At 38.6% G+C, this 288,358-nt stretch overlaps 3 protein-coding genes and 1 pseudogene across 7 annotated transcripts; 2 read left to right on the top strand and 2 right to left on the bottom strand.

The window, feature by feature from the left end:
- The first annotated feature begins 67,765 nt into the window (after positions 1–67,765).
- LOC133101708 (N-acetyl-D-glucosamine kinase-like) lies at positions 67,766–79,757 on the top strand (annotated as a pseudogene).
- A 25,077-nt stretch (positions 79,758–104,834) lies between these two features.
- GXYLT1 (glucoside xylosyltransferase 1) lies at positions 104,835–160,198 on the bottom strand. 3 transcript variants are annotated; one of them, XM_061205272.1, is made up of 8 exons: positions 159,877–160,198; positions 146,849–146,941; positions 138,214–138,385; positions 133,517–133,642; positions 129,980–130,231; positions 124,198–124,321; positions 123,812–123,984; positions 104,835–105,106 (listed from the first exon to the last, which is right to left on the bottom strand). In XM_061205272.1, exons 1-8 carry the CDS (start codon positions 160,095–160,097, stop codon positions 104,960–104,962), a joined length of 1,308 nt encoding a protein of 435 aa, XP_061061255.1. In that variant the 5' UTR covers positions 160,098–160,198; the 3' UTR covers positions 104,835–104,959. The 3 variants fall into 3 exon arrangements, with proteins under 3 accessions (XP_061061255.1, XP_061061254.1, XP_061061256.1); XM_061205271.1 differs by lacking the exon at positions 104,835–105,106 and adding an exon at positions 115,813–116,466; XM_061205273.1 differs by lacking the exons at positions 104,835–105,106; positions 146,849–146,941 and adding an exon at positions 115,813–116,466.
- Positions 160,199–170,493: 10,295 nt separating this feature from the next.
- Positions 170,494–235,289, bottom strand: YAF2 (YY1 associated factor 2). Of its 3 annotated transcripts, XR_009702519.1 has the most exons (6): positions 235,126–235,289; positions 234,558–234,683; positions 232,594–232,971; positions 211,892–211,963; positions 211,699–211,798; positions 172,118–172,205 (listed from the first exon to the last, which is right to left on the bottom strand). XR_009702519.1 is itself a non-coding variant. In XM_061204987.1 (5 exons), exons 1-5 carry the CDS (start codon positions 235,149–235,151, stop codon positions 171,020–171,022), a joined length of 615 nt encoding a protein of 204 aa, XP_061060970.1. In that variant the 5' UTR covers positions 235,152–235,285; the 3' UTR covers positions 170,494–171,019. The 3 variants fall into 3 exon arrangements, 2 of the variants coding, with proteins under 2 accessions (XP_061060970.1, XP_061060971.1); XM_061204987.1 differs by lacking the exons at positions 211,699–211,798; positions 232,594–232,971 and adding an exon at positions 170,494–171,257 and having other exon boundaries at positions 172,053–172,205; positions 235,126–235,285; XM_061204988.1 differs by lacking the exons at positions 211,699–211,798; positions 211,892–211,963; positions 232,594–232,971 and adding an exon at positions 170,494–171,257 and having other exon boundaries at positions 172,053–172,205; positions 235,126–235,282.
- Positions 235,150–283,517, top strand: LOC133101707 (cytochrome c oxidase assembly factor 8-like). The gene is given in 4 exon segments (XM_061206670.1): positions 235,150–235,197; positions 235,365–235,770; positions 282,099–282,181; positions 282,884–283,517. Coding segments are annotated over 4 exon segments (1,149 nt in total). The 3' UTR covers positions 283,496–283,517.
- Positions 283,518–288,358: the final 4,841 nt, after the last annotated feature.

The raw sequence follows: 288,358 nt of genomic DNA, 5'->3' as shown, positions 1-288,358 counted from the left end.
TCTGAAGGCCCAATGAAAATCAAATAATACATCTGCACAAGTCAAAAACAACAAAAAGTTTGTGATTGACTCAAATTGTATCAACTCTCACATTCATTAGACATTTGGACTGACAAACTTGTGTTGTGGCTGTTGTTTGATTTATATATATATATATACACACACACTTTATTAATAGAATTATTAATAGAATAGAATTATATTCTGTATATAATAACTTAATAGAGTTATTTTGGAGATATTTTTTAAACTGGGTACATGAGGAAGGTGTCAATCACTAAAAGGGTCCTCGATATTGAGAATTCTGGGGAAAACCTGGAATAGAGTATAAAACATCAAAAAAATTCTGTTCCTTTAGCAGCTCTTGCTTTAAATTTATTTATTTATTTATTTATTTTTGGTTGTGTTGGGTCTTCGTTTCTGTGCGAGGGCTTTCTCTAGTTGCGGCAAGCAGGGGCCACTCCTCATCGCGGTGCGCGGGCCTCTCACTATCGCGGCCTCTCTTGTTGCGGAGCACAGGCTCCAGACGCGCAGGCTCAGTAGTTGTGGCTCACGGGCCCAGTTGCTCCGCGGCATGTGGGATCTTCCCAGACCAGGGCTCGAACCCGTGTCCCCTGCATTGGCAGGCAGATTCTCAACCACTGCGCCACCAGGGAAGCCCAAGCAGCTCTTGCTTTAGAATGCAAAGTTATTTGGGAATTCATGTTTTGGCCTTTTCATCCTTGTTCACAGGTTCCTCCCACTCCCAGTCACTCCCACTTGGGACCTAAAACTGCCCACGCCTGAAAAGTAGGGCTTCCAAGCAGGTTCTTTGTGTAGGTTGAATAATCAAAATGACTTGCATTGTTAATATATATTCTTGGCAACACCAACTTAGATTTTACTTTTTAATATTAATAGAAACTGTTTTCTTTCTGCTTACTGGAGGGGCTCCTGTCCAGCATGAAAGCCCACTGAAACCCAAACAATCATCCCTGTTCCAGGGAAGGTTCAAGCAAGGATAGCTATGATTAACCTGGTGCTTCTCTACGGGGAAGTTCTAGAAAGGCCCAGGCTAGTGAAACTTCTGGAATTGGGTCTTTACTAAATGAGTTTCATCATTTGTTAGAAGTGAATCTTATAGAAAAGTACCCAGTCTTATCGAAAAGTAACTTTAAATATGTATATCAACAACAATGGGAGGCAAGAGTAAGGCAGCGATGAGCCATTCCCTCTAGATTGAAGATAAAGGAGCAACAGTTTTTTGTGCACTCTCATTGTCAAGAGTGGTTGTAATAAAAATAACAATAATAATAATAAAGCAAGTGTTTCATTAATACTTTCTTCCCCCCCCCCCCCCGCCCCCCAGAAAAAACCCTGAAAGCCTTCATAGCAATCTCCCTTCACTGGAGTTTACCACTCACAGGGAGATGTAAACTAACAAAAGCAAACTCTGGTAGACGGCCTCGACTATACTATCGTGACCGGTAAACAAAAGCTCTCCTTCATCTCAGGCAAGGAGCCTCTGATACTAGTACCTTCAGACACTGCAGGACAAAGAGAATAGAAAAGGTTGGATGCCGTTTTGCTTTGTTTCAGTTAGTAAATACAGCTACCATTAGCCATAAATACATGTTATTCATATCCTAAAAATTTTTTTAATTTTTCTTTATTCTACTGGCAGTAAAAAGCCATTAAAGTTTTCTGAACCAGCAAATGACATTCTCGAACTTGTGTGTAGGAAGATAACTCTGGTGGCTGTGTGAAGGATGAATGGGCTGATGGAGAGACTGAGGATGAGGCAGATAAGGAGCTTCTTGCAAAAGATGGTGCCAGGCCAAGCCAGGATAAAGTCAGATAGGGGGTGGAGGTGGCAGATAAAAGAAACATGGCAAAGAATAAAAATCACTAGCAGTTAGCTGCTGATTAGGGCTAAGCGAAGGGGAGACACAGAAATGATGCTGAGAAACTGACGATGAGAAAGGCATGTATTTAAAAGCTGTAAAGACTATCCAGTGTGGTTTTATAGATGCTCGTGAACCCTGCCCACGAGCCTCAATGAATGGTAAATGCCCAGTAGGACCAGCTCAAATGACTGGGCTGATACCTGCCTCAAACCAAAAGGGGAGAAGTGAGCCCACGAGTGCAGCACAGCAGACAAAGCACAGATTTGAAGTTAATTGCCTGGTTTTTGAATGTCTGCTTACCCTCCTTTCTCCCTACCACCCTCATGTGATCTAGGGCAGACTACTAACCCGAAACCACTATTGAAACCACTGCTTCCTGATCTGAAAATGAGGATGATATACCTTGTAAGATTGTTGTGAAAATAAACAGTCATGCAGGAAGGCACCTACTGCAGGCCTAGCATATATCAGGGGCGTAACAATTAGTAATGGTTATTATCAGCCACACAAATTTCCTGTACGGGGCTCAGAGAGAATGCATAACTTTCCAAGGTCAAGATCATGTAGTAAATTTGTAATAAAACCAGAACCTAAAGTCAGTTTGTCTAAAGTAATCTTTCCCCAAAGCGATATTTCCCAAACACAAGCACGTGAGATGCTTCCTTCCACACAGCTTCATGTTCTCTGTGTCCTGTGCATACTTCCTTTTCAGATCCTGAACAACCAAGGCAAATCACTAGAAGCTTCCATTCCCAATATCAAAACATTTTTCTGCTTACACAGTGCCTATTATCATTTTCCTTAGCCCATGTAACGATTTTTTTTTTTAATTCTGAATGATACAACCTACCGCATTGTTTTAGTCATCTATTGTAACAACACTGCCCCAGAACTCACTGGTTTGACAGGACAATTTGTTATTTCTCTCAATTCTGTACCTTGTCTGGGCGCAGGTGGAAGTTTCTTCTGCTCCGCGTGGTGTTGGCTGGGATCAGTCTGTGGCTGTGTTCAGCTTGGAGCTCAGCTAGAAAATCCAAAATGCCTTCACTCATATGCCTGGTGCATCTGAGGTTGTTACTGGAACAGGTGGGAGCTGTCTGGGTCCCCCTCTCTCTCTCTACATTCTTCAGCTGCCTGGCCCAAGCTTCTCTACAAAGCAGCTGGGTCCCAAGGGGCGAAGCAAAAGTTGCCAGGCAGCTTCAGGCCAGTGCTCAGAAGTGCAGGTCAACCTCCACAGCCTTCTGTTTCTCAAAGCAAATCCCAAGGCCTGGCCAGGTATTGCAGGGAGGGGAGTAAACCCCACCTCCTGATGTACACATCCTCCCACAAAGACAGGGAGAATTGTTGGGAGGAAGTGCTGATGGACGTCTTTGAAAGTATTTACCAAAAGCCTTACTTGTCAAATCTGAGCTTCAGAGTCAACAGTGAACTATTTCATTATGACTTTTTAGAAAATATCTCATCCATACATGAACAAAATTTTTTTGTGTCTTTTACCTTTGATTTCCCAGAAAGCATTTAACAATTGTAGTAGGTTGGATTGTGGGCTTCAAAAAGATGTCCAAATCCCTAGAACCTATAAATTTGACCTTATTTGGAAAAACAGTCCTTGCAGATATCATTAAATTAAGAATTTTAAGATAAGATCATAGTAGATGACCCAGGTGGGCCCTAAATCCAATGACAAGGGTCCTCATAAGAGACACAAGTAGAGAAAGCACATAAAGGAGAAGGTGATGTGAAGACAGAAGCAGAGATTAGAGTGATGTGGTCACAAGCCAAGGAAGCCAAGGAATGCCCACAGCCACCAGAAGCTAAAGAGGCAAGAAAGGATTCCCCCCTAGAGCCTCCAGAGGGAGTGTGACCCTACTGACAGCTTGATTGAAGACTGCTATCCTCCAGAACCCAAGAGAATTAATTTCTATTATTTTAAACCACCCAGTTTTCAGTAATTTTTTACAGCAGCCATAGAAAATTAATCAAGGATCTTCCCTCCCTATAATTAAGAATACAATAGGCCCTCTTATCAACAGGGGATACATTCCAAGACCCCCAGTGGATGTCTGAAACCACAGATAGTACAAAACCCTACACATACTATGTTTCTTCCTATACATACATACCTATAATAAAGTTGAATTTATAAATTAGGCGCAGTAAGAGATTAACAACAAGAATTAATAAAAAACAATTATAGCAAACAATTATACTGTAAAAAAATACAGTTATACTGTAAAACAAATTATGTGAATGTGCTCTCTCTCACAAAATGTCTGACAAACGTGATGCCGTTTCCATCTTAACTGAACACTTATCGCACACTGCAGCTATAACTTTTGCAGTTTGAGGTTTGACAGCAAAACTAGCAAGAATTTCCTTTTCCCTCTTCACAACTTCACAGGATCAAAGATTCCTTCTTACCATAGATATTAGCACTTCAGCATAGATCTTTTTTCTTTCCTTAAGTCAGGAACTTTCACCTTCCTACCCAAAGGAAGTACCTTAGGGCTTTGGTATATCACTCCTCTTGCCTCTGGGGCCACTATTAAGCAAAATAAGGACGGCTTGAACACAAGCACTGCATCCTGAGACAGTTGATCTGATAACCTAGCCGTCTACTCAGTGACTAACACGTGGGACACTCCGGACAAGGATCAGAGCACAATGGTGAGGCGTCATCGCCCTTCTCAGAATGGCGTGCAATTTTAAACTTATGAATAAACTTATGGGTTTTTTTCTGGAATGTTCCATTTAATACTTTCAGACGCCGTTGACCAAGGGTAACAAACTTCGGAAAGGAGAAGGCAGAGAAGCAGGAACTACTGTAAATATTCCACTCCCATTTTAGGATTGAGATTTACAGGTCAATGGCTCCCATTTTCCCCAGCCGGTCAGCAGAGATACTGCCTAAATCCCTTTCCCTGAAAACTCAACTTTGCCCAGGTCTAATCCAATCCTGGCTGGAACATCTAGGACTTAGACGCCTCTGTCACACCAGCTCCCTCTGGAAACAGCCTTGCTGCTCAAAGTTACCAGCCCCGCAGGCCCTCCCTTCACTTGTCTCGCTCACCGCCAAGGAAGGATGCGGCTTCCGGACTAAGGCGCTCGGGTGGCGCATCACCTACATCCTTGGGTGACTTCTGTAAACCCTCAGTCTCCAGTTTCTTCGGAAAACGTGATGGCGTCGTCTTCCTCCTAGAACTATTTCAAGAGTTAGCTAGTGGCCGGCTGTGACCCTGGAGGTTGTGGGGCCCGCAGCTCCAGGAACCCCGCCAGGGGCCCGGGCGCCCTCTGAGCGCACGTCCCGCCACCTCCGACCCGCGCTCCCTCGCTGCCGCCCCAGCCCCACGCGCATGCCCAGCGCTGCCAGCGGTGCCCGCGGCCTCGGCCTCCTCGGCCACGAGGGCCCGCGGAGACGCGGTAGCTGCCAGACAGTGCTTGCGCCCGGCCGGCAGACGCGCAGCCCTGGGGCTGGGGAGGCGCGCCGAGAGCCCCACGTTCCGATGCCGCCTCCCGGCATTGGATCCCCGCTGCGCCGGGCGGGTCCGGGGAGGCCTTCGCCAGTGTCTGGAGGCCGGGCCAAGACGATCTAACGCTGGGACGAGCCGCACACGCGGCTTTCGACATCCTTCCCCTCACAGTCTTCATCACCGTGGGCTTTCGTTTTTAATCCAAAAAAGGAGGGAAGGAGAGCAGCGGCTCCCGCTCCCAGCCCGCGCCAAGAAAATGGCCTTTCCTTCTTCTTGAACCCTTCGCCTTACATAGTCTACCTCCGCCAGGGTCCAAAGGAACTGCCCTCCCGTCCTCTTCCCCACTTAGCAGTAGACCTGCACATCCCTGCCCATCCTGCACAAAAGGAAGGTTTCCGATGCCCAAGAGAGAGGCCCCATGATGAAGACTCCCAAAAGCCCGAGAGCGAAAAGTTTTCTGGACTCCCTTGGGTGCCTGAGGTCTCTTTCCTGGTGTTATAAGTTTATAGAACACTTGCTCTGGCTTGACTGCAAACTGTGAGCAAGACTCATCTGCTGCTGTCCCACGTTTGTACCGCGGGGCTCCTCTGTAACCTTGAAACCTGCGGTATGGCCGATTGTTGGCTGCCAGAAGAAAAATTCTGCGGCTGTACGAACCTTGTCTTCCTGGGAGCTCCCCAAGCCCCACCTGAGACCCGCTGCAGGGTGAGGATGTGGGGCGTGGAAACCTCGCCTTTCTCCGTGGTCAGCCCCATACCCCACTCCCCGTTCTGTGGTCCTGTGGCAGTGGGAAAGCAAGTTGAGGAGTTCCAGTGCCCATGCTTATCTGATGAGGACCTTGGAGAAGTCACTCCATGGGCACGAGGGCAGAAGAGCACCCCATTTGCTCTTGTGAGGTATGTCACACTTTATCATCCACAATCCGGATGGGCTCAGTGATTAAAACACGATGCTAGCTGGGCCAAGTTCATCCTGGACCGTGTGCCTGTCACCTGGTCATCCCTTCACCAGCCAGCCTCATCCGTTACTGTGCAGCCCATTCCCTCCCAGAAATAGAGCAACAAACTGAGAGTTTGAGTCGCCTAAGTGTGGCCCATACTCCTGTTTAGGACCCCCAGACCAAGTCCTTGAAACAGGCTGCCACTCAAGGCTGTGGGGAATTTGGGGAGTTTGGAGTAGAGGGGACTACTGGGGAACAAGAGGCACATGGTAGAAACTCCATTCCTTCTTCACAGCTGGATGAGGCTTTTTCTTTTCTCTGATTTGTGCCAGGCAGTTGGTCTTTACTTGGCTAGAGCTGTAGTATCAGGCAGTCTTGACCCAGAGTCACTCCACGTGGGGCATGAGTTGGCTGTGAGACGGTAGGTGCCCCAGCGTTTGTGCACTGGGGCTGAGTGGGATAGGAAAACAGTTGCAAGAGATCTACCACAAGGGTGAGGGCCTAAGTGTAGGGTCTAAACAAAGCCAGAAGTGCTTTTGTATATTAATACTAATTCTTGCACTAAATCTTTTGTGTGAAATCCTTGTATAAGTTGGGATAAACCCACAGCTAGTTCAACTTGGTCTCTTGGAAACCGTTCAATTCTCTCCAGCCTTGAGATCAGTGCAAGGTCTTAGTCACGGCTTTGCAGTAATCATACAATTAGGTGGTCAAGATTTGAGCCCACCCTGGTTCAGACCTGCCGGGCTTGGTGAGCCTTGACTTGGGAGGAGGGGCATAAGTGCTATTAGTATTTTTTTTTTTTTTTTTTTTTTTTTTTGCCGCATATGCAGCTTGTGGGATCTTAGTTCCCCGACCAGGGATTGAACCCTGGCCCACTGTGGTGGAAGCCCGGAGTGCTAACCGCTGGACCGCCAGGGAATTCCTGGCATAGGTACTTTTTTTTTTTTTTTAACATCTTTATTGGAGTATAATTGCTTTACAATGGTGTGTCAGTTTCTGCTTTATAACAAAGTGTATCAGCTATACATATACATATATCCTGATATCTCTTCCCTCGTGCGTCTCCCTCCCTCCCACCCTCCCTATCCCACCCCTCTAGGTGGTCACAAAACACAGAGCTGATCTCCTTGTGCTATGCGGCTGCTTCCCACTAGCTATCTGTTTTACATTTGGTAGTGTATATATATACATGCCACTCTTTCACTTTGTCCCAGCTTACCCTTCCCCCTCCCTGTGTCCTCAAGTCCATTCTCTAGTAGGTCTGCGTCTTTATTCCCGCCCTGCCCCTAGGTTCTTCATGACCATTTTCTTTTTTTTTTTTTAGATTCCATATATATGTGCTAGCATATGGTATTTGTTTTTCTCTTTCTGACTTAATTCACTCTGTATGACAGACTCTAGGTCCATCCACCTCACTACAAATAACTCAATTTGGTTTCTTTTTATGGCTGAGTAATATTCCATTGTATACATGTGCCACGTCTTTATCCATTCATCTGTCGATGGACACTTAGGTTGCTTCCATGTCCTGGCTACTGTAAATAGAGCTGCAATGAACATTGTGGTACATGACTCTTTTTGAATTATGGTCTTCTCAGGGTATACTGGGATAGGTACTTTTTAAAAAGAACGTTTAACATTGTTATTTTTCATATTTGGAAAGAGGGAAAGTCTGACATTTTTGAAAACCAACTACAGGAAGTAAAGCTTAATAAAATGTACAGAAACTGGTGATCCTCAACCAAGGAGGTGGGCATAACAGAGTGTCTTTGGAGCAAGATTCTACCAAAGTTTCCATCACAAGGGGTTGGGATTCTTTTGGGTTTTGTTTGTAAAAACACTAGTAGTCTGTAGTAGCTGGGACCTTTCTCAAGGGCTCCTTGACATAAACCTCTCAAGTTTATTTTCTCTTGCTGAAGATCACAGCCAAGAACATTCCCTGGGGCCCCAGAACCTGGAGGTAGATAGAAAGTTCCAGAAGGTTTCAAGCAAGGGGGAGGGTTAAGACTGTGTGAAACTCGTGTAACATTCCAGACCATTCCAGGTAACTCCAAGCAGGATAGTCCATAAGGTTTATTAACCATCTAACTCTAAGCCTCTCCTTAGGCCTAGAGAACTAGGCCCACTCTAATCGTGCCATCCTGCTGCCTCGGGTCTTTTTAAGCCAGAGCTGAACTTGGAGAGACCCCACTCCCTAAAACTGAGTCTGGGTTCTTCATGGAAGGGGAGATGTATGGGAGGCCTTTTGAAGGATCCCCCAATTGGTTCCCCCATTTCTCCCTCCTGCCCCCCACCAATGATATTGTCCTAGGTTTTTCTTTCTTAGATTCTTACCTGCTCTGAGGAGGAGAGGCTGAACCAGGCTGTGGACATTAGCCCCTGCCTTCTGGGGACTATTCTCCAATGTCTGATAGTGGAGAAAGTCTCAGACATGCTCAAACTTTGTCTCTATTTTCCTCTTGGTCACAAGCTAAAACAAAACCACCTAGAAGTTTGGACCTGGCCTGGGACACTGGGACAAGAGGGACCCACCCTGCCTCAGGCTGTGCCCATCAAGCTGGGAATGGGGTGCAAGGACAGTAGGAGGCTGAGTGCACAGCAAGCACAGATCCTAAGTGGGGAGACACGGACAACAGGACAGGAATCAAAGGTGTACACGTCTAGGCAATTGTGATACTGTCTTCGGACTTGATCAGTAGTTTATTTTATTCCTTCTGAGCCAAATTAATTTTTCCCTCTGTTGCCCCTTATTTATTGCTGAGTGAAATGATCCTTCATAGATCCCAGTGCTGAAAGAGTAGGATTTCTTGCTTTCTTCTGAGGTTCTGGCATTTCATTCACTGGGTGCACCTTGCCTGGAGCCAAGATGAATAAGAATAGGCAAAAAAAAAAAAAAAAAAAAAAAATTAAATTAAATAAAGCAAGTAAAACAACTGGCACAAAGGACTTCAGGAGATGGTGCCTATTATTACCACTACTCTTATGCTCTGCCTTGTTTCTTTAGTTTACATTCTTGATGCCCAGTGGGGCTGGACCTGAACCCCAGTGTGATAAGTGAGGCCTCTGACCCCTTTCTAGTCCTTTCCAGCCACTCCCCCTCTCCCAAATGAGCTGTCCTCCACGACTTTGTCACCCAACTGCTGCACCACTTTTGCCAGGCCCCACCCAGTAGATTTGACCTACCAAGATATTGTAGTGATGCAAGTTCTTGGCCTCTTTGAATTACTCAGAATCTCAGGGGCCTGGGCATCAGTATTTTTCAAAGCTCCCCATGTGATTCTACCATGCAGGCAGGGTTAAAAACCCACAATAGGGGATCGGAGGCTATACCTTTTTTGCTCAGTCCTCCTCACCCTGGTCCTGTCATCTCCTAGCACCCTCCCTTCCCTACTGGCCACTGATGATGAATTCCCTGCAAGTCTCACGACCAAGGTCACCCCACTTTCTCCGTACACAGAGAACACGTGTATCCATGGTAGACACGAAGATGCATCACTCAGATATGCCTTCAAGAAAGGACTCGTTGCCCAGATTTGGAGAACGTGGTCACTTGACAGCCTCGTTATTTACTCCTTCAGGGTCGCCTCAGCTTTAGCCAACATTAGGCTCTTCTGGGGATGCTGCAGCCAGTGACTGAGCATGACTGTGGTACCAAGAGCTTGACATTTCTGCCCAACAGGGACTTCTCTGGGCAACCTTCATCCACGGGCCAAGATTTTGTGAGATGGGCGTCACGTCAGACTGCCCCCCCACCCACTTCCACTTCTATTCTTTCTTTTTAGAGGTCTTACTCCCCAATAAACTTTCCACACTCATAATTCCATCTCCTCGCCAGAGGACACAGCTGACTCATATGCCCTATTTCACTGGTTCTCAAAGTGTGTTCCCCAGACCAGCAACCTCAGCATCACCTGGGAACCTCAGCATTACCTGGTTAGAAATGCCAATTCTCGGGCCCCCTCCCAGACCTACTGACTCAGAAACTCTGGGGGCCAGCATCTGTGTTTTAACAAGCCCTCTACGTGATTCTGAGGCATACAATTTGAGAATTGTGGCCTTGCTGTATTTCAGTAAAAGTTCAAACCACCTGATATCCTGTAGAGTGAAATGAAATCACCTACCCAGGATACTGAGTGCTGCTACTAGAGGTGCTGCTAGCGCCCTCTGCAGGTCAGGGATATAAAGGGAAATATACCAGACATTTGCCAGTAGCGAGCTACACTTTGCCCTACGCAGGGCAGCACTCTTAGTATTTTACACACTGGGTGTGCCCAGTCTGTAGGTCTCCAAGCCCATATCCCCAGCAGCCTGGTCACTCCATTGCAAGCAACAGAATCAGTGCAGCAAAATTAACCACAAGGTCAAAATCTGACTTTGAACTGTAAAGGTACAGCATTCAACATTTATACTGCCAACTGCTTTCTATAGTAGCTCAAGTATTTAACTTATAGCACCTCCTGATATTTAATTTTTCAGAGCTAACAATGTATTTGATGTTCATAGGAAGTGGACTCAGATATCGGATTAACCTGCTCATAAATTCTACATTTATCTTACCAGGACCTTGTGAGCTAGGTTGTAAGAGCACAGCATGTTTACAAGATTCAGAGCTGACTGCCCGCACCTAATGGCTGGGGCATTTCTTGCTGTGACCCATCCTGAAGGAGAAAGGAAGCAGATCTTCAGACTCTTTGGCCCCTCCTTGTAATGGTTCAGACAGATTCTCTTATTAAAGTTTCCTCCTTAATTACTGACATACGTGCAATTCAAGTTACTTTCTTGCAATTATGTTATTCAGCAATAATTGGATTTCTAGTTTTAATTGGGCCCTAAATTAGCAATGGCTTTCATGAAAGCCATTACAGTGATTTCTAACTACAGTTCTTGCTGCTTTTTGGGTACATTATATTTCAAACAGAATGATTCACCAGTAGAAGAAGTCACAGCTGTGGCAAACTCTTACACGGGTTTCTATTAATGATTACAAGTTGGGCACTATTCTGTTGTACCTGAACATTTGCTGCAAATACTATCCGTTGAGCCTTGCTATGTCACAAGCAAGGCTGCCTTCTGCCCAGGGTTAGAGCACACAACTCTCTTCGTGATGAAGATCCAGCCATGTGACCAGCTATTTAGCTTGGTTAAATGGGGAAAAGAATCTATTTCTTACCACCTGCTACTGCAGATAAACATAATACAAAATAAAGAAGACCAAATTATTCTTGAAAGTTATTGAAATCAAAATTTTGTTGAACCTATAGAAAGCATAATCCCATTGGTTTCTTCCTTTCCTAATGGGACCATCTACTCAAATCAGCCCAACAAATGTGCTGAGTGTCATGTATGCACTACTCATTGCATAGGACACTAAGCTAGTAAGAGACAACATATGAGCTTTGGAGTCAGACCATGTGGATTAGAATCCAAGCTTTGCTACTTCTTGGCTGTGTAACCTCAGGCAAATTACTTAATTTCGCTGAGGTTCTATTTTCTCATTTGTAAAATATATCACAAGGTTGTTGCGTGGGTGAAGTGATTTACTACTTGTAAAGGACTTTTAAGAGTGCCTGCCATGTGGTAATCACTTATTAAATACTAGTTCCATTATTCTAGTTCAAGGTGGCAAGGCCTTATCTATATTGCTCATCACTGTATTCCCAGCATCAAGAATAGTGACTGACAGATGATAAGTGCTCTACGACTATAGAAAGTACCCTAAGAGAGAAGGGATTTAAAGGAGAGAGTAATTGCATCTAGTGTTGGGTATACCAGCCAGGACATTTGGTAGTAAACGGATGGAACATCCAAAAGGAATAATTGAGGAGCATTTCATGAAATAATTCCGTACAAAGGAATGGGACAAATTAATAGAAACAAACAAAAATGGTAAAGCACTGCAGGGTTAGCAACAGCAGAGCACAATTACCACCCCTAGACCTGAAAAGGCAGAAACTGTAGAGAGGGGCCTCTGACGGGAGCGGCAGTCTGCAGTATGGAGGGCAGTCTCTGCTACCTGCGGCCACACAGGAAGGGTGTCAGGGCAGTAAATACCCTGACCTCTCTCTCTTGCCCCCTGATATTGTCCCATTGGCCAAACCCAATTAGAAGCCAGAGGGTAAATGACACAATCCATGCAGATCAGCCTCCTAGGCACCCAGCACAGTGGACAAGGGTAGAGAGTGAATCTGGAGAAGTAGATGGAGAACATTTAATTTACAGGGAAATTAGGAAGACATTTTGTAGGGGTGGAATTTAACATGAGCCTTTAAGCAAGGTTGGGTTATGTATGCAAGGTGAAGTTGAAAGGGTGGGGAAGGTGTCCCAGGTGGAAAGAACAGCATGAGTAAATCAAGACAGGAAATAGATTTAGGAGTCAAAATTAATCCAACTTGGCTGTAGAATACAGCACAAGTTTGTAAGAAAAGATAACATTTAAAATGTAGATTGAAACATTTCACAGAATGTCTGAAATGACAGGGCAAGACAGGGGACTTGATTTTGGAGGCAGGAGAGGCCACTGAAGTTGGGGGTCCAGCTGATAAGGATCAGTTCTATGGTTTAAGAAGTCTGATTTTATAGGGGTGCATCAAAAAGACTGGCAAGTGAAAAGATTAGTGGTAATAAGATAATTTGAGAGGTTTTACTAATTGTTCAAGGGAGAGAAAAATAAGGATATGAACCCAGATGTGAGCAACAGGGGTGGAACTAAGGAAGCAGACAGGTTATGTGGGAGGTGGGGGACAGGGCTCAAGAGTTCACAAAGAATCAAAGATCATTCCAATATGTCTGACCTGGATGGCTGGATACTTAAAAGGAGGAAGGTAAGGATAAAGGAGATGAGAAAATGTTCAGCTCCTGGGGGCAGAAGAGTAGTGACAAACAAGTCATTGAGTGTCCTCTCATGTATTTCCCACAGACCTTGTACAGACACCCTTGGATTCCAGCCAGCTGGATTCTACTCCAGCTCATTTCTACTTGTACTCATCCTTGTTACGCTGACAGCCCACTGGTTAACCTGATTTGGTTTCCTTGGTATGTGACTCATTTCCAGGTTCCTGGCTCCTTATCATCCTGAAGCTCAATCCCGGTTCTGAGCCCTCCTCAGGCCTTCAAGCTACTTGTGTACTTCTTCATGGTGCCGAGATTTTTTATGTATGGTTTCTTGCCATATCCTAAGTCCCTAGAACATATTTGATACATAGTAAATACTCAATAATAAATGAATAAATGAATAACCGTAGTGTATTATCCAAATAATTTGGAGGTAGCTGAAGTTAATTTCTTTTTTAAGTAACAGATTTTACTGCTCTAAAATAGACATACGTTCAATCAGTTGGTGGTAGGAGGTGGATTGGCGGGGATATACCAGAACTGGTTGGTGATGGAGAGGGGATTCCACACCTTACAGGATGAGTTCATGGCAGAGGTTAGACAACAGAAAGCCCAGAGAAGTCTGGGGGAAGATCCAGAACAGGGGTACTTGTGCTTTGCTTCCTGGGTAAAGCCTGAGAAAACAAAAAGCCTCTTAGACCCAGAACTCCCTGTACCAACTGGGTCTCCAGTAGATTAAAAATGGCTCAAGTATACTTAAGCAGAGAAGAATTGACAGCCCACAACCATCAAGTTTACTCATCCCTGAAGTAATGTAGAAGAGTAAAGAAAGTAATCTGTGTCCTTAAGAGGGGTACATCCACTTCTGTACCTGAGAGGCCCTCACATCTAGACAAGAAGGATGCAGGTGACCAATATGGCCCTGGTGCCCAGAAAGCAGGGTGGAGCCTGCAAGGTTCAGCAGCAGTTGCCGTGTGGTTAGCGCCCCCAAAGTAAAAACATCTAGCCAGAGGTGTTAGTAGTGGACACAGTATATGACCATGGAAGGAGGAGATGGGGAAAAGATGCTGTCTACCAATGACACATGGTGACTACTTGAGCCCCCATGATTGGAATAATCTCTGGGCAAAAACAAGTTAAAAGGAGAAGGTGAGAACACTGAATGGATTGAGTTTCCCTGGAAGTGACCACACAAAGTTTTCTGCTCCAGGTGAAATGAAAGTTTGAGAGCTAAGGTGGGTTGAGTTATAGGGAAATAATTTTTTTAAAGTTCTATTTTTGTACATCTGACCTTGTAACTGCAAAATTTATACCCACATAGTAGCTATCTTATAACATTTTACCATTATTATGCACTTGACTCACATTTGTGTCAGGCTCAGTGGCTGTACATCAGGTACAGTCTTGACAGCCTCATCATCAGTAGAACACCCACATGACTGACATGCATGGAGACCTGATATGTGGCCCAGGTCAAAATTCCTGCCAATATCTGGCCGTGTGAGCTTCTTGGGTGTTAGGCAGAGCTTACTCTTATATGTAGTAGCTTCCAGATAGCAGCTTGTTTGGTCATCTCTGTGTTGTGTCCCAGTTGCTCAGTCAATTTATTGAATCTGATTGATTTCTGTAGCCAACCTTTCCTCAAACTCCGGGATGGCTTTGGTGGCTACAGACAGATTCAGGGAACTGCACTGGAGCCCAAAAATGATTCCAGAAGGATAGTGAGCTAGTCTCTCATGCAAATACAGATCTGATCTGAAAACCTTTTGTTTGTTTCAAGGTTCAACTCCGCAGGTTGGCATTTAAGAACCTACACACACCAATCTCCCAACAGTCCCTTAAGTACACATAAAATTCTTTTATTTTCTCTGAGCACTAGGCCTTTTCAGCTGTCTCAGCTGTCTTTTACATCTGTTCCATTTATTGCCTGAAAACTCCTTACTTCACCTTCTACTCTCATACACCCCTCAAGTGCCGGGTTTAGTGTCACCTCCTTTTTTGAAAACTTTCCTAACTTCCCTGGGCAATTAATCACTTACTCCTTTGGGCTCCCACAAATTTGGTACACACTTTCTCTAAAGCATTTTTCACAGTGTTCTCTAATTATTTATTTTTGTACCTTTTCTTCCATTAGTCTGTGAGTTATTCAAGGGGAAGGATTCATCATGTGTCTAACTTGTTTTGAATTATTCCCAGTGTGCCATGCATCTTCCTGCACAAGTGTGTGTGTGTGTGTGTGTGTGTGTGTGTGTGTGTAGAAAATCCCCTTGGAATCACATAACCCTAAGATCTTTCTATAGAATATGATATGATCAGGTCTAGTACATTTTGAATTGTTCTCAGCACAATCTCATTCCTACCTGAGTCCCATAAAGGAAACCTCAGTCCCTGAGAAGTTAGATGACTTGTTCCCAAAGCATGGCTCCCAGTCCAGCAGCATCAGCATCACCTGGGAACTTGTTAGAAACACAGATTCTAACAAATTAGGTATAGAAGGAATGCACTGCAACATAAACATGTAGGACAAGCCCACAGCTAACATCATACTCAATGGTGAAAGACTGAAAGCTTTTCCTTTAAGATCAAGAACAAGACATGGGTGCTCACTTTCCCCACTTCTACTCAACATATTACTGGAAGTCCTAGCCATAGCATTTAGGCAAGGAAAAGAAATATAAGGCATCCAAATTGGAAAGGAAGAAATAAAATTGTCTTTTTTTGCAAATGACATATTACATATAGAAAACCCTAAAGAATCCACCAAAAAGAAAAAAAAAAAAAAAACCTGTTGGAACTAATAAACAATTTCAGTAAAGTTGCAGGATACAAAGTCAGTATGCAAAACTCAGGCACATTTCTATACACTAAATGACAACAAAGTATTTGAAAAAGAAATAAAGAAAACAAACCCATTCACAATAGCATCAAAACAAAAACATACTTAAGGAATAAATTTAACCAAGGTAGTGAAAGATCTGTACCCTGAAAACTGCAAGGCATTGATGAAAGAACTTGACGAAGACACAAACAGATGGAAAGATATCACATAATCATGGATTGAAATAATTAATATTATTAAAATGTCCATAATACCCAAAACAATCTAAGATTCTATGTAATCTTTGGAATTAGAATCAAAATCCCAATGACAGTTTTTACAGAAATAGAAAATATTCTAAAATTTGTATGGAACCACAAAAGATCCCACATAGCCAAGCCAATCTTGAGAAAGAAGAACAAAGCTGGAGGCCTCACTTGTCCTGATTTTAAACTATACTACAAAACTTATAACCAAAATAATAAGATACTGGCATAAAAACAGACACATAGACTACTAATGGATCAAGTCCAGAGCCCAGAAACAAACTCACACATATATGGTTAACTAATTTTTGACAAAAGAGGCAAGAATACTCAATGGGGAAAAGATAAGTCTCTTCAATAAGTGATGCTGGGAAAATTGGATATTCACATGCAAGAGAATGAAACTGGGCTCCTATCTTACACCACTCACAAAAATTGAAATGGGTTAAAGACTTAAATGAAAGACATGAAACCATAAGACTCTGAGAAGAAAACATAGGAAAAAATTTCCTTGACATTGGTATTGGCAATGATTTTCTGGCTATGACACCAAAAGCACAAGAAACAAAAGCAAGAATAATCAAGCGGGACTATATCAAACTAAAAATCTTCTGCACGTAAAAAGAAATGATCAACAAAATGAAAAGGTAACCCACAGGATAGGAAAAAATATTTGCAAATCATGGATAAAGGGCTAATATCCAAAATATATAAGGAACTCATACAAAAAATAATCTAATTAAAAAATAGGCAAAGGAGCTGAATGGACACATTTCCAAAGAAGAAATACAAATGGCCAACAGGTACAAGCATTCCTTGTTTTACTGTGCTTCTCCCTTTTGCACTTTGCAGATGTTGTGTTTTTTACAAACTGAAAGTTTGTGACAACCTTGCATTGAGCAAGTCTATCAGTGCCATTTTTCCAACAGCATTTACTCACTTCATGTCTCTGTGTCACATTTTGACAATTCTTGCAGTATTTCAAACTTTTTCATTATTATTACATTTGCTATGGTGATCTGTGATCACATAGACTACTTTAAATTTTTTTTTTAATTTTTTAATTTAAAATTATTTTTTAAACTGAAGTATAGTTGATTTATAATGTGTTAGTTTCAGGTGTACAGCACAGTGGTTCAGTTATACATATATACATATATGTATACATATATGTATGTCTTTTTCAGATTCTTTTCCCTTATAAGTTATTACAAAATATCCAATATAGTTACTATACTGTGTAGAGCTATACAGTAGGTCCTTGTTGGTTATCTATTTTATAATAGTAGTGTGTATATGTTGATCCCAAACTCCTAATTTATCCCTCCATCTCACTTTCCCCTTTGGTAAACATAAGTTTGCTTTCTATGTCTGTGGGTCTATCTATTTTGTAAATAAGTTCATTTGTATTTTTTTTTTTTAGATTCCACATATAAATGGTATCATATGATATTTGTCTTTCTCTGTCTGGCTTACTTCACTTAGTATGACAATTTTTAGGTACATTCATGTTGCTGCATATGGCATTATTTCATTCTTTTTAATGGCTGAGTAATATTCCACTGTATATATGTACCACATCTTCTTTATCCATTCATCTGTCGATAGACATTTGGTTGCTTCCATGTCTTGGCTATTGTAAATAGTGCTGCAATGAACATTGGGGTGCATGTATCTTTTCGAATTATGGTTTTCTCTGGGTATATGCCCTGGAGTGGGATTGCTGGATCATAATGGTAACTCTATTTTTAGTTTTTTAGGGAACCTCCATACATAGTGGCTGTACCAATTTACATTCCCACCAACAGTGTAGGAGCATTCTCTTTTCTCCATACCCTTTTCAGCATTTATTATTTGTAGACTTTTTGATGATGGCCATTCTGACTGCAGTGAGTTGATACCTTATTGTAGTTTTGATTTGCACTTCTCTAATAATTAGTGATGTTAAACATCTTTTCATGTGCCTGATGGCCATCTGTATGTCCAAATATAGACATTTGGAGAAATGTCTACTTAGACTGTGATCAGTGATCTTTGATGTTACTATTGTAATTGTTTTGGGGTGCCACAAACCACGACCATATAAAGATAGCAAATGTAATTGATAAATGTAGTGTTGTGTTCTGACTGCTCCACAGACTAGCCATTCCCCCTTTTCTCTACCTCTCCTTGGGCCTCCCTATTCCCTGAGAAACAACAATATTGAAATTAGGCCAATTAATGACCCTACAATGGCCTCTAAGTGTGCAAGTGAAAGGAAGTTGCACATCTCTCACTTTAAATCAACATTTAAGCTTAGTGAGGAAGAAATACCAAAAGCTGAGATAGGCCGAAAGCTAGGCCACTTGTGCCAGTTAGCCAAGTTGTGAATGCAAAAAAAAAGTTCTTGAAGGAAATTAAATTGCTACTCCAGTGAACACATGAATGATAAGAAAGTGAAACAGCCTTATTTATATGGAGAAAGTTGTAGTGGTCTGGATAGAAGATCTAACCAGTCACAACATTCCCTTAAGCCAAAGCCTAATCCAGAGGAAGGCCTTAACTCTCCTCAGTGCTATGAAAGCCTAGAGAGGAGAGGAAGCTGCAGAGGAAAAGTTTGAAGCTAGCAGAGGTTGGTAATAATATAATATAAAAGAGTAAGTTGAAGTAGAAAGTGCTGATGTAGAAGCTGTAGCAAGTTATCCAGAAGATGTAGCTAAGATCATTAATGAAGGTGCCTACACTAAACAACAGGTTTTCAATGTAGATGAAACAGCCTTATGTTGGAAGAAGATGTCATCTAGGACTTTCATAGCTAGAAAGGAGAAGTCAATGCCTGGCTTCAAAGTTTCAAAGGACAGTCTGACTCTCTTGTTAAAGGTTACTCCAGTTGATGACTGTAAGTTGAAGCCCATGCTCATCTACCATTCTGAAAATCCCAGGATCCTTAAGCGTTATGCTAAATCTACTCTGCCTCTGCTCTATAAATGGGACAACAAAGCCTGGATGACAGCACATCTGTTTACAGCATAGTTTACTGAATATTTTAAGCCCACTGTTGAGAACTACTGCTCAGAAAAAAAGATTCCTTTAAAATATTACTGCTCATTGAAAATGCACCTGGTCACCCAAGAGCTCTGATGGAGATATATAACAAGATTAATATTGTTTTCATGCCTGCTAACACAACATGCATTCTGCAGCGCATGGATCAAGGAGTAATTTACACTTTCAAAACTTATTAAGAAATACACTTCATAAGGCTATAGCTGCCATAGATAGTGATTCCTCTAATGGATGTGGGCAAAGTCAGTTGAAAGTCTTCTGGAAAGGATTCTACATGCCATTCAGAATATTCATGATTCATGGGAAGAGGTCCAAATAGCAACATTAACAGGAGTTTGGAAGAAGTTGATTCCAACCCTCACAAATGACTTTGAGGGGTTCGAGACTTCAGTGGAGGAAGTAACTGCCGACATGGTGGAAATGGCAAGAGAATCAGAATTAGAAGTGGAGCCTGCAGATGTGACTGAATTGCTGCCATCTCATGACAAAACTCAAATGGATGAGGAGTTGCTTCTTATGGATGAGCAAAGAAAGTGATTTCTTGAGATGGCATCTACTCCTGGTGAAGATGCTGTGGAGATTGTTGAAACGGCAACAAAGGATTTAGAATAGTACATCAACTTAGTTGATAAAGCAGTGGCAGGGTTTGAAAGGATTGACTCCAGTTTTGAAAGAAGTTTTACTGTGTGTAAAATGCTATCAAGCAACATTGCACACTATAGAGAAACTGTTTGTGCAAGGAAGAGTCAATCGATGCGGCAAACTTCACTGTTATTTTATTTTCAGAATTTGTCACAGCTACCCCAACCTTCAGCAACTACCACTCTGATCAGTCAGTAGCCATCAACGTGGATGCAAGACACTCCACCAACCAAAAGATGGTGACTCACTGAAGGCTCAGATGGAGGTTAGCATTTTTTAGCAATAAAGTATTTTTAAATTAAGGTATGCACATTGGTTTTTAGACACAATGCTATTGTACACTTAATAGACTACAGTATAAACATAACTTTTATATGTCTTGGGAAACCAATAAACTTGTGATTCACTTTATTGTGACATTTGCTTTATTGTGGTGGTCTGGAACGAAACCCATAATGTCTTGGAGGTATGCCTGTATATATACGACGGAATATTAATCGGTCATAAAAAAGAAGGAAATCTTGCCTCTTGTAACAACATGGATTGATCTTGAGGGCATTATGCTAAGTGAAATAAGCCAGACAAAGACAAATAGTATGATCTCACTTATATGTGGAATCCCCCAAAAACTGAACTCATAGAAACAGAGAGTAGATTGGTGGTTGCCAGGTTTGGGGGTTGGGGGAAATGGGTGAAGGTGGTCAAAGGGTACAAACTTCCCATTATAAGATGAATAGTCCTGGGGATTTAACATACAGCATGATAACTATAGTTAACAATGCTGTATCGAACACTTGAAAGCTGCTAAGACTATAGATCTTAAAAGTTCTCATCACACACATACACACACACACACACACACACAACTAAGTGAGGTGATGGATGTGTTAACTAACCTTATTGTGATAATCATTTTGCAATATATGTATATCAAATCATGATGTTGTGTAACAAACTTACACAATGTTATATGTCAGTTATATATATATATATATACACACACACATATACATATATATATATATATATTTTTTTTTTTTTTTTTTTTGGCCACACTGCAGGTTGCAGGATCTTAGTTCCCTGACCAGGGATAGAACTTGTGGCCCCTGCAGTGGAAGCATGGAGTCCTCACCACTGGACCACCAGGAAATTCTCTCAATTATATCTTAATAAAGTTGGAGGAAAAAGAAGTGCAGGTTCTCAGGCCTCACCACAGAGCTACTGAATCAAAACTCTACAGGACCCCAGCAACCTGTGATTCCACATTCCCTCCAGGGGATTCTGTGCATGTCAACTACTGTCTAAGACCCACTCCAGGTATCTCTGTGGTTACTAAGGCAGGGAATTGGGGACTGTCAGGGAATGGGGACGGTTGAGGTGGGTGGACGGTTGAGGAGGAGTGAACCTAGCTCCACAGTGCCTTTCTCTAAGATTGGGGCACTAGTAAAATCCATGTGGGATGAGGTGAATCACTTTTCCATCCCCCACCTGTTGCTGTCCTGACAGATTTTTCAGCCCAGGATTTTTGCTAAAAATAGAGCCCTCTGAGGAGGAAATATAGAGCTGTACCTTCTCGCCATGGATGAAATCATCCTGGTGCTTTGATGGATAAAGGGAGATCGACATTCTCTGAGAGCTGGCAGGCTTCCAGGCGTTCTCCGTTGTCAAGGCAGCGCCCATGGAAGACTCTGCAGGGGAACGCAGAGCAGCCCCGTCACCCCAAGGTTATATGCTGCTGCACTCTTGACAGGCAGGAAGACAGGGAAGTGAAGGTTTTAGTGTTTCATAAATCATTTGGAGGAAACTGTGTTTTATTTATGTTCATTTTTGATTGTATTTGAATTTTTATTACAGCTATTTTTCAAAGATGCAAAAGCTTTGCAGGCAATCCTGGGGGAACAAGCACCTCAAAAGAATGTGGCAGGGGTCGACCTGATTGGCTGAGGGGGTGAAAATTATTTATATTTTAAAAAGCAGTCTGAAGTTGGCTTTCAAAGGCACCAAATCTGAATAAAACTCGAAAGTTTTAAATCGCGACTATGAAGGACCTGGTTTTAAAAAGATGATTTAGTATAAGTGAATCACAGCGCCACCTAAGTGATGTGGAGAGGAATCCAAATTGAGAAAACAGAAGGAAGTATTGGGGATGAATCTCAATTAAATGGGCTGATTAATTGTGTGGACCACCTCAGTGGCTACTTTTTCGGAATCCCCCTTCTCTGATATAATTGAGCCTGCAGTTGGGTCCGTTTATTGTCCCTGGAACTCAGCTCAGTGGCACTAACTCTTCCAGCTGCCTTCATTACCAATGCAGGTCATCAGGGCTACTTCCCCAGCGGGACTGATGGTGTGGCTACCGGCACCAATCAATGAAGTGGGCCAGAATGACTAAACAGTGCACCTGTGTGTGTGTGCTACAAGGAGGTGCGTTTCATGTGGAGGCAAGATCAGTGTCCCACTCCTACTGGATTAGCAAAGGACTTTGATGCTATTGGAACTAAAATGAAAATGGACGTTTTAATTTTGAAATTTTTCATGTTGTGATGTTTGCCTCTACAAACATTTTTTTTGTAAGAATCTTGAATTTTGAGATATAGTTTTCCTTTTCCATCATGGTATGAAGTTAGTTATGGGAAAAATATGTTCTCAATAAAATGAGGAATGGCAAACGGAGACAAGGAGCATTTCTTCTCCAATGTGTCACTGAAACAGGACACAGGCAAATATTTTAGGGTACAAAAGGTATGTGCCAGTGCCGGATGCTGGTACTTTTCTTACAGTATCTGATTTCATAATTCTCCCTATTACGTGATAATGTGACAACAAAAAAATTGGTTCTGAGAAGAAACAGTGCCTTTGGAATGGGAAAGCAAGAGTCAAATAAGAACATTTTTGTTGATAAAAACTAAATTAAAAGGTTTTAAAAAGGTATTTTGATTAGCAATACTAGCTGTCACTGATTGAACCATGCCCGGGACTTGATGTTTATTCACTGGTTAATTCAACTCATATTTAGTGAGCTACTAATGTGTGCCAGGCACTAGCGTGAACTGCAGTGGTTAACAAGCCAGACTTGTGTGTACATTCACCCAGCTTGTCAGAGCAAGTGCCTACTGTAGTTCACCGCTGAGGAAACTAAAACCAGGGACATGAAGAACCCTCTGGAGAGTTCTGCTTTTGAAAATACTGATGTCTGGGCTCTACCCTAGATCAGTTAAACCAGAATCACTAAATATGGGGCTGGGGGGCCAGTCTTTTCTTGTAAAGTCCCCTTGGGGGTTCTGATGTGCAGCCAGGGCTTGCGGACACTGCTGCGAGGTCACCCTGGGCCGCCCATAGACAGGAAGCCATGAAGTCAGGTGCGCGTAGAACATTGCTATTGACTAAACGGCGTCCATGCGGTGGTGTCACTGTCTAGCAGGAGGACGCTCCCGGGGCCTCATGGATTCTCAGCACAATCTCTGCTCTAGGCCTCTCACTTTCTTGAAAAGTTCTGTCAAGGTTCCCAGTTTGAAGACAAATATGTGATCCTCTAAAGGCTTTTCACTTAATAGACTACTACACGCCGTGCAGCATGTGTGCTTTGTAACTTCACTTAAGAGGTTTGTTATATATATATCCTGCTAAGAGCAGTGGCAGAGATAGTGGGGGAGGGAAAACGCCGGGGAAGGCTCCCCTGGTCCTCTCGGAGGAGAGCAAGTTATCGCTTTGTTTTCAAATAATGCAATTGGTAATGAGTTTTTGGATGTGTGTGAGCTGTAAATCGTTCTGAAAATTGAACTGAAGATACAATATCGTAAATCTCTTCTTTGGTGGTGGAATATTTATGGGGAGGGCAATCTAATCAGTTATGTGGGTATGCTGTGTCTGACGGCTGACTGAGCGGGACCCTGTACTAAGGATCTATCGCCTATTAGAAAATTCCTCTAGGTGAGCACGCACCTGTGTCAGTTGGAGGACTATTTTTAATGGGAATGATCTGATGATCCTTTAACAGAATCAATCCGGAATGCATTGGTGGAGCAGGTAGGGATATCTGGGGCAGCACAGTGCCAGGAAGGCAAGGACGTGCAGGCTGAGCTGTCACCTTCCTGGGGCAGCCTCCTCACCTGGTTGCTGTGGAATTTGGTTCCCTAAATCAATGCTTGTTTATTCTAGGAACTCAAAGTTCTACAGAAATGCACATTTCATTAGATTTGTTTTGAAACTCATTATCATCACTATAAATACCTTTGTGTGGAAAGTAATGAAATAAAGCCAAAAGAAGTAGTGAAATCACGGCAAGCTGTGAGCAGTGAAGAATCAAGGCAGCAGTATATACAACGCTGTCGTGATTTTTCTTTTGAATAATTATGACAGTTATTTAAAAGATAAAAATCTATAATTACTATTTATAGTTTTCAGACATTTTGGGGGGGGGTTGTAGTGAAACACTTTTTTCAAACAAAATCTGATTTGCAGCCACATTATATAAAACAGATCAAAGGTTGAAGCTGGGGAAGTGACTCAAATCTTGGCCTACTTAGCCTCTGACAGCAGTATCTCCCTCCAAAGTACCTCCCTGCTCTCCAAAGTACCTCCACCACCCCAAGGTTGTGCCAATCACGGCTCTATAACTGCTGACCTAGTTAGGACTCTCTCCTTTCATAGATGAGGAAACCAAGTCCAGGAAAAGTCAACTGGAAGAGAGAGAACAGAGACAAGGATGCTTGAATCCATTCTTGTGCTCCTTCGGTTAACCCACGCTGCCTATTGATACAGAAGAACTTGGTCACTTTGGGAGAGATAACTCATTTGATTAATTTCACCTCCTTCAAGTCTTTTCTTAAATTTCACCCTCATTTTCCTAATCAACTTTACCCTGATCACTCCATTTAAAGTTGCAAGTCTCCCTCTAGCTCCCTGTACACCTTACACGGTTATATATATATTCTCATAGCACTTGTCATCTCCCTGCCTATGATATCACTTATATAATTTGTTTGTGTTTATTGTCTGACCCCCGGTCCTACCAGCCCCTCCCCCAACCACTCTCCACTGGAATCTCAGGGTCATGAGGGAAGGGCTTTTTTTGGGGGGGTGGGTTATTTGTTCACTGATGTATCCCTAGTATATAGAACAGTGCATGGCATATAATAGGTGCTCAATACATATCTGCTGAATTAATAAAATTTATGAAAACTGACCATAAATTAATGAGATGGTCTCCACAAGTCATCCATGACCGTCTTGCTCATGACTATGTATAATCAGGTTTTACTGGGGAATAGAAAAGGCTCAGCAAATCAAATTAGTTCAACCATTTTCTCCCTCCAAGTGAAAGGTAATTGCCCTCTGAATCAACACTCTGTGTTAGTTTTGCTTTCAGTAGCATCTGCCTATTGTGGACATGAAGACATGCATGATAGGACTAGGCTGTCGGCTCTTTTCTTTTTATGGCTGAGTAATATTCCATTGTATATATGTGCCACATCTTCTTTATCCATTCACCTGTCAATGGACACTTAGGGTGCTTCCAGGTCCTGGCTATTGTAAATAATGCTGCAATGAACATAGTGGTACATGTCTCTTTTTGAATTATGGTTTTCTCAGGGTATATGCCCTGTAGTGGGATTGCTGGGTCATATGGTAGTTCTATTTTTAGTTTTTTAAGGAACCTCCATACTGTTCTCCATAGTGGCTGTATCAATTTACATTCCCACCAACAGTGCAAGAGGGTTCCCTTTGCTCCACACCCTCTCCAGCATTTATTGTTTGTAGATTTTTTGATGATGGCCATTCTGACCGGTGTGAGGTGATACCTCGTTGTGGTTGATTTGCATTTCTCTAATGATTAGTGATATTGAGCATTCTTTCATGTGTTTGTTGGCAATCTGTATATCTTCCTTGGAGAAATGTCTCTTTAGGTCTTCTGCCCATTTTTAGATTGGGTTGTTTGTTTTTTGGATATTGAGCTGCATGAGTTGCTTGTATATTTTGGAGATTAATCCTTTGTCCGTTGCTTCATTTGCAAATATTTTCTCCCTTTCTGAGTGTTGTCTTTCCGTCTTGTTTATGGTTTCCTTTGCTGTGCAAAAGCTTTGAAGTTTCATTAGGTCCCATTTGTTTATTTTTGTTTTTATTTCCATTTCTTTAGGAGGTGGGTCAAAAAGGATCTTGCTGTGATTTATGTCAAAGAGGGTTCTTCCTATGTTTTCCTCTAAGAGTTTTATAGTGTCTGGCCTTAAACAAATGACAGTGAAAACACGATGACCCAAAACCTATGGGATGCAGCAAAAGCAGTTCTAAGAGGGAAGTTTATAGCAACACAATCCTACCCCAAGAAACAAGAAAAATCTCAAATAAACCACATAACCGGGCTTCCCTGGTGGCACAGTGGTTGAGAATCTGCCTGCCAATGCAGGGGACACGGGTTCGAGCCCTGGTCTGGGAAGATCCCACATGCCGCGGAGCAACTAGGCCCGTTAGCCACAACTACTGAGCCTGCGCGTCTGGAGGCTGCGCTCCACAACAAGAGAGGCCGCGATAGTGAGAGGCCCGCGCACCACGATGAAGAGTGGCCCCCGCTTGCCACAACTAGAGAAAGCCCTTGCACAGAAACGAAGACCCAACACAGCCATAAATAAATAAAATAAAAACAAATACTTAAAATATATATATATATATTTTTAAAAAAAAAACAACCTAACCTTACACTTAAGCAATTAGAGAAAGAAGAACAAAAAAAACCCAAAGTTAGCAGAAGGAAAGAAATCATAAAGATCAGATCAGAAATAAATGAAAAAGAAATGAAGGAAACAATAACAAAGATCAATAAAACTAAAAGCTGGTTCTTGGAGAAGATAAACAAAATTGATAAACCATTAGCCAGACTCATCAGGAAAAAAAGGGAGAAGACTCAAATCAGCAGAATTAGAAATGAAAAAGGAGAAGTAACAGATGACACTGAAGAAATACAAAGGATCATGAGAGATTACTACAAGCAACTATATGCCAGTAAAATGGACAACCTAGAAGAAATGGACAAATTCTTAGAAAAGCACAACCTTCTGAGACTGAACCAAGAAGAAATAGAAAATATAAACCGACCAATCACAAACACTGAAATTGAAACTGTGATTAAAAATCTTCCAACAAACAAAAGCCCAGGACCAGATGGCTTCACAGGCGAATTCTATCAAACATTTAGAGAAGAGCTAACACCTATCCTTCTCAAACGCCTCCAACATATAGCAGAGGGAGGAACACTCCCAAACTTATTCTACTAGGCCGGTGGCTCTTAATTCAGGGAGTCCACGAACTTGGATGGGGGAAAGACTACTATTTTATTTTAACTTACCTCTAGCTGAAATTTAGCATTTTATTCAGCTACAGATGTAGGCAACGAACTGCAAGAGACTTTGTTAGCAATAGAAATCACAATTTTTTCATATCATGTTATTGTTTCAGATATATCAAAATATTTTCAATTATTCCCACTTCAAAATTATGGTAGCTATTACACCGGTCTCTAGATTTTATTATTTAATGCATTAAGAAAGAATCATATATATTACTATATCACAAATTTGTTAAAAATATTTGATAAGTATATTTCAATATATTTTGCTTCCTTTGTAATACAATGTATTTTTAAATTAAATTAAATTTATTTATTTTTTAGCCGCACCACGCGACATTGTGGGATCCTAGTTCTCCCACCAGGGATCGAACCCATGTCCCCCGCAGTGGAAGCATGGAATCCCAACCACTGGACCACCAGGGAAGTCCTGTAATACCATGTATTTTATTTTATGCTTTCAAAAACATTATTCTAAAATGGAGGTCAGGCATCATCAGATTGCTAAGGAGGCCCATGGCATTATTTGTACCAGGAGAGAGTACAGTGGGAAGTCCTTGCTGCTGGGTGACTCCAAAGAAACATCCAAGACCAGACTCACAACAAAAAGAGCTGCATCCTGCTCTCCTCTAGCGAGTGTTCTCTAGGTGCCAAGTCTGGTCTCTGCAAGCCCAGTTTCACCAAGATACTTGAGCCAACCCAATGCAATTCTGTAGTAATTAGGATTTCCAGCCCTCAAGAGGTGGATCTTGAATTTATCAGCTATGTGAAGCCCTCCCGGCTACTCTGTCTGAAATTTCAACAACTGTACTCCCATACATACTTCCTAAACCCTGTCTTGCTTAATTCTTACTGCTATTTATCATACTATATATTTTGGTTATTTTGAGTGTTATCGCTGGAACGTAAGCTTCATGAAGGTAGGGAATTTTGTGTTTTATTCATGCCGTGTCTTCTATAATAAGTGTGCCTAGAATAATGCTTGGAACAGAGATAATAAATAGACATTGGTCGAATCAATGAATGCATCCTGACGCCTTTATTTTGAACTATGTTGTGTCTGTGTGGGACATCGGCATCTCTTGACTTTCTAACTGGCCTGTCTTCCTAATACTACCCTGCTGTGTTTAATAGATTGGATGATTAGGTGAGTGCTTTTGTGTTTTTCAGTGACCTCAAGTTCCCTCACTGGATTGGACACCTGGCCTGAATACAGGCCCTTGGGCTGGACGCTTAATTCTTCATTACACTAGTCAAGATAGACAAATAGGGGGCACTTGGGCAATCAGTCCTGCACTCATGGCAGACATAACTAATTGATTACAATGCTCTTTTGCTTGGCTCAGGGTTGGTTTCACAGTCCATATACACAAAATTTCCTGTACACATTCTTGCATGGGGAGAGAAGCATTAAATAATAAACACAACATAGTTAAATTATGTAGTATTTCAGAATATTAAAATGCTATGGAAAAAACCTAGAGCAGGATTTAGAGTGAGATTTAGAATTTTCATTCCCCTGAAGGGGGTCAGCTGGACAGTTTTGTTCGATTGGCCCTGTCCCTGTGCGGCCCTGTCTTCTCTGTTTTATTTGCCTAGTGCTCTATCCCAGCTTGGTGTGGGGACAAGTTGTGACACACATTGTAGATGCTCCAAGGAGAGGCAGGGCAAAGCAGGTCTGGGCTAAGCACCGCTGTGGGAAGCTGAGAAAGTAGCTTCTGACATGATAAATATATACATGGAAAGGAAGTAGAAGTAAAGCTGAAAGCATGCTAACAACGAACTTTACTCTTGCCACAGTCTCTCCTAGGGCTAGTTCCTGCAAAACCTGTTTGAAAATTCAAAATCTAACAAACCTTCATTCTTTTCCATCTTTCCCACTGAATGAGCTTCCTACCTTGAGGCTATCCAAATTAGAATTAATTAAAAGTTCACTTCCTCAGTCTCACCAGCCACATGCTAAGTGCTCAATAGTCACAGGTGCTAACAGTGACCATATTGGACAGTGAAGGTATAGAGCACATCCACCATCACATAAGATTCTGCCGGACAGCATTGCTCTGGACTGTGAGTATGGATGCGTCCAGAGCTGAGTCGGTAACTGGGATTGGGATTGACATACATACACTAATATGTATAAAATGGATAACTAATAAGAGCCTGCTGTATAAAATAAATAAATAAAATTAAATTAAAAAAAAAAACTTTTCTGCACCATGAAGCTTACATACTAGAGGGAGGAGACAGACTATAACAAATAAACATAATACTTCTTGTTACATTGTTACATTTAACATATTATGTATGCCATAGGATTATATCTTATAGGTACTGATTAAATAGTATATTAGAAGATAATAAATGCTATTTAAAAATCCAGTGTTAGAGGCCAAATGCAAACCAATAAGTCAGATTCTTTGGGCATGAAGTCCTGGCATAAATATTTTTCAAAAGCTCTCCAAATGGTTCGAAAGTGCAGCCAGATTTGAGAACCACTGCTTTCATCCATGGAAAATATCATTATTGCTCTGTGGGAGTTCTTTCTTTTGTTTTGTTAAGTCATTTATTCATTAATTTATTTATTTAAATAAATAAATGTTTGTTTATTAAAAGGTAGCGCCTCTGTTTTCCAGCTTTGTTGTAAACAGCAGGGATACAACAATGAAGAAAAGAGACAAACTCCTTGCTCTCATGCTGTTCACATACCAGACAATTGTTTTTTTTCCTTCATCATCTCATTTAATTCTCACAACACACATAGGCAGTGATCATTATTACCTCCACTTTCCAGGTGAGGAAACTGAGCATTCGTCCAGTTAAGAAACTTGCCCAAAGTCATACAACTCCTAAGTGACAGAGCTAGGACTCACACCCAGGCCTGGAGGAATCAAAAGACCATATTCTTATAACTTCTCTCATAACTGCATTTTCCCAGTGACAGGCCTTTATGCATGCTTCTTTCCATCTTATTTTCAATACTTCTTATGGACCAGTTTCATGATATAATTTAATGGAATTAAATCTGAACAGCTCAAAATGGTGTAATTGATTGCATTCAGTTTCCATCACAAATTACTAATTTGGTTCACACCAGCTAATGTGACACCTGGAAGGAAGGAGTAAAGCTGGATGGGTAGTTAGGCCTTATTGATCTATGATATATGTGCTAACTAATTGTGTAAAAGAAATGCTATTTAAAAATCTCCAATAGGCTGTGATTAAGCAGACCACATACCTATCATCAGCTTACCTGTTAGACACCTGGAAATTACTGTAATCCGCCTGATAAATTCTGAAATTAATTTTCATTAAATCTCCCTGTATGGGAGATTCAATGAGGATATCTCCATGTATCGTATGAGATACTCTCAATGCATGCCTCATATATGGATTATACATTTATGTGAGATCATATATTTATAGAAATTCTAAATTTTTGGTCAGCATTTCACATTCAGTACAACTGTGTGTTATTTTAGAGATATATACTGTTATGGGCTGAATTGTGCCCCCCCTACACTTCAATGTTCAAGCCCTGTCCCCCAGGACCTCATAATATGACTGTATTCAGAAATAGGCCTTTAAAGAGGTGACTGAGTTAAAATGAGGCTATTAAGGTGGGCCCTAGTCCAGTGTGACTGGTGTCCTTATAAAAAGAGGAAATTCGGACATACAGAGTGACACCAAGGATGTGTGTGCACAGAGGAAGGGCCCTGTGGGGACACAGCAAGAAGGTGGCCATCTTCAAGCCAAGGATAGAGGCCTCAGAAGACACCAAACCTGCTGAAACCTTGATCTTGGACTTCTAGCCTCCAAAACTGTGGGAAAATAAATTTCTGTTGTTTAAGCCACCCAGTCTGTAGTTATGACTGCTGTAGCAAACTAATACACATGCATGTTACATTCAATTAAACAAATGATTACCATTCTATGCCTGACATAAAACTATACTGTTAGAGAGATGTTGTGGACCCTTTCTTCAAGGAACTCACAGTCTCTTAGAAAGACACATACATGGATGAGACAGAGAGTAATAGGAGGTCCAGTAGAGGGAATAAGTGCTACTCCAAAGCGATCAAAGCCAAGATAGAGCATCAGGGATCCCCCAAAGAAGAGTCTGAAAAGAGGGAAGTACTGAGGTTGGGTGGGGGTAGGGGGTAGAATGGACAATAGCACAGACGGTGAAGGCTTATGAGAGAGTAAAACAAAGAGGTGAACGGCATGTGCTTTGGAGCACTTATTGCCACTTACTGGATACGTGACCTTCAGGTGAGGGCGGAAAAATGCACTCTTTGTGGGGCTGTGGTAAAGATTCCCTGTGACGGTGCTGTAAGAGTGATTTGCTGACATATATTAAGCTCTCAGTAAGAGTAATGGAATTTGGGGAGAACAGTGAAGAGAGCTCACGCAGAAAGAAAAGATTCAGCCTGAGAAACAGTGAAAGATAAGGGGTGTCCTTGGTGAGGACTTGAGACTAATCTTATTGGGAGATTAATCCTCCCAATAAGATTTTCCCTAAAAGGAATATTTTGCTCCCAAACTTACAATACATCCATATAACAATAGCTGACATTTGCTGAGTACCCATGTGTGCCAGGAGTTATGTTAAACATTTTGTTATGTATTAATTGCTTCATATGTATTAATTGCTTATTATTATGAGTATGATAATCCACTGAGATAGGCCTGATAATAATGACCCCCACTTTATAGATGAAGAAACTGAAATGGAAAAAGCTGTCATAGGGGGCCCACAGTTGCAGTTATAACCGCGGAGGGAGTCAAGAGCTGGCGGTTCTGTCCCAGAGTCTGACTCTGCACATGCACTGGGACCTACACCCTCCTCAGAAGTACACACAGTGCCCCGCAGGCATGAGCCCTTAGCACCCTCTAACTGATTAATGAGGAAACTGAGGCAAGAGAAGCGTCCTGACTAATTACCCAAAACTGTATAGCAGGCAAGTGGCAAAGCCAGAGCTCAGAGTACTTAGAGCCTGTGGTCTGTGCCCTCCCCCAGCTTGGCCCTGGCTCTCGTTTCAAAATATGTCACTTTCAGGGATCCTTTTTTTTTTTTCCCCCCAAGAGAATATGTTGACTTTCACCAGACTCAGGGTACTTCCCCTACTTCTCCACATGGCTTGGTGACTCTCAGAACAAAAAAAAAAAAAAGGAAAACTCTCAAAATATAAATTCTGCGACTTCAGGGAGAAAAAGAAATTTTAAATACAACTTTTTTTTTGTATGCATATGCACAAAAAAAAGCTAGTATAATATTTATGAAGGCTCTAACTGATGCAGAGCACATTCACTGCACTTTCTCATTTCATCTTCACACCAGCCCCTGCAGATGGGCAGATGCCATTATTATCCAGTTGTAGAGATGAGGAGACTGGGGATCAGAGAGGGTGAAGTAACTGGTCCAAGTCTGACAGGTCCTCAGTGGTAGAGCAGGAGGACTCAGAACCAGGTTTGTCAGACAGAGGCCACACCCCTAACTCCACGCTTTACTACCTAACTAATGTTCCAACTAACGTTCTCCTCTGTACTTCCACTCATGCTAGTTCCCACTCTTGAAAGCCTTCTTTTCCCTCCAAATCCTAATTGTGTTCCAAAGCACCAGTTTCCACCTTCCCTGCCTCACCTGCAGCCCTTTACACCAGGACACAGGCCTCAACATGACCTAAGGTGGCTGGTTTATATGTATACATATAGCTGATGCACTTTGTTACACAGCAGAAACTAACACACCATTGTAAAGCAATTATACTCCAGTAAAGATGTTAAAATAAATAAATAAATAAATGTAGTTTCCTGTGCCCCACCCCTAATCCAATGAATTATAATCTAGGAGATTGGGGCTTGACTCTGCATTTTTAACCAGGTCACTGGGGGATTCTGAAGCTCACTGATGTTTGAGGGCACTGGTCTGCCCTATGCCACATGAAATGTGTGTACTAATTACAGGGTGACCCAGGGACACTTGGAGTCTGGCAAGACTGGTGCAACTGCACCAGCTCCAAGCAGGTTTGGTCTCAAAGATAGCTGTTTGGTATCTCTCATAAAAGCAAGATTATAAATGTTTATTGGGCTCTTAGGTTGGCCAACCAAAGCAGGGTTATTCATAATGTGGCTTAACTATGGAACCAGTTGAACCTTGGTACTGATAACTGAAGAAAGATTAGGTACAGAACACAAAGTAAAAAAGAACATGATGCCTTGCAAAACACTTATTTCCTGGGGTTCATGTTTACTGTGTATTTACAAGTCAAAGAGTATGCATACCCTTTTGGCATTTCCACTTCAAACATATAGATGTGTAAGAAAGGAAAATGGATACCAGAGATTTAAATCAAGCTCTGTAAGAAGCCACTTCTAAAAGCCAGGTGTCTAATTCAAATTAAAATATATTTTGTTTCTTTTCTGAATATCAAGGAGGAGCAGAATAGACACATTTTCAATAACATTTATGAAGCATTGATTTTCCTTTCCTTCTAACCCAGGGATACTCCATTCATTTCACAGATACCCCCCTAAATATGAATATGATTAACAATGATGATTTGATGACAGGCGTACTTAAGAGTAAAGCAGCTTCTTCATCAACATTAATAAACATTTACTGAGCACCTAGTATGTATAAAGCATACAGTGAAATAGGGGTTTGAAAAATATTTAGACGTAATGCCCATGAAGACCTAAAGATGACAGTGTCTGAAAGAATGATTGATTAAGCTGAGTCCTGGAGCAGATCTGGAGCATTTAGGGAGCATCTTCATTCAGTCTGATCAAAGAAATAATAAAACCACTGGAATGTAAGTTTTCCTCAACTGCTTCATCAACTAGCAAGGTTTAGGGAGCAGGAACTGCCTCCTCCTAGCAGCCCTCCTAGCTCTCCAGAGCACCTGTGATTGCACAAATTGTTCCTAGGCCCAGTCGATGTGAGAAAAATAAAAAAAATCCATGCATCTTCCATAACATTATTTTTGTAGTATCTGTTAAGAAAATGCATATTGTTGAAAAGTAACAAATTCAGTATTATCTTAAAATAACTTGTATTTCATTAAGCACAACAGTATCTGCATTCTACATATATCTAAAAAGCAGTTAGTTAAATCATGTGGTTTATTCAGGCTACAGACCACTCTTGGTGCACTGGGGAATTTGAAGTTCTTTTTAATAATTTCAAGGGTCAGAAGCAGAGGCTTCAGTCCCACAGGCTAAGATCTGTTGCCCCAGCCTGTCATCTCGAGGGATTCCCTCCCAGGCTCTTCTCATTAACTGGTCTGTGGAAAGACAGCCCTAGTGCCCCAGTGAAAACAAGGAGGTCAGACCTGTTGTTAGGAAATGGGAAGGCTGGCAGCAAACGCTGGGTTTCTGCAGATGGTTTACAGCAGCATTTTCTAAAGCTGTCAGGGTCTTCACCATGTTTAGAATTGGGGACTGAACCTAGACTGGCTCAGGGCAACTACTTCATCCTCTGCAAGGATCTGATTTCACCCCAGAGGACACCTTGACTGGCTTAAAGCATGATAGGTAGTAAAAGGATGAGGAAAAAAAGCATTGTCAAGTATCTCATAAATGTCCAGTTCTCTCTAAGGGAGGCGAGCATTGTCCTTAGAAATTTACACTATAAAACTGTAGGCAGCAGAGAAGTGGGTTAAAGCAGATCATTCTTGAGGTTTATTCCTCAAATGTCAAACGTGATTTCAGTTTGGGGTCATCCACGAAGCATGAAGGTTGTGGATAACAGTATTATTAATATTCCATAAATTCTTTATATAGTACTCAGTGGAAAATCATCATTTGTAATATTTATCTGGTGCTTGAATGAGAACATGCAATAATATGACAATTCAATTTTCTACTTTGACATTTCAGATATGACCAAGTCATGATAATCAATCAGCAATACACTTATCATCTACATGAAGCCAATTATGAGCCAATAATCAGTAGAATTTCAAACTTGTAACCTAGACCCGTGTGCAGTGGCAACAGTGAAGGTGGAGACATTTGCTATAATTATGCTGTTATTGCTTCTAACAAAATGTTTTATACCTGAAAGAGCAGGCAGTGCTTTTAAAACCTCAATTCCACTCTGGCTCTTTATTATTAATTGACTTTTGAATCATAAGCTTTTTAGAAGGGCAGTAGAAGATGCAGTCATCATAAGGCAGCAGGAGTGTATGGCTTTGGAATCAGAAAGACTGTGGTTCAAATCCCGGCTCTTCATTTATTAACCAAGTAACCTTGGGCAAGTGATTTAACTCTCTAAGCCTCAGTATCCCCAGCTATAAAGGGGGTAGTAATAATTACCTCACAAGATTGTATAGGGATTCACTATGATGTAGGGCACAAAGGTACTCAAAAAATAGGAGCTATCATTAGAACCAAAAGAATATAACCAAAGCTTAAAGGTTTAGATCATGTTTTTAAAAGAATACATTTAAAACTTTCTATATAAGTGAACCAATGTTGAAAGAAGAAACACATTTAAAACAGAGCACTCATTATAATCAAGTATCTTTTAAAATATTCTGATTACTAGACAACAATTATATGCACTATTTTAGTAATATCATAAAATGGTTGCACTTTGTTCTTTGTTTATTGCATTCTGAAAGCCCATGTTAGAATTATAGGCATGTAAACTGTAGCTATTAAGAATGCCTGTGGAAGGCACTTACTGATGCATCATTTAGCCTGTATCTTGTCTTTGGAAGAGAGAAATCCAAATGGCTGCTTCTTTCAAAGGTCACCCAGATACACAGTGTTCATTTGAGGTCATCTATATATTTTTGTGTATGTGTACATGTGTGTGCACATTTTAACTCAGCTTTCCACAGCACCTCACAGGACTTCTTCTGCCCCTATGAGACAGTTAAGAATACTGTCTGGGACAAGGAGGGATTTGGAGGTATCCAATATGCATGGGATGTGGCACTATAGGAAGTTTCCCATGAACATTTTCCTGGTCTCAGACAGTGGACCTCAGAACTCACAGAGCTACAGAATTGCTGCCAAGGGATCCTTGAATCAATATGAACACAGTCATTCACTGTGTGCAGAGTACAAAAAGCATATTATCACAAAGGATGTGTGCTCCAGTTATCTATTATTGTGTACGAATAATAACAGCCACCCCAAAACTCAGAGGCTTAAAACAAAATGTATTCTCTCTCATAATTCTGTGGGTTGACCAGGGGTTCTGCCACACCACCCGGTGTTAGCTGGAGCTCCAGGATGGCCGCAGTCATCCGGGGACTTGATTGGGCTGGAACGTCCAAAATGGCTCACTTACATGGCTGCCTCTTGTTGGCTCTTGGCCGGGAGTTCAGCAGAGGATGTCAACCGAAGCACCTACACATGGAATCTCCATGTAGATTGGGCTTCTTAGTTGGGTGGCGGGGCTGAAAAAGGTAGCACCCACAAAAGGGAGCATTACAAAGAGCCAGGTGGGAGCAACAAAGCTTCTTATGACCTTGCCTTGGACACCACACAGTGTCATTTCCACCTCATTCTATTAGACAAGCAACTCACAGGGCTAGCCTGATTCAAGGGGAGGGCGATTAGATTTCGATTCGGGGTGGGAGAACTGCTATTTTTCAAGTTTTTCTATATGTAATAGCTAGAATACTAATTTATTGAAGTGCATATTGAATTCTTAGTAAATTTTAGTCATTAAATATTTTTCAGTCAGCTCATAAAAATGTATAAGCAATTTAACAAGGTGATTAGGAGTTCAAGCTCTGCTGTCAGACAGCTCTGAATTTAAATACTGACACCTATTGGTTGTGTAGCCTTGAGAAAATCACTAAGCCTCGATTTCTCTACCTCTAAATTGGCGATGGAAATGGACTTGACAGAGCGGTTCCCAGGATTGCACAAGAACATGCATGGCAGATGCTCAGTACTCAGAAACAGTGAGCCCTTCTAGTTGCTGTAACACTGGGATCACAGCTCTAGCTGACTGTCTCCTTTCTTCTGGCTCCCAGCCCCCTCCCCCATCCCTCCCCTCACGTCATCTTCTATCGTACTTGAATGGATGGATTGCTACAATGCCAGACCCGCTTGTGGCTGGGAAGCGTCTATAGGTAGAAACTTACTGGAAAGATGAATGTTAACATTTGCTTATGCAAAAACAAAATTATTCATGTCAAACAAAATTTAAGGGACATGATATTGTTGGAAGAAAATGAAAAACTTAAAAAGTAGCCCTATTATCATTAAGTATCTTTTTTCAAAAATTCTTAAAAGCCCATACATGACAAATAAGCCAGGAGTCAACTACTGCGTATTAATCACACGTGGTGAGTCAGTTCTGGTCCACTTGCCACATTTCTTGGGACTAAATTGACAAAGAGGCAGAAGTGGGCTCTAGCGCATAATGAGTTAAAAGCAGTATCTGAGTGCAAAGTGGGCAGATCAGGTCTGAAGCCCAGCAATGCAGGAGGAAGAGGGGCTGCAGGCCAACACAGAGCAGATAATTAGGAACCAAAAGAACTTCTGAATTCAGCCTGTGCAGTTAGGGTAACAACGGTAGACTAAATAAATGGGGGGCAGGAAATCAAACTGGGCAGAAGCCAGAGGTCAAATAGCAGAAGTATTGGAAGTTCACAGAAAAGATTCTGCTGGCTTTCTTGGGGCTGTTCCTCTTACTGCCTATTCTAAGCAATTCTTCCCTACCTGGAGTAGAAAACTGCACTTGTGTGGCTTCTGACCCAAGCTTAGTCCAGTCAAACCCAAGTTCAGCCCAGCTAAGAGCTCAATGTAGGAATCGAAATTCTGCTAAATTCAAATCTTTTAGTGAAAAGAAGGAAGGGAGCTCTCTGGCCCTAAACTGTGCAAGTGACTATCTCATGAGGTGAAGTGGTCCAGCAAACATCATGCATGAGGTTTCATTCCCATACTCTGAAGCCAACAAGAGTTATGCACATGACCAGAACTATGGAACCTGCTTTATAAAGTGTTTAGGAAACTCTGAGGGTGAAAATATTTATGAAAGTTCCATGGACAGGACCTCTCTCTGGGTATCATAACCCTGGTATGTCATGGGTAAAATAAGGTTCCAACAGAACGCTCCAATATAAAGCTTTTTTAAAAAGGTTGATAGAAGGCTGATAGACCTGCCTACATCTGCATTCCACACTGCAGTAGCTCTTGTTATGTATTAGGACTCCAATGCATAATGCTTTTTCAGTAATAGCATTTCTCCCAGTTCTTGGACTATACCTACAGATTCGCCAAGTAGCCTGTCTTCATCATCCTCATGTTTGGTGCTACGTATTAATAGTGTTGAAAAATGATTTATAGACAATGCATTAGCCACTGAAATTAGACTCACAGTAAGACATTCACATCTTATTACATACAGTATTTGTTATATTGTTGAGAGTAACTTTTATATACTTACCCTTTCTTAATTTATAAGCTAGAAGAGAGAGCTGTCATTTAACATTCCCATTCTGGTGCATTTCCTATTCTGTTAGTGCCACCAAACAAGAAACAGCTTGCTAGGACTGCTGGTCCCTTGAGAATTTCCCCAATACACTGATAGCCACAGCAGTCATCTATTCACAACTTCGATGTGAATATCATATATTTTTGTTTAAACTCAAGAGATTCTAGTTGGATGACTACGTGGTTCAAATGAATCTCATTGCTTTTTGCCCCCTATGCCCATCCAGAGACCTTCTTTTCTAAAAATGCTCATTGGCCACACTACATTGTCATTGAAAAGAAGGACCTACCTTTGATGATGCTCAAATGACTGTCCCACACCTTCAGGCAGCCATTTATTACTTAAAAACCATGATACCAGAGAAAACTACATTTATATCTCGTAGAATTAAATTCTGCTGACTACTCCCTGCCAACTACTTGCATTTAAATGTACACTTAATTAGATGGGAGTTTATCCAGGCAAAGGTGCAGATCTGCAGTCACCAGGCCATGTGGAATTGACTGTCACTCATTAAAGTTATCCTTAAGATAAAGATTTAAATCTATTTCATTTCCTTGCTCGGTATCACTAAAGTAAATAGGACTAAGACATGAGAATTAAAGGATTTTCCAGCCAAGAACATTGACTGCTGAAATATAATCAGTTTCTAAGATTTATGATGCTATTGACTTTTCTTTTGCATCATAAATTTCACTGCTGACTCTCTGCCTGAGTTTTATTATAATATCATATCATATTAGGGAGATCAGATTTGCTGGTGACAAATGAAAATCACTGATACGAAAACAAATTCCCATTATCAGCTCATCACCTAATCATATTAGTATCTTTATATCTTATTATCAACTTTTTTATATAAAATAACATTTCCTAATGACAGGGATTTCACTAATGCTATATGAGTGGGACTAATATCATTTGAGAGTTCTCATCATGCATATCCTACTAGAAAGCAAAGTATATTTGTTTTCTACACAGACTTTGAAAATTTCAAATGAGTGTCTAGCAATTCAGGCAAAAATGATGGTTTATGGAAAAGCTATCTTCTTGATCGGCATTGAGGGTCTTTCACAATTTGGTCCCAAACTTCAATTAACAGCATAATGACTCACAAAATTTGAAGGTAGTTACAGCAGATTTTTTAAAACCCCAATCAGCTAACCTATTGAATGCAAAGTAGACTAGATCTAATTTCTTTAGTTATCACTCATATTATTCTCAAAGTCAAATCAGCATAAAGTTTAGCTGAGTTAACTGTTACCCGATTCCAAGTGTTGGCCAATGCCACTGAATGAGAGATTTTTACCTATTTCTTAGCAAACTTTCTTAGACTGGTTGAAACCTGATAAAGGGAAAAAACAGCATTTCTACAATTTATTTTTTAGAATGTGACCGAATCACTGGAGTTTGTGGCTATATCTGCAAGATACTGAACTAGTCAATCACCTCAGCAATTCAGTATGACAACCAGTCAATGCAGTGAGAAAATCAATTTCATCAGCTCATTGAACTGAACTGATGCCTGTGGACACATGCAAATCGAAGGCCCTTCATGGCTTCCCATCGCTACTTTGGCAGCTGCTTCTCTCTCGCCGGTGGGATTAGGTTCTCACACAGCCAGAATTCCACAAAAGGGGACCCCAGTTCTTGCATGTATTTTTAAGTTCTCCTGGCATCTGGCACCAAATGAGAAGACACTTGCGAGGCAGTACCAAATACCTCTCCTGGCCAACTGCAGCCCAGGGCCCCAGAGAGCAGGCTGAGCTCCCTTGATGAGGACTTCCCTGGCTCTCCTCTCAGTCCTTCTAAAATCCAGGGTTCACCTTTGACCCTGCTATGAGCATGTGCTCCCAATGATGCTCGAACTGACGTTTCAGTCCTCTCCAGCATTTCATCCAAGAAGCTTACTTACCAGGCCCTCATTTGATACCTCCATAGTCAGCCAAGAGCTTCCAGAATTCTAGAGTGGTTAAATAGCTCAACTTCTCATGAACCCTCCCTACGTGTCACCGGCTGAAATGTAAGTGCTTGAAATGGAGGGGTCTGTCTTTATAACCCAGGCAATGAATAGCAGATCATGGGGTTCAGTAAATATTGAATGACTGGATTAATTAACTAATTAATTTAAAGCAGTGGCTCTCAAGCTTTAGTTGGCATTAAAAGAAATTACCTGCAATCTTTTTTAAATATGGATTCCTGGACCCCATTCCCCACAAAATGTTTACTTAATAGGTCCTGGATTGAATGCAGATTTTAACAAGTAAAAATCCAAGATTGGATTTTTAACAAGTACCCTGGGTGACATGTTTTGATTTAAAGTATCAGTTGTCTTCCAGTGATCTGACTCTTACTTTAAAAAACAAAAAAAAACTATGTAAATGTTTGCTATAAGACAAATTTTCTAAGTTGACCCATTTCTGCTGCAAGTGTCTACTTTTGCTGTTGTTTTGATGCATCATTTACCTAAGCCTAGGAGAACGACCAAGCATTTAAAATATATTTCCAACCCTGAGTTTCAGTGGAAATTAGTTGGGAAGCCGTCCCTAGTGAAATGTGTGAAAACATTTTCACACAGAATACCTGAAACTCTTAACAAATGTCCCCCCTCTAGTGGCTTTCTCGTGAGCTCCGCCTCATGAATTTCCAGGCACCCAGCATTGGAAGGAAACACGCCCAAGTCCCGAGCGGTTCCCACCTTTAAGGAGAGGTGAGAGGAGTCAAGGAGAAGCCTAACTATGCTGTCAGGCTGAAGGATCAAGTGAAACAAGGAACAAGCCAGCTTCCTGGGAAGCTAGTAGAAGCCAGTAGAAGAGAGGAAGTTAGAAATGTCATGTCTCTTCTGGCCTTTTAGCTCCTCCTGGCAGGGGAATTACCCCCTGTTCTGTGCTCCTTTTCTCACTAGCATATGTCTACATTCCAGTGCTTTTTACAGTATAATCTACTTCATGGCCCACAGTTTCCACGAGTCCATAAGCCCTTCAAGGCAAGGCCTGTGACTGACAGTATCATGATTAAGAGCTTGTTCTAGAGGCAGACCCCAAATTCAAGTCCAGGTCTGTCACTTACTGGCTGTGTGGGCTTGACAACTTACCCGCTAAGCCTCAGCTTCCTCATCTGCCAAATGAACAGAATAATAACTTCCCTGGAGGAATTGTTGTATGAATTAAGTGAAATAATCCATGTGAAATGCTTAGCAAACCTGCTTTGTAAGTGTTGGGTACGTATTAGCTCTTGTAATTATTGTTCGTTTTGTGTTCCCAGGAAAACTTGTGATAAACGGAATGGAAATGAGGATTCTGATACCCATCCTACCACAGCCAGCCTCTAGCTCCAGATGGGCCTCTGAGGAAGACAGAAATCAAGGCCAGTCACATGTCCACTGCTGGTCACTGTAAGTCCTGGCAACGAGCCTTATGTGGAACACCTAACCCTGGTGTGCTTGGACCAAAAGCCCAGGCCGGGAGATCTCCATGGCCTCTTCTGGGTCCATCCACTCTGATCTTGGCTCTTGAAGTTTCACCACTCCGTGGAAAGAAGATGTACAGAAAAGGGATGCTGAAGAAGAGAAAGGCCTTCCCTAAACCACACTCCTAGGTCAATCCTGGCATAATTATTAATAAGACACCCTCTCCCAATCACACCCAGGTTTGAAAGGCAAATTTTGTGGTTATCCAGCCCCTACACACTGGAGGGCAAGAGTCCCTCCAAGTCACTTGCACCAAGTTGGAAATAGCTCGAGCCTGTCGTGTGACACCAGCCTCATGGGCTAACAGGGAAAGAAGCTGTACAGGAGAAGAACCTCCAAGGATGTAAACTGCAGGCCCCACCTCCACTCTGAAAGGCCTGCCCTGGAGCCTTGTGGCCCAGGTGTACCCTGGGAACTCCTTTGCCCCTGGACCCCTGTCGAAGCCCCTCTTTCTCAGTGGGAGGGAGGCCGGGGACACCTAGCTCCCAGGAGAGTTTTAAAGAGGCCTTTAAATTTATTTTACTTATTTATTTATTTTTGGCTGTGTTGGGTCCTCGTTTCTGTGCGAGGGCTTTCTCTAGTTGCGGTGAGCGGGGGCCACTCTTCATCGCGGTACGCGGGCCTCTCACTATCGCGGCCTCTCTTGTTGCGGAGCACAGGCTCCAGACGCGCAGGCTCAGTAGTTGTGGCGCACGGGCCCAGTTGCTCCGCGGCACGTGGGATCTTCCCAGACCAGGGCTCGAACCCGTATCCCCTGCATTGGCAGACGGATTCTCAACCACTGCGCCACCAGGGAAGTCCTTAAAGAGGCCTTTAAACCTCCACTCCTAGTAGGGTCCCCAACCACTACAAGAAATTCAAAATATGAACTTTCACTTTAGGAAAAGCCTTTCCATGGACTTAAAAGCTAGCTTGTTTTTGATGATCATAACATTCTTGGGTAAGGGAGAAAAGACAATCTAACAAACTGCTGGTTGAACAGTGGTCACAGACTATCAAAGATGCAAGTCCAAAATAACAATAAAAACCCCAGTCAGCCACAATAACTCATTCCTGTCAAGCACTTTACATTCACAATGTGCATCCATGGCCTCATTTCTGCCTTTCAACAGCACTACGAGCTCGGCATTGTTAGCCCAAAGTTTACAAGTGAGAAAAAGGGCACCGAGAAAAGTGTTTTGCCAAGATCACACACATATAAGCGGCAGGCCTGCAACCTGAATACTTGGCTTTTGATTTCAAGTCTTTGATTCTCTTTAATACAGCCAGCCACATCATATTCAGATTAAACTTGAATTCAATTATATAGAAAAAAAAAAAAAAAGAAAAGGGAAAAATACAGATAGAAGGAAAAGCCAAGGAGAAACCATTTAAGAAGTGCAGGCAACATCTCTGACCCACCCTTTCAATACAAACACGCCATGGAAGGAGCAAATGATTAGGCACAGGACCACACTATTCACTAAGTTTACCTCTGTCCTCAGATGCTTTCATAATGGAGCATCTCATCTTACTGAATGTGATTCTAAGATGTAAACGTTTGTATTTTGGGACAACAAACTCCTCAACACAGACTAACTAGTTCATCTCATGCTCACCCCAGGGAAACAACCATGTATTAGCTATAGGAGGAAAAACCCCAGGGAGGGATAATGACAGGCCCCACATGGCACCTTCCCAGAGCTGTGGCTCCTCCAGTGTCCAGCATCCTACAGTTGAGAAAATGCTTTCACAGACCCCACCTCACGCGACCTTGTCAGCACCCCGGAGACAGGGAGAGATAGGAAAGATGTGCTTAAGATACTGCCCTGTGTTTTTTCTGTCTGCATTTGTGCTACAGGGAAGGAGGGGATAAAGTGGTGAAGACTCAGGCTGATCAGGCCTCTAGGAGTGGAGCTTGCAGAGATGGGCAAGGTTTTTGTGCCCAGGCTTTGTCCAGAAGCCACAGAGCTGCCTGCCTCCAAGGCGCAGGGCTTAGTGCAGATGCCAGCTGTGACCACACGGGACTGATACTGGATGGTCCTCCCCAAAAAGCAAGGCACCACTGAGCCTCCTGGGTTCTTGTCAACCCAAGGGAGTTGGAAGAAGCCCCAATAATGACTATAAACAAGTGTCTTGCTCACCTTGGGAGATAAGCACCCACAGTTATGTTGATGTTGACTCTTTGTCTCTAAATTAAGAGAATTTTTTAGAGTAAAGTTCACAGCAGAATTGTGGGGAAGATATGGAGATTTCACATATAATCCTGCCCTTACACATGCATCGCTTCCCCCCTGTTACCAACATCCCTCACCAGAGTGGTACATTTGTTTCAATGGATGAGCGTACATGGACATATCATAATCACGCAAAGTCCATAATTACCACTAGGGTTCACTCTCGGTGCTGTGCATTCTTGGGACCAATGTATAATGACATGTACTCACCATTATGGTATCATATGGAGTATTTTTACTGCCCTAAAAATTCTCTGTGCTCTGCTTATTCATCTATCCTTCCACCCCCAACCCCTGACAACCACTGATCTTTTTATTGTCTCTATACTTTCATCTTTTCCAGAATGTCATAGAGTTGGAATCATACAATATGTAGCCTTTTCAGATTGGCTTCTTTCAGTTAGTGATATGCATTTAAGTTTCCTCCATGTCTTTTTATGGCTTGATAATTTCATTTCTTTTTAGTGCTGAATAATATTCTATTGTCTGGATGTACCACAGTTTATTTAACTTCACCTACTGAAGGACATCTTGTTTGCTTCCAAGTTTTGTGTTGACTTTTTTTAATGAAAAAATATGAAATTTCTTGCAGATCTTATTTTGTGATTGCAAATTTTTTTCCACCTGTGAATGAGGAAAAAATAAGATGCCAAACATCCAGAAAAATCATATATTTGAGTTATAAGGGCAACCTTTGTGTGGAATGAGGCACTCAGTTTATTAGGCAGACTGTTGGCTAATGTATGCTTCTCCTTTGTTTCCTGTACAGACCTCAGTTGTTTAAAGTGACTTTGGGGTGCCCCTGTCTTTACTGATTTACTTGATGGATTGTCTTTAACACCAATTACCATCCTAAGTATGTGACATCAAAACAACTTGTATGGCTCCTTGGAGACACACAGAAGAAGGGGTTCCCAAGGCACACAGTCATTAAGCAAGTTTTTGTGCCCTGGTGCCAGGGCCTTTCCTTATTATATAAGAAGTAGCTCAGTTTAATGGTTCCTTGCCATCAGAGAGTCTATGAATAAAAACTCACTTGATATTCATCTAGTTGAAAATATCTCCTACACATGTCTTGTTCTGCTCTCTCTGCAGCATTCTGAATTTTGGCTTTTGCTTGCTTTTAGTATTTGAGGATTTGTTTTCTTGCTTTCAAGCTCAGCTATAGTTAAGGGTTTCTCTTACATCGAATCCAGCATGTTTCTGTGTTCAGAGCCTGAGGAGGGCTTCCCATAACACCCAAGTTTGCCATTTTCAGGGTAGTCTCCATAAAAAAGTTCATTCACTCATTCAATCAACGTTTGAATCCTTAAGAGGTGTCAGGCACTATGCAAGGCACAGGGGATGACATAAACATGAGTGAGATGAAAAACCTGTTCCCAACCAGCTCATAGCCTAGAGATAGACCACAGATGAACTCCAGTACAATGGGGCCCCGGGCCGGCCTAGGCACGTGCAAAGGGAACAGGAGCAGAGCGCTGACCGCTGGCTGTGGCCGGAAAGCTGAGGAACACTTTGCAGGTACAGCTGTGTGTGATGACAGTGACCAGCCAAAATCTATCCATGATCAGCGTGTCAGTGACAGAAATTAACTTTGACGTTTCTGATCCGAACCTATTTTAAAATGCAACAGAGCATAAAGTAAAGTGGGTTGTTAGACTGTTCAAGAAACCTGGGTCAAAGTTCTCATTCTGAATCTACGGGCACTTGAGAGAACCCTTGTACACTTCTAAGCATCACTTTCCTACCTTATTATTTAACCAGTTGGGTTAAATAATCTCTAAGATCTCATCTAGCTGAAAATTACATGATTATTATACTGAACTGTCGTCATTTTCCCACAAAAACATTTTTATTCCATTATTTAAGGAAATAAAGCTAAACGTATCTGTTTGCCAAGGTCAACAAGTGCAAGTTAACTAAAGAAACAGACCCAGAAGAAGAAACAGACACAGACCAAAAGACTAAAGAGAGGAGAGATTGCTGGTGAGCATCAGATGCAATTAGCACAGTAATGCCGGAACACAGCAAAATGAAACTGCTTGTTTAGTATCAATGGGCAGAAAATCGTTTTGACTGAATATCTGCCCGTCACCGTCGTAACCACAAACTTCTCAAAGTGACGAGTCACATCTTGTCATTGCAGCTCACTACCAAGCATCAAGGGACCCTTAATAAATACAAATTGGTTACGAGGAAGAAGAGAGCATCCTTTTCTTGGTGTCTGTTGGGGGCTGCTGAGAACAGTCTTTCAACCTCCCACGGCAACGATCGGGTCCTTTCTCCTGTTAAGCAGCCGATTCCCTTAGCGGTAATGAGCACTGTTAACCCAATGCATTAAGCCCCCTAGATCAAGGATAACAAAAACTATGTCCTTGAGAGCACAAATCGGTATGAAGTGAGGTGAATTATGATGCTAAAACGTAGCTTCAATTGCTCACCCAGTTCTGAATATGTTGTTTACAATCTGCGGCTGAGCTCTGCCAAAATTGGGTTCCCATCCCATTACCGAAGGCAGGCAAAAGGGGAAGCGCAGCGCCATCTGCTGTCTGCCTGAGGGGAGAGCTGACACTGCGAAGGAATTACTTCTGTGTTCTGAAGGTGTTTCGTCTACGTCTGTAAAGCAATTTTCTCTATCAACGAATACATGAAATTTACTTGTTGAATTTTTATTATTTATTATCATTTTATTTATGTGTGATATTCTAGATAAGGGTCTCATGAAAATGAGGTTTGAAGTTTAAAATTTAGTTTATAATATTTATGAATGTCATAGAATGACAGCATACATTTTTTAATAAAGCGTCTGACCTTAATTACAGTTCTTTCCTTTGCATTCATTTTAAATACCACAAAATTAATGCCATACACAAAGGGAAATATTGCAGAGGGATAATGTATTCAAACAATGTTATAAAACAGCACCTTTTGAGTTAAGATAAATATTTTTAAAATAACATATTAGAACTTAAAGAATGATTCAAAAGTAGTCTTCTTTCCTTAAAATAGCTGAAGTTTTGCACTGGGTTACTGATCTTTCCTTAACTGGACTCAGTATGTAATTCTATTTTAATGAAGCCTATTTTCAGAGCTGACAGTGGTGCACTGGGATTCTTTCAACTATGAATGAATATGCCCTGGACAGGACTAGATGATACTAGTCTCTAACTTGGATGATTTGGGGCTTATGTGACCAGAAAAAATGGTAAACAGGATGTCAAGGACAGCCACAAAAGTCTCGGAACCCTTACCTAATGTACAGCCAGCCCTAAAATTCTGGATTGAGGCCACAGCAGAGACCTGGACAGAGAAGCCCAAAGGCAGCTTCCTCTGGCACCTCCTGCCAACATCTTATTCCAGGTGTTGATTTTTATTAAGTTTCTACTCCTATAACTTGAGGTAGGAGTGACAGCAAGAGATAAACAATGCTTGTTTTTTATTATAAATATTCCCAAAAATATTGGGAGAGAACAAGATGCTAGAAATAGAATTCATGAAACAAATTATAGATTAAGCCATAAGAAACTACTGCTACTTGACTATTTTTTACCTTAAATAAGGCAATTTCACATACCACTTAGGAAATAGGAAACTCGAGGAAAGGTACACTAACATGGATGTGACTAGGGAATAACATTCCTTGTAAGTGCAGTTTTTAACTGCACAAAGTTTGTTCACAGCCCAAGCCATGTTTATGCAACATTAAGTTTGTCAAATATTTTAGCTTGCTTCATGAGTTTTATCAAACAGAATACACTGACTCAAATAAGCTTCCAGTAGGGCCTATCAATTTGGGTGTTAAGACTTAGTTTCTCATCCTTCTTTACTAATTAAGTTTCTGTCAAACCTTTTGTGTTATAATATAGATAAGAACTACGTATGAAATTAACTAATAGATATGCTATGTTGCAAAAGTCCATTTTTAAGGCAGTTGCTTGAAGGTAAGAAAGCACCTCCTCAAAGAAATAAAAAGTGGTTAATTTCCCAAGCCAATTCATGAGTCTGCGTAATTCATCATGCAGTTACATTATGACGTTATTTTACAAACCAAAATGGCAAGCCCAGGAAACAGAAAGCTAAAAAGGAGAAGGAAAAGGATCAAAAAGTGGCATTGTGATACTTAGTGTTCGTGACACCATTTCCAGTATTCTGCCATACTATGCTATTTTTAAGTACTAAAATACATGTTTAGTTCTGGATGATACTGTTGTTTCAAAATTTGAAAAAATGTGAAATCTGAATCCTTTATGTATTCAAAAATCAGTGACTCAATTCTTCAGTTTATGCCAGGAAACAAACCTGTGCTCATTTTTTAGAGCTGGGTAAGACCACACCCAAAAGGTTGCAATAAGCAACCAAATGTGCAATTGCAAAGCTTCCACTGAAAGGATAAGTCTTCTTCCAATTCAAAGACTTTCTGAACAAGTAAAATATGAATCTGTCAGTATTGACATTGATAAAGATCTCTCAGTCTCAGTCTTTGAGACACTAAGAAAAAAAAAGACAAACCCGAAATGTTTTCTTCAAAACAAAATATTGAAGCTTATGACAATAAAAAGATTGTCACTCTCAAAAATATTCAAAAAGTACTCCTCAAAGAGATGGCATTGTTTGAAGATGAAAGAGTCAAAAGTAAATGTCTGGCGTTAGCTTCTAACTTGCTTCTCCACTTCTGACAGGTACATAGAAAGAGCATTATCAGGAGCTGAAAAAATTTGCACAAAAACATGCTTGCAACTGAATAATGATACCGTTGACCTCACTTCTTTTAAGTTCGTACTTTTTTTTTTTTAATTTATTATTTATTTTTGGCTGTGTTGGGTCTTCGTTTCTGTGCGAGGGCTTTCTCTAGTTGCGGCAAGCGGGGGCCACTCTTCATCGCGGTGCGTGGGCCTCTCACTATCGCGGCCTCTCCCGTTGCGGAGCACAGGCTCCAGACGCGCAGGCTCAGTAGTTGTGGCTCACGGGCCTAGTTGCTCCGCGGCATGTGGGATCTTCCCAGACCAGGGCTCGAACCTGTGTCCCCTGCTTTGGCAGGCAGATTCTCAACCACTGTGCCACCAGGGAAGCCCCTAAGTTTGTATTTCTTAAAAGAACTATAAATTACAACAGATATTTGATTTTACATTTTGTGACTAATTTTCTTCATTTTATAAAGAGCCCATTTTAGTAAAGCATTATTTTATATATTTCATCTTTTAATAATTTTACTATTATAATGCTTATGTATTTTCATGAATTTAGATTTTACTTGAGGTTTTCTAGGTTTATAATTTTTATATTTGAAATGTATGACTTTTTAATCCAACTGAATTTTAAGAATTATGAAATTTTGTTTTAAATGAATTATAGGTGATACATGTATTTCAGTGTTCATTTCACTTAAAATCAAAATAAATACTGAAGTGCCAGAAATGTCATTTTTTTCTGGTATATCATAATGTCTAGTGGTGCTCAGAGACAGCATGTTGAGGAGGAAAGAACAAGGAACTAGGACCCAAGAGACCTATATTTCAGGCTGAAATAAGACCTACTGAGGCCATAAATAGTGACTGGTACCCCTTCACCAATATGTAATTAAAAATTAAAACAATACTAAGTCATAAACTAAACCCAACAGTCTTCATTTTTCTCATAATGAATAATAATTTTGTTGTTAAATATTAAAAAATATGACATGCTTCATCCATCTACAGTTCAGTCCTCCCCAGCCTCCTTCTACTCTCGACTCTGCCTCTGTTCACAAGTGACTTCACCTCTCCGGGCCTCTTTCTTTATCAACACAATAAAGGGTTTTGATTAGATGACATCCAGCCTCCCATTCAGCTCTAAAGAATTACTCCCTGCTTCCAGTCACTGCAGAGTCAGTCCTAGGCAATTGTGACATTGTGATTTATAATAAGATATATATATATATATTTGGTCTTCATCCCCATTTCTGGCACAGAGCTCCTAAAACCGTTGGAATTTCCTAAGAGGTGAGAGAGATTAAGGTGTCTCTTGTTATGTTAATTAGATGACTTTGGACCCTACCTAAGGATGGGGACTGGTTGCCAGGAGAACAAGCCATGTGATTAAAAGGTTGGAAAATTTCATGCCACTCTCAGACCGCCAGGAAGGGGAGAGAGGCTAGAGATTGAATTCAATCACCAATTGCCAATGATTTAATCAATCATGCCTATGTAACAAAGTCTCCATAAAAAACAGAAAAGATGGGATTCAGAGAGCTTCCGGGTTGGTGAACATGTAGAGATTCAGAAGAGTAGCACTCCTGGAGAGGGCATGGAAGATCCGAGACATTTCCCCACACCTCACCCTATGCATATCTTCTACATCTAATAAGTAAAATGTTTCTCTGAGTTCAGAGGGCCGCTTTAGCAAATAAATTGAGCCCAAGGAGGAGATCATTGGAACTCTGGATATATAGCTGGTCTGTCAGAAGCACAGGTGACCACCTAGAGTTGCCACTGGCATCTGAAGGGGAGTGGATGCAGTCTTGTAAGACTAAGCCCTTAACCTGTGGGATCTGACTCTACCTCCTGGTAGATAGTATCAGAATTGACCTGAATTGTAGGACACCCAGCTGCTGTCAGAGAATTGCTTGTTGGTGTGCGAACCCCTTTCGCCCACATTGGAAGTTGGTTGCAAAACCTCTTAGCAAAGTTTATGAATACCTTTGAAATCTTCCTACCTCCCTTTAAGATAGAAAACTATTGAACTAATTCATAGGACTGTGTGAATGCATGATAGATAGCCTTAACACTTCCAGGTGTGTATTTATTTTAATATTATTAACCATGAGTCTCTAATTAAGGGGATTTCAGGCATTTTTTAAGAATGATTTTTTTAGGAGTGATAAGCATGGTATTTGCTGAGAACAAAGGCTTTGGTGCATGACTGATACGGATTTAGAGATTGACCAGTTCTACCAGAGCGGCAGGTACATGGATTTGGCAAGGGTATGGAAAAATAAGCACTCTCAAATACCCCTCGAGGGAGAGTAATATGGTTATATGTTTCAGATTTTCAATTGGCTGGACAATTCCACTTGAGGAATTTATCCTATAAATTTATTCACAAAAGGCAAAATTTAAGTAGAAGGACCTTTATGAGGCTGAGTATGCTACGGCGTAGACTGAGCTAGTTATCCTCAGCCCCCCTCCCCACCCTTCTATACTATGTTCTGTGCTCCTGAGACTCTCAGTGTGCAAACTGCATTTTCCAGCCACCCTTGTCAGCTGGCTTCCCATTTGATTCTGCCAGTAAGAGATCCTGGGAGGTAATGAGAAGGCCAGAGAAGAAAGACGAACCTTCTATTTCTGGCTCTGGCAGTGTGGTGGTTACTGCTGGTGGCTGGCATATACTGTCATGGCAGCAGAAGTCCGAACTCAGTACCCCAAGAAGCATCTTTTCAGCTATTTCAGTGCTGACCTAAGTGCACAGATTCAGCAGGTCCAGAAGCAACTGGCTGCAATAGTATCTCCAACAGAACAGCGCTGGTGCGGGTTTCTACTCAGGGGTATTAGTGCCTTCTGATCTCAGATTATCACACCATCTTCCATTTTTCCCAGGGCTCCCTAAATCTTCTAACTTTTGCTGTTCCAACCCTTCTAAGACCTTTCTAACCAGTTTCCTATGTTGAATTCCTTCTGTTCTGTCTTTCAAAATGATCCTCAAATGATACAAAGATCATTCATTCCAGTATTGTACTTAATAGGAAAATATTTTAAAACAATGTAATTGTCACTCAATAAGGGACTGGTTAAATAAACTATGACACATAAAAACAATGGAATACTATACAGTTGGCATAAAGACTGATGCATTTCTATATGTACTAATATGAATAACCTCCAAGTTATTACAGTTAAAAAAAAAAAGCAAGGTGCAGAATACCATGATAGTATGCAACCATTTGTGTCGATCTCTCTTCCAGTTGAATTTTAAGTTCACAAACCCTGTATTCTGGCCAACTGGATGGTTTAACTGGCACCATGGCCATGCTGAGGCCAAAACACCTTTCTCGTTTTCTCTTTACTATTTCCTCTGTTTACCTCCTTCCCCACAAAATACTGTTTCTGTCTATGGTCTGTTGTTGATGAAATTAATGTGGGTCTAAAATATAATATGACTGGATTCTTGGATCATTTCTTTTGTTTGAGATGAGACTATAAGACTACAGTAAGTCCCCTACACATGAACAAGTTCCATTCTGAGAGCACGTTTGTAAGTCCAATTTGTTCATAAGTCCAACAAAGTTAGCCTAGGTACCCAACTAACACAATCGGCTGTATAGTACTATACTGTAATAGATTTATAATACTTTTCACACAAATAATGCATAAAAAACAAATACACACAAAAACTAAAGAAAACTTTTTTAATCTTACAGTACAGTACCTTGAAAAGTACAGTAGTACAGTACAACAGCTGGCATACAGGGGCTGGCATCGAGTGAACAGGCAAGAAGAGTTACTGACTGGAGGAGGGAGAAGAGGTGGGAGACGGTAGAGCTGAAGGATTGTCAGCAATAGGAGACAGAGGGCAAGCTGCAATTTCACTCACGCCTGACGTTGATGGCTCAGGTTCTGGTTCCTTGCTGGATTCAATTCTATGTACTCTCTTGAAAAAACAATCCGGTGATGTGGATGAAAACCAAATATATATGAGAAATATATTTGGTTAGGTGAATGCTCAAATATATATTTCTTATAAATCACAATATCACAGTGGGACTTTAATTTTATTATGGCAATGAGAGGAAGGAAAATCCACTTTTTGTACTTTGTTTTGAACAACAGAAGAAAGATTTAATAGTCAAGTGTGCTTTAACTTTCTAATAGAAAAAAATATGATATTAATGAGAAGAGGAGCTTAACCTTTTCCGTGAAATCCAGGTGTTTACTTGACAGTGAGGGGATGCTCAAATCAAATTCGAGGCATATTGCTGGCAGATATGTCCAGTGCTCTAGAGACAAAGGAAATGAGTGAATTCTCCTGGGTGGAGAGAATTCTACCTCTACCAGAATTTATTGTGTATGTAGCCTTCAGGTTTACTTAATTAATGCTCTTCCTTGACCCATTTCAGAATTTCTGGGAGCAACATAAAAGAGGAATTTACAGAAGCCCTTCAGGGGCTTCACTACCTTTTTAATTAGTCCCAAGAAGTAGCTAACATATTTGAAGTGACTCCATAAAGATCCAAGCAGGATTTATCAGTCTGGATTTGGTCAGAGAACAGAGCCACTACAAGTTTTAAGAAATAAGGAGTTTAACATAGGAATTGAAGTCTGCAGCTGAAAAAGAAGAAAAATAGTTACTAACAGCCTCGATTTAAACTAAAGCAGTGGAAGAGAAGTAGCCAGAGCTCACATAGGGAAGCCTGAGAAACTGTTGCTCGTGGCCATCAACACCGGCAGGGGGAGCTCTAGAGAAACCTGCCAAGCCATTACGTGTGGCCGCCTGACTTCCTGTGAATAATGGCTCTTGCTTTCACTTTCAAAATCTCAATGCAAGTTTCTCTCTTGCCCAACTCTCGCCATACAGGGAAAGAGTTTCTGAGAAATGTAGTTCCAGCTTTACATGGTGCCTAGTTGGGAATGGACAATCTAGTACAGAGAACTTCACTCTTTCCTCCACCAAAATCTTTAGCATTGGACACAGTTGGCTGCTTCCTTCTTTTCAAAATACTTTCTTCCCTTGGGTTCTGAAATATCACTTTCTCTTGGATCACATTTTACCTAGTTTCTATTTCTCAGTCTTTTTTGATGCTTCCTCTTCATCTCCCAGAGATCAGTCCTGGGACCTCCTTGCTGATCTCATCTGGTCTTATGGCTTTATATAATATCTGTGTACTGATGACTCCCAAATATACATCTCCAGCTCAGGCCCAAAACTCTTGACTCATGTATCCAAGTGCCCTCTTCTCTGCTCACATGTCTAGTAGCCCAAACCAAACTCTTGATTAGCCCCAAGAAAAAGTTCTCCCTCAGCCTCCCGCATCTCAATAAATAACAACACCATTTGCTCATATCAACAGTCGTTTTTTTATTTTTCTCTCATCCCAAAGCCAATGCATCACCAAACCCTATCAGCTCTATGCTCAAGATATGTCAAGAATCTGTCCACATCTCATCACCTCTACCTCTGTAACCCTGTGCAAGTTCCCATCTGGATTTCTGCAATGGTCTCCTAATCCACCCCACCCCAATTCTATTCCCAGTACAATAGGCAGAGGGATCCACCTAAAACATACAACATACATTAGATCACATCACTTCTCTGCTCAGAATTCTACAATGACTCCATTTCATTTGTTATCACAAAGGTTTGCCCTGACCACCTTATATAAAACAGCAACTCCATCAGCATACCCCTTAGTGTCTATCATCATCTAACTACTATGTATTTATGTAGTAGTCTATTTCCCTGCTGTGGACTGTGCAGCATCTCTCTAAGGTTCTTATGTGAAGCCCTAAACCCCAACGTGATGATATTTGGAGACAGGTCCTTTGAGAGGTAATCAGGGTTAGATGAGGTCATGAGAATGAGGTCCTCATGATAGGATTAATGCTCTTATAAGAGACACCAGTGAGCTTGCTTCCTCTTTCTCTGCCATATGAGGACAAGCTAGAAGACAGCCATCTGCAAGCCAGAAAGAGGGCTTCACCAGGAACTGAATCTGCCCACACCTTGATTTTGAACTTCCTAGCCTCCAGAACTATGAGAAAATAAACTTCTGTTGTTGAAACCACCCAATCTGTGGTATACTGTTATGGCATCCTGAGAAGATTAGAACAATCCACTCTCCCCAACTAGATTATAAAATTCATAAGCAACCAGATTTTGTTTGTTCACTGCTGTATCCCCAGCACCTAGTTGCCACTCAACATACGGTGTATTTGTGCAATGAAATGACTGAATGAATGAGTTGCCCAATGTCTTAGCTAGAATGTGGCAGAGCTTGAACTAACTCAGATGCTAGCTGATAAAAACACAATGAAGGATAAGTTTTCTATCTTAATGGTGTGAATCTAATTTGCAAATGATAATACAAGCAACCCATCATGAATATTCTAGTACATTCAGAAAATAAAAATATTAATTCTTCCTCTCAGCCTTTCTCCTATATGAAAGACGTGGTCATCCACTTGGGAAAACCTCACAGCATATCTATCCCACCACAAACTTCATCCAGTGAACAACATGTGGGGATTCAGAGAGCATAGCATTATACTCTACTCCCCATTCAAACCACAGAAATATGTTTATTTCTTGAAAGCTTTTGCAGAGCTAACTCCCAGTACAAGGGCCAGTCAGCACTCTTGAGGTCCTGACTTTAAAACGATGGCATAGCTTTGTTAATTCCCCAAGAGGGAGTGCATTTGTTAAAGAGGCATAATAATTCACAATGTGAATTAGCTTCTGATAGTAATTCATCTGGTTCCACTAACACAGAAAGCTCAAAACCATTCAGACTTCTTTCCTTGAGACTACTGAAAATAAGATTCCTTTCAAAGCAGTAAGTAGTAATTGTCCCTGAAAATCAAGGCCAAATGGGCCAGAAATGAGAAGCAGGGTGTAAATTCTGAGTTTGGGCCCACCAGAGCCAATTACTGTAACAGGGACAATCTTGGTGTCTTTATTTGGATGCTTGAGGTAGCCTGTTTACTGCAAGGTAAATGAATTGATGTGTTCTCTATGTGTAATTGAGGAGAAAGCTGTTGGATCACAAATTCATCCAGTAATTGCCTAGGATTCCTATGAGAGTGCTTACATAATTTCCTTTGTATGTGTTTTCCAAAAGGACATACGTCTCCTATCCAGTGTTCTCTAAACCACAAATATACCCCATTGATTTTCTCGGTCTACAGTGTGTTGATTTTCAGCCCATCGTGTATAAGGTGAAAGGAAACAATAATTGTATATAGAAAATATTGATCTGCAACCATTGATTCAAGGCCCCATGGTATCAAAAGATTAGTTACTTTTAAGAGAAGTACTAAAGGTGACTTTCAGCTACTTTTTATTGACTAACACAGGCCAGATAAATCCTTCTATTTAAAGCCATAGACTCTTCTCCAGAAGCCATAATGAATAGACTATTTTACTCCCTTGCTTGAGATCTGAATAACACTGTGAACGTATTTTCCAAATACATATAAACATGTGCTGCACTATTACCAAATAGTTCACAATATTTAAACTTAACTATAATAGTAAATAATACATTTAGTATTTACTGTGTCCCAGGAATTGTTCCAAGTGATTTACATATATTTATTTATTTAGTGTTCACAATACCCCTCTGAGTTAGGTACCAATATCATTCCCATTTTACAGAAGAGTAAACCAAAACATAGAAAGATTAAGTAACTGGTCCAAAGTCACACAGCTAGTAAGTAGCAGAGCCAGGCTTTGAACTCAAGTAGCCTGGCTCTAGAAGTTATACTTTTAAGCACTACACAATGGTACCACTCAAATTTTAAGGAAAATGTGAGACAATTCATGAGTCAAAGCTGCAAATAAAAATTATCCAAATACCATCCATTATTCTGCATCTGAGGAAGGTGAAAAAGAAAAGGTTATTTGCTGTCTTTTTGATGATAGCCATTCTGACAGGTGTGAGGTGCTATCTCTGTGGTTTTGATTTGCATTTCCCTGATATTTAGTGATGTTGAGCATTTTTTTGTGTGTCTGTTGGCCATCTGCATGTCTTCTTTGGAAAAATGTCTAGTCACATCCTCTGTCCATTTTTTAGTTGGGTTGTTTGGTCTTTCAATCTTGAGTTGTATGAGTTCTTTGTGTATTTTGGATATTGACCCCTTATCAAATATATTGTTTGCAAATATTTTCTCCCACACAGTAGGTGGCCTTCTCATTTTGTTAGTGGTTTCTTTCACTGTGCAAAAACTTTTTTATTTTGATGTAGTCCCGTTTGTTTATTTTTGTTTTTGTTTCCTTTGCTTGAGGAGACATATCCAAAAAATATTGCTAAGACCAGTGTCAAAGAGCTTACTGCCTATGTTTTCTTCTAGGGGTTTTATGGTTTCAGATCTTACATTTAAGTCTCTAAGCCATTTTGAATTTATTTTTGTACATGGTGTGAGAAAGTAGCCACACCGTGTTTGATTGTTTTGTGTGTAGCTGCCCGTTTTTCCCAATACCATTTATTGAAAAGGCTGTCTTTTCCTCACTGTATGTTCTTGGCCCCTTTGTTGTAGATTAATTGACCATATAAGCATGGGTTTATTTCTGGGCTCTATTCTGTTCCATTGATTTTTGTGCCAGTACCATATTGGTTTGATTACTGTAGTTTTGTAGTTTAGTTTGAAATCAGGGAGTGTGATACTTCCTGTTTCGTACTTCTTTCTAAAGATTGTTTTGGCTATTCAGGGTCTTCTGTGCTTCCATACGCATTTTAAAATTATTTCTTCTAGTCTGTGAAAAATGTCATTGGTATTTTGATAGGGATTGCATTGACTCTGTGTATTGCCTTGGGAAAAGGGAACCCTCGTGCACTGTTGGTGGGAATGTAAATTGGTACAGCCACTATGGAAAACAGTATAGAGGTTGCTCAAAAAATTAAAAGTGTAACTACCACATGATCCAACCATTCCACTTCTGGGTATTTCTCTAAGGAAAGCAAAAGCACTAATTTGAAAACATATATGAACCCCGTGCTCATTACAGCATTATTTACAATGGCCAGGATATGAGAGCAACCTAAATGTCCATTGATAGATGAATGGGTAAAGAAGATGTGATAGATATAGGTATAGATATAGATATAGAATGGAATATTACTTAAAAAGAATGAAATCTTGCCATTTGCGACAACATGGATGGACCTAGAGTGTATTATGCTAAGTGAAATAAGTCAGACAGAGAAAGGCGTATAACATATGATTTCACTTATATGTGGAATCCAAAAAACAAAACAAACATAACTAAATGCAAACAGAGTCATACAAACAGAGAACAAACCAGAGGGAAGGAGGGTGGAGGGATGAAAAATAAAAAGGTAACTATGTGAGGTAATGAATGTTAATTAGCTTGATTGTGGTGAGCATGTCACAATGTATATTTAGATGAAACCATCATGTTGAACACCTTAAATATATACAATTTTTGTCAATTATACCTCAATAAAGCTGAAAAAAAAATTTTAAAAAAAGGAAGTGTAACTTTTTAAAATTTAAGTACTTTTTCTGGTTTATCTTCAAAAAAACAATTTAGAGAATACTGAAACCCCATAGCTTAATAAAATACTAAGGCAAGATTTCTTATCATCATTTATAATTTTTAAATCCTCTAGGCATATAATCTAAAGAAACACAAATAAAAACCACAATGAGATACCACTTCTCACACATTAGGATGGCTATCATCAAAAAAAAACAGAAAATAACAAGTGTTGGTGAAGATGTGGAAAAAATCAGAACCCTTGCTAGTGGGAATGTAAATAGTGCAGCTGCTATGGAAAACAAGACGGGGTTTCCTTTAAAAATTAAACGTAGAATTACCATATGATCTAGCAATGCCACTTCTGGGTATATACCAGAACGAATTAAAAACAGGGATCTGAACAGACATTTGTACACCCATATTCAAAGCAGCATTATTCACAATAGCCAAAAAGTGGAAGCAACCTAAGTATTCACTAATAGGTGATTGGATAAACAAAATGTCATATATACATATAATGGGAATATTATTCAGCTTTAAAAAAGGAGGATATTCTGACACATGTTCAACATGGATGAACATTGAAGACATTGTACTAAGTGAAATATGCCAATCACAAAAGAACAAATACTGCATAATTCCACATATATGAGGTAGAGTAGTCAAACGCATAGAGACAGAAAGTGGAAAGATGGTTACCAGATGCTGGGGTAAGGGGGAAATGGGGAGTTACTATCCAAGGGCATACAGTTTCCATTTGAGAAGATGAAAACTGTTCTGAAGATGGATGGTGGTGATAGTCGCGCAAGAATGTGAATATATTTCATTCTAGCAAACTGTACACTTAAAAATGGTTAAATTTTATGTTAAGTATATTTTACCACAATAAAAAAAGACCACATGTGTTCATTTGTGCATGCATGTAAATAGATAATAGATAGATAGATAGATGATAGAGCCTCTCTTTTTTATGCTAATTGAAGCTGTGAACAATGTTCTGAACCTTCTTTTCTTCTCATAACAACATATCTTAGAGAGAATTCCATATCAGCACATTCTTTTAAATGGCTGGTTGATATTCTATAGTACAGGATACTATAATTTATCTAAGCCACCTGTTATCAATGGTCATTTAATTATCTACACTCTTTTGTTACAACATACAATGCTACAACAGCAACATAAAATCCTCTAGAATAGAAAGTACACAATAGAGCTTGTATTAGTCAGGATAGAGTAGGTAACATGGTGTTAAAAAAACAACCCCAAAACCCTTTACTAAACTCTCAGATTCTCTTAATACAGCAAGAGTTTGTTTCTTACTCATGTGACACAGCCTGCAGGAATCAGCAAGGGCTTCTGCTCCACAGAGTTCCACCATCTTCTTCATCATCCAGAAAACACAGCCTCTCTCCTTGATCACTGGGCTTCCTACAGTCTCAGCCCAGAAGTAAACTCATATCTCATTAGCCAGAACTAGTATTTTCTCCCTCTCAACTGAAAAGAGGCTGAAAAAATGTAGGAGAATAAAATAATCTATTTCAGTAACTCTTCCGTACTTCAATCACACAAATAGAAATAATTTCCTCACTCAGGTAAATCCAAAGTTTGCAAATTATTTATGGAAGGCTTTTTTAACTCTCAAGTGATTATTTTTCATTCAACAAATATTTATATCACTCCTACCATATGCTGAGTGCAGGAACATGGTAGGCACTCAATAAATATTTGCTGAATAAGCAAATAAATGATCCCTAATTATGTTAGTAATTGCTACCATTTCTCCCAGAGCAATCCAACTACTAGAAATGGATAGGAAAAGAATAAGAAATGACTTCTGTCTTCTCACCTAGTCACTTGCCCAGAGCCCAAGTTAACTAAACTTCCTATTTGAGGGCAAACCTCCTCATCGGGAGGAGAACCAGGGATCTGACTAAGCTCTAAGCTACAATTAAGCTATGATTATTGCCCAATTCAAAATTCTCATTGTTTCAAGGTCAATCCATGAGCCATGGTTGGCACTTAAAACATTTCAGCTTACACCTCACATTTGCATTCTGCACAAACATTATGCTCAGGTAGAAGAAGAGGATTCAGCTTAATCCAATAGCTAATTAGCAACACCTGCACCAAGGAACTATTAGTATCTTGCTATTAGGTTACTGTTTGCATTACAGGATAAGTGATTATGCCTGTCAAATTATGACAGGACTTGTTTCATTTTTTAGTTCATGTATAAATTTAAATGCCATTTTTTTAATGTCCCACAAAATGTTTAGATATGACATTGCTCTTTTTGAATTGCAGTTACAGATTTCAGTTGTCAATGACAGATTACAATTAAATTCCTAGAAAATTTTAAAGTTGTATTTACATGAATAAGCATATCCTTTTAATTATTAGTATCAGAGTATCTCCTCTACTCAGTCTACCTGTTCTCCCTAAGGCTCTAGTGCCTAGATATAAACTCTAAAGGTAGTAACATGGGTTAATTCTCAAAATTTTATGCCTATGCCTAAAAGAACACCCAGCATTCACAGTATCCCTTGTCCACATGTGAGCAAAATCTTTTTTCCTCTAGAGAGAGGAGTGGTCAAGATGGTGGAGTAGGAAAACCCTGAGTTCACCTCATTCCACAGGCAAACCACGACTGCAGTTATTTACAGAGCAATTATCCATGAAAGTGACCTGAAAACTAGCAGAAAAGACCTACAGCTAAGAACAACAACAAGACAGGCAGATGGGGCAGAGATGCAATACAGTCAAGACCCACACCCAGATAGGCAACCCACAAATGGGAGGATAATTATAATTACAAAGGTTCTCCCCAAGGAGCAAGGGGTCTGAGCCCCACATTGGCTCCCAAGACCAGGGGTCCTGCATCAGAAAGATAGATCCCCCAGAACATTTGTTTTTGAAAGCCAGTGGGGCTTACTTTCAAGAGAGCCAGAGGGCTGTGGGAAATAGAGACTCCACTCTTAAAGGGCACACACAAAATCTCACACACTCTGAGACCCAGGGCAGAAGCAGTTAACTGAAAGGGGCCTGGGTCAGACCCACCTGACAATCTTGGAGAGCCTCCTAGAGAGGCAAATGCAATTGAAACTCATCCTGGGGACATAGACCCTGGCAGCAGCCATTTTTGTAAGCTCATCCCACCACAAAGACACTGGTACTGGTAATCCTCCCTCTAGCTTATTAGTGCTGGGACCTGGCCCCGCCCTATAGCCAGTCAACATTAGCCCTGGGATGCCCTAGGTCAGGTCCCTACCCACCAGCAGGCCAACTGTCATAAGACCCCCTGAGCACCCAGCCAACCTGGGAATCGGCCCAGCCCACCAGAGGGCCCAGGACCTAGCCCCATCCACCAATGAGCCTGCACTTGCCCCAGGACCCCCAGGGACCCCCATAGCTAGCCATCAGATTAGCCCCCCCACCAACAGGCCGACACCAGCCCCTGGACCACCACACCTCACAGACAACCAAGTCAAGACCCAGATTACCCACCAGCAGGCTGGCACCACTCATAGTGGATATCCAGGACCCTGGCCATGCCCAAGGAAGTACAGAGAGTCCCATACAGAATCAACCCAAAGAGGACCATACCAAGACACACTGTAATTAAAATGGCAAAAATTAAAGATAAAGAGAGAATACTAAAAGCCACAAGGGAAAATCAACAAGTTATATGCAAGGGAATTCCCATGAGGCTATCTGCTGACTTTTCAGCAGAAACTCTGCAGGGAGTGGCATGATACAAAGTGATGAAAGGGAAAAAAGGAAAAAAAAAAAAGCCAACAACCAAGCATACTCTACACAGCAAGGCTTTCACTGAGATTTGATAGGGAGATAAAAGTTAAAAGAGTTCAGCACCATTAAACCAGGTAAACAAGAAATAAGGTAAAAGTACTCTAAGTGGAAAAGAAAAGGCCAAAACTAGAAATATGAAAAGCACAAAAGGAAAAATCTCATTGGTAAAGGCAAATATACAGTAAAGGTAGTAAATCAACCACTTATAAAGCTAATAGGAAGGTTAAGACAAAAGCAGTGAAATCACCTATATCCACAATAAGGACAGGGATGTACAAAAGAAAAGGATATAAAATATGATATCACAAACAATAAACATGGAGAGGGGGAATAACACTGCAGAATTGTTAAAATGCATTTGAACTTAAGAGATCAGCAACCTAAAATAATCATGTGTATGTACCTATAGATTGCTATATATAAACTTCATGGAAACCACAAACCAAAAATCTATAATAGATACACACACAAAAAAAAGAGAAAGGAATCCAAACATAACACAAAAGGCAGTCATCAAGTCACAGGGAAGAGAGCAAAAGAAGAAGAAGAAAGGAACAAAAAAGAACCACAAAACCAATTAACAAAATGGCAAATGAGTACATACCTATCAATAATTACTTTAAATGTAAGTAGACTAAATACTCCAATCAAAAGACATAGAGTGGGGCTTCCCTGGTGGCACAGTGGTTAAGAATCTGCCTGCCAATGCGGGGACACGGGTTCAAGCCCTGGTCCGGGAAGATCCCACATGCCACGGAGCAACTAAACCCATGTGCTACAACTACTGAGCCTGTGCTCTAGAGCCCACGAGCCACAACTACTGAGCCCACGTCTGCAACTACTGAAGCCTGTGTGCCTAGAGTCCATGCTCCTCAACAAGAGAAGCCACCACAATGAGAAGCCTGCACACTGCAATGAAGAGTAGCCCCTGCTCACTGCAACTAGAGAGAGCCCGCACACAGCAACGAAGACCCAACGCAGCCAAAAATAAATAAATCTTTAAAAAAAAGACATAGAGTGGCTGAATGGACACAAAGACAAGACCCATATATATGCTGTCTACAAGAGACTAATTTCAGATCTAAAGACACACATATCTGAAAGTGAAGGAATGGAAAAATATATTCCATGCAAATGGAAATGAAAAGAAAGCCAAGGTAGCAATACTTATATCAGACAAAATAAACTTTAAAACAAAGACTTTAGCAAGATACAATGAAGGATATTACATAATGATCAAGGCATCACTCCAAGAAAATATAAAAATTCAAAATATATATGCACCCAACATAGGAGTACCTAAATACAGAAAGCAAATATTAACAGACATAAAGGGAGAAATTGACAGTAACATTGTAGTAGTAAGGGATTTTAACACCCTACTTACATCAATGGACAGATCATCCAGACAGATAATCAGTAAGGAAACACTGCCCTTAAACAACACATAAGATCAGATAGATTTAATAGATTATATAGAGAACATTCCAGCCAAAAGCAGAAAAATACACACTCTTTTCAAGTGTACATGGAACATTTTCCAGGAGAGATCACATGCGAGGCCACAAAACAGGTTTTAGTAAGTTTAAGAAAATTGAAATCATATTAAGCATCATTGCTGACCATAATGCTATGAGAGTAGAAATCAAGTACAAGGGAAAAAAATGCAAAACCTACAAACACATTGAGGCTAAACAATATGTTACTAATAACCAATGGGTCACTGAAGAAATTAAAGAGGAATAAAAAAATACCTGGAGATGAATAAAAATTAAAACCTAATGATCCAAAATCTATGGGATAAGGCAAAAGCAGTTTTAAAGGAAAGCTTGTAGCTATACAAGCCTATCTCAGAAACAGGAAAAATCTCAAATAAACAACCTAACCTTACACCTGAAGAAACTAGAAAAGGAACACACAAAACCCAAAGTTAGAAGAAAAGAAACCATAAAGGTCAGAGAAGAAATAAATAAAATAGAGACTAAAAAAAATAACAACAACAAAAGAAAAGATCAATGAAACTTAGAGCTGGTTCTTCAAAAAGATAAACAAAATTGGTAAACCTTTAGCCAAACTCATCAAGAAAAAAAGGAGAGGGGGCTCAAATAAATAAAATCTGAAATAAAATAAAAGTTACATCTGACACCACAGAAATAATGAGGATCATAAGAGATTACTATGAAGAATTATATACCAATAAAATGGACAACCTAGAAAAAATGGACAAATTCCTAGAAATGTACAATCTCCCAAGACTGAACAAGGAAAAAACAGAAAATATAAACAGACCAATTACCAGTAATAAAATTGAATCAGTAATTAAAAAGAAAAACTCCTAAAAAACAAAAGTCTGGAACCAAGATGGTCAAACAGGTGAATTCTACCAAACATTTAGAGAAGAGTTAACACCTGTCCTTCTCAAACGATTCTGAACAACTGCAGAGGAAAGAATGCTTCCAAACTCATTTTACAAGGCCAGCGTCACCCTGATAACAAATTAGACAAAGATGTCATAACCAAAAAAATTACATGCCAATAACACTGATGAAAATAGATACAAAAATTCTCAACAAAATATTAACAAACTAAATTCAACAATACGTTAAAAGGATCATACATCATGATCAAGTGGAACTTTTCCCAGGGATCCAAGGATGGTTCAATATCCAGAAATCAATCAATGTGATGCACCACATTAACAAATTAAAGAATAAAAATCATAAGATTATCTCCATCAATACAGAAAAAGCTCTTGACAAAATTCAACATCTATTTACAATAAAAACTTCAACAAAGTGGGTACAGAGGGAACATACCTCAACATAATAAAAGCCACATATGACAATCCCACAGCTGACATCATACTCAATGGTGAAAAACTGAAATCATTTTCTCTAAGATCAGGAACAAGACAAGGATGCCCACTCTCATCACTTTTATTCAACATAGTATTGGAAGTCCTAGCCACAACAATAAGACAAGAAAAAGAAATAAAAGGAATCCAAATTGGAAAGGAAGAAGTAAAACTGTCACTGTTTGCAGACGACATGATACTATACAAAGAAAATCCTAAAGACGCCACCAAAAAATTACTAGAACTCATCAATGAATTTGGTAAAGTTGCAGAACACAAAATTAATATGCAGAAATCTGTTGCATTCCTATACACTAACAACCAACTCCCTGAAAGAGAAATTAACAATCCAATTCACAATCACATCAAAAAGAATAAAATATCTGGGAATAAATCTAAGGAGGTAAAAGACCTTTATATGGAAAACTATAGACACTGATGAAAGAAATTGAAGGTGACACAAACAAATGGAAGGACATACTGTGCACATGGATTGGAAGAATTAACATTGTTAAAGTGCCCATTCTACCCGAGGCAATCCACAGATTCAGTGCAATCCCTATCAAAATACTGATGGCATTTTTCACAGATCTAGAAGAAATAATTCTTAAATTTGTAGGGAAACACAAAAGACTTCAAATAGCCAAAACAATCTTAAAAAAGAAGTATGGAACAGGAGGTATTATACTCCCTGATTTCAAACTATACTACAAAGCTACCGTAATCAAAATAGTATGCTACTGGCACAAAAACAGACATATAGATCAATTGAACCAAGAAGCAAATCCACATTTATAAGAGCAATTAATCTATGACAAAGGAGCAAGAATATACACTGAAGAAAAGATAGCCTCTTCAATAAACAGTATTGGGAGACTGGACAACTACATTCAAAAGAATCTAACTGGACCACTTTCTCACAGCATATACAAAAATAAACTCAAAATGGATTAAAGACTTATATGTAAGACTGAAACCATAAAACTCCTAGAAGAGTATGCTCTTCTAGGCAACATACTCTTTGATGTCAGTCTTAGCAATATTTTTTTTTGGATCTCTCCTCAGGCAAGGGAAACAAAAGCAAAAATATACAAGTGGAACTACATCAAACTAAAAAGCTATTGCACAGAGAAGGAAATAATCAACAAAACCAAAAAACTGTCTACTGAATGGGAGAAGACATTTGCAAATGATATATCTGACAAGGGGTTAATATCCAAAATATACAACATCAAAAAAGCAAACAACTCAATTAAAAAATGATCAGAGGACCTGAATAGACATTTTTCCAGAGAAGACATACAGCTGGCCAGCAAACACATGAAAATATTCTCACCATCACACATTATCAGGGAAATGCAAATCAAAACCACAATGAGGTATCACCTCACACCTGTCAGATGGCTATTATCAAAAAGACAACAAATAACAAGTGTTTGCAAGGATGTGGAGAAAAGGTAACCCTCATGCACTGTTGGTGGGAATGTAAATTGGTACAGTTGCTATGGAAAACAGTATAGAGTTTCCTCAAAAAATTAAAAATAAACTACCATATGAGGGGGAATTAGATGAAGGTAGTCAAAATGTACAAACTTCCAGTTATAAGATAAATGAGTACTAAGGATGTAATGTACAACATAATAAAGACAATTAACACTCACAATATTATAATGAAAACTGTTGAGAGTAAATCCGAAGAGTTCTCATCACAAGGAAAAAGTATATTTTTTTGCTATTTCTTTAATATTGTATCTATATGAGATGATGGATGTTCACTAGACTTATTGTGGTAGTTATTTCATGATGTAAGTCAGATCTTTATGCTGTACACCTTAAACTTATATAGTGCTGTATGTCAATTATACCTCAATAAAACTGGAAAAAAAAAAATCTTTCTTGCTCTAGTCCTGGAAATGGGCTTTAGAGCTAGAGTCTTAAGCTGGGACCACAAAGGGGGTTTTAGAAATCCAAGAACCTTATAATAGTTACACAAAATTTGTGTTTCATGGGTTTCTCTCTCTCTCTTGGTGTAGGAGTGGGGTTGTTGCAGGACTGTATCTGTGGTGTTGGCATGTTGGTGATCCCAGTTGCAGCAGAACATGTTTGCAGTGGCAGTGTAATGGCAGTGGGGGTAGTTCGAGGTCCATGTTCATGGTGTCCATGCAGGGTTGGTGGTGGTTGCTACAGGACCATGTGGGCAGTCAAGACCAGCTACGTAATTCACAGGGCCTAGTGCAAAGTGCAAATGTGGAGACCACTGTTCAAAAATGATTAAGCAATCCAAGGCAGTGACAATAGAGCATTAATCCAAGAGTGAGCCCTTCTGAACATGGCACCCTGTGCAACTGCTCAGCTTGCAGACCCAGGAGGCAGGCCCTATTAGCAGTGTCAACAAGGTGCAGATGATGGTTGCTATGGGTCCACGTTTGTAATGTCAACAAGTACTGATGCTTGTTGCTGCAGGACCAAGTTAGTGGGGTGTTTGTGTTTGACCATGCACAGCCTAGCTCCTCATGACACTGCCCGTCATGTTCAACTATTTCCAGGTGCCAGATCAGCTAGGAATCCTCACTCACCTATATTTGATAAATGCAGGTTTACTGGGTTTTGCTGTTAAAATTGCAGGAGGTGCTCAGCAGGTAGCTCCCCTTTCCTGTTTTTTTTTTTTAGATACATTAGTGTTTTGTTGCTGTTGTTGTCATTTTTTAATTTATTTGGTTGCACCAGGTCTTAGTTGCAGCAGGTGGGCTCCTAAGTTGAGGCTCACAGTCTCCTTAGTTGTGGCTCTCCGGCTCCTTAGTTGCAGCACATGGACTCCTTAGTTGCAGCAGGCAGGCTCCTTAGTTGTGGCATGTGAACTCTTAGTTGCAGCATGCATGTGGGATCTAGTTCCCTGATCAGGGATCAAACCTGGACTCCCTGCATTGGGAGCACAGGGTCCTATCCACTGTGCCACCAGGGAAGTCCCTCCCCTTTCTTGTTATACCTTCAGGAAGGCCGGTGGATGTTGGCCAGACACACCATGGCAATATTACCTGGGATTGACCAGGTCTTGTCCCAACGGGAGACTGGCCTTCTCATCCTGTGTGTGGGCTCCTTATGGAAGAGCTGGGAGCTGCTGAAGGAAGACTTCCTTTTGGCACTGACCCAAGGCAGAGATCCTGGCTCAGAACTGCTTCTCTACCTTCACCCTGATGAAGCTGTGACACTTCTCTTCACTGGGCGGGGCAGCCTAGGGTTCAGATACATCCAGCACCCCCTTCTCATGGACTACAGAGTTAATGCCATCACCTTCTGCTCTACAACTTCTAGTAGGGGTGCTTGGCCCTGGCTCCACCCTCCTCCAAGCCCAGTAGACACTGGGTCCTGGAAGGGAGGAGGCTTTTTCTCCTTTTCCTTAAACACATACACACACATACACACAAATAGAAGAAAATAAACACATTTTACCCACTTCCAAAAAAAAAAAAGGGGTGGCAGCAGTGGCTTCAACAGCACTAAATTCCAGAAATAGCAGTGCAAACTGCATCTTCTAGTGCTTCACAGAAGTATAGCAACAGATTCCAAACCAGACACTTCTGTAAGGGTGGGTTTGGACATTTCTTCCTGGTTGCCTAGTCTCATTCCCAATTCTACAGCTCTCCCAGAGGTTCTGTGAGCTACCAATGTCTTAAAAACATAAAGTCTCTTTTCTTTTTCAAAATCAGATTCATTTCTGTAGCTTATAACAGAGAACACCAACAGATATGTGACTTACGTGCGTTTACTGGGAAGCGGGCTATGGCTTTCATCAGATTCTCACAGAGGTTCTCTGCTTTAGAACCAAACCTAACAGAATTCCAGTGTCAACTCTGTCCCTTCCTTGCTTCATGTTCTACTTCCCTCTTATATAAAACAGGTTTAATAAAATCTACTTTGCAGTATTTTCTGAGGAATAAGCAATAATTCAAGGGGGAAGTATCTAGCATACATGTACTTCATCAAGGTTAATTCCCTTTCTCTAGACTCCTTTAAACTATAAATAAAACTTAAGTTTCATTTTAAGAAACTTTAAGAGAAAGGGGGTTGTAAGGTAGAGTTAAAAAACAAAGATCAGTGATAACACAAACGTACTTAATATTTGTTAAAAAAAAATCAGGTATTCTAAATTTATTAAAGATGTTTTGAAAATACAAATAAAATCTACAGAAAACTGAGATGAGATTAAAGTATTCTATAAACAATACAGGGAAAGATCAACAAAAAACTGGGCATAAGAATTAAATACCATTATAGTTCAAGATCGACACAAATGTTTCATTTCTGGGACTGATCGGTCAGGTGAAGTCCATATGCATAATATCACTGAATTTCAGAATGGCATTTGATAGAGTTTCATTATATTTGGTGATGACCTTGTTAAACATGAGATAAGACCTGTGCTGGAAGTGACCCCTTGTGGTGGGTTCATCACTGGTTGAATGACCAGAGTCTAAAACACAGATTATGGATTGAGGGAGCAGGGTTTAATGAGGCACATCATAGGGCAACTTCCTTGGTTGTATACACATGCTCCTGATTACTTTGGTGAGGCCAGTTGAATCAAGAAATACATAGTAAAAGCCTACTATATGCCGTGCATTGTACTAGGCACTGAATATACAATGGTGAAAAAATATATATTCCTGCATTCAGGATCTTACAGGTTAGTGAGGAAAAGAAGTCAAGGATATGACCGTTATAATATAGTTTGATAAATGCTAGGATTAACATAAATACAGAGTACTATAGGAGCTCAGACATGGGCCATCTCACCCAGTAATAAACAAAGTCCTAGAAAAAGTGATGTCTCAGTCAAGCCTTGAAGAATAAGAGTTAGCAGAGGAAAAAAGGAGAAGTATCACAAAACAGTATGTGCAACAAAACAGTATGTGCAACAAATCACAAAACAGTGTGTGCAACAGTATGTGCAAAGTATCACAAAACAGTGTGTGCAACAGAATGTCTCAGTTCACTCAAATTGAGATAAAGCATGACCTGTTCCAAGAACTATATTTCTGATTGTATGTATGGAGCAGGGTATATGATGGTGGGGGTGATGAGAGATGAGACTGGAGGTGACATAAAAGAGTGTTAGGGGATCATTAGATAATATAAGAAGAATCCATGAAGATTCTGGTAAGCCAAAAGGATAAGCTAAATACAACAAGAAATTTAAGAGGGATAAAGGCAAGTTTCAAAGTCTAACTACTCAAGGAGGGGTGGAAATGTTTAAGAGCATGAGAAAAAGGCACAGGGATTTTAGGTGACTACAAGATTAATATGATTTAAATGAGTGAGAAGGTAACCCATAGAAGAAACCTCTTCAAAATCCTAAAAGGAAGAAGTCAGAATCTGAATTTATGGTGTGATACTTGCCTCACCATAATTCAAATTTTGTGTCATTGTATTTGCCTTCAAATGTCTAAAGGGATTTTGACATGGAAGAAGGGTCAGACTTGTTCTCTGAGGCCTCAGAGGACAGACCTGGCATGAGGAAGTTATGTTACTGAACTCAGGTTCGGCTGCTCAACACTCAAAAGCAAACAATCGAGGGGCAAGTGTCGGTGGAAAGGAAAGTTGCTTTATTCATAAAAGCCAGCAATCTGGGGAGAAGGTGGACTCTTGGCCAAAGACCAACTCCAAAGATTCTGCTCAGCCATGGCAATTTTTTAAGGGACAAGGGGGAAACAATCTCAGTTAATCATTAAGGTAGGAGATTAGATTGTTTGTCACTTTTCCATTGTGTGCAGACCCGCTGACTTCTCCTGATCCCTTTGGATGCTGTCTTGCCCCCCTGGTCCACCTGCAACTGGCTGTTCTCTGGCCCATGTGGTCTGCCTGCAAATTTGCTATACCAGGGGTAGAGAGTCAGTCATTCTTTAACTACTTAATTCTTCATTCCTACTCCTTTTAATCCAGGAAAGGAGTCAACAGGTTAGGCAAGGCAGGAGTTAGGTTAAATGTTACCTAGTGATCTCATTTTTATGATTAAGGTCTGAGGAAAACAGAGACGAACAAACAGAAAAGAGGCAAAAAAGCCACTTACAAATCCCCACGTCAGACATCATTCCATTTCTATGAGACTAGGGGCAAAGGCCCATCTGCTGTAACTGCTTCATGCTGAGAGGGCGTCAAATTCTTAGAGTGAAAAATGTCGACATGGGTCTGTAGCATCTCTTTGCTGACAGTTTTAGTTGCCTACTTATATACATGGGCAGAGCAAGCTACAACTATTCTTACGCCAACAAAAATATAGGTTATTATGAGCAATAGTGTTAATCCCATTCTTGCATCAGACACTGAGTCTGTGACTCCATCGTCCTAATCATTAACTGCTTGAGCCTGCTCTTTTGTGATTCTGGGAGGCCTGGGAGACTTCAGCTTTTCTACAAATAAGAGGCAGGGGACATAAAGGGGCCTTTGTTCTTGGGGGTAGGGGGCGCTGCAGGGTTCTGCTCAGTTCCAGTTAGAGGAGAGCATGTGTTCACTCAAGAGAAGAAAAAGTTTCCGCCTAAGCCATCAAAACCAGAATGGGCTGACTGGTGCAGTGGGGGTAATTGTGTTGAAACGTGTTCAAGCAGAGGCTCGCCCATGATCATTTAGGTGGATGTCTCCAAAGACCTTCATCCAGGACTGACCAGGTGTAGAAGGAGCGGGGACGATAAAAAATGAAGAAGAGATGTCCCTGCCTTCAATCTAATATCGTGCTTGACATAAAGAGTTGTGTGGTAATTAGTAAGGCATGTTAAAATCATACTGTCACTCAAAACTGTCCTATTTTGGAAAGATTCTTTCCCCTAAATATTAGCTTTTACAACTCCTTGTGTATTTTTTTTAAAACTATATTGCCAAAATATTTGGTATTTCATTTTTTTGCAATTAAAATAGCATTGATTTACGACCTAACATAAGCAAACACACACTCTGACTCTAAAGACTGAAAAGCTGTTCTCTGTGCATGCCACCATGAGAACCCATCCAATAATCAAGGCTCCATGCTTCCTGTAAAATGGACTCAGACTTTGCCTCTAGCTGTACAATATAGAACCCTGTAGACAACATTTTTAAATTTGCCATTAAAAGTATAAGAACGTTTTCCAGACCCTACAGAAAACTACTCTTTCAGACAATGGGAGTCACTTTTTTCAAAGCACAAAACTGAAAAAGACACTATAAGTCAGAAACTTTATACTCAGAGAGCACATGTATTCATTTATTTCAAATTCCATCTGAGAATGAACCGCAGCAGCTGTGACCTACAATTTGCTACAGACTGATTTAGCCTAAAAAGACCCAAAATAGCCTTTCTACTCAGCATACACTATCTACTCATCTATTCTGAGAATCTAATCTTTGCTGCATACTTTCTCCAAGTATGGATATTCTTTGTGATATTCACTTGACTTTGATCACCAATTTGATAGTTTAGCCTCTACTGCAGAAAATGTTCTCCAGTTTAAATACCTCATCTTAAATCTATTACAGAAAACTGTAATAGATTAGTCAAAACAAGGCACTTTTATCTATTTTAGAATTTTTAGAGAATTTTAAGAATAAGACATGTTCAACTTGCTAATTTTCATGGGTTTTTTAGAAATAATAATAAACTGATTTTTATAATGGACTCAGTAAAAACAATAGTTTGCCAATCTTCTCCTTTATATCACGGACTAAGAAAAGTAGGGGAGGGAAGAAATAAAGCACAATGTTTTTTAATGTTTCTCTTGCATGAGGTAAGAACTCAAAATACCCTCCAAAATAAATGTTACCTACTTTTCAGAGATGGTACAAAAATTGGCACAATGTATAATCAATAGGGCCTAGAAGTTTTACTTTGTTATGCTGATTCTATGAAATTTCTTTAATTCTGTACAATATAAATCATCTAACAGTATTAAAATTAAATGTAATTTGAAATTAATGATGTGAAGAATTTATTTCAGTTATCATTTAATCAAACCACTTTCATAATTTAGCTAGTCACCTTGGCTTCCCAGAAACTAATGAAAGAAATAGCTTCCCAGTGGCAGGGGGGTTGGATTTTGGCATCTGATCTTTTATTACAAATCAATCCCTGACTACCTCTATAAACTTGGACAAGTCACTTCACTTCCTTGGTCGCAGGTCCTTATCTGAAAATAGGTACATATTACCTATGTGCCTATCACCATTGCTGTCACTGGCTATGGATTGGAGGTTCCAGTGAATCAAATAGGGTTTGATTAATTTGCTAGAGTGGCTAGCAGAACTCAGAGAAACATTTTACTTGCTATATTAGCAGCTTATTATAAAAAGGTATAACTCAGGAACAGCCAAATAGGAGATGCATAGGGAAAAGTATGGGGAAAGGGCCCAGAGCTTCCATGCCCTTTCCAGGCACGCCACTCTTTCTGAATCTCCACGAGTTCACCAACCTGTCCTTTTGGGTTTTTATGGAGGCCCATTACATAGGAATGTTTGACTAAATCATTGGCCATTGGTGATGAATTCAACCTCCAGACTCTCTACCGTCCCAGGGGGTCAGATTGTAGGACTGAAAGTTCCAACCCTCTAATCACCTGGCTTATTCTCCTGGCAACCAGCCCCCCCAATTAGGTGGGGTCCAAATGTCACCTAATTAACATAACAAGAGACACCTTAATAGCTCTCATCACTTAGGAAATTCCAAGAGTTTTAGGAGCTCAACTGGATGAAGACCAAATATGTATTTCTTGTTACAAGTCAATATCATAGCACTATGCAGGATATACGCAAGGGGTGGACACAGAGAATAACAGATAGGGTCTTATTTATACGATATGATCAGAATTACAGTAAAGATGACAAGAAAATGGGATCACAAATATAAAACTCTTGGCACATAAAAGGCATTCAACAAATATTATTACATTGCTTCAGAACAAGATATGGAAAAAATTCTGAAATACAAGTAGGTAGGATTTGAAATTTAAAGGAAGAGCAGGCTAGATATTTTCAAATTCTTTTCTATAAGATACTTAGAAAAACTGGATCAAATATAATAGTCATTCTTTCCAATGCATAGCTGAATTCATTAAAAAAAAAAAAAAGGTATGGAAAATTCCCAAGGGCCAAGTCTAAAAAGCAAGTTGTAACCCATAGTTGTAGGTTGACACTGAAAGTGCAGTTGGCTTTAAAGCAGTTGACAGTTCCCATTTTCTAAATGCTTGGGTTTTAAGGGCAACCTCGAGACAGGAAACAAGACCTTGAACTTGCAAAAGATAGGGATTTGGAGTTGAAGTCTCAGTGCTCACCCTCACTGAAAAAGAAGGCTAGAAAAAGGCTGTCTGCCTATCAGCAAAGAGGAAACACAAAGAGATTTGTCTGTCTTGGCACAGACTTTGGGTGTTTAAAAATAAAAATATCCTCTGAGATTCATAACTACAGGTTATGAATCTGCATTTGGGATTAAAATTCAGCCTCTAATTGGTTTGGGAAACCCCAAAACAGTAAATTAACGTATAAAGTTCAGGCAAACGTGATAATCACAATCCAAAATTACAAAACACACCAGCCATGAGGAAAAATTAGCTGAGATAAGAGATTAGGCCCTCAAGAACTTCAGCTATTGGAAATATCAGATAGAGAATATAAAATTAGAATGCACAAAAGAAGCATATAGTGACCCCAAAGTAAAAATCTGGAAAAGATTACACTGGTGATGGGGTAGAATACACACAAAAACTTAATTAGAAATACAAAGTAAGCTGAAAAATTATAGGGGGAATGAGTGACTGTAAAATATAATGAAATTGTCTGGAGGGTGTCTGAAATTTAGGCAGAGTCCCAAACTGTCTCTAATAAAATAAAATTCATATATCACAAATTTTTTTAAGTTTCAGGACTGAAAAATAAACTGTTGAAATAGTCTCTTCTTCAGTGAAACAAAGATTCCTGTGAATATAATATAATGTAATATAATAGGATGCCTGAGGACATCTTAGGCTTTCATTAGAACTACCTTATTTAGAAATAAAACAGCTATTCATTTTACAATTTTGATCAGGGATAATTTTGACCAAGAACCGCTATTAGAAAAGGAGCTTCACAAAATTGGTATCTTGTTATGTAAGCCCAGGGTTGATCAGGAGTGTTCGAAAGAACAGATGTAAAAAATGCGGGTATGTACAAATCAGGACACTGCCCTTTTGCTCCCCACTTTGTATATGCTGAGAAAGTAGTCTTGCATATCTGCCCCCAGGCTGGCATGAGCAGAGGAAGGGGAACAGGGAAGAAGCAAGGCAGAGAAAGCACAAGTGGAGTCAGCACTTGGGCTACATCATATGAATAACATGACTTTTCTGTGTGGCTGTGTGAAAGTGCTTGGGCTGGAATCATCCAACCAGAACAGCACCCAAGGGAGCCATTTGCCAGGAAAGTGGTGTGGCAGTAAGAGGAGGTCAAGGGAAGAGGCTGATCTGGAACCAGAGATCCCACAAGAGGGGACTTTGCAGTGGGGACCCCGTCAGAAAGCTGGCACCTGCACTCTGCAAGGAGTTATCATCTGCCATCAGCATTACCAGAAAAGCAACAAGGAGCAGATTGTAGTCACCCAAAGAAGACAAGGGGTGCTTTCCTTCCCTGCCATCCCTTCCCCAAGCTCTAGAAAGAAGACAGAGGAAGAGTAACAAGTCTGACCAGCACTGGGGGAGAGTTTTGGATCAGACATGAAATTGAAGTTTTTAACTGGACTAGATTATTTTAATAACAGAAACTGACCAGAAAGGTATAGGATTTGCCCAAGGTGTTGTTAGGAGGTTGAAAAGTAGTATTTGGCATAGAATTATTAAAGGCGGCTTGTACTCCAATGTTTCCCCTGTATTGTAGTTAAAATTGTGTAAAAAGCAGAGAACGATAGGTTACTCAGTTTCCAATCCCTCCGTTAAATAGTAGACCTGCATTAGAAACGCCAATTTTTCTTGTGGAATGAAGTTTACAATCTATCTAGAGGGATGCGGTTCTCAGACTTAAGCGTTAAGGCAAAACACTTTACATAGGGACAAAGGGTTAAATGCTGAGTGCGTAGAACAGACTATGATTTGAGAGAACAATACTGTGAGCCACCCAGTCAGTTTCACGGACAATATAGGACCTAAGCTGTGCCCCGGCGAGATGGATATAATTTGCATTGATAAAGGGATGTTGGGAGGATTTTGCAAGAGGAAGAGGTAGCATGAGCCAAGGTGCAGAGGTGGCAATCCAGGCATCATGCTCTTCCTGGCTGCAATGGGATTTGTGTGAGGGAACAATGGGACAGAAATTTACAGAAAGAGTTCAAGGTCAGATTTCAGCAGCCAGGACATATCAGCCAAAGGAATTTGCATCTGATTGGATAAATAAGAAGAAACCATTAGTTTTGCACAAAGGCTTTTGAGATGATTTTCAAAGGAAGACAGAGAAAGAAGCATTTAGAAAAGGAAAGAAAACATTTATTTTCTAAGAGGGCAAGAGAGTCAGATTTCAGAAGAATTGGCTGGCCAAAGTATTTAAATTTAAAAGTTGCAAAATTGCCCAGGTTACCAAGTTTACATTAGTCTGTCCATGTAGGAAAAACAGTAGCTTTCTCACATGATTATCATATTCAAAAACTCACGATGTGTCTTCAGACACCAACATGGCAAATATCAAGTATAAAATGGTTTACAGGAAATATTCAAGGTTTTGCTATGCAGGGGCCAAACCCAGTCAAGGTGACCTCATTATTTTTGGTTTATGTCAGAGCATTACATGTTTTCTCTGACTGTCATATATGAAGTGCTTAATCATGTTGGAAGCAGGGTAAAATGTCACTTTTTGCTTCTACAGGATCAAAGTGGAATTTGAAGCCAATAAACTTGACACTGGTGTTCAGTGGGGTTGTTGAGATGAGCAGAAGTCTCTGTAGGTCTGAGCCGCTGTGTTTTCCAGCTTCACCACGAAGAAATTGAGGCAGAGGTGTCAACTGACGGCTCAATAACATATTCCATGACGAAGCTGGGCTGCGGTATGCAACTGACAGCATGGCTTTCCGTTCCACTTCTCCAGCCCTTCTGATTAGCCTGCTGAACCATTTTACTTCTCTTTCAATAATAACTACCAGCGACTTAATTCAAGTGTGGGTGTTTTGGAGTTGCTATCAACAAGACAGATGATACAAGCCTCACCAGCAGTGCCCATAATTCAGTTATTCTTCATTAGGCAATGCTAATCTGAGGAAGAACCATCCTACAAGATCCTTGATGCCTCCCTGGATATATCAGCCTTATTGTCAGAGCATCTGCCTCCTTTATTGCTAGTTCCAAAACGTATGATTTACTTCTTATTTTATTATATTGTGGGGTTTTCCCCCTTGAACCTGGAATGTGCAGTTGGTGTCCTGTTATTACATTTTCATCCGGCCACAGAAGGAGCAATGTGAGGTTACAAATATGCCTCGGTGGTGTCATACCGATTCAGACATTAAGACACTCCCATTATTTCCGCTACCTGGTTCCATCTGCTTCTGTGTTGATGGAAGGAAGCTCTTTCTAAAGTCTTGACTGTATTGGTTTGGTCTTTGCTACACAATGGACTTTCTGTTGTTCAATAATTATTAAGTATAAAAAATACGATGCTTCTCTATAATATGCTTTATAAAGCAGAGAATTTTTTCCATACATGTCATTCAAAGATGCAAATTCAGACCTTCTCATGTCTTCATTTGTGTCACAAACTGATTTTTTTTAACAGAATGTCGACTTGGATTTTTCTGTTATCCTGATATTGCTGTTAATTTAGTCACTCTTTGTACTGATCTGACATACACAGGAGGACCAAGTGCCAAAATAGATGTACAGCTCCACTCCTTTGAGATTACAATTGTGTCTGTGAGCACATTTATAGAACTGCATTAGGGCAGTGGGAGTTGGTGATGGGGGTAGGAGGGGAAGAAAGGATAAATTATAGATGTTTTGGACTTGGGTGTGAAAAGGGACTCTCAAAATGCTCTGAATAAAATTACATCTTTGTTGATATTTTTCCTTATATAAAATGTTTTTACTGTTCTTTGAAATTATGATAAACATGGTTACATCACAAGTAATATCTGAACAGGACTGAGAATACTTCAAAGATGTTTTGCTCATCAACTGACATCTTAAGAAATTCATTTAAAAAAATTAAATTGTACATTAATACAATGTAAATTAAAATACAAATAGAACTTCCCCTTTAAAAGTAATTTTTGAGAGCAAAGCTTGTCCTTGGAATTTTTGTCTTTTCCCCACTGGTGGCAGTCTTCCCCTCTGCTGGTTTGATGGCATTTTATTGAGAAGCATCGTGTTGTCAATAAATAGGGTGGTAACCCTGAGGTAGGAGGGACCCTCTGCCCAAACTGGATTCTGGAATGAGAAGTGTGTCAATCACTACAGCCTTTATGGTGTGTGTGGTATAATACATATGCCATACAATTTAACATCTTAACCATGTTTAAGTGTTCAGTTCAGTAGCGCCAGGTACATTCACATTGCTGTGCAGCCCATCACCAGAACTCTTCTCATCTTTCAAATCTGAAACTCTCTACCCTTTAAACAACAACTCTCCACTCCCTCTTCCCCCAGCCCCTGGCATTTATGCACTTTTAAGAAACCCCTGTTTCATTTCCTTTCAATGCTGTCTGTCTGATCGTCCCCACCGGATTTCTGCTTCTGGGAATGAAAGGCATCGGCTTCGTCATCTTCGTTCTCTGCCCACGTAGCCCTCTTAGCTTCGTCACACCCATCTCCATGCTTCTCGCCATCCCTCTCCTCCTCCTCTTCAGATTACTAATCCTACTCAGTGCTCCGTTTCCTCCTTAGCATCCATATTGGCAGGTAGAGCTCTTCCTTCTCCCCAAATTTCTATTCTTTTAGATTGACTGTGAGTCAGCATTTTTTAAAATTAATTAATTAATTTATTTTTATTTTTGGCTGTGCTGGGTCTTCGTTTCTTTGCGAGGGCTTTCTCTAGTTGCGGCAAGTGGGGGCCACTCCTCATCGCGGTGCGCGGGCCTCTCACTATCGCGGCCTCTCTTGTTGCGGAGCACAGGCTCCAGACGCGCAGGCTCAGTAGCTGTGGCTCACGGGCCCAGTTGCTCCGCGGCATGTGGGATCTTCCCAGACCAGGGCTCGAACCCGTGTCCCCTGCATTGGCAGGTGGATTCTCAACCACTGCGCCACCAGGGAAGCCCCAACATTTTAAACACAAGTCTAAAACTTTCCTGAAGGCTGTGTTAGCTGCAGTAGCAGGAGTAGCAGCGGTGCAGGCAGCTGTAGCAAAGCGAAAAAGAGGCTGAGGGGACAACCTGAAGACGGCGGCTTAGAGCACCCAGGCCAGACTTCATTCATGGAAACTACAACTTCCTCGGCCATCCTCCCGTTAATAGCCTTCCACCTTCCTTTTTCAACCACAGCTCTGTACTTCCACCCTCTTCAAGCCGCAGATGCTCCACCTTCTAGCCCAATGTTTACAAACAGCCCTGCATAGAAGAAGTATTCTGAGGGTTAGGAGGTGGGGGAACGGCTTCTGTGAGTACAAACTTAGGAAATGCTGCATACTCTTCCCCTCTTGGAAATTCCCAATGTTAATTTGCATAATAAAAGCTCCGACCAGTCTTACAATGAAGAAATCAATGGAATTTTATAATTTTGTCTAAAATAGCCCTTTCCAAATTACTTGACTATGTACCTTATAACATGATGGTTAAGAACACAGGTTTGTGGATTCATGAAGCTCTAGATTCCAGGACCAACTTTGCACTTACAAACTACACCAAGTTACTTACCCTCTCTGGGCCTTGGTTTTCACATCAGTGCAACAGGTTAAATAACATCCACCTTTTCAAGGAAAGAAGGAAGGAAGGAAGGAGGGAGGGGAATCCTATAAACTCAACTCTATGATGACATGGATTCAAAAGTATAGATTTAACCTAAATATAATAGTAATAGCAAAAAGAACTAAGTCAAGATCAAAAAAAACTACAAGAAGCTGACAAAATATTCCAGGTTCAAAGAGGCTAAAGAAACAAGACAATTTAACACAATATATGAGCATGGATTAGATCTTGAACAGGAAAAAAAAAGCTATAAAGGACATTATTGGGACGATTGATAAAATTTGAATATGGGCTGTATTTAAAACAATAGAATTGTATCATTGTTAAATTTCTTGATTTAAATTATTGTATGATGGTTATGTAAGAGAATGTCCTTATGTCTAGGAAACACACACTGAAGTATTTAGGGTAAAGAAGACATAATGTATCCAACTTACTCTCAAATGGTTGAGGGAAACCTCAGAACTGCAGGAGAGAGGGGCGGGGTGGGGGGAAATGATAAGGCAAATGAGGCAAAATGTAAAAGAATTAAGGGTATCCAGGAGTTCCTTGTGCTATTCTTGTAACTTTTCTAGTTTGAAATGTATCAAAATGAAAACTTATCTAAAATTCATGATAACAGATATAAACATATATAATGGCTAGCTCAGGGCTCATTTTCTCAAAAACACCTGTGTCTAATGATGCCTTGTGCTGGGTATCTCCCACTTGCCCCTCCAGTTCGGCCTCCACCACCTTCCTCGCCCCGGTTTGATCTCTAGGGGGCTGTCTTTAAGGACTCTATCAGTGGGCTCTGTACTCTCTGGTCTTCAGCTGGATTTGCCCAGTGGGAGATGCTCTTTGGGTTCTGGCAAGCTCTACCTCCCTGCTCTGCCCCTTTGGGCTTAGAAGTGATAATAGTTCCCCAGTGCTATGAGCCCTGGATATTCCAACATTCTGTGTTGTTTTCCCTAAACCTTGACCACACATTTGTAACTTCATTTACCACTCCTCAGTTACCCAATTTGAACATGCTTCAGTATATACACTCTCTAGACACTGGAGACACAAAGATGGCTGAACATGAACGTTGCTTTCTGATTGCTCACAATCCAAAGTAAAAAATGAATGCTGTTAAATAAAATGCATTGTGATACCTTCAGTCATAACCTGAATTACTCAACCCTCTCTCACCTGGTCTTATGGTTTGGAGATTAATCCTTCCTAAGTGTCCTCCAGCTATATCTAAGCAGTCCCCAAAGGGGGCCACCTCATGGACACCCAGGAGCAGGGTCTTCAGTCTCTTCTGCTCTGGCCTCCTCGTGTCCACATGCCACTGTGTTTGATGACAATGACACATGTAGGATCACCATGCCCCTGAGCCCAGTTAATGTGGCCATGACTCCTTCCTCAGAGGAATGAAACTCCCTCTTGATTTCATAACAGTATATCAGAGAAAATGTAGGCAAGGTTAAGGAGAAATTACTAAAAGTCTTAGAATAATGGAATGTTATAACGTTACAACCACCGCTCTGCTCTGGAATGTCCTGGTGTCCTTCACCTGACCCACTCACTGCATCAGTCCATCACCAGAAGCACCCCAGCCTAAACTTTCAGTGTTAAACAATTGAGAAGATTAACAAACAGATCAAATAAATCCTCAAAATGATGGGAGACTAAGCAGCCATTAAAGTTATGCTAAAGATCTATATAAACAATAGTGTTTACAATGGTTGAAGTGAGAAAAAATAGGTTACAGAACTCCTTGTAGAGTATGAATTCATACATACACACACACATACACACACATATAGCTATATATACATATAGAGACATATATACACAAACACATATATGTATGCACTTATACACACACACACACACACACACACACACGCTATTGTCAACTTTGTTAACCTGGGAACTCTGTTTCCCAGAAACCTCTTCCCTGTCTGGCTCTGAGCTGGAGTTGGCAGTCACACGCTGAAGGAATTCCCAGTTAGATACACTGCCAGATAGACTCAGACTTGCCCGGTGGTTTCCAACTTGTCCTAACTCTCATTGCACACCCAACTCTTCTGCTGCTGCCACAGCAGTACCCTATACCAACCCTCACTCCACAGAGGCAACAGCTTCCCAGAGACCTCACCACAAGCCTCAGCTTTGTAGTGGGATGTGGTAGGGCTTCTCAGATTTCCTGCAAGCTCCGCTTGTCCAACCACACTGGTGCTTCAGGAGAGTGGCTAGTGGCTCTTTCTCAATCCTCCAACTCCCCCTTCTGGACTCTCACTTCTCCAGCTCCCCCCATAACTGGTTATGGTCTAATTCCTATAACCAACCCCTTCTTCTATAACATCCACGGCGACTCTGCTTCCCTGACTGTACCCTAACTGAAACAATACATGAATGTGTGTAGGAAAATGTCTGAAAAGATAAGTGCTAAATGGAAACCCTTATTATCTCTGAGTGGTAGGCTTATAAGGTTTTTTTCTTTTTACTTGTTTGTGTTTAATTTTTTTTAATAATGACCATGGATTAACTAAGTTTAAATAATTAAAGAAAAATATCTTTTACATGACAACAATCCAGTAACAACCCATTCTTTTTTTTTAATACTAGTTTCAGGTGTACAACATAGTGATTCAATATTTTTACAAATTATAATCATTTTAAATTTATTATAAGATATTGTCTATATTTCCCATGCTGTAAACTATATCCTTGTAGCTTATTTATTTTGTACATGGTAATAATCCCCCTCCCCTATATTACCCCTCCCCACTTCCCTCTCCCTACTGCTAATCACTATTTGTTCTCTATCTGTACCTTTGTTTCTGTTTTGTTATATTCATTCATTTCATTCTTTTAGATTCCACATATGTGATAACATACAGTAAATACTATATGTTATGTCTTTGTCTGACTTATTTCACTAAGCATAATAACCTCTGGGTCCATGCATGTTGTTGCAAATGGCAAAATTTAGTTCTTTTTTATGGCTGAGTAATATTTCATTATATATATTATATATAATATTATATATAATATATATAATATTATATATAATATATATGTCATATATGTTGGCTAATGCTGCTATGAACATAGGGGTGCATGTATCTTTTCAAATTAGTGTTTTCATTTTTTCCAGATATATACCCAGGAGTGGAACTGCTTGATCATATGATAGTTTTATTTTTAATTTTTTTTGAGGAACCTCCATACCATTTTCCATAGTGGCTGCACCAAACAACATTCCCACCAACAGTGCACAAAGGTTCCCTTTTTTCCACGTCCTTGCCAACATTTGTTATATGTGGTCTTTTTGATGATAGTCATTCTGACAGGTATGAGGTGATAACTCATTGTAGTTTTGATTTACATTTCTCTGATGATTAGCAATGTTAAGCATTTTTTTATGTGCCTGTTGGCCATCTGGATGTCTTCTTTGAAAAAATGTCTATTCAGGTCTTCTGCCCATTTCTTAATCAGCTTGTTTGCTTTTTAATATTCAGTTGTATGAGCTGTTTATATATTTTGGATATTAACCACTTATGAGTCACATCATTTACAAATATTTTCTCCCATTTATTAGGTTGTCTTTTAGTTTTGTCAATGGTTTTCTTTCTTTTTTTTTTTCTTTTTTGCAACATTGCGAAGCTTGCAGGATCTTAGTTCCCTGATCAGGGAATGAACATGGTGAACCCAGGGCCATGGGAGGTAAAGTGCCAAGTCCTAACCACTGGACAACCAGGGAATTTCCTGTCAATGGTTTCCTTTGTTGTGAAAAAGCTTTTAAGTTTAATTAGATCCCATTTGTTTATTTTTGCTTTTGTTTCCTTTTCTTAGAGACAAATCCATGAAAAAATTGCTACCGTTTATGTCAAAGAGTTTTCTGCTGATGTTTTCTTCTAGAAGTTTTATGGTTTCTGCTCTTACATTTAGGTCTTTAAACCATTTTGAGTTTATTTTTGTATATGGTGTGAGAAAATGGTCTAATTTCATTCTTTTACATGTAGTTGAACAGGTTTCCTGTCACCATTTGTTGAAGAGACTGTCTTTTCCCCATTGTATATTCTTGCCTCCTTTGTCATAGATTAATCGACCATAGGTGAGTGGGTTTATTTCTGAGCTCTCTATTCTGTTTCATTGATCTATGTGCCTGTTTTTGCACCAGTACCATACTGTTTTGATTACTGTAGCTTTGTCATATAGTCCAAAGTCAGCACGTGTGATATCTTCAGCTTTGTTCTTCTTCTCAAGATTGCTTTGGCAATTACAGGTCTTTTGTGGTTCCATATAAATTTTAGGATTATTTGTCCTATTTCTGTGAAAACGTCATGGCTATTTTGATAGGGATTGCATTAAATCTTCAGATTGCTTTCAGTAGTATGGACATTTTAACAATATTATTTCTTACAATCCATGAACATGATATATCTTTCTATTTGTTTGTGTCATCTTCAGTTTCTTTCATCAGTGTCTATAATTTTCCATGTAAAGTTCTTTTACCTCCTTAGTTAGATTTTTCCTAAGTGTTTTATTCTTTTTGATGTGATGGTAAATGGGATTGTTTACTTAATTTCTCTGATAGTTTGTTGTTAGTGTATACAAATGCAACACATTTCTGTATATTAATTTTGTATCCTGCAACTTCACCAAATTCATTGATGAGTTCTAGTAGTTTTTTGGTAGGCTTCTTTAGGATTTTTATGTACAGTATCATGTTATCTGCAAACAGTGACAGTTTTACTTCTTCCTTTCCAGTTTGGAGTCCTTTTATTTCTTTTTCTTGTCTGACTACTGTGGCTAGGACATCCAATACTATGTTGAATAAAAGTGGCAAGAGTGGGCATCCTTGCCTTTTTACTGATCTTAGAGAAAATTCTTTTAGCTTTTCACTGTTGAGTGTGATGTTAGCTGCAGGTTTGTCATATATTGCCATTATTATGTTGAGGTATGTTCCCTCTATACCCACTTTGTTGATAGTTTTTATCATAAATAGATATTGAATTTTATCAAAAGCTTTTTCTGCATCTGTTGAGATAATCATATGATTTTTTTAAACATCTTTATTGAAGTATAATTGCTTTACAATGGTGTGTTAGTTTCTGCTTTATAGCAAAGTGAGTCAGTTATACATATACATATGTTCCCATATCTCTTCCCTCTTGCGTCTCCATCCCTCCCACCCTCCCTATCCCACCCTCCCTATCCCACCCCTCTAGGTGGTCACAAAGCACCGAGCTGATCTCCCTGTGCTATGCGGCTGCTTCCCACTAGCTATCTATTTTACATTTGGTAGTGTATATATGCCCATGACACTCTCTCACCCTGTCACATCTCACCCCTCCACCTCCCCATATCCTCAAGTCCATTCTCTAGTAGGTCTGTGTCTTTATTCCCGTCTTGCCACTAGGTTCTTCATGACCTTTTTTTTTTCCCTTAGATTCCGTATATACGTGTTAGCATACTGTATTTGTTTTTCTCTTTCTGACTTACTTCACTCTGTATGACAGACTCTAACTCCATCCACCTCATTACAAACACCTCCATTTCATTTCTTTTTATGGCTGAGTAATATTCCATTGTATATATGTGCCACATCTTCTTTATCCATTCATCCGATGATGGACACTTAGGTTGCTTCCATGTCCTGGCTATTGTAAATAGAACTGCAATGAACATTTTGGTACATGACTCTTTTTGAATTACGGTTTTCTCAGGGTATATGCCCAGTAGTGGGATTGCTGGGTCATATGGTAGTTCTATTTTTAGTTTTTTAAGGAACCTCCATACTGTTCTCCATAGTGGCTGTATCAATTTACATTCCCACCAACAGTGCAAGAGTGTTCCCTTTTCTCCACACCCTCTCCAGCATTTATTGTTTCTAGATTTTTTGATAATGGCCATTCTGACCGGGGTGAGATGATACCTCATTGTAGTTTTGATTTGCATTTCTCTAATGATTAATGATGTTGAGCATTCTTTCATGTGTCTGTTGGTAATCTGTATATCTTCTTTGGAGAAATGTCTATTTAGGTCTTCTGCCCATTTTTGGATTGGGTTGTTTTTTTCTTGTTATTGAGCTGCATGAGCTGCTTGTAAATCTTGGAGATTAATCCTTTGTCAGTTGCTTCATTTGCAAATATTTTCTCCCATTCTGAGGGTTGTCTTTTGGTCTTGTTTATGGTTTCCTTTGCTGTGCAAAAGCTTTTAAGTTTCATTAGGTCCCATTTGTTTATTTGTGTTTTTATTTCCATTTCTCTAGGACCTGGGTCAAAAAGGATCTTGCTGTGATTTATGTCATAGAGTGTTCTGCCTATGTTTTCCTCTAAGAGTTTGATAGTGTCTGGCCTTACACTTAGGTCTTTAATCCATTTTGAGTTTATTTTTGTGTATGGTGTCAGGGAGTGTTCTAATTTCATACTTTTACATGTACCTGTCCAATTTTCCCAGCACCACTTATTGAAGAGGCTGTCTTTTCTCCACTGTATATGCTTGCCTCCTTTATCAAAGATAAGGTTACCATATGTGCGTGGGTTTATCTCTGGGTTTTCTATCCTGTTCCATTGATCTATATTTCTGTTTTTGTGCCAGTACCAAACTGTCTTGATTACTGTAGCTTTGTAACATAGTCTGAAGTCAGGGAGCCTGATTCCTCCAGCTCCATTTTTCGTTCTCAAGATTGCTTTGACTATTCGGGGACTTTTGTGTTTCCATACAAATTGTGAAATTTTTTGTTCTAGTTCTGTGAAAAATGCCAGTGGTAGTTTGATAGGGATTGCATTGAATCTGTAGATTGCTTTGGGTAGTAGAGTCATTTTCACAGTGTTGATTCTTCCAATCCAAGAACATGGTATATCTCTCCATATATTTGTATCATCTTTAATTTCTTTCATCAGTGTCCTATAATTTTCTGCATACAGGTCTTTTGTCTCCTTAGGTAGGTTTATTCCGAGATATTTTATTCTTTTTGTTGCAATGGTAAACGGGAGTGTTTTCTTAATTTCACTTTCAGATTTTTCATCATTAGTATATAGGAATGCAAGAGATTTCTGTGCATTAATTTTGTATCCTGCTACTTTACCAAATTCATTGATTAGCTCTAGTAGTTTTCTGGTAGCATCTTTAGGATTCTCTATGTATAGTATCATGTCATCTGCAAACAGTGACAGCTTTACTTCTTCTTTTCCGATTTGGATTCCTTTTATTTCTTTTTCTTCTCTGATTGCTGTGGCTAACACTTCCAAAACTATGTTGAATAATAGTGGTGAGAGTGGGCAACCTTGTCTTGTTCCTGATCTTAGAGGAAATGGTTTCAGTTTTTCACCATTGAGGACAATGTTGGCTGTGGGTTTGTCATATACGGCCTTTATTATGTTGAGGAAAGTTCCCTCTATGCCTACTTTCTGCAGGACTTTTATCATAAATGGGTGTTGAATTTTGTCGAAAGCTTTCTCTGCATCTATTGAGATGATCATATGGTTTTTCTCCTTCAATTTGTTAATATGATGTATCACGTTGATTGATTTGCGTATATTGAAGAATCCTTGCATTCCTGGAATAAACCCCACTTGATCATGGTGTATAATCCTTTTAATGTGCTGTTGGATTCTGTTTGCTAGTATTTTGTTGAGGATTTTTGCATCTATGTTCATCAGTGATATTGGCCTGTAGTTTTCTTTCTTTGTGACATCTTTGTCTGGTTTTGGTATCAGGGTGATGGTGGCCTCGTAGAATGAGTTGGGGAGTGTTCCTCCTTCTGCAATATTTTGGAAGAGTTTGAGAAGGATAGGTGTTAGCTCTTCTCTAAATGTTGGATAGAATTTGCCTGTGAAGCCATCTGGTCCTGGGCTTTTGTTTGTTGGAAGATTTTTAATCACAGTTTCAATTAAAGTGCTTGTGATTGGTCTGTTCATAGTTTCTATTTCTTTCTGGTTCAGTCTCGGAAGGTTGTGCATTTCTAAGAATCTGTCCATTTCTTCCAGGTTGTCCATTTTATTGGCATAGAGTTGTTTGTAGTAATCTCTCATGATCGTTTGTATTTCTGCAGTGTCAGTGGTTACTTCTCCTTTTTCATTTCTAATTCTATTGATTTGAGTCTTCTCCCTTTTTCTCTTGATGAGTCTGGCTAATGGTTTATCAATTTTGTTTATCTTCTCAAAGAACCAGCTTTTAGTTTCATTGATTTTTGCTATTGTTTCCTTCATTTCTTTTTCATTTATTTCTGATCTGATCTTTATGATTTCTTTCCTTCTGCTAGCTTTGGGGGTTTTTTTGTTCTTCTTTCTCTAATTGCTTTAGGTGCAAGGTTAGGTTGTTTATTCGAGATGTTTCCTGTTTCTTGATGTAGGCTTGTATTGCTATAAACTTCCCTCTTAGAACTGCTTTTGCTGCATCCCATAGGTTTTGGGTCGTCGTGTCTCCATTGTCATTTGTTTCTAGGTATTTTTTGATTTCCCCTTTGAGTTCTTCAGTGATCACTTCGTTATTAAGTAGTGTATTGTGTAGCCTCCATGTGTTTGTATTTTTTACAGAGCTTTTCCTGTAATTGATATCTAATCTCATAGCACTGTGGTCGGAAAAGATACTTGATACGATTTCAATTTTCTTAAATTTACCAAGGCTTGATTTGTGACCCAAGATATGATCTATCCTGGAGAATGTTCCATGAGCACTTGAGAAAAATATGTATTCTGTTGTTTTTGGATGGAATGTCCTATAAATATCAATTAAGTCCATCTTGTTTAATGTATCATTTAAAGCTTGTGTTTCCTTATTTATTTTCATTTTGGATGATCTGTCCATTGGTGAAAGTGGGGTGTTAAATTCCCCTACTATGATTGTGTTGCTGTCGATTTCCCCTTTTATGGCTGTTAGTATTTGCCTTATGTATTGAGGTGCTCCTATGTTGGGTGCATAAATATTTACAATTGTTATACCTTCCTCTTGGATCGATCCCTTGATCATTATATAGTGCCCTTCTTTGTCTCTTGTAATAGTCTTTATTTTAAAGTCTATTTTTTCTGATATGAGAATTGCTACTCCAACTTTCTTTTGATTTCCATTTGCATGGAATATCTTTTTCCATCCCCTCACTTTCAGTCTGTATGTGTCTCTAGGTCTGAAGTGGGTCTCTTGTAGACAGCATATATATGGGTCTTATTTTTGTATCCATTCAGCCAGTCTGTGTCTTTTGGTGGGAGCATTTAATCCATTTACATTTAAGGTAATTTTCGATATGTATGTTCCTATTCCCATTTTCTTAAATATTTTGGGTTTGTTATTGTAGGTGTTTTCCTTCTCTTGTGTTTCTTGCCTAGAGAGGTTCCTTTAGCATTTGTTGTAAAGCTGGTTTGGTGGTGCTGAACTCTCTCAGCTTTTGCTTGTCTGTAAAGGTTTTAATTTCTCCATCAAATCTGAATGAGATCCTTGCTGGGTAGAGTAACCTTGGTTGTTGGTTTTTCTCCTTCATCACTTTAAGTATATCCTGCCACTCCCTTCTGGCTTGCAGAGTTTCTGCTGAAAGATCAGCTGTTAACCTTATGGGGATGCCCTTGTGTGTTATTTGTTGTTTTTCCCTTGCTGCTTTTAATATGTTTTCTTTATATTTAATTTTTGATAGTTTGATTAATATGTGTCTTGGCGTGTTTCTCCTTGGATTTATCCTGTATGGGACACTCTGTGCTTCCAGGACTTGATTAACTATTTCCTTTCCCATATTAGGGAAATTTTCAACTATAATCTCTTCAAATATTTTCTCAGTCCCTTTCTTTTTCTTTTCTTCTTCTGGGACCCCTATAATTCGAATGTTGGTGCGTTTAATGTCGTCCCAGAGGTCGCTGAGACTGTCCTCAGTTCCTTTCATTCTTTTTTCTTTATTCTGCTCTGCAGTAGTTATTTCCACCATTTTATCTTCCAGGTCACTTATCCGTTCTTCTGCCTCAGTTATTCTGCTATTGATCCCGTCTAGAGTATTTTTAATTTCATTTATTGTGTTTTTCATTGTTGCTTGGTTCCTCTTTAGTTCTTCTACGTCCTTGTTAAATGTTTCTTGCATTTTGTCTATTCTATTTCCAAGATTTTGGATCATCTTTACTATCATTATTCTGAATTCTTTTTCAGGTAGACTGCCTATTTCCTCTTCATTTGTTAGGTCTGGTGTGTTTTGACCCTGCTCCTTCACCTGCTGTGTGTTTTTCTGTCTTCTCATTTTGCTTATCTTACTGTGTTTGGGGTCTCATTCTCACAGACTGCAGGTTCGTAGTTCCCGTTGTTTTTGGTATCTGTCCCCAGTGGCTAAGGTCTGTTCAGTGGGTTGTGTAGGCTTCCTGGTGGAGGGGACTAGTGCCTGTGTTCTGGTGGATGAGGTTGGATCTTGTCTTTCTGGTGGGCACGTCCACGTCTGGTGGTGTGTTTTGGGTTGTCTGTGGCCTTATTATGATTTTAGGCAGCCTCTCTTCTAATGGATGGGGCTGTGTTCCTGTGTTGCTAGTTGTTTGGCATAGGGTGTCCAGCACTGTAGCTTGCTGGTCATTGAGTGAAGCTGGGTCTTGATGTTGAGATGGAGATCTCTGAGAGATTTTCGCCGTTTGGTATTACGTGGAGCTGGGAGGTCTCCTGTGGACCAGTGTCCTGAAGTTGGCTCTCCCACCTCAGAGGCACAGCCCTGATGCCTGGCTGGAGCACCAAGAGCCTTTCTTCCACACGGCTCAGAATAAAAGGGAGAAAAAATGGAAAGAAAGAAAGAAAGAGGATAAAATAAAATAAAATAAAGCTATTATAATAAGAAATAAGAAAAAAATTATTAAGAAAAAAATTTTTTTAATTTTTAAAAATAGATTTATTAATTTTTTATAAGAAAAAATAAGAAAAAAATTTATTAAGCAAAAAATTTATTAAGAAAAAATTTTAATTTTTATAATAAAAAATATTTTAAAACTTATTAAAAATTTTTTTTAATTTTTAAAAATAGAAAATAAGGAAAAAATTATTAAGAAAACATTTATTAGGAAAAAAATTTTTTTAAGTAAAAAAAAAAACAAAAAACAAAAAACAAAAAAAAAACAGACGGACCTAACCCTAGGACTAATGGTGAAAGCAAAGCTATACAGACAAAATCTCACCCAGAAGCATACACATATACACTCACAAAAAAAGGAAAAGGGGAAAAATTAATTTATCCTGCTCCCAAAGTCCACCTCCTGAATTTGGGATGATTCGTTGTCTATTCAGGTATTCAACAGATGCAGGCACATCAAGTTGTTTGTGGAGCTTTAATCCGCTGCTTCTGAGGCTGCTGGGAGAGATTTCCCTTTCTCTTCTTTGTTCGTACAGCTCCCGGGGTTCAGCTTTGGATTTGGACCCGCCTCTGCATGTAGGTCGCCTGAGGGCGTCTGTTCCCCGCCCAGACAGAACGGGGTTAAAGGAGCAGCTGCTTCGGGGGCTCTGGCTCACTCAGGCCGGGGGGAGGGAGGGGTATGGATGCGGGGCGAGCCTGTGGCGGCAGAGGCCGGCGTGACGTTGCAGCAGCCTGAGGCGCGCCGTGTGTTCTCCCGGGGAAGTTTTCCCCGGATCACGGGAGCCTGGCCGCGGCGGGCTGCACCGGCTCCCGGGAGGGGCGGTGTGGAGAGTGACCTGTGCTTGCACACAGGCTTCTTGGTGGCGGCAGCAGCAGCCTTAGCGTCTCATGCCCGTCTCTGGGGTCCGCGCTGATAACCGCGGCTCACGCCCGCCTCTGGAGTCCGCGCTGACAGCCGCGGCTCGCGCCCGTCTCTGGAGTTCGTTTAAGCGGCGCTCTGAATCCCCTCTCCTTGTGCGCCGCGAAAGAAAGAGGCAAGAAAGTCTCTTGCCTGTTAGGCAGCTCCAGACCTTTTCCCGGACTCCCTCCCGGCTAGCTGTGGTGCGCCAACCCCTTCAGGCTGTGTTCACGCCGCCAACCCCAGTCCTCTCCCTGCGATCCGACCGAAGCCCGAGCCTCAGCTCCCAGCCCCCGCCCGCCCCGGCGGGTGAGCAGACAAGCCTCTCGGGCTGGTGAGTGCAGGTCGGCACCGCTCCTCTGTGCGGGAATCTCTCCGCTTTTCCTTCTGCGCCCCTGTTGCTGTGGGATCCACGCTGATAGCCGTGGCTCGCACCCGTCTCTGGAGCTCGTTTAGGCGGTGCTCTGAATCCCCTCTCCTAGCGCAACAGGAAACAAAGAGGGAAGAAAAAGTCTCTTGCCTCTTCGGCAGCTGCAGACCTTTTCCCGGACTCCCTCCCGGCTAGCTGTGGTGCGCTAGCCCCTTCAGGCTGTGTTCACGCCGCCAACCCCAGTCCTCTCCCTGGGATCCGACCGAAGCCCGAGCCTCAGCTCCCAGCCCCCGCCCACCCTGGTGGGTGAGCAGACAAGCCTCTCGGGCTGGTGAGTGCTGCTCGGCACCGATCCTCCGTGCGGGAATCTCTCCGCTTTGCCCTCCGCACCCCTGTGGCTGCGTTCCCCTCCGTGTCTCCGAAGCTTCCCCCCTCTGCCACCCGCAGTCTCCGCCCGCGAAGGGGCTTCCTAGTGTGTGGAAACCTTTCCTCCTTCACAGCTCCCTCCCACTGGTGCAGGTCCCATCCCTATTCTTTTGTCTCTGTTTTTTCTTTTTTCTTTTGCCCTACCCAGGTACGTGGGGAGTTTCTTGCCTTTTGGGAGGTCTGACGTCTTCTGCCAGCGTTCAGTGGGTGTTCTGTAGGAGCAGTTCCACGTGTAGATGGATTTCTACTGTATCTGTGGGAAGGAAGGTGATCTCCGCGTCTTGCTCTTCCGCCATCTTGCCCAGACCAATCATATGATTTTTATTGTTCAATTTGTTAATGTGGTGTATCATATTGTTTGATTTACAGATTTTGAACATCCTTGCATCCCTGGGATAAATCCCACTTGATCATCATGTATGATCCTTTTAATGTATTGTTGAATTCAGTTTGCTAATATTTGGTTGAGGATTTTTGCATCTATGTTCATCAATGTAGTTGGCCCGTAATTTTCTTTTTCTGTGATACCTTTGTCTGGTTTTGGTATCAGAGTGATGCTGGCCTCATAGAATGAATTCAAGAGCATTGCTTCTTCTGCATTTTTCGGAATAGTTTGAGAAGGATAGGTGTTAACTCCTCTCTAAATGTTTGGTAGAATTCACCTGTGAAGCTATCTGGTCCTGAACTTTTGTTTGCTGAGAGTTGTTTTATTACTAATTCAATTTCATTACTGGAAATTTGTTAGCTCATATTTTCTATTTCTCCCTGGTCCAGTCTTGGGAGATTATACATTTATAAGAATTTAAAATTGTACATTTATTCCAGCTTGTCCATTTTATTGGGGTATAATTGCTCATAGTAATCTCTTATGATCCTTTGTATTTCTGAGATATTGGTTTTAATATTTCCTTTTTCCATTTCTGGCTTTATTGATTTGAGCTCTCTATTTTTTTCTTGATGACTCTGGCTAAAGGTTTATGAATTTTGTTTATCTTTTCAAAGAATCAGCTCTTGGTTTCTTTGGGCATTTCGTTCCTTTTTTTTTTTGTCTCTATTTATTTCTGCTCTGATATTTATGATTTCTTTTCTTCTGCTAACTTTGGGTTTTGTGTGTTCTTCTTTCTCTAGTTCCTTTAGGTGTAAGGGTAGGTTGTTTATTTGAGATTGTTTTTGTTCCCTGAGGTAAGCTTGTATTGCTAAAAACTTCCCCCTTAGAACTGATTTTGCTGCCTCCTAGAGATTTGGGATCATTGTGCTTTCATTTTCATTTATCTCCACGTATTTTTTTATTCCTTCTTTGATTTCTTTGGTGATCCATGTTTGTTTAGTAGCATATTGTTTAGCCTCCACATGTTTGTGTTTTTTGCAGTTTTTTCCTTGTACTTGATTTCTAGTCTCATAGCATTTTGGTCAGAAAACATGTTTGGGATGGTTTGAATTTTCTTAAATTTACTGAGACTTGTTTTGTTGCCTAGTAACAATCCATCCTTAACCATTTGTTACACAGGAACACTAACAAGAATGAATAGGACTCAGACTGGCTGGCATCAATATCAGAACCTCCTCTCCAATATTCAGCCAGAAGTACTCAATTTATTCCCTGGGACAATTAAGGCATCTCTGAAATATTATGGTTTTTTTTTTTTTAGGGAGAGATACAGAATAATTATAAATTTTCAGACTTTTTATCACCTTCACATTTCTTCCTTGATTCTTTTCTCACCCTGGAAAAATTAATACATAAATCTTAATTTTACAAAGAGAGAGACTGACACAGAAGGCAAATGAGAGTCAATTAAAAGGTTAAATTTTTATATTTAATGTTTTTCTAAAACTATTCCAAATAAAGATCAAAGATATCTGTGAACATACACAGATTCCGTATGGATTTGATCAGTCTTGGGTGGGAAGGGGTTTTTTGTTTGTTTGTTTTTGCAGGATAGGTTGATTTTTCTATAGACAAAGTGGGCACATGTTTGGAATAATTAATATCAATATTATAAATTAATTTTACAGGTAATATTTTGGTATCAAAAGGTTGGCAAATTGTCAACAGATTTGACAATTGTTTAAAAATGAACATTTTGGGACTTTCCTGGTGGTCCAGTGGTTAAGAATCTGTCTTCCAGTGCAGGGGAGGTGGGCTCGATCCCTGATCGGGGAAGCTAAGATCCCACATGCCTGTGCAGAGCAATTAAGCTGGTGCACTCTAGAGCCCATGTGCCACAACTAGAGAGTCCACGTGCTGCAATGAAGAGTCTGTGCAGCTCAGCTAAAAGATCCCACACACCACAAAGAAGATCCAGCATGCCGCAGCCAAATAAATAAATATTTTTAAAAATGAACATTTTATCAAATGAATCTGTAGGGTGCAGTGTATAATTACAGAGCTGTGGATAGGATGTTAAGCTATCAAAAGGAAAAGTATGGGATGAATTGGACTCCTAGAGCCTGAGGGTAGTGAAAAACACATTACAGCACTCTAATAAACTGCCCATCTCAAATGACCTAAAGTGGTATTAACATAAAAACAAACAGAAAGTCCCTTTAGAAAAGAAAATTAAATGATTTATTCAGTAGTTAACTACATTTTCCCCAAAAGACAATATAGTAGTAGAAAAAGGAAGAACCACAGCAACAAAGCAAAAGGATACATATTTGTTGCTTTGAGGTTAAGAATAAGAGCACTAAAGTCTGCTTTTGCCACTTATAAGTTGCTTTGCCTTAGGCCAATAACGTACCATGTCTCTCAGTTGCTCCATCTATAAAGTGGGGATAGTACTACCTAGCTCCTGGAACTGTCATAAAGATTTCATGAGATAATAAATATAAAGCAAAAAGCATCATACTTAGTGCTCTACCTTAGAAAAGGCTTAGCTCCTTTAATAAACTCATGTGTGGGGTGAAATAAGGAGATTTCTGAAAGCATATCGAGCTTAAAACAACCAGAGTTTAGCTAAATGAGTCTTTCACATGTAATTAGGGCCACTAAAAATGTAAGATACTAAAGTAAGAAGCATAGATAGAAAAGAAAATCAAAACTCTTCATGTTGGGACTTCCTTGGCAGTCCAGTGGTTAGGACTCTGAGCTTCCACTGCAGGGGGCTCGGGTTCGATCCCTGGTCGGGGAACTAAGATCCCGTATGCCTCACAGCACGGCCAAAACAACAACAACAACAAAAAAAAACTCTTCATGTTAAAAACAACAAATTGCCTAATTAAACATAACGAATTGAACTCACATACTTACCTTTGTTTCTTCACTAAACTCCACCAAAATGACAGTAAAACAGGAGAAGCGTACACCCACATGGACAAAGAAAGCAAGAAAGGAGATGAAAGCAGCAACAAAAATTTGAAAACTGAAAAGTAAATGAATGAAAAGTTACTGACCATTTTCCTTGCTGAAATGTAAGCAGGAAATGGGGAAAGCACAGAAATAAGCTACTTGAATCAAAGAGTCCTGGAGAAATATCAGGAATTGCAGAAATGTCAGGAACTGGAGTACAAGGGGCTACTGAAAGTAGGGGAACTGGTAGATTCAACAAATGAGAATTAGCTGAAACTATTAGACCTCACCCCCCATCTCACCCCCAACCCTGTGCCTCTGTACAGTGCCAAGCCTGGAGTTTAACTGGCTAGAGAGTTTGAACAAAAAAACCCTCTGAATTTGGGTACATTAGCCTCAACTGACTGTGAGAGGTACTTTACCAAAAAAGGGGGGGGATTCAGTGAAAGGCAACAGCCCCCTTCCCCTCCTTAGATCCCACAATACTGAATTCAGGCTCAAACCACACAAATGAGGACTCCTTTCTGAGGCATCTGACCAGCCCAAGAAAAAAGACCTGTAGATACTGAGAGAATCAGGAGTTCCCAATAAAATAGCACAGATCACCCTATAGTAAAGCCTACCAGATAATAAATCCCACCCATGAACAGAGCTTCCACTCAGCTTTTAGGTACCTCAATATTAACTATGATCACCAGACATTAGAAAGATTCAATTCAACATGAGAGATGGACCAAAACAAAGAACAAAAAGAAACTTTGTGACTGAGATAATACAAAATTATTAATGTTCTTGGGAGATAAAAGAAAAGAGTGCATCTTTGAAACAAGAGCAAGATGCTATAAAGAAAACATTGGAAATTTAAAATATGAAAAACTCCATAGATGACTAGAAGAGAGTTAGATTATTAAAAAAAAAAAAAAATAGAGGGAATTCCCTGGCAGTCCAGCGGTTAGGACTTGGCGCTTTAACTGCTGTGGCCCGGATTCAATCCCTGGTCGGGGAACTAAGATCCTACAAGCCTTGCGGTGCAGCCAAAAAAAAAAGAAAATAAATGACAAGATTATTAGAGCAGGGGTCCCCAACCCCCAGGCCACGGACCATTACCAGTCCATGGCCCGTTAGGAACCAGGTCACACAGCAGGAGGTGAGTGGTAGGCAAGCAAGAGAAACTTCATCTATTTTTACAGTCACTCCCCATCGCTCACATTATCGCCTGAGCTCCACCTTCTGTCAGATCAGCGGCAGCATTAGATTCTCATAGGAGCACGAACCCTACTGTGAACTGCACATGTGAGGGATCTAGGTTGCACGCTTCTTATGAGAATCTAATGCCTGATGATCTGAGGTGGAGCTGAGGCGGTGATGCTAGCACTGGGGAGTGGCTGCAATTATCATTAGCAGATCATCATTAGCAGAGAGGTTTGACTACACAGAGACCGTAATAAATCAATTGCTTGCAGACTCATATCAAAACCCTATCAGTGAGTGACAAGTGAAAACAAGCTCAGGGCTCCCACTGATTCTGCATTATGGTGAGTTGTATAATTATTTCATTATATATTACGATGTAATAATAATAGAAATAAAGTGCACAGTAAATGTAATGCGCTTGAATCATCCCGAAACCATCCCCCCAACCCCAGTCTGTGGAAAAATTGTCTTCCACAAAACTGGTCCCTGGTGCCAGAAAGGTTGGGGACAGCTGTATTAGAGGACTATTCCAGTCTATCCGAGAGCTGAAAAATAGGTGTTTCAAAAAGAGAGATAAGTCACAAAGAAAGTATTGGAAACGATTACAGATATTCAAGACAGTATCCTTCAAGAAATGAAGATCCAAACGTCCAAATCAAAATATTTATTAAGTACCCTGCTCATCGAAAGGAAAAAGGCTCACACCAAAGGTGCATCATCATGAAATTTCAGAATGAAGGAAAAAAGAACTTTAGGAAGAAGAGATCTGAATAGTTTCAAGAGTTCAAGAATCAGAATTCCATCAGACATCTCAACAGCAGTGTGTTGGTTACCTTTATATGTCACCTGGACTGGTACAAGGGGTTCCCAGATTAAACATTATTCCAGAGTGTGTCTGTGTGAGGGTACTTCTGGAAGGGTTTAGCATTTGAATTGGTGGACTCAGTAAAGTAGATTGCCTTCCCCAATCCATTAAGGTACTCAATGGAACAAAAGGCCAAGGAAGGAGGAACTTTCCCCTTTTTTTCCTGCCTCACTGCTTGAGCTGGTCATCTTATCTTCTCTTGCAATGGATGGGGAATTTTTCCCCCAGCTTTATTGAGGTATTGACAAATAAAAATTGTATATATTTTAAGGTGTACAACATGATGTCTTAATTTATGTATACATTATGTATACATTTGTATTGACAAATAAAAATTGTATATATTTTAAGGTGTACAACATGATGTCTTAATTTATGTATACATTGTGAAATGATTACCACAATCAAGCTAATTAACATGTCCATCACCTCATATAGTTACCTATATGTGGATGTGGTGAGAACACTTAAAATCTACTCTCTTAGCAAATTTCAAGTGTGTAATACGGCATTATTCACTATACTCACCGTGCTGTACATTAGATCCCCAGAACTTATTTATCTTATAACTGAAACTTTGTACTCTCTGACAGACATCTCCCCATTTCCTCCACCATCGAGGCTCTGGTAACCACCATTCTACTCCCTGCTTCTATGAGTTCAACTTTTTAAGATTCCACATATGAGTGAAATCATGCATATTTGTCTTTCTGTGTCTGGCTGATTTCACTTAGCGTAATGTCCTCCAGATTCATCCATGTTGTCACAAATGGCAGATTTCCTTCTTTTATAAGGCTGAATAGTATCACATATATAAATATAACAGTTTATCCATTCCTCTAACTATGGACATTTAGGCTGTTTCCATGCCTTGACTATCGTGAAAAATGCTGCAATGAACATGGGAATCCAAGTATCTCTTTGAGAAACTGATTCCATTCCAGACAGGGATTTACACCATCAGCTCCCCTGGTTCTCAGGCCTTTGGACCTGGACTGAATTACACCACCAGCTTTCCTGGGTGTCCAGCTTGCAGACAGCTAACTGTGGGACGCCTCAGCCTCCGTAACTGTGTAATCCAGTTCCTCAAGATATATATACTTTTTTTTTTTTTTCTGGAGAACCTTAATACAAACAATGTTGGAAATTAAAAAACAATAGAACAACCTCTTGTAAGTTAGAAAGGCAACATGTTGTCCAAATTAGAGTCCTATACTCAGCTAAATTATCCAACATGGGAAGTGTAGAAAAAACACATTTTCAGATGTGCAAGGTATCCCAGTGATAGCTTTCCTTCAATATCTATTCTCCTCTTCTTTTTCTTCTCCCCCCTTGTCCAGCTCCTCCTCCTTTCTTCTTCAGAAGTAGGTATGATGAAATTAATCTGGGCTCATGTGAAGAATATGTAAAAACATTCCACCCTCTGTTGCAGCTAGATGCCCATATGACTAGGTTCTGGGCCAAAGGAATGTAAGTAGAAGTAATTTGTGATACTCCCCAAAAGTTTTTTCTCCCCTTCCAGTTCTATTGAGATACAATTGATACCACCACTGTATACATTTAAGGTGTACAGCCTAATGATTTGACTCTTATACATCCTGAAATGATTACCACAGTAAGTTTAGTGAACATGCATCATCTTATATAGATACAAGATAAAAAGAAAAAAATTTTTTTCTTATGATGAGAATTCTTAGGATTTACTCTGTTAACAACTTTCATAAAAAACATACAGCCCTGTTAATTATGTGTATCATGTTGTACATTACATTGCTAGATCTTATTTGTCCTGTAACTGGAAGTTTGTACCTTTTGGCTGTCTTCGTCCAATTCCGCCTTCCCCTACTACCTGCCTCTGGTAATCACAAATCCAATCTCTTTCTCTGAGTTTGTTTGTTGTTTGTTAAGTATAATTGACCTATAACCCTATGTTAGTTCCTGGTGCACAACATAGCTATTTGATGTTTCTATAAGTTTCAAAATGATCACCATGATAAATCTAGTTATGTAGTCCATACAAAGATATTACATAGTTATTGACTATATTCCCCACACTGTACATTTCATACCTGTGACTCATTTATTTTGTAACTGAAAGTTTGTACCTCTAACGTTCTCCCCCTCACCTATTTCTCTCATCCCCCACCTACCTCCTCACTGGCAACCAAATGTTTGTTCTCTGTATCTATGACTCTTTTCCCCTTTTGTTTTATTTTTTCATTTGTTTTTTAGATTCCATGTATAAGTGAAATCATACAGTGTTTATCTTTCTCTGACTTATTATTATGTATATAGCATAATACCCTCCAAGTCCATCCCTGTTTTCACAAATGGCAAGATTTCATTCTTTTTTATAGCTAAATACTATTCCATTATTATGTACAACATCTTCTTTATCCATTCATCCGTTGATAAGCACTTAGGTTGCTTCCATACCTTGGCTATTGTAAATAATGCTGCAATGAACACAGGGGTGCATATAACTTTTCACATTAGTGTTTTCATTTACTTCAGATAAATACCCAGGAGTAGAATTGCTGGACTGAATGGCAGTTCTATTTTTAATTATTTGAGGAACCTTCATACTGTTGTCATAGTGGCTGTACCAATTTGCATTCCTACCAACAGTGCATGAGGGTTCCTTTTTCCCCACCTCCTTGCCAACACTTGTTATTTGTTGTCTTTTTGATGCCATTCTGACAGGTGTGAGGCGATATCTCATTGTGGTTTTAATTTGCATTTCCTTGATGATCAGCAGTGTTGAGCATCTTTTCATGTGTCTGTTCGCCATTTGTATGTCTTCTTTGGTAAAATATCTATTCAGGTCCTCTGACCATTTTTTAATCATGTTGTTTGGGTTTTTTTTTTTTACATTGAGCTGTGGGAATTATTTGTATATTTTGGATATTAACCCCTTATTGGATGCATCATTTGCAGATATCTTCTCCTATTCTGTAGGTAGCCTTTTCATTTTGTTCATAGTTTCCTTCACTGTGCAAAAAGCTTTTTAGTTTGATGTCATCCCATTTGTTTGTTTTTACTGTTATTTCCCTTGCCTGAGGAGACATATCCAAAACAATTGCTAAGACCGATGATGTCATAGCGCTTACTGCCTATGTTTTCTTCTAAAAGTTTTATGGTTTCATGTCTTATATTTAAGTCCCTAAGCCATTTTGAGGTGTTTTTTTGTTTCTCTTTTGTTTTTGTTTTTGTTTTTTGTATGTGGTATAAGAAAGTAGTCCAGTTTGATTCTTCTGCATGTAGCTGTCCAGTTTTCCCAACACAATTTATTGAAGAGGCTGTGTTTCCCCATAGTATATTCTTGCCTCCATTGTCATAGCTTAATCAACCATACAAGTGTGGGTTCGTGTCTGGGCTCTCTATTCTGTTTCATTGATCTATGTGTCTGTTTTTGTGCCAGTACCATACCATACTGATTACTGAAGCTTTGTAGTATAATTTGAAATCAGGGAGTCCCCAAAAGTTTTCTTAAAATCTGGGAGCAGGCCCTTTTCCTACCATTTCTTCATCCACGCTAGCTAGAAAACAGACAGGCTAGATGGAACCAGAGGGCATTTTGTTACCATTGTTAGAAATCATTTATTGGGAATGACAAAGAAGCAGCCAAGAGGGAGGTTGAGTTCCTGATGTTCCAAATTAGCCTTGACAACCCACATTTATGTGAGCGAGAAATAAGTTTCTATCTTCTTTAGGTCATCATTATTTTTGGTTTCTGCCACTTGTAGTCAAATCTCACCTCAGGTAATCCAACCTAATACACAAGCTTAGGAAGGTTTTCTTTGCAGGTTATTAAGTTCTAAAAAAATGTATATAACATGGATATATATAACATGGTTTTTATTTATTGTGTTATTTAAATCCTGTAAATACATCTGATATATTTGGTATTCTTGATGTACAAATTCTGAAAGTTTATTAAAGATTGATACTATGATGGTGGCTTTATCAATGTCATATATTTCTGGAAGATTTTGCTATATGTAAACATCTTCTATGATGTTTGATGCATAATAATTAGTGTATATTTTGGTAGACTACTATATGAAATTTAAAAAAAATTTCTTTGCCCCATTTTAAACTTTGGATCTTGATTTTACTCTTTCTGATAATATTACATTTGATTTCTTTTTAAAATTTTTCTTCTATGCCTTTCCCCATTCCTTTATTTTCCTTCTTCGTCACTTTGCTTAGGTATTGCAGGATTAACCTCAAAGTGTCAGAAGACCAATGCTTTCAAAGGGTGCTAGGCCTGCCGGGAAATGGCCCTTAAATTCACCCATTTTCATCGTAAGCACTCAGAAATATTGTGGGATTATTTTGTCTCTGCTGAGTGGGAAGGCACAGAGTTTGAGCTTCTAGAACAGTAAGGATAGGAGGGAATAGGCAGCGGTGGGGAAAAGAAGGAGATGAAAATCCTGTGAGAATGACAAGATAAGATCTGTCAGAATCCTTATGCAGTGCAGCTACTCATATCCACAACTGTATGTCCCAGGGAAATTACTGGAGACTAAATAGCCCATACCACCATCAGGCAGCTTTCTGTGTCATCTCCTGCCTTGTCTAAACAAATCCATAAATTTCCACATCCTTTTCTATAAAGAAATATTACATCCTCTAATGACATGGGCATTTTACCAACAATTACATTATCATTTTGTTGCTAAAGTTACCAGATATATTTCTCACAGAGAACATGAAGCTAGTTTTTGTTTTTAAACCAAACATCAAGATTTTGGTCTGTATTTTAATAATTTTGTTTATATAAAAACAGTACATGCTTATTTTAAGGAATGTCTAGCATGAAGAAGACTAGTAGGAGGAAAGGCAGTTAAAAAAACAAAGTTAACATTTATTGAGACCTCTTTATATGTCAACATTATTTTAAGTACTTTGTGGATATTAACTCATTTAATCCTCACAATGGCTTGATGAAGTAGGACTATTACTGTACGCATTTTATAGATGCAGAAACTTAAAATTTATTAACTTGCTCAAAATTACAGTTATTAAGAGGCAGAGCTGCTGTCTCAATCCCCCTGGCTCCTTAGTTTCTCTTATACTTCTCAGCAAAAAGTTAACAAAATTATCATCACCTCAAACTCCACCATCCTCATAACTATCACTATCAGGTGAACATCATTTCATGGATCTTTCTCTACATATATACGGGTGGAATGATAAGTAGAAATACTTTTATGAAATAGGGTTATACCATGCATGTTATGAAGGAATGAATGAAAGATTACAAATAGAAAAAAACTAAGAGCATATCTTGCACCAAGGATTGTGATTCATCTAATTTTGTGATTAAAACTTTAAAATAAATAAAAATTTTTAAATGAGGTTGATATCCTAATACATTTTTAAACTAGTAAAGGCTTAACACTTTATATACCCTCCTTGCTTTCCACCTCCCAATTTTTTGTGGATTACATTATTAGATTAGGTTAGATTAGATTCAGATATGTTATCGTAATACCCCCACTATTTCCAATTAGCCCCATAAGTGAATGCTTCACTGTTTATTGTAAATTCTTTTATCATGGTGTCTCCACTGCTGAGGTCTCTGTATTGATTCATCAGTTAGTTGTCTGCTTTCATTTATGAGTAGGTTTTTCAAGAACAGCTCAAGGGTTTACCATCTTTTGAGTTTATGCATGTTTGAGAATATATGCATTTTGCCTTTATGTTTGAATGAGATCTTCTTTGTTATAAATGTTAGAGTCATTTTCTTTCATTCAAAACCTTGTAGACATTTCCTCTGTCTGTTGAATGTTGATCTCCAGAAATCTAAAAATAGCTTGATTTTTCTTTTTTCATTCTTTTTTTGGGGGGGGGGTGCCTAGGAGCATGATTTGCTTTTTCTAACAAAAAAAGATTTATCTGAAGAAATCTGTCTTCATTTTTGAAATTTTACAACTTACCTAGAATATATCTGTTAGTACTCAGAAACAAAATGTCCTGAAATAAGATGTGCTCTTTTAACCTGCTGATTATTCTTTTATAGTTTTTATTCCAAGGAAACTTTCTTGTTCCATGTGTTCATGCCCTATTTCTAGTTTGTGGTCCTTTTGGATTTTTCCTAATTATGATGATCTATCTTTCTTTTTCATTGGCATTTAACTCACTGTACCTTTCCTCTATGTCAGCAATTTAATTTTCAACTGTCTTTTCTGTTCCTTTCTAATTTACTTAACAAACTTTTAATGACATCCTTTTGATCCTCAACTTGTTTCTTAGACCTATAATCTCTTTTTAAAATCTCATTTAATTGTTTTATCATTTCATTTTTGAGGCTTACCTTAATGAATTCATGAGCTTAATAAGTTGTTCCCTAGTATGAAGCGCTTGAGGGAAATTTGTTCTTTAGGATATAGTTTCTTCTAGGTTGGATTTTTTTTTTTTTCCTGTAGTATGACCCCATAGTTACCATGCCACTTTTTAAATTTTATCTTGCTCATTCTTGGACAGCTCTGATGAGATCCTCTATATCCTGTGATAAAGTGTAAATTACTTCTCATTCATCCAACAAGACTTTATTGAACACTTCTATGTGCCAGGCATGTATCAATGAATAAAACAGAAAAAAAAATTCCCATTTATATTCTGGTGAATGGGAGAAGGGGTCGTTGGCTAAGAAGAGAATGATAATAAACATAGCAAATATATTACATGTTAAGGTGATAAGTACTATGGAGAAAAAAAAATAGAACAAAGTAAGGAGAATTGAGAGTACCAAGGTGGAGACAGGTACAAATTGCAACTTTAAATAGGCAGTCAGTGTAGGTGTTCTGGTTGTCTATCATTGTGTAACAAACTACCCCAAAACTTTAGTGGTTTCAAGTAACAACCATTTTATATTACATGATTTTGTGGGTCAGGAATTTGGGCAGGGCTTCTGTTCTACCTGATGTCAACTGAAGTTACTCAGTGGTTTTCAACTGGTGGCAAGTTTGGGCTGGAGGATCCACTATGACTTCACTGGTCCAAGAGGGTTCAAGATGTCTTCACACACATGCCTGGACTTGGCAGGGATGCTGGAAGCCTAGTTTCAGCTGGGCTTCAGTTTCTCTCACTCCCCATGTAGTCTCAGGATGTCTCCAGGTGGTTTCCACAGAAGGGTAGTCAGACTTCTTACAAGAAAACTCAGGATTCTAAGAGTCCAAGGTGGAAGTTGTTAGTCCCAAAGATAAGCCTGCCATACTCTACTGGTCTAAGCCATCACAAACCATTCTTATTAATTCAAGAGGATGGGAAATAAACTCTCCCCTCAACAGGAGTGTCAAAAAATTTGCAGCCATCCCTTATTCTTCTGGTAGGTTTCACTGGGAATTGACATTTAACCAAAGATTTGAAGGAGATGAAAAAGTTGGCCAGGGAAATATTTAAGAGAAGATTTGCAGAGAAAGGAAACAACAGTGCAAAATCTTCTAGTTGGGAGTTGGTCAGGCATGCCAGTGTGGTGGAAAAAGAGTGAGCAAGGCAAGAGTATTAAATAAAATTAGAGAAATAATGCTAGCAGATCCTGTAAGGTCTTGTAGCCACTTAAAGACTTTGGCTTTTACTATGAGTGAATGGTGTGTCACTGAGTGATGAGCAGAGACATGACATGGTATGACTCATCTTTTGAAAAGGATCAGTCTAGCTGCTATGTTAAGGATAGACCGTGGCTGGATGCTGCTGGCAACAGGGTCACCATTTAGGAGTCTGTTGCATTAATTCAAACAAGAGGTAATGATGGTCTAGACAAGTGTAGTAGAAGTAGGGAGGAGTGGTTGGATTCTGGATTTAATTTAAAGGTTGATTCAATAGTATTTTTAATGGCTTAGATGTGTCATGTGTATGAACAAGAGGAAAGTAAAGAACGATGCCAAAGATTTTAGCCTGAGCAGCTAGAAGGATAGATTTGTCATCATCTAAGTAAAGAAAATTCTAAATAGAGTAGGTTTAAGAAAAAAAATCAAGAATTCTGTTTTGGGAATGTTAAGTTTGGGATGAATACTAGATATCCTAGTAGAGATAACAAGCAGAAACAAGTAGTAGAGGAGACTGGAATTTAGCAGACATCTTGATTGATGATATAAATTGGGGACACGGTCCATGTTTGTAAAGGCATCGAATGTATGAGATTGCTGAGAGGCTCTGATACACTCTACATTAAGAGAGTGGGAAGAAAACGGAGTGCCAGACAGAAACCTGAAAGAAGTATTGAGTGAGGAAAGAGGAAGACAAAGAGTACAATGAAATGGAGGCCAGGTGAAGATGTTTCAATGAAGAGAGTGCTTCTTCAAATTCTGTCACACGCTACTAATAGGGCAAATAAGATGAGGATTAGCAATTGGAGATTGGAATTAACAACACACAAGTTGGGAATTCCCCGGCAGTTCAGTGGTTAGGACTTGGCGCTTTCACTGCTGAGGCCCCGGGTTCCATCCCTGGTTGGGGAACGAAGATCCCGCAAGCCATGCAGCGAGCGAGCAAGACAGAGAGAGAGAGAGGGAGAGAGGGAGAGAGGGAGAGAGAGAGGGGGAGAGAGACAGAGAGAGAGAGGAAGGAAGGGAGGGAGGGAGGGAGGGAGGGAGGGAGGGAGGGAGGAAGGAAGGAAGGAAGACAACACAAGTCACTGTGATTCAATGTTTTTATAGAACCCTGAAACTAATACAATATCATAAATCAACTATAATTTTTAAAAAAAGAACACACAAGTCATTGGTGATCTTGACAAGAGAAGAACTGGAGACAGAATACAGACAACCCTTTCAAGGAGTTTTCCTGGGAATGACCTAGTAGAGTGGAAAAAATTATAAGGTAAAGAGAAAGCGGGAAGAATTGATGGAACATTGTTCTTGAGTTACACAAGAGAGGACAGAATCTGTTACCGAATGCAAGTGTGTGTGCCCGACACACAGTGAGGCGAAACAATACCAAAATGCCAGAGTTTAGAGCAGAGAAAGGTCTATTGCAGGGCCATGCAAGAACGGGTGGCTCATGCCTTAGCCCCCTTACCCCCGTACCTCCCCCCACTCCCCAAAAGCTTTCAACAAAGTCCTTTTATAGGAAAGGTGAGGGAGGGGCGTGGTTAGTTGTTGCAAACTACTTGGTGTCACATCCTTTGTTCTTGAGGTCAGGTCACGGTCAGGTCACGATGTTCCTGTAAACCTCCACCAAAACAAATGTTATTCTCTGTTCTGACAAGAAAGGGCAAGGTCCCAAGGCTTAACTTTAGCCCTCCGAGGTCCAGGCCCTGGCTAAGAGGAGGGGGATCCCTGCGCAGGCCGGTCACCCTGCCTGAGAGCATTCGTCCCGCACCCAGTCTGGGTCTTCCTGCCAGCGCCCAGGCCCAGCTAAGCAGGCAGATCTCAGCTGGAGGTGCCCTCAGGGCCAGGTCCCCAGACCATGCCCAGCCATCATCACTGAGGGAGCCAGGTGCCCAGGAGCCAGCCGGCCCTCAGGCTCCTCAGGCCACCCAAACAGGGGCCGGGTCCCGAGGTCTGCGACCCATGGAGACAGCCGCCGGCATCAGGCCGCAGAGGTGGGAATGGGGGAGAGGTTCACTGCTGCTTTAAGGCCTAAGCCCAGCCAGTGGGCGGCCGTGGCGAGGGCTCTGGAGCTCTGCAGGACACACCCCCAGCCTGTCCCTGGGGCTCCCAGCTCAGCCACCGGCCCGAGGCCGCAGGGCCTGGGGAGCCCCGGAGAGAAGGCCACGATCCGCCTCTCACTGCACTCTCTGTTGCGAGGACCACTGCGAGTAACCACCGCGTGCGCTAACAGCTAACAGCTAACCTGCCCCGCCCGTCACAAATCTAGTGCAAAATGAAGGGACTGGCTTTAGACGGGAGGTGTAGCAACGTGGGGAAGCCAGAGTCTATGGGAGCAGACTCAGGTTTATTACAGATTTGAGATCAATGTTTGTGCATGAGTAATCAATGATCCAAAAAGTGGGCTCTGAGGGTATGTGAATCATATGACTCCACTATCATCTGAAGTTGTGTAGTAGCTTCACCATAACCTTGCTAGCGTGGAGCTTCCTCTCATTCTCTCTCTCTCTCACACACACACACACACACACACACACTCACACACTTTCATTAAAGGATTTTCACCTCTTCTGGTTTAATTTCCTTCACAATCAACGAGGGTATACATTTTTTGGGAACAGAATTTTACTTTATGTCTTTATAAATAAAATGGCCAGAGTTCAAACTCTTTTCCAAATTTACAAAAACCAAAAAACTTCCACAGTTTTATAAAACATCCCTCAATTAAAATTCACTGAGCAAATCTGTGTGTCTACCATGTACAGTCACAGTGACAGATACCACTGAAAAAACAGAAATGATTTTTGCCTCCAGAGTTTATACTCTGTAGAGCTGTGCTGTCCAAGATGTTAACCATGAGCCACAAGTGGCCACTTGAAATGTAGCAAATTTGAATTGAGATGTGCTGCATGTGAAAAATATAGGCTTAGTACACTATGGAAAAAATATGATCTCGCTAACATTTTTATATTCACTACATGCCCACAGGATAATATTTGGGATACATTGAATTAAGTAAAATGTATTATTAAAATTAATTGCAAGTGCTTCTTACTGCTTTTAATGTGGCTACTAGAAAATTTAAAATTAAAGTGTTTGCATTATATTACTGTCAGATAGCACTGTTCTAATAGACTAAAAACCTCTTTTAACCAGTTAAATGGCCCACTTAAAATATTTTAAATGCTAAAGAGCAGTAGGTAAAGCACAGGTAAAATTGAGGGTCAAATTCTGTTAATTTCTACAAGTAAATTTTTTAGAGCTATTCAAATGTATTTTAATACTATTCAAAATGTATTTTTAAAAAAGAATGGAAAGGTAAAAGAACCCTGAGGTAACAATATTCAGACATGCTAGTCTCACAGAAATGTAACTATTGTTATTTTATTATTATGTATTTATTACATTACATATTATTTATATTATTACTTACAAAAACTTCCCATTTAATTTTTAAAAATTTTAATAATCTGACATTTACTTTGATTTTTAAGGTACACTACAGTTTATTCATGATTTAATGCACCTTAAATTACAACTAGAAAAATGGTAAAAGTAGTTAACGACTATTTCCCCTAACAAGCTAAAACTCATTACTTATGCTTTCATACTTCAGAAGTCCATACGCTAATCTCTACTTAAGTACACTACTATGACATAATATGCAGCTAAAGAATGAGGTAGATCTAATGTATCGACAAGGAAAGATATCATAACATACTGTGTGAAATAAGGCAAGTTGTAGAAGCCATTGTGGAACCAAGCCCATATGTGGGTACACTGTGTACATGTGCATAGCAAGACAGGGAGGATACACACCAAATGCTCTTAGGGGTGGATTGTTAGGAGTCTTTTACTTTTTACTTCATATACTTTTAATTCTTCAGTATTGTTTGAATGTTTTTCAATGAGGGCATTTTGTAACTTATAAATGATTAAAAATATGATAAAGCTTGCTAATAACTATTAATACATTTCTCAACATAAATTTAGAAGAACTTTTAAACTCTCTTGGAAGTAGTCATCACCTCAATAATCTTTTAAAACCCTTCATGCTATCACTGTAACCAGAAAACCATTGTATAAATAATAAAATATGTAAAACTGAGAACTGTTGGATCATAACATTACAGAGACCCGTTAAAGCACAATTACACCCTGGCACAGAAAAGGTACTCTTCTCTAGATCTGAAATTTGATCCTCTGGGTAGTTTTAAGAAATACTTGGGGACTTCTCTGGTGGCGCAGTGGTTAAGAATCCGCCTGCCAATGCAGGGGACACGGGTTCGATCCCTGGTTCGGGAAGATCCCACATGCTGCGGAGCAACTAAGCCCGTGTGCCACAACTACTGAGCCTGTGCTCTAGAGCCTGCGAGCCGCAACTACTGGGCCTGCACACCACGACTACTGAAGCCCGCGCGCCCTAGAGCCCGTGCTCCACAACAAGAGAAGCCACTGCAATGAGAGGCCTGCACACCGCAACGAAGAGTAGCCCCCGCTCGCCACAACTAGAGAAAGCCTGCGTGCAGCAATGAAGACCTAGCGCAGCCAAAAATAATAATAATAATAATGAAAAGAAATACTTGGGCCAGTAAAATCATCTAGGTCTGTTGCCTACCCGATAGCTATCTTCTAAGCCCCTACCCTTCTACCCCACAGACTTCTAGCAGAACCCTGATGTTATTTCCTTTCCTGTGAGTAGCCATTCTTCAAGGGAGGCTATATTTAAGTTTGGTGCAAATCATGGTCTGAGCCAACCATTGAAGTTTTATTCTCTTTGCAAAGTAATTGTTTTGGACACAGATATTGCTATGGCTATGAGAGCATGTGGATGGAGACAGGTGGCACCTTCCTCTTATAAAAAGATATATTTTTGCCTCCGGTTGTCATTTGAGATGCAGAATGCTGGCTGTCACTTGGGGGCCGTGGGGGGAGACACAGCTCACATGGTGAGAACGGTACTGTAAAGACAAAAGGTACCTAGGTTTCTGATGACATTGTCCAGTTGCCGAATTAGTCAGTCCAGGAACTGCCCTGACTTTTAGTTATCAAGCTTCCCAAACCTAAAGATTCCAAAATTGCTTCTGACTGCTAGAATAATTCAGACACATCACTTGAAGAGATTAGATATTTACTGAGTAGATGTTTATTTAGTAAGAACAACACAAAGTTTCTCAAGAAAAAGATGATTTGAATCCCCCCAAAACAGAATAGAGCAACTTTCCATTATTCTCAGGTTACATCCCAATCTATAATCTTATACTCACCCTCCCTTTAATAAATGTCAAGATACACAAAATACTTGGAGGAAGATATCCAAATTATCCTAAAACCGTCATATTTTCAGGTAAAAATCAATTTAATAGTACTCTGTGTAACACAGTACACCAAAATGCCTTCCTGCAGCTTTAGAATCATTACTACTCAAAATATTAACATATTTATGCAAAATGCTTGTGATAAATGGAAACACCTTCCAGTTTCTGACTTCAGGAGCAAGTACAAACCACCATCTCCTTCATAAATCTTCTGTTACAACATACATCAAAAGCCACTGGCCCAGCTCTCAGATACTGACAACAATGGATGTGATGCAATGGATGACACAGTTTACAGCTACGCTACAAGCCCTGAATTATTTTTGCATAACATTCCAATATTCCCTGAAGAGATTTTATACACAGGTTGAAAACAGCTATTTTCCATCATAGTCAAAGTCAACTTACATTTTAAATGAAAGGTACACTGTTGCTTTTCTTCAGTTTTTACAAGGAGTTGCTATGATGATGTGTGTTTGAATATGCTCACAAATTCAGATTATATACGTAAACTACATATAATCAGAGGCTCCACATCAGGTCTTAAGTTTGGCATTAAGATGTCTGACCACAGACCCTCCAAATAACATTCACAGCATTAGAAGTGACAGAAATTTTCCTTTCTTTTTCTCTCCGTATCTTCTCAAAGGTTCTCTTTTGTTTGAAAACTGGGTTTATAGAAAATTCTTAAGAAACAAATCCATTAGACATTTGGAATTAACTGGTAGAGATGAGGTTACAATAGATATTTTTCATTTAGAAGTTTGACATCGACTTGTAATCAGTTTTAAATTGCCTAGTCCAATATGCTATTCCATGTTCTCATAATTCTGTAATTGCTAGATATTTGGATTAACATCATATTCATTTTTGGTTAAAAAAAATTCTTGCATCACCTTTTACACCTGCCTTAAGTTTATATAATTTAGTTTTAAAAATCTAGTTTCGTGTTCAATGAATTAAGAAACGACGAACATCAGGACAGTTTAGCCAGACTTTAACAGGCAAAAAAGGGTTCCTTTGGCAATGTATAAAAGGATAACTGTTACAGTACTAATCATTATTTAATCTACTTTTATTAAATATTAAAATGCAATAAGGCAATTGTTTAAGATGCTTGAAATTACATTTAATAAAATGATAACTGGCCCCACACCTGACATACTGCTTCCCTACTTTTCTTCTCTATTTTACTCTAAGGAACGAAAAGTTATTTAAAAAAAAAAAAATCAGTGGTCTCGCTAAATCACTACTGATTAACACTAAGGTGTTTATTACTTACAAGATAAACTTCTGAAAAAGAAGACACTGAATACTTTCTTTTAAGGTTTTTCCATTTAATGTACTCCTGCTGTCTCCTGTTCTCTTTAATCCATTCCTAACACTTCAACTGGAAGTATGCCTACTGAGGAATCAAGAGATGTGATGTACTGTTTAAGCTGCCATTCATTCAAGGCAGGGCAGTGGTTCCCAAGTCTGGCTTCTTATCAGTATCATTTGGGAGAACCACTGTGATAGATTCCTGAGCCCCCTTCATATCTAATACGGCCATCCCCTCCTCCTGTGTTATCTATGTGGTCAGTACTGCATAATCCAGCATCTGGGAAGACTAAAAGGATGTTAAAAAGGAAGATATTTGTCATCGTGTTTCGACAGGTCTTAGCTCACAAACTTGGATCCAACTAACAAAAAAAAACCAAAAAAAAAAAAAAATACAATGTTGAATCACAGCACTAAATGATCAGTGAGTAAAGTGACTAGGAAAAGACTTCAGGATCAACAAATCAAACAAAGGTAGCCTGGCTGCCCCTTCCATGAAAGCCAGCACAATTCCTGAGCCCAGAGGGCCTCGTGAACTGAAACAGAGGAAGGCAAGCAGACGGTGGTACAGGCTGGGGTGCTGCAACTCAAAAAGTGACTGTTCCCACACCTCCGCTCTCTACCTCCACTTCTCGATTTCCCCACTCTCATCCCCTCTCTTCTTGCACTCTGCCTTTGGCCATTCTCACTCTTATTCCCTTCTCTTTCCTCACTTTTCTCACTTCCTCTCTTTTCCTTCTTCCTTTGATCATTCCTTTACATCATTCTTTCCTTTGCTTTCTCTTCCTTAAAAATTCTTCCTTACATAATCTAAGCAAATTCATACCGGAGATATAAAACATGTCAAAAAACATTTAGCCTAAAACAGAATGATCTGTTCAGGAGACAACAGAGCAACACAGAACTTCAACAGTAATGCTGGTGTGGCATGATACAAGCCATGGAGCAAATCCATTCTCTCTTCTGGGTCTCAACTTCATGACTTCTGAGTCTTATGAGGTGGGAAAGGCATATTGATTGTTCACAAACTTATGGCACAGAGAAGGTTAAACGATATGCCTCGGGTCCCTAACCAAGAAGAGAATCCAGATCTAGTTCACAGTCTGGTTTTCTTTCCATTACACCAATAACATCTGACTGGAGGCAAGATGAGAGAGCAGTGAGTAAGCAGTAGTATTGTTTCAGGCTCTGAAGTGTCCAAAGATAAGTGGGTTACCGTATACATTATGAACTACTCTTCATAGGGAAAAAAAAAGTATGTATTTTCTTAAAATGTAAATCACAATATATATTTTCTAAAGGTTTTCCAAGTTCCTCTAAGATGGCTACTTCATATAAATGAGGGTTGGCTACATTATAAAGTCATTCCACTTTGGTAATACTGCAGCCCAGAGATAGTTCTGAGGTCAGAATTGTTCTAACACATAGACTCAAAGAATATAGAATGTAATTCGTATAAACTGCATAGATACACCGTCTTATGGAAAGAAATATAAAACATTCTCTAAGCTGTTCTAGAATTTAACCTCATTAATGCTGAGAACTGCATTTCTTGAGACTTCTCAAGGAAAAAGTTACCTTATCTAAAGATAAACTCAGAAAACTCATTTTAATATTTATATTAAATATTTTTAAGGACTTTTTGTGATATCCTAACTCTTAGGTAAACACAGTCCCTAAGTGGAGAGTTTTCGCCATAACCCAATTTATGGTAAAATGCTCAATTAGGTCAGGTCTGAATAAACCACATGAAGAACCTTCCAACTGATCCACAATGTAGAGTGTGTAACAGTGTAAATAGGTACAACAGACGTGAGACCACAGCATACAGTCCAGTGAAACTATGACCACACGCTACCCAGTCCCAATCATACTAGAGCCTATGGGGCTAAGAGTCTCTGTTCACTAAGGAAATTAAATCTAAGCAACTTCCTAATATAAATTTGTATCTTGTCAATAACCCCAAGTACTTCGGCTAATGTTTCAGAATCACATTTATAATCCACCAACTGTACCGAGAATTGTGGTCCTAACTTCAACCTTCAAGTTGGCAAAATGATTTCCAGGGGTTCCCAAACTAACTGACACCAAAATCATCTGAGGTGCTTATTAAAAATAGAATCACAATGTGACTTATTTTTGCACTCTGATTCTAACATTGTAGTCAATAAGGGAAATCTGCCTAAGAACTGGATATTAACCGAAGCCAAAGGAGATATGATGTCACTATAGTTACCGAAGTGTTCACAGAGGTGAAATAACATGATGCCTGGCATTTTCTTTAAGATACTTCAGCAAAGGAAAAAGGGACAGATGACACAAATGTGGTAAGATACTGACGTGTTTGATCTGGACAAGGAGTACCACTGTACTATTCTCTCTACTTCTGTGTAACGTGCAGACCCATCTAGACATGGGGTACCAGAGTCACCAAAGGTGAGGCCCAGGAATCCATTCTCAGCAAGGTCCCCACAAGAGTCTAATGTAGCCAGGCCGCCAATGGTCTCATCTGGGGACCATTAAAAATGATCCTATACCCTCCAAACTTCAAAATTCTAGGGACCTCATTTTTTATTTAGCAAATCAACTTCAACAAGTTCACAAGTTCTCACAGTCACCACGGTGCTCGGCCAGGGACGCACAGACTGTGCTCTCTGAACGCTTCTGTCCAGGAGTGCTGGGCAGGCCATCAGCTTCTAATCTGCCTTTCTTACACCTTCCTCTCTCAATTTGTCCCTGACTGAACTGCAAAGCCTGAGGACCGTCTTCCACGTCTCCACAGAGGGCGCTGTGTCTTCATAAAGCCAATCACCACTATTTTCACAAAGGTGATAGTCTTCCTTCATGATTTTCTCTTCTCTATTTAAGCGTTAAAATGTCAAAAGGAGACAAAGAAGTTAACCATACAGTACTTGGTAAAATGAGACATGTGCCCCGGCACAGTACATGCTAAGTACTCAGAATGTACAGCTACAGAAGACAGGTCAAAAACACTAAGAGAAGTAATATTTTCTTATTGCCAAGATTAAAAAAAAAAGATAACTGTCTTAAGTGATATTCAAAGAAGGAGGACATGCACATCAACCAAATCAAAACCAGTTCTTCTATAATCAGATGTGACCATCTACTGAAGCCAATCATCCATGAAAGTTGTCTAACTTACTTAAAGTAAGGCTCTATACGTATATTTGCTTCTTCAAAAATATCTTGCAAAGCCATTTTGAGGTAGAAGGAAAAAGGTTTAAGTGGACCACTTTTTTTCTGCTCCACTGTAACTATAATGACTGCTCACAGGAAGTACACAGCTTATGCATTTTGGTCCATCACATTTTCCACCATCATATAAGTACACTCGTTAGGTTCTCATTTTATTATCAGTATATTTATTGTGTCCAGAATGCCCAGTAAAGCTGAAAATTTTCATTTAAAGTGATAAAAATTTCCTAAAATACCTAATTAATAATCTTAGGTATGACTTTGGGCAAGACAGTTAAGCACATACAAATGAAAATTCTACGTTTCACAAATACACACAGAGACTAATATCCAAAACTTTCAGTTTTCCCTCTCAATTTTAAATGTGCAGTTTACTTATAAACTAAAAATAATTTTAAGCATGATTGTCACAAAAATATTTTAAAACAGAGATGAAATGTATAAAGGCACACATAGATTGTCGATAGTGACATCAGTTACATCACATTTCTTTAGAAACAGAACATTTTCTGCTCCTGTAAACAACTTTCTTTTCTCACACATTTAAAGTGAGGTTAGTGCTGACGTAAAATTATTGCTATACTCACAGTTTGAGTGTTTCCACTGTGTATGAGGTACATTTTTCTCCAACCATACATCCCTACTGCTCTTACCCACTTGAGAGTAAGAGTCAAACGAAGTCTGTAGGCTATAACCATTCAATAATATCTTCATCAATACTAGAATGATAGCAAATAGCATTACAAAACATCAGAAATCAAAAATATCTTCTTGTTGGGGTCCAAGACTTCAACTTATTCTTCATTACATGAAAATACTGCTCATTTAACTTCTTCGGGAAAAAAAATTATTCTGAAGATGAATAATTCCTTCCTGAACACTTCATCTAAGACTATTCCTTCACACATATCCTCTGACATTTTGTTGTTTTAATTCATTTGATTTAGCGGTCACCAAGAATCACCTTTCCTTTGGTGGTCTATCATAACGATCCTGTATGCTTTTTGTCAGCTGTTTGATAAATATTTTGTAAATTTTTCCACAGTATGTATGCACTGTCTTTTGTAGTTCCAGTTCTAAAGGCTTTAATAAAGAATGGATGTTGTCATCTTCAAAAGAACACTAGAGAAAGAAAATAAAAAGACAAAGATATATATATAAATTTAACTCTATTCCCAACAACTTCTTCAATCAACTTTACATTGACAATCTCCATTTAAAGTCTCACAGAAAGCATGTGCCCAACAAATAATTTCAATGAGTTAAACAGACTACGATCTCACAGGAGGAGGGAGAGAGTACGGGTAACTCACTGGGGGTACTGGGGAAAGCCCTTCAGAGAGGAGCGTGGAGGCAGGGCACTCCAGGCCAAGGCAAGAACATGGTCAAGGGCAGAGAAGACCAGAGATACTGACAGGTGTGAGGTGACAACCAAAAGCTCGAGGTGTCTGAGAGAGACTAATAAGAGCCAAGAATCACTCTGATAACACTGGTGAGGCTGGACTGGAAAGGAGTGAGATGGAGGCACGGAGTGGGAGGAATGCAAAATGACAGCACAGGTCAGTGCTTCCCACAGAACCCTAACTGCACAAAGGGATCCCAAGGATAGATATGTTTGAGAACTGCTAAATACCATGCACTCTTGGGGGGATTCACAGTGGCACATGAAAAACTATAAAAACAGAAAATACATCTGTTGGGTATTGTTTGGCCCACTAATTCCAAAATATACTTTTTACCAGAATCCTTTTCACCATAAAATATATTAATATCCCAAGGAATATATTTTGGAAAACACTGTTGTAATAGTTAAGTGCAAATAACCTGTGAGCTTAGTATTTTCAACCAGGTACATTTTTTGACTTAGTATTTGCAACTACAATCAGAAAGACTGACGGGGCTTGAAAACAAAACATTTTACGGGAAAAGTTTGAATTCAGTGAAAAATGCAAAATCTTGAAGGAAATTCAGAACCTGAAATCTAGGAGGGCTGCATATGACCTGAGGTTCACTACGCTGCCACTGAGGGAGAGGAAATAAAAGCACCACTTGAATCACAATTAGTGAGTCTGTAGGAAGCCACAGCCCATCTAGGGAGAACAGGCTGAATGTAGATGCTAATTTAGAACATGGACGTGTAGAGCTGCAAAGAGATCCTAAGCCTGGGTGCCTCTAGTGCAAGAAAACTATGAGCATTAACTGCATGAAACCTTCACTCTTGGGGTGATTTTTCAAACCTAATTCCATATACTGAAGATAAATATCTTGAAGTATTTTTGAAAACCAAAAAAAAAAAAAAAGAGGAGAGGCTTAACTGGGAAGAACGTAACGAAAATAACAATAGCTAGCACACAGGGATCTAGGAGAGACTGTTGAAAGCTGGACTGGTTAAAAGAGGGCACTTCCTACATGCCAGGCATTGTTCTAAGAGCTTTATACTTATTAATGCCCTTAAGCCTCATACCAATTTCATGAAATAGGACATCACTATTTACAAAGAAGCAACTTAAGGCAGGGGGAGAATCTTCCCAGTTACAAAGCTAAGCCAGGAGTCCACCTCAGCTGCAAAAGAAATCGATAGCTAGTGGGAAGCAGCTGCATAGCACAGGGAGATCAGCTCGGTGCTCTGTGACCACCTAGAGGGGTGGGACAGGGAGGGTGGGAGGGAGGGAGATGCAAAAGGGAAGAGATATGGGAACATATGTATATGTATAACTGATTCACTTTGTTATAAAGCAGAAACTAACACACCACTGTAAAGCAATTATACTCCAATAAAGATGTTAAAAAAAAAAAAAAAGTCAACAGCTTTACAACCACACAGCACTGCTTATCCAAAACAGCAAACGCAACTGTGCCAAGTCAGTTTCAAAAACTCTGTTAAAAGATGCAGCTCAGTTAACAGTGGGAAACTGTGCTGTGCTGTATACAGACATGTCTACATTTGTCTGGGGTTATGCTGAAGAAGGTCAGGTTTACCTTACCTTCTTCAAGGTTTAACACCTGTACTAAGTGATACTGTCAAGTTACATTTCACTGTGTATAAACAACATACTTGGACAACTGTGGCTGAGAGGCGAGTAATAATGGGACGAGCAAACTGTGGTCCTTTTCTTACTCTACAATGACAAAAGATGAAAACTTTACAAAGGTGTTTAAAAGTTAACTCCCAGGAACACTTGAGATTCAGTTCATCCATTTTCATGTGATTTAAATCCCAGTGTTTGTGGTTACCTTTCTTTTTTCTTCACTGGGAAAGTCTTTTGATGAGTATTTTCCCTAAATAAAAATAGTGCCTCATGAATTAGAGCTCTTTTAGTCCAACATATAACACAAGTAATTTGACCTTTACGGGAGAAGGTGATAAATCACCCAGATGTCTACCTGTACGTACACAGCCGGAAGTCACGCCCGCCACCAGCCACAGACTCTGCAGTGTCCAGGAGTTGTGCAGCATGGAACGCACATCCAGACGTTCCCTGTCCCAGAGGCCACATGTGCCCTTACCTGACTGTGCGCCTCTTCTCATACCAAGTGCTACACTTGACTGGTCTGCACCATTCCTGCCTGCCTGGTACTCATCCTTCCAGCTCAGTCCAATGGCAGCTCCTCTGAGAAGCTCTCCTGACACAGTTAATCACTCCCTCCCTCTTCACTGGCACCGTACCCAGCACACAAACTTTTAGGAAGGTCATGTTTTATATCTAAGACTGTCAGTTGAAGGCAGTGAATAAATAGTGAGGCTATGATGACCACAAGTAGATAATTAAAGGCATTTTCAAAAAACAGAACATGTTTTAAAAGTATGGTAGAATGGCAGGCAGTTCAATCCGACAGATGCTGAGTGCCAACTATGCACAAGGTGGTGCAGGAGGGAAACGGTCGAGAACCCCTTGCATCTCTGCAAATCTATTGCATCTTACGCAAATAGAAGAAGGGTGTGAAGTAAATCAAAGGTGACACAGAAACACCAAGAAATCTAATAATTCAAACGAAATACAAGAAGCAGAAAATGTTTTACAGAGCAATAAGATGTTTTGTTCCCATTGCGAATCTGCAATTTTTAATCTTAGTATTTTTATTCACTCAGCAACTAGTATTTAACAACTATGTATGGGCTGCAAAAACTGATTTGCTGGCAGACATAGCCATGCATTTACATTTTAAAAATGGTTCACGTCCTTATTGTTCACAGCATTCGATGGCTATGGCTAAGCTTCTGTCTGAAACTTGCATAAATGCCCTTGTCTAAACTGCAATTCTTTTAAATTACACTTCTCACTGAATTATAGATAAGGGAAGATAAAAACACTAACCAAGAGCACCAAAAAAGACTGATTAACTTCATTAAGCTGAAAAATGGGTAATATGGCTATTAGTATGGACCCAAAACAAACATTAATCTTTAATTACTTCAGTATTTGAAATAGTTTTTAAAATAAGATTTATTTTTTAAAAATCAAGTGTAATTAATCAGCTTAAAACCAATACTCAATTTTTTTTAAAGTTTATATTTATAGAAGATCAGAAAAGATCAAATAAAACTAGTAAGATTTAATTCCTTAATAATTTTTTTTTAAATGATCAAAGGCAACAAAGAAATCACATTTTTCTAGGAGTGCATTTCTTTTCTATCCTGCAAAGTCTCAGAACCCCAAATGTACCTTTTGTCATTTTTATCACCTCCTGACAACCCATGATAAAGCATTATTAAAATACGATATTGATTTCTGAAGGCATACAAGGTCGGCTACATGAAAATGAACATCACTAAATTTTATAATTCTTCAGTGAGTGTAGCTGTATCGTGATAAACTGATTATTCAGAAACCTTCTCTCTCAGGTTTATAGGACAAGAAACTTAGCAAAAATGCTAAAACTGTAGCCTACAATGCTGTCAGCACTTTGCCTACCACCAGGTTTGAGAAACTCAGCTTTCCAGGAGAAAACTTCAGCTCCTTGTCACTGCAGATCGTCACCTTACACAGCGTGTCATCACCGCATCCAGCCCAGCCCTGCCGCTGCCTCCCTTCACCCATCACCCCAAGCAGCTCCACGCCTGACCTCCTCGTGGACCTTTCACAACCCCTGAGGCTTTTTCTCAGGTAATTTTGGCCCAGCCTGCTCACCTGGCAAACTCTTACTCATTCTTCAGGGCTCACTTCAAATGCCTCCTCATCAACGAAGCCTTCCCTGGCTCTTCGGGGCAAAACTTGCACTCCTTCACAGTCCTAGTACAATCTGTGTCTCAGTAGGTTACAGTTCAGTATCTTTATCCTCATGCCTATTACTGAGGTTGGCTGTACTAGCAAACCATGAGAGCAGTCAGGAGCAGATACTGAGCGTCTAGCAAACAGGGGCATCAGCTCTTCTCCTGACCCCCACGCTTACACCAAACCACTCCTGTTATTCTACTTATGTTTTTGTCTTCACGTCCACATAAGATGAGACACAGTCTAGCAGAGCAGTGGACACACCCACGTGAGAGATGAGTGCTGACCTACACTTCTCCCCAGGTATCAATGAATTAGCTGCATGGATAGCACTTGATATAATGCTCCTTAAGCAAAATCATAAATCCAGTCCTTATTTGGATTTGCCCCAAGTCTTGGTCCCCAACATATTCAGAGACCTGGTTCATGCATCATCTCCCCCTGTCAATCCACCTTAATTAAACAAGAGCACCGTAAGAACAAGGAAAAAAAAAAGAGAGAAGAACAGATATCTGGGGTGGTGGGGCCAGTATAATTTTTTCCCAAACTCAATATAAAGTTAAGTGCTTAAAAGAGAAAACTCCATTTACAAAGGCAACAAAGAAGATAAAATACTTAAGGATAAACTTAAGATATGTTCAAAGTCCATAGTGTGAAGAAAACTATTAAACATTCCTGAAAGACACAAATGAAAGACAGACCTTGTTCTTAAGATGTCTCAACACCATTAAAATGTCTGCAGTCACTAAGTTAATATGTGAAGATGATACACTCCCAACAAAAAAACAAGTTTTTTATGTAATTAAATGAGTTGATATTTGTGGAAAAATAAAAATACAATAGGTAGGAAAACACTGAAAGGACAGGCTATGAAGAGGAAGTAGCCCTTTCAGATATTAAAATACAGCACAAAGCCTTTATAATTAAAATAGTGTGTAAGAGTACACAAATGGACAGACCAATGGAGCAAAAGAGAAAATCCAGAAATTACAAATGGAACTTTAGTATATAATAAAGTCAGTATCTCAAATCTTTGGGTTACAGATAGACTTTTAAATAAATGGTGTTGGGACAAGACAGCTATTTGGAAGAAGATCAAATTAGATCTATTCCTTGCTCAAAAGAGTAAACTCCAAACTAAATAGAAGGCTAAATGTAATAAATGAAAAAGTATATCCGTGAATTTTTCTATAAGCTGAGAATAGGCAGGGAAAGACTTTCTAATTACTACTTTTTTAAAAAAAGGTTTTAAATTTGATTACACAAAATTTTTAAAAAACAACTTTGAATGGTAAAAAATTCCATAAACAGTCAAATTGGGAAAAAAATTTACAGCAGATGTCACAGAAAAAGAACTAATATCTTTAATACACAAAGAACTTGCAACAAATGGTGGGGAGGTGGGGAGTAGAGACCGAAACTCCCTCATGGTGATGACTGTACAACTCTGTAAACATGCTAAAAACCACTGAATTATTTACACTATGGGTGAACTGTGTGGTATATAAAATATGTTATCAATAAAGTTATTTTTTAAAAATGATAGAAGACTAGGTGAGAGATTTGAAAGAAAATTCACCCCCCAAAAAGATGTAAAAACAGCTGTTAAATATATAGAAAGATGTTCATCTCAATCATAAGAGAAAGGCAAATTAAATTTAAACTAAGATTCCATTTCTCACTCGTTAGAATGGCAAAACTTTTTCAAGCTTGATAATACACTCTGTTAGTGAGGCTGTGAGTAACAGGCCTCGTCATGAACTGTTGGCAGGAATGCAAATAATCCCCATGTAGGGAAAACAGGCGGTATCTTCAATTAAAATTATCCCATGTCCAGGAATTTACCCTGAAGAAACATCTCCCAACAATACAAATATATGTATGGCAAAGTTATGCACTGTTGCATTATTTATTATTCAAAATGCTGGAAAAGACCAAAATGTTCAAACATAAGAGATTAATTCAATAAACTCTGGTACATGCACAAAATGGAATATCATACAGCTGTTTAAACAAAAAAGAGCATGAAGAAAATATTTATAAATGCCCAAATTTCCAGAATACTGTAAAAAAGGTAAAGCGCAAATAAAGATGAACAGTATGCTACTTCTCATGTAAGAAAAGGAGAATTACAAAACATACATGTATCTACTTACCTGTACAGGAAGGACAAACCAGAAAATGAAATTGGTGATGGGGTGGGGGGCCTGGGGTGGAAGGATGGGGAAGGAGTGCTACTTCTAAGTAAACCGTTATATAGTTTTGACTTTTTGAAGTATATTAATATTCCTCATATCAAATTAAAGTTAAATCAACAAAGATGAGGGGAAAAAACTTAAAACTGAAAGCATACAGAAACACATGAACCCAACTGTATTTCAAATGAATAAATAACCACACTGAAAGAAGGAGAAAAGAACTACCGCAAGTAATTTCTGAACACAGTACTGAGTACACACCCTCGTCTGCGGCAGGGGAGGGGCGGGGGGAGGACGAGAAACAAATCCTTTATAGTAGGTTGGTTTTTCAAGAACAGAGGAGTGGAGATAGCAGTATGAATGGAGCATTTTTGAAATTAGTTTAAGTGTACTGTAGAACTAAGCAAAAGAGGAAATATTTTATGTTCGGAGCCAGGATTCTAATTGTGGAAGAAAGGAGATAAAACAGAAACAAAGTAGGAGAAGGCAAGGAAGGGGCCTGAGGGAATGGAACTGGAGGCATCGGTGTGAGCACATGACTATGTGTGTTTGTGTATCTGTATTTCCCAGCTCTGCTGCTGAAAGGGCTTAGAAGGGAAGACACCCTTGTAGCGATAAGCATCAGAGTTCCTTTGACAGCTGACTTCAGGGTGAGGGCAGGGAATGTATAACAAGATGAGCCTGGGATATTTTGTTTGGACAGAGAATGTGGAGGTACTCAAAATAATGATGGGAATATGTCAAGTGAGCACAAGAGGTAGCCAAAAGGGCTCCCAATCGCCAAATCTGGCACAACTTCAGCATCAATATAAATAAAATTGAATACTGCATTATAAATCATGGAAAAAAATACATATCAATGAGTTCACACTGATGATGTATAGATCAATAAGTGGGCAAAGGGGAGTGCTCTTCCTCATAGCAGAACGCCAAGTGCCAGAGCTAGATGTGGAAGGAGTGCCGGGTTTATAATTGATGAACTAGGGTAAAGGATGTGCAAATTCTCTGTAAGCTTGCGAGTATGTTCACAAAAACATTTTTTTTAAAAAAGCTTACATTTCTCAGTGCTTCATAAATAGCTCTAAACGCTGGTTGCTTATCATCATGGTAAACACCTCTGTTCCCATGAAGAATAAAGATTCCTTCTTCTTCGGCTTCTTGGCAATTGCTTCCATATATGCAATGATCTGGTCGATAATTCCATTGACACGGAAAAACAAAAAGGCTTTCTATGCAGAGACAAAACAAAAAAGCAAACATACCCTAATTCCACAGAATTAACACTTTGCAGAATTTTAGTTTAAATTTAGTTTACTCTGTCTTAAAAAAAAAGTGATAACCATTAGTATAAGCCAAAATCAAATAAATGCATTTCTCCAGTTTTGACTAAATATTAACTATGATTTTTTTTACAAATGCAAAGAATAAATTTAAATGATTACCTGGATTATGAAAAAATATGATATTCAACAGATCTTGATCACCCCATGTGATGTTCAGTTTGTATTTTTTAAGCAATGGCATAAGTATATCTCCCCATCGTAGTCGCACAGTGGTCATATCATTCTGTTGGTAAATACATTAATGAGATTCTCAGGCTTCCAGGTTTAAAACGGCAGCATAATGACAGTTCCCCATTCTTCCCTTAGCAATTGTTACAGAGCAAGGGGAGAAGTGTAAACTTCTGTTTCAAAACCAAGTGACCCTAATGTAAACGTAAATGTCAGTAAAACTGTCCAGCTGGAGTGCAGAAGACAACAAAAGAAGGTATCTGAAGCTGCACAAAGAAGTGATAAAACTAACAGATGTAGGGGAGGAAAGGGAAAGAGAAAGTAGGTGGTAGTTTAAGTATTATGACTGTGACCTCATCTTAAAAAGCAGATAGCTTTAGTACCTATGTCACATGTCTAGACACAGTACCTATGTCTCTGTCATACAGCTGCTGAGGATCAAACCTGTTAATATATAAATAAAAAGTCCTAGGAAAAGTACCTGGCACAGTGTTAGCTATTATTATCACCATGATCACTATTATTCTTAGTCTGATTTGCCAACCCTTTATAATTGGCATTTCAAAGAGGTCATTTGAAATTGATAAATCAAAAATAGATACTGAATTTCATCAGATGCCTTTTCAGCCTCTACAGAACTACTCATAGCTCATACCTAGGGAAACAACAGAGTTGAAAGAGGGCTGGGGATCATGTGAACCTGGGGTGAAGTTGAATACTAAGTCTTTTATACCAATTTGACTCTTTGAAACTCTCCAGACTTAAACCAGTACTCCTCAAAGTACAGTTTGCAGTGTGCTGGTCAGTGAATTTTTCATGTCCTCTACAAGATTTAAGTACACAAATTAAGAGTAAGATTTAGAAACTTTTATAGCAATTTTATGTCTATTTAGTCTTATATTTTCCTAGTAATTTATTTACATTATTTTTACAAAAGCATTGCCTCATGACAGGTTGTAAATAATGTTAAAAAAAACACTGATTCTTCTCCACAGATAGCTTAAAAAACATTGTTACAAGCTATTCTAGAATACATAATAAACACAATGGAGGCATAAACAATCTATCCTTTGAGAAAGAAAAGTCAGAATTCCTGGAAAAAAAACTATGTATTTAAACTAAATATAATCTGCTATAATTGTATTACCTTTGTGTGAAGTTTCTCAGAATGCAGTAAATACAGTAAACTATACGCAATCAGAAATAAATCTGGAAAATGACTGAAACAAGTTTTACTTAAGGAAATAAGAAAATACTTTATTGAAAGGATGACTCTGAAATAAGTCACTGATCATGTTCACTAAATGTTCTTAGGATCTGAAAAGGAAACTGAATTGCTCAAGGACCAAGACCAGAAACACATAAAATAGACAGGACTGGTGGACCCCTTGTACCATGTCATGTTCAAGTCTTCACTGGATTCTACTTATGCAAAAAAAAAAAAAAAAATGTATAGAGAGACAGAAATACACCTATTCAAAGAAATGCATCTATTCAAAGAAAAGAAAGATAAAATTACAAGGTCCAGGGCAGTTGTAGGGAAAAAAGAAAAAATCAAGGCGTGGGAGGTGGGGGGACCCTTATAATACACGTAAAGGAAAAGTCCTACTAGAAAAGTACTGGACAAGAAGCAATAACACTAGTATTATTTGCTGAGGATATAACCTAGAATATCCAAGACAACCAATGAAAAACTATGAGAAATGAGCTTAATAAAGAGGCATCATATATAAAAAGAGCTCAAGTCAACAGAAATGGAAAAACAGCAAAGTAGAGAAATAGTCAAAGGATATGGCCATACAGCCATTCCCAAAGGAGGAAACAAAAATGGCTAAAAATTGTATGAAAAGATTTTCATCCCACATTGGTGGTACAGTCAGGAAAGTAAAAATTAAAATACATGAGATGTTTTTCAGCCATATAACTACATATTCATAGTGGTACACACAAACAAAATCAAAACATTCTTTCTCCACAGTATCACACATATTAAATGTGACAGACTATATGTACTGACATAAAAATCATTTATATATTTACTAAGTGAAAAAAGCAAACTGAAGATATATAAAAGAATTCTACATATAAATGCTAATGTATATGTATATCTGTTTCAAAATACTTTTTTAAAGGGTCTGAAGAATACATAGCAAAGTTTATAACGTCATTTGGGCAAAGGAATGAAACTGAGGAGAGTGGTGTGTAAAGGGGGGACTTGTCTTTTTACTCTATATGCAATGAATTCCCTGAATTTTTATAAGCATGATTTAGTTTTGTAAATTTTTTTTTAAAGAAAACATTTTTAATCTTACAGTACAATACCTTGAAAAGTACAGTAGTACAGTACAACAGCTAGCATACAGGAACTGGCATCAAGTGAACGGGCAAGAAGAGTTACTGACTGGAGGAGGGAGAGGAGGTGGAAGATGATAGAGCTGAAGTAGTTTTGTAATTATTTAAAAAGATGTAGTTCTAATTTACTAATTTCAGCAAACCTACCAAAATGCACATGTATTATATTAAGATAAATTAGTTTCATTTCTAGAACTATGTATGCTTTTGAAAATAGACTCATTATTATCATCAGTTTATGTTACAAATAAATATAAAACTGACAGGTGGCTATTCATATTATGTTCCAACAATGCTAGAAACTGAGAACTCATCAATTCCCAAAGATTAGTTACTCTCCTAATCTCTGAAAAGTTCCATCCCTTTCGGTAAGATATTCATTGATATTGTTTTCTTAAGCTCTATATGTAATACAATAAAAGCCCTCCATCACATACATATTTCAAATATGTAAAAACGACCCTCACAGCCACCTCACAATAAGTATTCTTTTTTAATATTTTTCAATAATTCATTAATGGCCTAGTTTCTAAAACTTCTGTCTGTCCTCTGCCAGTAATTATCTACTGAGTTGCTACTTTACGCCAGACTCCATGCTAAATATTCTGAATACAAAGCTGCATAAAAGACACACCCTGCCCTCAGTAGATGGAGAAAACAGGCAAAAATTACTTTACAAAGTAATATATGGCACGACATGAACAGGGTACAGTAAATATATAAGAAAAAAATTCTCAAGATCCCTTATTTATATTCTCTGGTTTTTAGCTAATAAATAGAAAAAGGTTAAGAAATATCTTAATAGAGATTCAACACTGCAAATACAATCATAATACAAAATACAAAGCAGTATCTTAGCCAGTGTTATATCAATGTCTATCAAGCATTATGAGAAAAAAAACAAAAAAGTTAAAATTTTACTATTTTAATTTTTAAAATATATAATTACAATACATCAGGTTGGAACTGAATAATCATGAATGGTAGGGCTGGGTGACAGCAAAGCAAAGAATTTAAAACATGGCCACTGTCCTAAGTGGGTAATCTTACAGCTTTTCATGTGATAGGAACTATGGGGTAACCTTTATGGATCTGCATGAAACAGTTTGAAAAGTTATTACAAGTAATTCAGTTACATCACTAGAGCTCTAAAATTTAAGATCGGTGCCAGAAATTATAGAGTTAGTAGGAAAAAACAAGGCAATGTTTGCTAAAGATATGTTTGGAAATCAGGAAAAATAAAGAAAGATATATGAAAAACGGAACTAAAAATCAATACATTTTGTAGAAACATATCAGCAATCATAAATACAATATTTAAAAACAGAGTAAATCTGTGTTGTTCCCACTGGGCAAGAATAGAGTTGTTTGAAACATAGGGATAGTAGGTATGAAGTAAATTGTGCCTACTAAATTAATGTACTATCACACGTCTCATATTTTTCTTCATTAAGTCATTAATACATAGAAAAAAACAAAAGCTTGAAAGTTTAGAAATTATTTCTAATCCCACATCTACATCTCTAGCTGGTTTAGAACATGCCACAGACAAAAAGAAAAGGGAAAGGGGAGGAACTGTTAAACATATTTAAGAATGATATTTAAGTAACTAAAAGGTAAATAAAAAATAATCAGTGATTTGAACTATACAGCTGCAATTTGAAATTTTCTTAAAAATCAAGTAATGGTGTTACACTAAATTATCTCTAAGGTTATTTGCAACACTACACTTCTCATAATTCTAAGAATTTCAAATGACGAGTTCCTGAGCAGTCACATTATTCCTTAGCACATAATCTTACAGCACCATCTTCTGGTATAATATTACTGTGCATAGTCTAACCATCAGAAAAGTAAGAAAACTCATGGTATGACACCTGTTTTATTTAGTAAAACGTTATGGTACATGAAATTTTAAAACTCAAAATATATCAAAAAATTGGGTAATTGAAGAAAGATGTTCACTTGTAAGCGAAAGCACAGGTTACACTGGCCTCATTAATGCATTCATTTGTGGAAGACAAAAGTGAAATGAAATCAAGATTTCAGAAAGGTACAGAAAATGGGAAAGCTAAAAAAACCCCTAGGTTTACTAGATCTTTACAGAAGACAAGAGTGATGGGTATTAACTGTCTTAAGAATGAAATGTCGAGATGTGGGTGGTGAAGGCTACAAGCAGTACTGCTGCCTACAGCAAGGATAAGAAGGGACAAGAGATTTAAATCAGACATGCAGAAAGGAGTAATAAGTAATGGTGTAAATTCTGGTCCACCAGAAGCCATAAGAAAAATACCAGACAAATATATATATACATACAAATATACATATATATTACATATATATTCATATCATAAAAGACATAATATCCCTTGATGTTTGATTTAGTACTAACTAGATGTAAAGGGATAAACAGTGAGTCTCTATCAGTGTTTCAGAAGCCACTGCTTTTAGCTAACACTGAGGTGCTTACTATGTGTCATGCTCTGTACTAAGCATTTTGAATGGGTCTCTTTTAAAAAGACAACCTACATAAGTCCATTTACTATCTCTATTTTTCAGCCGAGAGCACTGACATTTGAAAGTTAACTAGTTGGCTAGTGGTTGTGGTGAACAGGTGGCAAAGCTAAACGTAAGGCTAAACCACTTGACTCCAATGCCCCCAGACTACAACGACTTAAGGACTCATCAGCGTGAAACTGGTAAACAGTACAACACACTCGTGTTCAGAATATGCAGAATCAGAGAATTTAAACAGCCTCACTCTTCTACTGACCCCACAATTTGAGAGACGAGAAACACACAGGAACTTTTTTTTAAAGTTAACTTCCAATACCACCAAAATAGCCAACATTTCCTATGTGTTAGCCTCCCTTCTAACTAATTTAACCCTCACAAAAGCCCTATGACATAGGTACTGTTATCTGTCATCCCATTTCACAGATGAGGAAATCAAAGTCCAGAGATGTTCAAAACTTACCCAAGATCTCAGCGTCTGAACCAAGCCAACGGGACAGTCTTTAGCTCTTAACCACAATCTGTGTTCCCCCAAGACGTACCACACTTTAGATTCAAGTATTATGAGGCTGCACAACTATAAAATGACAACTCCTGCCTGGAATACCAATCTAGGAAGGTGATGTTCACACTTGCTGCACTGTTACTTCATTGTAACGCCATCCGCTCTGACCTACTGTAATGCTCTAATAAACAGAATACTAAGAACACACTTTTCTTCAATTATTCTAGATAAGTGGAAAAATTCTGAATAGCTCGATCTAGTTTTTAATAAAGCAAAATTAAATTGGAAACCAAACAATATGGAGGGAAAAGAGAGATAAGTTAACCTGGATTGGTGACTTACCTTGAAATACTTCCTTCTCATTCTGGTCATGTTCATCAACATAACTCCAGAGTTCACTCCAGTTTTTCCATAGTATGGATGTCTGGCAAAGCGATTATACCAGCCTATTCGAGGCTCTTCATGTTCTGGTGCCATTGCAGCAATTTGTGTGGAATTAAATTTCTTTAGTAAAGACCAAATATCATCAACGGGCCGTAAAAAAAGGATATCAGTGTCAACATATAATAGTGAGTCAACTTCTTTTAGGATTAACTGTGGGGAAAGATATTTGAATCATTAACTACAACTCTATTTAATATAAAACATGAAAGAGGCTTTCATTATTTAAAAAATACCTAAGAGAGAAACTAATTGACATTAATTTTTAAAAGTAGTTTTTCCCAAGTCTGTCATTTTTCACAAGAGCATATATAGTCTGCTAATCTTTTTAATTAACTTTTAGAGAAGAAAAGCTATAAAAACAAATCAGAACAAAAACTCAATACTAAAAATTGGAAGAAAAAATAAAAGCAGTATCCTCAAAGACTAGGGTGGAAATGTTTTTCATAATGGAAAATAACATTAGCTTCGGTGAACTGACATTTCGAATCTTAATTTCCTGAGGTAAATACAGAAATTAATCAGTACAAATGAAGATCTTCTCAACTTGTCCCCTCAGCCTGTAACACTAATGGCCAGCACTTTTACCTCACTCTGGGCTCAGCTAGCAAATGGTAGCAAATACCGAAATTGAAATCCAGACCACCTAACTCCAGAGTCCATGCTCTTATTTCTGAGCTTACTATCTCCCAACAAATCAAAGAAAATGTGCACTTACATAGCAAGGGCGAAGACAAGACTTGTCTTGGAAGACTCGCTATGTCACTTTCTGAGAGACGTTAAACCTCCAACATGTGTCTCTTATAGGAATTTTCAAGGGTAAGTTTTTATTTCTGCCTTACCCATATACTTTAGAACGTGACTCCTGTGAATTTAAATGTATTGCCTATCCCAGTGTATTAGTAAGACTCAATGATTAGGTTAACCTAAAGGTTTTTGGTTAAGAATACAATGAGGATAAGAGCTTGATCTTCATTCTGCTCCTTTTCAAAGCTGCTACCTGCTCCTGCAGTTACGAAGGTGAGCAGTTACGAAGCTGAAATCACTCCCTCCCCCCACTGATTTAGTATCAGGCTGGGGAAAAATATCTGACAGTTGACTACAGAGCCTGAGTAGGGAAGTGTCACTTGTTCAAAGACTACAATTAAAAGGGTATGCATGTACGTGGATGTCTGTTCCTCTCTCTCTTTTGGGGGGGCCAAGAGTGAGGGAAATTGTTTTTATATCAACATTTTGCTTCTGTACCATGAGACAAATGTGTGTTTACAGACTTTGTATTGTGAGCAGTCTAGGAAGACACTACAGGAAGCTCCAGGGTTACTGTTGGGAACCACTGCCAACTGGAGATCATACATGAGGTTAAATAATAACCACATCAGTATTTTTCTATGGTTCCTTTTGGGGGAACAAGGAGTTGGCAGAGCTTACATGGGTTCTTTTAATCCATCTATTTTAGAGGAGAAACTTAGTAAAAAAAAAAAAAAAAAGGATTTTGGGCTTCCCTGGTGGCGCAGTGGTTGAGAGTCTGCCTGCCAATGCAGGGGACACGGCTTCGAGCCCTGGTCTGGGAAGATCTCACATGCCGCGGAGCGACTAGGCCCGTGAGCCACAATTACTGAGCCTGCGCGTCTGGAGCCTGTGCTCCACAACAAGAGAGGCCATGATAGTGAGAGGCCGGCGCACCGCGACGAAGAGTGGCCCCCACTTGCCGCAACTAGAGAAAGCCCTCGCACAGAAACGAAGACCCAACACAGCCATAAATAAATAAATAAAATTAAAAAAAAAAAAAAAAAAAGGATTTTACTTAGAAAAATGAAGAATCAATTTAGTTAGATCTGGTTAAAAAGATGCAGAAGTAAGAGTGAAGCACGAGGACAATTTGACAGGCTTCAAGTATTTAATTTTAGTATTCAAATTCCATTTAGGAATTTAACCAGATTACATCATTAAATGATCTGGCAAATTTCCTATCACGACATCAACAACTGAACTTTTTAATAATGTAGAATAAAACAGAAGAGCAATGGCTGTAACCTCATGCTTCTTTCATCATTGTTTTTCAGTGACATATCTGTGTTTATTTAATGTCATAATGTGCTTATTTAAGGTCAGCCTCCCACATCAGACAACAGGCTCTATGAAAACAAGACATCTGTCTGTTTCATTCATTCCTATATACCCAGCACTTCATTACAGATACTTGGTAGAACAGAGGCACTCAAACTATTAATTAAATGATGTAACATTGCAATGATTCAACATAAGATTTCTTTTTAATTTTTAAAATTTAAGGCCTACATGAAGTACCTAAAACTTCTTAGGCTTTTTCCCTTTAATCCCTTATTTGTGTGCTTCTTACAATGGAAGCACGTAATGAGAAAGATATCCTAGGATCCAGATTTTTTATGCTCAGCAATAAAGCTACTGGTTAGGCAGACTCAGCTATCAAAATGTAACTTAATTTTAAATCTTAACTGACATCCTGGATTTGATAAACTCTATTCTTAATATGCTAAGAATTGCCTTAATCCACTTAATAATAACAAGTAACTTAAGTTTCTTCCCAGTAATTCATATACCTTCCAGAAACTTGTGAGCTTCTTAAATTCAATATTTCTAACTACCGTAACTATTTTAAACATTACAGTGGTTCTAACAACTACTGAGAATTTTAAAACTATCGGTGAATTCAATTCAAAATGGAAGAGGTAAGCTTGCTTCTGAATATTTTTATTTATTTTTAATTTTTTTTTTCTTTTTTGGCCACACCATGCAGCTTGCAGGATCTTAGCTCCTGACCACAGATCAAACCCGTGCCCCCTGCAGCGGAAGCACGGAGTCCCAACCACTGGACCGCCAGGGAAGTTCCTGAATATTTTTAGATTAAAAAAAATAATCAGGGTTTATCACCAGAGACCACCACCAAAGAACAGCCCCATTGAATAAATGGTTCCCATTTCCCTTCGAGTTCACGTGCCTCAAATTTTGTGTCTGTGTTAAAATATCAGCTAGAAAAGGTGAACTGGCTTGCTGTTAAGACGGAAATGATTATCTAATGATCTACTTCATTTCCCAAATTATAAATGCAGTCTGCAGCTGGCAGGTGATCCTGCCACTGCATTCCTCTTGGCAAAGACGTGGCTCCATTAAGACCTGACGACCTCTAACTCCTTCTTAGAGATGAAACATTTATAGCAACTGAACAAATTAAAATGTAAGAAATAGTATTTCAACAGAAATTATTTACATTTTTCATTTTTAACAGAGGTTTTTTTATTGTAGCTTTTATTTGTTCTATGGGAAGTTTTTCTTTCTTCTCATGTTCAAAGGGAAAATCATACATGTGTGTTTATTTAACTGATTTATATGGAACTCTTCATTAACTTGTGAGTGTAAAAGCAACATGCAAACAAAAAAAACACTGGAGAAAAAACTTACTGGCAAGAACAATCTCTGGGAAGCACACGGTTTAAAGAGCTTTTTCCATTCTGCTGCATTCTCACTTGGAAAAGTTATCGGGTATAATGAATAATTAAATGTTTGTAGAAATGACCAGCTGTTAAGCTAAAATAAAAAAACAAATAAAAAATAAAAGAACTCGGTTTAGATTTGTTTCACTTTCTCTGCAAAATCATAAACCAACAGATTATTTTTCAAAAGCTAAAATTTAAGATGTTATACATTGTATGTCATACACACTTAAGAGAAAGTTAGGATTCTTCTTTCCCACCATTTTGTTTTCATTCAAAATCTTAAAGTCATTCCAAGATGCTAGAAAGACTCCACCGTTAAGATCTGAGGGACAATTAAAGTTATAAGGATATCAACCACAAAACCAAAGTGGAAAGAGCCTTACAAACTGTTCGCCTCCATCAGCTTGACCTGATGTATAAATCCTCTCAATCCCTAAACAAGTTAAACTCAGAAAAATTAAGCACTAATTTTATTACCACAGTATGTATGATATAACAGAAAATATTTACAATCCAAGTCAGACCAATGTGAAAAACTGATTAGAAAATATTTATCTATATAGTTTCAATGTCCACAGATATTCCTGGTGATAAAATATTTTGATAAATACATATCCAGTGCTGATTTTAAAAAAAAATCATTACAAAAAGCAAAATCTGATTTTCTGATCTGAAAATCTATAATGAACACGTTTACTCTTTAGTATCCCAAATGCATTTCAAGACACTGAATTGCTTCAAATTCAGTTTAAGTATTACCTATCACTGCTGCTTAAACAGAATTGTTGATTTAAATTTCCTACAGAGCATTCACAATTTTTGCGGGAAGAAAAAACTAAGCATTTTATATAACAGACTGAAGATGATCTCTTTTTGAATTATGTCTGTGTTCAAGTAATTTTTATTTTTTCCTAATTTTTTAAAATGCTCAACACATATCTATTTTTTATTGTTTTATTTTTATTTTATTCTTTTTATTTCTTTTCAGTTGCATCGGGTCTTAGTTGCGGCACACAGGATCTTTCCTTGTGGCGCTCGGGCTCTCTACTTGTGGCGTGTGGGCTCGAGTGCATGGGCTCTGTAGTTGCGGCACGCAGGCTCTCTAGCTGTGGTGCGTGGGCTCAGTAGTTACGGTGCAAGGGCTTAGTTGCCCCGCGGGATATGGAATCTTAGTTCCCTGACCAGGGATGGAACCCACATCCCCTTCATTGGAAGGCGGATTCTTAACCACTGGACCACCAGGGAAGTCCCTGTTCAAGGGATTTTTAAAAATATTAATTCCTCCCTCTTTCTTTCCTTCTTTCTCTCTCTCTCTCTCTCTCACACACACACACACACACACACACACACAAAATCAATGCCTTTCAACATAGTTTAAGGGAATAGCTTTACTTCCAACACACTGTTTTGATGTCTCTGTTAATTACTTTCAAACACTAGTATTTTATTTTCCTTGCGTGACTTATAAATCACTTAAAGATCCTTTCAAGGGACTTCGCTTCACAACTACAGAGCCCACGCACTCTCGAGCCTGCGTGCCGTAACTGGAGACCACACGCTGCAACGAAGAGCCCAGGCGCCATAAAGAAAGATCCCATGTGCTGCAACTAAGACCCGACAGAGGTAAAAATAAGTAAATAAATAAATAAATAATTTTAAAAGAAGATCCTTTCAATACCAACTTCAAAATGAAATCTTAGTCATTTTTGAAATTCTAATATCTAATCATCTTTTCTGCAGTAAAAGCACATTCCACAAATATTTGATTCTCCTTCATCAAAAGCAAAACCAAACAGTCTCAGAGTTAACCATGATAGTTAAAGAAAAACTAAGTTTAAAAATATAGTATATATCATACAAGCAATAACTCAGCCAGATTTGAAGACAACACAGAAGCCGCATATAAGATGAAGCAATAAATTTATTTTACTTTTATATTACATTTTCAAAGGTTTCCACAGTTCGTAGCAATCTCTTACTATTCTCTGAACTGTTAGGACGAGATTAATTCCTCAGTTAATATTTTAGGAAACAATCCAGATAATAAGATTAAGATCACAAAAGCACACATCACAAGTACAGAGACTAGAAATATTTTAAAACAGTAAGTAAAGCTTCTCTTCTGGGTGTTTTTTTAATTGAAGTACAATATTATATACGTTACAGGTGTAAGGTACAGGTACACAATTTTTAAAGGTTACACTCCATTTATAGCTATTATAAAATATTGGTTACATTCCCACACTATATACAGGATACACTGTGATGTAAAATATATCCTGTAGCTTATTTTATACATAATAGTTTGTACTTCTTAATCTCCTACCCCTATATTGCCCCTCCTCCTTTCCCTCTCCCCACTGGTAACCACTAGTTTGTTCTCTGTTAACTGTGAGTCTGTTTCTTTTTTGTTATATTCACTAGTTTGTTGTAATTTGTAGAATCCACATATAAGTGATATTACACAGTATTTTTTTTTCCTCCATCTGACTTCTTTCACTTAGCACAATGCCCTCCAAGTCCATCCATGTTGCTGCAAATGGCAAAATTTTCATTCTTTTTTATGGCTGAGTAGTATTCCATTGTGTGTGTGTGTATATATATACACCACCTCTTGTTTATCCATTCATCTGTTGATGGACACTTAGGTTGCTTCCATATCTTAGCAATTGTAAACAATGCTGCTATGAACATTGGGGTGCATGTATCTTTTCTAATGAGTGTTTTTATTTTTTTCAAATATATCCCCAGGAGTGGATTGCTGAGTCACATGGTAGTTCTATTTTTAATTTTTTGAGAAACCTCCATACTGTTTTCGACAGTGTCTGCACCAATTTACATGCCCACCAACAGCATATGAGGATTCCCTTTTCTCCACATCCTAATATTTCTTCTTTGTGGTCTTTGTGATGACAGAGAGCCATTATGACCGGTGGGAGGTGAGATCTCACTGTGGCTTTGATTTGCATTTCCCTGATGATTAATGAGCAACGTTGAGCATCTCTTCACGTGCTTGTTGTCCATCTGCATGTCCTCTTTGGAGAACCGTCTATTCAGTTCTTCTGCCCATTTTTTAATCAGGTTGTTTGTTGTTTTTGATGGTGAGTTGTATGAGCTGTTTATGTATTTTGGATATTAACCCTTATTAGTCACATCATTTGCAAATATTTCTCTCATTCAGTAGGTTGTCTTTTCATTTTGTCAATGGTTTCCTTCGCTGTGCAAAAGCTTTTAAGTTTAATTAGGTCCCATTTGTTTATTTTTACTTTTATTTCCTTTGCGCTTTAGGAGACAGATCCAAAAAAACAGTGCTATGATTTATGTCAAAGAGTGTTTTGCCTATGATTTCTTCTAGGAATTTTATGGTTTCTGGTCTTACATTTAGGTCTTTAATCCATTTTGAGTTTATCTTTGTGTATGGTGTTAGACAATGTTCTAATTTCATTCCTTGTAAAACAGTAAGTAAAGCTCTATGCCTCTTGGAATCAAAGGTTTTAGCAGAAAACTAAAAGACTTGAGGTCACAAGTAGTGTTTTTCACTTAATATGCAAAATGAACTAATTTAACCTGAAAAAACATTGAATACGTTTTTCCTACATAGATCAAGCAAAAAAATCCAAATCAGTTTGAAAGCTTAATTGAGTGTAGATAGAGAGATAGACAGAGATGGTGTGGGGGATAATCATTATCATCTTCACCACCATCTCAGAACACAAGGTAATGAGATTTCAGGTGAATTTTCTTCTTCGTATATGTTCTCCCTCCTATATTTATCTGTTCTCCTCTTCTTGCATAGAAATAATTTTTTTTGTTACGGTTATGTGGCGGTCCTGATTAAAAGGGGATATTGTCAACCCACACAAACAACTAGATATGATCACATGACTAAGTTGAGACCAATGAGATACTGGCAGGAATGTCATGTGCAACTTCTAGGAAGTTTCCTTAGAAAGGAGGAGGAGAACCCCCTTCTTCACTCCTTCCTCCCTCATGTTGGCTAGAATATGAGTGTGATGGCTGGAGCTTGAGTAGCCATCTTGGATCATGAGGTAGAAGCTTTATGTTAAAGATGGCTCAGCCACAAGAGAGAAAAAAACAGAATCCCTGAAGACATGGCGCTGCCATATACCACAGACTGCCTACTTTTATATAAGAGAGAAATAAACTTCTATCTTGTTTAAGCCACTGTTACTTTGGGTTTTCTGCCGTTACAGCCACACTGACTGTAACTAATACAAAACCAAAATAAGAAACTTTCTTACCAGAGCAAGAAGCTACTTCCCTCCATATTGTCGATTAAGAGTTCCCTCCACTCAAAACAGAATTAAAACCTTTGTGCACACTCTGATTGAGGCACTCTCAAGCCGAGGATGGGAACACAATTAAGAAGTAGGACTTCTCAGTCAAAACATCCTGGAACTATAGTCAGTAAAATAAAACCTCCATGCTTGGCAAAGGACTCTAAGTAGCCTAACTCCTTTTCAAAAACAAGTCTTCCTCTTACACCCTAGATCTGGAAGCGCAGATGGAAGTGGCAGCAGGGAACAGTCCCCACTCTTAGAGGGCAGAGCTGCAGAATACATACTTTTGTTCAACAACATTTTACTATATATACCATTAAATATTCAACTATACAGGCTTGACTATGTCTCAAATACTTACTATGCCTTTAAAACTATCATGCAGTTGATCTTCAGCAAAAATATGGAACTGAAGAGGTTTGATGCTGAAGATAAGTGCTGACTTCAACATGGTTAGAGTTTCTTCCAGTCTTTCCCCACAGGCAACTACGGCTAGGTGCACTCTCTCAACGGGCTGCATTTTCAGACTATACCTGATAGAAAAGAAAACCACATTTTCCAACAGTGTTAGTACAGGGTAACATGTTAACAACATGGTATTCTGACTGTTCAAAGATTGAAGTTTGAACAACAAGGTCCTACTGTACAGCAGAGGGAACTATAGTCAATATCCTGTAATAAACCATAATGAAAAAGAATATGAAAGAGAATATATATATATAACTGAATCACTTTGCTGTACAAGAGAAACCAGCACAACACTGTAAATCAACTATAGTTCAATTGAAAAAAAAAAAACAAAAAACAAACTGAAGTTTGAACCTTCTATTTAAAAAGCAAACACACATCAAATTACAAAACAGTACAATGTTGAATCAATCATATATATATCTATACCCTCAACCAGCCTTTCTCAGCTAATGTTCCTCACCAGGAACCACAAAACACAAAAAATGACCACTTCCGCATTCCCCCGAGAATGGTACATAACTAGCATCATTCTGGATGCACGGGAGAGAAGTTAATTCACTACTCACTCTGGATGCTGTAGGACATTAGGGCTTAATTCTCTCAAGGAAACCCCCACTTAAGAAAGGGAGCAGCACTGATTTGAAGGTCTTCCATTTAATTTTTAACTATTTTACTTAAAAAAAAAAAAAATCTCAAACACACCAAAGTAGAGACAATACAACAGTAAATCTCCATGTACCCATCTCTCAGCTGCAACAATTATCCATTCAAAGGTATTCTTATTTCCTCTAAAACCCCTCCCCACAGCCCCTTCCACTAACCAACAGATCACTGTGAAGCAAATCCAGATATAAATTCACCCACACATATTTCAGTATTATATCCAATCTTCAACCATGCTGATTACAAGAAGTTTCCTTCACATAAGTTTTTTTTTTTTTTTTACTGTGCAGTCCCACTTACCAAGTAATCAGTGAGAAGTAAAAATGTCTGAGGTGGTCTAAAAATACTAGTCAAACGCTAGTAGCACATCATTTTGGAAGGAAGGAAAGATTCCTGAACCCCAGTGATCAGCCTAGGCTATGTCAGACCCTACCTGTAACACAGAGCGGCAGTGCAAGCACCTTGCCACTGAACCAGTAACACTCCACCATCATACTAGGAACAGAACTACTTATGTGTGACTGCATTGTTACTAAACAATTAACATTCACAGTATGAAATAAAGACCTCATCTGTAATTAGGACACAAAATAATCTTTTTGGAACTGACAGCGAAAGGTATGTAGGAGTAGAAGACAACATAAAACAAACTAGTAGCACATTAAAGTATTATGAAGTACAAACATTCCAAAACGAAAAACATACATATTTGACTTTAACTCAATTTTTAGTTACAGAGATCCTTGCTGTAAAATGTATAAGGGGATTAGAAATAATACTGTTTAACGTTAATAGTTGTATGTATCCATTACGGAGATTTTGTAGTAGCAGGGATGGGTGATTAATCATTTTTCTTAAATTTATAAGCTAAAATTATCGTAGTTATGTTCCTTAGCACAGGACTTTGGAATCTTGAGTATTCATGTGTCCATGTGTCAGAGTGGACCCAGAACTGTTTCCTGAGGAAAATCTTGGTCTTGCTCATGGGTAGTCCCTCAACTGACCAGGATATGAGAAAACAGAAAATGATGCTAAATAACATTAAATACAAACAATTGACTACATAAAACACACCTGAATATCAAATTCATACAACTTAATGTTTAAACATTTGGAATTATTTATCATTCATAGGATAAAAAATTAAGTCTGAATATATATAACGTGCTCCTGCTTTTACTATGGATCTATTCAGTCATATTAACAAGCTTGTTTGCCAAGGGCCCAGAGACATTTAAGACAGCAGTTGAAACTAATGCTTTTCTGGTCTGAGTTCCTGAGGCCTGAAAATGGGTTCACTTCTCTTACATGGGACATCTCTTACCTACACAATTACTGGTAACTGTCAGCCTTCAGCAGAGGAGCAGAAAGGCTCTTCAGCATGAATACTTATCTCCTAGAAAACACAGGAGTCATTTCCTTCCCTGATTCCTCAACTGGGAGGCTGAAACCCAATATCTTGATAACCTACCCTTTATTCAGAATAATGGGCCAATTATTCTAAAGATGAGGTTCTTTAAAAACAAACAACAACAACAACTGCTTTTAAGAAAAAGAAACCTTCCCTGGATAATTCATGAAGTTAAACATTATCACACCACTTTGTTAATGGTATTAAATGGAGAAGTCACATAAAAAGTGGTATTCTTGGAAGGGGAATATTTACTATTCAAGAAGCGGTGGTGATATTTCATTCTTCATCAAGTTATTAAGATTATCATTAAATTAAGATATAATATCAGGTACATACTTTGCCTTTAAAATTTAGATCAATCTACCAGGAACTGGTTTTTATGAGTGGTTTGAGGAGGGGACAACTGCATAATTTTGCACATGGCTACCCAGCTATCCAAGCATCTTCTGTTACAGGGTTACCAGAGTTTAGCCTTTCACCACTCACCTGCTGTGCTACCTCTTTCACTCATAAGGTACAGCATAAGCTTGGGTCTTTTGAAAGCTCTGTTCTTTTTCCACTGACAGGAATTAGAAAGAAGCAGTGCCTGCTTCCTTGTCTGCACCCTCTATCCATTCCCCTCGTTTCTGTTGAGCCCCTCAGTTTATAACATTGGGACCCTATCAGAGAGGAGACTATCTACACTTTCCCTACCTAAACGAGGGGACATGAACCCAGTTCACCTCAAAGCAGTGGAAGCCACAATGACACAAGTAAAAGAGAAGGCAATCAAGACACACAACAATCTCACAGAGCTCTCCATTGTCTCAGCTTTCTGATAAATGTCTCCAGGTCCTGTTCCTCATGAGGGTATAAAGACCCTCATTAAAGCACCAAGATTTGAGAATCTATAATGGGCTCAGATTGCTTAACTGGCCATAACTAGATCCTGCCCTAAAGCTAAAAGCCTAGAGATTTAAAGAGTGAGCCGTAACAGTCATGTGCTGTTTGGCACAGAACTCTCTACATACAGAAGTATAATAAACCTTCTCAAGAGAAGTAAGTCAAATGTTCTTCAAGGAAAAAAAAGTCCTTTGAAGGTCAGTCCCAGGGACTCCTGCTCTCAGGCACTGCAGAAAGGCTTGTCCTAATCACACTGCTAGCACTCCTTCCACCAACTTCTATGAAAGTAGTAGTACTGTCAACTATATTGCATTTGTTTTTCTGTTATGTGTCCCTTTTTAGCAAAAGCATTATATACAGTACAGACTCCAACAGCTAAACTGACAAGACAAAACATATTTTAAAGATGTCTCTGCTCACGACCCTGTCCCTAGACCCAGGAACAGGAAGTAACTGCAACTGGAAGAAATCTAAAGTAAGCTTTTACACTAGAGGAAGGGATAACTAAAACCTTCGAAGAAGTTGTAGGGAAGTAGCCATGCAAGTAATTTTGGTCCCAACTGAATGGTGTTAATATTGTCAGGATCTACAAAAATATGCTATACATTAATCACACTGTGAATAAGAGAAAGTCCCTGTGGATTTAAAGAAATGTTATCCAAAAAGGACATTTTAAAGTCATACCTACTTTTCTACAGATATATGATTAGAAGAAATGCTTCAGATAATTCAAAGGTAACACCTGAGGGTCCCCATGACTAAATCTGGCATAGCCTGAGCACAGACTAGAATTGTGACAGCAATGAATGGTAACACATTCTATTAAAAAACTGAATCAGTGAGTCCAAAATGATACTAAATAAAGAGTAAGGCGGCGGGGGAACCCTCCTTTAAAGATGAATACCAACCAATAAATGTAGAAGGAATGACAGAATTACAAAAAACACTATTTTGCATTCACCATTGCAATAGATGATTTGAACAAGAATAATTAATGGATGCTAAAACCACAGAGTATCAAGGTATTATCCCCACACATTACAAAGGGGATAAAGATACTGTTACGGTGTAGAAATGTGACACCACCACCTTAACCAGGGGATCAAACAACCAACCATGTTAACTGTCTGCCACCACATGCCTCCCCATAGAACGCCCAAAGAGCACAAGATCTCCTGCGCAGTATTCCTGCCAAAGATCCTGAATCTAATCCTAAGGAGACAGGCAAATCCAAATAAAGGAACATTCTGCAAAACAAAACAAAACAAAAATATCATGTCATGAAAGAAAGACACCAACCACCATGCCTCCCTGCCCTGTGCCCCCCTCAAAAAAATGTCTGGGAATTGTTCTAGAAAAAAGAAGACTAAACAGATCTAATAACTGAATGCAATTGTTCCTTGACTGGGTTATGAATGGGGAAGAAAAAATACAAAGTTCATTAATAGGAAAATAAGGAAATATGAATATATATAAATATAACATTCTGTCAGTGTTAAGTAACTTGAAAGTGCCAATTTTGTTATGTTGGTACTGGAGAATATCCTGTTCTTAGGCAATACATGCTGAATATTTAGGCTGTTGCTCAAACAGTTCAGCCAAAAAGTGGCAAAATGTTACTAATAGGTAAATATCTAGTGACAGGTATGTAGTGGCTCACTGTGCTATTTTTATAACCTCTGGAGATTTGAAAACTTATCAAAGTAAAAAGCTGAGAGGAGGAATCCAGAAAAAAAAGTTAACACAATGTTTTAGATGAAAATTCTAATACAAATACTGTAAACAGACTTACAAGCCTTAAGAATAGACTTATTTTAAGTAACATTTCCGCTATAAAGGAATAATAATTTTTCTTTTTTTAGACAGCATCAAAATTTAAACATTAAAAATTTTAATCAAAATTAAAAATTTTTAAATCAAAATTTAGCATCAAAAGCTTCCAGTGTGTTCTTCTAGCCTATAATTAAATTAGTGTTTTCTCTATAAAAGAAAACATGTAACAATATTTAGACTAGGAATTAGCATTATAATTAAGTACACAGATTCAAAGTAAACAGATTAAATCTCTGATAACAATCTCCCCAAACTAAAAAATAACTGCCATGAACTTATCTTTAAAAACTTGCAGTTGAACAAAATTGGAAAACTATATTCAGAAACACTAATGATAATTTCCTTAATGTGTAGCTCTTAAAAAAAAGTTTTTCCTCTTACTATAAAAAAAAGAGTTGTGGTGAATTAACATACTAAGGTAAAACTACTTTAAAGGTTGTATATAAATCACTTTGGGGCAAAATACAATACTTAAAAAAAACTTTGCAAGGTTTTATGCAAAGCATTAAAAAAATCTAAAAATTCAACATTTTGTAAGTATTAATTGTTAAAATATAATTTAAAAGAGTCTGTAAAAATATACCTCTTAAAACTAGCATGGGACCACTCAAGATAACAGTTCAGGTAGCAAATACACAGACTATGAACTGAAAATCAATTCCCATCATAGAGAGAAAGATTAAACATTTTAAAAGCTCAAGTCACATAATAAGATTAAAATTAAGAGACTACATAATGAAAAGAAAACTACAATTAAAAAATGAAACAAATAAGGAAAATATTTGTAATCAATGGCAAAGGTAGAACATATTATTCTAAGAGTTCATAAAATAAGCATTAAAAGCTCAAGAGGTAAATATCAATACAGAAAATACAAACAAAAATTTAAAAAGCCAAATAAATGCAGAAATATATTCAAGAAATAATCAATGAATATAAATCAATAATAAGCTATCATTTTACTCTAATAAGTGGTAAAATTATAACTCCCAATAATGAATGTTAAGGTTATGGTGACACCAGTACACTCACACAATGCTGGTACAGGCTTAAATCTGTATAATTTTTAGAACATAAGTGATATCCATTCTTTTTAATGAATATTTGAACTCCTTTCACCTGCTAGACACTGGGGATAAACAAGAGAGCCACAATCCTAACCTCACACAATTTACAGCTGTTGTGAAAAGACGGATTTTTAAAAGATTTAATCAGAAAGCATGGTAATTGCTTAAATAGAAAACAATCAAGGTTGCTGACTGGGCTCACTACACAAACATCTAACCTAGTCTGAAACTGCTGGGGAAAATTACTAGTCATTTACTGGTTGCCAAGCACCTTGCCAAATAATGGGGCTTAAATAATGAACACCACGTGGTGTCCGTCTGCGAAGTCAACACTCCAGAAGTGGGTGGTTCACAACCACAACAGATGCAGCAGGTACAGTAACTAGGAGGATACAGAGAAGGGAGAAGCGGTGGGCACGGAAGGGAGGTCACAGTGGCGGGATAAGAAGTGATTCCATGGTAGTTAAGGGACAGAAAGGAAGAGGCCGGCAGGAGCAACAGCATGAAAGGAGACGGGCAGGAAAAGTCACTGCAGACTGACCGACGTGTGGGAAGTCCATCATGAGCCAAGACACGAAACCCAGATGAGGGGAGGTGTGAGGAGCCAGACCAAGTCAGCAAGGCGAAAATCACCACCGTGCAGCTGGAAACGCAGTCCGGGAGCTCAGAAAACAGCTCTGGAATGAAGATATCGGTTAAACAGGCAATCCTGCGCCTATCCAGGGAGCAGAGTCCTAAGGAGTTAGGACTAGAGAGGAGTCCAGAGGCAGCGGGAACGAAACCTGAGACGACAAGAGCCAGAGACAGACAGAGTCGAAAGGAAGCAAGAGGAAGTGGTAACAAGAAAGCACGTTAGGGCTCAAAGAACAATTCCGAGGTCAGAGGTGACTTCAGTGAGAGCGGGGTTTTAGTCAGGTGGCGGGCTGAGGTGTTATACTATGGATGTAATATTACAGGCAGAGAGTATAACCTTTAAAATCTCAAATTTAGGAGAGTAAAAAAGCACAAGGGTTTACAATATCATGCATCTATCCACATGTAATTCCTTCCAGGGAATACTTGGGAGCTTTGGGAAAATAGTGAGTTGGAGAGACTCAAAGAAAAGGAGTACTAAGCAGAGGCTCCAGGATTCAGACTAGGTCAACTTCCCTGGGCCACTTCCGCAGTAGAGGAGGTAGGAAGATCATTACTCATGCCGTAACTTACGAAAGGGCCTGGGTTGTATAAATCCGAGTATACAGGGGCTTTCAACCTTACCCAGCTCCCAGAGTGAGTAGATTTATGTCAGGTCGGAGATAGCTAAGTGGTGCTTGTCATTACTCTATTCACTAGCAAACTCTTTAAAGGATGAAAAATATGGAGCTCCTATTCTCCAAAATTATGAACAAGCTGAATGGTAAGATTATCTTTAAAAAGTTAGCTTTTAAAAGTTTACATAATCTGACTCGACTGACCCATATTAGAATTTCAATCATCCAATCTTTTCCATAGCAATGAGATACAATTAAAATATGTAATTTCAATGATTCCTTCCCAGTTGTTCATGGGATGTATAATGTATTGGGAATACAAGCATTTAAAAATACACACTACTAATATTTATTAAGAATGCAGTTCTTCCCACCTGGAATATGTCACCTCTTGTCCTTAAGCCTGGCTAATTTCCTGTTCATCGTGTAGTCACTCCCTTGAAAACGCCTTCCCTGATGCCTTAAGATGACCCCACCTCATCCCACCTGCTTCTCCCATCTTCATGGCTATAACCTGTCACCCTCTATTATAGTCTCAGGTTGACTAGTGTGAAGCTCCCATCAGAATGTAAGCTTCAGAAGGATGGGGCCATGTTAACCAGACTCAGTCCGATTCTTAGCACCTAGCACTGTGCCTGGCAAATGGAAGGAGTAGAATTAAAATTCAAATGAATCATAAAGAAATTTTATTCTCGGGAAGGGCACTTCAGGCTACGGCCTCACTCTCCCCTGCTACTATCTCAGAGAGTCTGATATCCCATTCCTACCAATACTTGTTCCCTTCGTTGAAGGTTAGAGCAGGAAGGGACCTGAGAGTCAGCCAATCCAATGTCTTCATTATCCAGAGACGTGAACAAAGCTGCACTAGTCAAAAACTTTAAAAAAGGGCCAATAAACAATGTCATATCATTTGCTCCTTCATTAAACACTTATCTTTATCCTCCCATTCCCCAATATTCAACCCTCTGCTCATAACCAATATAATCCTTCCCCAGTTGTCTCCATCTACCTACAAAGTGTTTTTTCAGTATACCAGCTTTAAGTTAGATAAATGCTATATGTCTGTAAATGTCAGTGGAAATCTACCTTTATTATCCGGTTACCACTTCATCACCTGTTACCTAAAATTAGATCATAAATTGTCTTAAGAACAATGGTTTATCTTAGTAACATCTTTAAAATTTTTTAGAGCATTTTATACACAGTATGTATTAAAAAATTAGTCATAACTACTTCAAAGTGGGAAAAAGAATAGAAAACCCAATCAGAAAACAAATTATTTACTTGTATAATAATATTACAGGAAAAGAAACATTTTTATGACCATATGACCACATTTTTATTACATTCAAAAATTTATTAGCTACTATCTAATCTTACCTACACTGATCTACCAATTAAATATTAAGTGCCTACCTAAAAGCCGCTTCCCAAAAGCAGTTCATTCCACAAACATCAGAGGGCAGCATCCAATAGGGATTCCAGTAACACAGAGAGAAATCTTTACACCTAACAGAGTAAGACAGAAATAGTCCTATGTGAGTATTTTGGCTTAAAACTAACAAGGAATTTACTCAATAACATAAAAACTTACTGTTCTATTTTACAGCAACAAAACTGCAAATCCAACTTGCTATGGTAACTTGAGGATTTCTGGAAATTGCATTCTCCCTTACTTAGGGTACCACTACTTTAAATAGAACTTTAAAACCTTTGGGCAAAAAATACCACAGACTGGAAACGTTTTTTAGTCATGAACGCTCTTAATATATTAAGATCTCCTCCTAAGATGACATAGAAAACATTGGAATACTTCTAAAATTTTCCTTCCTTCATGAACTGCACATATTCCCCCTAGAATAAAATCCATTCCGCCAAACAAAACATTTGCTTATCCTGAAGCAAAATTTAAGCCACAAATGCTGGTAGAAAGGAAAGAGAGAATCTTTAAATGCTTTTAAATTAATCCTCAATCCAAGCTTAAAACACCAAGTATGGTGTTTTAAGTTGGAAATAAGAGACCAAGCTGATATTCACGGCTCAGTTTCATTACCTACACATCTCAGTTTCACTATATTTCACACGCTAAAATGGGGGATCAAATGTGGTCTTTCTTCTTAGATTGCAGGTTGGAGCTAAAAAAACCCACAAATACACAACAACTGCTCACATTACAAAAAGTATGTTTTTCATTGTTATTCCTTTTCAAAACAAGTCTAGTTGGAAATTCAGTACAGTGGAGGCTTGGGTTTACTAAAGCAAGTATGAAGTCAGAGTGAGTCACTAAACAGGTCACCTCATGTCCCATCACCATGAATTCAATTATAAGTTACTGTTCTTACAGGGAAAGGTCTATGAAATTTCATATTTGCAACATCTCTGATCACACCTCTCACAAATGTCAACAGGCTAAGACAGGGGGTCTCAATCCAGGATGTACAATGAAATCACCAGAGAGCCCTACACCAGACCTGTTAAATCAGAAACCCTGAGGACAGGGTCAGGCACTGGTTGCTTTTAAAATCCTGCCTAAGTTATTCTGTATACTACTGCATGAAGAACTACAATTTTTAAATCAATGGGAAAAAGTGACATTAAAATTTGTTTTTCCTTGAAATGGACACCGTTTTCAAGCACAGCATAAAAAGTTAACATATCTTAATTTAAATGGTTGATAAATCAGAAAAAGAAAATGTGTGCAGACCAGTAAAATGTACAACCTGATGAGGAAATTTGTTTGTCCCCTTCCAGGCATGGTCATGTAGTTTTTAAGTCTTGCCCTTACTAGTAGAGACAGGCTGAGTGAAAGTGGCAACAACTAACACAGAGTTTTTTTCAGATTCAAGAGTTCTCACATCCATTTAAGCCTCACAACAAACCTGTTCAAATAGGTATCTCCATCTTTCAGATACAGACATCGTCAAAGCTTTCTTTCAACAAAACCACAATTTATTTATAATCAACACCTAAAGTGCCCCTTTGTTCCAGGAAGGAAATAAGTTGGTTATTCCATCTCCTTCTGTCAAATCTTCCAACAGCAGAAAATTAAAATTAAAAATGAAGTCTCAAAGAAAATGACTAATTAAATTTTTTTGTAAAAATGACTGCTTGAAATTGTGTATTAATACCATTTTCCACCTCAACTTGTATTACTCCCAGCCCTCAGCAATCGCGCGTCTATTTTCGGTCTCCATAGATAAATGGAAGCATATAATATGTGGCCTTTTGAGTCAGACATTTTTCACTTAGTGTATTTTCAAGGTTCACCCACTGTAGCATTTATCAGCACATTTCATTCCTTTTTATGGCCAAATAATATTCCCTTTTATGAATGGATGGATATACCACATTTTCTTTATCCATTCATGAGTTAATGAACATTTGGGTTAATACTTTTTGGCTATTATAAATAATGCTTTTATGAACATCCATGTAAAATTTTAATGTGAACATATGTTTTCAATTCTCTTGAGTATATATATACACACACACGCACGCGCACACCCCTACGAGAGGAATGGCTGGATCATGTAATCACTGTAAACTGATTAATGCAGATGAAATTACAGGCAAAAAAATGTCAAGTTTTAGGTAAGTTTCTTGACCATAACTCAATGTCAGAAAACACAGTTTACAGAAAGAATGTTTTCTTTCTGTCTTTCTTTAATGGAAATATAAAACATATGCACTAGCGAGTATACATCCTCCTTACCATTAAAAAAATAAAATAAAATAAAACACTGAGCTGCTGCTAGCAAGAGGGGGCATAATTTATTCACGGTTTCTTATCTCCCAAATTTACATTCTTTTACTTATGAAAACTTGGTTTTAAAGATTAAGATAGAGAGTAGAAACTCATACTGAGAACTCATTATGTACCAATAACTATCACTACAAGCAATAAATGAGGAAAAGCAACTAATGTGAGACAGACAGTACTTGTATTTTCAGGCCAGAAAAAAAAAAGTTTAAAAATATTGGAAAAGTAAAGGTACTTATCCAAGTTCTGATTATTAGTTGCTTTTGCTTTTATTCCTTAAGACTATTGAAAATGGAACATTAGACATACAAAATTCAAAGACGTAACCCTATTAAATAATTTTAATGGGGCAAAACTGTAGCTGAGCTAAATGGGTATGTCTTCAGTAAACAATGACATCCAGAATCAGTGAAGTCCATAAATGCAAAGTTTTTCCATTGTGGATCAAACTGAAATAAAACTTTACCATGACTCATCCCCCCGTTTCATATGGCTTAATGTTTCTAGCTCTAGGTGGCTTGTCTACAAGCAAACTGATCAAGGGATAGCACAGGGATCTCCGTGGTAATAAAACAGTCTGTATCCTGACTGCGGGGGTGATGACACGAATTTTACTTATGTGATACAACAGCATAAAACTGCACATACACATGAGTGCAGGTAAAACTGGTGATGTCTGAAGATGGTCTACGGGCTGTACAATGTCAATTTCTGGGGTTCTAATATTCCACTATGTTGATACACATATATTCCAGATACAGTGGTATTACACTAAGCTCATGTAAAATGTTACTAGTGGGGAAAAACTGAGTGAAGAATAAATGGGGTGTCTATGAAGCTTCCTGTGAACTTATATTTATTTCAAAAGTTAAAAAAAAAAAATGAATCACAAATTAAATTTCCCCAAATTTCAGTACCTGAAAAATGTTTTAAAAATTGAGACATCAGAAGCAAGAAGAACTAGAATCCTGCAGCCTGTGGAACAAAAACCACATTCACAGAAAGATAGACCAGATGAAGGAACAAGATAAAACCCCAGAAAAACAACTAAATGAAGTGGAGATAGGCAACCCTCCAGAAAAAGAATTCAGAATAATAATAGTGAAGATGATCCAGGACCTCGGAAAAAGAATGGAGGCAAAGATTGAGAAGATGCAAGAAATGTTTAACAAAGACCTAGAAGAAATAAAGAACAAACAAACAGAGATGAACAATACAATAACTGAAATGAAAACTACACTAGAAAGAATCAATAGCAGAATAACTGAGGCAGAAGAACAGATAAGTGACCTGGAAGACAGAATGGTGGAATTCACTGCTGCGGAACAGACGAAAGAAAAAAGAATGAAAAGAAATGAAGACAGCCTAAGAGACCTCTGGGACAACATTAAACGCAACAACATTCGCATTATAGGGGTCCCAGAAGGAGAAGAGAGAGAGAAAGGACCAGAGAAAATATTTGAAGAGATTATAGTTGAAAACTTCCCTAACATGGGAAAGGAAATAGCCACCCAAGTCCAGGAAGCGCAGAGAGTCCCACACAGGATAAACCCAAGGAGTAACATGCCGAGACACATAGTAATCAAATTGGCAAAAATTAAAGACAAAGAAAAATTACTGAAAGCAGCAAGGGAAAAACGACAACATACAAGGGAACTCCCATAAGGTTAACAGCTGATTTCTCAGCAGAAACCCTACAAGCCAGAAGGGAGTGGCATGATATACTTAAAGTGATGAAAGGGAAGAACCTACAACCAAGAGTACTCTACCCGGCAAGGATCTCATTCAGATTTGATGGAGAAATCAAAAGCTTTACAGACAAGCAAAAGCTAAGAGAATTCACCACCACCAAACCAGCTCTACAACAAATGCTAAAGGAACTTCTCTAAGTGGGAAACACAAGAGAAGAAAAGGACTTACAAAAACAAACCCAAAACAATTAAGAAAATGGTCATAGGAACATACATATCGATAATTTCCTTAAACGTGAATGGATTAAATGTTCCAACCAAAAGACACAGGCTTGCTGAATGGATACAAAAACAAGACCCATATATATGCTGTCTACAAGAGACCCATTTCAGACCTAGGGACACATACAGACTGAAAGTGAGGGGATGGAGAAAGATACTCCATGCAAATGGAAATCAAAAGAAAGCTGGAGTAGCTATACTCATATCAGATAAAATAGACTTTAAAATAAAGAATGTTACAAGAGACAAGGAAGGACACTACATAATGATCAAGGGATCAATCCAAGAAGAAGATATAACAATTATAAATATATATGCACCCAACACAGGAGCACCTCAATACATAAGGCAACTGCTAACAGCTATAAAAGAGGAAATCGACAGTAACACAATAATAGTGGGGGACTTTAACACCTCACTTACACCAATGGACACATCATCCAAAATGAAAATATATAAGGCAACAGAAGCTTTAAATGACACAATAGACCAAATAGATTTAATTGATATTTATAGGACATTCCATCCAAAAACAGCAGATTACACTTTCTTCTCAAGTGCGCACGGAACATTCTCCAGGACAGATCACATCTTGGGTCACAAATCAAGCCTCAGTAAATTTAAGAAAATTGGAATCATATCAAGCATCTTTTCTGACCACAATGCTATGAGATTAGAAATGAATTACAGGGAAAAAAACGTAAAAAACACAAACACATGGAGGCTAAACAATACGTTACTAAATAACCAAGAGATCACTGAAGAAATCAAGGAGGAAATCAAAAAATACCTAGAGACAAATGACAATGAAAACACGATGATCCAAAACCTATGGGATGCAGCAAAAGCAGTTCTAAGAGGGAAGTTTATAGCTATACAAGCCTACCTCAAGAAACAAGAAAAATCTCAAATAAACAATCTAAACTTACACCTAAAGGAACTAGAGAAAGAAGAACAAACAAAACCCAAAGTTAGTAGAAGGAAAGAAATCATAAAGATCAGAGCAGAAATAAATGAAATAGAAACAAAGAAAACAATAGCAAAGATCAATAAAACTAAAAGCTGGCTCTTTGAGAAGATAAACAAAATTGATAAACCATTAGCCAGACTCATCAAGAAAAAGAGGGAGAGGACTCAAATCAATAAAATTAGAAATGAAAAAGGAGAAGTTACGACAGACACCGCAGAAATACAAAGCATCCTAAGAGACTACTACAAGCAAATCTATGCCAATAAAATGGACAACCTGGAAGAAATGGACAAATTCTTAGAAAGGTATAACCTTCCCAGATTGAACCAGGAAGAAATAGAAAATATGAACAGACCAATCACAAGTAATGAAATTGAAACTGTGGTTAAAAATCTTCCAACAAACAAAAGTCCAGGACCAGATGGCTTCACAGGTGAATTCTATCAAACATTTAGAGAAGAGTTAACACCCATCCTTCTCAAACTCTTCCAAAAAATTGCAGAGGAAGGAACACTCCCAAACTCATTCTATGAAGCCATCATCACCCTGATACCAAAACCAGACAAAGGTACTACAAAAAAAGAAAATTACAGACCAATATCACTGATGAATATAGATGCAAAAATCCTCAACAAAATACTAGCAAACAGAATGCAACAACACATTAAAAGGATCATACACCATGATCAAGTGGGATTTTATCCCAGGGATGCAAGGATTCTTCAATATATGCAAATCAATCAGTGTGATACACCACATTAACAAATTGAAGGATAAAAACCATATGATAATCTCAATAGATTTCTCAACAGAAAAAGCTTTTGACAAAATTCAACACCTATTTATGATAAACACTCTCCAGAAAGTGGGCATAGAAGTAAACTACCTCAACATAATAAAGGCCATATATGACAAACTCACAGCAAACATCATTCTCAATGGTGAAAAACTGAGAGGATTTCCTCTAAAATCAGGAAGAAGACAAGGATGTCCACTCTCGCCACTATTATTCAACATAGTTTTGGAAGGCCTAGCCATGGCAATCAGAGAAGAAAAAGAAGTAAAAGGAATACAAATTGGAAAAGAGAAGTAAAACTGTCACTGTTTGCAGATGACATGATACTATACATAGAAAATCCTAAAGATGCCACCAGAAGACTACTAGAGCTAATCAATGAATTTGGTAAAGTTGCAGGATACAAAATTAATGCACAGAAATCTCTTGCATTCCTATACACTAATGATGAAAAATCTGAAAGAGAAATTAAGGAAACACTCCCATTTACCATTGCAACAAAAAGAATAAAATATCTAGGAATAAACCTACCTACGGAGACAAAAGACCTGTATGCAGAAAACTATAAGACACTGATGAAAGAAATTAAAGATGATACCAACAGATGGAGAGGTATACCATGTTCTTGGATTGGAAGAATCAATATTGTGAAAATGACTATACTACCCGAAGCAATCTACGGACGCAATGCAATCCCTATCAAATTACCAATGGCATTTTTTACGGAACTAGAACAAAAAATCTTAAAATGTGTATGGAGACACAAAAGACCCCGAATAGTCAAAGCAGTCTTGAGGGAAAAAAACGGAGCTGGAGGAATCAGACTTCCTGACTTCAGACTATACTACAAAGCTACAGTAATCAAGACAATATGGTACTGGCCCAAAAACAGAAATATAGATCAATGGAACAGGATAGAAAGCCCAGAGATAAACCCATGTACCTATGGTCAACTAATCTATGACAAAGGAGGCAAGGATATACAATGGAGCAAAGACAGTCTCTTCAACAAGTGGTGCTGGGAAAACTGGACAGCTACACGTAAAAGAATGAAATTAGAACACTCCCTAACACCATACACAAAAATAAACTAAAAATGGATTAGAGACCTAAATGTAAGATCAGGCACTATAACACTCTTAGAGGAAAACATAGGAAGAACACTCTGACATAAATCACAGCAAGATCTCTTTTGATCCACCTCCTAGAGTAATGGAAATAAAAACAAAAATAAACAAATGGGACCTAATGAAACTTCAAAGCTTTTGCACAGCAAAGGAAATCATAAACAAGATGAAAAGACAACCCTCAGAATGGGAGAAAATATTTACAAACGAATCAACGGACAAAGGATTAATTTCCAAAATATATAAACAGCTCATGCAGCTCAATATTAAAGAAACAAACAACCCAATCCAAAAATGGGCAGAAGACCAAAGACATACAGATGGCCAAGAAGCACATGAAAAGCTGCTCAACATCACTAATTATTAGAGAAATGCAAATCAAAACTACAATGAGGTACCACCTCACACCAGTTAGAATGGGCATCATCAGAAAATCTACAAACAACAAATGCTGGAGAGGGTGTGGGGAAAAGGGAACCCCCTTGCACTGTTGGTGGGAATGTAAATTGATACAGCCACTATGGAGAACAGTATGGCGGTTCCTTAAAAAACTAAAAATAGAATTACCATATGATCCAGCAATCCCACTACTGGGCATATACCCAGAGAAAACCATAATTCAAAAAGACACATGCACCCCAATGTTCATTGCAGCAGTATTTACAATAGCCAGGTCATGGAAGCAACCTAAATGCCCATCGACAGATGAATGGATAAAGAAGATGTGGTACATATATACAATGGAATATTACTCAGCCATAAGAAGAAACGAAATTGGGTCATTTGTTGAGACGTGGATGGATCTAGAGACTGTCATATAGAGTGAAGTAAGTCAGAAAGAGAAAAACAAATATCGTATATTAACGCATGTATGTGGAACCTAGAAAAATGGTACAGATGAACCGGTTTGCAGGGCAGAAGTTGAGACACAGTTGTAGAGAACAAACGTATGGACACCAAGGGGGGAAAGCCGCGGGGGGGGGTGGGGATGGTGGTGTGATGAATTGGGCGATTGGGATTGACATGTATACACTGATGTGTATAAAACTGATGACTAATAAGAACCTACTGTATAAAAAAGTAAATAAGATAAAATTCAAAAATTAAAAAAAAAAAAATTGAGACATCATGCTCTGGATTAAACAGAGTATTTAACAGTAACACTCTCCACAATAATAGTCCTCAAACTTAAAGTTTACTTAAATGCAATAGCAGAAGGTCTTTCATACTTTTAAATCAAACTGGAAAAGGTTTTTTTCACTTCTAAATGTCCATGATAGCCATGAGGCTTTAGTGAAAACCATGTGCATCGTGGAGAGTCAGTGATAAGTCTAGGCATATCCAGCATAAGAATGTGGAAGTCTGAATGAGGTGCCTCACCAAAGATGCACCTTAAAGGCACAGATACTTGCACTGTGACTGCAAGAGAAATAAAGGTGCTCACAGCCATGTTAAAGGAGACCATTCCCATGGTTCTGACCACCATTATTTAAAGATCAGTGCCTGCACAACTCATTTTCAACTAAAACTTGTCTTCAGACATCTAAGTCAGGTCTTCTTTTTCATAAGTATCTAGTTTCATGAATATTCAAGAAGTGGGAAAAGAACTGCTTATATACATATGGCAATGAACAATTATCTAACCATTTCAAAAATAAGTTAGCATCACACCGTACAGCCTAAACTCTCTCTCAAAAAAAAAAAAAACTGAATTAAAGATTTAAATGAAAAAAAAAAATTTAAGTCAACATGTTGGGGGGAAGTATTTCCAACAGGTATGACACACAGATAATAATCTTAATGTTTTAAAATAGGATTTCTAAGTCAAAAGTACACATTATTTTCTCATTAACCTAACCACTTTCCCATTCAAAAGCACAGAACAATATTAATTAATTAATTTACTAGTCAGGTTTGTGCTAAGCACTTTACAGCTATGTGAAGTATGATCTTCAGTGAACTGAAATACAAGGTGCAAAGTACTGGTTTTTATCTAAGATGTCTCTGCATCAACGAAGCAGAGATTAAGGTGGCTTTAGCAAATAATTCAGCCTTCTTCACTGTTCACTGCCTAACTCCTCTCTTCTTCAAAAATAACTGCAGGGAAGAGGGAAAAAATTTCTCCCCCAAAAAACAATAGCGCAAAAATAGTGGTCAAATCGTTCTCAGTTAAATCAATGGTTCTCAACCTTTGGCTTTATAACAACAACCTGGAGCACATATCTAAAATATAGATTCCCAAGCCCCACTCCCAGGGACTCTGGTTTAGCAGGTCTGGACTGGGGCCTGAGGACATTTTTCCCAGAGGTCAGAAACTGAAAAAAAAAAAAAAAAACATTTAAAATTTAAATGATCAAAACCATCACTGAATTAGCTATAATTTTATTGTGCCAGGCACCATACCAAATAATCTACACAAGCTATTTTTTTCAATTCCCACAAACAACCCAATTATCACAGATACTCTTACCTCTGTGTAACTGATGAGGAAATGTGTTCAAGGTTAACACAGCCAGTGAGTGGCAAAGCTGAAGTCTGTTTCCAAAGCCCTGACTCTTCCCACTCTACATTTTCAGTATATCCTACTAGTTAGTGTTCCTGGGACCCAGCAGAAACCATAACTTGATGGCCTGACCAGATCTGAAAAGGAAAGTAAAGTGACTACCTCCCAGTTAACAGTCATTCACACTAAGGGTATGACGGGTCCAGAAATGGTATCACTGAAATGCCTAGTAGTTTCTTGATTCCCTACTACCGATATGCTGTACAGCCTCAATGGGATGAAATCTTGATAATCGCTGTCATCAGTGAAATGTGAGAATTTAATCACCCAGAGTATCTAAAGCCACAGAATGGTTTAACTCCTTCTGAAGTACTGACATCTGGTCAGTGCTTTAGATAAGTGCTTTAGATTGAATACCTTAAATACAGTCTGTCCATACTGAGCACCTTCAGAGAGTCCCTCTGTGTGGAAGAGCCACTACCTCCAGAGCATCCCTCTCCACGGAGGCAGCACTCCTCTCCAGCGCCGCTCATGGGATTCTGTCTGCAGTATGGATGTGCGAGGGACACAGCCCAGAGAACCAGAGGCCCCCATCCCAGGCAACATTGGCTGGTCCAAGGATGGGCGTGTGATGCAAGTCCAATGAGAGCCTTTTTCTAGAATTTTCTACTTGAGATTAGAGATGAAACACTACAAGAAGCGGAAAGACCCCAGGAACAAAGCCTGTCTAGAGCAGAAGTGAAAGAGTCTCCGGTCCTTGAGGTCCCTGGAACTGCCCGGGGAATTCTTCCTTCAATCCTGTTCCTTCCAGCAACCCATAAAAGCCTATAAATATCTGTTTTGCTGAAGTCAGTTTTAATGGACTTTGGTGACTGACAACTAAGAATTCTGATTACTATAAATTAATTAAGATAAATACAAACTACATTTTACAGGTAAGAAAAGTGAAGCAGAGAGGTGGTCAAGTTTTCACAGGAAACAGGGCCAGAAGGAGACCACAGGTTTGTCTGACACTAAGATCTACCCATTTTCTAAATACCAAAATAATGGATTCAAACAAAATGAACTCATTAATAATAAATTTCACTGAAAAATTGTTTCCATCATTTTCTAGTTTTTACTTTGAGAACGTGCAAGGACATTTCCAAGTATTTTGTTGTCGTGGAATTCTGTGCAATGAATATTTTCTATAAGGTTTGACCACTGGAACCTACTGGGTATAACCATAATCCCATGTTTCAAATGAGAGAGAGAAATAATCGTTTTAATCTTTGAGGTAAGACTGCTTTAAAAAAAGTAAAAATGCAATGATAATCAAGTCCTACCAAAAAAAGGAAGATGTTGCTTGCCTCATAGCCCCATTTTCCACTGATGTAACACTATCTAGACTAGGTTCTTATCACAGCAGCTTTATAGAAAGAGCACTTGCAGAGCAAAGGATACACAGTTTCTAATGCTGGTACTGATGCCCTCTGCACCTCCGCCAAACTATTTATACATAGGAAAAGAGGTTAAGAATACCTACTCCATATCCCATGGTAGCCAAAAAAGTTGACTGAACTCCATGAGAAATCTAAAAAGATGTTATAAATGATAATATTTAAAATGAAGAGTCCTGATGTCTTAGGAATTCTTCTGACCTTAATCAAATCATAGGCTACAAACAATCCAGCTTTTCCAGGTTGCTCCTCTGCCCACACTTCTTTACAAAGAATGATACACCTTCAGTTTTAACTCAAATGTGTGCCTCATTTAAAATGAGGAGTTATGTTGCCCAGAGGACCTGTAATAGACAGCTTTTTAGCTGACTCGACTCTGACACATCAAACTTCAGATTTCAGTAATGGCTCTATAAAATATTCATTAAAGCTGAAGCACTTATTTTCTGAATTTCAAATAATGTAATTTTGTTAAAATTAGCTAGCCAAGCAGATACAATTTATAAAAATTTGTCACAAAATATTAAGTATCTCAGACAAGGCACTAAAAATGAATGTTACGCTATCAGATTGAAATGCTAATATCATAGTCCACTTTCATTCAATGTTTTGATAAAAATGTTGCTTCCTGACAATTCTACCCAATGCAAAAACAGTTTCTTCCCCATAACTTTAAATGCTTCACTGGAACATAACAGACCACCATTAGCTTTTCATGAGCTCATCCAGGTCTTCAGTCACGGCCTCTCCCAGAACAGATAATAGCGTTGACAAACCTGGCTCTGGAAAGTAGTTCTGCTTTTATGAACAGAGTCCTGACTGTAATCAAATCACAGGGTGAAAACAGGACAATCCAGCTTTTCCATGCTGCTCCTCTGCCCAAACGTCCCCTTTCATTTTGGGAATGGCCATCAACTCTCAGAAGAACGTTAACAGCCTACAGCTGACCTGCGCTCCCTCCTCCTACCAACCCGTAGGAAGTTTTTCATATCAAAGCAGCCTTTGCCTCTTACTAAGGGAGCACACGGAGTAAGAGAGGTGCCCACAAACAGAGGAGCCTCTTTTTCAAGGAAGTGGAAACGCTCAGATTTTGTTAAGCATTCGTAATGCGTTGCTTTTTCCATTTAAATCTCATGTTGATTCCAACTCTGACAGTGATCTGTGTAAATCCACTTAAGTCATTATGCTTTTTTAAATTCCGATTTTTAAAGAGAAACACCTCTATCCCAACTCACAAAAGACGTGAGCATGTTAGGTATCGCTTATTTTTCTTAACTTGCTGTAAGTTTCACAACAGACCGATCGTTTCCTAAAGAAAAATTCACAATCCGCAGAAATGCTCTATCTAAATTTAACTAACCGGCAAATAATGAAAATTTTAAGCGTTAACAGGAAATTTAGCTGTCCCATTCAGGAGGGGGTAAAAAACTGAACTAGGGCGCCAGCCCGATGTTTAAATATCTCAACTTGAACGCCATGGAAACAAGAGGGAATTCCCACTAGCCAGACAGCAAGAAGGCTTTGGTAGGACCCTCTTATTTTCAACGAATTCTAAGAAAAAAGGAAAAAGAAAATGCAACTGTCAACTAAGAGTTGAAAATTAATTTCTAACTGCTCTGAATAGTGCCTAAGGAATGGGTCAGAAGACAAACACAAAACGCATGGGGTGTTCTCGGGCTGGAGCAGCGCTGGGCTCACCCCCAGGGTGAGGAGAAGGAGGGAAACGAGCAAAGGGGACCAGAGTCTGCGGCAAAGAAGCGGGAGACGCGGGCCTGGTGGTGGGAGGCGCGGGGCTGACCCGCAGGCAGCCCGGGCCGGGCGGAAACCCGCGCCCCCGCGCCCCCCGCCCCGGCCCCCGACAGGGAACGGCCCGTACCTGTCAGACCGGCCGGGATGCGCCGCGGGGCCCGCGCTGCCCGCCCCTCTCCCGGCGCCGCGTCCGCCGCCCGCGAGCCAGGAAGCCGCTGCGGCCTGCGGCTTCCCGCCACCGCCGCCCGCTCCTTCCTCCAGGGACACGGCGAGCTGGCTGAAGGCGTAGAGGAGCGAGCAGAAGCCACAGGCCAGGCACAGCACCACGACGCGCAGGTAGCGCCGCATCGCGCCGTCCCCGCGCCGCCGCTGCCGTCGCCGCCGCGCCCGCCTGGGCGAACTGGAGCGGAGGGAGCGAGCGACACCACGCAGCCGCCGGCGCAACAAGTTCCTCCTCCGCCACGGCCTCGCGCCCGCCCCCCTTCCTCCCTGCCTCCCTTCGCTCTCCGCGCACCACCTTCGAGAGCGCGCGGACACCCCGCCCCGGAGCCCCGGCCCCGCCTCCGCCGCGGGCCTCTCCCCAGAGGGTGGGCGGCCGGACGCGCCGGCGCACTGAGCGCGAGGGGGGGCAGGGCGCGCCGGGTGGGCTGGGGCCCGCGGGACGCGGCTCGCGCAGGGTCTTCGGCCACCGGCGACCCCGGGAGGGCGACTCTCGAGCCCTGTGGCTCCCAACTGCGGGGGAGAGGCGTGGCGAAATGAGCGGGGCATTGGAGGCAGCCGACCCAAATTTAAATGATGGTTCTTCCACGTGGTAGTTTGGGACGCTGAAAGCGCTAAATTCTCTGAGCGTGTTTCTTCGTCTCTAAAATGGAGATGACATCCTCATCATAGGGTGCTTGTAAAGATTAAATTGCTTAACGCACGAAAAACCCCTTGCACTTAGACGGCACTTGATTAAGCCATTTTTCACTTACATCCTTCTCAGCAGGGACTTCCCCAGCCTCTAAGATTCTCTAATACAGTCGGTACGAGCCATTTTCACCCAGATGTCTAATTACCTCTTAATGCCCTTTAGGATGCATATCCTGCCTCCCATCGAGGTAAGTTCCTATAAGGCTGAAGTTCAACCTTTTACGCCTTTTTGATCCTCCTCACAACTCACCATTCGCATGTCCAAAACAATTAATATTCTCCCTAAAGAGCTTTGCCTTTAGCTTTCCATTTCTTTTCCCTCTTTCTCAGCCATATTTTCACTCCATTCATTTATTGAACATTTACAAAGCATCACTATGTGCCAAGCACTGTGTGAGTACCTTGGGGTACAAAGACGCCTAGCTGGGGCATGGGGGTGGGACAGTGGATACTTGTAAGTAAGTGCAATACGACCATACAGACATTAGGATATAAGCCTGTAAAGGTGTGGTCACACATACAAAACGGAGCAATCGGTTCTGCCTGCGGGCATGGTAAAGAGACACTTCATAATGTTAAAATGAAACACAGACGCCAGACTTGAAAATTCCCTGAGCGAACAAAACCAGTCAGTCATACAAGCAAAGCTTAATTTAGCTTATTTTGCAGGGTAAGAGGTAATAACTTGACCTGGGTCACTTTTTGCTTATGCTTGTGAAAATCATAAGCAGAACTTAAATAGTTCCCGAAAATTGGTATGAGGTAAATACTAACCAATTCCCTTTCATTTAAGAAAAGTCTAGGAGGGGTGGGCAAAATGGGTGAAGCGGGGTGGGAACTTACCTGCTAGTCCAGTGGCTAAGACTCTGCACTCCCAATGCAGGGGGCCCGGGGTTGGATCCCTGGTCAGAGAACTGGATCCCGCATGCCGCCACTAAAGATCCCGCACACGACTAGGAAGATCACGTGTGCCACAACTAAGACCCGGAGCAGCCAAATAAAATTTTTTTTATTTTTTTAAATGGGTGAAGAGGGTCAACTGTATGGTGATGGATGATAATTAGACTTGTGGTGGTGATGACTTTGCGGAGTATATAGGTGTTGAATTATAATGCTGTACACTTGAAACTTATATAATAAAAAATAATTTTAAAAAAAGGAAGAAAAGCAGTTGAATACTCAACGTTTGAAGTTTAAACTGCAAAAAAAAATGAAAAGAAAGGAAAAGAGTAAATTATAATATTTTAACCACTGTAAAGAATACACACTCACAGTCTTCACAGAATATACCCCTGAGCCTCATTCCATATTTTGGTTTGACTGCTCCCAGTTTGCTGTCTTTTGGGTGTACACACAATAAACTTTTCCTAATAACTATGTAAGTGACTCATAGGTTTTACTTCTGGTTTTTTGTGAACTTTTGACTGTAGCAAAAGTGGCCCTAGAGTCTAGGGTGTGGTAAGAGAAGTAATTCCAGGCTGAGGAATCAGTGAAACAGGCTCTTGGGTCAGGGAGCTGTGAGAAGTTTGTTATCACCAGTTAAATGAATGCAAAAGAGGAAAGGATGAGCTATAAGACTAGAGGTTGAAGGGGCCAGATATCGGAATGCCTTATTTAGTACACCAAGGAGTTTGAACATAATCTGGCAAGGAGTTTGAACGTAAAATGGTGAACCATTGAAGGGTTTTTAAATTAGGAAATAACGTGATCACATTTGCCTTTTGGAGAGCAAATTCTGGCTGCAGTGTGGAGGCTGGGACAGATTGAGATTGGAGCCCGAAAGCAGCTACAGTGCCAAAAAGTGAGGGAAAGGCTTTAAACACACACACACACACACACACACACACACACACACACACACACACACACACTCTCTCTCTCTCTCTTCATGGAGAAAAATCATGCTGTTAAACTGTTCAAATTGCAGTTGGTGCTTTGAAGAGTTTGGCCATGAGAAACAAGATAGGGAAATGCTGTATAATTAGTGGTAGTTCTTCATTTGGAATCCCTACACCAAATAAGTGCTGGCTCTGTGAACATGGGAAAGTCACTAAACAAATTTAAGCCTCAGTTTCTTACCCTATAAGGATTAAATTTCTTGCCTTACTTGACAAAAAATGAAAACTAGCATGCTATCAAGCTGTGAATAGAATGAAAACATACACTTATTCATTCAATAAACATTTATTGAATATATTCTACATGCCAGACAAGGGGCTATTCTGTACTGCCCCCAAAAGTGGAGACAGGCAAGTAAAAACCACGACAATATGAAGTTAATCCTTTCACTACACCTTACAATTCTTAGAGAAATAAAGATAAACTTAATGAGGTACAAAGATGGATAACAAAAGCATTTATAAGAACAGAAAATAGATTTTCAGAGAGAAAACTAAAGGATATGGTACCAAGAAACTAGAGTAAGAGCTAGCACTCAAAGTACGTTTAATTTAAAGAGATGCTAACTACAATTGTTTCTCTTTCAACAAACTAAATGTAATGAAAATAAAGAATAATTTAATGACCCAGAGATGGTTAAAATACTAGAATGGCAGTATTCATTTCTGCGACAATATATGGGAAGAGCCTATCCGGAAGAACAATCATCCATTTACTTGACATCAGGGTTCTGGACCATATCATCCCTTTAGGCTCCTTTTAATCCTGTAATTAAAAAGGAAATTCTGTTGAAAAAGTATGTAAGGCATTCCAAAAATAGAAATGATTTTTGTATTACCCACACACTGTCCCAACTGGTTATCCTGGAGTATAAGGAGCTGTGTGAATACTTCTGATCACTTCCAGGATTCACACATTTTGATATTCCTAAAATTAATTGTAAATTATTGAAAATATTTTTTTCCATAATGGTTAGGCATTTCTTTCACTTACTGTGTGTATGTATGTGTTCTTAAGTCTATTTTTTCATCTCTAGACCACCCTCTTAATTCTCTAGTGACAGGCTGGCTATATCTAAATTTTTACTCAATATTGATCTTCCCTTCATTCTGTCAAAAAAGGTAAATTTAGGTGGACAAAAAGAAATTTTAAAGTAGCAACATTAGTTGTTTAAATTATATAGAGACCTTCTCCATGACCTGGAAAACTCTTGGATTCAGGATAATCCAAATCTCAACAATCATATATTCAAAAGACTAATCTTGATTTTTCATATAGCTCCTAGTACATGCTGGATATATGGTAGACATTCAATTAATGAGTTTTTTGGGTTTTTTTAATGTCTTTTCCAAGACACTCTAGAGTAAATTTAGGTCCTGTTCAGCATTTCCTTCCCAATTCTACCTTTTAGTACTTCTTTAAAAAAAAAAAAAAAAAAGACATCCTATGGGGGAAAAGGTAAATTCTATACCTTTTCATAGTAAAGTTCAAAGACTTTTTTACATAATTTCCACTTTATAAAGGTCTATGCATAATCTAACTTAATCCTGATAACAATTATACTTTATTCTTTTAACAAACAAGGAACCTGAAATTCAGAGAAGTTTGTTAACCACATGGCTAATAATGAAGATCCATAATTCAAATGGAAATCTTTGAGGATCCAAAGAGCGTGTTTGTTTTTTCCCTTATACCATGCTATCGCACTGTGAAAAAATAAATGCTAAACTGAGTGATGCAAATTAAAAGTAAAAGCAAAAAAGAAAAAAAGATGTTATATGAAAATCTCTTAGATTGGTCTTGGGGATTAAAACAAATTAAACTTGCAATCACAGAAATACAAATCACGGGGTTTCCCTGGTGGCGCAGTGGTTAAGAAACTGCCGCAGGGGACGCGGGTTCGAGCCCTGGTGTGGGAAGATCCCACATGCTGTGGAGCAACTAAGCCCCTGCGCCACAACTACTGAAGCCCGGGCGCCTAGAGCCTGTGCTCTGCAACAAGAGAAGCCACCGCAATGAGAAGCCCGTGCACTGCAACGAAGAGTAGCCCCCACTCGCCGCAACTAGAGAAAGCCTGCATGCAGCAACAAAGACTCAATGCAGCCATAAGTAAGTAAGTAAATAAATAAATAAATAAATAAATTTATATTAAAAAAAAAAAGAAATACAAATCAGATTAGTCGCAGAGCACAAAGAATCATAAATTCACACTAAAAGTGAAAATCATTCTCTCCTCTTGTTGGCCTCTAGTGAAATTTCTTCATTTTTCACAGTCCATTTCCTAGAGACCTTGTTGGGCTGGAGGAAAAAGTTGGAAAAGTATGTTGTCAGTTGGAGCAAAGAGTATTTCATTTTAAGTGTTCATTCAGACTAGTAAATGTGGGAAAAGGGTAGGGTAAGGGGGAAGACGAAAGAGTAAACTGATTCTCTTCATGCTCAAAAAACTCAGCTATAGATCATAAGATTAGAAAAAAGTGGCAATGGAAAACTAAGTGGGGACACCTTAACTCCTAAATAATCCTAGAATTCAGCTAGTATTTCCATCCACAGAGGAGAGAGATTATGAAGCGGGCAGAGTGGGGAGGGCAAGAACGAATATCCTATGGACCATCCTTACATTTCTCCCTGGTTCCATCTTCAGGAACCTTCCATTCCCATTAATAGATTATAACCTATTATTGTTATTTTTTAAAAATACTGTCAGTGAAATTAAAAGCTAGATTTACAGGGAAATTTAGTCATGGGGAAAATTAGAATTAAAACATACATGCACAAGTTGACCAAAACCTGCCATCAATCAAGGTCATGATTATAATAATATTAAGTAACAGATAAGTCTCTGGACCCAGATACCCCAAATAATAGGTTTTATTATTAATAGGTTTCATATGTTGAAATGTTTTTTTTCACATTTCTATATTTTATTTTTAATAAAGTAAAAAAAATTCTTTTTTTTCTTTCTAATTAAGTTAAAGTGTCCCTTAAATTATTTATCTTATCCTATACTGGAAACATCATAGGCTTTTACATTTTCTCTTATTAAAGACCAAAAGCTACCTCTTGGACCTCAGGCCAGATCACTGTTTTTTAATTCTGAAAACAGCCTACTTTTCTTTTTCTTTTTAATGCTTTCACTACATTTTTGTCCTTTAGCAGTCTTCTCCTCCCAAACTGGTTTTATACAGTACACCAACTCTTCTCAATCTTGCTGACTCCAAAAGTAAACAGGCTAATTTCATTGTTGCTATTAGTCTGAATTAAAAGAGGTTAGTGAAAATAATACACATACAAAGTCTAAATTAGTAAATCTTGGTACCCAGTTTAGTTTCTGAATTCTCTTGATAAAACTTAATGAAAATATGAGGATGAGATGGTAGCTTTCATCCACATTCCCTACTTCCAGGTAAGTCAGCAGATCCAGGTTTACCTGCATGTAATTCAAGACCTGCCAAACTTGTGTATTATTTCCACTCCTCAGGAATTCCAGTTGGATCCATTTTACTGGATCCTTGCACTGAAAATTTCACGTTGGGGTTTATCCTCACAACTAAAATAAAGCAGTTTTTTTGAGATTTTTTAAGAAGTATTACTATTTAGCCTTATGTACAAAAGAGATTTGAGGAACTTTATAAGAACACAAGGAAAAACATACGCAGATAAAAATTGTAATCTAGAAAAATGTAGTTAGATGAAGAATAACAAGTTAGAATATGGATATGCAGATGACTGAGTTCTACATAATTATTAAAAGTATGCCTAATTTTAATCTGAGATTTCCCACAACTAAAGCAAAAACTGAGGACAATCAATGATTTGCATTGTTCACAAGAAAAAGGCAAACTGATTTCTCAGGTTGAAGTAAAGCTTTTCCTGAAACAGGTCTGAATAAATTTTCTCATTTGGATTCTGAGCGATGTAATGTTTCCTCAATATCCTCACAAAAAGGCAACAGGAGACCTCATTCAGCTGTTTACTAATTTTTAAAAATTAGTATAGGAAAATGATAATCTCACATTACATGGCTTAAAGTCTTTAACTTTTGAAAATTCAAACTGGAGTAATGAAATGGTAGCTGGCTAAAATTACTGGTGACACCCAACATTATCAGCTGCAACTATCAAGATGAGATCCTAACGTCTCCATTGTGGACTTACAGTGGATACTCAGGCCAAGCTGAATTTTCCAGGGGGAAAAAAAAAAAAAGAGGGAAAAAGAAAAAAAACATGGTGGCAAGCACTCCCTCTTCTGTTACTTCTGTATCTTGTATTTTTATTGTTGAAATAATGGCATTATATTTACAGATCTCTCCTCTAAGATGTGAGTTCCACATCTTTGTCCTCTTTGCAACCAACCCCCAGACCAGTGCCTAGCACACAAAACATACTCAACAAATGTTCACTGAATTGAAAACTGACATAAAGAAAATCTAGATCAGGAAAATACTGAAAGTATTACAGCAGTAAAATAGCTACTATAGTCTACAACTCCTACTGATGGGGAGGAAAGAAATCACCACTGAAAAACAATTCAGAACATGAAACATGTCCCAGAGAACTAAAAGCTTTCAGAGCTCTACTTGATTTTTCTATATAAGTACCTAGTCTTATCGTGGCATTTCATATGCTCCAGAATTGGCCCATTCCACAAAGGCTGGAATTATCTGCACTGGCTAAATACAAAGCCACATTAAAAACATAACATTTAAATTATCTGGGCTAGCAGGGCTGTGCATTCAGGAAAGTAAAGTGTTCATATAATTTAAGGTAAATCTCTATGACAACTTCTAAAAATGAACTGGTTTTGAAGAAAATCATTTTATAGTGATTACACATATTGCTGCTCTAGTAAACAGTCTACTAAACACAACTGAAAACTTAATGACTGAGTCATTACAAAGATTTATCATAGCATGTTTTAAAAATTTTCTCAAGAGACCGAGATGCTATACATTCTATTTGTTCTCTCTCCCTTCTGAGCGATTCTTGTCTATCATCGACTACATCACAATGCCCCATTTTCTAATTTCTGCTACTATCTTTGCTTTGTTTTTCTCCTTCCTCCTCCCTCATTTTTTCCCATTTCTATCCTTCCTTGCCTTTGTTATTAGGGCAGCTTCTTTTTCATCACTCTCAATAGCCAGGGAGGGTGTTCTTTTCCTTCTGCTTTCACAAATGATCAGTCACATCCTGTATTCTGCAATCTTCACTGTCTCTTGATTCTACTCAGCTATTTTTGTCGCTGATGACTTTTCTACACTTCAGTTTTTCTACATTTCAGTTGTTCCAGACACCTGAAGGTGCCTGTGGTTGAAGAGGGGAGCCAGTGCTAATAAGTCGAAGTATTACTTTATGATTACCCTTCTTACACACACATTCACTCTTCTGTTTGCACTTAATTTTCAAAGTACAGTACAGAAATTTCTATCAATGGCCCAGTTCCTACTTCAGGTCTTCAAAAGATTCCAGAAAAGAGATAAGTGGCAGACCAAGAAAATAAGTAAAATAAGGGTTTCAGTGGAAACTAAAACTTCTAGACCACTCAGCATGAATGTATAAAATATGAATAAACTATATTCTTTTCAGGCAATAAGAACTTCTTTCTAAAAGAAGGGTAATAAATGTTATCAACTTAGAAAAGCAAAGGTTTTTCTTCCTTTTTTAATGTTTTCACTTTGTCTACAGTCATCACTATAATCTTAGGAAAGCATTTAATAAAAATAAAACCTTTAAGTTAAGTCAACTATTTCTACTGTGTAATATAAAAGGTTTAAGAATATGTATTCTTGTATGCCTCAAATTATATCTTCACTCTTACTTATATCAAAATAAGCTAATAAACTCTGAAAAACATCCAAATGCTCCTTTTGTATAGAATTTGGCTAAAAGAACCCACTATTAAAACCATAGGGTAAGTTGATGAACCAGAGCTAAAAATATACCCTAAGCCCAGGCTCTGAATCTTTTTGCATATTTTAACATTAGGTGTATTTATGGAATTTGAGTCTGTTTCCTGGTTTGGAAGTGTATTTGAGGTAGGGTGAAATGAAGGCAGGTAAAGATAACTGTGATTAATGAAAGGAAAACAAAATATCAAAGTAGCCAACTCAGCTCATTTCTCCTGTCTCATAATGCATACCATCAGGTTCTTTAATTATAGAAAGATAGCTGGTCTGGGATCAAAGCAAACATCTGATGTAAAAAATTCAGTTTAACCTACAGAACACAATTCCTTTCGGGCATCCAAGAAGGCATGGAAACAATTTTTGTTACAAAAAAAATTATGTTTCTGTAATGGGATTTTACCTATAAAGATAGTAAAGGCTCACATTTACTGAGCATAGAGTATGTGTCAGGTAGTTGTTAAGAATTTTATATGGATTGACATTTAATCCTCCCAACAACCCTATGAGTTAGATATGATTACCATTATCCCTGTTTAATAGATGGGAAATGACTTGAATGACTTACTCAAGCTCACTTAGGTTCTACAACAGAGATTCAAATGCCAGCCATGAGTTAGCATTCTCAAATTCCATGCTAACTGTCTCCCTACTATTTAGAAAGATGACTATGCCCCGTTCAGGTAAAATCCCATCCTCTGTCAGATTTTTCTCTCTTGCAGTCTATTTAAAATATATCCAGAAAGTATTTGATCATCATCATAAGAACCAGTACCTCCAAAGAGTAATTTTGACTTAAAAATTAGAATATTTTCCCTATTACAGTTAGTACTTGTAGTTTTTACTATGTCTAAAAATGAATATATATGTATATATATAAAACATTTGGAACATGTGAAAAAGAATAAAATAAGAGAAAAAAATTTTCATGTTTTAAAAGAACATACCAGTCATTTGGGGTTCCACTGAAAGTATCTTAAAAACAAATAAAATTCTTTCATTTAACAACACTAAAGAATGAGGTATATAAATATTTTAATCACAGACTTTTACTGTATGCAATTAACTGTATTTCACAACTTGCATCTTACAAAAAAAGACAGTACCATTGTGCCGTAAAAAGTACTGCAATTAAACAGAAAATTACATTACCACATGAAACCACCAAATATCACAACTGTCAGGGTCTACAGTTTTCTTTCTTCAAATGCTATCATGATGTTTTTATGTGATATTCTGTATCCAAGTTATGATTTAAAGTTTATAATTCAAAAGTCTCCTATAGGTGAATACATATTAAACAAATGGCTAAGAGAAAGCAGGAGACCCTAGAATTTAAGTACTGTGTAGTTTCTAAGTTGGATTTTTAGAAACAACAAAAAACACTTTTATTAGTTGTAAACAAAAATGCAAAATCTGTAGTCATAAAAATATTTTATTGGTAAATTTACATAATAGTAAGTGGGGCTGTAAATACTTTTTAAATTTTAGGATATTGATAAATGCATAAACTGGCAATTGTTTCTGAAAATAGGGTACTATAATTTTTATAAGAATTGTTATATTTAATAAGAGGCCAATTAAACTGATTAAAGATTAGTTATTTCTCAGTTCTGTGCAACAGTTCCCATTTCTGTATTAATTAGATTCACACTTCTATGACCCTGGATAAGTCTGGGGCAAGGAAACAGTGATAAAACTATTAAGTTAAAGCTTTTCCAAAACTGCAGCTTTTAAAATATGACAGGTTTCTTCTCTTCTGTTTTTGCCAAATGCTTATAATTACTTGAATTTTAATGTTCTATATAATACAGAAAATACCAGTGTTCAATGACAATAGCACTAAATCTGAATTATAAAGCCAAGTAATCAATGTTTTACTGTTTACTAGTCTGCTAGTAAACATTACAATAAATGAATGTTTTGAAAGATAAGCAAAAAACCCCCCGAAAAACAGATAAAACCTAAAACATAATTCAGGAAAAATAATTTAGTAAAATGTGTCAAAAACATTGGCAATGGTTCATACAAATTCTTTATTTAATAACAATCTTCCTATTTAACCACACCAAGTACCAGCAGGTGTATTTAAGAGGATAACCATTAAGAAAATTCTGTTGTAGCAACAGTTGATTAAGTTGATTTTTGACTTGTATACATATAACTATTTGTTTCACAATTCTCAAATAATACATATTTAGGCAGCTTGCACTATGTTATAAAAATTTAAATTCGTTACATGCCAATAGTAGAGAATTCAAGAATTATGTGTTAGAATTCACTAAACTAAAAGTGAAAATAGACTTACCAATAACACTGCATAATGAGTAATTCAACCACATTTTCATGGCACCTTTAACTGTGGAGACCAAAATGTTAAGTCTGGAAATGTTTGGTAGGCATAGATTGCAATAAAATCTAACAAATTTCTATTTTATGTAAAATGCAAATTATGGATTGTGCATGAATATGTTTGTCATGAAAATGTGGTACTTCTTGGCATAATCTGTGTATTTGCATGGTATGACAGAAGTGACTAGGAAATTGGAGAAAATAAACTTTAATGAGATTCTCCGTTCAATGATGAGGCTTCTCCTCTGGGTGAAGATGACCTGGACATTCCCCTCTCTGTGTTATCAGAGCTGGAGCCACTCTGACTGTGTTGATCTGCAGAAGCAGCACTAGATGCGGGCGGTGACTTCGTTTTCTCCTTAAAGTCTGTAATAATGACTGTCAGATCTCCAACGGTAACTTCCAAGTGTTGAGCACTACTCCGATCCACATTTTTCAATCTTGGCCTAAACACAAAAGATGATAAAATTTTAAACTAGCTTTTCTCTCTACCAACTTTCTGAGCATGTAATGCATATTAAATTAGGTAAAAATAACAAAACGAACACATCTATCTTTAAAGCTCTATATTCATGTGTAACTAGCCACAAAAATATAATTAAATGTTTGAAATCATTAACATTAATCAAGCCAATCATTCCTGAATCTTCCTCAACATGACAAAAAACTCTGGGAGTAATGTTCTCTTAAATGTGCTTTTATAGCTTAATCATAATTTTGCAGACAGCTTATCAATTTTACTAAAATAAATGTTTTAGAACAGCAGTGACATAGCTGAATCACAGAGGAAGCTGACAACAGCTAAGGTTGAGTTATATGCAGGGCTGTTACTCCACTGATGTGCACTTACGATAAGGGTGTCATGACTGTCTGTTCTGCCTGGACCCATATGACCATTTTGATTGGTTAAAGCTCATGTAAATATCTGTTCAGTATTGTGAACATCACTCCTGGCTTTATGAGTGAAAAAGAAACATTTCAAACACAAATGTCTTGTAATCTAGTAAAACAAAAACAAAAACAAAAAACAGAAAGTGTCCTCACACTTAAGCTTGTATTTGTGGCCTCTGTGTTTAATTTCTAATATACCTTCAACTAAGAAAAACACTTTCATGATATAGTAAAAGAGATGAAATCTTTTATTTCTACTTTATATACTTTATATATTGATGTTAAAAGACAATATTAAATGGTTAATTTTATTACTTCAAAAGTGCCATTAAAACACTCTTTAAATTTACCTGGTTTTCTTATGACTGTTCTTTTTGCTAGTTGTTTCCTTTTCACTTTTTTCTTTTTCTACTTTATCTTTTTTCTCTTTCTTTGACTGTGTAGGGGGCACAAACTGCTGAGTAACCTGCTGTGCAACCAACTGGGAGACAGGCCGAGGTTTCCTGTGTGCATGTTAAAAAGAAAGTTTTTTTTATTACTATAATTTAAGAATGTATTTTTTATGAGAGAATAGCTCAAATTATGAGAATAGATATATGATTTCACATATAAAAATTTCTCATATGTAAGGTAATTCAGATGTGCAATTTAACAGATATATATATACACACACATACATTACTGTCTTTCCTATCCAACAAAAATAGAACTATAATAACTGTTAAAAGTTATAGCCCAAGATATATAGTCAAACCATTAAAATATAACTGTTACATAAATCAACATGAAAATTATTAAAAATGTATATCAAACTGTGCTTATGGGGAAGCACACATATAAACAAACATGAATTTTAAAAATTAAACTTGAAAGTTCACACTGAAATAAAATCTAAATTTATCCCTCTTCTCTCAGAGAAGGAAATACCTCACCATCTGTTACAATGGCTATTCTTTTCTTTAAAATCTTTCATTTATTCACTGAATAAATATTTGAGTGTCAAAATTTCTCACTTCTTACTGCTCAAATCTTTGAGGTTCCTTATGTATCCAGCCACAATTTCACTGTGGTTTTTTGACCTTGGAGATCTGTCCAGTCCTTTGAGACTTGCCTAACTTACTCACTTACTCATTAGAAAAAAATTTATTGAGAACCTACTGCAGAAACTGTACCGAGATAGATGAAATGTTGCCTGACTACAATCTTTGGTACCAGTTGTCACTTTGGGTACAAGTTGTCACTCTATTAGCCCAGGGTCAAGGATGCCTCCAGCTTTATGGTAGAACGTGGGCAGCTGAGGTCAAGATTCAAAGTAAATGGTCTCTAAGTTCTTAAAATGAGAGAGAGAAAGACAATTGAGGAGGGAAAAAAGGTGGGAAGGAAAAAGCAAAGAAGAATAAGATAAAAACACATTAAAAAAATACATTTTAACAGATGGTCTATAAACAACAGTAATCTATTGCCTGGAAAATCCTGACCCTATTTTGGTCAGTAGAGTTATTAAAAAATCTTTTCCTTTGTTCCTCTAAAGCAAGACAAAATAGAAACCAAAGAGAAAATACTGCATAATGTAGGATTCAAAGCTGCAAGGAGGAATTCTTTGAAGGAGGAAATAGGAAACACAGTATATAAAACATCTTAATAGATGGGTACTGAATTTTGTTTAGAACCTACAGAGTCTGAAGTACAGGAAGGATATCCAGGAAGGATGTCCAATACACAATTTAAAAAGCAGGACTGACAAAGATACCAGGGTCAATGATGTAAATTAAGCGTTACACAAATGAAAATGATATTGAAAGCATGGTAATTAATGGCTGAGCTTGTTAAGGAAATGAACTTTAAAAAAAAAAAAGGACTAAAGTAGTGATTCTCAAATTTAAGGTACATCAGGATTACTGGGAAGTCTCATTTAGCTTGCTTAGCTCTGCTCCCAGGGTTCTTATTCAGTAGGCCTCGGGGTGGAGCCTAAAATTTGCATTTCTAAATAGCTTCCAAGTTAAGGGGAAGCCTCTGGTCCAGCCACCACACTTAGCAGAGAAGCTTGAAGAAGTGCAATATATTGATACTACTGCAGCATAAAGTTTGAGATGGAGAGCAGGGAGTGGCAGAGAAAAAAAAACAAACAAGGCTGGACAGATAGGAAGGAACCTGACAATGAAAAGCGAAGGAGTCTGATTTACCTTTAAAAGACAGCAGATCACTGAAGAAATTCAGACTTGAATTTTACGAAGATTACTGGCAGCAATCTGGAGGGGAAAGGTACTACAGAGGCAGGGAAAGCTACTTTAATAGATCAGGTAAAAATAAAAAGGGCTTGAACTAAAAGGAAGCAGCAGTGGGGTTATTTAAAGACAGGCTGAAGGGGGGCTTCCCTGGTGGCGCAGTGGTTGAGAATCCGCCTGCCAATGCAGGGGACATGGGTTCGAGCCCTGGTTCCGGAGGATCCCACATGCCGCGGAGCGGCTGGGCCCGTGAGCCACAATTACTGAGCCTGCGCGTCTGGAGCCTGTGCTCCACAACAAGAGAGGCCGCGATAGTGAGAGGCCCGCGCACTGCGATGAAGAGTGGCCCCCACTTGCCGCAGCTGGAGAGAGCCCTCGCGCAGAAACGAAGACCCAACACAGCCATAAATAAATAAATAAATAAAATTAAAAAAAAAAAAAAAGAAAAAGAGACAGGCTGAAGAAGCAGAATCAAGGGGACGTGGTGACGAATTAAACGTGCCTTTCTCACTTCTCAACCAAAAAATATTCCTTTAGCAAAACATACAGAAATTCTTGTTTGTCCTCATGTAACCAATGTTTTGTGGATGAAATCAAACAAAAAATAAAGTCTTAGATGTTGATAAATGCTATGAAAAAAAAATAAAGTAAGGAACACAGGGAGTGTTAAGGAAGGAGTTACTGTCTGTTTCCTCATCTAGGATATACACTCCACAAGGAAAGGGATGGTTTCAGGTTTATACACCACTGGATAACTAGTACCTAGCACAGTACTGAAAAAATACTAGATATTTAATATCTGTTGAAAAATGAATGAATGATAAAATCAGGCTTAATGAGGAACAAAGATATTTTAAAAGACAAGGAATACTGTCTCGATGCTTACTCATGGGCCAGGATCAACCACTCACTACACAGACATGAACAAGTAGTGAAAAGTAAGAGCAGCAAGAATTAATTCCTCTTTCAATTATGCCGGAATATAGAAAGAGAAAGAAAGTTCAAAGGTGTGACAGGTTGTGAAAAGGTTTGGTTAGACTAGTGCCTGGTGAACAGCGAGTCACCTAAAATTGAGAGTCACCCCAAGCTATACAATGGAATTGAGGGGTAGTCATCATTTGTCTCCTAAGGTATTAGGGGTCTCTGAATCTCTTCCTGACCTAACAAATGAAGGTTTGACAACATCCTTTATTATAGTTTGTACTGTCGCTCCCTTCGTCCCAAAATTTAATGCAAAATGAATTTATAAAAATGTTAAATTACAAGAAAATTGCGAACATTAAAATAAATTTACATTCCAGAGTAGAAATCCTGCAGTTCCTAGCAATCAATAAATTGACATTAATTACTTAGAGGCCATTATCACTAACTTAAGATATATAATAATTTATATTCTCTTTATTTAGTGCTGCCTTTTTTAAGTAAAGTTGAATATTTTTCTAGGTTTTTCTGGATTCATTAATAACCTCAGTACTCAGTGCTGTTTTTCCCATAAGATGTAAATGTCTCAATCATGGATTCTCTGATCATGAAGCTTTACAGGAATATAACGATTGTGTTGTGGTTAGGTACAGAATATTTTTATAACATTATCAATCACTCCCCCACCCCTCCAGCATTTGTCTCCAAGTTGGTGCCCATCAATTATGTGACAGTTCCTCAATCACTCCCACTTTTATGTGAGAAAAGGGATAATCATAATTCCCCAGCTTCATGGATCTTACAACTGCTGCCAAGTCTTTTTCATATTTAACAGGTTTTCCCTCTCCAGAATCTTCCTAGAATCATTTTCCCTTTTCGTATGGCCCATAAATCTGAAAATGAGGGAACGCCCTGGTGGCGCAGTGGTTAAGAATCCACCTGCCAATGCAGGGGACATGGGTTCAATCCCTGGCCCGAGGAAGATCCTACATGCTGCGGAGCAACTAAGCCCGTGCACCACAACTACCGAGCCTGTGCTCTAGAGGCCACAAGCCACAACTACTGAGCCCGTGTGCCACAACTACTGAAGCCCACACAGCTAGAGCCCGTGCTCTGCAACAAGAGAAGCCACCGCAGTGAGAAGCCCGTGTACCGCAGCAAAGAGTAGCCCCCGCTTGCCGCAACTAGAAGAAGCCTGCGTGTAGCAACGAAGACCCGATGCAGCCAAAAATTTAAAAAAAAAAAAATCTGAAAATGAAAGCATATCAGTACAGCACGATTTGCTCCATGAAACCATGAGGTTGAGTTAAATAAATTAACATTTTTTAAGATTTATTTATTTATTTATTTTTGGCTGCGTTGGGTCTTTGTTGCTACATGGGGGCTTTCTTTAGGTGCAGCGAGCGGGGGCTACTCTTCATTGCAGTGCGCAGCGCAGGCTTCTCATTGTGGTGGCTTCTCGTTGTAGAGCACCGGCTCTAGGCACGCGGGATTCAGCAGTTGCAGCACGTAGGCTCAGTAGTTGCGGCATGTGGGCCCTAGAGCGCAGGCTCAGTAGTTGTGGCGCACGGGCTTAGTTGCTCCACAGCATATGGGTTCTTCCTGGACCAGGGCTCGAACCCGTGTCCCCTGCACTGGCAGGCGGATTCTTAACCACTGCCCCAGCTGGGAAATCCCTAAATTAACATTTTTAAACAAGTTATGAATCTAGAATTCTTCTAAGTGTTATATACTCAGTGGGAAGAACAAAATACTCAGTAAATGTATACTCTCTTACAAGGTAAAAACCAATACAGAAAGAACAATTAGCTGACCTGGTCAGGTGAGAGACTGCAGTCAGGAGACAAACTAGAAGACCACCACTTCATACTAGAAATGATGGTGCTGGTCATGCTGGGTTTATGGATTTTGTAAAATTTAAGCAAAGGTGTCCCTGGGGCAAGTGGAAATGTGAGACTAGTGTTCTGATAAGCAACCAGTAATTTCTGTACATGGCATTGTTTGTGGTTGATTTTGTTAGTTTTTAATCACCAACAACTTTTCTATAGTGGTTCTCTTCTGCCTCAAGAAAAATATTATTTTTGTTTTTCAGTAGTTGTTATGTCTTTCTCTTTTTATCCTAAATTTTCCTAAATGTGTACTAATTCATTCTTTTTTCACTTAAAGGTAACGACTTTGCTCCTCTCGTCTAGGATTATTTGATCTGGTTCAACTTTGGGAGAAAAGAAGCACAAAATATGTGTTTCCATGTAGCTTAACTATTGAAATAAAGTTCTCTGCTGCTCTCTAACGGCCTGAATGAGTTTTAAATATTCTTCAACGAAGGCAGGAGGAACACAGCTTATGATGATCTTTGTACCCTATCATAAAGTGACTCACCTTCACCATGCTCTATTAAAAAGAAAGCCCTCCTATCTCTAGGGATCTTAAAAAAGTTTAACTGTGATCCTTTTTCTACTTAGTGAGAAAAATCTAGAGGATAGTAGGGAATTTTAGAGGGGGGAGATAGTTAACTTAGGATATAAGGAGCAGGGTATTATTTACAAGGTGTGCCTTTTTTATGTTCAGCGATTTATCATTCATGATTTTGACAGTACACCTACAATGCTAAAGGTTCTGTGATAAGGACAAAAAGGTCATCCGGTGCTATCCAGACATATCCCAACTGCACTCTACTGTCATCTACTTGTTCACATATGTCATTATTAGCTGTAACTTGTAAAATATGGTGTTCCAAAATTTTGAGATCCCTATGTGTCCCTATGTAACCTTCATAAATAGCTCAAACAGACTGTCTGTGTAAAGTCTGGCAGGTCTGTTGACTTATTGTGACATGAAAAAAGGGGGGGAACATTTCAACAACCGTTTACAGATAACTATTATTCATCCGATATAGTTTCTAACTGTGTGTCTGCCCTCCACCCCAACCACCCCGCAACAAAAATCCTGTATGCTAAATACTATAAGAAAAATGTTTTAAGCTTGATTAACCTCATCACAACAATTTAGCTTTGTCAAGTTAGACAGGCAAAACAAATACAATATAAAACCATTGCTGATTCTTTTCTAAATGAGGCAGCATTATTCATAGCTCAGAAAGAGGCAATCTGCTTCCCAACACTAAAATATATATAGTAAATTGAAGCAATATAAATCTCAATGAGTTAAAAGGCTGAACTAAACCCAAACCTGTTGTGAGTCTGCTAATACACTGCTAACAAAAGTCCAAAAATCTAACCAAGGAAGATTTTTATAAGCAAGCCCCCTGTTTGACAAATGTATTACACACTTAACACGTGGCAGGCACTAGATAAGGTGCCGGAGACTCACCATGAACAAAACAGGCACAGTCCTCGCCCTCACAGCGTTTGCTCAGTGCATGGGATAGAAGCCACACAAAAGGAAACTAACTAAATAAAAGTAAATTTTGTCAGAAGCCCTAAGAAGGAAAAAACGGTGTGCTGTCATTTTAAAACTTAGACAGAGGACTTACTACAGGGTGGGAAGCACTTTAGTTCATGTTTAAACTGTCAGTACACCAAGAAAAACAGCCGTCACCATGGGCTGTCACCCCCCTTTTTAAGTCATTTTATGAATAATTTACAGAAATAAGAAACAAAGGAACAGTTAATATTAAAAATTTTAGTAAGACTTTAAAATGTAGTAAACCCAATTTTTTATTCCATTTGAAGGTATATAGACCTGATACAGATTAGTGTAACTAATTCCTCATCAGCTGTTAGGCCTAATCCTAGGAACATATCTAATCTTGTAAATAGTGAGTGATTCCTGATTTCAAATACATCTCTAATAGACTTTGGCTTATCTTTACTTCCACTTCTTGCACTTGCATCGTCAAAACACTTTACTTTGAAAACCCTGATGGCTCACAATTTTTTCAAAAGGGGACAGCCGTTCCTTGTTCCAAAATTATCAAACACTGTCATTTCTAGACTAGGTATACATCCCTACCCTTCAGTATCTGTCCACTTATGAATCGTATCAAATAAATTTTGATGCCAAATATCAGTGAAGATGAAAGAAATCCATCACTTGTCCTAATCCTAGGATAAAACAAAGATGGTTCAGGTTCACGGTCACAAAATACTGCATGATAAAGTCCTTTCTGTTGAATGACTATTCACCTCGTGAGAAACCGTATTCCCTTCTTAAGTCCTTAAAGATACATTGTTCACGTAACGATTCTTGACTTAGCGGAAAAACTCGTCCAGGATATTCTCATTTGAAGGCTCAGAGAGCTCTAGCACCATGCAGCCTACAAAGGGTTAACAAGCATGAAGGGCTGTAAGTTACTCAGCGTGAATTCCCTGGATTTCTCCTCCCCAGGCCCTGGGAAGTGCATTCTATGGCCTGACCTGCTCAATGTATCTTCCCTTCCCAGGATTTCTGAGGTAGATCTTATTTGACAGATCCGTTTTTGAGATTTTGTGATGAAGAATCAGAAGGAAAGGAAGTTAGGAAGAAACCACTGAAACAGGGTTTGCTTTTTTGTGGGGGCTGGAGAGGCGTGAGGAGTGTGACTTGGGGGCCAAACTCCTCTGGAAGGGCAGAGGTGGAAGAGGGAAAATGATGGCCAAAACGTGTTGCTGGTGCTACGTGACTTTTTTCAACGGCTTCGAGAAATACAAATAAAGGATCTGCTACTTTATTTTGAAATGGTAAAAAAAAAAAAAAGAGTGAATTAATCTACAAAATTAATGAGCTTTAGTGGTCGTCTTCCTTCTGTACACATTAATATTTGGTGCATAGGACACTTTCATTTAACGGGTTATTTAATATTTTAAAAAGAAATGTGCATCACATATCTGCGGAACCCCTGCAGCAGCTCTGCAAAATCGTGGTCTTCTACACTCTTCTGCAACGCTGTTGATCCTTTTATGGCTGTGTTCTATTTCCCCAACCGGACTCTAACCCCTACGTGGGAAAAGATCACACCTTGCCTATTTCTGTATCCCCAACACCTAGTACAGTAGATCTTACATGTATTAGATGCTCAATAAATGTCTCTTAATATTAACAATTATAAATACCAGTTAAATATGATGCATAAATACAACTATAAATCAATTGTGTAAAACACTGATTTAACTAGGCGCCGCCAACTTTCAAGGATTCACTGTCTTGAAAAATTTGCTGATGTCATTTTGCTTTTGAGCCATTTACTTCCTTTTTCATGAAAATGGAATGAAGGGCTTAAGGTAGGACTGCTTTCCATAAAAACTGATTACTGAATCAAAGGATAAAAGAGGCCTAAGTGGTTTTCCCCAGCTCCAAACAATGAAATAATCTACTCCGATAAAACCAGCACTATCTGACTTACCAGCAAAATTCAAATGTTACCTACACTAATGATATTCAAATGCTTTCTGTTATTGTTTCTGCAGTAGAATCACCATGCAAATAAAATCTGACAAGGAATCTCAGTGCATAAAACTGAAAACAAACTAACTTCTATTGAAGCTGATGTGGAGACTCCACAGCCCCCATCTGCTCAGTGCCCATCCTTGCATCTCCCAGTTAGCCCTGAGGTGTGGCTCTGAGAAAAACAATTCAAAATCTGCTGATCCAAGGTATTCACACTAAACTAATTAAATTTACACCTCAGGTTCAATGCACTCTTTCTCATCACTTGCCTTAGTTTGCTTGTAGAATGCAGTGAATAGTATCCTTCATCATTTTAAGAATCTATGTTGAGTATTTTGAAGAGTTCTTACTCCAAGGCCTATACACATTTAATTTTCAACATCAAACACTTCCGCAGACGCCCAGAACACAGTTTTCCCTAAACTCCTGGGAGGTGGTGGCAGGAGAGACTTGATTCCTTGGCAGCTACAGAGATACCTTCTGTAAGTACAGACAAACTAGATGACTACATCAGCTTTATACAACCTAGGTTAGAGTGTCCAGCAATTAAGTCTCTGAAAAATCCCTCATATCATTAGACAACATCACAGTCCGCTTCATCTGAAAGACTGAGGACATGCTCCAGAGCTACAAACAGGTCATACTCAACTCTTCCTTCCCCTTAGCCAAATAAAAATCAAGTCCTTTCACTTCTTCTTCCATATTATTGGAACAGTTCCCCTCATCATTCCCAGGAGCACGGCTCTCGCCTAACCCGACAGCCGCCTCTACACTACCTCACTTGCCTCCTCCCCTCCAATCCAAGGTTACTCTTCCTTACATTCATTTATTTAACAAACATTTACTAAGCACTTACTATGTTCAAATCACTGTCCTAAGCACTGAGGATAGAGTACTGAACAAAACTTTTATTGTGCTCTATTTATTATGGGGTGACCTTGATTCTTATTTCAGAGAAAATAGAAGCTATTCAATTAAAATTTCTACAAGCTGCCATCCGTGCCCATATACTCTAACTTTCCTCTCCATATTCTTATTTAAAGGCCATGACTCTATCTGCCAACTGGATCCCTTCTCCAGGACACCACTCCTGCTACTGACCTCTTGCTCTCCTGCTCCAACCATATTTCCTTCTCTAAGTGATTCCTGTCAGCATACAAACACATTATGATAGTTCTTACCTTAAAAAGAAAAAAAAAAAGAAAACCCATCCCTACTTCCACATCCCCTTCTAGCCACCGTCCCATTTCTTTGTTCTCTTTTCCACAATAAGCATCAAATGATTTGTCTATACTTACTTTCCTCCCTTCTTTCATGGGCTCACCTCAATCAGGTTTTTGTCCTGATTGGACATTCTACCAAAAGTATTTCTTTCAACGTCCTCAACAATCACTTTACCATATCCATTAGTCAACTGTAACTCACATCTCACTCGGTCTTTTCAAGCCATATTTTACAGAGTTTATCATGCTTCCCCTCCTGGCAAAACTATCTTCACAAGCCTCCAGAACACCACACTCTTTCGTTTTTCTCCTGCCTCACCTGCTATTCTTTTTTTTTTTTTAATTTATTTTTGTCTGCATTGGGTCTTCATTGCTGTGCGCGGGCTTTCTCTAGTTGCGGTGAGCGGGGTTACTCTACTCTTCGTTGCAGTACGCGGGCTTCTCATTGTGATGGCTTCTCTTGTTGCGGAGCACCGGCTCTAGGCACATGGGCTTCAGTAGTTACAGCACGTGGGCTCAGTAGTTATGGCATGCAGGCTTCAGTAGTTGTGGCGCGCAGGCTCAGTAGTTGTGGCTCACAGGTTCTAGAGCGCAGGCTCAGTAGTTGTGGCGCGTGGGCTTAGTTGCTCCGTGGCATGTGGGATCTTCCCGGGCCAAGGATCAAACCCATGTCCCCTGCACTGGCAGGTGGATTCTTAACCACTGCACCACCAGCGAAGTCCCACTTGCTATTCTTTTACAGTCTTATTTACTGGTTCCTTCCTCTCCTTCCCAATTTCTAAACTTTGGAGGGGCCAGGACTTAGTCTTCAGGTATCTCTTTTATCTACACTAACCCTCTAGGACGGGCTACTCAAAGTATGGTCCATCAGTCCAACTGAGGGTATCAGTACCTGGGAGCCTCGTAGAAATACAAATTCTCAGAACTTGCCCCAACTACGGGTATTTTTAAGCAAGCAAAAGCTTGAGAACTGGCTGTGCTAGGTGATCTCATTCAATCCTTGGCTTTAAATACCATCTGTACAACGGTTCTCAGCCCTGGCTCCACGTTAGAATTAACCTGTGATGCTTTTTAAAAATAATTACATCTAGGAAAAAAGAACTTAAATTTTGCTAAATCTTATAAACTAGATATTTAAACTGAAATTAATAAACTGAACATTAATTTTAGTAATGAAAATAGTGTCTGTGTAATCTTTTCTGGGCATAAAAGTTTTCCTCAAGGACATACATACACGCACACACACACACAAAACCCCCTGACGTTGAAACATACGAAAAAATGTGATCCATACGATCCAGCTATTCCACCCTAAGGTATTTATCCAGAGAAGGAAATAAATGACTACACAAAGACTTGTACACAAATGTTCACAGCAGCTTTATTTGTAGTGGCCCAAAACTGAAAACAACCCAAATGTTCAATAACAGCTGAATAAAGAAAGAAGTTCATACAATGGAATACTACTCAGCAACAGAAAGGAATGAAGTACTGATACATGCAACAACATAGGTAAGTATCAAAACAATTATGCTTAAAGAAGCCACACAGAAGAGTACACACTGTAAGATTTCATTTATAGAATTCTAGAAAATGCAAACTAATCTACACAGAAAGCAGATCAGTAGTTGCCTAGTGACTGAAGATGGGAGGGAGGTAGGGATAGTAGGGAATAACTGAAAAGGGGTACAAAGAAACTTCTGGTGATGATGGATATGTTCACTATCTTAATTGTGGTGATGGTTTCACAGATATATTCATCTGTCAAAACTTATCAAATTGTACACTTTGTGTGTAGTATATCGTATGTCAATAATACCTGAATAAAAGCTGTTTAAAAAAATGTTTAACCTAACCACTAATCAAATTAAAACAGGAATACTTGAGCCCCACTCCCACGTTAAACAAGAATATACAGGGGTGGGACCAGGCTCAGAAATTTTTTGGAAATTCCCAGGCTGATTATAAAGTGTAACCAAGGTTGAAAACTACTGATCTATATGATACTCCAAAATTTGCATCACCAGCCCCAGTGTCTCCCCCTAAACTCCAGACTTATATAACCAACTGCCTACTTACATCTTCATTTGGATATTCAGTAGCAACTCAAAATAACTTATAATTTTGATTGCTCCCTCCTCCCATTCTTCCATTCTTTGACAGTCTTCCTATCTTAATAAATAGCACTCCATTTTTTCAGTTGCTTTGACCACTTAGACACAATATTTCATTCCCCACTTTCTCTCACACCCACATCTAATTCACCAGCAATTTCTTTCCACTCTACCTTCAAAATATGTCTAGAATTGGATGATTTCACACTACTCCCACTGATAACCACCCTTGCAATAGTTACGAAGATAACTAATGTCCCTGACTCCTCAACTGTTTTGCTACAGACTATTCTCCCACAAAGCAGCCAGTTGATCCTTCTAGGTATAAATCAAATTATACCACTCCCCTCCTAAAACAATTCAGTGGGTTCCTCCTCCCCACCCAACCCCCTTCCCTAGTTATACTCTGGCAACCAGAGTAAATGGCAACTGAGAAGAAAATCCAAAATTCTTGCTCTAGACTGCAGCCCTACATGATTGAGTCCCTCCTCCTACCTCATCTCCTATACTACCCCCTCTGGAACCCTCTGTTCCTGCAGTCTTAGCTGGCTAGGGCTGCCATAACAAGATACTGTAGAGTGAGTGGCTGAAAGAACAGAAATTTATTTTCTCACAGTTCTGAAGACTAGAAAGCCCAACATCAAGGTATGTCAGGGTTTAGCTTCTGGTGAGTGCTCTCCTCCTGGCTTGCAGAAGGCCTCCTCACTGTTCCTCACATGGCAGACAGAGGGAGAGAGATCTCTCTTTTTCCTCTTCTTAAAAGGCCACCAATCCTATCCCATTAGGACCTCATCCTTATGACCTCATTTAACTTGCATTACCTCCTAAAAGCCCCATCTCTAAATACAGTCACACTGGGGATTAAGGCTTCAATATACAATGGGAGGTGGTGGGGGGTAGTATGTGTGTGTGTGCACAGTGTAGTCCACAGCACCCAACCTCACTGGCCTGTGCCTGCCTGGGCGTCTCCCCTGTGATCTCCTCTGCCTACTCACTCCCTCACTTCTTCCATGTCTCTGTACACATGCCAACAGTTAGGGAAGTCCCTCCTAACCTGACATAAAATAGCACTCTCCTCTCCAACTCTACTCCCCTTCTCTGCCTATTCCTGTCTCCCTCATTATGCTTTATTTTCTTCAAAGCATTTGTTTTTACTTACCAAATTATGTATTATTAGTTTATTGCCTGTCTTCCCCTACCAGAAAAGAATGTAAGCTGCCTTCCACCCCCGTAAGTGTAAACAGGCACCTTTTTCCTGTTTTATTTTGTTCAACGCTGTTTGCCCTCTTCCTGTGGCATAAAAACAAAACAAAACACATCCTAATGTGTTTTTTTTTTTTTTAAAGATTTTATTGATTGATTGATTGCTATGTTGGGTCTTCGTTTCTGTGCTAGGGCTTTCTATAGTCGCGGCAAGCAGGGGCCACTCTTCATCGCGGTGCGCGGGCCTCTCACTATCGTGGCCTCTCTTGTTGCGGAGCACAGGCTCCAGACGCGCAGGCTCAGTAGTTGTGGTTCACGGGCCTAGTTGCTCCGCGGCATGTGGGATCCTCCCAGACCAGGGCGCGAACCCGTGTCCCCTGCATTAGCAGGCAGACTCCCAACCACTGCGCCACCAGGGAAGCCCCCTAATGTGTTTTTAATGGATGGGTGAATATGAAACCCTCCTACTCAAAAAATTCTAGGGACCTGAGGTGATCCTACAGCAGTTTCCCAACCCTGGCTGCACATCAGCATCACAGGAACTCTTTTAAAAATTATAATACTTGGGCCCCACCCAGACCAACTGAATAAAATTCTCCAGGAGAATTTATCTGGAGATAAAAATACCTGAAAAATCTCCACATATTTTTCAAAGCTCCTCAATTGCTCTTGTGCAGCTACTGGCCTACAGAATAAGATCAAAGTGCTAGCTAAACTGGCAAACTTCTCCAAGTCAGACCCTAGGATCTGTCAAGTGAAGCAAATTACTGCATTTCACCTTGTAATACTTTCCTAATGTACCCAGATCCCATCTCTTCCAAATCGCATTCTTTATCTACTCTAGCCTGTATTCACCTCTCCCCTCTCTGAAACCCTACAGCACATGTGGACTGTTTCCGATAATCATAGTAAATACATATATACCACGAAGCATAGCTTAGTCCCGTTTTAAACTACTTATATGTATATTTTTAATCCCCCACATGTGCTACGCACATACTGGACACAATAAATACATGTTGAATAAAGAAAGTTTGTTCATAAAATTATTTCCCTTTTCAATTTGTACTAAACCTGAGAAAGGGTGCATGCTTGAATCTTTCTATTAAGAGCCACTTAAATCAGTGGTCCCAAACCCTGATGACAGATTGGAAACACCTGAGGAGCTTTTAAGAAACTATAAAAACTACAAAAAACTTGTCTGGACCCCACCTTTAGGAGCTGTGATTTATTTAGCCTGAGATAGAGCCTAGTTATCCTTTTGTATTGATAGTTTGGTTTTTCAGTTTCTAAGGCATTTCCAATGTGCAGGACAGCTGAGAACCAATGACTGAAATGCATCAAATTCGGAAGCTCTACCTTTTCTAAATATAGAGATTTGGCAGCATTAAAAAGATGTTAAGTTACAGTCTACAGAAAACAGCACTCATATTTTCCAAGCCTTTCTTTTATGATACTGATGAACTCCTAGTGTACTTACTGATCAAAATGTCTATTTTAAGCTAAAACAAGTCTTATCCAGAGATTAGTTTTCTGTTTTATGGTCCAGCTTCCCTTCTAGTAATCTGTATTTAGGGAGGACTTACTAGTACAAGCAATTTTTCTTAAGTTTCTCTTCTTTCCTTCATTCATTTACTCATTCATGAAAATGTTTATTGTGGCAGGCAGCCTTCTTCTAAGATGTCCCCAATAATCTCACCCCCTGGTATTCCTGTTCTTGTCTCATGTCCCTGGGAGTGACTGGGCCTCGTTAAGTGCTTCTAACGAATAGAATATAGCAAAATTGATTGATGCCGCTTCCAAAATCAGGTTACCAGAGGACTCTAGCTTCCATCTCTCTCACCTTTTCTTGCCTTGTTGTGAGCGCCTCTGTAAAGTGGCCCACATGACAAAGAAGCCTCTGTTCAACACCCAGTGAGGAAGTGAGGCCTGCCAACAGCCACCTGAGTAAGCCTGGAAGAAATTCCTCTCCCACCAATGCCTTTAGATGACCACAGCCCGTGAGAGACCCTGAGTCAGAAGCCCCAGCTAAGCTATACCCAGATTCTTGGCCCACAGAAACGGTGAGGCAGTTTATGTTTGTTGTTTTAAGCAGCTAAATTCTGAGGTAATTTGTTATGCAGCAACAGATAACTAATACACTTACTGACACCTATTATATTCCAAGTACTGAGATGTCATCCTTTGTTACAGAAAATCTGATACCCATACTGGAGGATGGTCTCTCTGATACACCTAGCTCTGATCCACTGAATCTCTATATATTACATAGAGGTTATGGTACTGACTTAGTTCACCAGGGGACTACAACAAATCACCCATCAGATTATAGCACCTTCAGCGCGGGACAAGTTGTCCTGTGCTTGGGGTTACTTGATTTGTAAATACTTGATTTGTTCTTCACTTAACGTTCTCATACAGCTGTTCCAACGGGTATTTCTTTTCACTCCTTTGTAATGCTTACCTCTATTCTGTGCTGTCAGTTATTCTTGTTACGCAGTGTACTTTGTGCTGTCTATCCTTACTCCTTGCTCTATCGCTTCTCCTCCGCTTCTTGGCCTGGTGTGGGTAGGACAGTGGTTTTCAGAGTCATCACCAGGCAGCAGAACTGCTCCTTTCATTTTTCTCTCTCCTTTACCTTTTACCAGCCAGACCTGTTACTTATGTAATAACCAGATCTGTGGCTGTTTTAATAACTGCTCCTGGAACAGCTCAGTGCCATGTTTTCAAAGCCTGGTTTATGTACCACCAGTGGTCCCTGTCATCTGCCTGCTCCACAGGCAGCCTGGTATAATCATAAATTTAAAAGGTAAGATCAATTATGATTTTTCACTGAAAACTTGTTATTTTGTAATGTATAATCCAAACTCATAAAAGTTGTTTTAGCTCATAAAAGTAGAGATGAAAATAATTCCAGAAATGCCAGAATTCACTGAACAGGGCTTCAATAGAATATAGAATGTCAATCAGTATGACAGGTAAGTGAATCTGCAAGTATTGATGTGTATGCACAAGCACCTGGAAAAGAAAAGTATAAGTGGAAAGCATCCTGATAAATAACTAAAAACTTTTTTTTTTTTAACAAACCAGCATCCTGTCACCTTTCGTGATCACAGTATAATCCTCTTTCAAATAGCGGCATGAGCATTAAAGCTTTTAAATTATTTTCAAAAATATAGTACTTCTCTGGCAAACCAAGTAAGTTTTTATAAAACAAGGGCAAAATATGCTCTTTGGTGTAAAATCGATGAACTCTGTCACCAAAAACAGATAAGTCAAAAACTACAAAGGCAGCGTTCACAGTTGTACTCAATATCAAAAATATTATAAAGAGAAGCTTTAAAAAAAAAATTCACAAAGTCAATGACATGTTTAAAGGGAAAGGAGAAGGCATAAATTCTTGTAATATATGATATAGTTGGGCATTACATAATATTAATAGCATACAATATAGCAGAGTTAATACTATTACATGTGCATGCTAGCAGGTATTTTTGTTTCACAGTTGGAAAAAACCATAAATGTGAAAAAAAAATCAAGCAGTTCTTACGTCATTATAGACAACCTATTTCAGTGGGAAATGATCAATGATTTTGTTTGATTTATCACTGATATCCCAAGCTACAAAAAAGTTATTTCCAGTAGAGTGAAACTATATTAAAAACTGTGAACTACAATGTCAGCTGCAAAAGGTGGGTTGGGGTCAGTATTGATAGAACACCAGCTATTTGTGTAGATATCAAGCTATAAAAGAGATTGCAGTTGACTGCCTAACCTACACGTTGCTTCAGTGTTCAGTGTATGGCTGGCAATCAAAAATACACCTCCCAATTTTGATTCAATGTGATCAGAATGGTCATAAGGTTTTTTGCTATACAAAGAAAACATTATTGAATATATTGAATTTTCCACCTTAATATAAACTGTTGCAGTAAAAAGTATTTACATTTCTTTAAGAAACTGGTAACATCTGAAATGATCATTTCTATGATTTCTAGAGACTTGCTCAAGTAGTATACGTATCTGAGCAATATGTTTAAAATCTTGAATAGCATGAATATGTTGATTTAGGGTACAATAAATTTAATTTTTAGTTTAAGAAAAAGCCAAATATGGTATTATGGGGTTGATCACCGAGAGATTGACTTTCCCACTAAAAATAACCAGGAAGTTAATTAATATTACATTTACCACTGACTCAATTTGAAATATGCAAACTTTCAGCATTTTAGTGAGACAAAGTTGATCAAGAGTCTGAGAGTTCAAGAAACGGCTTAAGAAACTATCTGTAATTTTGGGGTCATGTTCAATTTGAACATCCAGAATTATCTGAGCAAGCCATTGCTTGTTACCATTTCAGCAACCTATAATTGTAAGTTAGCAGAAATTAAGCAGGAAAAGAAATATATAATATGGGGAACCTGATCTAGAGTTCTAGCTCACAAGCCCTATAGAACATCTAGTAAACAACATCTTTTTCACAGATGTGACTTATTATAAATAACTATTATTTTTTAAAATACTATTTTGTTTTTATTACTTTACAGTGATAATTTTTTAACTTACCAAAAACTAGTGGTATGCTTATATATCCTTTGTGTTCCAAGGATACGAAACGATTGAGATTCAGTGACATAATGTTTAAGAGTCTGGCTCTTAAATAAGATTATCTGGAGTCTAATCCTACTCTGATACTTACTTAAAATCTCATTTCTCATTTATAAAACCATAACTGTGGGAAGTAAACATTGTGAGGAGTAAAAGTTGTGAGCATGAAAATACATCAACACATTGTCTTATACATAATAAGTATTAACAAAGAATAAGAATAAACTTATTTTTTCTTATTCTTTGAGGTTATTCAAACAATTGACTATATAAAAAATCTGAAAGCTAATATGTGAAGGTACTACTAAAATATGATTTAGGAACACATCCATATAAGAGTTTAAGTTTTTCATACTCTGTCATCTTCAAACAACATGGCAATGCTACACTATAAAATCCCAACTTGGAAAAAACTAAAAGCTATTTGGTTTATTCACTTCACCTCTGTTTCCCAGCTCCAGAGCTGGGTGAGACGACTGGTGCTAGCCTCCAAGACGGTCTCACATCTCTTGGCATTCATGCCCTTGTACAGGCTCCTCCTACAATGAACAGTGCTGATTTGTACCAAGAGAAGGATACCGCAGAAATGGCTGTAAGTGGGACTTTCGGGGCTAGGTCATAAACAACACTGTGCCTTCTATCTTGCTCACTCTTGATCACTCACTCTGGGGAAGCCAGCTGCTATGTCATCAGAACATTCATGCAAGCCTAGGGGGAAGTACACGTGGCAAGACACTGAGGCCTCCTGCCAACAACCGCCAGGGTGAGCGCACCATCTTGGAAGCAGATACTGCAGCTGAGTCAAGCCTTCAGATGACTGAAGCCTCAGTTAACATCTTAATTGCAACCTCATGATAAACCCAAGGCCAGAACTACCAAGCCAAGCTGCTCCCAAATTCCTGACTCACAGAAACTGTAAGAAAATAAATGTTTTGGAATGCTGTTACACAGAAATAGATAATAAATCTGTTTGCCAAAAATCCAGCTGAAAAGACAGTGGTTTCTGGTGTGGGAAAGGGGAACATGGAAGAGGGAAAGAGGGAGAGGAATGGGAATAGACCTAATCAAAGCGAACAGAATAAAACAATGCAAAGTGTTAAAAATGTTTTAGGCTGTTATCTCTAGGTTTCAAAGATCATTTTAATTTTCTTCTTTGTCCTTTTCTATATTTTCCACACTTTTAACAATCTATCTTACTTTTTAAAATAAAAACAGAAATATGCTTTTTAATTCTAAAAACTTTCTAAATTTCATGTGTATAATCTTATTAGGTAATAATCTACTTGAAAATAACTGAAGGTCAACTGTTGAGATCACTACTGACTTCAAAGCTTCACCTATTATTTGTAGTGAGGTGGATGGACCTAGAGTCTGTCATACAGAGTGAAGTAAATCAGAAAGAGAAAAACAAATACCGTATGCTAACACATATATATGGAATCTAAAAAAAAGAAAGGTCATGAAGAACCTAGGGGCAAGACAGGAATAAAGACACAGACCTACCAGAGAATGGACTTGAGGATATGGGGAGGGGGAAGGGTAAGCTGTGACAAAGTGAGAGAGTAGCATGCACATATATACACTACCAAATGTAAAATAGATAGCTAGTGGGAAGCAGCCGCATAGCACAGGGAGATCAGCTCGGTGCTTTGTGACCACCTAGAGGGGTGGGATAGGGAGGGTGGGAGGGAGGGAGATGCAAGAGGGAAGAGATATGGGAACATATGTATATGTATAACTGATTCACTTTGTTATAAAGCAGAAACTAACACACCATTGTAAAGCAATTACACTCCAATAAAGATGTTAAAAATAAAAAGCTTCACCTATATGCAAGGCACTGTGCTAAATATAAGAAGAGACTAAAAGATGAAGACGACATGGTTCCTAACATCATGGAGCCTCAATTTAGTAGGAGAAACTGTCAGGAAGAATTCAATAATGGCCTAGAACATGGTATATTCTCAATAAATATTTGTTGAATAAATATGAGGGGTAGGAAATACTAAAAGAGCACACCTACAGTTGGGAGAGTCAGAGTGGAAAAGAAACGGGTCAGGGAAGCCTTCCTGAGGAGCTGGTAAGTAAAGTGAGCCTTACGTGTAGAGACAAAGGTGGAACGGCAAGTTGGAACCAGGCTATGGAGAGTTCTGATTGATAGAGTCAGTGGTCTGGAGTTTGGATTTCATTCTGAAGGAACAGGAGCTATCACAAGTTCAATCTATATGCTAGTCTCTCTAGCATGTTTGAAGTTTTACATAATGTTATAGAAATAAAAGTTTAAAAGTTGAATCTTTTTTTGAATCCTCATTGCTGACAATGCAAGGGCATCAGGGTCAGACTGGAAGCAAGGAAAATCATTAAGAAATCATTACTATAGTTGAGAGAGAGGCGGTAAGTGTCTAAAGTAGGGCTTTAGGGGTTAGATGGGCTATGTGAGAGAGCATATGTAAGGAAAATACTCAGAAGTCTATTTGGATTTGGGGGTGTCGAGACAGAGGGGAGGAGTAAACAATGACATCAAGGTTTACAACTGATGCCTAAGGGCATGATGATGCCACAATAGCAGAGACGTACTTAAAGTTTGCTATTTGGTCTTACATATGTATATATGTGTGTATATGTACTAACACATACATATACACAAGTTATCTATATATTATCTGCTGTTTAAATATGTTACATACATTATATATTACAAAAAGTATATACAATATATAACATTTGCAGCAGATACAAGATCCTTAGAAATTTTACATTCTCATTATGTTTCTTAGGTTAATATTAATATTAGATGAGATTTCATAAGTACCAACTGACAGTATATGCTACAGACAGACAGGGAAGGTAAACAAACCCACTCTAAGTATCAGAAGAAAATTACCCTAGTACAAGCACATTTTGTTGATAATTCATATACAAATAATCAGTTCAAGACAAAAAATAGATTATATAATATATATATCACTGTAGCATATACTTTCTAAATAATAAAAGCAGCTACATTTAATTTTGAAAATGTTAATCACAAATTGTGATCAAAATTGTCTGTTTTAATAGATTATACAATGCCATACAATTTGCTTTTGTCATTTTCTTTAGATTGTTCTACTTAATTCAAGATGCCTACAATCACAGAGATCTCATTCTAATTTAAAGAATGTTCTTTTAAAGATACCTATCCTGTAATCACAAAGATTTTTAAAATATTGAGCCCAGTAATACAAATCACTGCTAGTCTGTTTCCTTTTGATTATACTACATATTAATTTTTCAGAGGCATAAGTAATCAACAAATGGTTATTATCTTCTGTCTGCTAACAGAAGATTTAATTCATCCTTTGTAAAGTTCTCAAAAATTTGGATTAATGACTATATATGAAGTTTAGGGCAGAATATCACATTTCTTAGAATAAAAACAGTATTCTGAATGCAAATAAATATTCACATGTTCACCAAGACAGATTTAGCTCTAATCAGTTAAAGTATATCACAAAATAGTAAGTGACCAACTTAAGTTGTACAGAAGTGAACTAAATTAACTTAGAATGAATGGACTATAATGATATATTCCAAAATAACTGAAAAGGGGAATTTAAGGTTTAATGATAACATCAAATATAAAGAAACATGCAACAAAAAAAGAGGCTTACCTAAAGTAAAAGAGGGTAGGAAAAGACTACAGAAGGAATTTCTAGTGATGAACAGAGTCCTGATTTAGGAAAGACAAATGTCCTCTACTCTCAGCCTGTCTCAGCCAAACACAAGTGAACTCCCAGCTTCTCCTTCCAAAGACAGTAAGGACACCAGTTCAGGATCCTCTATCTCTAACGATCCTAAGAGATTTAAGTTAAATTTACTTTCCAAATCAGCTGAGGAAATAGTTGTAATTTTCCATTCCATCCCATAGTTCCCCATCTGATTCACACTAGCCAAAACTTACTTTAGCACACAGAGCTAAAACACAAACATATGGCTGAAATGACAAATTTATAAACACATACAAGTAATCAACCAGCAGGCATAAATGACTACTTCAGATCTTTGCTTTTTGATAAAAGGAAAGTATAAGGAAGAATAGAAGTACATTAGGCCAAATGAGATAAATAAAAAAGAAATTTGAGAAGACAAACTTAAAATCTTACACAGGATTACAGCAGTTAACATGCATTATGTACTAATAAATGGAAGCTATGTGCAGAAATTTTTGGTGGACAAGGCCGCAAATAAATTTTACTAAAAAACACTGCCACTAAGTTAATATAGACCAACGATGACTACAAATCAACTCAGTTTTAAAAAATAACATTAACTTTCTATAAAAGCGCTTTCTTAACATAGAATTTACTAAGTTATCATAGTTATCAACTATATTTAGCAATTCACTAGTAATAGTTCAGTGCAAATGAAAGATACTATCACATTAATATTCAAAGTTAAATGTAGTCAAATTGAACATTTAGGACCTGTGCATTTTATTGTATGTTAATTACACTTCAATTAAAGAATTAAATGTAGCAAGACTTTAGTTATGAGTAACTGAAGATGAAATATTTAGATAAAATTGATTTTTCCAGCTAACTAAAATATACATTTCAAAAAAACAAACCTTTTTTATTTTGTTCCTACAATTTATTACATGCTTCACTGCCTTAGTAAACAGTATAACATATAAAAGCTATTAATTTTTTAAAGATGTCTTATGTGTGCCAAGGATCATACTAAGCCCTTTACATTCACTAACTTCTTTAATTTCAAATTCCTTTTTTTATATGACAAGGAAACCAAGGCTCAAAATGTTTAAGACATCTGCAATGATCATATTCCACGTCATACTCAACTCCAGGTCTGCCTGACTCTAAAGTCTGTACTTTTATTTTTTTTCCCAGCTTTATTAAGGTGCAACTGACAAAACTGTATATAATTAAGGTGGACGTGATATTTTGATATACGTATACATTGTGAAATGGTTACCACAAACTAATATATCCATCACCCCATGTCACCTGTTTTTGTGGTGGTGAGAACATTAAAGATTTACTCTTTTAGCAAATTTCCAGTATACAATATTACTAACTACAGTAACCATGCTGTACATTAGATTCCCCAGAACGTACTCATCCTGCATAACTGAAACTTTGTACCGTTTGACCAACATTTCCCCATTTCTCCCACCCCCAGCACCTGGAAGCAACCATTCTACTCTGCTTCTATGAGTTCAACTTTTTTAGATTCCACATATATGTGACACCATGCAGGATTTGTCTTTCCACAGCTCGTACTTTCAACATGTCACAAGGCTGTGTTGTCTTGCTTACTCAGAATCACCTTTTAGAACCTCATGCAGCATGTTATTCTGGAGCCATTAAGATGTTTTGGGACATCTGCCCTTATCTGAAATGGCAGTTCCAGAATGCTGTCTCATTCTAGCTGGTGATTCTTTTGTCTCCTGTCTTGGCATCAGCTACCACTTCTCCGTGTATCTGATTTGGGCAACCTTAGTCTTCTCAGTCACAACTCCAAGCCCCAAGCTGCTTCTAATTTAATATCTACCATAATCAAAGAAGAACTGAAAATTGCCAAGAATAAGATCTTATCAAATTGGTGATCATATTCTATACAATTGTTTTACATCACTGTTAACAACTGTGACACAAAAAAACTGCATGAAGCAGAATACGGTTGTAATTCTTAAAGCTGCATACAGCACTCCAGAAGCTAATCAGGGAGATGTGGATGATGAGGAAGAGGTGACTACAGAGCTCCCTAACCACTCTGCAATGAAAGCAGCTGTGCTTTCACTTTATTAATTGGAGCTCCAAACAAAATTCTATGAGATTTTTTTTTATAAATTTATTTATTTAATTTATTTATTTTTGGCTGCATTGGGTCTTCGTTGCCACGCGCGGGCTTTCTCTAGTTGCAGTGAGGGGGGGCTACTCTTTGTTGCAGTGTGCGGGCTTCTCATCGCGGTGGCTTCTCTTGTTGCAGAGCACGGGCTTTAGGTAAGCAGGCTTCAGCAGTTGTGGCATGTGGGCTCAGTCGTTGTAGCGCATGGGCTCAGTAGTTGTGGCTCGCGGGCTCTAGAGTGCAGGCTCAGTAGTTGTGGCACACGGGCTTAGTTGCTCTACAGCATGTGGGATCTTCCCGGACCAGGACTCAAACCCGTGTCCCCTGCGCTGGCAGGCGGATTCTTAACCACTGCGCCACCAGGGAAGCCCTATGAGGTTTTTTTTTTAATGGGAAAACTATTAAAATAAACTAACCAAAAACACTGTAGTACTGTGTTTGTGGAAATCACTGAAAAATGGCTGAAAATTCAACAAGGTGGATAGTTCTTGAACATAGTAACCAAATGCCCAGAACAAAGCACTGAATGTTATCCGAAGGGTTTGGGGATTACTTCAGTATCATGCTTCTCTAATTGCTATAACTTTTAGCACATCTAGAACAAAGTTAAATAATACTGATGAGAATTTCCTTGCCTTGTTTCTAATATTAATATCACTTAATTTCTAATATATCTCCATGAAGCACTTTCCTGATTATGGTTTTGAGATGCATATTTTAATTATGTTATGGTTTTATTAAAGACTGTTTCCAGATTTTTTAGGAGAATGTTTTTACATTTTTAAACTCAATTACTTGAGGTTTTTTTTGTTTTGAGGTTTGGGAAGGTTTCATGGTTTGGTTTCTAGTTCTTGCTTTTTTATTAACTTAAAATTTCATTGTAGAGTGTATGGTTGATAATACCTTTTTCCTCCCAGTTTTCTTTCTAGTACTTATTTTTGAAAATGTCACACGGGGAATTAAAAAGGTGTCATTCTTTTTACAATAACAAAGTATGATGTATTATATCAGATTCATTGACTATATAATTCAGAGTTTCCACATCTCATATTTAATCGCTCTGATGTGGCAAGGACTGAAAGATGTCTTAAAGTCTCCCATTACTGCTACATTTCTTTCTCTTCCTCCTTGAATTTATAGATTTCACTTTAAACACTTCAATGCTTCATCTTCGGAAAATAAAGATTTGTGGTTCTCTTCATATTGGTAACTGTATCCTTGATTATTACAAAGGGCCTCTCTTTTTTTTCACCTGATGTTTACTGCTTTTAATTCAACATTGTCTAGCAATACCATCCAATGATTAATTTTTTGTTTTTATTTGCCTAGCATCTTGTTTTGACTATCCATTTACCTCCAACCCCCTTAGTAATTTCGTTCTAGATGTTTCTAACATCAAGTGTGTAGCTGGGTTTTGTGTTTTATCTAATCTGAGTCTTGCTGAACAGCTGAGCTTATGTCATGGGCTTCTATTGTTTTAATAAGCACATATAATCTTGTTTCTATGTTTTCTGGGTCTGTTTTTCCTTTCATGCTCATTCTTGTTATCTTCCATCTTTTGCTACACAGTTATTCACATATTAAGCAAATGTTTACTGAGCACCTACTATGTGCCAAGTACCATACTCAGTGCTAAGAACACAATGGTAAACAAAAAAGTTAGCTACATACATACAATTATAAACCGGTTTTGTTCTTCCCCACCCCAAATACCATTAGCAATTCTAACAGGAGTGGACGTAGATAAGGCTTCCAAGGAAGATTGCTCACATGATCTGACATGCTCAGACTTAAATAACACAAAGGAGGTGCTCCAATGAAATAGTGGGAGAAAGATAATATTGGGCAGAAAGTAAGCAATGAGTGTACAAAGGTGGCAAAGAACTCGGTGGGCTATAGAAACTGAAGGAAAGGCTGAAGGATATTGAGCAAGGGGGAAGAACTACATGAGATTAAGAGGTAGAAAGGCCATATCAGGTCTTCAAATGGGCCAAGTTAAAGAAAGAATCTTGGCTTTATTTTAGGTACAGTAGGTATCCTGAAATACTTTAAAATTTTAAACGTAGAGAATGAAGCGTGACACATATGGAACTGAAGAGACCAAGTGGTACAGTATTAGAGTAGCCCTGACAGGAGACGGTGGTGACTTGGAGTAGTGGGCAAATGATGAAGATGGATCCAAAGATTTTAATCAAGGTAGTACTATCACTCTTCCTCTTACCCTTCTCCCAGTTCTGGAGTTATGTGGTCTACTTTGAGACCTATTCAAGATTACTTTTACATATATAATTTGGTTGTTTAATAAAAAGACATGCTACATAAACTCATTCATTCAGTAAATATTTATCAAATGTTTATTACTGCCAGGAAACATTCTAGGCATGGGAATATAGCAAGGAAGAAAAAAATCCCTAGCCTCGCAGAGCTTACATGTTGTGAAATAAAATACAACTAAGTCTTCTTTATGTATCTCATTATGTCCTACCATAATATTCTAAATCGGTAACATTAAAGCATTTTTTGATGTAGTATAGTCATTCATTCACTCAACAGACATTTACTAAACACCATCTATGTACCAGGTCCTACTCTACAGGTATACAGAAATATCCCCTCATGAGCACACATATTAACTGCTAGAGATAGGCGCACACACACTATATATATATATATATATATATATATATATATATATATATATATATAAATTTATCTGTATTATAAACAAGCATACACATATATATTATTATATGTGTGTATGAGTAGAAGGTAGGAGTAGAAGAAAAATAAAGCAGGGTATGGGAAGAAGCACAGAAGTGCTATTTTTCTGCAGGGAAATCAGGTAAGCGCCTCTCATGAGGTTACACTTAAGAAGAGTCCTCAGTGAAGTGCAGGAGGAAGCCATGCAGGTATCTAGATGTGAAACATTCCAGGAAAGGCAAAACCGACTGCAAAGGCCCTGAGGCAGAAGGCTGGTATGTTCAAAGAACACTTAGGTGACCAAAATGTCTGAACTGCAATGAGTGAGAGAGAAAATGGTAAAATCAGTCTGAAGAGGTGGCCAAGGACCAGACCATGCAAAGCCTTCCTTTTCTACAATGGAGATAACTTGGAATTTTATTCTAAGTAGGATGGGAAATGAAGTAGGATGTGAAGGTTCTGAATAGGAGAATAACATGATCTGACTAAAGTTAAAACCAAAATTACTTGGCTGCCCTACTTAGAATGGTCAAAATCTAGAACACTGACAACACCAATGCTGGAGAGGATGTGAAGCAAAAGGAACTCTCAGGTACAGTCACTTAAGAAGACAGTTTGGTAGCATTTTATAAAACTGAATATATTCTTACCATACAATCTAGCAAGCGTGCTCTTTGGTATTTACCCAAAGGAGTTGAAAACTTATGTCCACACAAAAACCTACATATGGATGCTTACAGCAGCTTTATTCATAATTACCAAAACTTGGAAGAAACCAAAATGTCCTTCAATAGGTGAATGGATAAATAAACTGTGGTACGTGCAGACAATGGAATACTATTCAGTGCTAAAAAGAAATGAGTTATCAAGCCACCAAAACACATGGAGGAATCTTAAATGCATATTACTAAGTGAAAGAAGCCAATCTGAAAAGGCAAATACTGTATGATTCCAACTATATGACCTTCTGGAAAAGGTGAAAGTATAGAGGCAATAAAAAGATCAGTGGTTGCCAGGGGTTGGAGGAGGGAAGGATGGAATAGGCAGAGAACCGAAGACTTTCAGGGCAGTGAAGCTATTCTGCATGATGTTATAATAGTAAATACATGCCATAACATATTTGTCCAAACCCATAGAATGTATAACACCAAGAGTGAATCCTAATGTAAACAATGGACTTTGGGAGATAATTATGTTTCAATATAGGTTCATCAATTGTAACAAATGTACCACCCTGGTGGGGATGCTGATAATGGGGGAAGCTATGCAAGTGTGGAGGCAGGGGATATATGGGAAATCTCTGTACCTTCCACTCAGTTTTGCTCTGAACCTAAAACAGCTCTAAAGAATAGTCTATTTAAAAAACAAAAACTGATTGCTTTAAAAGAGTGACTATAAATGGTATGAATGACATATCCCTTTGCAAAACAGTCTGGGGGAGATTTTAAGGTAATGTCCTTCTTATAGTTTCCCAAGTCAATCACATTTAGAGTTTGTGGTCCACAAGGCAAGGCTTTGAGACATGAAGATCTATAATTAAATTCTGGCTCTGCTACTGAATGACTTCTGTTCTTATGTAAGTCACTTAACCATTCTGGACACTGCTTTCTTGAGAAAATAATTACAATAATAATAGTCATTCTACAAAGGAGTTTGTGAGGATCAAATTAAAATGAGCACTGGAAACTTTAAAAAAAAATTACCTGGCTGCTATTTAGAGACCAGATGGTAGGGGAGCAGAGAGTAATCACAGAAACCAGTTAGGAACTTACTACAATAGGCAGGCAGGAGATGATGGTGGCTTATATTAGGAAGGCAACAACAGAGTGTGGAAGAAGAGGCAGAATTCCAAATGTATTTTGGAGGTACAGCAGACAGGATTTGTAGATGAATAGGAAGTAAAGGGTAAGAAAGAGAGTGAGGGGAGAGACTGTGTCATCAGAAAGGAGAAGGAATTTGGGGAGAGAAATCTAAGTTCAGTTTTGCACATTAAGATTGAGACACCTAGGACTTCCCTGGTGGTGCAGTGGTTAAGAATCCGCCTGCCAATGCAGGAGACAAGGGTTCGAGCCCTCGTCTGGGAAGATCCCACATACCGCAGAGCAACTAAGGCCGTGTGCCACAACTACTGAGCCTGCGCTCTAGAGCTCGTGAGCCACAACTACTGAGCCAGCGTGCCACAACTACTGAAGCCCGCGCACCTAGAGCCCGTGCTCCTCAACAAGGGAATCCACCACAATGAGAAGCCCGCGCACTGCAACGAAGAGTAGACCCCGCTCACCCCAACTAGAGAAAGCCTGCACGCAGCAACAAAGACCCAATGCAGCCAAAAATAAATAAATTAATTAATTAAAAAAAAAATTGAGATACCTAGAAGACACGAAGTGGAGTTGCCTAAATAAGTGTCTAATGTTTCACACGCAAAAAAGTGGGAGATGTTTACATCTAACTTATTGAAAACACTCACTGTTTTACAGCCACATCTTAAACATGCATATGGTAAATAGCAAGACCTTCCAAATGCCAATATCAGTTAAACTATTACACCAACAGGTGATTAAAACAAGACAGACATGGTTTTACCCCTTAGTTAGTTTACAGTTTAGTGTGAGAAACAGAAAAATACACAAGTAAGTAAAATATATGCACTATGGGAGAAGTCCAAAATGGAGGAAGAAATTTAGGCAGACATAAAAACTACCTTAACATCACCTATAAATAACACTCAAATGCTGCACTCACTACGCTGGGTGACGTGCACTGACCATAATGGGTATTATGAACATAGTAGGGTTGGGAAGAAGATAGAATGGGATTGAGATTCTACTAGAAGGGAGATGGAGTAACAAAGAGGTAGGTTAAGAAAGACTGGAAACTCCAAACAGGTACGGAAGTTAAACAAAAATTAAGACAAGAAAACAGGTAGCCCAGGAAACCCCAGAATCCGAGCATTTATATATTCAGAGCCCAAGTAACCTCATGTTATAAGAATAAAGTCTGGCACTCTTTGAAATAACTTACAGAAGATTGTTCTGCTGGTACTGGGACATATGGATAACCATTAGAGGTTACAAATTCATTTATTGAGAATAATCTTCTTAAATGTCCCTCATCTAGGAAAGATGAAACCAAAAAGCTATTAAAATGTCAAGTCACGTGTCTTGTACCTTAGTTATGGCTTTATTTTGCAGTATGTTCATTCTCAAACAGTATCAACTAGGGGAAAAAATTGGTTGATTTGAAAATCTCTAAGCCCTTAGTATCTTAGAGAATGGCTACTCAATCCCCATAAAGTAAGATGTTAAATCTCACCTCATAAAAAAGAAGTCTGCATGTAAGGAAACCTTCTGCTTCAGAGCAGTGACTTTGAACCAAGAAAGGAGAGGTTTGTTACCCTGCTGGGGTGAGGGAGATAACAATGACAATAATGTACAGTCGACCCTTGAACAACAGAGGGCTTAGGGGTGACCACCCCCATGCAGTCAAAAATCTGAATATAACCTATAGTTGGCCCTTTGTATCCAGGGTTTCTGCACATCCATGGATTCAATCAGTGGCAGACTGTGTAGTACTGCAGTATTTACTATTGAAAGAAATCCATGTACAAGCAGACCCATGCAGTTCAAAGGTCAACTGTATAATGCTACCTCCTACAGCCCATGTAGAAGATCCGAGTCTGATATTCTGATGAAAGGAGGAGCTGATACTCTGATTAAAAGCTTATAGGAAGGAAACTTTACAATTTATCTAAAGAAATTAAGTACGCCTGGATATGAGAAAACATTACAGAAAGACCTAAATGGTCTGTCAAATTTAGGAATGCATAGTAGGGTTTCAGGTTACCAATGATCAACAGTAAAGCTAAGCACCTATGAACAGGTGAAGCAATAAAAGAAAAAAAAATATTCAAAGCATCTTTAATGAGAAGTAACAGACGGAGAACTATATAAAACCAAATGTTTTTCAGATGCTCCAAGTCTGCACTGTACAATGCAGAAGCCATATGTGGGTCCTGAGCACTTGAAATGTGCTAATCCGAATTGAGATGTGCTCTAAGTATAAAATACACCCCAGATTTTTAAGACTTAATATGAAAAAGATTGTGAAATATCCTGCTAAAAATTGAAAGGGTAATATTTTAGATATATTGAGTTACATTTTAATTTTTTAATTTAGCCACAAGAAATTTTAAAATTATATATATAACTCCCTTTTGTGGCTTGCATTATATTTCTATTGAACAGCGCTGTTATAAATTAGTCATGTTTAATGTGAAGCCTTAAGTTAATATGACTATTTTTAACATTTTCATTGAATTTAATAGTTTGTTCCTTTAGTACTAAATTCCACTTGGGTACATCCTGATTAAGATTTTTTTTTTTTTTTTAAATGCACAATGTAAGAGTTGCGAGTTAAGTTTTTGTTTTTGTTTTTTTAATTAATAGCTACTCTATTTATTTATTTACTTATTTTTAGCTGTGTTGGGTCTTCGTTTCGTGCAAGGGCTTTCTCTAGTTGAGGCAAGTGGGGGCCACTCTTCATCGCAGTGCGCGGGCCTCTCTCTATCGCGGCCCCTCCCGTTGCGGGGCACAGGCTCCAGACGCGCAGGCTCAGCAGTTGTGGCTCACGGGCCCAGTTGCTCCGCGGCATGTGGGATCTTCCCAGACCAGGGCTCGAACCCGTGTCCCCTGCATTAGCAGGCAGATTCTCAACCACTGCGCCACCAGGGAAGCCCAAGATGATTTTAATGTGAAGAACAATGACAGCTTACCAGACTGTCCAGAAAACAGACTGAATCAAATATCTGGGGAGGGGCTTGAGCCAGCAGGATTGTTCCACCCAATGTTAACCAGGCTCTCTTCATGTTATCTCTGGCAAAAGGGTTACATAGTAAGAAAGAAGCACTATGTACACACAGAACAGGATTTGACCAATAGTTTAGCCAAATCCATCCAGGATAACAATAAGCTTTGTTTTAGGATTTTTCTCAATTACAATTCTAGTTTTAAACTTCCAGTGTAAGATAAATATCTTTCACTATGATTTATTCAAGCTTACCCATTCTCAGCAATTTTCAGATATTCAAATTCACCCTTTGGGGAAAGAGCTCACCTAATTTCAATTTGCTATAAAGGAAAACACACCTCTCTCATTAGGGTGAAAGGAAATAATTGTATTACTTTTTATGAGATACCATGACAGATTTTAAAAGATAGTGGAATTCTCATAAACACTAATACCATCTGGAAACATTCCATGGTCCATCTGGAAACTTAAAAAGAATGTTGTTTTAGGAAATTAAGAATTTCACAAACAAGATACAGAACATAAAACTTTTACAAGATAGCACTGACTCAAAGACAGAAAATGCAATATCTGAGAAAAACAATTGAACTATCCCAATATTAGAAGACTACTAATTTTAAAAAAATGTATTGGACTCAGCACAAAGAAAATTATATTGGATTTTAGAGATCCAATATTTCCTACAGATTAAAATATTTCTCAAGTCAGAATTCTTTGGCACAAAACAATTCAAGACTTCATATATAATTCTCAGTCAAACTGCCTTAGACTTTGGTAATCAGTGGAAGAAATGGAACCAGTGGAAGATACCCAAGATGGCTTAAGGAGAACTTTGGGCTCAGGTGCTAGTTGATTTTGAGAGTGAAGTGTCAAAGTGCATTCATTTCAACATCCAGGGGTCTACTAAGCACAAGGCATCAAACTAAGTTTTAGAGATATAATGGTGAACAAGCTACAATCTCTGACCATTATAGAATTTACTCTCTCATAGTTTTGTAAAAGAATAAGAAGTAGGATTGCCATCAATATTTCATTGCCCGTTTCTCTTGCCCCAACTCAAGACATTTCCCCCTTCTCCTATTTGTATATGGAAGGGAAAGGGTGGGGATGGAGAAACAGGGAAGAAGAGATAGGGACATAACATACTGAATTAAAAGTATTTTTCTCATCTCTTTCCCTGTACAACTCTGAACTCCTTAAAGAGAGAGGATGAAACCACCCTATCGCCAGCACCTAACCCAGGGTCTGGCACTTATCTGCTACTCACTATCCCAGAACTAGACTAAATTATAGCCATTTTGCTAGGGCCACTGCTTTTTTCTTTTTCTATATAACCAATACCAAGAATAAATAAAGATTAAAACAATAAAGGTCAATCTTTCCAGTGTTTCCTTTTACAAAAATAAGCATATACATACATTAAGTGCAAATGTTTAAAAGCTATAATGTACATATTACTTCACTTATATTACTTTTATAGTAAGGAAAAACATGCAGTTCCATAAGCTAGTTTCTTTTTACCACTAACATTAAGATCTCCCTCACCTCCCAACCCCATCCAGAGGTAACAACTACCATGAGTTTGGTGTAAATGAGATCATATTGTATGCATCATTCTGCAATACCTTTTCCTTGCATTTATAAGGTCTCTCCATATTTATAAACATCAAAAGGTGGCATGGCATAGTGGACTCTGGAGCCAGGCCACTGAGGTTCAATCCTAGCTTTGAATCCCAGCTCTGCTATTTACTACCTATGAGAGTAGGTAGGGTTATTTACCCCTCTATGCTTCAGTATTCCCATCTATAAAATGGAAATAATGACAGTACCTATTTCTAAGTTCTCGTAAGGACTAAAATATTTAACGTTTATAAAATGCTTAGAACAATTCCTGGGCATAGACAGCAGAATCTGTTTCTTAAATTAAAAAAAATCACGGACAATAACCTAATCATAGATCTAGGTAATTCTTCATTAAGTAACTATTTTATATCTTATTTTATTTATCCATGCCTCTTATTGTAGACATTTAGATTTTTTTCCAAATGAATATCCCTGCATAAATCTCCCCGGGCAAATGCGCAAGTTTCTCTAGACTAATACCTTGAACAGTAATTGCTGGATACTAGGTATGCACATTTTAAATTGTGTAACACTTATCTGATCCTGAGCTTTGCAATCTAATGGGTGAAAATCGATGGTTCATAAGCTTTTAACTACATTTCCCTACAAATGAGGCTAAGCATCTTCTCAGTCCAATTTCCAGTTTCCTCTGCTGTAAATTGCCTTACTATCCATTGTTCATTTTATTTGTATCACCTATAGTACCTCTTTTGATCTTTACATATTCTGGATACAAATCCACTGGACATTACAGACATTATACATATCTCCCAGATATGATATTATGTTTTAGTTTGGTTTATGATGCCTTACAGTAAACCTAAGTTTTTCTTTTTTGAGGTAGTCAAATCCTTGATGGTTTTTTATCCTTGAAGGTTCATTCTTTTTTTCTTGACTTGTTAAAGAAGGCCTTACATATCCTAAAGATACATATTCTTCTATACTTTCCTCTTTTTTAAAAACAGTTTCTCATGTTTAGTGTTTAATTCAACTGGAATTTATTTCTGCATATGGTCTGAAGTAGAAATCTAGTTTTCCCCCATATAGAAAAACCAATTCAACAGTCCACATTTTCTTTCCCTGCTGATAGAAAATGCCATCTCTAGCACCTACCAACTTCTCAAATACATATGGATCCATTTCTGAACTCTCTATTGTTATATTAATCTGTCTTTTCCTGTATTAAGACTACACTACTTTAAGTACCATAAGGCTTTACTTTCCTTTGAGGTATAATTTATATAAAGTATACAAGTACTCAAGTACTATGTACAGCCTGATTTTTAAATATGTATACCCCTGTGTGATCCAACTCAGACCAAGATATTAACATTTCTCATGCTCCAGAATGCTCCTCATATCCCTTCTCACTCAGTACCGTGCTTCCAAGATAACCACTATTCTGATCTCGATCACCACAGATTAGTTCTGTTTTTGAGCTTCCTAGAAATGAAATCATACAATGTGAACTCTTTTGTGTCTCACTTCTTTTGCTCAACATTTAGTCTAGAAGATTCATCTCATGTTGTGTGTAGCAGTTTATTTTTTTTCATGCTATATAGGATTCTATTCTAAATATCATAATTTTAAGATTAGTCTAGATATCCAACAGCGCAACTCCCTCTTCCTTGTTCTTTTTCTTCTTTCAGAGCTGTCTTGGTTATTCATGTGCCTTTACTTTTGTATACGAAGGCCATTCCCCACCAAAAAAGAAAAAAAAAATCCTACTTTTTGTCTGAAATTACATATAAATCACAGAGAAGTTAATTTTTTAGCAATATTTATACTTCCCACTAATAATTATAGTATATCCTTTTATTCATGTCTAATTTTATGTCCTTCAATAAAACCTTGGGTACTTTATAGAATTTGCTGTAAAAGAGGTATTTTTCATTTTCTAACTGGTTGTCGTCAATTTGAATGTTGAGCTTGTATCCAGTAACATTGAATTCTCTTAGCAGTACAGTCTGTTGATTTTCTAAAAAATTTTTTCTAGGGGTATGTTCAGCTCATTTTTCTTCCTTTCCAATCCTTTTGTATTTTATTTCTATTTTTTTCTTATTAGTAGAGATATATTTGTCTTATTCCTGATGTTAAAGGGAATGTTTCTAAGGTTTCGCCATTAAGCATGACACTTGCTGTTTGAAAGACAGCCTTTACTGGAAGAAAAAAGTTCATTTCTCTTCATGGTTTGAGGGTTACCTTTTTAAAAAACATTAATGAGTGCTGAGTTTTATCATATACTTTTACCAAATCTTTCAAGATTTTTTTCCCTAAATCTTACCGTATAAATTACATTGATATAATTTTCAAATATTGAACTATCCTTACATTCTTATCCTAACTAAAATTTTTCAAGAAAAAATAAAATAAAATAATAAAATTTTTATCTCTGTTCATAAATGAGATTGAATGTAATATATTTTCCCTTGTATATTCTTTTCAGTTTAGGTTTCAAGGCTAAATTTGTCTGATAAACAACAGGGCAGCTCTCCCTCTTTTTCTATTATCTGGGTCAGTTTGTATAAAATTGGGATTACCTGTTCCCCAAAAGTATATGTGAAATTATGATTACAAAATCACAATTAAAACTACTCCTTCTGATACTACTTCACACCAATTTTAGGATGGCTTTAATCAAAAAGAGAGATAGGGCTTCCCTGGTGGCACAGTGGTTGGGAATCTGCCTGCCAATGCAGGGGACACGGGTTCGAGCCCTGGTCTGGGAAGATCCCACATGCCGCGGAGCAACTGGGCCCGTAAGCCACAACTACTGAGCCTGCGCGTCTGGAGCCTGTGCTCCGCAACGAGAGGCCGCGATAGTGAGAGGCCCGCACACCGCGATGAAGAGTGGCCCCCGCTTGGCACAACTAGAGAAAGCCCTCGCACAGAAACAAAGACCCAACACAGCCAAAAATAAATAAATTAATTAATTAATTTAAAAAACAAACAAACAAAAAAAACAATGAGGTGTGCAGGATGATTCTCTAAATAAAAAAAAAAAGAGAGAGATAATGAAAATGTTGGTGAGGGTGTAGAAAAACTAGAACCTTCATACATTGTTGGTGGGAAAAAAAAACGGTACAGCTGCTCTGGAAAACAGTCTGGTAGCCCCCCAAAAGGTTAAACAGAGTTACCATATAACCCAGCAATTCTACTCCTAGGTATACACCCAAGAGAAATGAAAACACATGTTCACACAAAATCTTTCACACAAATGTTGGTACCAGGACTATTCATAATAGGCAAAAAATAGGAAAAAAATCCAAATATCCATCAACTGACGTGGTATATCCACACAATGAAATACTATTTGGCCATAAAAAGGAATGAAGTATATTGATACATGCTACAACATGGCTGGACCTTAAAAATATTATGCTAAATGAAAGAAGTAAACCACAAAAGGCCATATACTGAATGATTCCATTGTGTGAAATGTGTAGAACTGGCAAATCTATAGAAACAGACAGTAGATTAGTGGTTGTCTAAGGCTTGAGGGTTTGTGGAGAATTGGGACTGACTGCTAATAGGTACATGGTTTCTTTCTGAGGTGATGAAAATATTCTAAAATTGACTGTGGTAATGACTGAACAATTCTGTAAAAATATTAAAAACCATTAAATTGTACATTTTAAATGGGTAGGTGGTATGGTTTATGAACTATAACTCAATTAAGTTGATATTTTAAAAAACTTCTTCTTGGGGAAATTTACTATAGCTTCAATGTCTTAGTGGTTTTTAGTTTCTATGGATTTTCTTTTTCTTGTACAATTTTTGAATGATTTTTTCCCTAGAAAACAGACCATTTCACCAGGTTTTTAAAATTTATATACACATAAATTAATAGTGATTTCTTATGGTTTTAAAAATTACAATTACTATTTGTAATTATATCCCATTTTATAACTTTATTATATGTGTCATCTGCTTCTTGGTGAGTACTTCCAGACCTTAATCAACTGAAAAGAACCAGCTTCAATTTGAATGAACATTGCTACTATTTCTATTGTTGATTACTTTCTATTTCATCAAATTCTACTTTTATTTTCATTTCCTCTTTCCTTCTTTCTTTGGTTTTACTTTTTACTTTTTTTAGTTTTTTGAGCTGTATATCCGGGTCACTTATTTTCTTTCAACCTAATACATGCATTTAAGGTTATATGTTTACCCCTAAGCACCACTTTTCTTATATCCCTCAAGTTTTGATACAACGCTTTTGTTGTGATTCAGTTCTAATTATTTCATAATTTCCACTATTTTTTCTAATCCTTCAAAATTCTTGGTCATCTTTTCTTCAATACTGCTTCTCTACAATTCTCTGTATTCTCTCTTCTGGAACTCTAATTAGACATACGTTGGAGCTTTTCAATCTATTCCTAAGGTGTCTTAGTTTTTCTTTTCTATTTTTCATCTCTTTATCTCCCTGTATTCTAGTCCTGGAAGAGTTAACCAGTTTTATCTTGAAATTAACAACTTCTCTCTTTAGCTACGTCTAATCTTCTATTTTGCCCAATGATTTTTTTTAAATTTATTTATTTTATTTATTTATGTTTGGCTGCATTGGGTCTTTGTTGCTGCATGTGGGCTTTCTCTAGTTGCGGCGAGCACAGACTACTCTTCGTTGCGGTGCACGGGCTTCTCACTGCGGTGGCTTCTCTTGCTGCGGAGCACGGGCTCTAGGCACGCGGGCTTCAGTAGTTGAGGCGCACGGGTTTAGTTGCTCCGTGGCATGTGGGATCTTCCCAGACCAGGGATTGAACCCGTGTGCCCTGCATTGGCAGGCAGATTCTTAACCACTGCACCACCAGGGAAATCTCCCAATGATTATTTTATAACTAGATATATTTTTCATTTTCAAGATTTCAATTGGTTAATTTATATATCTACATATATTTTTTTCTTGATTGCTCTTATTCAATTATAATGGAATATGTTCTGAATAATAAAAAAGGAATAGATATACTTTAATCTAATATACTTTTAGGTGAAATGTTCTTTGAAAAGTTCTCCATTATAAAATTCTTCTTTAATGTCAAAAAAAATACTTCTTAAGAGCTCTCTTGACTGCTGTTCTACCGAATGTTATCCCACTGTGCCTACCTGCATCAAGGCATGGAAAGAATAAGTCCTATTATTGCCATTTTAGAATTAGAGAAACTGAAGCACAATAAAGTTCTTTATAAAATACTTTCTCCCCAACTTTTCTTTGAAAAATATCAGAGCCACAGAAAAGTTGAAAGTACAATGTATACCACTGTACCCTTCACCTAGATTTAAAATTGTTAAAATTTTCCAGATCTGCTCTCTCTCTCCTTTTCTCTCTCTTTACATACACATATCACCACATCCAGATACCCACACATTTTTCTTCTGAACTCATCATGATATTTCACTTCTAAATATTTCAGCATGCATCTCTAAAGAACAAGGGCATTCTCATACCATATCACACTAAAAAAAACCAGGAGACTGAAGAGTCGGCAAATTCAAATCAAACACTTAAATTATCTGACTAACTGTTCTTCATTTTGGCTTGTCTAATTGGACCTGAAGTGGTTCTCTGGTGATTATTTAGAAGTGACACTCAATCTGTCAAAAAGCGTTTCCTTCCTTCAGTGACCTTGAAATCAGATTTCATTTACTGCTTCATCAGACAGGTATCTTAAATCCAAGCATTTCTGAAAAAATCAAGCAATAATCTTCTAAGATATTCCAACCTCAAAAATCAAGTATACTACTACACAGAGTCTTAAAGTGAATACAATCGAATTAACACTCTCAAAGCTATACATTCTATTCTAATGTGCAATGGAAGTTTAATAAAGTGTATTAAACAATTATAATTTCACTATACCAGCTTTGAAGGAAAAAAGTTGTTGTTCTTAAGAAAAATATACAGTACAAACAGGATTGATTAGCCAAATGAACCCGTTTAATAAATGAAAAAACTGGCAAGTATATTTGTGATTCTACATGAAAACTAATTTTTCAATGGGCACGATTTAATCTCAGTCACTAATGTTAGGAAGTAAGATAAAACACAATAAAATCCTATCCTTGCTCTCAAAGACCACACAAGTCAGCTTAAGAGTTTTACATCAGAAGAAATAACAATCAATACAACCTGAAGCTAATATTTAAAGCTAAACTGTGTCATACAGATAAGAATTATACCTACAATCACAGAAATATTTAAGATCAAACTACAATCAAATAATAGCTCATAAGAGAAGTTACTATGTGCCACTAGGCACTGTTCTAAGTACATTCCAAGAATTAGTTAATTCAATCCTCATAACAATCTCATTTTTCCACTGAAGAAGCAGAAATAACAGAGATGCCAGCATAAAAGGATTTATGTAAGGGGTAGGACCTGACCTCAACCTTAAAGTACAGAGAAGAAGAATGAAAAGAGGGTCATTTCAAGAAAATGGAAAAGCACAAGCCAAAGCATAAATATGAGAAGTATCCTGGTAAGACCAAAACAAAAGTTTCAAATTGAAGAAATTAAGGCTGGATAAATAGGATGGGATTAGATTATGGGAGGCCCTGAGTGCCCAGCAAATGGATGAAATTTTATAAAACAGCAAGAGCACGGCACCACTACAGGTCTTTATGTGCTATAAGTGGCCTTTTAAAAATGGTAACCTGGTAACAATGCAGAATGAGTGAGAGAGAAATGGGAAGCAAGGAACTCTGTCCAATTCTAACATTTACATAAATAAATCCGGTTGGTACATGAGGAATCACAGAGCTCACAGTGAACCAACTATGTCACCCCTTCACATCAATAAGCCAATCCATTATGAACAATGAAGTGGTAAGTATAATTGCAACATACCCTGAACTATTTCCAAATATACCTTCAACGAAATTAAAAGGTACATTGAAAACTAGGTCAGTAAGAAGTAAAACTATGCTTGCTGTTCAGTACTATGCCAAAAGAATTTGGCCGAATTTGACATAAGCAGAAATTTTACAGTGCAAGTATCTACTTCAATAAAACAAACATCACAAATAAAGGAATTAAAATAATTCAACATATAGCTTCCTCACACTGCTTTAGAACTATTACACTATTTATCAAAAGGTAATAAATATTTAATTTTTATAAACAGCTATTATGTAAATGTATACTTTAAAATTAATGTCACATTTATTCATATACCCGTTAAGAACTAGGTATTTATCATCCATACAATAAATTCTATAATCCACATCAAACTTACAAAAGAAGCTATCCCAAACAACTTCCTCTCTTTGTAATTAAATGAACTCCTAAAGAGAAGAAATATGGGAAAAAAATCTTAAGTCTGTGAAAACTAGATTACTTACCAGCAACTTGAGTTATCCTATTGGGTCTTTTCCCTCACAGATCCACCTCTCTTGCCCTTCTGTCCAGCATGAGAATCTTCCTGATGGGCATCCACTGGAACTGAGGGGGCATGCAGTACAGACGCATATGTAAGAAAGTTGGGGGGAGGGGATTTGGGAGATGCTAGAGACATGCTTCAGTGTGCTCGCTTACCTTCCTGAAATTGGAAATTTCAACGGTCCCTTGGTCCTCGAGGCATTCACAATAACTTCAAAGAATGTGGATCTGTGGAGATTACCCAATAGGAGAACTCCAGTTACTGGTAAGTGATCCAGCTTTTTCTTCTCTATCAGAATAAGAAAATTATTTAAATTTATTTGAGATTATTAATACATGTAGAACTACAAGGGACAGAGTTGTAAATTCATCAGATTATTATATATGAATGCACCAAAGTAAATACAGAAACAATGTGCTAACTATGAGGTCAACAGAAACTTCTGGCATTATCAGAAACACAAGGAAAAGAAAATGATTTGAATGGTTTCATTTTAAAATCTCCACTGTAACAACAGCTATATTTTAATATATAAAAAATCAGCTATCAGACTATTCTATCTCACTAAAACACCACCATCATTTTTTAATATTAGTAAAGGATAATTAGTTGATCAAAACCTACCATTTCTTAACTAGCCATTGTCATTAACATTGCTTGAATTTTGGTGTAGAGGCCACCACAGTGGATTAACAATCTGTAAGACTTCAGATAAAAAGCATCAATGCAATTCCCATTCATCACTCAATAAGCCTTTAAAATAACCATTTGTCACCTACAACAAACCAACCACATACACACATATAAGTATGTCCACAAAAAAAAAAAAAAAAGTATGCCAGGCCACTCATAAACAATGATGCTGATTTTAATGTAAATACTTGTACAAAGTAGTACAGTAATATTTTTGATTAACTGTTATATTTTTTATTTTTATAGCAATAAATTATTTTATTTTATTATTTTCCATTTCATTTTTTTTTTTACATCTTTACTGTAGTTGCTTTACAATGTTAATTTCTGCTGTATAACAAAGTGAATCAGCTATATGTATACATATATCCCCATATCCCCTCCCTCTTGCATCTCCCTCCCACCCTCCCTATCCCACCTCTCTAGGTGGTCACAAAGCACCGAGCTGATCTCCCTGTGCTATGCGGCTGCTTCCCACTAGCTATCTATTTTACATTTGGTAGTGTATATATGTCAATGCTACTCTCTCACCTCCTCCCAGCTCCCCCTTCCCACCCGCCCCCCATGTTATACTTTTTAAATTGGACTTGTCATTGAAAAACAAAAAACTATTTCTAACAGAAGAAAAGTCTCCTCAACAGAACTTTATTTCAGGTTCACATGAAGACTGCCTTTACCTTTAACTCAATACATATTAATCAGGTACATGTTCATTTTAATGTGCTAGAGCAGTGATGACTTCAAACACTAGTTCTTACTGAAGATACAGATATGTTTCAGTTATAGTCTTCCCTGCTACCATTATGCTCCTATTTAATAATTATCCCTTACCTTCAAGAAACATATGGTTTCATGGTTCTTCATTCTATAGAAAAAATTAAAGATAATGTATAGCTTTTCCTTTGTTTTAAGAGTAAACAGGATAAAATGGTGTATAAAATCATTACTCAACAAAAACAAACTGAAAATGTAATTCTAATGAAAATCTTAAGTTTCAATCCTGTTATAAGGTAATATTTATATTTAGTAAAGCTTGACAGCACCATGTCAACCGATTTTTCCTAGATTGCCACTTAAAGATACAAATTGTCTTGGATAAATTATATCCATTTTTATATAAATCTGAGTTTTAAAAAATAATAGTAATTAATGCATTAGCTTTTTTTTTTTGGATGAGTCAGGATCCTTTGTTTTTATTTTTTTTACTTTTTTTTTAACATCTTTTTTGGAGTATAATTGCTTTACATTGTTGTGTTAGTTGCTGCTGTATAACAAAGTGAATCAGCTATACGTATACATATATCCCCATATCCCTTCCCTCTTGCGTCTCCTTCTCACTCTCCCTATCTCACCCCTCTAGGTGGTCACAAAGCACCCAGCTGATCTCCCTGTGCTATGCAGCTGCTTCCCATTAGCTATCTATTTTACATTTGGTAGTGTATATATGTCAATGCCACTCTCTCACTTCATCCCAGCTTACCCTTCCCCCTCCCCGTGTCCTCAAGTCCATTCTCTATGTCTGCGTCTTTATTCCTTTTTTATTTTAGATTTTTATTTTAGATTCCATATATATGTGTTAGCATACGGTATTTTTCTCTTTCTGACTTACTCCACTCTGTATGACAGACTCTAGGTCCATCCACCTCACTACAAATAACTCAATTTTGTTTCTTTTTATGGCTGAGTAATATTCCATTGTATATATGTGCCACATCTTCTTTATCCATTCATCTGTCAATGGACACTTAGGTTGCTTCCATGTCCTGGCTATTGTAAATGGTGCTGCAATGAACATTGTGGTACATGTCTCTTTTTAAATTATGGTTTTCTCAGGGTATATGCCCAGTAGTGAGATTGCTGGGTCACATGGTAGTTCTATTTTTAGTTTTTCAAGGAACCTCCATACCGTTCCCCATAGTGGCTGTATCAATTTACATTCCCACCAACAGTGCAAGAGGGTTCCGTTTTCTCCACATCCTCTCCAGCATTTATTGTTTGTAGATTTTTTTTGATGATGGCCATTCTGACTGGTGTGAGGTGATACCTCATTGTAGTTTTGATTTGCATTTCTCTAATGATTAATGATGTTGAGCATTCTTTCATGTGTTTGTTGGCAATCTGTATATCTTCTTTGGAGAAATGTCTATTTAGGTCTTCTTCCCATTTCTGGATTGGGTTGTTTGTTTTTTTGATATTGAGCTGCATGAGCTGCTTAATGCATTAGCTTTTAAATGACCCATTCAGGCAAACAGGGGCACTACACAGACCTCAATTTCTAACTGTAATACAGAGATAAATGCCAAAAGGGCCATCTAGTTAACTAGATTCCTAGTTAACATCTACTCCCTGAAAAGTAAGCAAGTACATGGCATGAAGGTCCTACGTGTTTGGATTGATGCAACAGATACAGAAGCAATAATCCAAATATTTTATCCTTATGGTATAAGCTAGTATAAAAGTTGTCATTAAGAACTAAATGATAATTTCCAATTTTAATTTATAGCAACACATGCAGTCTCCATTTAGACTCAGATCTTATGAATTGAAAATAAAATCAAGTGCATTTTTAAAAATAATTTGAGAATCAAAATATCTTGAAAATATTTTAAGGTAACCAAAAGGTTCACTTAAGAGACCAGAATTCAAAGCTGTTTGTTGTTGTTATCATAGCATAAGCTCAACTAAGATGGATTTTATCAGAACAGCTGAGAAAAGACATTCCAGAAATTAGGATACTCTATTCAAAAGTATCCTCTGTAAGCTCTAATAATTGTAACGCCCATCCACAAAAAGGTACTCCTTAGTAATCAGGAACCTAATCAAGTGTTTCACTAATGAGAATCTACTGCATAAAATCAATTTGAACTTTTGAAAAAACTGTTCAGAAAAAAAGAGTTAGCTAACTTTCACTTCCACTACTACCCATTAGTTTAGACATTATATTTTGGCCGGAAGCAACTTAAATTACAACTGGTTTTGTGATTCCAAGTACATTATTTTCTAACTTTCAATTAAGATTTAAAATTCTAATGTAAGGTATTATAGCTGTGGAAAGTTGTTCGTGGTAAATCCTGGACTTGAAATCCTTTAGCAGTGTAATAAAATTCAACATTATACATATATTCACACATATTTCAGTGACATTATTGATGGTTCATAAATCTGGGGGGGATGTGTGTACCTCAGTTAACCAAAATGAGGTCAAAGGTGAATTACACACTTACTTACTAAACAATGTTATTTACAGAAACTGTCATCCTTTTCTGCTCCTTAAACAGCTCATTAGATAATCCGCTTCTTAAAGTTTCCTTTTCTTCAGCCTTATCCACTACTTAGCTCTACATGAACCCATAAAGAAACAAACAAAAACAGTACTATTTTCTTGTTAACATAAATTAACCTAAAATCAAGATGGAAAAAACTATTTATCTGTAAAATAGGCGTAACAGCAGAACCTACTTCACAGAACAACTGTGAGGATTAAGTTAACAAAAATATAAGTAATGCATTTAAAAACCATGCCTGGAATCTAACCATATATCAAATTGTAACATAACCACCCAGAAACGGAATTATTTTCAAATGATTTTATATATCTTTAAAGAACTATTAAAAAAATTCTAAGTTTAGAGATTTAGTGTTTGTATTAATTTTGGTACAGTTGGCTCTCTGTATCCAGGGGTTCTGCATCCACAGATTCAACCAACCATACATCAAAAATATTCGGAAAAAGAATTCCACAAAGTTCCAAAAAGCAGAACATGCTAACAACTATTTACATAGCATTTAGATTGTATTAGGAATTATAAGTAACCCAGAGATGATTTAAAGTATATGGGAGGATGTATGCAGGTTTATGTGCAACTCCTACACCATTTTAGTAAGGGACTTGAGCATCTTCAGATTTTGGTAACCAAGAGGGTCCCAGAACCAATCCCCCATAGATACCAAGGGATGACTGTACTATTATTTTGAGACTATATTCTTTATATTGCAAGATAAAGAAAATAAGTAATTTATGGTATTGATCAGGAATCACGATGTGCAGCATGAGATACAAAAACACATTAATATTAAAAGAAGTGCAAATACCACTTATACAAAAATACATATAATTTGGAAATAGTTAAGAAAACATTCTAGACAGTAGTTACTAAGTAAATCACTATCATTATCCTACCAATATATAAATTATATCTGCTAATATTACAAAATCAGCCATTCCATTAGATTTACTAGTAAAGAAAGCTCCTCAGACCGTTAAAGTTGCCAGAAACATTTACACAAATCATTTTCCATGTTCCAATACCTGATTTTTATTTATAAGCTAGAATTTTAGAACTGCAACTGCTGACAAATTCTAAAAGGAAAGTATGAGAAAAATAGTACATATTCATGTTCTTGACTGACATTAGATGGTAAAGATACTAATATTCAATCTGTTCAGAAAAGCTGAAGTGGAGGGATGCTAGCAGGTAAGCTCTAGGTCCCTAGAACCCCTGCTCTGGACAGAACAGCTCTCCATTTATCTATTTTATATTCTGGGTTTCCTCCATAAGCTTCCCTTTCAGGAAAGAATTCTGCAACAACCACAAAAAGTTTTAAACTTTAAAGGACCGTGTGATGAGCCGCCTTTAAGATGGCCCACATTGATCCCACCTCCTGGTATGCATGCCCTTCTGTAATCTCCTCCCTCTGAGTATGGGCTGGATTTAGTGACTCACTTCTAAGGAACAGATTTGGCAGAAGTAATGGATGTCACTCCCAAAATTAGGTTATAAAAAGACAGTGGCTCCCGTTTTGGTGACTTTCACCCAGATATCTTGCTTTGGGGTAAGCAAGCTGCCATGTTGTGAGCAGCCCCATGGAGAGGCCCACATGACCAATAAATTAATGTATCCGGCCAACAACCAGAGTCCTGAGGCCTGCCAACAGCTGGAAGCAGGTATTCTAAGGCCTGCTGACAACGCTGAGTGAGCCTAGATGTGGATCCTCCCTCAGTTGAGCCTGAGAGATCCTGAGCCAGAACCACCTGCTAAACGGCTTCTGAATTCTTGACAAGGAAGGAAAGAAGGAAGAAAGGAAGGAAGGGAGAGAGGGAGGGAGGGAGAGAAGATAATAAATGCTGATTGTTTTTGGCCACTGAGTTTTGTGGTAATTTGTTATACAGCAACAGGTAACTAATACGGAAAGCATTACAAAGTAATTAGTATTAAGCTAAAAGTTGCAAAGTGAATATTAATTATGTTCCTAAAAAGGAACTCACAGAAAATATGAGTTAATGGGTGGGGGCCCAATTTGGAATTTGGTTCTTGGTTTTTAGGGCCAAAAATTCAACCTAAAGCTAAAGCAGATAAGACTCAACTGAACTATACCAACCAACCTCCTCAAACTGATTAATAAATCACACGCCACCTTCCAGGGCATTTCTTTCCCAACAAATCTGGACGGAACCAAAGCATTACAAAGAATTGCATAATGCACATAGTCTAAGTGTGCAGCAGCCCTGAAAACTGGTTGTTGTGTCTACAAGCTACTTTTTTTAATTGAAATTTTTTAAAGTTTAAGATGCAGTTAACTTAAATATAAAGAAGCCTACATTACTACAACCCCAGAATAAAGCACCATTCTAGCAACCGCCAAATAACATCTCTCACTTCCTACCACCTCCTGTACTATGCTAAACACTAACCAATTGGCTGTGTGGTTTTTCTTTTTATATCATTTTATGTTCTAGTCATTCTTCCTAAGGATACCTTAATCACATTAATTGATCTTCAACAATATTTTGATCTTCCTAATTTGACAAATACCCTAGTCCCATAATTAAGCACCACATTTTATAAACCATATCTTAAAATGGGATACTTCTGTATAAAAGTAATACCCTCTATTCTTAATAGTTTCTAGTTCAAGGAAACATTTTCCTGATCCTAGTCCAAAATGTGAGAAGCATTAGTCCTTCATTAGCTAATTATAGTTAGTATCCAAGTTAAAGATCGGTTGGCCAAAAGGTTCGTTCGGTTTTTTCCATAAGATGGCTCTAGTAGCACTTAGTTGTCTTTAACTTCATTCGGAACAATTTTGTTAGACTGTATGTGACAGCTGTCATATCAGCGTGCATTTTAAAAAAAGACTTATCAAATTGGTGAATTTCTGTGTATCCATTTTAATATTGAAGATGGAAGAAAATAAGCAACATTTTTGGCATATTATGCTTTATTATTTCAAGAAAGGTAAAAACGCAACTGAAACACACAAAAAAGATTTGTGCAGTTTTCTGAAGTTTCGTGCTGGAGATTTCTCACTGGACGATGCTCCACGGTCAGGCAGACCAGTTGAAGTTGATCAAATCGAGACATCAATTGAGAACAATCAACGATATACCACGCGGGAAATAGCCAACATACTCAAAATATCCAAATTAAGCGTTGAAAAACATTTGCATCAGCTTGGTTATGTTAATCGTTTTGCTGTTTGGGTTCCACGTAAGTTAAGTGGAAAAAAACCTTCCTGACCGTATTTCCACATGAGATTCTCTACTGAAACATAATGAAAACATTCCGTTTTGAAAACAAACTGTGACAGGCAATGAAAAGTGGATACTGTACAATAATGTGGAACAGAAGAGATCGTGGGGCAAGCGAAATGAACCACCACCAACCACACCAAAGGCCGGTCTTCATCCAAAGAAGGTGATGTTGTGTATATGGTGGGATTGGAAGGGAGTCCTCTATTATGAGCTCCTTCTGGAAAACCAAACAATTAATTCCAACAAGTACTGCTCCCAATTAGACCAACTGAAAGCAGCACTCGACAAAAAGCGTCTGAAATTAGTCAACAGAAAACGCATAACCTTCCATCAGGATAACACAAGACCTCATGTTTCTTTGATGACCAGGAAAAAAATGTTACAGCTTGGCTGTGAAGTTCTGATTCATCCGCCGTATTCACCAGACATTGCACTTTCAGATTTCCATTTATTTCAGTCTTTACAAAATTCTCTTAATGGACAAAATTTCAATTCCCTGGAAGACTGTAAAAGGCACCTGGAACAGTTCTTTGCTCAAAAAGATAAAAAGTTTTGGGAAGACAGAATTACGAAGTTGCCTGAAAAATGGCAGAAGGTAGTGGAACAAAAGGGTGAATACGTTGTCCAATAAAGTTCTTGGTAAAAATGAAAAAACATGTCTTTTATTTTTACTTAAAAACCAAAGGCACTTTTTGGCCAACCCAATACACAAAAATAACAGCTAACAATACTCTGAATGCCAACAATTATGTCAACACGATAAGAAAATCTAACTCTTACTCTGCAGTTTCAAATTCTTTTTCTCACCTTTTCTGACCAAAATATTAAAATTAATCTAACTAGATTCTAAGCCCTGTATTAATTTTCAAATCAATTCTTAATAACTATCTCTAAAACATAAGTGCATATTCTTAATGTAAAACAGATTTATTTATTTATTTATTTTTAAATAAATTTATTTATTTTATTTATTTTTATTTTGGCTGCATTGGGTCTTTGCTGCTGCACGTGGGCTTTCTCTAGTTGCGGCAAGTGGGGGCTACTCTTCATTGCATTGCATGGGCTTCTATTGCAGTGGCTTCTCTTGTTGCAGAGCACGGGCTCTAGGCATGCGGGCTTCAGTAGTTGTGACTTGCGGGCTCTAGAGCACAGGCTCAGTAGTTATGGCGCACGGGCTTAGTTACTCCGCAGCATGTGGGATCTTCCCGGACCAGGGCTTGAACCCATGTCCCCTGCATTGGCAGGCAGATTCTTAACCACTGCACCACCAGGGAAGTCCTGTAAAACTGATTTATAAAACAATGGCAAATTTTTCTAATATAATAAGTTTCAAATAGTCTGAGGTCAACAGTAATAGTGCAACCTACTGACTATATTCTAAATAATAACTTTGTTATTCAGCACTCATAAAATCTGAATTATGGACATTAAGTTAAATGAACTTACACTTCTCAAAAGAGATAACCCACAAGTGGGCTTATTAGAGCTTGTCTAGCATGGCATTAAAAGGTCACAAAATTATTTTTTGCCTTAAAAAAAAATCTGAATCATGGACAACATCAAATCCAATATACTCCACAATGACTACCACTTTACAGACCAAATATACTGTACAGTTTTATGAAAAGTGCTGTGATTTGCTTGGTTAGCTGATGTAATGTTATGATTCATTCCTTCTAAAAACAGAAGATAAGAACTTCTTCAAACTATACACGCTCCCTCGCAATTAACTATGCAGTTTTCCAAGAAAGCGTTCCAAGTTGTTGTACTTACCACTTAAAAAATTCTTGATACCAACATGGACCCAATTTTTTAAATTAATTCTATTAATTTCTATAACCAGGAGTTACCTGTAAAAATAGAGGCTTGGTGATATTTAGATAAGAATGCTCTAGATCATTAGAGCACTCTTCCTTGAAACAAGTTAGTTAGTAACATAATTTTACTCATCTCCTGACCTACCATTATTAACCTCCTTTATTAGATATAATTTAGAACTGTTGTAACTACCATGGAAAGCTTAGTGCAAGCACTATGCAGGATTATAATCTTGTTACAATTTAAAATATAAATGTTAATGCAACACTTGTTAAAATAAACATTACACAGAATGCAAAGGAAAAATTAAGATTCTGATGAAAGTAAAAGCCATTTGCCATGGCCAACCACATCCTCTCCTTTTGAAAACATTCTCTTCCCTCTATTCCCATAACATTACACTCTCCTGGGCTACTCACTCCCTACTTAATTTTTCTTTCTCCTCTATTTCTTTCTTCTTCTTTGTAGGATGCTCTTCTTCTACCACCACAAGGAAGTGATGATGTTTCTCAAGTTTCTGTCCTAGGTTCTCTTTTCTCATGCTGTTCTATCTATTCTCTCCTTGATCTGTCTAGATCTGTCTCACTCCCCTGGCTTCAATTTGGTCATGTATGCTGATGACTAACAAACATATATTTATAGCCCTGATCTCCTTCCTAAGCTTAAGCCCCAAATATCCAACTGCCTCATAGATCCCCCTTCTCAGATTTCTCTCAGATGCTTGAAATTCAACAAACCTAAAAGTGAACCACTACCTTCCCCAAAACCTGTCCTTCCTCTTGTTTCCGGTCAGTGACAAGTACCACCATTTACCTAGCTGCATAATTAAGCCAGAATCCTGGGATTTATCCTCGATTCTTCCCTCTCTAAAACCCAACTTCCTATCTCTCACAACCATATCCAACCATCCACCAAGTCCTATACATTTTCTACTAAACATATCTAGAATCCATTCACTTCTCTCTCCTACTGGCATTATCCTTGTTTGGGCCACTATTGTCTCTTGCCTAGACTACTGCAACGGCTTCCACCAAATGGTTTCTCTACCGCTAGTTAAGATTCAACACAATAATCACAACTTAGAATAAAATGCTACTTGCTGTGGTTTCAACTATGCATTGTATCGATGACAAAAGAAAACATTTTTTAAACTGCTGAAAAAATTGAGTATGAAGGTAATTTAGGTTGACACAAGTTCTTTTATGAAGTAAATGGGCACAATTAGACATACTCTACCCAACTCACAGGCCGATGAAATGAAATGAAATGAAATGAAATGATGTAAATGTTCCTTAAAAACAAGTGGAAAACAGTTTAAAGCAACAACAGAATCAGATAAACGATAAAGAGACTTTGCAGTTCAGTTAAGCATTGTCAGTACCTACGCAAGACACAATGACAGACACTGGGATTTTTTATTAATATCATTTACAATTATTACCATTATTATTAACTAAAAACTATGTTAAGTTCCTTACATCATTTATCACATTTAATCATCACCACAAAGCCCTATGGTTATATGACCATAAATGGCATAGTGGGGATTTAAACTAAAATGTGATTCTGGACCGGTCGCACTACTCTCAAGGAGATTACAGTTCAGGGAAGGAGAGAGAAACAAAATGAAATATTTTCAATACACTGTGTAAACATAATCATCACATTTTGCACAGAACGCTTAAAGAGTAATTGAAAGGGCATTCATTCTGGCCTATGGATAAAGGAATGCTTCTTGAGAGAGATGATGCCTTGAGCAATCATAAAGAATAAGAAAGAAACTGTGGAGGATAAGAAAGTACAAAGCAGAGGAAATAATATAATAAACAACAAGACACTGTGGCCTAAAAAAGACCATGACCATGCCGTCTGACCATCCAACCTTGAAAGCAGACTTACTCTTTAACTCTGACAAACAGTTAAAAAAAAAAAATGCTGCTTTTAACTATTCAATTCTTAAGTCTATATACACTGCTTACCACTATTACACTACCAAAGTACTTTCTAGATGTAAAAACTTTTACTGGTAAGGCCCAAATGTTTATGTGACAGTCCACATCAGCTTAAGACACACACACACACACACACACACACACACACGAAGGGCAGAGAAGAAACAGGGAGAGAGGGAGGGAGGAAAGGAGGGTAAGAGGGTGAAAATATCCCTGAAGCCATTTGTGGAAGTATTATTTTTTAGTAGAAAACACTTATTCTTATGTTCTGGTTTTGTCAGTCACCCACTAGAACCCACACATTTGACAATAGGGACTGTTATATATGGAAGTCTATTATTATATTACCACTCATGTATTTGACTGTTTCAGCTAACATTTTTTGAGGGCTTACTGTATGCCAGGCACTGTGCCAAGTACTTTACAAGAATTATCTCATTTAATCCTCACAACAACACTTGGTTGTTATTATCATCTCCATTTTACAACTGAAAAAACTGAGGCTCAAAGTTAGTAACTTTCACAAGTTCACACAGCCAGTAAGTGGTGAGACTAATATATAAGCCCAAATAGTTGAGCTCCAGAATCAAAACTCTTCACCACTATACTACATAATTGCAAGCAACTCATAAATGTCGACATTCTTTTCTTTTTTTTGCTTTCCATTATCATGAGTACACATAAAAATTAAAAACAAATACACAGTGGAAAAATAAAACTAGATATACTTTCCTGCACTAAAAACATGTATAATGAAATCCTACACAAGTGGAAGATGGCAAGATTACAATTAAAATGTAAATTACCAAGGAATATTACAGAAAAGTGCTGTGTGAATCAGAGACATTAAGTTTACGAAAAGTTGGCAACAAGGGAATACTGAGCAAATTTAATAACCACATTCATATAGATGATGAAATAGCCTTAAGTTTTATCAAAAAGTACAATTTGATGACATTATGAATTTAAAATATTTTTCATCTGTAAGTTGTACTGCTCATTACTCATCTAATCAATGATTATAGAGCCCTGGGCCTTATCAGCCTTGGTCTTAAAAAAGCAAAATCTAAGAAGATGGGTAAGAAAAAAGGAAAGGAACAGGGAAGGAGGGAGAAAGAAAAAAGGCTTTTCAAAGCGAAAAGCTTCAAATCTCCCCACCACTATACAAAACTCATTAGCGCTTCCCTTTGAAATGCGAGGCTAAGAAGTCCAGTCACAATTAATCCAGCCTGTGCTGAGCAGAATTTGAGTGGTAGAAGGCTAAATGGATGGAACAGGGCAATGATTCTCAAAAAAAAAGGTTTTAATAGCAAAACTCATTTAGGAAATAAAAATTAAGAGAAATCCTACCACATAAAATGTATAAGAGCATAGATGATCTGGCTGAAGTGGAGTGTGGGAACACAAAGTCCCACTTGTTTGCTCCTATTGGCAGCCACTGAGATAATTTCAGGAGATCTCGGGGCTCCAAAGAGCACAGTTCAAAACCTCTGGGCCCTTCTGAGGGAAGGACAGCTCTCTCTACGCCAAGAAACCTGTTACTTGACTCTAACTGGCAAACCCATCTCCTCCTTACTCCCTTATTTCCGGCAACTTGCTCTCTCACAGGAGGCTTCCCAAAGCTGGCCCTGAAAGAACAGTACGGCTAAAGGAATGGACGGCTGTGCATTCAATGCTGTGCTAACATCTCTCTGGCCTGAGAGATGTTATGATGGTGGGCATTCTTATTTTCCTCCTTATACTTTAGTATCTTCAATGAACACGTAATACTTTTATCATCACAAAAAGAGTTATGATCTTAAAGAAATAAATAATTCTATCCCCCATGCCCAGGTTACTTACATTCACACTTGAAACTACTACTTTATTCAGATTTACCTAGAACAGGAAAGATTTTCTAGTAAATAAAGGAATGAGAACATTTTAGAAAGTAGGCTAGGAGACTCTGGGCCCTGGGTAGACAAAAAGTAAATAACAAAAAAGGATGGAGAAAGATGAAAAAACGACCAAAACAACTTTGCCTACTTTGCAAATACACATAGAGTTCTACTTCCTGAGCAACTACTTCTCTGGCATTGAATATTATCTACTTGCTGCTGTTTTAGGTTGATCATTGCTAGTATATCCTATAAAGGATGATTTTGTGTAAAAGAACCCTGATCAGACTATAAAATATGTAAAGATGAAGTGATTTAACTCATGTCTAAAAACTGTCAGAGAACTGTACAAATTTTTTATCATACACACACATTCACATACACACATACAGTCAAATTTGTAATTTGTTATACTATTAGAGATTCTTAAAATTTATATCACAAATAAAAGAGGGAAATAATATTTACTGGGATTTTTCTCCTAAGAAATACTATGATATCAAAGAGGTCAAGATATACAGCACAATAAACGTTATTGTAAAAGACATCAAAATGAAGTTTGACATTTTAACTTCAAAAATATTTCTTAAAATAGAGAAAACAATTGACTGTCATTTTGTTCTTCATTCATTATAGTGCTAGCCCAGATTTTAACATAAGTTCTTATATCAGTTGTAAGTAGTAGGTTTAATGTTAGAAGTTTCCAAGATGTACAGCACTAGATACAGGTATAATGAAATTTACAAGAAGAAATCCTTAAGAAGTTACTTGCTACAAATTTGAATGCTACCACAGCAAAGTAATAAAAAGGACTTAGAAATCCAAACATTTGAATCTAGCACTAACCAGCTATTGACCTTGAACAGCTCAATCTTTCCAGGCCTGTTTTCTCACTTGTCAAGAGGCTACTAAGCTAGAGCCATGAGTTCCAACAAATAGAAAAGACCTCACCCAGCAGATTGCTATGCATTACCTGGCAGTTCTCTAAGACTGCAGCACAGCAAGAATCCTCCAGAGTTGAAAATTCCAGATGAAAGGGTTTGGAAACAATAGTGGCCTCAACAATTTCAAAAGTTTAAATACCAACATCTCTACCCCATACCCCTCAAGATCTTCCCCCTGAAAATTATCTTATCTCTACCATTAAGGTTTCAAGAAATAAAAAATAGCCTGTCTCAGAAAATGACTAAACACTTTGGAAGCTCTTAAAAGGTTCCTTCCAGCTCTAAAATTCTCAGTAATTCTGTAAATTTCCATAATAAACAACATTACAGAACAAAATGCCTACTGAATCTTTTAAAACAGATGATTATCAACCACAGAGCATATATAACAAAAGGTAGAGATTTTAGCAATCATGAAAGCCAATAAACAAAACACTGTTAAGTGTTCAGTAAATATTTGTTAATTGAATAATTTAGTTTCAAAGTCACAATGACATAATAATATTTTACACACTTGTAAAACCACTAACATTACAAGTTATAAAAGATAATTATTTAAGGAAAATGTGTCTTTAAAAAAAAAAAACACCTAAGGTTTCACTGAATGAAAACTTGATACCCCACAGAATGCTAATCTTTCTACCAAAGTATGTTGGCTGGATATCTAACCTTGAAGGAAAGAGGAATAAGAATGGAAACCTAGAATAAGCATGTGCAGAATTCTAGAATTTTGTTCACCTCTGATAATTTATTTCCAATAATTCACACATGTATATAGAAGGGTTCTTTTCCAAATAATGACTTAACCTGTATCAGAATTCCAACTTTTTCAAAGCTTATTTAAAAAATAATAACTTTTCCTTTCTAATACCTATATTCCTCTTTCAACAAACCTTTACTGAACACCTATTATTTCCCAGGCACTTAGTTAAACATCTTCGAAAAAGATAATGAAAAACTCATATTCCTCTTAAGAAACTCATAACAAGAGTAAATGCATACATCTAACAGAACTATAGTATGCTAAATGATAGAATAAAGGTAAGCATCACAAATTGACTTTGAGGAACTATTCATTCCAGGAAGAGAATACAGCCATCCTCCTCTCTCAGGTTAATTTGTCCCATTGAGAGAGAATACTCAGCTTCATGAGAAAGACAAAATCAATTCTGGGTTTATGAGGAAATGCTGAAGTTAGATAGAGATCACAATCAGAGATATCAACAAAAAACACAAAGGAAGGCAAGTTTGGGATGGGCTTAGGAGAATGTCACAGGGACTAGATATGTGAGCTGGATACTGAAGAATAAGCAGTTAACGAGGAAGGCAAAATAACAAATTCTAGAAAGATATCAATGACTAATCTTTTTAGCTTGACTGAACAATTAGAAATAGTAAAGAAGCACAAGATGAGGGAAAATTCCTTTTTTATTGAATGTCTGCCTATTTCTATAGTTATATAGGTGTCTGCTAATTTGTACAATTGATTTATCTTTAAAAGTAACATGTTCATAGATAAAATAATACTGTCTCAGTCATAAGGTAAAAATTACTTCCATTTGAATTATAATTAAATTTAATTCATTCCATTAATTTTAAATTCAGTGTAGTTCAAACAAATGCAAAATCTGAATTCTAAACTATTTTTCAATTAATCTCAAATAGTACAAATCTATGTTTAGTATATTTTAGTTTTTGATAGGCTCTTGACATCAACTATTTTAACTTTAAATATCATTTAACGGAGAACCCACAATTTAATCGAGTAATAAAATATATTTTATAATATGCTGTACTCTTTCATGACTTCAGTAGTTTAGGAGAAATACTTCTCATTTTCAGCTATACTATGTAAATTTCAGTAATCTAAATAACAAGACCTAAAGAAAAGGTTGTGAGGTAATAAATACACAATTTTCCAAAGTTATACCTTAAAAATGCTAAGGTATTCATGTACAATGTCATCCTTGAAATAATGTTACCACATGAAACTTATATAATGGTATATGTCAATACAAAAAATTATAAAGCTAAAAATGTTCTAAAACAGAGATAAAAGTTATATTTTCTCTTGTACACATACATGTTTTTAAGAATGTGTATAAGAACAAATAAAATATGGTAAGACATGTGCTAAGTTCTTTATGTTTTTATTTAATCTTCAAAATAATCAAATATTGTGTTATAAAAATACTATTCCCATGTTTAAATAAAGACTCAGAATCACTCATCTCAGTTACTCATCTAACTGTAAAAATTGTGCTTTTCATCAAATAACACAGTATCAAAATATGAAGCAAAATTGTGAAAATAAAAATAATGCTGAATCAATAAATACCTACAAATTATGGACAAAATAATCTGGTAATATTGTTACAAATATAATCTCAAAAGTTATTGGAAAAGCAATGCCAGGTGGCAAATAGTAACAGTCAAATTTAAAAGAACATTAATTGACAAGGTTTAAATGCTTACAATGTTCCAGGTACTTTACTAGCTTCGGGGGATACCAAAGTGAGTAAGACAGTCCTTGCCTGGGAGAGCAGGCAAAAATCTAGACAGTACTGCGTTCTCTAGAAATAATTATCTACACATATACATAGATACACTGAATCAACATGATAGTGGGGGTGGTGCAGGCATGATTGTAATCCCAGAGGATTTCTTTTAAGAAGTACCATCTGACAGAAATACTTGAGTACTGATGCAGCATAGGATTGGTTGGGATACACAGCAGGAACTGAAGCTAGCAAGGCAATCTAGGCATAGATTATTATGGCCTTGAACACCATGCTCAGGAGCTCAACTTTTATTCAGTACTCACTAGAAAGGTCTCAATTTTTTTTTTTTTAAATACAGGGAGACCAACATAATCATACAGGTTCAAAAAAAAAAAATACTGAAAATAATGTTAGCAGCATTCTGGAGAAGAGAGCCATTTGTCCAATAATTCATGAGAGAAATGATACGGGCTTCTAAATTACAGTGATATAAATTGTAAAAAGGACAGATTTGAGAGCCAAGCCAAAAGAAGACTGGACACGAGGGATGACGATGAGTTAGAATCAAAGTTGAGAAAAAGATAGTTTCTAGCTTAGGTTAAAGAAAGTTTATGCCCCACACAAAATAAGGAATAGGGAAAAGAAGTCAAGTTTGGGTAGGCAGAAATTGATTTCAGAGATGTACAAGAAAAGCTAGGAAAAAGGAGTGTAAGAGATGTCAAGGAAGGAGAATTTCAATTTTTAAAAAAGGCTGCCAACATCAAATACTACTGAGGTGACATGGAAAGAAGACTGAGATTAGGTCCCTGAGTTTAACAACTAGGTCACTAGGTTATATCAGAGCTCTCACTCAACAAAGGATAAAGGAAAGGGAAAGAATGCCTGCCGAAGTAAACCTGCTGTATACAGAAACCAAAGCTAATAAGACTCTATGCCAATAGTGCATAAACTTTTTGGTCTCAGGATCTCTTTATACTCTCAAAAGTTAAAAGAGCTTTTGTTTATCTAGGTCTTATCTAAATTAAGAAATAAATTACTATATCGAAAACAAAAACTGATAAAAAATTTAAATATACATTACTTCATTTTTAAAAAATCATATTTTAATATAAATAATATACTTTTATGAAAAAACCCTATATTTTCCAAAACAAATATAACTTTGTGTGAAGAGTTGTAATTGTATATTTTTAGCGGTACTCAACTACCCAGCTTAATAGAAGACATCTGGATTGTCATATCTCCTTCTGCATTCAATTTGTTGCAATGTGTTGTTTTGTTTCAAGAATATGAAGAAAATCTCGACTCCCACAAATATGTAGTTGAGAAAGGGAGGAGTATTTTAATAGGCTTTTCAGATAATTGTGGATATTCTTCTTTGATACTGAATAAAAGCACAACAAAGAGCTGTTTCTCAAACGTTAGTTGCATATGAAATCTGGAAGCACGTCAATGCAGTTTTCATAGTGTTCCCTTAAAATCCATTGGTTTATTTTATACTTTGAGTGGATTATCTATGCATGGTTTTGTAACATCATACGTCGGTTATTGGGAAATACTGGTTTACTGAGTTATGCAAATTTTCCAAATGTTGACAAACCACATGATAAAATATCAGAAATTATATTCATTGATATAACCATCTGATCTCATCTTTAAACTACTAGGAAGCTCTTAAGCTCACTGTAGTGGTTACAAGTTTTCAAAAATTCTAATTTTCACTTGAAAGCTCAATTTTTATCATTGGCAACAAATATTATCAATTGTTTTCCCCGAAGTGACAAACTTACTGTGTTCATTTTTGAGAAAACTGCTAAATATCCGAGTCTGAATAACCACAGTTTGCCAGGCATTCTCTCAAATAAAAATAATGTTCTATGAAAGAAGCTAGTTCTGCTCAAAACTCAAACAACTACAAACAACTACAACTGCTCTCCCGCGACTCAACCACGCTAGTTTGGGATGTAGCAGGAGTGCTTTACTTGTACTTCCCAGTTCATCAGACAGAACATTAAAAAAGACACAAGACTTGCTAAAATTAGTCATTTTTACTGCTTCATGAACAATATTCTTAAGTGAAACTAGCATTATTTTTACTGCATGTGCATGGTGGTGAAGATTACGATGAATACAGCAATGTGGTGCCACTGCTTTGATTTATGCTAAAGAGCCAGCAGTTTCCCTCACCATTACCTCTGCACCACCTCCTCAAGTGTCAACAGTGAAAAAGGCAAATTAACATCTTAGTATGATTATGAACTCCCTAAAAGGTCCTCAGGGACCCTCAGGGTTCATCAGATCACACTGTGAAAACCACTACTATCCAAACACTAATCACTTTCAAAATCTCTCTTAAACAATGAACCCGTGTGACTACTCTAACCCAAGATGTAGAGAGAAAAACAAACCAACCAACCTCCTAGAATAAGGAGTCTCTGAACAACACCTGTGTGGTAGCTGGAAAGGCTCCTCAGGTAAGGGAGGCTCAGAACTCTGCATTCTGAAAAACAGACTGACTGAGATGGTCCGCAATTCTTTTCTCACATTCCCACACCAAGGGTCTAGGAGAATCTGTGCCAAGCCTCAAATTAGAAGACAGAAAGCAAGTATGACAAGACAACAATGACACTGAAAAAGAGTTTTATCAGATGATAACTGGTTTAAGTTTCTTCAAAGTGTGAACTTTATATTGTTGACTTCCATTTTATAGAAGCTGAAATAACTCATTCTTTTTAACAACAGTCAGATCCTAACCATAATACTTGTTCAATTATAAACACTATTTTTTTTAAACAAGAAAATTTCACCTCTTCAGCTCACACATAAAGATTTGCTAATACTACCTCATGTACAGAACTGGTTACAATTCAAAGTGTTTCTGAATTCACAGCAAATCATAAAATTTTACAGAAGAAACAAACATCTATTTTGCTCACCACTGTATGTCTAGTACCTAGCTCAGCCCTCGTACAAAATAAGACGTTCAATAAAAACTGCTGAATGTTGAAGTGGTTGAAATGAGATAAGAACTCACTGCCAGACTCCTAGTATAACACCTAGTACTCTTGCTAATATGTGAAATCTTTCTCATCATTCTCTAACATAACATCTCTGAGAAACCTAAAGGGACTACTACAATTTATCCTGAGAAAATATAACATTACCTGTTACGCTTGAAATTACATTTGAAAGCCTTCTCTGGACTAGGTGTTTTATAGGTTCTCATTTAGATCACAGTTCAAAACCAAAACAAGTAGCTCTAACATTTTCATTTTTAAATATCTGCGATCTGAATTAAGCATTAATTTCTATTCCTATGTGAAGTGGCGATAAGATACGAGTCTAACTCAATACGCTGACTGTACTACCCTCACACACACTATACTAAATATTTCTTTTTCTCTGATGATTCAGAATGGTTCTTGATTTCTTAAAGTTTCTTAGGTTTGTATTTGAGACACTTATTGCGTTAAAAGAATTTGAAATATAAAGATGAAGGAAATTGTGTAGTACCTTTGAAAATAACTGTCACCGTAACTTTTTCATATTTTTCCTGTCAGTTTGACATTTATCATTGATTCTTTCACAAAAGCACAATGTAGAAAACTTCCAGTTTTGAACTATCTAGTTATTTAGATTCTAGATTTTAAAAAAGATTAGTCAAATTTAAACTAATTAAGGCCAGCAAGTACAAAATTAAAATTCAATCTGAGAAATGGCATATACTTAAAGAATATAATTTATCAATTTAGGAATTGAAGCTACTTCAAATCACATTTCATTTTGAAATACTGCTATGAATATAACCTCATTTCATTCCATACAGTTATTCTGCAGAAGAACATGACCTACCAGGGACATTGCCAAAGGAAAAGGTCATCTGTTGCAATACAAAGGATTTGAATTAGATATCCTTTAAACAAAAAAGACTGTCAGAAAGACTTTAAAGGGAGGTCATGGACTCCATCTTCTCTGGAGGTTTAAAAAGAAAAGATTTTTCAAACTTCTGGGATTGGCTTAGACTTGGCCTCACATTTGGTGACTAAGACAAAATCAGTTCAAAGGTGAGTCTGACCCGAGGGATTCGAGTCCTGTTTGTCAGTCACACAAACAAGTAATTAGCAAACTGCACCCCTCTGCTCTGCAGCTATCCAGTCCCTGCTTTAGTAGTTGCCAACCTTATTCTTGAAATTACCCTAACTGCTAATTAACATGTCCGTCGTAGAGAATTATGTCTTCCAACTACTGAAACTTTTGCTTCTCGAGTGTTATGTAGCCCTTTAATCCTGTTTTTCTAACATTACCAGAGAGACAAATATTTTGTGGTGCAATCAATATCTGCCCTATTAACAGTGCCCTGTTCCATTGTTCTACCCAAACATGGATTCCACTCTGAATTTCAGAAACAGTGGGAGAAAAATAACAGGTAACAGAGAAATTAGAGCTCTTAGGTTTAACTTAGGGCCAAAATCAAAAGAGAAGAGACAAATTCAGAGAGAGGAAGGAAGAAGCTGAGAGGGTCGTAGTGTAGAACACTTACTTTTAGGAACAGAGTGTCCCTTAGACTTCTGGTGAGTTGCCCAGAGCCTCTTCAGTTTCAATCCAAATGACAATGCTTCTCTGAGTCCTTCTCAAGTAATGTTTCCACCACTAAAAATTGGATCTATAAGAGCTCAGATGTACTGGTAAGAAATGTCAGGGGCCCCCATGTGGGCCTCAAGCCTCTTTTAAACTAGGCCCACTTCTCTGTCCTGGGCCAACTCCCCTGTGCACTATATTCCTTCTTCTTCCAGGTGCCAGGTATTCGGCCTGTTTCTTCTCTTCTGAGCTGCCACCACCTACTCTATTTCTCAGGGTTCCTCTAACCCCAAGACTGGCTGTGGAGTAGGACACCAGCTTCCCCCCTTCCTTGCTGTCCCTGCAAATAAACATATAGGCTCTTCTAGTTTCAGTATTTTTCTAATGGCTACAAGAAAATAGAGAGGGAACAACAAAAAGCAACAATATCGCACCAGAGATTAAGATTATAAAAACTGTCTCCACATTAAAGTTCCTGCCTTTTCTGAAAATTGCTTATTGAGCGTTTAAAAAAGTACAAAGTACTAACATAGATATACAAATATAATCTAAACCAAATCCAACCTTATATAGACTTAGAGATACAAAGATACTCTGCTTTTCAAAATACTTAAATCACGGGTCCAAAAATAGTTACCACATTCATTTTAGCAAATGGTACTTCTTTCTTTTTAGCATGTTCTGTTATATTCCCTTGAATTTAGTAGCTGTTTGAAAATTTGCTTTTTAAAAGACATCATAAAAATACTTAATATATTTTATCCAATGTAATGAGAATATACGAAAAGCATATTGTGGTTTACAAAAAGACAGGTATGTCAAAAGCAGCTAGCTTCACTCAGCAGATATTAAAATTTCAAGTTTTTGACAACCATTTATGTGTTCACATTTAAAAATTTAATAAAATGCCATAAATGGTGTTTAAAAATCTGGAATATCTCATTTTTAGGAATCTAACTCCTACTGAATATATTCCTCTAATGTTACTATTGTATAGCCCTTTTAAAAACAACAGTATATCGCATTAGTATACTCGTGATAATCCAGTTTCTAACAGACTTTAATCAAGAATATATGTCATCTAAATATTAGGCCATAAATCACAGTAACTAAGTGCTGGCAGATCAAGAATGCCACAGACTTTGAATTTCCTGAATGATTTTCTTTATCCACTTAATACTCTTAAGTGGTTTTTTAAAAGACTCTTATCATTCTGTAAGCTTAAAATAAAATAGACCGAAAATAAGCAGAGATCATTTTATCCCATTTGTATAGTCTAACAGATTGCCATTTAATCAAACTAAAGATATTCAGATACTTTCAGGAAAAATGTGTCCCTGTGACTGGGCTCACCTCCAACTATTTATTTATACAATATTAGAGAACTTGGGATTAAAAACACTACACAAACCCCTGATCTGACCCTTCCAGACGTCTATATAAAAAAAAAAAAAGGAAGCTTAATCTGTTGTGGATTCTATAATCAGATACTTTTTTGAGGAACGACATTAAATGACATCTTTTGCTCCTAAAGAGGATTTCATGGTTTTTCTTTGATTCCTGCACACTAACACAACAACGCAGCCAACGTTATTACATCCGGACTGTGTGGTGGGGAAGGGGTGGGGGGCGGGGGGGGGCATTACACCCAGCGACACGAATTAAATCGCAGTAGCTAATGCCTCCCTTAAACAATTTATTCTCTCTTGGCAGCAAAACACGTTCCAGCCTCTTCAATTACCCCTCACCGCAAAGCATCGTTTGGGTCGCGATCAATCTGACCCAGTTCCTATAGCTGCCACCACCTCAGGCTCGTCTGCGCCCGCCGGGTCTGCCAGTGTCACGGGTGGGGGCGGCGGCCGCAGGGGCGTCCTCGGCGCCGCGAGCCGGTGGGCGGGCGCCGCGCGGGGCAAGCCCGGGACTCACCGGGTGGAGGTGCCCTTCCGCACATCGCACATCATGCACTTGAAGGCCTCGGCGCTGTTCCGGAAGGTGCAGACGCTACAGTCCCAGTAACCCTCATCCGAGGACGGCTTCGGCTGCCGCTTCGGCCTGCAGGACACAACCCGGACACGACGCGGCGCGGGGTCACCAGCGGGCCGCGCCCGGGCCCGGCGGCCGCCCCCGCCTCGCCCCCCGCCCCAGTCCCGCGACCCCAGCCCTGCAGGCCCCCAGCGCGCCAGGCTCCGGCTCGAAGGGGGAGGGGAGTCAGGAAGGCGGGGGCGCGAGCGCGGCCGCAGCAGCAGCAGCAGCCGCCGCCGCCGTCGCCGCCACCGCCGCTCGGACACCCCAAGCTGCCGCTCCGGCCGCCGCCATCGCGACTCCATTGTGGGGCGGCCGGCGCCGGCCCCTCACGCGGCAGCGCTCGCGCAGCGGCGGCACCGCCCCCGTTTTCGCCCTGCTGCCCGGGCGGCGAGCGAGGCGGCCGCCCGAAACCCGGCGTAAGGGCCCCGCCGCCTGCACAGTCCGGGCCCGGGGGCCCGGGCGCTGTTACCTGGTGGGGCTCTTCTTGTCTCCCATGGCTTGGCTACAAACGCACGCCGAGAGTCGCCGCCGCGGCCGCTCTGTTTGTCAATAAGGAGGATAATAAGCCGGGCGGAAGCGGGCGGGGGAGGAGGGAGGGGGCGGGGAAGGCCGCACCGCCGAGCTCCGGAGCCGCCGCCGGATCCCACGCAGCCTCCAGCTGTCGGGGAAACTCCTGCCTGGGCCACGTGACCCGCGCCCGCCAACCAGCGGCCGCGCCGGAGACTTCAAACGAGGCCAGCGCGGCCCAGCACTCGCGGCGAGTTCGCGGGCGGCGGCGTGGGGGTGGCCGCAGCAGCCTCAGGCGCGGTCACCGCCTCTCCGCCCGGTGCCGCCCGCTTCCTGTCGGCATCCTGGGAGCCCCTCCAGCGAGAGATGCTCTGTCATCCTGCGCGAAGCCTGGTCCAAGGCGGGGGCCGGCGTTCAGAGGTCAGCCCGGCTCCGGAGCAGAGTGCGCGACTGCGGTCTCCAGGTAGAACCGCTTTCCGGGCCTGGGCGGTCCTTGGCGTCTCAGCCCCAGCCCGAAGGATACCCGGGGGCAGGCGGCAGCCACCAGTGAGCGCCATTGCTAGGTGCCTTAAGCCACTTGGTTTTGTGCACACGAATGCTCTACCAAGTAGGGACTGTCGCCCTTAATTTGGAGGAAACGAAACCGAGGCTCGAGAGGTTAGGTGACTTCCTCTATATTACCTAATTAGAAAAGGATAAAGCCAGGAATCTAACCCTGGTTTAATTCCAAATGCGCTCTTCTCGCCTCCCAGGCCTCTACAGTAGCTGCTTTAAAAACAAACAACAAAAAACACTCATAAAACCGTTTTTCTTCTTTGTAAATAACGAGACTGCATGTGCCCTGAACGTTGTTAAGAACACTTTCCTCCCAGGTCTCATTACCTTAGCGTACTGGACGCCCTCGTGTTGTACTGGAGTCTGGCAACCCATCCAACTGGTCTCTGAAGCTCCAGCCCCACCTCCTCAATCTACTCAGTAATTCACAACCAGATTAATAATAAATGCTGGTAACATTATGTCACCACGCTGATCAAGAACTTTGCTAAGGCTCTGAGACTCCCTAGCCTAATTAACTTTGTAAATCTCTTTACACAAATGCATGTTTTAAAGGGCTCAGAGTACTATGCAAATGTTCTCATCAACTAGCCTATCCCTACATTTGAAAGACAAGGAATTTAGGGACCAGGTTAAATGTTTTATTTAATGAACTGGCCAGGATTAGAGCTCAGATACCCTGTCAGTCTTTCACCAAGTCATGCTTTCTTTCTTTTTTTTTTTTAATTGAAATATAGTTGATTTACAGTATTAGTTTCAGGTTACAGCATAGTGATTCAGTATTTTTACAGATTATACTCCATTATAAATATAACAAGATAATGGTTATAATTCCCTGTGCTGTACAATATATCTTTGTTGCTTATCTACTTTATACATAGTAGTTTGTATCTATTAATCCCATACCCCTAATTTGTCTCTCCCTGCTTCCCTCTCGCCTTTGGTAACAAGTTTGTTTTTTATATCTGTGAGTCTGTTTCTATTTTCAAGCCCTGCTTTCTGATTAACCAAATCAGGTTTGCAATCTACAGCCGTTTCGGAACTCATCGCACCATCTGTGTTTTTTGCAAGCATCGCTTCTTAAGACTCAGACCTCAATTCAGAAACCCAGAAACCATGAGGAATATGATTGAGGAAAGCATACAGAGATCTAAGGCCTAGTCTTCAATCTCTCAGTAATGTAATGGTAAATTTAGGTAAGTCACTTCCTTTTTCCCATCTGTAAAATAAAGGAGTTAAAACTATTATCTTGGGGCTTCCCTGGTGGCGCAGTGGTTGAGAATCTGCCTGCCAATGCAGGGGACACGGGTTCGAGTCCTGATCTGGGAAGATCCCACATGCCGCGGAGCAACTGGGCACGTGAGCCACAACTACTGAGCCTGCGCGTCTGGAGCCTGTGCTCCGCAACAAGAGAGGCCGCGACAGTGAGGGGCCCGCGCACCGCGATGAAGAGTGGCCCCCGCTTGCCGCAACTAGAGAAAGCCCACGCACAGAAACGAAGACCCAACACAGCCAAAAATAAATAAATAAATAAATAAATTTTTAAAAAGGCTCCCCCCCTCCGCCACCCCGCCTTAAAAAAACAAAAACAAAAACAAAACTATTATCTCAGTTCAGGTCCAAGTCTAAGGTACTGTGACGTTTTTAAATTCCTCAACTGGATGGATTATCAAGGAGATTAACAAAAATTGGCCTACTTGCAAAAGTGATGGCAACAAAGTATTTTTAAATCAAAAGAAAAGCAAATGGAGCACTCTAAAAATCCCCAACGTGCAAATCACCATTTCGCTAGAATATAACATCCACCATTATAAAGTAAGCTCCACCTCTGAATCATAAATTCAAGAAGGGCAGGAACTTTTATTCATTGTCTTCATCACTGCATCTCCAGCCCCTAGAATAGTCTGACACATAGTAGGCAGTCAGTAAATATTCTCAGAATGAATACATTTACCTGTGTCACAATTCTACAGTGAGGTATTTTTTTCATACCGGGATTTACAGCCTGTTAAGCACATTCTGGGCAGTGGATCATCAATCACTGCTGAAATTTACAACTCTCCAAACTGTACTTTACAACTCTGCAACGTAGTCCCTGTAGAAGAACGAGAAACCCATTTTCTGCGAAGTACCAAGGCATATGCCCTTGCACTGTACCCGCTGCCTCCCATTTATTGGTGCTTATCTTAGAAAAACCTTTTCCTGTACGAGGCTTCCATGGAGACAGAGATACAGGAGCTACTTCTACTTCACCACAAAAATCACACCTTTTTCCTAAAGTGTTTCTTACCTGTCTGGAAGAGTGGCTGGTGGAGAAGAGAAAGATCCTTGTCACTAGATGGTGCAGGTTCTTACCCATTCATGTATCCTTTTAGTACATCACCAGAGTTTAATACTTTAGACATGCAATTCACTAGGGTCACTTGTAAAATGGTACAGTTTAACAATAGTTTTTAACCATTTAACAATAAGTTCTTTAAGTTTTCTAATGCTATACCTTTTAAAAATTAAAATTATCCCTGGATTCCTTAGTGGTCCAGTGGTTAGGACTCCACGCTTCCACTGCAGTGTGCCAAGGTTCGATCCCTTGTTGGGGAACTAAGATTCCTCAAGCCACATGGCACAGCCAAAAAAAAAAAAAAAAAAAAATCCGTGGGCCATCAATATAATAATATTAATTTCCATTCTGTTATGCTTCCGAGAATGGTAGAGACTGGAGAAGTTACTGAAACGGTGCATGGGCTCCTGCACACAGGATTCTGTTCTCTGTGGAGGTGGATAAAAAAGATTGAGTGCACCTGTCTTATATCAAGAAACTGACCTTGGATCCCAGAGACCCCAGGCTGTTCTGATTAGTCCTGAGTTTATATCAACAAGGCAAGCATAACAACAGCAATAAAAACTATGTATTAAAGTTTTGTATATAGTTATTAGGCAACAGGAGCTATTACCTGAAATGAGAAGTACCATCTTGTTTATCAACTGGAATTTGAGGGAAAAAATGGTATAAATGAGGCAGAAATAAGCTACAAACCTTCCCTGAAAGAACTCAAAATGAAGTGTAACAATAGCAAGCTACAATTGTAAAACCAATCACATTTTAAAAGGTTGATTGGTTTTTGTTTAGTCACTTGGTGTTTTGCTTTGTTTTTACAAAATGGAGATACCTTTATTGATTTTTGTTGGTCATAAAAATTATATGTTACCAGTTTTATTAGCTTCTGGGATGCCAAAACAGAATACCACAGACTGGGTGGCTTAAGCAACAGCAATTTATTTTCTCACAATTCTGGAAGCTGGAAGTCCAAGATCAAGGTGTCAGCAGGGTTGGTTTCTTCTGAGGGCTCTCTTCTTGGCTTGCAGATGGCCGCCTTCTCTCTGTTTCTTCATCTGGTCTTTCTGTATGTGTGTCCTAACCTCATTTTCTTATAAGGACACCAGTCATATTGGAGTAGGGCCTAACCTAAGGACCTCATTTTATCTTAATTACCTCTTTGAAGACGCTGTCTCCAAATACAGTCACATTCTGGGGTACTAGGGGTTAGTACTTCAACATGAATTGGGTGGGGGGACAGAAATCACCCCATTACACCAGTGAAAAAGTTCAGCAAAGATTTTTTTAAATTAACATATCCAGCACATTCTTGTAACACTACTGATACAGATTCACAGTCCTCATCTGAAACCATTAAAGGCTGGATATGTTTCATAAGTAACACATTTGGGATTTTTCAAAAGGCAGTATGGTCCAAAACTGTGTAATTACCTAACACTCCACGTGGGTTCTGAAACAGTGACGTATAATCAAATGCATTAATGTTTCTGCAAAACATATAAATATTCACACTAAGTGGAAAAATAAAGTCTATAAGTTACTTCACATCAGTTCTACTCAGGTTTTACTGCTAAATTATTACAGATCAGGCAAAATGTGAAAATGCTTTCAATTTTCAGTGCTTTTAGATTACAGAATTATGGACAAAGGATTGTGGATCTGTAAGAATTTGAGGATGAATTCAGATTGAAAAGGTGACCCAAAATTTCATTCCTAAATGCTCCGTGGTCCTGCCTTGATTTGGTTGCTGAAATTTGCATTAACTTTTCCTTTGGACATTGAACTACTAAGAGGTGCTCTCAGGAATATTCTGGGTTGAAGACATGTACTTCCTACCCTCACAGTGTACCAGATACCCAATTTTCCCTTTGTAATCAGGATCAATCTCTCCATCCAAAAAAAGCTGGTCTGCTGGCTCAGTAGCATGAGGAGCACTAAATGCCCAACTGGCAGTTTCATCTTCCAATCCAGTAGAAGAACCATGTTGTGGCCCCTTTTGGAAGCATTCTTAACCCAGGAATCAAGATCTCCAGATCAGTAGTTTGATGTTAGGAGGATGGAAAGCAAAAATTTTGCAATCAGGTTTTTACGTATAATAGTGAGAAGAGCCACTCCCACTTTCATCTTTTTATTCCCGTGTTTAGTCTGGCTATGGGAGAGACAGCACCACACACTGGGCTCTGATTCAAAGCATATATTGCATTTTAAGATGTAAGATGTGGATTATGTAAGATGTGAAACCACATTCTTTCTGGATGTTGTCTTTAAACTGACTGAATCTTGAGTAATCCACTCCACAGTTCTATCCGGCCAGGCCCTTAATCAGAAGCAGTGTTGTACAGAATAGAATGAAAATGAATAAGGCATTTTGTGAGTCCATGGATGGTGGTGCCAGCGGAAGCATTATAGGCAGGGAGGGCAAATCTATATCATATATATATATATATTCCAGTGAAAAGATCTCTGTCCTCTTGCATGAGGGAAGTAGTCCAATATAATTAACCAATCAGCAGGTAGCTGGTTTGTCCTTCCAATGAAGGGTGTCAAATAGAAGACCCAGTGTTGGTCTGTGCTGTTGATTAGTTAGGCACTCAGCAGTGACAATGTAACAAGGCTACAAGGTCAGCCTTGGTGAGCAGATAATATTGCTGAGCCCATGCAGAGCCTCAATTTCAGCCACATGGCCACTTTGCGCATGGGTCCATTGAGAAAGCACTAGGGTGGCTGGGGACAGTGGCTTACAGACATCACGAGAGCATCATTTTGTCCACCTGATTATTGAAAGCCTCCTTTTCAAGTGATGCCCTTTGGTAAGTATTTGCATGGAACATAAATATCTTCATATACCCTGTGCCTGTTCTGAGAGGTCTATCCATATACCTCTTCCCCAGACCTTCTTGTATCAATTTTCCAACCTTGTCCTCTCCAAGTCCCTGACAGTCCAATCCAAATGTTAGCAAGTGCTCACAAATCCCTGAAGATCCATACTTCTGATCATGTTTCAGTCCAGACAAGGTGGACAGTCCAATGTGTTGCTCTCGATTATGCTCGTTAAGAGAATTTCCCTCCACTACTGCCCTCCAGGGCCACCTCTCCATTGGAACTGTAATGATACAACCATCCAGCTTGATGCCAGTATATCATGAAGAACCATTTGTAAACCAGTCCTGGGTTTTTCACCTTCTTCCTCAATAAACCAGTTATAAGAAACTCCCATAAGGCTGTAAATATAGATTGAAGGAGAAGAAGAGTCACTGTTGAAGGACTCTTCATGCAATTACTTGTGTCTTCCATCTTTGCTCAAATCCAATATCTTATATACAATTTCCACTTGATGATAGACTGCTGCCAAGCACACTCAGCCTTATCATTTGGTGGTCCAAATAGCACTCATTTCATAAAAGGAAGCTCAGTTATTATGGTCACTTGATGTCCCATGGCTAGGCATGCAGTCTCTACCCAGGGCTAAATAGCAAGACTGGAGCTCTTCCTAAAAAGGAGAATAATTATCTAAAAAGGGAACATGGATTTTCTCCAAAGCCCTAGTGGTCTGCACTGTGATTTCCCTTTGGTGCAAAGGATATCTGCTTACTACATAAGAGTGAATATTTTATATGTACAGCTATTTGAGTATTAAATATCACCATTCTTATAGATTTTTTTTCTTGTTAAAAATTTTTCTTGGGGACTTCTCTGGCAGTCCAGTGGTTAGGACTCCGCACTTCCATTGCAGGGGGCATGGGTTAGATCCCTGGCCAGGGAACCAAGATCCTGCAAGCTGCACAGCGCAGCCAAAAAAAAAAAAAAATCTTTTTGTTAAAAATGTTTTCTTTGAACTTACGGTTACCGAAGGGAAGGATGGGGGGAAGGGATAGTTAGGGAGTCTAGAATCGACATGTACAGATTGCTATATTTAAAATGGATAACCAACAAGAACCTACTGTACAGCACAGGGAACTCTGCTCAATGTTATGTGGCAGCCTGGATGGGAGGGGAGTTTGGGGGAGAATTGGATACATGTATATGTATGGCCGAGTCACTTTGCCGTGCACCTGAAACTATCACAACATTGTTAATCGGCTATGCTCCAATATAAAATAAAAAGTTTTTAAAAATGTGTTCTTTAATCTGCTGGTCTTCAGTATTTTGTTTTGGTTTCTATTCTCATTATTTTATGTTCATTTTTCCTTATGTTTTCCTTCTTTTGTTTTACAGATACTGCCTTTTCAATTGTTCTTTTCCAAGTTTTTCTCTTTTATTTTAGTTTTCTATTTGACACACTTTCTTCTCCTTAGGTTTCCTATTCTTTCCCAACTCCACTTTTATCTCTGTATTTTCTTATTAATTCTGTTTCATTTCTATTAGTTCTTATTAGCTCCATTTTAAGTTTTTAACACATGCCCCTGGGATAAGTTTTTTATATTTATCCTCATAGATCTTACAGAAATTCAATGGCAAAATTCACAGTCTATGAGAATATTTAATGTAGTATGGTGGGATTAGCTGTTGAGACGGTCATAAGTTTGATATTCCTAGCAGTCAGAGGGTTCAAAACTGAAATAGTCTTTGTTAACTGCAGTCATACTGCATCACTAACTCTGTTGGGTGCCCTCACACATCTGCATCTTTAATATGAGAGGAGTGCAAGGAAAGCAACTCCATGTGCATATCCTATAACCAAGTAAGTTAATGGTGTTGTATTTATTATAAAAAGGAGCATGTTAATAGACTCCACAGTTGTAAAGATTTCATCCTCAATCATATGTTAAGTAATTTGATAGACTTCCAATACAAAATATAAATACTATAGCTACACTTAGAACCCCTAGTAAAGTCAAATATATTTTAAACATTTTTATATTAACATGTTTGACCCAGAAAAGTCTACTGTAACATCTGAAAATTTTATTAAGCGCCCCAAATCTTTCTGCCAATAGCACAAACACAACTGCAATGTCAAATTTCTCACTAGTGAAAGTAATATTTCCCTGAGACATAATCTTGGAGACAGATGTTTAAGGAGAAACTTCAATCTGTTGTCATATATCTTCATATGAAAGTGATTGAACTAGCATCAGTTTTTGCAGTAATATAAATAAAACTCCAGCAATTCCTACAAGGATTTCTTGCAGCAAACACATTGCCATTTAAACAGTACATTTCATTAGTATATTCTCAAAACAAAAGTATATCAGTAATATACTTAAGTAACATATTTTACATGTTATTTATTGCTTCACATTTCTCAGATTAAATATATTTTTAATTTTAATGTGAATAAATTTTGACAAGAAGCAAAACAAAACTGTTTGCTTAACCAGTGGTTAAGGGCATTATCCGTAGGCAGTTTGCTTGAATTCAAATTCTGGCTCTGAAACTTACTAGCTGTGTTACCTTGGGCAAATTACCTAACCTGTCCCTCAGCTTTCACCTCGATGAAATGGAGGTAATAATATTAGGTATTTATAGGATTATTATGCAGGTTAAACAAGTCAATATATGTAAAGCCCTTAGAAAGGAGGCTATTTTTCTGAGGTAACAACAGAATGGCTAGAGCCAGACTAACCGTTGCTAATCGCAGCTCTACAATTTACTACTGCCTGGTTAACATTGGACTAGTTATTTAACCTTTTTATACCTCAGTTTCCTCATCTATAAAATGGGAATGATACTAATACTTGCCTCGTAGAATTATGGTGGGTTGATATACATAAAGTACTATGGTTAGTACACAGTAAACTGTATATAAACATTTCTTTTTACCAGCAGCTGAATGCCAGTGAGGGTTGAAAGCCCTAAAAACTTAGTGGAACTTTTAGGCAGCCCATCCTCCCTGGACCCACTGATACTCCTATGTGGTAGCCAGGCCAAACACAGGGATTTCTTCTGTTCAGGGTTCCCTGTGCACTTCAGACAACTACAAGTTTACAGATAATAAAAATTATTTATCTTTTAGATTAAAACAACAAGGAGAGAGGTATATAATCAGCAGAAGGTTGTAACATATTTGAGCTGGCTCTGGTTTTCCTACTCTGGAACTGTTTTTTTTTTTTTTTTTTAATATTTACAATGTTTATTTTTCTTCATATGTCATGACAGACTGATATTGGCCATGTCTGAATAAGGATTTGATTAAGACCAATAACTGTGTTTAAAAAATTGTCCTTTGATTTTTGACAACAGCTGCTCATGCTTTGGTTAAACCTTTTTTTTTTTTTTTTTAACATCTTTATTGAAGTATGATTGCTTTAAAATGGTGTGTTAGCTTCTGCTTTATAACAAAGTGAATCAGTTATACATATACATATGTTCCCATATCTCTTCCCTCTTGCATCTCCCTCCCTCCCACCCTCCCTATCCCACCCCTCTAGGTGGTCACAAAGCACCGAGCTGATCTCCCTGTGCTATGCGGCTGCTTCCCACTAGCTATCTATTTTACATTTGGTAGTGTATATATGTCCATGCCACTCTCTCACCCTGTCACATCTCACCCCTCCCCCTCCCCATGTCCTCAAGTCCATTCTCTAGTAGGTCTGTGTCTTTATTCCCATCTTGCCACTAGGTTCTTCATGACCTTTTTTTTTTTTTCCTTAGATTCCATATATATGTGTTAGCATACTGTATTTCTTTTTCTCTTTCTGACTTACTTCACTCTGTATGACAGACTCTAACTCCATCCACCTCATTACAAACACCTCCATTTCATTTCTTTTTATGGCTGAGTAATATTCCATTGTATATATGTGCCACATCTTCTTTATCCATTCATCCGATGATGGACACCTAGGTTGCTTCCATGTCCTGGCTATTGTAAACAGAGCTGCAATGAATATTTTGGTACATGACTCTTTCTCAATTACGGTTTTCTCAGGGTATATGCCCAGTAGTGGGATTGCTGTGTCGTATGGTAGTTCTATTTTTAGTTTTTTAAGGAACCGCCATACTGTTCTCCATAGTGGCTGTATCAATTTACATTCCCACCAACAGTGCAAGAGTGTTCCCTTTTCTCCACACCCTCTCCAGCATTTATTGTTTCTAGAATTTTTGATGATGGCCATTCTGACCGGTGTGAGATGATACCTCATTGTAGTTTTGATTTGCATTTCTCTAATGATTAATGATGTTGAGCATTCTTTCATGTGTCTGTTGGCAATCTGTATATCTTCTTTGGAGAAATGTCTATTTAGGTCTTCTGCCCATTTTTGGATTGGGTTGTTTGTTTTTTTGTTATTGAGCTGTATGAGCTGCTTGTAAATCTTGGAGATTAATCCTTTGTCAGTTGCTTCATTTGCAAATATTTTCTCCCATTCTGAGGGTTGTCTTTTGGTCTTGTTTATGGTTTCCTTTGCTGTGCAAAAGCTTTTAAGTTTCATTAGGTCCCATTTGTTTATTTGTGTTTTTATTTCCATTTCTCTAGGACCTGGGTCAAAAAGGATCTTGCTGTGATTTATGTCATAGAGTGTTCTGCCGATGTTTTCCTCTGAGAGTTTGATAGTGTCTGGCCTTACACTTAGGTCTTTAATCCATTTTGAGTTTATTTTTGTGTATGGTGTCAGGGAGTGTTCTAATTTCATACTTTTACATGTACCTGTCCAATTTTCCCAGCACCACTTATTGAAGAGGCTGTCTTTTCTCCACTGTATATGCTTGCCTCCTTTATCAAAGATAAGGTGACCATATGTGCATGGGCTTATCTCTGGGCTTTCTATCCTGTTCCATTGATCTATATTTCTGTTTTTGTGCCAGTACCAAACTGTCTTGATTACTGTAGTTTTGTAATATAGTCTGAAGTCAGGGAGCCTGATTCCTCCAGCTCCATTTTTCGTTCTCAAGATTGCTTTGGCTATTCGGGGTCTTTTGTGTTTCCATACAAATTGTGAAATTTTTTGTTCTAGTTCTGTGAAAAATGCCAGTGGTAGTTTGATAGGGATTGCATTGAATCTGTAGATTGCTTTGGGTAGCAGAGTCATTTTCACAATGTTGATTCTTCCAATCCAAGAACATGGTATATCTCTCCATCTATTTGTATCATCTTTAATTTCTTTCATCAGTGTCCTATAATTTTCTGCATACAGGTCTTTTGTCTCCTTAGGTAGGTTTATTCCTAGATATTTTATTCTTTTTGTTGCAATGGTAAACGGGAGTGTTTTCTTAATTTCACTTTCAGATTTTTCATCATTAGTATACAGGAATGCAAGAGATTTCTGTGCATTAATTTTGTATCCTGCTACTTTACCAAATTCATTGATTAGCTCTAGGAGTTTTCTGGTAGCATCTTTAGGATTCTCTATGTATAGTATCATGTCATCTGCAAACAGTGACAGCTTTACTTCTTCTTTTCCGATTTGGATTCCTTTTATTTCTTTTTCTTCTCTGATTGCTGTGGCTAACACTTCCAAAACTATGTTGAATAATAGTGGTGAGAGTGGGCAACCTTGTCTTGTTCCTGATCTTAGTGGAAATGGTTTCAGTTTTTCACCATTGAGGACAATGTTGGCTGTGGGTTTGTCATATACGGCCTTTATTATGTTGAGGAAAGTTCCCTCTATGCCTACTTTCTGCAGGACTTTTATCATAAATGGGTGTTGAATTTTGTCAAAAGCTTTCTCTGCATCTATTAAGATGATCATATGGTTTTTCTCCTTCAATTTGTTAATATGATGTATCACGTTGATTGATTTGCATATATTGAAGAATCCTTGCATTCCTGGAATAAACCCCACTTGATCATGGTGTATAATCCTTTTAATGTGCTGTTGGATTCTGTTTGCTAGTATTTTGTTGAGGATTTTTGCATCTATGTTCATCAGTGATATTGGCCTGTAGTTTTCTTTCTTTGTGACATCTTTGTCTGGTTTTGGTATCAGGGTGATGGTGGCCTCGTAGAATGAGTTGGGGAGTGTTCCTCCCTCTGCAATATTTTGGAAGAGTTTGAGAAGGATAGGTGTTAGCTCTTCTCTAAATGTTTGATAGAATTCGCCTGTGAAGCCATCTGGAAGATTTTTAATCACAGTTTCAATTTCAGTGCTTGTGATTGGTCTGTTCATATTTTCTATTTCTTCCTGGTTCAGTCTTGGCAGGTTGTGCATTTCTAAGAATCTGTCCATTTCTTCCAGGTTGTCCATTTTATTGGCATAGAGTTGCTTGTAGTAATCTCTCATGATCGTTTGTATTTCTGCAGTGTCAGTGGTTACTTCTCCTTTTTCATTTCTATTAATTTGAGTCTTCTCCCTTTTTCTCTTGATGAGTCTGGCTAATGGTTTATCAATTTTGTTTATCTTCTCAAAGAACCAGCTTTTAGTTTCATTGATTTTTGCTATTGTTTCCTTCATTTCTTTTTCATTTATTTCTGATCTGATCTTTATGATTTCTTTCCTTCTGCTAGCTTTGGGGTTTTTTTGTTCTTCTTTCTCTAATTGCTTTAGGTGCAAGGTTAGGTTGTTTATTCGAGATGTTTCCTGTTTCTTGATGTAGGCTTGTATTGCTATAAACTTCCCTCTTAGAACTGCTTTTGCTGCATCCCATAGGTTTTGGATCGTCGTGTCTCCATTGTCATTTGTTTCTAGGTATTTTTTGATTTCCCCTTTGATTTCTTCAGTGATCACTTCGTTATTAAGTAGTGTATTGTGTAGCCTCCATGTGTTTGTATTTTTTACAGATCTTTTCCTGTAATTGATATCTAGTCTCATAGCGTTGTGGTCAGAAAAGATACTTGATACGATTTCAATTTTTTTAAATTTACCAAGGCTTGATTTGTGACCCAAGATATGATCTATCCTGGAGAATGTTCCATGAGCACTTGAGAAAAATGTGTATTCTGTTGTTTTTGGGTGGAATGTCCTATAAATATCAAGTAAGTCCATCTTGTTTAATGTATCATTTAAAGCTTGTGTTTCCTTATTTATTTTCATTTTGGATGATCTGTCCATTGGTGAAAGTGGGGTGTTAAAGTCCCCTACTATGATTGTGTTACTGTCGATTTCCCCTTTTATGGCTGTTAGTATTTGCCTTATGTATTGAGGTGCTCCTATGTTGGGTGCATAAATATTTACAATTGTTATACCTTCCTCTTGGATCGATCCCTTGATCATTATATAGTGTCCTTCTTTGTCTCTTGTAATAGTCTTTATTTTAAAGTCTATTTTGTCTGATATGAGAATTGCTACTCCAGCTTTCTTTTGATTTCCATTTGCATGGAATATCTTTTTCCATCCCCTCACTTTCAGTCTGTATGTGTCTCTAGGTCTGAAGTGGGTCTCTTGTAGACAGCATATATATGGGTCTTGTTTTTGTATCCATTCAGCCAGTCTGTGTCTTTTGGTGGGAGCATTTAATCCATTTACATTTAAGGTAATTATCGATACGTATGTTCCTATTCCCATTTTCTTAAATGTTTTGGGTTTGTTATTGTAGGTGTTTTCCTTCTCTTGTGTTTCTTGCCTAGAGAAGTTCCTTTAGCATTTGTTGTAAAGCTGGTTTGGTGGTGCTGAACTCTCTCAGCTTTTGCTTGTCTGTAAAGGTTTTAATTTCTCCATCAAATCTGAATGAGATCCTTGCTGGGTAGAGTAATCTTGGTTGTAGGTTTTTCTCCTTCATCACTTTAAGTATATCCTGCCACTCCCTTCTGGCTTGCAGAGTTTCTGCTGAAAGATCAGCTGTTAACCTTATGGGGATGCCCTTGTGTGTTATTTGTTGTTTTTCCCTTGCTGCTTTTAATATGTTTTCTTTATATTTAATTTTGGATAGTTTGATTAATATGTGCCTTGGTGTGTTTCTCCTTGGATTTATCCTGTATGGGACTCTCTGTGCTTCCAGGACTTCATTAACTATTTCCTTTCCCATATTAGGGAAGTTTTCAACTATGATCTCTTCAAATATTTTCTCAGTCCCTTTCTTTTTCTCTTCTTTTTCTGGGACCCCTATAATTCGAATGTTGGTGCGTTTAATGTTGTCCCAGAGGTCTCTGAGACTGTCCTCAGTTCTTTTCATTCTTTTTTCTTTATTCTGGTCTGCAGTAGTTATTTCCACCATTTTATCTTCCAGGTCACTTATCCGTTCTTCTGCCTCAGTTATTCTGCTATTGATCCCATCTAGAGTATTTTTAATTTCATTTATTGTGCTTTTCATCGTTGCTTGGTTCCTCTTTAGTTCTTCTACGTCCTTGTTAAATGTTTCTTGCATTTTGTCTATTCTATTTCCAAGATTTTGGATCATCCTTACTATCATTATTCTGAATTCTTTTTCAGGTAGACTACCTATTTCCTCTTCATTTGTTAGGTCTGGTGTGTTTTGACCCTGCTCCTTCATCTGCTGTGTGTTTTTCTGTCTTCTCATTTTGCTTATCTTACTGTGTTTGGGGTCTCCTTTTCACAGGCTGCAGGTTCGTAGTTCCCGTTGTTTTTGGTATCTGTCCCCAGTGGCTAAGGTTGGTTCAGTGGGTTGTGTAGGTTTCCTGGTGGAGGGAACTAGTGCCTGTGTTCTGGTGGATGAGGCTGGATGTTGTCTTTCTGGTGGGTTTGTCCACGGCTGGTGGTGTGTTTTGGGGTGTCTGTGGCCTTATTATGATTTTAGGCAGCCTCTCTGTTAATGGATGGGGCTGTGTTCCTCTCTTGCTAGTTGTTTGGCATAGGGTGTCCAGCACTGTAGCTTGCTGGTCATTGAGTGAAGCTGGGTGTTGATGTTGAGATGGAGATCTGTGAGAGATTTTCGCCGTTTGGTATTACGTGGAGCTGGGAGGTCTCTTGTGGACCAGTGGCCTGAAGTTGGCTCTCCCACCTCAGAGGCACAGCCCTGATGCCTGGCTGGAGCACCAAGAGCCTTTCATCCACACGGCTCCACAAGTGATCAAAATTAGTATTACCAATGAGGGGCAGATGTACATGGGGTGCCTCCAGATGCAATGGCCTAAGTAAATGCTAGTTGGTATCATATATCACAATGTATCAGTCCATGCATGTGTTTGTGCTCAGTGGTTGACTTTCTTTACATGGAACTCAGGGATCCAGGCTCCTTCCATCTTGTGGTTCTGAAGATCTCGGATATTCTAATTCAGCCTGAAGTGGAATCAAAGTTCTCGGCCTGGACCCCCGGAGGCACCAGAGGCGATCAGGAGTCGTGCAACTGTGGCTTCACCGCCAGGGCCCTCTAGGATGAGAAACAAGATGGCGGCTGCCCGGGGCCTCCGCTCGTTACCGCGAGAAGCCTGGAACTGTTTTTAATCTAGTTTTTTGGTATCTAAATATATGTCAAATGATTTATCATTAAGCTTCTCTGGTCCTCAATTTTCTTACTTGTAAAATGAGAGGATTGTACTAAAAAATCTCTCATGTCCCTTCCAGGTATAAAATTCTAAAATTCTAGCATTCTATCCACATAGTGTGGTCTGAGAGAGAGATGGAATCTCAGTTGCTGTTTGAATCAAGTCCATAGCTCAAATACCACTCACTGTTGGTAGCAGCTGCCTAAACTGTAGGTCTCTACAAATCCTATAATTTCTTGTTATTATGGAGAAAAAGTACCACAGTTAATTGGAATGTTTATAATGTAAGTATTTCCATGACTAAATTGCTATAAAACTCCTGAACTACTTTGGAATAACAGAATTTTATAGGTTTGAAAGTTTCTAAAATCCTTAAAAATCCAACCTAAGTTTTAAGTTTAAATGAGGAGATATACATATATATGCACACACATATATATTCTTCACACAGTTAATACACTTTACAAACTCTAGATGTGATTTTTTTAAAATAATTTTATTTATTTATTTTTGGCTGTGTTGGGTCTTCATTGCTGTGTCGGCTTTCTCTAGTTGCGGCGAGCGGAGGCTGCTCTTCGTTGCGGTGCGTGGGCTTCTCATTGTGGTGGCTTCTCTTGTTGTGGAGCATGGGCTCTAGGTGCACGGGCTTCAGTAGTTGCAGCACACAGGCTCAGTAGTTGTGGCTCGCGGGCTCTAGAGCGTAGGCTCAGTAGTTGTGGCGCATGGGCTTAGTTGCTCCGCGGCATGTGGGATCTTCCCGGAGCAGGGCTTGAACCTGTGTCCCCTACATTGGCAGGCAGATTCTTAACCCCTGTGCCACCAGGGAAGTCCCTAGATGTGATCATTTTAAAAATCAATCTTGTCTTAACTTACTTTAACAAAAGAACTTTATAACAGTTTATGGAGATAGAAACCTCTGGTTATTTAAGAAGCATATAGAAGTCCTTGATTCTAAACTGACATCAAAGCATTTCTATGTGATAAGATGTCCAAGATTTCATGTATAAGATTTCATGTATATGAAGTCATGCCAGTTGCTAGGAGGATAAGCAGCTTTACTCTGATGGTTTTGAGTTTCCACATTTGCTTTCAGCTCCTCTGCTAGTGGCACATACTGCACACACCCCCCCCCCACTCCCAGATAAATTTCTCTGGTGTTTTTAATAGCAAGGCATTTTTTCCACTGCCTTTTGGTTTTATCAGATAGCAGAATAACTAATCTGTTGGCAAAATTTGTTCATATATTATTATGGCTCTTAGTATGTCATATAGTGGTTAGTTCTATAGTATTCTTTAAAATATGGCTTGGGTTTATCATTGCAGTAGTATAGTGATCCACTTACCAATGCATATTTGGAAGACAACTTTTGGTGCAAAATCACCTTGTCTTTATCACACCTGGCAAAATGTTTACATTAGCACATCTCCTCACATACTGTGCAGTATCTGTGTTGATATTTTTCATGTTTCTTGATCATATACTCAGTGTTTCACTAATCACCTCAATTGATCTACAGGATTATTTTTTTTCCTTCAAGCTTTATTGAGACATAATTGACATACAGCACTGTGTAAGTTTAAGGTGTACAGCAAAATGATTTGACTTACATACATCACGAAATGATTACTGCAATAAGTTTAGTGAACATCCATCATATCATAGAGATACAAAATTAAAGAAATAGAAAAAAAATGTTTTCCTTGTGATGAGAACTCTTAAGATTTACTCTCTTAGCAACTTACATGTAAATGTACAGCAGTGTTAATTGTATTTACCATGTTGTACATTACAGCCTTAGTACTTATTTATTTTGTAACTGGATGTTTATATCTTTTGACTGCCTTCATCCAGTTGTGCCTCCCCCTATCCCTCCAACCTCTGGTAAACACAAATCTTATCTTTTTTCCTATAAGTTTGTTTGTTTGCTTGTTTGTTTTAGAAGTATAATTGACCTATAACACTATATTAGTTCCTGGCATACAACATAGTGATTCGATATTTCTATACATTTCAAAATTATCAACATGATAAGTCTAGTTACCATCTATCACCATACAAAAATATTACATAATTATTCACTGTATTCCCCACACTGTACATTTCATACCTGTACATTTTATTTATTTTATAACTGGAAGTTTGTACCACTCAATCTCTCTCACCTATTTCTCTCCTCCTTCCACTGCCCTCCTCTCTGGCAGCCACCTGTTTGTTCTCTATATCTGTGAGTTTGTTTCTATTTAGTTATGTTTGTTCATCCATTTGTTTTGTTTTTTAGATCCCACATATAAGTGAAATCATGCAGTATCTGTCTTTCTCTGTCTGACTTATTTCACTTAGCATAATATCCTCCAGGTCCATCTATGTTGTTGCAAGTGGCAAGGCTTCTTTTTTATGGCTGAGTAATATTCCACTGTATATATATATGTGTGTGTGTGTGTATATATATATATATATATACACACATATATCACATTTTTTATCCATTCATCAGTTGGCAGGCACTTAGTTTGCTTCCATATCTTGGCTATTGTAAATAATGTTGCTATGAATACTGGGGTGCATGTGTCTTTTTGAATTAGTGTTTTTGTTTTTTCTGAGTAAATACCCAGACATGGAATTGCTGGATCATATGGTAGTTCTATTTTTAGTCTTTTGAGGGATATCCTTACTGTTTTTCATAGTGGCTACACCAATTTACATTCCCACCAACAGTGGACAAGGATTCCCTTTTCTCCACATCCTTGCCAACACTTGTTATTTGTTGTCTTTTTGATAATAGCCATTCTGGCAGGTGTGAGGTGATATTTGTGGTTTTGATTTGCATTTCCCTGATGGTGAGTGATGTTGAGCATCTTTTCATGTGTCTGTTCACCATCCATATGTCTTCTTTGGAAAAATGTTTATTCATGTACTCTGGCCATTTTTTGATGTGGAGTTGTATGAGTTCTTTGTATATTTTGGATATTAACCCTTTATCAAATATATCATTTGCAAATATCTTCTCCCATTCAGTAGGCAGCCTTTCTCTTCTGTTGACAGTTTCCTTCGCTGTGTGAAAGCTTTTTATTTTGATGTAGTCTCATTTGTTTATTTTGCTTCTGTTTCCCTTGCCTGAGAAGGTATATCCAAAACATATTGCTAAGACCAGTGTCAAAGATCATACTGCTTATGTTTCCTTCTAGAAGTTTTATGGTTTCAGGTCTTACATTTAAGTCTCTAATCCATTTTGAGTTAGTTTTTGTGTATGGTGTGAGAAAGCATTCCAGATTGATTCTTTTGCATGTAGCTCTCCAGTTTTCCCAGCACTGTTTATTAGAGAGGTTGTCTTTTCTCCATTGTACATTCTTGCTCCTTTGTTGTAGATTAGTTGCCCATATAAGTGTGGGTTTATTTCTGGGCCTACTATTCTGTTCCATTGATCTGTGTGTTTGTTTTTGTCCCAGTACCATACTGTTATGATTACTGGGGCTTTATAGTATATTTTGAAATCAGGAAGCATAATGTCTCCAGCTTTTTCTTCCTCAAGGTTGTTTTGGCTATTTGGAGTCTTTTGTGTTTCTGTACAAATTTTAGAATTATTTGTTCTAGTTCTGAAGTATATCTTCCCATCTGTTTGTGTCATCTTCAGTTTCCTTCATCAGCTTCTTATAGTTTTCTGAGTACAGGTCTTTTACCTCCTTAGATAGATTTATTCCTAGGTATTTTATTCTTTTTGATGTGATTGTAAATGGGATTGTTTTCTTAATTTCTCTTTCTGATAGTTCATTGTTAGTGTATAGAAATACAACAAATTTCTGTATATTGATTTTGTATCCTGAAACTTTACCAAATTCCTTGAGGAGTTCCAGCAGTTTTTGATGGCATCTTTGTAATTTTCTATATGTAGTATCTTTTCAAACAGTGACAGTTTTACTTCTTCCTTTCCAATTTGGATTCCTTTTATTTTTCTTGTCTGATTGTTGTGGCTAGGACTTCCAAAACTACGTTGAATAAAAGTGGTGAGAGTAGGCATTCTTGTCCTGTTCCTGGTCTTACAGGAAATGCTTTCAGCTTTTCACCATTAAGTATGATGTCAGCTGAGGGTTTGCCATATATGGCCTTTATTATGTTGAAGTATATTCCCACTTTGTTGAGAGTTTTTATCATAAATGGATGTTGAATTTTGTCAAATGCTTTTTCCAGATCTATTGAGATGATCATATAATTTTTATTCTTCAATTTGTTAATGTGGTATATCACACTGATTGATTTGCAGATATTGATCCATCCTTGCAACCCTGGGATAAATCCCACTTGATAACAGTATATGATTCTCTTAAGTATTGTTGAATTCAGTTTGCTAATATTTTGTTGAGGGTTTTTACATTTATGTTCATCAGTGATATTGGCCTATAATTTTATTTTTTTGTGTTATCTCTGTCTGGTTTTGGTATCAGGGTGGTGCTGTACTCGTAGAATGAGTTTGGAAGTATTTCTTCCTCTGCAAGTTTTTGGAATACCTTGAGAAAGATAGGTATTAACTCTTCTCTACTGTTTTTGACATTATATTTTACACTTTTTTGTTTTTTGTAACTCTTAACTATTTATTGTGGATATAGATGATTTTACTACTTTTGTCTTTTTACCTTCCTTCTAGCTTTATACATGGCTGATCTACTACCTTCACTGTATATTTGCCTTTACCAGTGAGATTTTTCCTTTCCTAATTTTCATATTCTAGTTGTGGCCTTTTATTTTCTGCTTAGAGAAATCTCTTTAACATTTCTCATAAAGCCAGATTTGTGGTGCTGAATTCTTTTAGCTTTTGCTTGTTTGTAAAACTTTTCATCTCTCCTTCAAATCTGAATGATAACCTTGCTAGGTAGAGTATTCTTGGTTGTAGATTTTTCCCTTTCATCACTTTAAATATATTATGCCACTCCTTTCTGGCCTGCCAAGTTTTTGCTGGAAAATCAGCTGATAGCTGTATGGGAGTTTTCTTGTGCATAGCTTGTTGCTTTTCCCTTGCCGTTTTAAAATTTATTTATTTTATTTATTTATTTTTGGCTGCACTGGGTCTTCGTTGCTGCACGCGGGCTTTCTCTAGTTGTGGCAAGCGGGGGCTACTCCGTTGTGGTGTGCGGGCTTCTCATTGTGGTGGCTTCTCTTGTTGTGGAACACTGGCTATAGGCATGTGGGCTTCAGTAGTTGTGGCTCGCGGGCTGAGTAGTTGCGGCACACGGGCTCTAGAGTGCAGGCTCAGTAGCTGTTGTGCACAGGTTTAGTTGCTCCATGGCATGTGGGATCTTCCCAGGCCAGAGCTTGAACCTGTGTCCCCTGCATTGGCAGGCAGATTCTTAACCACTGCACCACCAGAGAAGTCCAACCCTTGCTGTTTTTAACATGCTCTCTTTATTTTTCATTTTTGCCATTTTAATTACAACGTGTCTTGGTGTGGTCCTCTTTAGGTGGATCCTCTTTGGGACTCTCGGTGCTTCCTGGACCTGGATATCTGTTACCTTTCCTAGGTTAGAGAATTTTTCAGCTATTATGTCTTCAAATATGTTCTCTACTGCTTTCTCCCTCTGTTCTCCTTCTGGGACCCCTAAAATGTGAATGTTAGTATTCTTGATGTTCTCCCAGAGGTTTCTTAAACTGTCCTCACTTTTTTAAATTCTTTTTTCTTTTTTCTGTTCAGCTTGAGTGACTTCCACTATTCTGTCTTCCAGGTTGCTGATCCAGTCCTCTGTTTCATCTGAATCTACTGCTGATTCCTTCTAGTGTATTTTTAAAATTTCAGTTATTATATTCTTCAGCTCTGTTTGGTTCTTTTTTATATTATTTAACTCTTTGTTAGACACTTTTAACTTCTTACTGTGTTTATCCATTCTTCTCCTGAGTTCTTTGAGCATCTTTATGATCATTACCTTGAACTCTTTTGGGGGTAGATTGTTTACTTCAACTTTAGTTAGTTCTTCTTCTGGAGTTTTATCTTGTTCCTTCATTTGAAACATATTCCTCTGTCACCTCATTTTGCCTAATTTTATTTTTATGTATTTGGTAGGTTGGTTACATTTCCCAGTTTTGGAGAGGTGGTCTTATGTAGGAGATGTCCCATGGGGCCCAGAAGCATACTCCCTTTGGTAACCAGATCTCTGTGCTCTTGGGGTGCCCTCTATGTGGGCTGCATGTATCCTTCTGTTGTGGTGAGCTGACTACTGTGGGTGGTGTGGTAGGCATAACTGGTCCCCAGCCTGTTTGGTTGCCAGGCCCTGCCTTGTGCAGAGGCTGCAGGCCACTCATGGGCAAGGCCACATCCTGGCATGGCTGTCTGCATGGCCAAGGGTGTCCCATGCCTGGTGCCAGCCCGCTGGTGGGCAAGGCCAGGTCACAAGGCAGCTGGCTGCAGGGCCAGGGGTCCTAGAGCTAATGTTGGACTGCTGGTGGGAAGGGCCAGATCCTGGGGCAGCTGTCTGAGGAGCCCAAGGTGTCCTTGAACTGATGTCAGCCTACTGGTGGGTGAGGTGGGGGTCCATGGAATCCCAGGGTGGTGCCAGCCTGCTGGTGGGGGCACTGGGTCTTGACATGGCTAGCTGCAGGGCTGCAGTTGTCCCAGGGCTGGTTGGTGGGACTGAGTCCTAGGGAGTCCTGCGGCTGACTGTGGCCTGCTGGTGGTTGGGCTGAGTCCTGACATGTCTGTCTGTGGGACCACAGGGGTCCCAGAACTGGTACCCACCCCCTGGGAGGGGAGGCCACGTCCCAGGCCTAGTGCTGGCCCATTGATAAGTGAAGCAGGGTCCTGGGGTCTCTGGCTGTGGGGCACGGGGTTCCTGGAGCTGGTGTTGGACTGCAGGTGGGCAGGGCTGTGTCAGATGGCTAGTTGCGATGCCTGGGTTCTGGCCCACTGGTATGTGCTGCCAGGTCCTGGGCCCTCTGGTGGGTGGGACCAGGTCCAGGGCAGCTGGGACTCAGGGGGTCCTAAGGCAGCTGGCCTGCTTGTTGGTGCGGCTGTGTCCCTCCCCAACTAGCTGCTTGGTTTGGAGGTGTCCAGGACTTGTGTTGACCAGCTGGTGCAGGGGACCAGGTTTCAGTGCTAATAAGCTAGAGGGTGGATTCCAAAATGGCTCTTGCCACCACCAGTGTCCTGATGGTAGGATGAGCTTCCCACAATGGTAGCTGCCAGCATCTTTGCCCCCAGGTGAGTCCCAATTGCCTCTTTACTCTCTGTGAGACTCTCCAATAGCAGCAAGTTCATCTGACCCAGGTTCCTTTCAAATTACTGCATCTGCTCTGCATCTCAGAGCGTGTGAGATTTTTTTTCCCCCCACGTGTTGCATTTTTTTTTTAATCAGTCATCAGTTTTATACACATCAGTGTATACATGTCAATCCCAATCACCCAATTCAGCACACCAGCATCCCCACCCCACCGCGGCTTTCCCCCCTTGGTGTCCATACGTTTGTTCTCTACATCTGTATCTCAACTCCCCTGCAAACCAGTTCATCTGTACCATTTTTCTAGGTTCCACATACATGCGTTAATATACGATATTTGTTTTTCTCTTTCTGACTTACTTCACTCTGTATGACAGTCTCTAGATCCATCCACGTCTCAACAAATGACTCAATTTCGTTCCTTTTGATGGCTGAATAATATTCCATTGTATATATGTACCACTTCTTTTTTATCTATTCGTCTGTCGATGGGCATTTAGGTTGCTTCCATGACGTGGCTATTGTAAATAGGGCTGCAATGAACATTGGGGTGCATGTGTCTTTCTGAATTACGGTTTTCTCTGGGTATATGCCCAGTAGTGGGATTGCTGGATCATATGGTAATTCTATTTTTAGTTTTTTAAGACACCTCCATACTGTTCTCCATAGTGGCTGTATCAATTTACATTCCCACCAACAGTGCAAGGGGGTTCCCTTTTCTCCACACCCTCTCCAGCATTTGTTGTTTGTAGATTTTCTGATGATGCCCATTCTAACTGGTGTGAGGTGATACCTCATTGTAGTTTTGATTTGCATTTCTCTAATCATTAGTGATGTTGAACAGCTTTTCATGTGTTTTTTGGCCATCTGTATGTCTTCTTTGGAGAAATGTCTATTTAGGTCTTCTGCCCATTTTTGGATTGGGTTGTTTGTTTTTTTAATATTGAGCTGCATGAGCTGTTTATATATTTTGGAGATTAATCCTTTGTCCGTTGATTCATTTGCAAATATTTTTTCCCATTTTGAGGGTTGTCTTTTCGTCTTGTTTATGGTTTCCTTTGCTGTGGAAAAGCTTTTAAGTTTCATTAGGTCCCATTTGTTTATTTTTGTTTTTATTTCCATTAATCTAGGAGGTGGATCAAAAAAGATCTTGCTGTGATTTATGTCAAAGAGTGTTCTTCCTATGTTTTCCTCTAAGAGTTTTATAGTGTCCGGTCTTACATTTAGGTCTCGAATCCATTTTGAGTTTATTTTTGTGTATGGTGTTAGGGAGTATTCTAATTTCATTCTTTTACATGTAGCTGTCCAGTTTTCCCAGCACCACTTATTGAAGAGACTGTCTTTTCTCCATTGTATATCTTTGCCTCCTTTGTCATAGATTAGTTGACCATAGGTATGTGGGTTTATCTCTGGGCTTTCTATCTTGTTCCATTGATCTATGTTTCTGTTTTTGTGACAGTACCATATTGTCTTGATTACTGTAGCTTTGTAGTATAATCTGAAGCCAGGGAGTCTGATTCCTCCAGCTCCGTTTTTTCCCCTCAAGACTGCTTTGGCTATTCGGGGTCTTTTGTGTCTCCATACACATTTTATGATGATTTGTTCTAGTTCCGTAAAAAATGCCATTGGTAATTTGATAGGGATTGCATTGAATCTGTAGATTGCTTTGGGTAGTATAGTCATTTTCACAATATTGATTCTTCCAATCCAAGAACGTGGTATATCTCTCCATCTGTTGGTATCATCTTTAATTTCTTTCATCAGTGTCTTATAGTTTTCTGCATACAGGTCTTTTGTCTCCGTAGGTAGGTTTATCCCTAGGTATTTTATTCTTTTTGTTGTAATGGTAAATGGGAGTGTTTCTTTAATTTCTCTTTCAGATTTTTCATCATTAGTGTATAGGAATGCAAGAGATTTCTGTGCATTAATTTTGTATCCTGCAACTTTACCAAATTCATTGATTAGCTCTAGTAGTTTTCTGGTGGCATTTTTAGGATTCTCTATGTATAGTATCATGTCATCTGCAAACAGTGACAGTTTTACTTCTTTTCCAATTGTTATTCCTCTTATTTCTTTTTCTTCTCTGATTGCTGTGGCTAGGACTTCCAAAACTATGTTGAATCATAGTGGTGAGAGTGGACATCCTTGTCTTGTTCCTGATCTTAGAGGAAATGCTTTCAGTTTTTCACCATTGAGAATGATGTTTGCTGTGGGTTTGTCATATATGGCCTTTATTATGTGGAGGTAGGTTCCCTCTATGCCCACTTTCTGAAGAGTTTTTATCATAAATGGGTGTTGAATTTTGTCAAAAGCTTTTTCTGCATCTATTGAGATGATCATATGGTTTTTATTCTTCAATTTGTTAATATGGTGTATCACATTGATTGATTTGCATATATTAAAGAATCCTTGCATCCCTGGGATAAATCCCACTTGATCGTGGTGTATGATCCTTTTAATGTGTTGTTGGATTCTGTTTGCTAGTATTTTGTTGAGGATTTTTGCATGTATATCCATCAGTGATATTGGTCTGTAATTTTCTTTTTTTGTAGTGTCTTTGTCTGGTTTTGGTATCAGGGTGATGGTGGCCTCATAGAATGAGTTTGGGAGTGTTCCTTCCTCTGCAATTTTTTGGAAGAGTTTGAGAAGGATGGGTGTTAGCTCTTCTCTAAATGTTTGATAGAATTCACCTGTGAAGCCATCTGGTCCTGGACTTTTGTTTGTTGGAAGATTTTTTTTTTTTTTTTTTTTAAACATCTTTATTGAAGTATAATTGCTTTACAATGGTGTGCTAGCTTCTGCTTTACAACAAAGTGAATCAGTTACACATATACATATGTTGCCATATCTCTTCCCTCTTGCATCTCCCTCCCTCCCACCCTCCCTATCCCACCCCTCTAGGTGGTCACAAAGCACCGAGCTGATCTCCCTGTGCTATGCGGCTGCTTCCCACTAGTTATCTATTTTACATTTGGTAGTGTATATATGTCCATGACACTCTCTCACCCTGTCACATCTCACCCCTCCCCCTCCCCATATCCTCAAGTCCATTCTCTAGTAGGTCTGTGTCTTTATTCCCATCTTGCCACTAGGTTCTTCATGACCTCTTTTTTTTTTTTTTTTTTTTTTTTTCCCTTAGATTCCATATATATGTGTTAGCATACTGTATTTGTTTTTCTCTTTCTGACTTACTTCACTCTGTATGACAGACTCTAACTCCATCCACCTCATTACAAACACCTCCATTTCATTTCTTTTTATGGCTGAGTAATATTCCATTGTATATATGTGCCACATCTTCTTTATCCATTCATCCGATGATGGACACCTAGGTTGCTTCCATGTCCCGGCTATTGTAAACAGAGCTGCAATGAATATTTTGGTACATGACTCTTTCTGAATTATGGTTTTCTCAGGGTATATGCCCAGTAGTGGGATTGCTGGGTCATATGGTAGTTCTATTTTTAGTTTTTTAAGGAACCTCCATACTGTTCTCCATAGTGGCTGTATCAATTTACATTCCCACCAACAGTGCAAGAGTGTTCCCTTTTCTCCACACCCTCTCCAGCATTTATTGTTTCTAGATTTTTTGATGATGGCCATTCTGACTGGTGTGAGATGATACCTCATTGTAGTTTTGATTTGCATTTCTCTAATGATTAATGATGTTGAGCATTCTTTCATGTGTCTGTTGGCAATCTGTATCTCTTCTTTGGAGAAATGTCTATTTAGGTCTTCTGCCCATTTTTGGATTGGGTTGTTTGTTTTTTTGTTATTGAGCTGCATGAGCTGCTTGTAAATCTTGGAGATTAATCCTTTGTCCGTTGCTTCATTTGCAAATATTTTCTCCCATTCTGAGGGTTGTCTTTTGGTCTTGTTTATGGTTTCCTTTGCTGTGCAAAAGCTTTTAAGTTTCATTAGGTCCCATTTGTTTATTTGTGTTTTTATTTCCATTTCTCTAGGACCTGGGTCAAAAAGGATCTTGCTGTGACTTATGTCATACAGTGTTCTGCCTATGTTTTCCTCTAAGAGTTTGATAGTGTCTGGCCTTACACTTAGGTCTTTAATCCATTTTGAGTTTATTTTTGTGTATGGTGTCAGGGAGTGTTCTAATTTCATACTTTTACATGTACCTGTCCAATTTTCCCAGCACCACTTATTGAAGAGGCTGTCTTTTCTCCACTGTATATGCTTGCCTCCTTTATCAAAGATAAGGTGACCATATGTGCATGGGCTTATCTCTGGGCTTTCTATCCTGTTCCATTGATCTATATTTCTGTTTTTGTGCCAGTACCAAACTGTCTTGATTACTGTAGCTTTGTAATATAGTCTGAAGTCAGGGAGCCTGATTCCTCCAGCTCCATTTTTCGTTCTCAAGATTGCTTTGGCTATTCGGGGTCTTTTGTGTTTCCATACAAATTGTGAAATTTTTTGTTCTAGTTCTGTGAAAAATGTGAGTGGTAGTTTGATAGGGATTGCATTGAATCTGTAGATTGCTTTGGGTAGCAGAGTCATTTTCACAATGTTTATTCTTCCAATCCAAGAACATGGTATATCTCTCCATCTATTTGTATCATCTTTAATTTCTTTCATCAGTGTCCTATAATTTTCTGCATACAGGTCTTTTCTCTCCTTAGGTAGGTTTATTCCTAGATATTTTATTCTTTTTGTTGCAATGGTAAACGGGAGTGTTTTCTTAATTTCACTTTCAGATTTTTCATCATTAGTATACAGGAATGCAAGAGATTTCTGTGCATTAATTTTGTATCCTGCTACTTTACCAAATTCATTGATTAGCTCTAGTAGTTTTCTGGTAGCATCTTTTGGATTCTCTATGTATAGTATCATGTCATCTGCAAACAGTGACAGCTTTACTTCTTCTTTTCCGATTTGGATTCCTTTTATTGCTTTTTCGTCTCTGATTGCTGTGGCTAACACTTCCAAAACTATGTTGAATAATAGTGGTGAGAGTGGGCAACCTTGTCTTGTTCCTGATCTTAGTGGAAATGGTTTCAGTTTTTCACCATTGAGGACAATGTTGGCTGTGGGTTTGTCATATACGGCCTTTATTATGTTGAGGAAAGTTCCCTCTATGCCTACTTTCTGCAGGACTTTTATCATAAATGGGTGTTGAATTTTGTCGAAAGCTTTCTCTGCATCTATTGAGATGATCATATGGTTTTTCTCCTTCAATTTGTTAATATGATGTATCACGTTGATTGATTTGCGTATATTGAAGAATCCTTGCATTCCTGGAATAAACCCCACTTGATCATGGTGTATGATCCTTTTAATGTGCTGTTGGATTCTGTTTGCTAGTATTTTGTTGAGGATTTTTGCATCTATGTTCATCAGTGATATTGGCCTGTAGTTTTCTTTCTTTGTGACATCTTTGCCTGGTTTTGGTATCAGGGTGATGGTGGCCTCGTAGAATGAGTTGGGGAGTGTTCCTCCCTCTGCAATATTTTGGAAGAGTTTGAGAAGGATAGGTGTTAGCTCTTCTCTAAATGTTTGATAGAATTCGCCTGTGAAGCCATCTGGTCCTGGGCTTTTGTGTGTTGGAAGATTTTTAATCACAGTTTCAATTTCAGTGCTTGTGATTGGTCTGTTCATATTTTCTATTTCTTCCTGGTTCAGTCTCGGCAGGTTGTGCATTTCTAAGAATCTGTCCATTTCTTCCAGGTTGTCCATTTTATTAGCATAGAGTTGCTTGTAGTAATCTCTTATGATCGTTTGTATTTCTGCAGTGTCAGTGGTTACTTCTCCTTTTTCATTTCTAATTCTATTAATTTGAGTCTTCTCCTTTTTTCTCTTGATGAGTCTGGCTAATGGTTTATCAATTTTGTTTATCTTCTCAAAGAACCAGCTTTTAGTTTCATTGATTTTTGCTATTGTTTCCTTCATTTCTTTTTCATTTATTTCTGATCTGATCTTTATGATTTCTTTCCTTCTGCTAGCTTTGGGGTTTTTTTGTTCTTCTTTCTCTAATTGCTTTAGGTGCAAGGTTAGGTTGTTTATTCGAGATGTTTCCTGTTTCTTGATGTAGGCTTGTATTGCTATAAACTTCCCTCTTAGAACTGCTTTTGCTGCATCCCATAGGTTTTGGATCGTCGTGTCTCCATTGTCATTTGTTTCTAGGTATTTTTTGATTTCCCCTTTGATTTCTTCAGTGATCACTTCGTTATTAAGTAGTGTATTGTGTAGCCTCCATGTGTTTGTATTTTTTACAGATCTTTTCCTGTAATTGATATCTAGTCTCATAGCGTTGTGGTCGGAAAAGATACTTGATACGATTTCAATTTTTTTAAATTTACCAAGGCTTGATTTGTGACCCAAGATATGATCTATCCTGGAGAATGTTCCATGAGCACTTGAGAAAAATGTGTATTCTGTTGTTTTTGGGTGGAATGTCCTATAAATATCAATTAAGTCCATCTTGTTTAATGTATCATTTAAAGCTTGTGTTTCCTTATTTATTTTCATTTTGGATGATCTGTCCATTGGTGAAAGTGGGGTGTTAAAGTCCCCTACTATGATTGTGTTACTGTCGATTTCCCCTTTTATGGCTGTTAGTATTTGCCTTATGTATTGAGGTGCTCCTATGTTGGGTGCATAAATATTTACAATTGTTATACCTTCCTCTTGGATCGATCCCTTGATCATTATATAGTGTCCGTCTTTGTCTCTTGTAATTGTCTTTATTTTAAAGTCTATTTTGTCTGATATGAGAATTGCTACTCCAGCTTTCTTTTGATTTCCATTTGCATGGAATATCTTTTTCCATCCCCTCACTTTCAGTCTGTATGTGTCTCTAGGTCTGAAGTGGGTCTCTTGTAGACAGCATATATATGGGTCTTGTTTTTGTATCCATTCAGCCAGTCTGTGTCTTTTGGTGGGAGCATTTAATCCATTTACATTTAAGGTAATTATCGATACGTATGTTCCTATTCCCATTTTCTTAAATGTTTTGGGTTTGTTATTGTAGGTGTTTTCCTTCTCTTGTGTTTCTTGCCTAGAGAAGTTCCTTTAGCATTTGTTGTAAAGCTGGTTTGGTGGTGCTGAACTCTCTCAGCTTTTGCTTGTCTGTAAAGGTTTTAATTTCTCCATCAAATCTGAATGAGATCCTTGCTGGGTAGAGTAATCTTGGTTGTAGGTTTTTCTCCTTCATCACTTTAAGTATATCCTGCCACTCCCTTCTGGCTTGCAGAGTTTCTGCTGAAAGATCAGCTGTTAACCTTATGGGGATGCCCTTGTGTGTTATCTGTTGTTTTTCCCTTGCTGCTTTTAATATGTTTTCTTTATATTTAATTTTTGATAGTTTGATTAATATGTGTCTTGGTGTGTTTCTCCTTGGATTTATCCTGTATGGGACTCTCTGTGCTTCCAGGACTTGATTAACTATTTCCTTTCCCATATTAGGGAAGTTTTCAACTATAATCTCTTCAAATATTTTCTCAGTCCCTTTCTTTTTCTCTTCTTCTTCTGGGACCCCTATAATTCGAATGTTGGTGTGTTTAATGTTGTCCCAGAGGTCTCTGAGACTGTCCTCAGTTCTTTTCATTCTTTTTTCTTTATTCTGGTCTGCAGTAGTTATTTCCACCATTTTATCTTCCAGGTCACTTATCCGTTCTTCTGCCTCAGTTATTCTGCTATTGATCCCATCTAGAGTATTTTTAATTTCATTTATTGTGCTTGTCATCGTTTCTTGGTTCCTCTTTAGTTCTTCTACATCCTTGTTAAATGTTTCTTGCATTTTGTCTATTCTATTTCCAAGACTTTGGATCATCCTTACTATCATTATTCTGAATTCTTTTTCAGGTAGACTACCTATTTCCTCTTCATTTGTTAGGTCTGGTGTGTTTTGACCCTGCTCCTTCATCTGCTGTGTGTTTTTCTGTCTTCTCATTTTGCTTATCTTACTGTGTTTGGGGTCTCCTTTTCACAGGCTGCAGGTTCGTAGTTCCCGTTGTTTTTGGTATCTGTCCCCAGTGGCTAAGGTTGGTTCAGTGGGTTGTGTAGGTTTCCTGGTGGAGGGAACTAGTGCCTGTGTTCTGGTGGATGAGGCTGGATGTTGTCTTTCTGGTGGGTTCGTCCACGGCTGGTGGTGTGTTTTGGGGTGTCTGTGGCCTTATTATGATCTTAGGCAGCCTCTCTGTTAATGGATGGGGCTGTGTTCCTCTCTTGCTAGTTGTTTGGCATAGGGTGTCCAGCACTGTAGCTTGCTGGTCGTTGAGTGAAGCTGGGTCTTGATGTTGAGATGGAGATCTGTGAGAGATTTTCGCCGTTTGGTATTACGTGGAGCTGGGAGGTCTCTTGTGGACCAGTGTCCTGAAGTTGGCTCTCCCACCTCAGAGGCACAGCCCTGATGCCTGGCTGGAGCACCAAGAGCCTTTCATCCACACGGCTCAGAATAAAAGGGAGAAAAAATGGAAAGAAAGAAAAAAAGAGGATAAAATAAAATAAAATAAAGCAATTATAATAAAAAATAAGAAAAAAAATTATTAAGCGTAAATTTATTAAGAAAAAAAATTTTTTTTTAATTTTTAAAAATAGATTTATTAATTTTTTATACTAAAAATAAGAAAAAAATTATTTAGAAAAAATTTATTAAGAAAAAAAATTTTTTTAATTTTTTTAAAATAAAAAATATGAAAAAACTTATTAAAAATTTTTTTAAAAATAGAAAATAAGGAAAAAATTATTAAGAAAACATTTATTAGAGAAAAAAAATTTTTAAGCCAAAAAAAAAAAAAAAAAAAAAAAACCGGACGGACCTAACCCTAGGACTAACGGTGAGAGCAAAGCTATACAGACAAAATCTCACCCAGAAGCATACACATCTACACTCACAAAAAAATGGAAAAGGGGAAAAGTTAATATATCCTGCTCCCAAAGTCCATCTCCTAAATTTGGGATGATTCGTTGTCTATTCAGGTATTCAACAGATGCAGGCACATCAAGTTGTTTGTGGAGCTTTAATCCGCTGCTTCTGAGGCTGCTGGGAGAGATTTCCCTTTCTCTTCTTTGTTCGTACAGCTCCCGGGGTTCAGCTTTGGATTTGGACCCGCCTCTGCATGTAGGTCCCCTGAGGGCGTCTGTTCCCCGCCCAGACAGAACGGGGTTAAAGGAGCAGCTGATTCGGGGGCTCTGGCTCAGTCAGGCCGGGGGGAGGGAGCGGTACGGAGGAGGCGGGGCGAGCCTGCGGCGGCAGAAGCCGGCGTGACGTTGCAGCAGCCTGAGGAGCGCTGTACGCTCTCCCGGGGAAGTTGTCCCCGGATCACGGGAGCCTGGCCGTGGCGGGCTGCACAGGCTCCCGGGAGGGGCGGTGCGGAGAATGACCTGTGCTCGCCCACAGGCTGTTTGGTGGCGGCAGCAGCAGCCCTAGCGTCCCATGCCCGTCTCTGGGGTCCGCGCTGACAGCCGCGGCTCGCGCCCGTCTCTGGAGTTCGTCCAAGTGGCGCTCTGAATCCCCTCTCCTTGCACGCCGCGAAACAAAGAGGCAAGAAAAAGTCTCCTGCCTCTTCGGCAGCTGCAGACTTTTTCTCGTGCACCCTCCCGGCTAGTTGTGGTCTTGTTGGAAGATTTTTAATCACAGTTTCAATTTCATTACTCGTGATTGGTCTGTTCATATTTTCTGTTTCTTCCTGGTTCAGTCTTGGAAGGTTATACCTTTCTAGGAATTTGTCCATTTCTTCCAGGTTGTCCATTTTATTGGCATAGAGTTGCTTGTAGTAGTCTCTTAGGATACTTTGTATTTCTGTGGTGTCTTTTGTAACTTCTCCTTTTTCATTTCTAATTTTATTGATTTGAGTCCTCTCCCTCTTTTTCTTGATGAGTCTGGCTAATGGCTTATCAATTTTGTTTATCTTCTCAAAGAACCAGCTTTTAGTTTTATTGATCTTTGCTATTGTTTTCTTTGTTTCTATTTCATTTATTTCTGCTCTGATCTTTATGATTTCTTTCCTTCTGCTAACTTTGGGTTTTGTTTGTTCTTCTTTCTCTAGTTCCTTTAGGTGTAAGGTTAGATTGTTTACTTGAGATTTTTCTTGTTTCTTTAGGTAGGCTTGTATAGCTATAAACTTCCCTCTTAGAACTGCTTTTGCTGCATTCCATAGGTTTTGGATCATCTTGTGTTCATTGTCATTTGTCTCTAGGTATTTTCTGATTTCCTCTTTGATTTCTTCAGCGATCTCTTGGTTATTTAGTAACGTATTGTTTAGCCTCCATGTGTTTGTGCTTTTCACGTTTTTTTCCCTGTAATTCATTTCTAATCTCATAGCGTTGTGGTCAGAAAACATGCTTGATATGATTTCAATTTTCTTAAATTTACTGAGGCTTGATTTGTGACCCAAGATGTGATCTATCCTGGAGAATGTTCCGTGCGCACTTGAGAAGAAAGTGTAATCTGCTGTTTTTGGATGGAATGTCCTATAAATATCAATTAAATCTATCTGGTCTATTGTGTCATTTAAAGTTCCTGTTTCCTTATTTATTTTCATTTTGGATGATCTGTCCATGGGTGTAAGTGAGGTGTTAAAGTCCCCCACTATTATTGTGTTACTGTCGATTTCCTCTTTTATAGCTGTTAGCAGTTGCCTTATGTATTGAGGTGCTCCTATGTTGGGTGCATATATATTTATAATTGTTATATCTTCTTCTTGGATTGATCCCTTGATCATTATGTAGTGTCCTTCCTTGTCTCTTGTAACATTCTTTATTTTAAAGTCTATTTTATCTGATATGAGTATAGCTACTCCAGCTTTCTTTTGATTTCCATTTGCATGGAGTATCTTTCTCCATCCCCTCACTTTCAGTCTGTATGTGTCCCTAGGTCTGAAGTGGGTCTCTTGTAGACAGCATATATATGGGTCTTGTTTTTGTATCCATTCAGCAAGCCTGTGTCTTTTGGTTGGAGCATTTAATCCATTCACATTTCAGGTAATTATCGATATGTATGTTCCTATGACCATTTTCTTAATTGTTTTGGGTTTGTTTTTGTAGGTCCTTTTCTTCTCTTGTGTTTCTCACTTAGAGAAGTTCCTTTAGCATTTGTTGTAGAGCTGGTTTGGTGGTGCTGAATTCTCTTAGCTTTTGCTTGTTTGTAAAGCTTTTGATTTCTCCATCAAATCTAAATGAGATCCTTGCCAGGTAGAGTAATCTTGGTTGTAGGTTCTTCCCTTTCATCACTTTAGGTATATCATGCCACTCCCTTCTGGCTTGTAGAGTTTCTGCTGAGAAATCAGCTGTTAACCTTATGGGAGTTCCCTTGTATGTTATTTGTCGTTTCTCCCTTGCTGCTTTCAATAATTTTTCTTTGTCTTTAATTTTTGCCAATTTGATTACTATGTGTCTCGGCGTGTTTCTCCTTGGGTTTTTCCTGTATGGGACTCGCTGCGCTTCCTGGACTTGGGTGGCTATTTCCTTTCCCATGTTAGGGAAGTTTTTGACTATAATCTCTTCAAATATTTTCTCTGGTCCTTTCTCTCTCTCTTCTTCTGGGACCCCTATAATGTGAATGTTGTTGCGTTTAATGTTGTCCCAGAGGTCTCTTAGGCTGTCTTCATTTCTTTTCATTCTTTTTTCTTTATTCTGTTCCGCAGCAGTGAATTCCACCATTCTGTCTTCCAGGTCACTTATCCGTTCTTCTGCCTCAGTTATTCTGCTATTGATTCCTTGTAGTGTAGTTTTCATTTCAGTTATTGTATTGTTCATCTCTGTGTGTTTGTTCTTTAATTCTTCTAGGTCTTTGTTAAACATTTCTTGCATCTTCTCGATCTTTGCCTCCATTCTTTTTCCGAGGTCCTGGATCATCTTCACTATCATTATTCTGAATTCTTTTTCTGGAAGGTTGCCTATCTCCACTTCATTTAGTTGTTTTTCTAGGGTTTTATCTTGTTCCTTCATCTGGTATATAGCCCTCTGCCTTTTCATCTTGTCTATCTTTCTGTGAATGTGGTTTTTGTTCCACAGGCTGCAGGATTGTAGTTTTTCTTGCTTCTGCTGTCTGCCCTCTGGTGGTTGAGGCTATCTAAGAGGCTTGATGTGAGGCTCTCACGTGTGAGATTTTGTGTGTGCCCTTTAAGAGTTGAGTCTTTACTTCCCACAACCCTGTATCTCTCCTGAAACTAAGCCCTGCTGGCCTTCAAAGCCATACATTCTGGGGGCTTGTCTTCATGGTGCAGGATCCTGGGCTACGGAGATTAATGTGGGGCTCTGACCTGTTGCTCCTTGGGGAGAACCTCTGAAATTGTAATTATCCTCCAGTTTGTGGATTTTCTACCTGGGGGTATGTACTTGAAGGTACTACATCTCCACTCCTCCTACCCATCTCGTTTTGGTAGGATTATTATTATTATTAACTACACTTTTCATTATCATATATGTGATTATTTCTAAAAGATTATATTTCAATTTAATACAGTAAAATTCACTCTACTTTGAGTTTTGACTAATGCATAGAGTCACAGAACCACCCCAATAGTAGAGATGTACAACAATTTCATCACCCAAAAAGTTTCCTTCATTCAGCCCCTTTGTAGTCAAACTTCCCCTCAATCTCTAACTCCTGGCAACTACTGATCTGTTCTCCACCCCCAGAGTTGCCCTTTCTACCATTTTATATAGATGGAATCATACAGATATATGTATATAGCTTTTTCAGTCCAGCTTCTTTCACTTAGAATAATGCTTTTGAGATTCATCAGTGCTGTTCCTCATGTCAATAGTTTGTTCCTTTTTATTGCTGAGTAGAATTCCCAGGTTGTTTATCCATTCCCCAGTATAAGGACATTGAGTTGTTTCCACGTCTGGTGATGTGAATAAAGCTGCTATAAACATTTGCATGCAGGGTTTTGTGCAAATATAAATTTTCATTTCTCTTGGGTAAATTCTTATGACTGGGATTGTTGGGTCACATGGCATTTTATGTTCAAATTTATAAGAAACTGCCTAACATCTTCCCAAAGTTCCATACCATTTTGCATTTCTACCAGCTGTGTATGTGAATTCTAGGTGCTCCAAGTATGCATCAGCACTTGGTATTGTCAGTCTTTTTTTTTTTTTTTTTTTTAACTACAGTCATTCTTGTGAGTACATAGCAGCATCTCATTGTGTTTTCAATTTGCATTTCCTTTATGAAGAACAATGTTGAGCATTTTTTCATGGGCTTGTTAGCCATTTGTACATCTACTTTGGTGACATATCTGTTCAAAACTTTTGTGCATTTTAAAAAATGTGGGTTTTTTATTATTAAGGTTTTCAAAATTTTAGTAAAATATATGTAATATTTAACTTTTTAAACCATTCATAATTATATAATTCACTGGTATTAAATACAATCACAATGTTGTATAACCATCGCCATTACCTATATCCAAAAGTTTTTCATTATCCCCAACAAAAACTCTGTACCCATTAAACACTAACACCCCCTTTCCCCTACCTTCCCCTAGTCTCTGGTAACCTCTATTCTACTTTTTGTCTCTGTTAATTTTCCTATTCTAGGTACCTCATATAAATGAATGTCTGTTCTTCTGTGTCTGGCTTATTTCCCTAAGCATAATGTTTCAATGTCCATCCATGTTGTACCATATATCAAAATTGCATTCCTTTTAATGGCTGAATAATATTCCATTGTATCTAATTATTGAGTTTAAAGAGCTCTTTTTACGTTCTGTTTACAAGTCCTTTTTCATATATGTAAGTTGCAAATATATTCTTGCAATCTGTTGCTTATCTTTTCATTTTCTTTGAGGTTTTTGAAAGAGGAAAAATTTTAATTTTGATGAAGTCCAATGATCAATTTTTTCTTTTAAGAACTATGATTTCGATGTCATACCTAAGAACAGTTTGCCTAACCCAGTGTCACAAAGATTTCCTCCTATGCGTTCCTCTAATGGTTTAAAATTTTGCTTTAGGTCTATGATCCATTTTAAGCAAATTTTTATATAAAGTGTCAGGTGTGAATCAAGTTTATATTTTGCATGTGGATTCAATTGTTCTAGCACAATTTGTTGAAAAGACTAACCTTGCTCCATTGAATTGCCTTTGTAGCACTGTCAAAAATTAATTGACCATATTTTTGAGGATTTAATTCTGGACCCTTTATGTTCCATTGATCTATATATCTATCCTTTGGCCAAAACCACACTGTCTTGATTACTATAGATTTATAGTAAATCTTGAAATCAGATAGTGTGAGTCCTCCAACTTCTTTTTCAAAATTGTTTTGGCTATCCTTGTTCCTTTGCCTTTACATAAAAATTTTAGAATCAGCTTGCTGATATCTACAAGAAATCCTGCTGAGATTTTGATCAGAATGGGGGTGAATCTACAGATTAATTTGTTCAGAACTGACTTCTTAACGTTTGTGGTTATTTTGGGATACAACTATCTGATTCTAAATTTCTGCAACAAATCTTTCACTTCTACTAAATACAACCTGACATCATCTTATCATAGCTAAGCTAATACAGATGTTTAAAATGAAGTTTTTTCTGCAGCAATCATTGTTTCCAGGTGATTTTATGTTGTAATAGATTACTCTCTGCTATTAAGTTTTAGTGACACAAAGCTATGGTCACTTTTTATTTATTGCTTTAGTTATACTATTACTATTAAAATGGTGATTTTTTTCCTTTAATTTTGTAACTGTTTAGATCTTTACATGAGCTAAAGTCCTATTGATTAATTGATTGATTGTGGTAAAATATACATAACATAAAATTTGCATTTTAACCATTTTTAAGTATACAGCCATTTTTAAGTTCAGTGGCATTAAGTACATTCACATTCTTGTGCAGCCATCACCACCATCCATCTCCAGAACTTTTTTCATCTTCCTAAACTGAAACTCTGTACCCATTAAATAATAACTCCCCATTCCTCCCTCACACACCCCCAGCCTCTGGCAACCACGGTTCCGCTTTCTGTCTCTATGAATTTGACTGCTCTAGGCACCTCATGTAAGTGGAATCACATACTATTTGCCCTTTTGTGACTGGCTTATTTCACTTAACTTAATGTTTTCAAGGTTCATCCATGTTGTAGCATATGTCAGAATTTCCTTCCTTTTTAAAATATATATATCACATTTTTTAATCCATTCATCTGTTGACAGACACTCAGATTGCTTCCTCCTTTTGGCTATTGTGGATAATGCTGCTCTGAGCATGAATGTACAAGTATCTGTTCAAATCGCTGCTTTCAGTTATTTGGGGTATATCTCCAGATGTGGAATTGTTGGATCATGGTAAACCTATGTTTAATTTTTTGAGGAACCACCACACTATTGGCTAAAGTCTTAAAAGAAAGATATACTTAATTAACATTGCTTTTCATATGTTATGGCCAAATTTAAGAGGAATATTTAGAAAAGAAAATGGATTTCAGATGATGATGGACAATAGTATGCCTCATGGGAAGAGTCAGGAAGAACCTACTGAGAGGAAAGATACTTCAACAAAGAATTTCTAACATTTCCTTGTACTTACATGACAACTAGAGCAGCAGTATGTTCACAGCATTATTTGTTTTCTAAAGTTCTAATATCAGAGGTACATTCAGAATGTGGATTTTTAAATTTTTAAATTTTATTTGTTTGCAAAAAGAAAATCTGACATTCCAAAGTACTTAGCTCTGGAATCAGCTTTTGTACCAGGTTTTTTAAAAATTAATAATTTCTTTAATAAGCTATTTTATGGCTTCATCCAGAATTTTCTTTTCTTTTCTTTCTTTTTTTTTTTTTTTTTTTTTTTTAATTTCTTGGCCGTGCTGCACAGCATGCAGGATCTTAGTTCCCTGACCAGGGATTGAACCTGCACCCCCTGCAGTAGAAGTGAGGAGTCTTAACCACTGGATCACCAGGGAAGTCCCCAGAATTTTCCATAATGCTGTTTTTAAAATACTATGAGAAGCAAATAAAAGATACAAAAACTACAAAGAACTAAATGTTTACTTGTTAAGCCATGTTTATTATTATTTATTTATCAGGCATTGTCCTAGATGCTAGGAATATAAAACACTAGACCCTTATTCATTTAGAATATACTGCAGTTGTTAAAAAAAGACACACAGATAAATGAGCTAAACACAATCATGTCTTAGAATCAATAGTACTTATATTATTACCACATATGGAAGTGGTGCCGAGTACCCACAAACTTTTGTTTGTGGAGAGACAGCTTTAGGAATGTGAGTACTACTTGCACATTGAAGAGAGTTTTTAATTTCCTTAAGTGGAAACTATAGCTTTTAAGTCACATTGGGCCCAAACTACACTGAGAGGTGAGATCCTTGGAACTAACACATCTTTCTGCCTCCTTCTCTCTCAGTCACTCAGCGAGAGAACACTTTAGGAACCACGTCACTCTCATCTGGCCGGATCTCTCCTGAGGAGCTCACAGCACAGACCAGGCCCTGTCCTAATGAGTACAAGAGGAAGGCTGCAGACTCTTGACAGAGGTCTAGACTTTAACCTCATCAGTTCTGACACCATCAGAGGCTTTAGCCTGGAGCAGTGTTGAACCTCTAAGCCGATCGATACTAACATGCTTCTAATCTCTGTCATTTTCAATCACTCTCACAATGGCAAACCATAATCTCCCTCCTCCACCAATATTTACACTCTGTCTTTTGAAGTACTGCTGTCATGCTACTGCTCTCTACTTTCTCCCCAATAAATCACTCTACCTCTGGTGGTTGCCCACCCATTCTAGCCCTTTTACTATGCCTTTTGGAGTGCTCCCCCCAACAACGAACCAACCAGCCAACCAACCAAACAAACCCTTTTCTAACGACACAGAGTTTCCTTTTTAAAGTGCTTTCCTCTTTGAATTGGCTGCTAGAAAGCCTAGAGCAACTTCTGTGAATGAATCCCACTTCCATCTCCAATGTATGATCTTATTTTTATTTCTCCTTTGCTTTATCTCTAAGACTTAAAAAAAATTTTTTCTTTTTATTGTTTTGGCTACGTCGGGTCTTCGTTGAGGCGCGTGGGCTTCTCTCTAGTTGCGACATGCGGGCTTCTCTCTGGATGTGGCGTGCGGGTTTTCTCTCTCTAGTTGTGGCGTGGGGGCGCGGGGGCGCAAGGGCGCAAGGGCTCAGTAGTTGTGGCGTGTGGGCTTAGCTGCCCTGAGGCATGTGGAATCTTAGTTCCCCAACCAGGGATCGAACCTGCATCCCCCGTACTGGAAGGCGGATTCTTTACCACTGGACCACCAGGGAAGTCCCTATCTCTAAGACTTCTTAAAATCTTTGCTATGTTTTTAACATCTTTGTAAAACCTCCTTAAGTACCTTTTAGAACAACATGAGATTATAATACATGAATACTCTGGCATTCACTTACTACATATCCAGAATTCTATTGCCTCTCATTCTTTACTAACAGAATACCAATTTTACTTGGAATATCAATGTGCCCCAGGTCAAACAATTTTGATTTTTCAAGCTCCTTTAAAGCTAAGAGTGGTCATTTGACATGATTTTAGCTAATGAGATGTAGACGCAAGTCTACTTCAGAGTTTCCAGAAAAACTATTGTTTTGCTATTAGAAGGGAAAGACTCAAACTGGCACACTCTTTTGCCCTTTTTCTCTTCTTCCTTCTGTAACTAGAACATGATGTCTGGCATTACAGAAGCCATCTTGGTACAATGAGGTCAAAAGCCAGGTGCTAAGAATGGTGTCTCAGGAAGCAAGCATGATCCTTCTCTGATGATCTTGTAAAGCCACCTTACCAACCCTGCAATGCTTTTTCTCCCCCAGTGGATGTGCCTCCCCCAACCCATGCTTTCACTGGCTGCCTTCTTATCACACCATTTTCACTAGAAGCCCATGGAGAAGAGGCTGCTCCTCCTCTCATACCTCACAAAGCAAAGGCCTGAGAGGAGGAGTCATCTTTCTCTGCCTTTCTCTTTGTCAGTTTTAACCATTATTCTTCCACTCTAATGCAAAAACACTTCCTTCTTCCAGGGACACACCACTGATTCCACCCTTTAACATTCCTTTTTGCTATCATTATCCTACCTCCCAGAGAATCCCCCGCAATCTCACTCTCCAGCCCGAACTCCATGATCATTGCAGACAATTTCAGTGCAAGCATACCTCATTTTATTGCACTTTGCTTTGTCTGCGCTTTGTGGCAACCCTACGTGGAGCCATTCTTCCAACAGCATTTGCTCACTTTTTGTCTCTGTGCCACATTTTGGTGATTCTCACAATATTTCAAACTTTTCCATTATTATTATATTTGTTATGGTGATCTGTGATCAGTGAACTTTGATGTTACTATTGTAATTGTTTTGAAGTGCCACCAGCCACGCCCATATAAAGATGGCAAACGTAATTGATAAATGTAGTGTGTGACTAGCCATCCCCCCATTTCTCTCCCTCCCCTTGGGCCTCCCTATTCCCTGAGAAATAACACTATTGAAATTAGACCAATTAATAACCCTACAATGGCCTGTAAGTGTTCAAGTGAAAGGAAGTTGCATATCTCTCACTTTAAATCAAAAGGTAGAAATGATTAAGCTTAGTGAGGTAGGCATGTGGAAAGCCAAGATAGGCTGAAGTCTAGGCCTCTTGCACCAAACAGACAAGTTACTGCTACTTCAGTGAACACAGGCGTGATAAGAAAGCAAAATAGCCTTATTGCTGTTATGGAGAAAGTTTTGGTGGTCTGGGTAGATCAAACCAGTCACAACATTCCCCTTAAGCAGAAGCCTAATCCAGGCAAGGCCCCAACTTTCTTCAATTCTATGAAGTCTGAGAGAGGTAAGGAAACTGTGGAAAAGAAGTTTGAAGCCAGCAGATGTTGGTTCATGAGGTTGAAGGAAAGAAACTCTCCATAACATAAAAGTACAGGTGAAGCAGTAAGTGTTGACATAGAAGCTGCAGCAAGTTATCCAGAAGATCTAGCTAAGATAAATAATGAAGGTGGCTACACTAAACAACAGACTTTCAATATAGATAAACCAGCCTTTCACTGGAAGAAGATACCATCTAGGACTTTCATGGCTAGGGAGGAGAAGTCAATGCCTGGCTTGAAAGCTTCAAAGGACAGGCTGACTCTCTTATTAGGGGCTAATGCAGCTGGTGACCTTAAGTTGAAGCCAGTGCTCATTTACCCTTCTGAAAATCCTAGGGCCCTTAAGCATTCTAAATCTACTCTGCCTATGTTCTATAAATGGAACAACAAAGCTTGGATGACAGCACATCTGTTTACAACATTTCTACCGAATATTTTAAGCCCATCATTGAGACCTACTGCTCAGAAAAAAAGGTTCCTTTCAAAACATGACTGTTTGTTGACAGTAGGGGACTTCCCTGGTGGTCCAGTGGTTAAAAATCCATCTTGCAATGCAGGGGACGCCAGTTTGACCCCTGGTAGGGGAACTAAGATCCCACATGCTGCAGGGCAATTAAGCCTGCGTGCCACAACTAGAGAGAAGCCCAAGCACCACGATGAAGAACCCACGTGCCACAACTAAGACCCAACACAGCCAAAAAATAAATAATTAAATAGACTTAAATGAATAAAAAAAGATGACTGTTTGTTGACAATACACCTGGTCACCCAAGAGCTCTGATGGAAATGTACAATGAGAGTAATGTTGTGTTCAGGCCTGCTAACACAATATCCACTCTGCAACCCATGCATCAAGGAATAATTTAGACTTTCAAGACTTATTATTTAAGAAATACACTTCATAAGGCTATAGCTGCCATAGATAGTGATTTCTCTGATGGATCTAAGCAAAGTTAATTGAAAACTTTCTGGAAAGGATTCACCATTCTAGTTGCCATTTGGAACATTCATGATTCATGGGAAGAAGTCCAAATATTAACATTAACAGGAGTTTGGAAGAAGTTGATTCCAACCCTCACAGATGACTTTGAGGGGTTTAAGACTTCAGTGGAGGAAGTAATTGCAGATGTGGTGGAAATGGCAAGAGAACAAGTGTTAGAAGTGAGGCCTGAAGATGGGACTGAACTGCTGCAATCTTATGGTAAAACTTTAATGGATGAGGAGTTGCTTCCTATGGATGAGCAAAGAAAGTGGTTTCTTGAGATGAAATCTATTCCTGGTGAAGATGCTGTGAAACTTGTTGAAATAACAACAAAGGACTTTTAGAATATTACATAAATTTGGTTGATAAAGCAGTGGTAAGGTTTGAGAGGATTGACTCCAATTTTGAAAGAAGTCCTATTGTGTGTAAAATGCTATCCAAACAGCACTGCATGCTACAGAGAAATTGTTTGTGAAAGGAAGAGTCAATTGATGCAGCAAACTTCATTATCGTTTTATTTTAAGAAATTGCCACCCAGGCTTCAGCAAACAGAACCCTGATCAGGCAGCAGCCATCAACGTTGAGGCAAGACCCTTCACCAGCAAAAAAAAATTTATGACTCACTGAAGGCTCAGATGATGGTTAGCATTTTTTAGCAATAAAGTATTTTTTAATTAAGATATGTACATTGCTTTTTTTTAGACATAATGCTCTTGCACACATAATAGACTACAGTATAGGGTAAACATAACTTTTATATGCATTAGAAAGCCAAAAAGTTAGTGTGACTCACTTTATTGTAACGTTTGCTTTTTTGTGGTGGTCTGGAACTACTAAACCTGCAGTGTCTCCGAGGTGTGCCTGTACTGATATCCAACACCCTGATCTTGACGTTCCTTGACTTCCTTCAACCAGCCCCTTCCCAAAGCCACAATCAGGACCATGTTGCCTCCTTGAGCTCCTCTATGTGTTGTTTTGTATAGAGATAACTCTTAGAATTTTAATGTATACCTAAGTTTTTAAAAGGATAGTCCGTTTTTTAATTAGCAAATTAATCCATTTTTGATGTTCACAGTTATAAGTTCGGAGAAATTTTACCATTATATTTATTATGTACATGTTCTCTTGTTTCATTTTATCCCTGTTTTGCTTTTTTTTAAATCAGATTTTACTGATTTCATTTTTATTTTAACTGTTTAGGAGTTACACACTCTATTTCTATTTCGGTAGTAACCAATAAGGTTTTGTTTTACAGTTTTATTGAGGTATATAATTTATATGCCATACAATAAACCCATTGTAAGTGGTTGATTTTTCAATAATTTTTTACAAATTTATGCAATTGTGTAGCCACCACTACAATTCAGTTTTGGAACTCTCACCATCCTCGAAAATGTCATTATGTCCTTTCGCAGTCAATCCCCTCTCTCGCTCAGCTTCAGGCACACATTGATTTTCTATCTATCTCCATAGTTTTGCCTTTTCTAGAAATTTCATATAACTGCAGTCATACAATATGTAATCTTTGTGTCTGGCTTCTTTCACTTAGCATAATAATTTGAGGTTCATCCACATTGTTGCATGTGTCAGCTGCTAATTCCTGTTTATTGTTGAGTAGTATTCTTTGTACGGGTATACCATTTTTTTGTTTATTCATTTATCAGTGAGTTGATGAATGTTTGGACTGTTTCCAATTTTTGGCTTTTATCAGTAATGTTGCTATGAATGTTCACGTACAAGTCTTTGTATAGACATATGTTTTCAGTTCTCTTGGGTAAATATCTAGGAGTGGAATTGCTAGACTATGTGAGATCTGTGTGTTTCCACTATTTGCCACTTGGCATAAACCAAGAAGGGGGAGGACCTAAGCTCTCTGGCTACTTGTGCTCCAACTAATATTTCTGACAGTTTCATTGGGCTCTTTCTTGCTCCCCCTGTACAGTCCTTCTGAACCTTTAGCATCCCTAAAACCTCTCCCATATTTTTTTAAGTTAATTAATTAATTTATTTTATTTTTGGCTGCGTTGGGTCTTCATTGCTGCACGCAGGCTTCCTCTAGTTGCGGCGAGTGGGGGATACTCTTCTCTGCGGTGCACGGGCTTCTCTTGTTGCAGAGCATGGGCTCTAGCTGCGTGGGCTTCAGTAGTTGTGGCACGTGGGCTCAGTAGTTGTGGCTCGCGGGCTCTAGAGCGCAGGTTCAGTAGTTGTGGTGCACAGGCTTAGTTGCTCTGCGGCATGTGGGATCTTCCCAGACCAGGGCTCGAACCCGTGTCCCCTGCATGGCAGGCGGATTCTTAACCACTGCACCACCAGGGAAGTCCCTCTCCCATATTTTTAATAGTCCTCTTTTTTCTTTGTTTTGGGCTTTGGTTCTTTCCTCAAACTGAGTCCAACTACCTTTTGCCTTGAGGGATGCTTCATAATTTTTGGCCCACCAAGAGCATCTTTACTTGTTTTCAACATTGTCGTGAATTTATTTATAGTGTGACTGGTTGTGAAATTGGAAGTTCTGACCAAGACCATAAGATAGTAGATAATCAGATCCCAAGGTGAAGTGATAGACTCATATACAGATTTTCAAAGCAGGAGATTGAAAAGCAGTTAGAAAACTGACCCACAATGAAGGTATAAACAGGTTAAGAAAGTAGAGGAGGGAGAAAATGTGTGGAGAGATTTTTTGGGGAGAGCTACTGCCATAATGTTAATTCTACTCCTGCCCTACAACTCTCCACTCCCTCCTCCCCTCAAGCCTAGCCAGAGTAGACTTCAAGGGACCACTGGAGAGCTTGATATGTGTTCCTTGGAGTTTGAGAAGCACGTTGGTCTGGCATCCGCCATTGGGCTGGGGAGTCAGGGCAGAGCCACAGAGAGATGTTTCTGCTTTGAGAAGTAACTGCATTCCTCTCTGACACAAGCCAAAGTGCACAACCATCAGGGATGAAGTGTAGAACTCTTGGGAGGAATATCAGCCAAGGGTCATTTTAAAAGCATTCCAGGGACTTCCCTGGTGGCGCAGTGGTTAAGAATCCACCTGCCAGTGCAGGGGACATGGGTATGATCCCTGGTCCAGGAAGACAACTAAGCCCCTGAGCCACAACTACTGGGCCCACGTGCTGCAACTACTGAAGCCCGCACGCCTAGAGCCCATGCTCCACAACAAGAGAAGCCACCACAGTGCGGAGCCCTCACTCTGCAACGAAGACCCAACGCAGCCAAAAATAAATAAATTAATTTTTTTAAAAAAGTGTTCCAGTGCTTCTGCCATAGGAAAAGGAGACACCCTCTCAAGAGGGGGTCTGTGCAAGTGGGCTGAGATTCTAGAGGAGAAGTAGCAGGGTCCACTGAGGAAAATGAATTCGTCACAGCACATGCAATTGGATAAACACAGCAAAGGACCTACAGAACACCCATGAGAGAGTCCACTTTGAACACCTGCAAGGCCTAGAGAGAAGGAGGTCACTTATAACAGTATCTGTCAAATGAGAACTTTCTGTGTCCCCTTTCTTTTCCTCTTTCTTTGTGGCCCAACCCTCAAGGGACCATAAGTTATGAGTAGCACGCTGAGGGAGGAAACACAAAGAAGGAAAAGAAAGTCATGACATCTCCTCTTTGACGTGTCAGAAGGCCTGCCTGAAGCTGGCCCTAACTGTAAGAGAAGAGAGGATTTCATTCCAAATCAATTTTAGAATTATGATTCCTGCAAAGAATTGACTGTACTAATTTCCATATTCAGACTGTGTTTGGTGACTTAAAGTGAACATGAGAGTCTATTTCTAAAGAGAGACCAAGAGAGTCTTGGGGGCCTGCTGGAGATTTCAATGGGGCAACAGAACTACTTCCCTCACTTAATAAGTTTTAAAGGGATAATAGTCAACCACGTAGTTCATCAATTATAACCTTACATTGAGCTTGTTAAATGATATGGTTACAATTTTTATATCTGTTCTGTTGTTTAGAGGGACTTAGAATGGAGGGGAAAGATGAAATATTTTCACAGTCCAAGTTTTTCACCTCTGAAATCTCGTATTCTTTTATTTTGGTTTCCAAATATAATTGTCTATTTTCCCAGTATTCTTATTGTTTCTTCATATTCACTTCTAGACACTAGTCAATTAAATCTTGTGTTTCCCAGCTTGGGCTCAGCTTCTTTTCCTTTGCAGCCAAGATGTTCTAGTGCATTATTTCAACTTGCCATCCCATTTCTACCACCTCATCTTTTTTTTTTGGCCACACTGCACGACATGTGGGATCTTAGTTCCCCAACCAGGAATCGAACCCGTGCCCCCTGCAGTGGAAGCTCAGAGTCCTAACCGCTGGACCACCAGGGAATTCCCATCTACCACCACATCTTTGCAGTGATTCTGCTATCTGCCTTTTCTGGTGCTATACACAGGCTGCTGAGCAATACTGCAGAAACCATTTAAACCCACACCCAGCACATTCTTACTCTCCCATCTCAGCTGGGATCCTAGTACTTCTTTGCAAAATACTTATACATTTTTCTGGGCCAGTTTCCTTTTCCATCCATTTTAGTAGTTTTTATAATTCTTTGCCACTCATTTCAAGCTCTGTGCTCTGAATGAATTCGTATTTTATAGAAAATACTGAAGCAATGTTTGTGAACAAGTTCTCACTTTCTCAACTTCATCTAAAATTTTATTTATAGTTCCGTCTCTTTCTCTAGTCCCTCTAGTGTCAGGTGGAGATTACCTTCCTACTGACTCAGTCTATTTTGTTTACTTGTGTTCTGGGTCAGTGCACATGAATAATCAGGGGATCTTGTTAAAATGCTGATTCAGCAGGTCTGGAGTGGGACCAGAGATTGTGCCGTTCTAACAACCTTCCAGGCGACGCTGATGTTGCTGGTCTGCAGACCACATTCGGAGTAACAAGGCTGTTGTCTGATACCCTCTCATCTCCTTTTGCTCTACCAATTAATTATCTTTCCTCCCTGATTTATTTTCAAACTCTCCGTTCTGGCTCTTCAGCATATAAAATGCTTGAATTTCTCTGATCTTAAAAAAAAAAAAGTCTCTTTCCAAAATCTTTTCTTCTTAGGGCATCGCTGTCTCACACCTTATCTTCTGTATTTGTTATCCATTGCTGCCTAACCTATCACCTTAAAACTTAGCACTTGGTCTTCCCTGGTGGCGCAGCGGTTGAGAATCTGCCTGCCAATGCAGGGGACATGGGCTCGAGCCCTGGTCTGGGAAGATCCCACATGCCGCGGAGCGGCTAGGCCCGTGAGCCGCAACTACTGAGCCTGCGCGTCTGGAGCCCGTGCTCCGCAACAAGAGAGGCCGCGACAGTGAGAGGCCCGCGCAACGCGATGAAGAGTGGCCCCCGCTTGCTGCAACTGGAGAAAGCCCTCGCACAGAAACGAAGACCCAACACAGCCAAAAATAAATAATAAAAAATAAATAAGCTCATTAAAAAAACAAAAACAAAAACTTAGCACTTAAAAATAACTGTTTCTGGGGCTCAAGAACCCCGGTATTGCTTAGCTAGGTCCTCTGGCTCAGGGTCTCCCTACAAGACTGTAATCAAGATATCTGCTGGGGTGACAGTCATCTCAAAGCTTGTCTAGGCTGTGCGTCGCGGGAGCCGCCGGACGGCAGCCACGGCGGCCTTGCGACCCCCGAGGAGGGCCCTGCTTCCTCTCTGCCGCGCCTTCTCTGGCGGCGGCTGCCAGCCAGCCCCCGAGCGCGGTGGTGAGTGCAGGGATGCCGCGCCGAGCCGGGTCTCAAGAGTCTGCCCTCCAAGAAAATCTTGCCATGATTGGATAGGACCCCCAGATAAATAGTCAAACCTTCGACCTGTTCACTTTTACATCCCTGAAAATGAATCACCATTGGAACAAAAGTTAAGAGAATTAAGACAAGAAACACAAGAATGGAACCAACAGTTCTGGGCAAACCAGAATTTGACTTTTCTTAAGGAAAAAGAAAACTTTATTGACTCAAGACTAAAAGCCAAAGGCCTGGAACTGAGAGCTGAATCAGGTCAAAAAGCAACATTGAATGCAGAAGAAATGGCTGACTTTTACAAGGAATTTTTAAGTAAAAATTTTCAGAAGCACATGTATTACAACAGGGACTGGTACAAGCGTAATTTTGCCATCACCTTCTTCATGGGAAAAGTGGCCCTGGAGACGATTTGGAACAAGCTTAGACTGAAACGAAAGAAGACCAGCAATTAGGAGCCCGCCCTGACCCACCCGCCCAGCGTCTAAGTTTCCACGAGAAGCAGCTGCTTATAGGAGCTCTTTTTACGAGGGCTCTAAGACCTGTGTGTGCAGGGCAGGCTGGGAGGACGCGGGTCCTGGTGTGCTGTGGCCCACGTGGCTCCGTCCTGACTGTGGATTCCAAGCTGGCTCTTGGTCATGGAAGTGATGTTAAATAAAACCCAAGCACTGTGTAAAAAAAAAAAAAAAAAAAAAAGCTTGTCTAGAGAAGGATCCATTTCTAAGTTCATTCATCTGGTAATGACAGGGTTCAGTTCCTTGCAGGTTGTTGGACCAAGGGACTCATTTCCTTAGTGGGTATTGGCCAGAAGCCTCCAGCGTTCTTTGCCATGTGGGCCTCTCCACAGAACAACCCACAGCATGGCAGATGGTTTTCATTGGAATGAGCAGAGTTTACAAGAAAGGGTGAGCAAGGCAGAATCTAGTGTCTTTGTAACCCAATCTGGGAAGTGACATTCTATCACTTTTGCTGTATTCTATTCACTAGAAGCAAGCTGCAAAGTCCAGCCCACACTCAAGGGGAGGGGGTTTCACAAAGGTATGGATACCAGGTGGCCATTTTAGAGACTGTCAGCCATACCCTCAAAGCCAAGCCTCTTGAGAAAGTCTGCAATTGCTCTACCCATTCTGTCAATTTTCATTCACTTTTCAAACCTTTAGATTTTGGTTCCCGCTTTCACTGCTTACTAAAGATGCCCTAGTTGTCAAATCCAAAAATCGTTTCTCAACACTCACCTTACTTGAACTTTTACTTAGTTTTCATAGCACTATTCTCTCCTAATTCTCTTCCTGTTCCTTGAACCAAATCCTTCTCAATATCCTTCCTAACTTCTCCTCATCTATGCATATTTTAAACATAGATGTTTCAAGTTCCTGGGCTTCATCTTCTTTTCACTCTATATACAGTATTCTCATCTTCACCTCCAGCTTCCCTCATCACATATACATGAGTGTACTAGTTAGGGTTCTCCAGAGAAACAGAGCCAGTAGGAGCTGTGTATGTGAGATTAATTATGGGAATTGGCTCACGTGATCCTAGAGGCTGAGATGCACCACAGTGTGTCATCTGCAAGCTAGTAAACCAGGGAAGCCAGTGGTATAATTCAGACTAAGTCCAAAGGTCTGAGAACCAGGAGAGACAATGTTGTAACTCCCAGCCTGAGATCAAAGACCTGAGAACCTGGGGGCCACTGGTGCAAGTGCCAGAGCCCGAAGGCCCCAGAAACAGGAGTTCTGATGTCTGAGGGCAGGAGGAGGTGGGTATCCCAGCTCCAGAAGAGAGAGAGAGAATCTGCTCTCCCTCTGCCTTTTTGTTCCATTTGGACCCTTGACGGACTGGATGATGCCTACCCACATTGAACTTTACTCAGTCTACTGATTCAAATGCTAATCTCTTCCAGAAACATTTTCACAGACACACCCAGAAATAATGTTTCACCAGTAATCCTAGCAGACGTTAGTTAGCTTAGTCAGTTTGACACATAAAATTAGCCATCAGTGATAATGCCAAGAATTTTCTTTTGAACTCCACAACAGTATTTCTGACTTCCGGCTGTCCCATAAACATCTCGAACGTGAACTCATCCTTTCCCCCAAATACATTTTTCCTCTTGTTTCTCATATCCTGCTTAATGTCATCACAATCTACCCCACTGCCCACATTGGAAATCTGGACTCATCTTAGAATCTTGGCATCCTGTCACCTTCCACATCCACATCTAAGTCTTGTTGCTTTTACCTCTTTAATATCTTCTGTATTTTAGCCATTCCTCTGCTTGGTCTAGTACCTTTGACTCCTTCTATAATTTCTTCTCCACACTGTAAACCCCACGAGGACAGGGAGTGTAACTTGTTCACCTCTATGGCCCTAGTACTAGCCCAGGTAGTATTGTTCTTGCTAAATATTCCTTGTCTGGTTGATTAAAACTAAAATTTAAATCTGACTGTGTTATTCTAACACTTAAAGGTCTTTAATGACTTCTAATTACTTATCTAAACTCCTTAGTATCATATAAAATATATTCCCTTATTCAGATGTGTAATTTGTTTGTATATATAATAGATACACTCAGATGCCTAAATTTTTTAAGGTCTTCAATCTGCTTTTGCATTTTTTTCTGTCACTTCCCTCATTATTCAGCTGTCATTTCCCTCATATTCATTATTCTACTTCTTATGCTATCATTGTGCTTTCTATTACCTGCCTTGTCTTCCTTCCTAATCTGTTGCTTCTATGCTGGCACAGGCAGGGAAAACAGAGACTGACTGAAAACCCAAAGGGTTGTTTTCTGGGTGAAGTTCATGAGCACTAGTGGACAAAAATTATAATTTCTCATTTGGTTTATTACAGCCTTCCCCCTTATTTCCTGCTTCTTGGTTATAATACAGAGATGAGAGGTTGTTGGCTGAATGTCTTTTAGACAAGTAAGGTAGAGTAATATATAGCAATTTAAAAAAACAAAAATTATATGTCAGCTTTGCATATATTTTCCATGTGGGGGAACCATCCTATTAGCAAATCGATAATCCAGTACTTAAATCTGAACAAATTATAAGTGGGTCTCTCATTCATTCCATTTTCTTGCACTTTACCCCCAGTACTTTTCTACCATCCTACTTTTCTATCATAGCAATCTCAAGCATAGAATGGTAGGTGTAGGGCAATGTGTATAACCGTAAAAGAGAATTCTAAAGAAATCTTAATGTTTTCCATTTCCTATTTCATAATTTTTAGTGGAGAGATCATGTGAAATCAGCCTATCCACTGGCAGATGGATACCTTATCCTGCCTGTCCCCATATAACTTAAGTGAGAATATTATTTAAATAAATATATCACTAATGCTTTTAAAAAGGGGCCCATCATAAGCTATTTCACCCTTGCCCAAAACAAAAGCAAAAACTAAATACACTGGACAACCCTATCTGCAGGTGAGCTGATTAGCACTACCAAAATAGGGCAAATATTTAGTCATTAGGAAACACCTGAAATGACAACACTCTTAAGAGCTGTCCATTAAACCAGGTACCTGTGAAGATATAGACACATGAGAAAAGCAAATAAATAAATATGGGTAATCCTTTAGAAGTTCTCAATCAGAATTAGCTGTGAGAGCCTGGTGTGGAGGAATGCAACAGAAGAAGCTTCCATTTGAGCTGAGGTTTGTTTATCCTTCTTATCTGAAGTCAGAGCCAATAACCCCAATGATCCCAAGAATGGTGATAAGTGTTTTTCCACATTTAGAAAGAGCCAATTGGCAGAACCTTTGCAAAAGGGCCAATACCTTCTTTTAGTAACATGATACAGATAGGGCTCTTCTGATTTAATCCTGGTGGGTCAGGTGCCTTGAGTTGTGTCTTATTAGCAGAGAGAGATTCACACTCATTCTCATGCTTTCTGGCTCAGGCTGCTACAGCACATCTTTGATGGATTCCACAAAGACATTTTTGTCTGTGTGTGCTCTCTTTGATTTGATTCTTTTAGCCCAAGCAGATCTAAATCTTAAGTATCTTTTAGATCTCTGCTCTTTCTATCTCTACTAGTTTTTATTGTTTCGTTTGGGCAACTTGGTTTGTGCCCTTTGCCAGTTACTGATTCTGCTTTTGCTTTATTTCACTAGGTCTCATTGGGCACCGGCTTGTGCCCTTCTCTGTATCTGGTTTCAACCTCTGGCTACTTTTGCTTTAGTTTTTCCTTAATGGTCTGTAGAGACTTCGATCCGTCGTGCAACACGAGATACGGAGAGCTACATTAGAACAGTGTAAACTGTTTTATCAGCCCCTATGACCTCCCATCTTCTAAAATGATTTTATTTGTAGGCTTTTTAGTTGAAGCTTGTTTACAATCTTGGATTATGACCTATAAGTAAGCATCTTGTAATGAGGATGGATAGAAAGTAACATTTCTTCTCTCAATTCCCATCCTTTTGTTTATAACATGAATTGAAGGCTGAGTATCCATAGGAGAAAGTGTTTCACTTGCCTTTAGAAATAACTTGGAGCTATTATTCCCCCAAATGAATGCAGATTAGTAGCCCACTTAATTAATAGATAGAAATCTAGCAAAGAAAGATCTCATTGTTTTTCCTTTGAGTAATTAATGACACCATATATGAATCTAAGTGATTTCTATAATTTTTAGATTGAGTCTCAGCTATGAGCTAAAACTGTTCATTTTAGCACTAAGGAGCCTTGCATCCCTACAAGTTGCCATTTCATATATTTTAACTCCTTACTGCCAACATTCAGAATAAAGTGTTTTTCAACTCTTAAGGGACGATTTTATTTCCAAGGTAATACGTTTCTTGTGCGGATAAAATCAAAAGAGAAAGAGCTGGTTCCATTTTAAAGGTGTAGTACTAATTCTTATCGCTTATTGGTATCCCAGTCTTGGTACGGCATTTGATAAATGGCCATACACCGAGCCCCTAGACGTGGCCAATGCAGTGTTCCTTAAACCAAACCAGGCCAAACCAAACTCCTCCTTATAGACTGAGTCAGAGGACAAAAGACTAGAGCAATGAGTACCACCTTTGCCTTTGAGCACCACCTATCTTCCAGTATCGTAATGCTGGTTGGCAGTAACGTATGTAATGTACATGGTGCAGAGATCCTCAAATTGTAGCTCTTTTTTTCATTTTGCTATTATGATTATTTAAGAAAATCCTCTATGCTAGATACAGAAACACACAAAACTGAATGAAAATGCAAAAATTACTTAGTGCTTAATGTAACTATTGCATCTCCCAGAGCTATACTTAGGGCTTAAAATCTTAAACGTGGTTTTATTTTTAGTCTTCTCTGTAATTGGTGGCTACAG

This window comes from Eubalaena glacialis, chromosome 11, assembly GCF_028564815.1.
Source record: "Eubalaena glacialis isolate mEubGla1 chromosome 11, mEubGla1.1.hap2.+ XY, whole genome shotgun sequence".
NCBI lineage: Eukaryota > Metazoa > Chordata > Mammalia > Artiodactyla > Balaenidae > Eubalaena > Eubalaena glacialis.
The sequence above is the reverse complement of the archived record's forward strand: the minus strand, read 5'-3'. Positions and strand labels throughout refer to the sequence as shown.

Bases quoted from the DNA above. Each gene is read 5' to 3' on its own strand.
- GXYLT1 (XM_061205271.1), bottom strand. From the start codon at position 160,097: ATGCGGCGCTACCTGCGCGTCGTGGTGCTGTGCCTGGCCTGTGGCTTC. The intron at 146,942-159,876 runs GTACGGGCCGTT...TTACTCTGTTAG, and splicing joins CATCCCGGCCGGTCTGACAG to GTGTAAAGATTTCTCTCTGT. The intron at 116,467-123,811 runs GTAAGCTTTTTT...TTCTTTCTCTAG, and splicing joins TTTATGAAGCACTGAGAAAT to TGTTCTTTTGAAGATGACAA.
- YAF2 (XM_061204987.1), bottom strand. From the start codon at position 235,151: ATGGGAGACAAGAAGAGCCCCACCAG. The intron at 172,206-211,891 runs GTAAGCGAGCAC...ACATGCACACAG, and splicing joins AAATTTCCAATTTCAGGAAG to GAAACCTCGGCCTGTCTCCC. The intron at 171,258-172,052 runs GTAAATTTAAAG...TTTTGTGTTTAG, and splicing joins AACAGTCATAAGAAAACCAG to GCCAAGATTGAAAAATGTGG.